This window comes from Microtus pennsylvanicus, chromosome 6 (genome assembly GCF_037038515.1).
Source record: "Microtus pennsylvanicus isolate mMicPen1 chromosome 6, mMicPen1.hap1, whole genome shotgun sequence".
NCBI lineage: Eukaryota > Metazoa > Chordata > Mammalia > Rodentia > Cricetidae > Microtus > Microtus pennsylvanicus.
In genome coordinates, this window is record NC_134584.1 from 120,934,495 (window position 1) to 121,219,688 (window position 285,194).

The 285,194-nt window shown below is 50.0% G+C and overlaps 3 protein-coding genes, 1 long non-coding RNA gene and 1 pseudogene across 11 annotated transcripts; 3 read left to right on the forward strand and 2 right to left on the reverse strand.

The window, feature by feature from the left end:
• Window positions 1–34,055: 34,055 nt before the first annotated feature.
• Slc7a5 (solute carrier family 7 member 5) lies at window positions 34,056–68,530 on the reverse strand. The gene is made up of 10 exons (XM_075977492.1): window positions 67,898–68,530; window positions 50,074–50,199; window positions 42,579–42,684; window positions 41,674–41,718; window positions 41,101–41,224; window positions 39,875–39,978; window positions 39,413–39,509; window positions 38,066–38,215; window positions 36,678–36,855; window positions 34,056–36,049 (listed from the first exon to the last, which is right to left on the reverse strand). Exons 1-10 carry the CDS (start codon window positions 68,433–68,435, stop codon window positions 35,994–35,996), a joined length of 1,524 nt encoding a protein of 507 aa, XP_075833607.1. The 5' UTR covers window positions 68,436–68,530; the 3' UTR covers window positions 34,056–35,993.
• Window positions 68,531–76,076: 7,546 nt separating this feature from the next.
• Ca5a (carbonic anhydrase 5A) lies at window positions 76,077–104,311 on the reverse strand. Its single transcript, XM_075977970.1, has 7 exons — window positions 104,112–104,311; window positions 100,128–100,325; window positions 87,970–88,088; window positions 83,233–83,328; window positions 82,618–82,680; window positions 77,916–78,071; window positions 76,077–76,985 (listed from the first exon to the last, which is right to left on the reverse strand). Exons 1-7 carry the CDS (start codon window positions 104,248–104,250, stop codon window positions 76,824–76,826), a joined length of 933 nt encoding a protein of 310 aa, XP_075834085.1. The 5' UTR covers window positions 104,251–104,311; the 3' UTR covers window positions 76,077–76,823.
• On the forward strand, window positions 87,029–93,544 carry LOC142852998 (uncharacterized). Its single transcript, XR_012911047.1, has 2 exons — window positions 87,029–87,128; window positions 93,096–93,544. It is a non-coding gene; the product is annotated as an uncharacterized LOC142852998 (long non-coding RNA).
• A 4,079-nt stretch (window positions 104,312–108,390) lies between the features above and the next one.
• Banp (BTG3 associated nuclear protein) lies at window positions 108,391–183,203 on the forward strand. 8 transcript variants are annotated; one of them, XM_075977493.1, is made up of 14 exons: window positions 108,391–108,494; window positions 130,420–130,560; window positions 132,631–132,722; window positions 136,142–136,341; window positions 146,789–146,905; window positions 148,329–148,504; window positions 154,523–154,762; window positions 159,606–159,773; window positions 165,587–165,717; window positions 166,957–167,028; window positions 167,522–167,560; window positions 177,302–177,427; window positions 180,614–180,757; window positions 182,632–182,986. In XM_075977493.1, exons 2-14 carry the CDS (start codon window positions 130,491–130,493, stop codon window positions 182,701–182,703), a joined length of 1,647 nt encoding a protein of 548 aa, XP_075833608.1. In that variant the 5' UTR covers window positions 108,391–108,494; window positions 130,420–130,490; the 3' UTR covers window positions 182,704–182,986. The 8 variants fall into 8 exon arrangements, with proteins under 8 accessions (XP_075833608.1, XP_075833610.1, XP_075833615.1 ...); XM_075977495.1 differs by having other exon boundaries at window positions 166,966–167,028; XM_075977494.1 differs by lacking the exon at window positions 108,391–108,494 and adding an exon at window positions 109,088–109,196.
• LOC142852999 (protein PALS2 pseudogene) lies at window positions 119,331–120,641 on the forward strand (annotated as a pseudogene).
• Window positions 183,204–285,194: the final 101,991 nt, after the last annotated feature.

Sequence of the window (285,194 nt, forward strand, 5' to 3'; positions counted from 1 at the left end):
TTATAATTATGAAGTTTTCAAATAAATACCAAAGTTCTATATATTGTATAACATATTGGAAATATGTATGAGAAAATTTTGTGGTTTAACTAATCTGTGGTCTCCAAATATTTTCTGAATTTTATTATTAATTATATATTTTACATGTTAGATTATCAAACCTATACAGATTCATGTAATATAAGTTTTAATTAGAAATATATTTTAGGCTATAGTATATTTTAATATTTCTATTGTGTATTTTTAATTTAACATATTACTAGCAATTACTACGTTTTTTATATATTTTATAAACAGTCTCTATTTTGAAATGCAGATTTATTGTTTTCTACAGTTTTGCGCATAATTTCATGTGATTCACACAATAAAGTGATTGCCTTTCTATAAAATCATATGAATTTTAATTCTCATTATAACAGCATCTAGGCCTATCCTCCAGCAATCTTGGTGGAACTCTGCAACATAGTTTGTTACAATACAGAGAGGATCAAGAGGTAGGCTGCCACAATACCCCACATTCACCAGACCCTGCAGACTACAAGTTCCAACATGCCCCTCAACTCACCTATACTCCCACAATCTAAGTGGAACTCTGAAACTTAGCCTACTATTACACAGAGAGTATCAAAAGTTGAGTGACCAGCCACGCAGAGGGACATCACACTTTCTAGGTCCTCCATAGAGGGCAAAATCCTAGACCCCTCCCTGACCTTAATCTGCTTCTTTAGCCAGTCAACAGGAGAATTTCCTGTAGCTAGGCTGCCCCAATACCCCTCATTTACCAGACCCTACAAACTACAAGCCCCACGCAGCCCACAAACTTGCCTATCCTCCTGCAACCTTGGTGGACAGCTGAAACACAGTGTGCTACAATACACAGATAACAAAGAGGTGAGTGACCCGTCACATGACAGGACACCCTGCTCTCTAGTCCTTCCATAGTGGGTCAAAATCTTGGGCCCCTCCCCCACTTGCCTTGGCTTCTCTGGTCAGCTAGCAGGAGAGTATTCTGCAGGTAGGCTGATCCAACACCCCATCTCATCCATCAAACCCAGAAATTTACAAGTCCTACTCCACCCCTAATTCCTCCAACACCCCCAGCCTCACAACATCAGATGAATGCTGAAACACAAGCTGCAACTACACAGAGAAGACCATGAAAGGGGACAAAGAAAGGAACTCTGAAACACAAGCTGTTACAGAACAGAGTGGACCAAGTGAGCAGACCATGAGAGACCAAGAGAGTAGGCCAAAAGAGACCTCTGTGGCTCACTGAGACACAGACATTGACAATACAGAGCAGACCATAACAGTTCCCAAAGATGCAGCTAGCCACTGCAAGGATTAAACCAAGAAACAAACCCAGTCCAGCTGGCCATAGCGGACAATGAGGACTGCTGAGTAGTCAAGAACAATGGCACTGGATTTTGATCCTACTGCATGTACTGGCTTTGTGGGAGTCTAGGCTGTTTGGATGTTCACCTTAATAGACCTAGAAGGAGGTGGGAGGTCCTTGGACTCCCCAGAGGGCAGGGAACCCTGACTGCTCTTAGGGCTGATGAGAGAGGGGGAGTTGATTGGGGGAGGGGGAGGGATATGGGAGGCGGTAGTGGGGGAGAGACAGAAAACTTTAATAAATAAATAAATTAATAAAAAAAAGATTTAAAAGTAGGGCTGGAGAGATGGCTCAGAGGTTAAGAGCACTGGCTGCTCTTCCAAAGGTCCTGAGTTCAATTCCCAGCAACCACATGGTGGCTCACAACCATCTGTAATGAGGTCTGGTGCCCTCTTCTGGCCTGCAGGCATACACGCAAAACAGAATATTGTATACATAATAAATAAATAAATATTTACAAAAAAAAGATTTAAAAGTAAAAAAAAAAAAAACAAGAAACAAAGACACTGCCTGCATCAAATGAAGGAAGAAATGGGTGGTCACTAACTCAAGAATTCATCCAACAACCTAAAAAACAACATTATAACACCACAACACCACAACCTAGTGATGATAAAACAGAAGAAAAAGGATTTTAACCATAACTTTATGAAGATGCTGGAGACCTTTAAAAAAGAAATTAAAAACTGCTGAAAGAAATGAAGGAAAAGGCAAACAAAAAATTGGAAGAAATTAATAAATCCTCAAAGGAAAACCAAGAAAAAACATTCAAATAATCAAAATGCAAAACATATAGAATAAAGAATATTAAGAGCTGCAAAGGAAAAAGGTCAAGTAACATATAAATGTAGACCTATCAGAATTACACCTGACTTCTCAATGGAAACCATGAAAGCCAGAAGGTCCTAGGCAGATGCACTGCAGATACGAAGAGACCACGGTTACAAGTATAGACTACTATACCTGGCAAAGTTTCCAGTCACTGTCAATGGGGAAAACAAAATATTCCATGACAAAATCAAATTTAAACAACATATATGGTGTCTGTCTTTCCTAATGAGTAAAGACCCTGCTTGTTCTTCATTTGGACATGATATTTTTAGTATGTAGTTAAGACATACTTGTCTTTAATTTTGTAAAGTGTAGAAAAACAAAGCAAAGCAATGAAGGAAACTTTAAGTCACTTACGGACTACTCTCCCATCCTGACCAACCTTCTAACTGGGGAGCACTTCCTGCTGGTGCTGAGCAGGGACCTTCGCTGTGCTTTCATTCTGCTTAAGGATGCTAGGACCCTCTTTTAGCCTTACGTTATTTGCTTTTATTATACACTTTCTTTTTTCCCAGCTGGGCATGGAACCCCGGTCCTCGCACATGCCAGACAAAGGCTCAAACATTGAGCCAAGTCCTCTCAACTCCACCTCCTCAAAGCTTGCTGTGTTCCTGACTTCCTTATCAGGAAGTTCCGGGTCAAGGCCTGGTAGGATGCCAAGACAAGCAGAGGAAACAACAAAACCTAGAAGATAGCACAGACCATACAGACTAAGAGGCGCTGGAGCCGCCAACGCAGATGAGCTCTGTCTGGTACTGCACACGGCACTGGGAGGTGGAGGCAGGAGGAGGGTCAGGATTCAGGATCATCATTAGCTCCATAGAGAACTAGAGACCATCCTGGGATGTATGAGAGGCATGTATGGCTTCTAGCCCCCACTGCACCCTGTCTTCTGCACTGCCCTCGGCTTCCAGGACCTGTCATCCGGGTTCTGGACTGTCCTGCTCTAACAGGAGTGTCACAGTTTCTCTCACTCCTATTTCAATTTGCACTTTCCTATGCAGTGTATACACTGCCTATGTGGAGGTGTGCTGGCTGGTTTTATGTCATCAACACACAAGCTGGAGTCATCTGAAAGGAGGGAACCTCAGTTGAGAAACTGCTTCCATAAGATCCAGCTATGAGGCATTTTCTTAATGATCGAAGGGGGAGGGCCCTGCCCATTTTGGGTGGTGCCATCCCTGGGCTTTTGGTCCTGGATTCTATAAGAAAACAGGCTGAGCAAGCCATAAGGAGCAAGCCAGTCAGCAACGCCTCCATGGCCTCTGCATCAGCTCCCGCCTCCAGGCTCCTGACTTGTTTGAGTTTCTGTCCCGACTTCCTTTTAGGATGAACAGTGACAAGAAACTGTGAGCCAAACAAATCCTCCCCTGCCCTAAGTGCTCTTTGGTCCTGGTGTTTGTCACAGCCATAGAAACCCTAAGACACTCGGGGAAACAGGTAATTCATACACTTATATCGACTGTCTGCCTCTGTCAGTGTTGGAGGCCCCTTGGGAGGCTGGGGAGTTGGACTGATTTTGGTGGGATGTAAGAGGCCAGCAGAGGGAACAAGAGGCATCGACCCACCTGGCAATGATGTCACCTGTGCCTCCATGTTGCCCGGAACAATGAAGCTACACTGAAAGAGTGGTATTTCCAGAGGCCACCCCCCAAACCCCTCTGTGCTACTCCTTACCTGCCTCCTCAGGCTGGACCAGAAAGAGAAGAAAGGGAGCTGATGCCAAGGTCTTCTTTTTAAAAGTGATTTCTACATTCATTTGTCGTGTGTGTGTGTGTGCATGTGTATGTATGTGTGTGTGTGCACGTGCGTGCACGCTACAGCATGCGTATGGAATTCAGAGGACAGCTTGCTGGAGCTGGCTTTCTCCTTCCGCCATGTAGGCCCTGAGCTCAGGCTGTCAGGCTTGGTGACAAGCACCTTCAACTGCTGAGCCACCATCCCAACACAATGCCAAACTCTTTAACGGGGCTATTAAAGGTCAGAATCACCGATTTGTGATGAGATTATTATTAGGAATAAATCTGGGGTCCTAAAAGAAAGGACCAACGCTCCAACTGAACTGTCCCAACAAGTCAAAATTTTGCTTTTGCTCAAAATGGTCCAAGGAAGAGCAAGCGCCCTGACAGAAGTGTACTTGGTTTTGATTCTAATGCAAATGGCCATGGCACCTTTTCCGCACCGGGTGGGCTCTTACTCCACAGTCTTTCAAGATCTGCTAAGTTTTTTGTTGTTATTGTTGTTTTGAGGGACAGCGTTTCTAGTTTGGGGGTTTGTTGTTGTTTGTTAGAAAGGGGGGTGTGTTCTGAAAGAGAGACACAGCCTGTGGGGAAGTGTGACAGTTTCTGTAGTATTCTCAGTATAGTCAGAGGAAAAGCCGTCAGAAGGAAAGGTTCGTCTTCCTTGAAATGAGACGGTAGGAATTTATTCCTAGGAAGTCTTTAAGACATCGCCAACCCCCCAGTCGGCTTCCTGGTCCTCTTACCAAAGCCTGGAGCTCCACTTCGATGTATTTCACTTGTTCCTTGACAATTGCATCATTCACACACTCAGCCAAGAACAGGGGATGTGGTTAGCACCCTGCCCAGAAGGAAGGTTTCAGAATCGGCTTCTATGAAGGGCAAACACCTGGCCCCTCCAGTGGCCTTGATTGGAAGGAACCCAGTGGCCTTGCTCGGAACCTTCGGACAATCAGCAAGAGAAATGCTCAAGGGAACTGGGAGTCTATTTTCATAGCCTGCAGCTGGTGCTTAGGGCGGCTGCCAGCGGCCCCAGCACGTGTGCTTGACTGACATCCCTGGGCCGAAGAGGAGCTGGCTCTGGAGGCAGGCAGGGAGAAAGCAGCAGGTGCTCCAAACTGTGCCGGCGAAGCCTTAAGAGCCTACTGTCAGCCACAGCGTCGTCCATGCTGCTGACCTAGGCGGGGTATCTTTTAAAAAGCCAAACATATCACCAGCAACAAGCTCACCTCCCTCAAGTACGGCCTGCTTCCCTGCCTATACTGATAATATCTGCATTCAGGGGGACAGAGATTACTAGAAAAGGCTTGGGGACACTCCAGGAGGAAATATGACCATATAGTTTCATCACATGGAAGACACATAGGGTCAGTTTCCCCACAGTGGGCCCAACTGACAATAGTTTTTGTGTTCTGTTTTTAGGGTCTTAAAAAAATTGAGCTATAATTACATAATTCCTCCCCTGCTCCCATATCCCCCATTTCCCCTGCTCCTTCTCAAATTCACGGTCTCTTTTTCTGTACTTGTAATTGTCACACATATCTAAATGCATAAATTCATAAATAGAACCTGCTTGGATCCTTTCGTGTTGCTTGTATGTACAGGATTTCTAGGCTGACCATTTGGTACTAGGGGTCTTTTTCCCCCCAGGGTTTTGAGACATGGTCTCAGGTAGTCTACGCAGGCCTCCACGTCACTGTGTGACTGAGGATGACTATGAACTCCTGACCCTCCTGCCTCCATCGGGATTGCTGTCACGTACCATCATGCCCGGCTGTTAATACTATGACCTTTGAGGTTATTTCTCAGTCTACACAATGCTCTGTTTTCACCAGGATCTAGCGACTCTCAAGATTTTAATTACAGTGCTGCAGTTAGCCAGCAGAGGGCGCCAGTCACACACAGAGTTCCACATTCTGGGGAGGCATAAGGATCCCAGCACTTGGGATGTGGAGGCAGGGAGATCAGATCAGTTTAAGGTCATACTTGGCTGTATAGTGACTTGGGACAAGATTGCAAAAAAGCAAGGGGTTGAGGAAGGAGGCAGAGAGAGACAGAGAGACAACATTCACCTCAGGAAGCATAGGCAGATGTGTCTCTGTGAATTCAAGGCTAACCTGGTCTACATAACAAGTGAGACCCTGTCTTAAAATTACAAAAACAAATTCCCATTAATATATCAATATAATACAATTTCATTATGTATTCTATCAGGGGGAGGGTAGGAGGATGAGCCGCTGCTGCTGGGTACCCAAGTGGGCTAAGTATCCTCACAATGTCATATCTGCTCCATCTCACCCTTGACCCATCCCTAAGATCTCCTCCAGGAAAGCTGCTGAGGGGGCTGTCACTGTTACCTTTGTTTCTTTGTTCCTTACAATACTAGTCGTTGACCCCAGGTCAAAAGGCGTGCTAGGTGAGGGAAACTGCTATATCCCAGCCGCCCCAACCCCACCCCTGACCCCTCTGAAGCTTTATTTCTGTGTGCACGTATATGTGTGTGTGTGTGTGGTATGCATGCATATAATCATGTTGGGGGGGCACCCGTGTGTGCAGGTTCACGTGCACTTGAGTATGCCTGGAAGTGGAGCCAGTGGTTCCTATCAGGTGTCTTCTTTGACTGCTCATGCGTGAACAGAGCCTCTCACTTGAATCAAGCAGCACTTACCAATTTGTCTAGTCTAGCTAGGCGTTTTTTTCCGGGGAACCCCTATGTCTGTTTCTCAGGCGCTGGGATTACTGGCGGGCACCTCCTCTCTTAGGTGTTGGCACAGGCACTGGCTATCAGAACTCTGGTCCTCTCTCTTTGGAGCCATCTCCCCAGTCCCCTTTTGTTATTATTATTATTATTATTTTTATTTTTTGAGACAGGGTTTCTCTGTAGCTTTTGGTTCCTGTCCTGGAACTAGCTCTTGTAGACCAGGCTGGCCTCGAACTCACAGAGATCCGCCTGCCTCTGCCTCCCGAGTGCTGGGATTAAAGGCATGTGCCACCACGGCCCGGCTGTTATTATTTTTTACATTTTACATGTATTTATCCTGTGTGTATGTCCATGCGTGTGCCATGAGAGTTAGAGAGCCAAGGCCGAGGGACTGTTGGACCTGGGCTCAATCACAGAAACAGAGAGCCCTCCTTGGTCACCAGTCCCTGTCCATCAAGAGCCAAGGACAGCTGGGCAGTGGTGGCACATGCCTTTAATCTCAGCACTTGGGGTGTTATGGTGTCAAAAACCAGGAGCTAACAGCAAGATGTTGCAAAGTGAAAATGTAATGACAGCCAGGCCATATTTTCAGTCTCCCATAGTAGGAGAATGAAAAAGGCCCAGATTAAGACAGAGCAGACTCTCTCTGTACTAAGTGTACAAGTGACTAAAAGTGGAATGGAATTTTGTAGTTATTTTTTTATATGTATGTATGTATGTATTTATTTATTTATTTATTTATTATGTATACAATATTCTGTCTGTATGCCTGAAGGCCAGAAGAGGGCGCCAGACCTCTTTACAGATGGTTGTGAGCCACCATGTGGTTGCTGGGAATTGAACTCAGGACCTTTGGAAGAGCAGGCAATGCTCTTAACCACTGAGCCATCTCTCCAGCCCCCTTTTGCAGTTATTTTTATGATCACGGGAAAAGTACACATTATGGTTTATGGGCAGACAGGTAACAATACCAAGAAACATCTGGTGATCAGTCAGTTCTCAGAACAATAGAAATAGTTTGCAAAGTGTAATTTACAAGATTATTGATGAAGAACCAGTCAAAGAAGTTGACCTTTAGCTAAAGACATGATCAAAGTCTAACATTTAATTAAAAAGAAGATAGAATCAACTGTCCCTTAACAAGGAGGCAGAGGCAGGTGGATCTCTGAGTTCTAGGTCAGCCTGGTTTACAGAGTTAGTTCCAGGGCAGCCAGGGCCATACAGAGAAACCCTGACTTGGAGGGGAAAGGGGGGGAGGGGGCAAGCACAAGCAGGAATCCCTGAAACAATGAACAATGGGCCTCAAATCGGGAAACCCGAGATGGTCTTCACATTTCGACTCTTTGCTACCCCACCCTTGTCACCTTTGGCGTTCAGGTGGCTGTGAGCAGGCGGGCACGCCCCCTTAAGTCTTAGGTGCTTACAAGGCTGATGCAACACGGCTTGGAAGTTAAGTAGTATCCTCAAATCCCCAATCCGGCAATGTCCCTGTTGGCCACCAGGGGTCAGTCTGGCAATGCAGAAGAGACTCAGGGAGCCTTGTAGACACACGACGCAAATATTGCATCATCCTGGGGGGGGGGGGGATGAGGGGAGGGGGAGGGGATCCTGAAACAGCTCTCAGCAGGACTGAACCTGAACCTGAGTTGGAGACTTTATCCACCGTAGTGAGAGTATCTGTTGTCCTGTCTTCGGTGGCACAGCTAATACAGATAGAGATCGGTCTTACCTACAGGCCTGGCTGTGGGGGAGCCAGCCTACGAGAAGGTGCAGGCTTTTATGATTTCCCCCTTTCCTCCCAGCAGTGTAGGAGAAACTGCATTTTGTACCCTTCTTTTAAAGAGGGATTTAAAGAGGGATCTGATCATAGTTTTAAAGAATTACAGGAAAACTTGCCATTGGTGTCCCCGGTACTCACACGTGGAACAGTTTGCTGGCCCTCCTTCCTGACACACTAGACAGCAGAGACCACAGGATCTGCCTTCATCCAAGCCTAGCCACTGGCACATGGGGGCTCTGGGATCTCAAGATGCCTGCTGATTTTCCCCATCCGGAAGGACACAGAGACCAAGGAAAAGATACAGCGGCCATCCACACCATCACTGCTATCAAATACTCTTAGGTATCCATGGAAACTGGTAGATCACTGTTTGCTCACTGTCCTGGAAGCAAACGGAGCAGGAAAGGCAGGCACATGCCCAGGGCAGGGCAGAGGCCTCTGTGTGCTTGTACTTAATCCCGCCTGCATCTTCATCATGAACACAGGCACTCGCTGACCCCTGTACTTCCCATCAAGAGAACCCTGTGTCCTCCAGGGACACCCTAATCTGTCTGTCCCTCTCCCCCTACCTGACACCCTGACTCCTGTTGCTAGGTTCTCAGAGATTCTTCCTGGGGCTCATTTTCATTGTTTCTAGAGAACTTCTTGCCTTTCGGAGTAATTTGGGATTTGCACGAGAGCAGCAAACTGGGCTGGGGAGATGGTTCCATGGGTCAAGTGTGTCATGCGGGAAAATCCTCCAAGCCAAATGGAAGCCACCCATCTTCAGAGCACCTGGGCTTGTTCGAGAGGCCCCTCAGCTCCACTCACCTCTCCCAGCTATTGTAAGCAGTTCCAACTCTAATGCATATGGCCTCAGGGTCCCAGGAGGAGGCTGAAGCTTGTCGGTCAGGGAGGACTGGGGACTCTCTCTACACAGTTGTGGGGAACCATCACCTCTCAGGAGTGCGGACTTTGCAGTCTGGCTGCTTTACCGTCACCATAAACCCCATCAGCTCACTGGTTCCCCAGTGTGCACTTTGGTGGAACCGAACTTTAGTTTGTCACTGGGACCTTATGAGGAAAGGATAAATCTTCCCTAGTCCCCACCCACCCAACCAGGGTAAGAATTTCTGCTAGCCATTGGCATAGTCAGTGGGACTTGACAAAACCAGAGGTGAGTTTTGGAGGAAGCCGTGGCATTGCTCCTGCTAGGGGGTGGGGAGCAGACATCTTGAAGCACTGCTGCCCAAGGGTGCCGTGTCTGCAGAGGAAATTCTGACTGAGCTGGGGGCGGCAGTGGCAGTATGCAAAAGTAGTGTAGAGAGGAATGAGATAAGAAACTAAAGTGGGGCCACCTGAAGGAAGGGTGTGGAGGGGGGGAGAATCCCCGGATGGCTGTTGTCTAAGGGGTATAGAGTGGTGTGCCAATGTGATGAGTGTGGTCCGCCCCGAGTACTGGGATGATTTGAGAAGGTAACCCAGATTCTAGAACCTGGTCCTTGAGCGAGAGTAGCCCGAGAGTCTTAGCAAGCAGCTGCCGAGGATGCCTGGCCGGGATGACGTCAGCACAGCTGCCCAGAGGGAGGCTGTGTGTTTAAGGGAACCATTATGACGGCCAGAGGAACAACAGCAGGCGTCCTCTGTATTAGTCTCTCTGTTGACAGGAAAACTGGATAAGAAGGAGGAGGAAATGGATACATTGACTTATAGCATCCTACATGGAAGGCCAGAGGGTGCAAACCAATTAGGTCTGTGCTAAGGAGCCATTCCCAAGAAGCGTTGGCTAGCGGAGGAAGAAGACCCCGGGGTAAAGGCGATCCTGTAAAGAACTGGAGAGAGAGATGGTGGACGCTGCTCTTCATCCCAAGAAAGGACTGCCAGCCAGAGGGCAGACAGAGGCTGTGTCGGGGACCCTGGGACCCTGCGGAGTTGACCAGTCCCACTCTGCAGGCTTCCATGGAAGAAGGAACACTTGTGGTTTGGAAACCTTAAGAGCGGCAGAGAGGGTACCTGCTGGGTACCTGCAGACGAGGATTGTGCAGGGCGACCACTTTGAAAGAAGATGCTAAAGCAAAGCCAGGCCTGGGGTGCAGATCTGGGATCTCAGCTACTCTGAAAGTTGAGACGCAAGGACTGCAAAGCGCTGTGTCTGGGCTACAGAGTGAGTTCAAGGCCAGCCTGGGCACATCCTGAGACCTTGTCTCAAAATCAAGAGAAAGATATAGCCAAAAGGCCTTGTGTCTATCTCTGGCACCAAGAATAAATAAATAAATAAAAAAGGCACTGAAAGAAAAGAGGGAGGGAGGGAGGGAAGGAGGGAGGGAGGGAGAGACCAATAGAGTCCTTCCCATCAGTTCAACACTAACTCAGGCCTTCTTGATTGAGGGTTTCTGAGTGAAACCGACCTGTTCATCAGGCTCATTGACAGTAACAAATGAAACACTCTGGTGCAGGATGCTGATCATAGGGTAGGCTCTGCAAGTGGGGGGACCCTGTGGGCAGGGGAACTCCCTGGACTTTCCACTCAGTCTCACTCACAATCACCAACCGAGTCACAGCTGGAGTCCTTAATGTGGTTTTCAATAGGATTCCAGAAAACACTCTCTCTCTCTCTCTCTCTCTCTCTCTCTCTCTCTCTCTCTCTCTCTCTCTCTCTGTGTGTGTGTGTGTGTGTGTGTGTGTATGTGTGTGAATACACACATGAACACGTGTGCATGCCTGCAAACAAGCATAGGTGCCAGCAAGGTGATTCTAAAATGTAATCAAAATATAAAGGGCCAAGAACGGCAAGAATGGCGAGAACGGCGAGAATGGTACCAGCAACGTGAAGCTGAAGATTTTCCTCCCCAGCTGTCAACGTAGATGAGAGAGGCGATGTCGGGAAAGGAGATGGACATGTTGTCTAGTTTCATTTCTGTTGCGGTGAGAAGATATCCCGACAGAAAGCTACTTAGGAAAAACAGTTTATTTCAGCTCCAGGTTCCAGGTTAGCATCCGTGATTAAGGGGAAGTGAAGGCATCACCTGGTCACACCACAGCCACAGGCGAGAGCAAAAAGGCAGGACCGCTTGCTTGTGTTCAGCCCTACTCCCTACTCCTCCACTGTTGAACTGTCCAGGACCCAGACTCAGAGAATGGTGCCCCCCACAGAGAGCTGGATCTCAACACATCGATTAACACAACTAAGACAATCCCCAACAGGCCACTTCAGTATAGACAGTCCCCTATTGAGACATTCTTCCCAGGCCATCTGGGTTGCACTAAGTTGACAATTAGGGCTAACTGTCACGATTGCAGCCTCACCGGAGCCCAGTGGGTGTCCCTATAATCTTCAGTGGTCTCACTTACAGGGTACAGCCCACATTTTGTAAGTAAGGAGAGAGACAGTGCATATCCCAGAATTTTGGCACACCATTTCAGGACTGAAATTCTGCAGGAGCTCAGCTTTGGGCAGTCTTGAGACATCATCCCCTCCCACAGCAGCCAGGACAGATGATGGGCCTTAGGCTCTTCCTAGGGATTTGTCAGTTCATTGGCAGGCTTTTGCCATCACCGAGAAGCCTTAAGTTCAAAGGCAAACAAGCGGTGGTTTGTCCTTTCTGGTGAAGAAATAATCTGCTGATCTTTAGATCAAAGCGTGACGTCAGAAGCTGCTGATGCTCTTTGATTGAGGGAGGAATTAGAGAAAAGGCACACAGCTCTGCGCCAGGCCTCTCCTTGCTTCAGGCCCTGGATGTCTGCAAGGCCTTGTGAGCATCACTGAAACATGACGAGAATCACAAAAGACAGTGGGACAGCCCCGGGAGGGGAAGGTTCTTCTTCAGACTTGTCCTGTCAGGTTGGGGAAGTCGTTAATCCTCTGGAGCAAGTCCCAGCTCTCTCAGGTCCCCCTGGCTCTTTCATTCTTTGGGAATTAATGTGTTAGACATGGAGAGGCTTATCAGGCAAGGCACGAGAGGGAACGGGGTGTGCCCTGACCTGGCCAGGTTCAGTCCAGGTGCTGGAGCCCAGGGTGTTGTTTTATGTGACTGGCAGGGTTTATGGGTTGGGGGGCATGCAGGGAAGGTGTTGTATCTGAAGGTACAGAAGCAAGCCTGCTGGGATCCTCCAAAGGCACTCTGCCCTATGGGGGAGTCCCGGGTTACAAATTTCAAATACCCCAGACACTCAGACACTCTTAATATCATAGAAAACCAGGCATTACTCCTCCTTGGCCAGGCACAGAAACCCCTTGGGGTGTGTGTGTGTGTGTGTGTGTGTGTGTGTGTGTGTGTGTGTGAGAGAGAGAGAGAGAGAGAGAGAGAGAGAGAGAGAGAGAGAGAGAGAGAGAGGTGAATCTGTGTGCTCTTGAGTAGATGTAGAGGCCAAAGGTCATCCATTTTGGGGGGGAAATTGAAACAGGGTCTCTCTGTAGCTTTTGAAGCCTGTCCTGGAACTCGGTCTGTAGACCAGGCTGGCCTCAAACCCACTGAGATCTGCCCTGTCTCTGCCTCCAGAATGGTGGGATTAAAGGCATGTGCCACCACTACCTGGCCCACGTTGTTGTTTGAGACAGTCTCTCCATTGGCCTAGAACTCACCAAAGAAGCTATGCAGGTCTCAGGGATCCTTTGCTCCCTACCTCCCCAGGGCTGATTGCCATTGTGCACCAACCTTACCCCCAGCTTTTTGTGGGTTTTTGTTTGTTTTGTTTTGTTTTACATGAGTCCTAGGGATCATACAGGTCCCTTTGGAGCAAGCACTTTGCTGACCGAGCTATCTCCCCAGTCTCACTTTGGCCTCTTCAATCCCCTTTCTGGAGTCTCCAGCAGAATTCTCCCTGGACAAGCTTTGTCTCAGTAAACAGAACACCCCTGCTCCACTAGCCTTCCACCGACTTGCCACCAGCTGCATCTTTTCAGCCCTGGGGCCAATAATGCCACGTAAAAATTCTCCAGCTCTGACTGTGTTTGCTGTAATTAACAACCACACCAAAGCCATATGAAGTCCCCACAGACTGGGGAAGGGATGTAAATGTGCCCAGACCTGCTTGGCTGGTGCCTCTCAGGCATCCCTGCCCTCTGTTCCTGAATAACACTCCCTTCTCAATGTCCTGAGACTCTGCCAACCAGGAAGGCACAAGCCAGGTTCTCCTGCCAACACATGAGTGTCATTTACCCGTGGTTGCACTGGGCCACTGAATACCATTGTCCGCTACTGACGGCCAAGGCCAGACTCAGGAGTAGGGGTGGCTAGATGAACGAGGGTGTGGCTGAGTGGGTTCTGCAGAGAGCGGAGCTCCCCTTGTCACAGTCAGGAAGAACCCCATCAACTGAAGTGGCCCCCAAGCACCCAGGCTAGGAGCTCCAGAAGGACAGCAGCACACAGCCCCTTCTGTTCTCTCAGGCGGTGCCAAGGGCTCTTTGTGCCTCTGAATTGACAACTAGCCCGAGAACCATGCCAAGAGACAGTGGCGGGGCTGGAGCTGTCCCACCAGCTCTGTGGAGTCCTTACCTCATTCAGCACACTGCTGCTGGATTGCCTCATGTACTGAGAGGCCCCTGCACCCCTGAGTATGGTATCCACTGTGGAGGCAGGAGACAGCAGCTCGGGACAACAGGAGACAATGCTCAGGGTCAGCTGTGTGAATGAACTGAGCAGAGTTATGGTACAGGGGATGGAGCTCCTGTAGGTGTGCAGATGATGGAGCTCCTGTAGGTGTGCAGGGGATGGAGCTCCTGTAGGTGTGCGGATGATGGAGCTCCTGTAGGTGTGCGGATGATGGAGCTCCTGTAGGTGTGCGGATGATGGAGCTCCTGTAGGTGTGCGGATGATGGAGCTCCTGTAGGTGTGCAGATGATGGAGCTCCTGTAGGTGTGTGGATGATGGAGCTCCTGTAGGTGTACAGGGGATGGAGCTCCTGTAGGTGTCTGGATGATGGAGCTCCTGTAGGTGTGCAGGGGATGGAGCTCCTGTAGGTGTGCAGGGGATGGAGCTCCTGTAGGTGTGCAGGGGATGGAGCTCCTGTAGGTGTGCAGGGGATGGAGCTCCTGTAGGTGTGCAGGGGATGGAGCTCCTGTAGGTGTGCAGATGATGGAGCTCCTGTAGGTGTGTGGATGATGGAGCTCCTGTAGGTGTACAGGGGATGGAGCTCCTGTAGGTGTCTGGATGATGGAGCTCCTGTAGGTGTGTGGATGATGGAGCTCCTGTAGGTGTGCGGATGATGGAGCTCCTGTAGGTGTGCGGATGATGGAGCTCCTGTAGGTGTGTGGATGATGGAGCTCCTGTAGGTGTACAGGGGATGGAGCTCCTGTAGGTGTGTGGATGATGGAGCTCCTGTAGGTGTGCGGATGATGGAGCTCCTGTAGGTGTGCGGATGATGGAGCTCCTGTAGGTGTGCGGATGATGGAGCTCCTGTAGGTGTCTGGATGATGGAGCTCCTGTAGGTGTGTGGATGATGGAGCTCCTGTAGGTGTGCGGGGGATGGAGCTCCTGTAGGTTTGCGGGGGATGGAGCTCCTGTAGGTGTGCAGGGGATGGAGCTCCTGTAGGTGTACAGGGGATGGAGCTCCTGTAGGTGTGTGGATGATGGAGCTCCTGTAGGTGTGCAGGGGATGGAGCTCCTGTAGGTGTGCAGGGGATGGAGCTCCTGTAGGTGTGCAGGGGATGGAGCTCCTGTAGGTGTGCGGATGATGGAGGGTGCCCTCCAGTGTTTAGTGCTGTTGTGCTATTGCACGGGGTGCAGATCAGAAAGGAGCAGAGGCTAATGCTAGGTGTGCCAACTGCACAGCCATATGGGTCAGACCTGCCCAGAAGCGTCACTGCCGGAGAAGGAGGGAGGGGCTTTTCAGGAGTATGCTTCCCCTGCTTCTCCTCCTTGCCCCTCCTTCCATCAGCTCACTGGACTATGGAAGGGCCCTCTCTGGAGAAAGGGAGATGCTCTGGCAGAGGCAGGCCCATACCAGAAGAGCAGGGGGGAGGGGAGCAGAGGATGTCTTGGCAGCTCTGAGAACTGAGCTTCTCAAGCCCGGGCACAGACTGTACTCATGGCTTATCTGAGCCTTGGCCTCAGCCAGCTCTTGATGGTCAAAGCCAGGCATCAGCACATGCTGACCTGAACAGAGTACCAGCGCTAGCCTTTCCGGTTTGTGCCCGCTCCTACTGGAGGTCACTCGTTATCCAGCCCTGCCTTACCCCTACCCAAAGAGATATTCTCCTTCTGCCCTATGCATCCTATGATTTCTCTGACTGGGTAGCTCTGCCTAGGTTTTCCTGAGGACTCTTGGGTAGGACAGACTCCTCTGTGGTCCCCTGCAGAAGACGGCCCTGGGGTGTCCCTGGCTCCTGTTCTTTCAAGGTCTGTCTCATGTTGGTTTCCCAAGATGTCTCACGTCATGGATGCTCCTTGAACCCAGTGCTAGTGGAAAGAGAGGATGGGTTTGGACACAGTGCAAGGACACAGACCATCAGTCAGTCACGTGTCCTACTTAGCTCTCAGGCTCGTGAATGGGGTGGGAGTGAGCATGCCTTTCCCTGTGGGCCCCATGCAGTGTCCTCCCTCTGCCGTGCCTGAGGGGCACCTGTGGGGCTGGAAATGGCAGGTGTGAGGTGCTGGTTGCTCATCAGAGCTGCCCTGGCATGAACACCCTCATCTGGTGCCAGACAGCAGCTCTCTGTGAGCTGTGTGGGATGAGAGGCCCTGCTCCTAGGGAGGGCAGAGGAGGGAGAGGTCAGTGAGACTCCTGTTAGGTATCAGCCTCATCAAAACCCTCCCAGAACAGTAGGAGCCAAAGGTGGCTACTCGCATTTGCTAGAGGTCATGAAGCTGCCCAAGGATGGTCACCTACAGCAATCAGATGCCCGTCAGTGCCCTGGATCCCAGCAGGCACCACAAAGGTTCGACCTGTGCCAGCCATGAAGCACTGATGTGGGCTGAGCAGACCCTCTGGGTGATACCTGACAAATGGGAAGACATGTCTCAGTTTTTCTCAATTAACTACAAAGGAGAAAGTGCTGGCATCTATCAGCGGAGGTCATGACTTCTCAATATCCCAGAGCACAGGACACGATGAAGGGCCCCCTAAGAGAGAATTGTGGGGCCTCGAGAGATGGCTCTGTGACTAAGAGTACTGCGTGCTCTTTCAGGCTCAACTCCCAGTACCCATGTGGAGGTTCCCAAACACCTGTAACTAATTCTAGGGGATTTGACTCCCTCTTCTGGCCTCTTCAGGCATACAGGCGATGCAGAGACATGGATGCAAGCAACACCCATACACGTAAAATAATTTTAAATTTATTTATTTATTTATTTATAGGTTTTTCAAGACAGGGTTTCTCTGTGTAGCCCTGGCTGTTCTGGAACTTGCTCTATAGACCAAGCTGGCCTCGAACTCAGATTATCTGCCTGCTTTTGCCTCTCAAGTGCTGGGATTAATAGTGCATGCTACCACCACCTGGCAAATATAAATATTATTTATTTATTTATTGTTTTTCAAGAGAGGGTTTCTCTGTAGATTTGGAACCTGTCCTGGAACTAGCTGTTGTAGACCAGGCTGGTCTCGAACTCACAGAGATCCATCTGTCTCTGCTTCCCGAGTGCTGGGATTAAAGGCATGCACCACCACCACCTGGCCAAATATTTTATTTCTTAAAAAGAGAAAATTATGTAGCCCAGAGCTCAACTACCAAGCTCAAGAAATGGAATCAGGAGTGCTGTGATCCATTCGTTATGCCTGCCTCTCTCACAGCATAGAGCAGTGTTCAGTCTCAACAGGCTGTCTGCCTTCCACCTCCCTCTCCTGTACTTTCCTGGCACTGCCGGCTCTGGGACCCTGGATGTGTGTTGGGGTGGGAGTGGGACTACACCTTGTCTGTCTCATCATATAGCCCCAAGGGTTCTCCATGTGTGGCCTTATTTAGGTCTGTTTCCTTGGGGGAGGAAATCTTAAGGACTCCTGAAGAGAGAAGCCTGAAGTGGAGCTGGTGAGGCAGCTCCTCGGGTAGAGGCTCCGCTGCCAAGCCTGGCAGCCTGAGATTAATTTCAGAGACCCAAATAGCGGAAGGAGAGAACTGATCCCACTAAGAGTTGTCCTTTGACCTCTACACCCGAGCCTGCCTGTGCTCACACATGAATATACAAAGTAAAACAAAACCGTTAATTATGATCTATGAATTAGAGCTCGGATTTTAAAACTCTTCTTTAAAAGAGTTTTATTTTTCGAGATAGGATCTCACTGTGACTGTGGTGTGCTCTTACAGCCACCTCTGGTTTGATTCCCAGCACCTACACAGCGGTGGCTCGCAACCATCTCTAACTCCAGTCCCAGGGGCTCTGACTTCCTCTTCTGGCCTCCACAGGTGCTGCATACAGGTGGTGCACAGACAAGCATCAAGCAAAACACCCATATATATAAAATAATAAAATAAAGGCAAAAAAAGTTGTCAGAGGACTAAAGAGGCTCAGTCTTTAGAAGACAAGAGAAAGAGAGAGATGGGGCGTGGATCAGAAAACACGCCCAGCGGAACACAGAGGACCTGTTGCCCGAGTGCTGTCTGTGACCTGGGCGCGGTACTGGGTGCAGCATGCTGGCCCGGGGTGAATAGAAAAGGTGCTAGGTATTGACACACTGCGCCGGCACCTAGCCAAGAAACATCTGCAACCTTCTGCCTGTTCTCAGAAGTAGAGTTCATTAGACGAGCACTGTGACCACAGGGGAGAAGCAGAATCCAAGGCCCTCAAGTCTTCAATCGTAGCACAGATGCACGTCTTTGACACCTGGCCTCCCTGGCCACAGTGACACTAAGCAGAACTTCCTGCTCTTGGGAGATATTTGCTAAGCTCATCTTCACTGGCCTGGTTCCTGTGCCCTGACTGGAGCCGAGGTCTGGCTGTGCTGGTGAGTCACCAGCCAGGAGGGAGGGAGAGTCGAGACTGGGCCAGGGCAAAAGCTCATCCCATACAGGACTCCAACACAACTTGGCAGAATTCTAGGCGCCTTCAGAGCTACCCAGAGTGCTTGGAACACCTGCTCAGGCCATAGGCTGAGTACAAATGCCACATGGTCGCCTGAATCAGAGTAAGATGATATCTTCCCCATTTTACTAGAACCTCATAATTAACATTATTTAAAAAGAAGATCATTGGCCAGGTCATGGTGGCTCTAGCCTTTAGTCCCAGCATTGGAGAGGCAGAGGCAGGCAGCCTTCTATGAGTCTGAGGCCAGCCTGGTCTACAGAGCAAATTCCAGGACAGCCAGGGCTTTACAGAAACCCTGTATCAAAATGAAAAAAAAAAATCATCACATATGTAATGGTTAAGGTGAGCTTATTTATACGGCTAGAATGGTCCTAAATTCAATGGTTGGTGTCCTTATAAGAGGGAGATAGGATGTCGAGTGGTGGTGGCAAATCCCAGCACTGGGGAGACAGAGGCAGGCAGATCTCTGTGAGTTCGAGGCCAGCCTGGTCTACAAGAGCTAGTTCCAGGACAGGCTCCAAAACTACAGAGAAACCCTGTTTTGAAAAACAAACAAACAAACAAACAAACAAAAAAAGGAGATAGATATAAAAACAGAGATTATATATGAAATACAGACATATGATGACAGAGACAGAGATTAAGAGATGGGCTGGAGAGATGGCTCAGAGGTTAAGAGCATTGCCTGCTCTTCCAAAGGTCCTGAGTTCAATTCCCAGCAACCACATGGTGGCTCACAACCATCTGTAATGAGGTCTGGTGCCCTCTTCTGGCCTGCACCACAGACAGAATATTGTATACATAATAAATAAATAAATAAATAAATAAATAAATAAATAAATAAATAAAATGTAACCAGGAGCCAGGGACCCCAGAGACTGTTCCCACTACCAAGAGCTGGAAAGCAGGAGTTAGTCAGAGGGAGGGTGGTCATACCAGCACCCTGACTTTGGCCTTCCAGCCTCCAGGCTGTGGGAGAACTCAGGTCTGAGGCTGAGGTCTGAGTGATCTTTTGTCACAGGCTCTACCTGGAAGTCCTGTGCAGGTGGTGCACACCTTTAAGCCTTTAAGCCCAGCACTAGGGAGGCAGAGGCAGGCAGACCTCTATGAGTTCCAGGGCAGCCTGGTCTACTTAATGAGTTCCAGGACAGCAAGGGCTACATAGAAAGATTCTGTCTTAAAAAAAAAAAAAACAGGTTCCACCTGGAAGTTCAGGCTGCACAGCCTTGGGGCACAGGCACTTCGTAGCACTTCGCGGCACATTGCATGGAGTTGGCTGGCTCTTAGGTGCCCTCTAGCCTGTCACCTTTGCATGGCCCACAGCTCCCTCTAGTCTTTCTCACATTCCCAAGGGAGTTGTGGATGAACTATCCCATTGCTACTTGGGAACCAGAATTCAGAACATGCAATGGCTCGCAGAGCCTGGGACCACTTAAGAAGCATGCCCTCCATCCTTCTATGCTGTGTGTGTGTCTGGGGAGTGGGGGTGTAAATCAGAACTTTATCAAGACTGTGCAGCAGTGACACCATGACTCAAAGCCTACACATTTCACACAGCCCCTCCACATGACACCCCTGCCCTCCGCACCAGCAGCCTCTCTGCTCTGTCTCAGTCCACGCAGGAGCTTTAGTCATTGGGTCCTTGGGCTTCTGACCTGCTCCGTGAACAACTAAGGGTGGATGTATATCTCTTAGACAGCATCTAATCTACAGGTACCTTGTGTCAGGGTACCCCAGGGGATCTAGGAGTGCTGTCACGCAGGGAACAGTCATAGTTCAGACAGGCCTCAGGACTCTGCAGGCAGCAAACACCAAGGCAGTGGGTATTGGTTCCAAGACTAGGGCTGCTGTGGCAAAGGGAATGATGTCCCTGGGCCCAGCCACAGCTGCTGGAATGAGCATCCTGTGGCTGCAGTGATTAAGAATCAATGGGTATTGTCCTTTTATAGCCCTGGGAGCAGAAGGCTGGCATCCAGATATGGCTGGGTCCTGCAGGCTCCAGGCATCCCATGGTTGGTGGCTACATCAATTTAGTCTCTGCTTCCCTCTCTATGTAATCCGTATATGTGTCAAAACTTACTTTCTCTAGTAAGGACACCAGCCACTGAGTCTGGTGGCTCTGGCCTATCATCCTAGTTTCTCAGGAGGATGAGGTAGAAGGATTGTAAGTTCAAGACCAGCCTGGGCTGTAGAGTGAGTTCTAGGTCACCCAAGGGAGACCCTGTCTAAAAATAAAAAGTAAAAAAGAGGGCCGGAAGTACAGTGGTCTAGTGTTTGCCCAGCACTCACGTGGGCCAGGGGTCAATCCCTAGCACTGCTGAGTATGTAAGCAAATAGGACACCCGTTGTTGGACTTAGAGCCCCTCCTACATCAGTGTGACTTCATGGTGACTAATCCTGTCGTCAGACTGTTCCCAAGCCAGGTCACACTCGCAGGCATCAGGACTGGAGACCCATTCTTTTGAGACAAGGCCTTGCTATATAGCTCTGGCTGGCCTGTAACACTCTGTGTAGCCAAGGCTGGCCCGTAACACTCTGTGTAGCCTAGGCTGGCTGGCAACTCACTGAGTCCCTCCTGCTTCTGCCTACAGAGTACTGGGATTAAAATTTCGGACCATGATGCCTACCTAGCCTGAGGGCACACTAACCTGAAGCAGCTCTGGGAAAGCGCAGCCCCACTCCTGACACTTGAGCTGGGCAGTGCAGTGCAGATAACATCTTGTTTCCTGCATTTCCTGACCTTACCTAGAGGCCTCAGACAGGGAAGCTGGTGGAGGAGGAATAGAGCGCAGAGCTGAGCACAATGGGACTTGGATAGGCAGAGCCGAGGGCAGGGACCCGAGGCCCAGGCATCCTTTCCCTTGGAAACCAGCTCTCTTCCCAAGCAGCCAGCAGTCTGGAGAGCACCACTGGGACGAGCTCTCTTTTCAAGGCTCTCACCCCACCAAGGGGCAGCTGAGGGGTGGTTCAGGGAAGGTCCACCATATCCCAACGGGCACCAGACACCTATCAGGACAAGTACCTTTCCCTTCGGGGCTAAACACCATTACCTCCCAAGGTCAAGGTCTGTGCTGACCCAACAGCAGGTGCTGGGAAACGTAAGAACTGCCATCAGAATCAGAGGGAGCTGCTGCCCAGGCCCCCAGACTCTGGCTTCCTCCTCGCACCCCTCAGTGAGCCCCATCATGGTACCATGAAAATTTCCAGGTTGTGTTTTCTTCCTCCTGTTCTGGGCATTGAACTCAGGGTCTGGCATACACTAGGAAAGTGCCACCACCGCATCATATGTCTCTCTGGCTTTTCTTCTTTTCTTTACTTCTGAAACAGGATCTCACTAAGTGGCCCCAGGCTGGCAGCTGCTAACTCAGTAGTTGGGATTGCAGGTGTGAACCACTACTTCCAGCTGAGAGCTACCAGAACTAACAAAGTCTCGCGCATCGCAAACTAGCAGAGCTGAGCGCTGGCATAGTGGCCAGCACTTGCCTAGAGTGTTCGAAGCCTGGGTTTCATCTCCAGCAACACATATGCACACAACCATGCACACACAAAACCTGGCTTACACACCTACTACCACAAACACACATTCACATGTACCACACACACACACACACACACACGCACGCACGCACACACACACACACACACACACGGACTCCTAATAAAATGGAGTTGGAGCTAGGAGGGGGCCACCTCCTGGACCCGTTCCCATGGCAGGCCTCATCACAGGATGTGAAGACCACAGCATTTTCATAAGCTGCTTGCACAAGGACAATAATTCCGCCAAGTCTGTTAATCAACTGTCTCATGCAAGAGTCCCTGGAAGCAAAGTCTTTGTTAGAAACCACCAGATTGCGTGGGCCTCTTCTCTTTGTCTTTAGGCATCTCCCCCAGCTCAGCCCCTGCAACACACACACACACACACACACACACACACACACACACCCGGATGCCGATCTCCTGCCTTTCCAGAGTCAGTCCAGCATGTTGGGAGGTGCCCAGGGTTCCTGCAGAACCAAGACCAGAGGCAGTCTGTCCTGCAGGCCTCTCATAGCTGCTGCACATCTCATGAAGTTGAGCCCAGGGGAGACAAGAGGCATGGGGTGCGAGACGGAAGGAGCTAACAGCCAGTACTACAGGTACTACAGCAAATCTTCCAGAGGCTCCCAGGCCAGCAGCTACCTTGGAAGAATCGCTGCAGAAGCAGAAACAAGAGCAATCCTGACACAATAGATGGGAGGCAAGGACCAGCTCCCATAGCTCCATCCTCTGACCTCCACATCTGCATCAAGGCTTTCGGGCACATGCGTGTACACAAATAAAAAATTTTAGAAATTAAAAACAAAGGGTAGTATTCACTCTGTGGAGCCAACCCTGTGTTATACAATCTCAGAAATCAATGAGAGATGGCTCAGTGGTTATGAGCACTGGCTGCTCTTAATTCCCAGCACCCACATGGCAGTTGACAATCATCTATAACTCCAGCTCCAGAGGACCCAATTCCCTCTTCTGACTTCTGCACACAACAGGTACATATTACATACATGCAGATTAAACATTCATACATACAACATAAAAATAAACATTTGAAGAAATAAAATAAATGAGCCTTACCTACCCCCTCTCCTCTCTCTCTTTCTCTCTCCCCCTCTCATATTGTGGGTAGCACCCAGGCTAAGCCCCACCCCTTTGAGCCCCACCACCCCAGCCACCTCCAAAAATTGTTCCCCAGGTGCTACAAGAGTCTCACCTCACAGAACCTGTTCTTTTGCCCTCATCAACGCATTGTGAAAGGAAAATAGAGGCCCAGGTATCAGAGCTAAGGGGCAAGTTGGAGTTGGGAGTTAAGAAAAGTGTGGGTAAGATTGGTGGTGGACAGACGGTACCAGAGCAGGGGGTGTTAAAAAGAGCTGTGATGTGTGTATCATCCCTCCTAGTTTGGAGCTGACCCTTCTAGGCATTCCTACTGTTTGAGACCTTCTAGAATGTTCTGTGGAAACCCCATAGATGCTCACTAATGTATATGAAATGGTCCCCATCACTTATTTCCTCTCTCAGGGGAAGGAGCTTGAACCTGGCCATGCAGAAGGCACTCCAAAAGGCTGGTTTTCCAGAGCTCCCAGGAGCAAGATGGAGCCAGGGTACTCCTGTCTCTGCTAGTGGCACAAATGACCCATCGCTGTGGGTTGAGCAAGATCCCTAAGTCAGAGTCAGTTAGCACCAAGGCTCAGGCCTGGAGTGGACCCCAGTGTGCAGGACTGAGATTCATTTTTACAGGAATCCAAAAGGACCCTGCTGTCAAAGTCAGAGTCAGTTAGCACCAAGGCTCAGGCCTGGAGTGGACCCCAGTGTGCAGGACTGAGATTCATTTTTACAGGAATCCAAAAGGACCCTGCTGTCAAAGTCAGAGTCAGTTAGCACCAAGGCTCAGGCCTGGAGTGGACCCCAGTGTGCAGGACTGAGATTCATTTTTACAGGAATCCAAAAGGACCCTGCTGTCAAAGTCAGAGTCAGTTAGCACCAAGGCTCAGGCCTGGAGTGGACCCCAGTGTGCAGGACTGAGATTCATTTTTACAGGAATCCAAAAGGACCCTGCTGTCAAAGTCAAGGTGTCATCGGCTGTAGTGATCCACGTGTGTACTGCCAGCCCTCAGGTGAGGGGGCTGTGGTGAGCCAGGAGGATTACAAGTTTGAGGCTAGCCTGCACTACATGGTGAGTTTAAGGTTGCCTGAGGTATGTAGTGAGACCCTGTCTCAAAAACAAATGACAAACGAAACCAAAAACCTACCAAACCCTCAAACCCCAAACTAAATAAGCTCTCAGAGAGTGCTTGCTACCAAGTCTGGTGACCGGAGTTTGATGCCTGGAACCCACGTGGTGGGGAAGAGAACCTGCAAACTGTCCTCTGACTAACACATGGCCCAGGGGTCCATCTGCCTGACTCTGCTCCCTGCCTTTCTGCTGCTGACATTCCTGAGCCTGGCTTTTCTGTCTGTTCTGGGGCTCAAACCCAGGACCTCATGCTTGCACACCTAACTCTTTACCAACTAAGCCATCTCCTCACTCCCCCAAAGGCTCCTTTCAGCATTGCTTAGTTTGTAAGATGCCTCTTGCCACCATACCAAGCTGCCCATCATTCTCATCTCTGCATAGTGGCCCTCTAGTGGTTGTGTCTACCCTGCCTGTCACCCGTGACCCATGGCTGGAATTGCCAGAGCTCTAGCGCCCATGAATGTCCTTTTTGGGTGTACCGTGAAGGGACTGTAGAATCTCGGGCTCCCCTGATGGGCTGATCTTTACAACCTGCATGGAAGGTGTGCTCATGAGTCCCCCATCCTCCTTCTACAGCCAGAGCATCCCTGCTAACCGGCAGCAGGCTGGGCTACTGAGATGCATGGGCAACATCCAGGGAACAGGCTTTCAAATAAATGTTTGCTGATTAGAGTTCAGAAAACACTGTAGAGGCCTGGACTAAATCTGCCCCATGTGGGGATCACAGTTGTTTTTCCTAAGAGGCTTAAGGACTCCACACCACATTCTCACTGCCACCCCTCACTGCCGGCCCAGTGTGCTCTCAGAATAAACTTGTCACCCTTGCCACCATGTGGTCTCTTGGGGCTCTTAGGATGTGCTGTGGAACCGAGCCGTCCAGCCAATGTGGAGAGGGAAGGAAGATGCAGGATGGGAGAGAGCAGACCCTTCTCCAGAGCGGTAAAAGCCAGGTACCCTGGGAGTAATGGGGGCTCCCTAGGACGCAGGAGGTAAAGATTTATGGTGGGGGCTGGGACTGGGACGGCGGAGCTGTTCATCAGAAAAGCTGGGCTGAGCAGAGAAGGGAGCAGCCACACCCACTACTACCCTGTAGAGAGGTCCTGCCAACCCTTGGGGCACTGAGTCACTAAAACTACCCTGTTTGGGGCCCAGGGATCCACTGTCATACAGTCCCCTGCCGTGGATATTAGCCACTGCTCATGGAAGAACTGTGGCAAGTGGTCTCTTCTGACCACTGGCAAGTTAGAACTTAGCTTGAAGACATCTGAGGTCCCTGAGGAGGTGAGACTCAGTCCTGCCCACTGGTGTCCACTCCAGGCCTGAACCAGGCGAAGGAGGCAGCAAATGCCACCTCAGAGCAGCCTCCAGAGAGGATAGGAACTAAACAGGCACGGAAGCAGCAGCTCAACTCAGCTGTGGGTGTCCTAGGAGAACCTGGCTCATGCCCAGAGCCGTGCAATGTGCCTCATTGCAGGAGCCTGAGGCACACAGGAGAGACTGCGATGGCAGCTGGGGGACAAGCATAGCCTTCCTGCACTCTGTCCCTGGTGCTCTGGACTCTGGCTTGGCGAAGCGGTCTTTCTCAGACTGCAGCCGGAACAGTAGTGGTGGCTTCACGCTGAGCCCAGATGTGTCTTGGGAAAGAAACTGTCTTCCAGGAGCCTGGGTTACTAAGAGCTTTCCCCAGAGGCTTCCAGGAAATGTTCCCTCAGGTCTGGCCCAAAGCAAGCTCCAGGCAGTGGGCAGAGGAGTTATGCAAAGGCTCAGGCCGCCAGAGATGGAATCCTAACCACTAAAGCAATGGATGTTACATTAAGTCCTAGCACCTCCGTGAATTTACCCAAGTCCTGGATGGAAACAGTGAGTGCCCGGGCTCGGGACAACCTCTCAACACGGCTGATTCTTCTCTCTGGGCATGGCAGCAGGCAGCTCTCTCTGGCTTCCAACTGCAGGCACTTCGGGGACTCTTAGCTCCCACCCTTCTGGGTCTGACTGCCTATACCTGCTAGCTGTTTGGGGTTTGCCAGTACAGAAAATCAAAATCCTACCTTCCTCCATGTACCCTACAGTTCTGGAAAACCTGACGGCCACATCCTGGGTACCATAGCCCCAACCACCACCACCCCCTCTTATGAGCCATGCCATTTTCTGGTGTTTCTTTGGTTAGAAGCTCATGAGGTGGTCTGTGCTGCCAGTCCTTCCCACAACTTACTGAAAAGCTTAGGTCTCAGCTCCACTCCCATTTGGGTGATACCCTTTCTCAATGCCCTACCTTAAACGGAGCTTGTCTAATCCCAGGATTTAAGCTCACTGCACGGTCCTAGGTGGGCTCCACAAGGGCCTTCTGCAAAGCCTGGAGGCTTTCTGGAGCCTTTTTGTTCATGTCCTTTGTGGATATTCCTGAGGTTTCCAAGTGATTCAAGACTGGGGGAGGTGACTTTTGCCTAAAAGCCCAGCGTGAGAGGCTGAGGTAGGAAGATCTCTAGGAATTTGAAGCCTCAGCTATGAGTGCGAGAGAGCAGCAGGTTAGCCTGGACAAGACTGAGACACTGTCCCAGCCTTCACCCACTAAATCCTGATCCATTAAAACGGTGGACCACATTCTTTGACAACCAGGACAAACCCTAACTAGAGTATGCACCCCACTTCGCAGTTGTATAACTCAGTTGAGTCCATCCAAAGGTTCTCACTCTCTCTCGGTCTCTCTCTGGGGTTCAGTTTCTCCATCTGTAAAAACCGAAAGCCTGGGCCATGTCTGATTCTGACTCAGGATGTTATGTCCGCTTCTCACCGACCAGACTCAGATCCTGGTGACCTGGAAACCATAGGACAGAGTCCACTAAAGTTTGTCACCAACTGTGAGGACAGCAGGGGGCAGCTGGAGCTTGTCTGCCCATGTGGAGCAGGGATGGGGCTTTACAGTCTGCTCCTGGCCAAGTCTTTCCACCACTTCCCATGAGAGGCCCCATCAGGATGGAAGGAGGCGCAGAGCAGTGAATCTGGGCTCAGGGAGTTAGAGACTCTGGGCTTGCTGGGTCTCGGAGGCATCTGTTTTGGAGGCTTGTACTGGAGGTTCCATCTCTGAGAAAGCAGTGTAGTGGGACCATTTCAGCGGAGGAGGCACCTGACATTCTGCTCCAGTTTCCTGCCAGCCCAGGAACCGAAGGACAAGACCCATTCTCCTAGGGCAGTGGGACAGTCCACTGTGCCTCTTCCAGTGATCCAAGGCCAAAGTCAGACACCTGGGTGAGCAAAGGTTCCTGGGGTCACGGGACAAATGGAGAAAGCACCGCGAACTCGGAAAAAGGCAGCAGGTCAGCAGACAGACACACACATTCTCCATGTGAGCTACAAGTGATGTTGCACACACACAGTACACAGTCTTGCAGCTCCAAGCCCCCATCCAGCCCTGGATCACGTCACTTCCCTGGAGCCAACAGACTTCTTTGAACTCCTTTAAAACATCTTATTTTGGCCAGGCAATGGTGGTGCACATGCCTTTAATCCCAGCACTTGGGAGGCAGAGGCAGGCAGATCTCTGTGAGTTCGAGGCCAGCCTGGTCTACAAGTGCTAGTTCCAGGACTGGCTCCAAAGCAACATAGAGAAACCCTGTCTCGAAAAACAAACAGACAAACAAACAAACAACAACAACAAAAACATTTTATTTTGGGAGAACAAGTGAAATAGCACCGTGATTCAAATTCGAGGGGGCCATGTCTGCTGGTGCAGGCCTGTCATTCCAGTTGCTCATGGTAGAGGCAGGTTATAAATTCAAAGCCTGCCTGGCCGACAGGAATTCAGGGTCAGTCTGGGCAATTTAGTGAGGCTGTCTTCAAACACAAAGAAAAAGAAAAAAAAAATAATCAAAGAGAAATGAAATCTTCCTGCCCAGACCGTGGGACTCAAGTTCCCTTCCGGCAAGTCCTAATTTTGGCATGACCCTCCACAGATATTTCAGACAGAGCAAAGAACTATGTTCCCACACTCAAACCCCTCCACAAAAGCAGCAGCACAGGCTGCCCTTCCTGCACAACAGAGTTTGTGGTTCAGAGGGAAGGTCGCACTGATCTTAGAGCTCTGCAGACAACCCCCACACACGCAACCGGTCCCCACGAAGAGCACAAAGCAGCTGGTCACTTCTAGAATACACACGGCATTGACTGAGCAACCTTGTACTTGTCCCTAGTCAGTGCCAGGACACTTTGTGTCCTCTGTATTTATGGCTGAGTTGTCTTCCAATATGCAAGAGCCACAGGATCCTTGGCAAGGTCACTGATGATGGCAGGAGACCAAATACCATTCCTGTCTCCTGCTTCTTCCAGAGAGTGGGCCTGTCCAGCGAGAGTCTCTGGACACTGGAGACTGCAGGCCGAGTTTCTCAGATGAGTGTCTTTTCTCATCTGAGCTGCAAACCTGCTGGCTTTAGTTCACCGTGACCTCAGAGTTGGTTTATCTATATACAGCAACAGAGAAAAAGGAAGCCAAGGTCACGTGCAGCCTCTTTATCCAGCATCTTGAGGAAGAGTGTTGGGCAGTCTTGGGGTACAATGGAGGGGTGACAAGTGGCCTGAGTGAAGGGGAGTGTGCCTGGGTGCAGCCTAACCCAAGTCCCCTCTTCTTTTCCAGTATTCACTTTTGTGGAAGCCCTTCCCCGATACCTTAGATCCCCCCTCACTGTGAACCACAAGGGCAAAGGGAAAAGCCTCCCTCCTCCCCATTGCTCCCTTGGCTCTGCTTGCAGTAATTGTTTGGAATGGAACTCTCTGCCCAACTCCAGATTTGTTTGTTGCTTCTCTGGGGTTTGAGTCCATCTCTAGCAACAGAGGTAAGTGCAGGAACAGAACAGTAGTCTAAGATAGAGGCCAGACTTCAGGATCAAATGCCTTTGTCCCAGAGGGCTTGGAGGAAATGCCACAGCAGCAGGGGGAAGTATGGGGAAGACATCAGTGGCATCAAGTCTGCCCAGAGGTTCAAAGCATGGCCAGAAGCATCTGGCTGCATGAAACCAAGCAAGGCTCACCTTGAGATAAAGACAGCTGCGGGAGATGAGTCCCAGGCCAAGCTGTGTCCTGATCCAGATTTGCCTGAGGCCCCACCCAATCTTTAGGATTAAGAGATCCTCTGTGAAGTCGGTAGGATTAACTGGTACCTCTCACAGAGGACAGAGTGGCCTTCCAACAGCCCAGGTTCCTTGTCAAAAGGTGTAGAGAGGCAGAACAGGGAATCAGGGTCACACCCTAGCCTTGGCTCAGACTCTGTCAGAAGCTACAAGAACCATCTAAAGATGATGCCTACAGAAGCCCAACAGAGGCCCTGAAGATGGCAAGGAAGGAGGGGCTCTGGAATCTTCCAGCACTCCCTGTGACCCAGTCAATGTTTGATCGCCAAAGAAACAGGCAAAGAGCATTTCTGAGAAGAGATGCTCACTGGGGTGGGCAGGCACCAAGGTGTGGGCTTTATGAGACAGACTTTAATGATACAGTTGAGTTCCTACACGCAGAATTTACTGTGTTTGGCTACAGGAAAGATCTTGTTAGAACTGGACCCCAGGAGTGAACAGGACAGTGTTTGACATGGCTGTGCATACATAGGAGATAGGTATCTAGAAGTTCTGGCAGAAGATGAAGCCTTAAAGCTTAAACAACACCTGAGGGAGGGGCCTGCCCCTTTCCTGGTGGCGTGGCCACTTGGCTATCTTGGGCTTGAGGTGCAATGTGGTGGGATTAGGCCAAGAGCTGAGGGAGGCTGGGTGTGTGTGAGGGGTGAGTGTGATCCCGTATGACGCAGCTGTCCAGGACTCTAGGTGTAGACGTTTGGGGGTCCCTTCACTGAGTGCTTCTTGCCTGGTTCTACAGCATCTAAAGTGGGGAGGGGTGTTGAGCCTCACCTCCAGGAGCTGTTTGTCTTGAGGCAGGTGGCACCACCACCCACCCAGTTCATGCTGCAAGGCTGGCACTTTCTCAGGTGGCATCCACGGGGTCAGGACTCAGTGTGAGGGTGGGGAGGTGACCAGCGATTCTTGTGGGAGGGCTGGGGGGGGGGCTGGTTCCTCCCTACCACCCAGCTGCAGAAACCTTTGGCTCACACCTCAGCTACGCTGTATGAGGGATAGCCAACATTCCACCCTCTAGTGCTTGGGGAGGAGGAACGTGGTGTTTGGGGCATGTGTCTCCCCTTTTCTCCTCTTCCTGATGCCCTATGACATGAGCCTCAGTACTGCCCTCAACCTCCACCATCGCCACAGATGTTTCTGGAGAGAGGCCTAGGGCATACAGGTCTTCTAGGGGTCAGAGATATGTGCTTAAATACCCTGCCCAAAACCAGAGGATGACCAGAAGAGGCCGTGGCACAATACGGCTTCTTCTCCAGGGCCTTAGAGGCTATACACTGTTCTTGGGGTCACCCACTGGCCCAGATCTCAGTTTCCAAATTAATTAACTTCTTGTCTCTAGTACAGCCTCCATTCCAAGTCCCAGCCTGAGAATATCTACCCTGGCCCTGGCCCTGGCTGTTGGTCAAGGGGATGCCCCCCCTCCCCTCTGCCAACACACAGATTTCGAAATCAGTTTCTTGTCTCCAAGAGACAAGCCTCTGCTTCAAGTCCCAGCCTGAGACTGGGCTGGCTATTGGTCAAGGGAACACCATACACACACACACACACACACACACACACACACACACCATGTACAACATCGCCACCGGCCTGGCAAGCTCAGTGGACTTGTCTAAGGCTTTGGGACCCACAAGGTACCATTCTATAGCCCATGGTCTCACCAGGCAAGGCAGCTGGGTAAGGGAGGTTGAATGGGGGCCCCCGAATAGAGCACAGGCTTGCATCTGTGCTCCCATTCCCTGTCTCTCCGTCCTCTTCCTGTTCTCTAGAGAGAAAGCTCCAGGCCCACACTGTTCTGAGAGGAGACAGGGCAGGCAGAACTTAGGCTGTTGGTACAATGCAGGAGGTGTCAGTTTTGTCCTGACAATGAATGGCTGGGCTGGGGAGATGCCTAGATGCTTGCATTTCCTACTCTCGAGATACCAACAGGATTTCTACTTACAGATGCCTCACTACCTGTGCCTCAGTGGCCCTAATGAGCAACAGCTGGGTTTTCTATTTCTATTTTATTTATATTTATATCCATTTATATTTATGAGTGTACTGCTTGTATCCCCGCATGACAGAAGAGGGCATCAGATCCCACTATAGATGGTTGTGAGCCACCATGTGGTTGCTGGGAATTGAACTCAGGACTTCTGGAAGAGCAGCCAGTGCTCTTAACCTCTAAGCCATCTCTCTAGCCCCAACTGGGGTTTCTATACAGCTGGATTTGATGGTGTCAGCATAGCATTTGACTTGGTATTGAGGAGGGCACGAAGGGAGGGGCAACGGAGTGTGTGTGGTTTAGGATGACTACGTTCAGCTGGAGAAAACATCTGCTAGACAGTGCCCTCTGACCCTTGACCCTGTTTTCCTCAAGGGGTACCAAGGCACCAGCTCCAGGGATTTGTGGACCACTATCTTCCAAACTGCTCCTTCCAGCAGTCAGACCTGAGGGGGAGCCAGTGGAGCTGCAGACTACCCAGTGTTAGTTCCTTCCTCTACCTCACACTGACCTATAGGACAAGATGTTGGCTGATCTAACTGGTTTTCTTTCTTTCCTGGGAGCCAGCCTGAAACAAGCATCAGGCATAGGGAAGAGGCCAGAGTTTAATGCAATCAAGGAGTATTGGCATGGTGTGTGAATCCTTAAGCAGTTAAAAAAAAAAAAGCCAGACCACCAAAGCTAGCTGAGCCCAACGGCGTGACCCACCAAGCTGATTGCAAACCACCCTTTGGTTGGTTAAAATGGCGTCTTCCAATCATCAGGCTTGCAGAACTATCTGCTCCCATAATGCGCCAGCCACCATGCCTCACAGAATGGAAAAGGGGAGTTGCCCATACACAGGAAAATCCCTACCCATTCCTGAACTTTCCACTGCCTTCTCAGTTTAACTTACAAAGGATCCTCCCCTGTTTAAGTCTGCCTCTGAAGCGAGCTACCCAGGGTCCCTCAAGGGAGCTCTTGAGGTGCCGGGACTCAAGTGCTTCTCTGTAGCGGCCTTCTTCCTAGGTAGAAGTTTTGGAACTTTCTCTGATGGAGTGGAGGACCTGGACACTGGGTCGAGATCTCAACGTGGTCGGTCTCTGTCTCTGCAGGTCCCCACCTACAACCAAACCTCCCAGTCCGGCCTGCGGAAATGTCTGCTCCATCAGCTGCTGCTCCCTCCAGTCACCCACTCTTAGGGTCTTTCTGGTCCTATCCTCCCCTTATTCACTTTCTTAAGACCCTTACACCAGTAAGACAGATGTCCCAGCACTGCGACGCCCCCCCTTTCCGTGATCCTTCAGAAGTCGGCTCTGAATAAATCCTGATTTGCTCTCATTTCACAAGCACCTGCTTAACATTTGGAAAAAACCAGCTCTTCAGCCTCCAGCTGGCTGGCCCCTCAGGGCCCCTGAGGTGTCTAACCCAGAGCTAGCAGATCTGCCTCTGGCTCCTCCCCCTCGATCCTTCCCTAGGAGCTCCTTCAAGACAGAGGCTGCAGGTTGCACACAGCGGCCAGTGGTGCTGGCCGTCTATGGATACGGAGTACATAGCCCTCCAGGAGAGCTTCACAAAAGCCAAGTCCACTGGCACTGTGCTGTCCACTCTGGATGCCGAAGCTCCCATGTCTGCTAACCAACATGTTAAATGTTGGTAAGAGTTAAGAGGAAGCCAGTACCAGCTCACTGTGGGCTGAGTAAGGGGCAGTTTGCAGCTGGGATATAACACAGCCAAGGTTCAAGGAAGACACAAGGGCTGAGTATGTTGAGGTCAGAGTGTGGGGTTCATTTACAGGAAGAAGACCCCCCCTTTCTCTAGGCATACATGGCTACCAGCTCAGGGTTGGTGTCAGCAAGCGTTGGAGGGCAGGGAGCTTGCAGGGCACCTGTCTCGGCTCAAGGGGCCACACGAGCCCCCTGAATGGGGACAAGATCACAGACACTTGAGGCCTGGCCACTTGGCAGCCCTGCTATTACCCATGATTCAGCAGACACAAGTCCTGTATAGGCAGAATGGTTGGACTGTGTGGGGAGTGGGGGTGGGGTGGAGCAGTTCAGGTGGGGGCCAATAAAAGGCAGGGCATGTTTGTGCCTATAACCTTCAGAGACAGCTCGGGGAGGCTCAAAACCTTTGAAGAGCTCTTTCTAAATTAACTCTATGGCAGGAAAGGAAAGGGTGGTATGACTCACCCAATATGGGTCCACATGTCTCCATGTCTCCTAAAAGGGGTGTGTGTTTCCTGCCCTGTATGGGATAGGTAGGCCAGACACTAGGCCCAACCTTCAGAGGGACCGAGTTTCCAACCCCCCCTCCCCAGATCTACACACACCTTCCATTGGAATGTCCTGCTTTTCAAAGACACACAGCACAGCCAGGGACATTTGGAAGCTAGATAGAGGTGGGGGTTTGGCCTCAAGGGGCCCTCTCCCACAGGAGCTAGGATGTAGAGAGAAGTGACCCTAGGTTCTGGGCCATGAGCTTTAACCTGTCCATGAGAGATGGGGGTGCTACGAGATGGCCTGGAATTATTTTATTCCTTGCCGGGCTCCTTTCCTCTCACCCCACTCCCACCAGACGGTGCTTACAGCACAATTAGCATAAGGTCCCTTCTAGGCCAAGCCCCTCCCCACCTAGGGGCCCCCAGGAACCTTCTCCCTCCAGTGACCTTAGTGTGTCCTTGGCTCCCTGGCTCCCCACCAGCCTAGTCACCCTCAGGGGGCTGGGTGAGCGAAGGAATGCGAGGCTGTGAGAAAGGGGTGGGCTGAGGGAAAAGAGGCGGTTCCCACACAGGGAATCTGGCATTGAACACAGAACACAGAAGACTGTTAGCAACTTAGAATTCCAATAACTTTTTTTAAAAAAACAAAACAAAAAAACAATCAAAAAGTCCCATAAAACAGCAGCACCCCACCCCCACCCCCAGCCCAGTGTAACAGGTTAGCCATTAATACAAGAGTAAAAGATGTTACAATCATATCACTGACTCAGGTGGCACAGTAGAGGGCCCCAATGTGGCAGGAACACAGCCTGGACACACCACTCAGATACTGACCCCTGAAAAAAGCCAGACGCAGTGACATGTTAGGACAAAACCAAAAATGCAAAGCACAGAACAAAATGGCTCTGTGGTCAGGGCTTGCTTTGAGAAAACAAAACGGGAGACCCCAGGACATCAGAAATAGGAACGAGCAAGGTCTTCTCACAGGGCCTAGGTCAGCACCATGAAAATGGCCCACTGAGCCCCTACCCTTTGGACCCAGGCTGGGACTGGGTCCCTGACCTGATTTCCAGGGCAGAGACCCCAGTTCAGATCTCTGGGAGAGCAGAGAGAGCCTTCAGGAGGCACTCTGACCGCTCCCTCCTCACCCCTATGGAAGGGAACCCCAGGAACACAGAGGGAGGTGGGGGGGGGGTGGACAGTGGTAAGGTCACCACCATGCAGGCTCTGCAGAGAATCACTCTTGCAGGCAGGCCGTGACCTGCGGCAAAGGCTGGGGCTAGCAAGGGGTTCTTAGATCCTGATGTCTCTCCAAGCAGATCAGTTCTTGGTTAGGTATGCTGGCTGGACCTCAGCTGTCTCCTCCAGAAGAGAATGGGAAGCTTGTAGGATGGTCCCAACAGGAGGGATAGCAGTGTGCAGCCAGCAGCTTTCATACTCAGGAAGCTCGAGTGTTCTTGTCACACAGGTGGCACCCGGCAGGGAGGGGCGTCCGGTGCATGTTTTGGACAATGGATACAGGGGATAAGGAGGGGATGGCGGTGATAGTCTCAGGAACTATGGCGGTGAACAGAGGGGTGTGGGTGGGAGACCCGTGGTGCTGGTCACTGTCCGCCTTCCTGGTCTGTTTCTAGGAGCGCTGGGGTAGGGGGTCGATAGACTTGTGTCTGCCAGTGTGCACAGGCGCACGTGGCCCTGTAGATGACAGCTGGAGGCCAGCTCTTCCCACGAGCTTCTAGCTATGGCAGCCAGCTGCTGAGTTATGGTTGCGGAGCGCTCTTTCATGTATGGCCAAGGGAAGAGGAATCCCCAGGACTTCAGTGAGACCTGAGCTCTACGTTTATAAGGTTAAAAACGTAACTCAGCAGTAGAGCACTTGCCCCATATGAATGAGGCTGGGTTCCATCTCCAGGATCCCAGAAAAACAAAACAACCCAAGCAAGATATGTCATCTGCCTGTCAGTCCAAGTCCACAGTAGAACAGGTGACACCCGAGTCTCAGCAGTTCTGTCGACGGGTGACAGTGACGTGGTCCCCTTGAGGCACACTTTGCTACTGAGCGACACAGCCTCGGGAGAAGGGCTGTGGCCAGTGCGTTCACATTCACAGCTGGGCTGCTCTAGCTACTCATCTCCTGCTCCTTGCTACCCTGTTCTGTTTAAAAATAATCATCTCGGTAGTGTAAACTTGACCCAAAATGCAAGCTACGAAAACAAAATAAAACAAAAATCAGAGCGGGGAGAAAGACCAGATGTGGCAGTCCCCAGAAAGTCACAAAGACCAGGCCTCAGCTCACGGCATGCGCTAACACTGAGTGCCATGCACGGACGGTCGCCTTCTGGGACCAAATTCGTACCAGAGTTTTCTTTCGCAGCCGCTGTGGACCCTCGACCATTGGAGGGACAGTGGATGGTGCTGGAGAGTTGGTGGCGCTCGCTGGAGCTGTGGGGAATGACAGGCCTGCATGCTGCTCTTCCGAAGGTGAACTGTCCAGAAGCAGTCACCGTGCGCACTCTCCCTGTGGCACCAGAGACTCGCAGCTAAGTCTCCTGAGGAACCACCTGCATAAGCTTCTGGCAGAGCACCGTCCCAGAGACTGCGGGGAGAAATCAGGGGTGAGCAAAGGGCAGAGGATGGGGCAGGAACTGGGGTCGGCTCCTGCTGCCCCGCTTGCTCTCGCCAGCCCATTAGTCACCTCTGAAACCTCGAGGGAGGGGCTAGACAGACACTTTAGCAAGTAGCTGCTGGCCTGAGTCTGACTTTTACATGGGTCCAGGAATCTGAACTTATGCCATCAGGCTGATGTCACTCCCCATTCTGGAAATCCAAAGTCCCCCAGAACACAGTGATAACCCCAGTCTGCAAACACGCTCCCCCTTGGAGTTTCAGGGGAGCGAAGACAGGGACCTAACTGGAATAGTCTCGAGCCAGGTGCCTCATTTACAACCCCCTCAGGCTCCCTCTCTTGGTCAGGCCACCATGTCCAAGCTCATGGCCTGCAGTAGGCTTTTGCCAGTTGGCATAGAATGCCTAAGACCAGCTAAGGTGGAGCTCCATCTCTCTTTCCTGTATCCTGGTTACTCATGGCTGGCACACTATACTAGCGACTCAAACCTAGTACCACAAAGCCTGAGGCTCAGCATGGTGGTCATGGCAGGATCAAGAATCCCTTACCCTGGACATTCCCACCCTGGGTGGTATGGGCAGGGGCTGTATACACTCACAGATGGCTTGCAGGAGCCACTTGGGTTTATTCTGCCACCAGACGCCAAAGAAGTAGACAGGCAGCCCGCTGAGGATAATGGCAAAGCCAATGCCACACTCCTTGGGTGTCTTCCAGAAGGACACAGCGATGAGGAAGAGGCAGGCCAAGATGAAAAACACCGGGAGGGCCAGGTTCACCTAGGATAGAATGGAGAAATAAATGCTACCAGCTTCTCCTCACATTGCTCCAGGCCCGTGGGCACAAGTGGAAAGTTCCCGCCTATTGTCCTGTGGCTGGCATGTGGCCCTGGAGCCATCACCTTCTCCTTGGGTCTGTCCAGCCTCCTCTTCCTAGACCTTGGCCCTTTGCTTTGAAGTGGCTTAACTGCCTCTAGCTGTTCCCTTGGCCTACTTTGAACTGTTGTGGGCCCGGAGAGAGCAGAATCCAGGTCCTGCTTGGTCTCACTCTGACCTCAGTACAAGGCGCTGAGCATACAATTACCCAAAGCTCAGCTAGTATAGACACAGCTGGTCCCGTTTCTCTTGAGGCTTCCTTAGAGCAGCAGAGGTTGGCCCTGCAGTCCCCACATCACAGACATGGAAACCCCGGCTACAATACCCACCCATGGTCACCTCGGGGAGGAGCAGTAGGTTGATCCTTCTGGGAAGACCCTGGCTACCCACCAACAAGCCAGGAATACTGCCTTTTCAGAGAACCCTTTGTGGGTCTAAATGCTCACCCCAAAGCCACAGCCTGCAACTAGCCAAAGCAGACAGGCTTCTGGCAGGGCAGCTGGCGTGCTGAATAACCCAGCAGGCAGAGCTGGGTTTTCCTCTGTGGGCTCTTGCCAGATTGCTGTCCAGAATTCCACAGTCTTGAAAATGGACTCCCATCGTGGGAAATAGTCTTGTTGGAACAGACTCTAACTATGTGCTCAGGGAATGAAGCCCACGGGTTATCTGTGAACTTTCCACGGACCAGCTGTGGGCAGTCTGACCTCTAACCCCACAGTGGGATGACCCCAGCATGGTTGGGGCCTCCCACCAACTGGCCACAAGGTTCCTTGTGATGCTGGTGGAGACCAGAGTGGGGGAGGGGCAGGAAGAAGCCCTGTAGCAGGTGTGACTGGGTCAGCGGTGTGCCCAAGAATTAGCTGGGTAACAGAAACTGCTGGCCATCAGCTACCACAACTCAGCTGTCTTGGGACAACTCTGACCCCAGCAAGCTTAGCCTTCAACGTGCCCTTCATATGGTACTCATGGAGAAGGGGGCAGGCTCCCTAGTTTACCAAGGAGAGATGAACAGGGCAGAACTAGAGAGGTCGTGTCAGTCCAGGGCTGCTTGGATGCAGACCCTGCTTCTGAGAATGACACCCAGGGACTGAGAAGGACACCACCCAATACTCACTTTGATGGGACGCTCCAGCTCAGGCTTCCTGAAGCGAAGCCACATCATGCCGATGATAGCCAGGGCCACACACAGCCAGTTGAAGAAGCTGAAGAAGTTGATGATGGAGAAGATGTCATTGGAGAAGGCGTACATCAGGGTCATGACACACTGAAAGTAAAGACAGGGCCAGGTGAGCCTGGCAAGGCTGTGCTGATGTGGGAGGGTGCCAGAGGCCACGAGACAGAAAACCGACAGCCAGTTCCGCCAGAGTCTGGATGAGCACAACTGCTTGCTCTTGTTTTAAGAAGTAACTATGCTGGGCGGTGGTGGTGTATGTCTTTCATCCCAGCACTCGGGAGGCAGAGGCAGGCGGATCTCTGTGAGTTTGAGGCCAGCCTGGTCTACAAAGCAAGTTTCAGAACAGCCAGGGCTGTTACACAGAGAAACTCTATCTCAAAAACAAAACAAAAACCATTAAAAAAAAAACATTTTTAGGGACTGGAGAGATGGCTCAGAGGTTAAGAGCACTGGCTGCTCTTCCAGAGGACCTGGGTTCAATTCCCAGCACCCACATGGTGGCTCACAACCACTAGTAATGAGATCTGGTGCCTTCTTCTGGTCTGCAGGTGTACGTGCAGGCAGGAACACTGTATACACAATAAATAAATACACCTCACACACATACATATACACACACACACACAAAGAAGTAACTGCTATGACCATGTGGGAGGTCTTGGGGTGCAAAGGGAGGGAAGTGAGGATAGTGAGGCACCCATGGTCCAAGGATGACGTACAGGAGCTCTCCAGAGTGGAACAGCAAAAGCACCTGCACCTAGAGCTACTTGGGCTCCTGTGCCAGCAGTGACTGCCATGTCCAATGGGGGAGCCTTCCAACAAAGCACAGAGCACACTACACACCATAGCACCATTAAGAGAAAGCTCAAATTGACTGACTACGCCTCCTGAGGGAGCCTGAATTCCTGACCCAGGAAGGGGGAGACAGTAAGTGTTTCTTATTTTAGGCTTCTGGGGATGGGGAGACTTTGTTATATAGTAACAGAGAACCTAACTCAACGGATAGGCACAGAAGGAAGAACAGGAGTCCAATTTGTACACTGAGGCCACTAAATGGTGTGGACATGGCTAGAGCAGTCGCTGTCTGAGCAGATGTTCTCGCTGGGCAGAGATTTTGTTACATACACTTCAAGAACCACAATGGGGTTCTGAATTTAAAAATCTGGTGGTGTATTGGGCTTGGCTTCAGTGTGCACAGCACACTGTTCCCAACTACATATTGCTCTGGGCAGACACAGGGCCCTGAGTGGTGAGGACAGACAGGGCAGGAGCACGTGGTAGACTTACTGTGAACACCAGTGACGGAACAGGGGTCAGGAGCTGTGGGTGGATCATGGAGAGGACAGAAGGCAGGTGGCCCTCCCGAGATCCCACGAAGAACAGCCTGTGGATGGAGCAGAGGGCAATCAGCACTGGTCCCACCACCTAGATATGGCTGGGAGACACCTGGAGCTGAGGAGGATGCGTGCCAGCTACACTGGGAGGGGGATGGCCTTTGCCCTCTGGTTGGTCTCTGGCCACAGGCCTTTCAATGTCCTTGACTTCTTGGGCTAACAAGGACAGAAACCTGGGTTGTATCTCGCTTATAGTGCCTCCAGGATCTGACTTAAACAGTAGAGGGTCAGAATAGTTCCCCTGTTCTCAAGTCATTCAAATATTGAACAATCAGCTGTCTATCATCAATAAACAGATAGCCTTCAAAGCGTGTGGAATAACAGGGGGTTTTCTCTAGCGCTGTCAGGCGCTTACCTTGAGGATGTGAACAGAGACCCATTGACAGAGCCGAAGCAGGACAAGCCCACGAAGACGGGGATGATCCAGGACATGACTCCTAGGTGATAGTTTCCAAAGTCCTGGACAGATACAACACATGGTGAGCACTTAGCTCCAGCAGGATACAGGCAGGGTCTCAATTCTGGCCCCTGGAGCAGTTCAGCACGTGACCCTGCTGGGCTGACCTCAGGCGCTGCTTGTGTGGCCATTTCTCAGAATTAGAGTCTGCACTGTGAGGAGACACACAGGGCCTCACACATAAGGCACCCTGATGGCTTCCTATGGGACACGGGGATAATCTTTAACAGGTCTCCCTTACTGATGGCTTCTTCACATGGGCCAAGAGCCTGGTGTGGCAGGTCTTTACTAACTCTGGGCTCTGAGGCAACACCTAATAAATAAAAGCCGGACAGTGCTGCTGCTCCTCCGGGTAGCCCAAAGGAGAGTGAAGGAGTCACGGGGGTTGCCATGGAGCCTGGTTGTGCCTTCTGGTCCTGTCTCACTGACTGACACTGATCTAGCAGCAGTCCCTAAGGCACCATGGTCCCTAACAAAGCCACCCGTGCCCAGATGCCTATGACCACCCACATGCTATCTTGCCATAGGCAAGGTGCCAGCTAAGCAGCTGCATTTAATGCCCCACCGTCATCATGCAGAGAGCCTGTTGGGGTCCTCTGTGGTCATCTTTAGTGGTCACCAATGATGACCACTAGTGACGTGGGCTGTCCTTCTGTATATGTGTTGCTTTATTGGTTGATGAATAAAGCTGTTTTTGCCAATGGCTTAGCAGAGTGAAGCCAGGTGGGAAATCCAAAGATAAAGAAAGAGTGGGCGCAGTCAGGGAGATGCCATGTAACTGCCGAGAGAGGACACAGCAGAACCTTAGGAACCTTACCGGTAGGCCACAGCCTCATGGCGATATACAGATTGATAGAAATGGGTTAATTTCAGATATAAGAGCTGGCTAAGAATACGCCAGAGTCATTGGCCAAACAGTGTCATAATTAATAGAGTTTCGGTGTGATTATTCGGGTCTGGATGGCCGGGAAACAAACGAGCAGTCTCACACACACACTAGACTCCCCAGCTAGGGCAAAGCTTGAGCACAAGGGCCGGGCCTGACTGGCTTGGTCACAGGTCTGGGGGTGGCACACCAATCTCAGCCGTTTGGGCCTAGGAGCAGCTGATAGGCAGTGTCTTACCACAGCCACAGCTTCAGACACGAGCATCTGGTTGGTCGACAGGGTGGTGAAGTAGGCCAGGTTTGTCAGCACATACACCAGCGTGACAATGGGCAGGGAAATGATGATGGCCAAGGGCAGGTTTCTGGGAAGAGGAGGGAGAGACATGTCAGTGTGCCACACGGACCCCAGGGTGAGGAGCCGGGCTCCCCGTCTGGGCCTCACTTCTTGGGCAAACAATAGGAACATCTACAGCCGCACATAGCTGAAGCACGGTTCACACTACCATCCCTGGAAAACAGAGGCTCTGAGGGCTCAAGAGAGCCAAGACTGCCCAATGTGAACACCTGTGGCCCCTGCCTACTCGCTGCACAGCCCCAAACAAGTCCCCTCCACCTGGGGTCCAGGACTGAGAGCCACAGCGGCTTCTCTCTGGCCTAACCCCACCCTATCCCTGCATCATCTCTACGGCAAAGCCCCTGACACAGCCTTTCATAGAACCCAGGCAGGGCTCATCAAGGGGCTTGTTCAGTGTGTGGCTTCTCCCTCGTGTGTTAAGACAAAGAAATGTGTCTCTGTCATTTCTGTACATACCTGTAAGGGTTGATCATCTCCTCTGTGACAAAATTCAGATAGTTCCTAGAAACCAAGCAATAGTATGTCATTACACTGCACACACGGTTTTGGGAAACACCAATGCGAAGAGAATCCTGGGCTGCTCTGGGTAGGTGTGGTAGTTTGAATGAGACTGGCTCCTCTAGGCTCATATATTTCTAAATTTAGTTCCCAGCTTATGAGTGACCAGGGAAGGATTGGGAGGTACGGTTTGCTGGAGTGAGTTATGGCTTTTGTACCACTTGGGTGGGCTTTGAGATAACAAAAGCCCACACTAGGCTCAGTGTGTCTCTCTGCCAGCCTGCCTATAGATCCGGATGCTTTAGGACAGTGCATGTCGCCATGCTCCCTGCCATGACGATAATGGACTAAGACTAACCTTCTTAAACTGTAAGCCCCCATTTAAATGCTTACTTTCTAAAAGTTACCTTGGTCACAGTGTCCTGGTCACAGCAACAGTACACTGACTAAGATAGTAAGGGACAGGAAAATCCTCTGTACGCTCTCACTGTTGACAGGAGCTGGGCAGTGGGCACCCTTGGGACCAGTTGCTCACTCTGCTCTGTCCTCTGCCAACTCTATTTGAAGTGAACACAGCCCGTCCTGTCCAAACACTCTGTGTGGCTTCAACATCCCAAGCCTCTACAGAGCTATCCTAAAAGCAGAGGCCGGGCTGGTACCTTATGGAGAACTGCAGACAGGACTGAGCTCTCCTTTCCTGTTACCTAATGGTAGGGACCTGTAGGTGTCTGTACAGCTCAAGATGTTCCCTGTGCTCTGTCCCACCCACTTGAGCCACCCCCGTATGGTCAGAGCACTGAGTTTCTGGGCACATCAAGTCCATGTGTCCCCAGGCCAAGGGACTCAGATCATCCAGAACCTACCATCCTCCATAGGCAAACAGGCCACTGTACAATGCCAGCACGATGTTCCCCACATCCAAATTGGTGCCTTCAAAGGATAACTTAGGGTGCAGGTTGGACATATCACCTGCAATGCATTAAAGAAAGCAGAATCCTGGTTAGAGAATCTGGACAGATCATAATACAAATTCTGCAATGTTTCTGGAGCAAAACACTGGACCAAACAAAAGCTTAGGGAAGCAAGCAGAGGGGGGCAGAACCATCCCCCTCCTATACTCCCTGGCTACTCAAAGGAATAGGACCTGACTAGAAGCCCATGAGTTCTCTCTGTAAGCAGAGGACAGCCTGTCCCTTGGCCTGGAGGGATCAGATCCAGAGTCTCTGCTGATACAGGGCTGTCTCTCACATGTGGAGTGTAGGACAGGAACAGACACTTCCAAAATCCTTCAAGAGACTCTCACACAGTTCACATAAGCTTCAAGGCTGCTTGAAGAGACTTGGGTTGACACATTGGTCCCTTGCTGTGAAGCTCAGGAGGCCTTGGTACAGGGCTGCTGTGCCATCCAAAGGGAGTGAGCAAATGCACCCAAGGATTAGGATGGGGTGAACTGACAGCAGGGGCATCCAGAGACACCTCGCGTGGAGCAGAGGCCACTTCACACACAACTTCCCTCTACTGGTGTCCACCCGTTGCCTTTTCTAGTGACCTGTCACTAGACTTAGGACCCCCACCCACTCAGATGACCACACATCAAATCTATCTGTAAAGATCTTTGTTCCAAGACAGCCCCAGACTCCAGGTAGTCTTCCTTCTAAGTATTTTCCAAAGCTAGCGGCTATCGGAGTAGAGTCCTTCATGATTACCTTAGTTATGGAATGGCCTACTTCATCAAGCCTGCAAAAGTCTGGTGTTTAAAGATGCCTGACTTGAAGCCAGGTATCTGGGCACCCAGCAAGGTGGGCGGCTGGCTCTCCACAGACCTAGGTTACCTACCCATGGGTTTTTACTTCATGGGTCCTATGACTCTGGGCCCTGGGGACAGCTAGACAGCTACAGCACGGATACACAGCTCACGTTTGCCCCAAGACCAGGAGGCCAATGGGACGAATGCAGCGTGGAGCCAGAGGGGCAGCGTAGTCACCGGGAGGTGAATGGTCTGCAGTTGTGCCTATGGAGGCAGCACAGGGCCCAGGTCTGCCTGACTCATACCCAAGAGTCAAGGTCACCAAAGGACCCTGTGAAGAAGGTCTCCACAGAATCTGTCTTTCAGCCCTGTGCCAGGGTCTGACTAAGAAGGAAGGTCTGGTTGGGAAGTGGTGGCACATGGATTTCTGTGAGTTCAAGGCCAGTTAGGTCTATAGAGAAGTTCCTGGACAGCCAGGGCTACACAGAGAAACCCTGTCTCAAAAAACAAATGGAACAAATGCAAAAAAGGAGGAGGAGGAAGGAAGGTAGGCCGGTACCAGTGTTTCATGGTTTTCTGGATGTACAAAATGTCCCATGATTCTATTCCCCAATGAACTAAGGCTGTCCTGGGCTCTACCCACCCCTGGTCTTCTGAGAAGGGTAGTACCCACATCCCTATCTGTCTAGGTCCTGGTCACAGGGCAGTCAGAAGACAGCTTGTGGTGAGCAGTTCAGGGCAGCTCAGGACAGGGTACCTTCAAAAGTGCTGTGGCAGAGCCTCCGGCAGGCAGGCACCCCCCCCCCCCCCCCCGCCTAGGGCTCTGCAATGGAACTCTTTAGAACAAGGAGGGCCTTTACGTGGATAGGGCCTAACTCCTGTCTCTGCTCTGGGGTGTACTTCTACAAGTCGGGAAAATGAGGCACAGATGCAGTGGTATGAGGATCTGTCAGGCTACTTGAGAATTGGAGCTGATTCTCTACCATGCTGTGGTCCTTGAGGGAGGGGAATGAATACCAGAGACTGGAAGTGACCAGAATCCACCCTGGGTCAACACAGACAGTTTTAGACCGGAGTCCACAACTACCTGGTAACGAGACCTCAAGAAGAAGAGTAACTGTGGAGTCTTTAGTACAGTACAGGGTGCCTGCTTCTTAGCAGCCTGGTGAAGGGTGGCAGGAGGGTTAATTCGGTTCCCTCAGTAGATGGTTCTCTGTCAGGGTATCAGGGTTTAGGCCGGTATACCCATCTCAAATCTACAGTCATTCTCTTACTACTGAGAGGATGGCGGTGAGGACTAAAATCCAGTTACGTGTCAGGACAAGTGGAATTCAGCCAGGTCTGCAGCAGAGCCCTGGGGTACAGTGGCTGTGGTCTATGCTAGACTGGCGGCCACAGCTTTTCTCTGTAGGCACCATGGAGTGGGCAGCAGAACAGTCGCCTGGATTCTCCCAAGCCCTTCCCAGGCTGGATCAGCTCAGGAAACACCTCACAGTACCCAACTGTAACCCTTGGACCTTGGTGGCTTTAAGGCTTGCGGGAGTGGTCACATCCACCTGTCTGATCAACACACTGGCAACTCCCTAGCTGAGTTGCTGACAGAGAACTGGGAGTCAGGCACCTTCCTGGAAGTGGGGCAGGGCAGGCAATAAGAGAGAACAGCCCCAACCTTAACTGAGAGACCTTGGAGTTGTCACAGCTTGTGGGTGGGGACAAGTAGTGAGATACTAGCGACATCTAGTGGCAGAGATCAGAGATGCTGCTCGACGTGCATAGCCTGACCTTCACAGTTCAGGGAGGCACTGCCAGGGCCTAAACTAATCCCCCTCACTCCCAGCCTGTTCCACAGACCTAGTCAGGCCTGATCCGCGTGTCCACAAAACTTCAGGCACTGGATGATGTACTAAATGAGGGTTCGCTAACTTAGCAATGGCCAGAGCCAGGCAGCCAAGCTGTGCTGTGCCCCTCCTCCCCCCCTTCTCCAGAGCCACTGGAACAAGACAGGCAGGCAGGCCGGCACAGGTACACAGGGACCAGAGAACTGGACCAGATTATAGTCCTGGGAGCAGCACTACTCTTCCTCTGTCTTGTGCACTGTCTCAGACCCCTTTCCTACTCTGCTTATGTCAGGTGGGGCCTGACGGGCAGGCCTGCCGTTCTTGGCCATACAATGTTTCTCTCCACAGGGCTGATGGACAGCTGTGAGAAGAAGCTATGCACGGGCAGAGACCCCAGCAAGGCACAGTCCTAGAAACCATGAATCCGAGTTCTCTAGAGAGCAGGGGTAGCTGGGGTGGGACTGCTCAGAGGCCCAGGGAAGAAAACTTTAGGGAACAGCACCCCAAAGACACCGTGTCATGCAGTGTAGTCATGGGAACCCACCCCAGAAGAAAGGAGGTTACTCAGGTCAAAGTGCCCTGCCTGCCTTCCTGTCCGTCCCTAGTAGATGCCTGGTTAGGCATACACAGATGCTGAAAAAAGGTGGGAACGAACAGAGCTGAATTCCTTCCCACCCGTAGATCACGGCCAGTCTTACAGTCTCCAACTCAGAGGACAGAGGCTCCCTAAGGCTGGTATATCCCGAGACCTGGTCACTCACTAACATGGGATCCAGGCATGGAAAAACTAGTTATCCGGGGATATGGTCCACTCTGAGCCAGCAGAGATCTGGCAAGCAGGAAAAACCTAGGGCCAGCCATTCCAGATCTTGGCTACCAGCCTTCCTCACAAGCAACGGGACCTCAGCACACCAGCACAGTATTGCAATCCTGCATGCTATGCCTATGGCTACAGTAAGACCCACCCCTGAGATGCAGGACCCAGTATATGATATCCTCTCACTAAGACACAAACAAAAATCATTTTGAAGCCCATGAAACATGAGGCAGACCTAGTCTCCTGAGCCTGGCATGGGACGTTGTTACCTACTGACCAAGGACACAGCTAACATACAGTTGAGGAGCCCACATGTTGCTGTTTACCCATGCCAGCATACGAGGGCATTACTCTCCCCTCCCGTGACGAGCGCTGGCAGAGCAGGTGACCACTCACTGACGGCTCAGGCTAATGAAGACTGCCTCACATTGCAAGGATGTGCTCGGCAGTAAAGTCCCTTCTCCAGCCTACGTGGGAGAAAAGGAGGAAGGTGTTCTCGGACACGATCATCTGCAAGCTGTCCCGGGAGGTCAATCTGTCCTTTTGCCGTGCAGTACATACTAAGCAGAATTACAATAGAGCTACTTTGGGTCCTCTGATGACCTGTGCCCATCAATGGGCACAAGGGAAGAACCTTTCATAACCCACTCCCATGTCTACCCTTGAGGAGAAGGCCTGGCACGCACTTGTGTTTGGGAACAGTCTGACATCAAGCCATAACCCCTTCTGGATGCTGTGGGTGAGGCCAGTTAACTAGAAAGGGACACAGCAGGTGAAGGCCAGTGGAGTTCCTGCCCACCATGTCTGTCATCTGCTGTCTCCCTTACTTAAGTCTTCTAGGCTGTCCGAGGGTTTCTCTCTGGGGTCACACTGGCCAAGCTGCCACCACCACTGTTCACCCACTTCCACCCACAAGTCCAGTCACAGCCAGTGAGATCTAAGACCATTCTAGGCACCGTCTGCACTTTTGAGAACGCTGGACCAAGTGCAGATACCCTGGGATACCAGCGATAGGCTGAGTTCTCCCCAGCCTGATAGGCAGCAGGGGCAGTCATGGCGCCTCCATTGCTTGTACTCCCTCCTGGGACTTGGGCAGCAAGATGCTGATGAGGACTTTCCCAGGCAGGGTCAGAGCCCTGTCTCCTCTGTCTACACTCTCTTGTGGCTAGCTAATGCCTTTTCACAGTGACAGAAGCTCTGAACTGCAGGCCCAGTCCTCACTGGATCCCACAAGGGGTGTGTGTGTGTGTGTGTGTGTGTGTGTGTATTCTGTGGAAGGCTGGCAGCATAGAAGGAGCCAACAACTGGCCACAGGTTTATCACCTTTCCTGATGAGGAAATATAGCCTGGACAGTAGGGTCAGCAGAGGGCTGGGATGGGCCATGAGGTGGAAAAAACCACCATGTCCCAGATCCACAGGTTGTCTGTTAAAGCAGGCTCACACACAAGCCCAGAGCCAGGGTCTCTGCCTTCAAGGACCTGGCGATCACCACGGTCCTCCAAGGACTCTGTGCCCAGTGGGAAACAAGGGTGGGCAAGCGCTCTGGAGAGGGGTCAGCATTCCAACACTGTCCTTAGAGGCCAAGGCCTCCATCTGGGTAACAGAACAACCCCCCCAGGAAACCCACACAGGAATTTTGCAGACGCTGCATTGAGTCCGGGACTCAGAAAGGAACTGCTGGGGGCGTAGGGCATGCTTGCCACAGCCACCGGAATTGTAAACACATTGTGCATTCAAGCCTGACTGTCCCCTGCTCAAGTTTGTTTTCACTGACACCGGTTCCGGTACTGAATTCCTCACTGTCTGAAGCTCCTCAGCCTCTGCGCGCACGCACACACTCCCACCTCCAGCCACATGCTGTGCAGTGTGACTGGGGCCCGTGTGCACAGAATACAATCCCTTCTGCCTGTAAAACAGGCCTGGACCACTCCCCGGGGTGTCCAGGTGATGCTCAACCCAATTCCATCCCTGGCCGCTAGCCAGCACCTCTGTGCCTGAGGGAGAACCTTGCCAACCAGACTCCCAGAAATGCGAACAGCCTCCCAAATGCATCTGGAAAGGACCCTCTGGAGCCTCATGAAGGTTCCTGGTAGGTGAATTAGCGAAGGCCTCGGGATGCTCTGCTGCTGGACTCCAGGTGGGCAGTTCACATACCCCTGATAACCCTCCCCAGACATTCCTGACAGACTGGGCCCTGCTGTGGAAGCATCACCTGGGCCATATTCTAGAGTTTTCATCGCCCTAAGCATAGTGCCCAATGGTTACAGCCACACGTAAATACTGAACAGATGAACGAGGTCATGTGGACCTCTGCCACAGGGAAGGACGTGGAGTTCCTTGCAGACAGTGCCCACCCCTGCAGGAGGGCAGGACCCAGACCTCAGCCTTCTCCAAGCACCTGTGGATGCGTGTTCCTGGGCGAGGCTCCACAGAGGAGGAAGGCAGAGAACTGACTTGATTCCATCACAGACGCCCCACTCACATCCTCTCAGGTCAGTCAGGAGGCCTTAGCATAGGAGGAGTTGGGCTGCTGTAAGGAAGACAGTAGCTACTGCCCCATGAAGGTAAGCTGAAAGTCTTATATCCCTGTACCTAGGGATTTGGGACTTTATACAAATGGAAGGATCAGAAAAGGAGGCAGACCCAGTCAACCCCAGCTCTGTGCAGAGTCTGCTCTTATCTGTGAAAGGAAGAATAAGGTCCCTGCTGCCTCCACCCCAGAGCAACTCCAGGACCAGGGCTTCCTCCACAGCTCCTGGTAACTGATGCTGAGCACTGGCTGTGGCCAAGTGTGTGACTCTGACTAAGCAGTGTCCCTAACTTCCTGGGGCAGCAATGGCCACTAAACACCACCATGCTCAGCAGGAGCTCAGCCAGCTCCTAGCCATTCTTCATTGAGGCTGCTTCAGCGACTGAGAGAAATGCAGAGGATTGCAAACAGGGGCCCTGAGCTGGGCTTGAGCTGCAGCCATAAAGGCGGGAATTCAAAACCAAGATATCTGTGCTTCTATCTCCCAAAAAGGGACGTCTTAATATACTCCATACACATTTACTGTGGAATATTAATTACATAGCGAAGAAAAATAGGTGGGCAAAGAGAGAAGACAGACATGAGTGTGCCTATACTGGGATTTCTGGACAGCGGGCAGAGTACCACATGGCTTGCGGATCATAGGGAACACAGACAACACATTACCTTGTGTGGTAAATGCCTCCCTTTCCCCTTCACCCCTTCCAGCAGCCTGAGAAGGCAGCAGGGGAAAAGATGATCTCCCCAAGTTTATACAGTGTGTGGGTGACCAAAGTCCATGCAGTCTTCACCTGCTGCCCTACACTCCGCATGCCAGCAGGGCCTGTCTAAGCGGCAAGATGTCAGAGGTTTGCCTTGCTTTTATACCCACTGACATGTTTAAATTAAAACAGTGCTCCTGCCTTCCAGGCCTGTTCCCTGTGTTCCTTATCGGCTGTCCAGCCACTGGGCCCCTCATCTGAACACACTGTGAGGGCTTGAATCCTGAAGACACTCTTCGTATGTTGTTGAAATCTAGCTCCCGACGCCTGCCACACAGTCCCTGGACACACAGGCATGGGAACCACTAGGAGTCACGCTTCTGGACAGAGAAAAAAAATCAGTCCCCAGAGAGACCCACATGTGGGATATGCTGGTCATGAAGCAGAGGAAGGGGTGTTATGGTGGATGAAACCCTGCCAGGTGAAAGCTCTGATCCCCCAACTTCCTGCACAGACTCCCCAGAGGCTCCAGACTCCTGCCCACTAGAGAGGGTCAGGGTCTTGTATACACTCGGAGCTCACAGCCCCTTCTGCCATTCAGCTTTCCCTGGACCCAGCTCAGTGTCCCAGGTGAGGTAGTCAAGGAGGCCGCCGACTTCTCGCTGCACTGGGGGGTAGGGGACATACATGACACAAAGGAGGGGTCACATGTCCAGTTACTCACCCTTTCCCATCTGGATGAAGCCAAGCAGGATGATGAGAGCCAGGGCCAGCAGCTTGGCAGCAGCAAAGGCATCCTGCACGCGGGTGGCGGCCTTCACGCTGTAGCAGTTCACAGCCGTGAGCAGCACTGTGGGGAAGAACAGGGAGAGGAAAGCGTGAGACCCCACAGGGCAGGCGCTCCAGTCCAGGGTTGGGGCACAGAGGAGGTCAGGTGCTTCTGGCTGGGATCCCACAGAGGCAAAGCCCTGCCTGCCCCATGGGTTTTGATAAGCTCTGGTTCTTTTGGGCCAGGGTCAAAGGTTAGAAACGCCAACTCTTCAAAGAGCCTGATCCCAGGTGCCCTGGAAAACCTGCAACAAGTTTCCTTTCATCTTCCTTCTTTTTGGTTTTTTGAGACAGTGTTTCTCTGTCCCGGAACTAGCTCTTGTAGACCAGGCTGCCTCCAACTCACAGAGATCCACCTGCCTCTGCCTCCTGAGTGCCATGATTAAAGGCGTGTGCCACCACTGCCCGGCTCTTCTTTTTGGTTTTCATAGACAGGGTCTTACCTTGTAGCTTAGGCTAGGCTCAAACTCTGTCAAACCCATCTTAGCGCTGGCTGGAAAGGCTACGCCACCTATCCCCACTTCCACCCCCATTTTTAGAATTACTAACACCTGGGCCTTTTTAGAAAGGGCCCAACTCTGGATCCTCTGCTCCAGCTTCCTGAGGGCTGGGATTAGACGTGTGCCACCATGCCTGGCTAAGATTTCCATGTGACTGAGTGGTTTCAGCCTCCTGAGGGACTCCCCATCAAACCGCCTTCATCTGCTACCTATGTGTACCTGATCCTGTGGAGAGCACTGGCTGCAGGCACAAGAGAAATCCAAACCTGCCACTTGGAGGATGGCCACTTAACCCTGGTACCTACGTGGTTCTCTGACAGCACCGTAAGCTGTGAGGCGACCCTCTCCTCAAAGACGGCCTTCCATGGGGCTGGTGGAAGCAGGAGATGAGGCATCCTGTCTGTGTAAATCTGATAAGCCAAGAGCACTGGGGCCATATAGGGGAGAGGCTGCAGGTGAGGACCGAACGGAACAGACGTCCCCATATGTTGCTGCAAGCAGGTGGGCTCAGGACATGGCAAAATAGACACATTTGCCAGCTGCTGTTTGACTGGCATATCTTGAACATGAAAAGCACAATTAATATTGTGTAGACATCTGAGCAACTGGACACACAGCGTGAAGGCAGAGCCTCAGGGACCCAGAAGGGCTGCAGATAGGCAGCTGAGATAGGAACTGCCTGGTCCCCTAATGAACCCCAAGACCTTGGCAAGAGTGCATAGGTGTGGAGTAAGGAACTAGGGATTCAACACTGTTTCATTATGGAAACATAAATGAAAACACCGAGAAACCAACCATACTGACTCCACCACCTTGGAAGCAGCTGGGTCCCCATACTAGAGACCCCAGCTTCCTCAGCTCTGTTCCCAAGAGAGCTAGGAAGCCTCTACACTCTACTCTGGGGGAGGGGGCAGTTCCTGGCTTGCCTTGGCCAAACATTAACCAGAACAGCATGCAGCCTAAGATGCCCACAGCAAGGTAGGGGTCTACCAGCATCCTGACTTCACTAGGATGTAGGAAGAAGCTCATTGCTTCCCTACTGAGCAATTTCCAGAGAAGCCCTGCCGACTCAGGCCTCCCAGATGCAGGGAGGTATTTTTCCCTAGCCAGACTAATTACACATAATTTTGCAGTTTGGGAAATAGACCCAAAGACAGAAATCCACATTAATTATCTCAACTTGGCCAACCTCAGGTGGAAGGGAAACAGAAAGACTCCCTAGTGCTGGGGGTTGGAAGCCGTGGCAGTTGCTTTACCTCCAGGAAGTCAGATTCATTAGCATTGAGTCACCTCCTTCTTTACAGCTCTGGCTGACGCAACTGGGGCTGTGACTGTGCTCAGAGAAAGCTCCACTGGCTGGGGAGCTGCAGCTACTACAAAGACCTGCTTGAAAACTCTCACGTCTCCCAGAGTGAAAGGGTGAGAAGGGCATGCAGGATGAACACGAATCCCCTTTGAAATGCCTCCCCATCAAGCAGCCTTTGTTCCTTTACCCAGAGGACACCGTTCTTCCAGCCAGCTTTCCTGAGACAGTCTCACATGTCCTGAGAGGTGAGACACAAAGCCCAGGATGCCAAGTCTCTCCTAACCCCATCTCCCCAGACACCAGGCTTCTGGCTGCAAGAGGCTGGCAGATTGCATCACTTCTCAGATCCCATTTGGCTGGGGTGAGCCAGCAGGAGGGGTGTGCCTAAGTCCTAAGCCTCACAGCGCCACAGCCTTGGCAGCCGAAGGAAAAATATGACACAGCCCTGGGCTCCAGATAATGTCTCTGCTGAGTCGCCCCATGTGAGGTGTCCCTCTGAGCCTCTGAGGAAGGGAATGGGAACAGTGTGTCAGCGCACCATCCTGGCTGTCAGAGGGCCCCTCCCCTACTGCGCCAACACCCTGCCATGCCCGAGGGCCAAGCCTAAAACAGCCTCACTCCTGGCCAAGTGGACAGAGGAGGGCCAGCACGTACCAGGCCGTGGCAATTGGGGCTGAACTCTTCCTTCCTAGCTGCTGACTTCTCTGACCTTAGAATAAGACAGAACAAAAGGAACTCTATACTCTGTCTCTTATGAAAACCGAAGCAGGTGAGGAAACGGTAATGCTCACTGACTCGGTAACGAGCAAACAAGACTATTATTATTTCCCACAGCCCTGTTTTCCAAACAAAATAATCTGGACTAAATGAGTGAATTCATCTGAATCCAGAGGCTCCTGGCCTTCACAAGACACTGTCATGAGGTACTCAGAAGGCTGACCGGAAGGAACCTCAGTTCTCTACCCAGACAATCTGCCGCCTCTCCACTGTTACCCCATCAGAGACACAGGCAGCATGACTGACTGCTTTGACCCACTGCTGTTGATACACAGCCTCTGGCAGGGGGATAAGCATGGCCAGGGCATAGAGGGTGGAAGCTGGTCCTCTTTGGAGTTCCCCATACGGTACCCCTAGATAAGTGTGGTTGTGCTGGCTCTCAGTACCAGCTGGGCCAGTGAGATAAACCCAGAGCCTCATACTGGGTGCAGATAGCTAGATAGCTGGCAGGCCAGGCCCTCATCCCACAGGCCTAATAATGACTGTTCACATGGCACGTTAGTTTCATCCCTAGCCAGCTGCATGGTGACAGCACAGGGCTTCATGGCTCATACCTCACAGAGGTGCAGTGTGCCAGAGATCCTTTACTGTCTGGCTAGGTCACCAGAACACAGTGTCCCAGTCACGGAAGAAGCCTTCGGGTCACCCTGACACCCACATCTGGGAGGGCATTAGGCACCAGGACACTGTGTGGATATGGTCTTCTGTTCTGGCTGGGGTCTGTACAAAGGTACTAGGATCTTTCCTCTTGAGAATCATACTCAGGGCAGAGACAGCCACCAAGGAGCTGCTGCCTCACATATACCAATAGGCAGGTGGTAGAAACTCACCAGGCAAATGAGGCTGGTCCTGCCCAGACTCCCCCAGCAGCACCAAATATCTCAAGGCTCCTGAGGGAGGGTAGAGGAAGTGGTTGGTGGCTTCACTGGTTCCAGGAAGCATGGCTGGGTTGTCCCTCAGGGCACTTCTCGCCCTGGACCAATAGCTAAGGTTTGAGTGTGGGCTGCCTCAGAGATCCCACTCAGCAGCGTTCTCATCAAACAACAGTCGGCAATAGACCTGGGACTCTGTCTGGAAGTGAGTCTGGCTCCTGCAAGTGGTTCCATCTGAATCCAGTCAGGACACACAGGGACCCAAGACTAGTGGGCAACCCCGCTGGTGAATACAGGACTCCCTGAGGGCCAGCAGCATCTCCTGACTCCTTAAAGTCTAGGTGTCTCCAATGCCCTACTCAAGTCTCCCAGGGAGAGCCCACGAGAGCCTCAGTGAACCCCTCTGTGCACTGGTTCAGCGTCTGCCTCGCAGTAAATGGGGGATGTCTAGTGGCCAGTCACCCTAGCACTCATCCGGCCAGGCTCCCCAGGCGCTGGGAGAAACAGACAAACGACTATTCCTTCTACCCAGCTAAGTCCAAGACGGCTGAGCTGCGATCAGCAAGATCCCACATGATGAGGTCCTTAGCCCAGGGCACCCACTCACACACCAGTGGGTGACTTCTCTAGGCTTCCTTTTCTGGGTTCTAGAGAAAACACGTGGCTGCACCGGCCTTCTCCACTTCTGGCCACTGAGGTCAGGAAACCTGCATGGTGTGAGGCAACTCCAGCATAGGCTGTCACTCGGATGGGTGACAAGCATATGTCTTGGCAGAGGACAGTTCTGCTGTGGAGTCTCCAATGTTCTATGGATATGGTGACTAGCAGGCTGGTTGCACATGTTCTAATTCCCGTGCTCTGCCCTCAGGCTCAAGTCTATGTGGTTTCTGCATTACCTTTCTCTTGCTGTGGGGGTGGTAAAGAGACCTCATATACCCCAAGCACACACTTAGCACTAGCCAACCAAATACAATTCCAGGGGTGCAGGAACTAGAGACTGTTCAAACAGGCCTGGCATATCTTTTCAATGGGCCAGAAAACATCAGCTTAATAAACTGAAATTCACTAACACCTAAGTCCTGGGCTGAGGAAAACACCCACTCACCCCCAGCGACTTCCTAAGACTTCTCAAGGCAGAGGTCTGAAGGGTTCCTGGCAGCTCCAAAAGGCTGTCTGGCCTCCATAGCATACCTAACGCCTCTAAGCCTCTGCTGCCCATTCCACAAGCAAAGCCCCAACTACTACCATATGGCTTAAATCCCATGCCACGGGCTTTGTGGCCCTTTTAATCTGATCCCTGCAATGCTGAGTATCCACAGAAACGAAGCTGTGTATGAAGTGATAAGGGCTCCTCACCACCAGCTAAGTGCAGAGACTCACACATCTACAGATGGCACCCCCAATTCCTCCATGGGTGAAACTATCAGGAAAAAGCGAGTCAGACCTGCTCCAGCACACAGCAGTTCATGGGGAAGGAGGCACCCAGACCCCTAAGTACCACAGCCTGTCATAGGACTAACCTTGATGTCCCTAATGCAGTACTAGAGCAGTCTAGCTGCAGGGGTCTGTGTGTGTGTCTGGATATTTGAAGCGTAGATGGCAGATGGCAGCAAACACTATGATAAACTTGCTGAATGTCAGGTTACATTCAAGTGTCACAAGGATGCATGCAACCTGTGTGTGTTAGAGCGGGGGCGGGGGATGTAGCTCTTAATAACAGATTTGTGGGAGCGCACGTGTGACTCAGTTTCCATCTGGAGTCATTTCTGACTTGAAGTCATTTGAGTTCAAGCTTGCTTGCTCTGCTTCTCCCAGTAACTTTGAGTCAGGCTGTGTTAGCCCATAGAAAGAGCACACTTTTTTCCTATTAAGATTTGGGTTGATGTATGCCAGCCAGAGGCACTCCTCGTTAGAGATTCGAAGTTGCTTAGCTGAATAAGATAATGCACCTGCTTGGACTTCCTCTCAAGGACAGTGCAGGGGGGTGGATAGCTTGCTGTACTGTTCTTTGTTCTGCCTTTTGCCTGTAGTATATATGATGCCTGAGAAATAAACTCGGGACTGTTTGGTATTAACTTTCGGTCCTCCAGGTCTATCCTATGCTTCTGTCTTCATTTCTCTTTATCAAACATTTCCTCAGCTCAGCGCTCCCTCCAAGGGAACCCCCAGCAGATTTCGACCGGAGTGGGCTCTGACAGAGTGGTGCCAAGTATGGAGTTGGGCGCGGGGGGTGGGGGGAACAACAGGACACCAACGTGATGGTCGCCGTGGGGTGAAAAAGGGCACTCAGTAAAAGGGAGTTAGTTCTATGGCGAGCTTCACCGGGAGCTCTGCGATGTAAATACAAAGGTAAGTAGATGCACGGGTCTACATACAAAAGAGGATGGCTGCGCAGTGTGAGAAAAGTATAAGAAGTAATCGAGTAATAGTGTAAATAAGAAGTAACTTGAGTATACGTATAAAAAGTAGCTACAGACCAAGGAACCGGTAAACAGTTCTTTGTACTACGTTTACTTAGCAATACTTTAAAAGCCAGAGATGCTAAGGTAAAGCATCAACAACTGCCTCAATTTCTAGAGTTTGAACATTCCTTATAGAGATTTCAAAGGTTAGGGGCACTGAGGAAGGACAACAGCAATTGCTTCAGTTTTAATGTGTAAAGGATATGTGCCCCAGGCTCCTGTGGAAGGGAGTGTGAGTCTAGAGATTTAAAAAGGCATGTGAATGAATGAGCACTCTTTGTCTGAGTTTAGACTTTTACTATGTTGCTGTTCTGTTTTATGTGTTGTGTCTTTGAAAAGCTTAAGTGGTACCAGTACCTGTTTGTCATTATGTCTATCAATCTTCTTCATTATCCTAGACATGAGGCAGGCAGCCTCTGCCTCTAGCCTCCTGTACATTTTTATTGCATAAGTTCCAAAACTTTGGGCCCTGAAGAAAAACTTCTCAACGGAGAAGTACGGCAAGGGCCACCCCACTCCTTCAAGGCGGTGTGTGCACAGGCTGAGCTGGGCAGAGCAGTGACTCTGGAAAGACATGCTCATGAGAACGGGGCGGCAGACAACTGACTGCTTGCAGTTGAAAAACTGCATGAATATGAAACAGAGAATCTGAGATCGTGGCTGGAGAAGTTATCAAATTATTTTTCAGGAATCCTGGCAGTCAAGGACACTCTGTGCCCACCAGCGCTGCTCCCCTTTTCTTTTCTAAGCCAAGTTCTTCTTCACTGTGATAACACTCAAGGTCTCTTCTGCTGGCCAGTAGTTTCTCATCTTAACCCTTCTCTGTCCTGATACTGCTTGAAAAAAATGTTGACTCATACCAACCTGTACACTTTGGGAAGCGTTGATTTTAAACTAAAAGTCAAAGATGCACGATGTTTGGGGGGAAAATGTGCTTTCGTTTCCACAGGAAAAAAAAATGAGTTTTAGTCATTTAGATCTGATGGGTTACAAATATTTGTCATCGGGATTAAGATAAAGAAAACTGCTAGTTTCAAAAGTTTCAAACTGGGCTGGAGAGATGGCTCAGAGGTTAAGAGCATTGCCTGTTCTTCCAAAGGTCCTGAGTTCAATTCCCAGCAACCACATGGTGGCTCACAACCATCTGTAATGAGGTCTGGTGCCCTCTTCTGGCCTGCAGACATACACACAGAATATTGTATATATAATAAATAAATATAAGAATTAAAAAAAGTTTCATACTGGTACAGGTTTTTATATATCAATGCATATTTAAGTTATTTTTATTGTGATACATACATACATAAATATATATATTATATTTTGGCTCTTGTTTGAAATGTTATCTATGCAATATTCTGGACCACTTAAAGAAATCAGAAGGAGACATTGATGGAGATTTGCATGCTGTCAGAAGGATAAGGGCACAAACAAGAGAGTGAAATAAAGTAGGAAAATGAATTTGTCTATGAGCAATGCTGAGTTTAAAAGGAAATTATAAAAACGCTGGAGAGCCGGGCGGTGGTGGCGCACGCCTTTAATCCCAGCACTCGGGAGGCAGAGGCAGGCGGATTTCTGTGAGTTCGAGACCAGCCTGGTCTACAAGAGCTAGTTCCAGGACAGGCTCCAAAACCACAGAGAAACCCTGTCTCGAAAAACCAAAAAAAAAACGCTGGAGATTTTACCATGTTAATTCTGGTTGATTTGGTTGATTTTCTTCATTAGCAAGCCTGGTATTCGTCACTGCAGAGTAGTTATGCTAATAATGGGATCATGTTCTCTAAAGAAGGAAGACTGAGGTCCTAAATACAAGTATTAATTAATCATCATATTGCAACCCTCTGAGTTACACGGTTCTATATGACTGACCTCCCATGAAATGACAAGCTAAAGCTCTTAGCTATTCAGACTTCCATAGAGAAGTTCAGACATGTTTCTTAAAAACTGTCAACATTGAGCCGGGCAATGGTGGCGCACGCCTTTAATCCCAGCACTCGGGAGGCAGAGGCAGGCGGATCTCTGTGAGTTCGAGACCGGCCTGGTCTACAGAGCTAGTTCCAAGACAGGCTCCAAAACCACAGAGAAACCCTGTCTCGAAAAAACAAACAAAAAAAAAACCCCAAAACTGTCAACATTATGTCTGTGATCCAAAAAATGGAAACTGCAGTCTCACTGCTCCTACGATGGTTAATAATAGGATAAAATGTTTATATCATGAGTCTATATTAATTCTGAGGGTCTAAAATATATAAAGGCCTGAGGACATCAATACAGATTAGAAGGCTCTGAAGGCATAAAAGCTTGGATTATATGGATCTGAGAGGATATTCTCAAAAATATAGATACAATTTGTAAGAAATAATGGCTTAAGATGTATATAGAAATTATTACAAGATTTCTTTCCCCTTCCACAATATTATTATACTAGGATTACAAAACTTGAGTTTAACATTAATAGTGTTCTGACAAGCTAATAGAGCAACGACTGCTTACTGTTTGGGTCACAAGCTCAAGATTTTAGATTTCTTTTGGTTGTCTTCTGAACATAGGTTACATGCTGTTTAGCCCAAATCTGTAGTTTTTGCTAGGACTCAAGGATGGAGTTGCTCCTGTTGTTTTATGGATACCTATTACCTGCTTTGTCTACACTATGGATTTCAGTACAGATTGATAATGCTAATATATCGAAAACTTTTATGCTTTTTATAAAATGGAGATTCATACAAACTTCAGAAAAGGGAGAGAATTATAAAACTTGGATCCACTTCTCACAAGGTAAAAGGATTATGGTATTTTTTTTTCTCTCTCTTTCTTTCCTGGTATTGGGACTCTTCCCCTTCCTTAATTATTGAGACTATGCATTTGCAATTTTCAAATGAGTCCATGAATATAACTTCTGTTCCCATTCTGTATCTGTCTCACCAGGTTCCCACTTGGGGGACAAACACATCCAAGCATCAATGGCCGATAACAACCTGTTCCAAATGACTTTGAGTCCTGAACTTGCTGAAGCCCGATGTGGACCAATCCAGCCAATGTGATTGCTGTCTTTTCAGGTTGTCTATGAACCAGATGCTTCTAAGTTCCCCATTGCCTTTGACATTCTAGCCTTCCAGGGCCCTGAGAACAATGTCCTAAGGTCAGCAGGAAGTAATTACAAAAATGAATATATCGTCCCTGTTCCCCCTCTGGAATATTAGATAAAAAGGGAATTTCTCTGACAATCATCACAGGGATTTTGGTCACTGATGCATTGAATAAATGGCAATTCCTGTCTAGGTGCCATTAAACTAATGATGCTAAAACCCCAATATCAGCCTCTGGAACAAACTCATCTCAGGGATTTGAGATGATGTACTATGCAGGGAAAAGGACTTTTGAAAGGGCACATGGGAGTCTTAAGGCTCAATTAAAAACATAATAGAAAAGAGAGTGTTAGGGCTATACCCAGTTACCATATATGCATTTTATTTTAAAATTTAAACTTTTAAAATGTGGTTGTCTGCGAGCAATCTGTCATGAATAGACTTCGGCAGGAAAGCACCACCACATCATTTGCTCAAGACTAATTAATACTTCACCCCCTCAACGGTAACCTTCATGCACAAAGTAACTGAGAGAGTCTAACAGAACTTTAGAGTGGAGATGACGGACTGGCATTATCCCATTAAAGTACAACATCACAGGGACATCACAGTACATTCTAGACTGATCTGGAAATCAAGAGGACTATAGTGGCTCTTATCCTTTGTCTGCAGCAGAATCTTGAGACCAAGGACTATAAACTGGAATCTGGTATTCCAGTACAAAATTTTCACAGACTTACATTTGGAAACTTGCTGCCGCCACAGGAAAAGTGGCAGGACAATCCAGTTCTTCAAAACCTGTTTGCCCCCTGAAAGGAACTGTTTGGCTTGTGTCAAAGCGCCTTATGTTCCTTTGATGGGAGAGGTAAAAGTCTCCATGATTGCTTAATGTGTCATGTCTTGATTGCATTTTGACTAATTGTCAAGTGGATGATCATACCCATGTATTAAGTGTTAAAACAACCTCTTTTTTGGGGGGGAGGGGTTGAGACAGGGTTTCTCTGTATCTTTAGAGCCTGTCCTGGAACTAACTTGTAGACCAGGCTGGCCTCAAACTCATAGAGACCCACCTGCCTCTGCCTCTCAAGTGCTGGGATTAAAGGAGTACCCACCACCACTCAGCCAACCTTCCTTTGTAATGCTGCCTGCATGTAAATGATTCATGGTTTGATGACAAAGAGTTACAAATAATTGAAGAAATCAAGAAAGCTTTAAGCAGACAGAAACGTGCTGCTGGATTAGTTGTAACATGAATGTCTGCTCTTGTTGCTATGCTCACTGCTACTGCAGTGGCTTCAGTGGCTTTGTCTCAGTCTATTCAAATGCAGGGCTTGTTAATCAATTACCTAAGAATGTTTCTATGACATTGGAGACACAAGAAGATATAGATGTAAAAATGGAACAAAACTGAGTGCCTTGTTTGATGTGGTACAATCTCTGGGAGATGAGCTCCACAGCCTAAAGACCAGAGCACAGCTGAGATGTCAAGCTAACTATGAATGGATCCGTGTCACTTTGTCTGTGTATAATGCAAGCGTTATCGTTTGGGAGAGTTAAAACACATCCTGAGGGAATCTGGCATGATTCTAATGAATCTTTAGATTTGGCTAAATTACGTCAAGACATTTTGGAATTGAAAAAGGCTAAATTAGATTTGGATGCAGCAAAAGCAGCTGAAGGTATTTTGGAGAAATTTAAGAAGGCTGTTGCATCATGGTCAGCACTAACTTCACTTCTTAGTAGTACTGCAGTTGCTGGAGCTTGTGTTCTTTTGGACATAATTTGTTTACCTGTAGTTTTCAAGCTGATTATAAACTCACTGTAGATAGTGAGCTAAGAACCTCATGGAGTAAAACTCGGCACACTTCCCTAAAAAACTTATTACCAGAGATTGCCAATCAGAGATGAGTGAGTTTTCTTTGCCTCTTTTCGACCTAAGACAGGAGATGGCACTTTAGGAAACTGTTCCGCTCAGCAGGTGTGCCCCTGCAGGCTCTACCTTACCCTTGCCGTGAGAACTGTCAACCCCACCCTGGGCCACACACAAGTCTAGGGGACTCACAGCTCAAGACACAGAGTCAGGTACTGGCTCAGGCCATTTCTGTGGCCCTGAATCCTCCCACGCAAGCCAGGCTAATGAGACCCCAGAGAACTAGACCCTTCTGCTACTGCAGCTGAAGGCAGGCCTCTCACTGACCACGAGCAGCTGCCACACCATGAGGTCTTAGCAGTGACAGATGCTGGCCAGGCCCAAGGTCAGATGACTCAGTGTGGATCAGGTTGCACACACCAGGCTCCTGAGAACTGGAATGGGAAATCCGGCTAATTCTTTGCATAGCAGCAAATCCTGGAAGAGGAAAAGTGTGGGCACGGCACAGAACATACCCAGTCAATGAATGGTATTTATCAGGTGTGACGGCTGGTGCTCAGGAATGAGACATCTCAGGCTCTCCGTCTCCCTGTGGCACACAGATGTGCTGTGTCTGGCTACCTGGAAAGCAACAGCTCAGAACACTGCTAGGAGAAAAGGGCTGCTGGGTGTGAGTCCTCCGCTTGGGTCAGGGCACTGGAAGGAGCAAAAGTGTCTAGGGGAATCTATCAGAGGCTGGCACGCACGACTAGAATGGGTAAGACCCGGGACATGGAACACTGTTCTTGAGGCAGCTTCCCTCGGCCAGCAATCCACAAGGCTCTGGGACCAGTCTCGCTGAGTGGGGGCGCTGTGTCACTCCTATAGTGTCCCAGAGGTGAATAAGGAGGAGACATCAACCTCCAGGACTTCCTCTACTAAAAACTCTGAGCAGCCCGCATCCTTACCCTAGCAGAATAGATTCCCGGAAGTCGTGACCAAGGTCACCCCAGGGCCCCGACACAACAGGTCACAGACCCTGCCCAGAGGCGTGGCTGGGTGCTCCCAGTCCAACTCCTGACTCAGTTTAGCTAGCTGTGAGCTACGGGAATGATTAGCAGAGGAAATACACAGAGGCCAGGAATGTGCCACCAGAAGCAATACTTTCAGGGTGCTCGCCCTCACCTGTGCCTCAGGGCCTGGGCATAATCTGCCCACCCCCCAAGGGCTAGAATGCTTTAATGCCTAAATGCCTGCCTTGTTTCTCACCTGTCCTGGTCACAGGTTCTGTGAACTATTCATGTCTGGGCCCCAGATCCCGTGATTGGGTGTCATCTGCTCAGTGTGCATGCATTTTCATGTCTGGCTGGGAAAGCCGACTTCGCTACTAATTCCTGAGCTGTCGTCAGCAGTACTGGGCTTATGGCTCCAGACACTGGGGCCCCTGGCACCTTAGGAACAACAGAGCCTTGGCCTCAGCCCAGCCATGGCAGAGGCAGTGCCCAGAAACTCCAACCCAGGACTGAGGAGTGGGGTCTACAGCAGAGGCAGTCTTGCGGGGGAGGGGGGGGGGGCAGAAACCAGCAGGTGACTTGAAAAGAAAGGGCAAAAAGCCAGGCCATCCTCATCCTCTCTAGCTGTTACTCAGCTGACCCACTGACCTGGTCAGCACAGCCTAGCCAGCCCAATGGCCATCGGAAACCCAGGCAGGGTCGAGCGGGAGTCTACACTTCTTCACCCAGACCCACCATGGGCAGTTTATGCCCTGCAGCCCAAGCTTCAGAGGAAAGGAGGCTGCTGACATCCTCCAGAGATTCTTTCTCCCTTCTCTCAATGCAGAAGTGGGGCTGCTCCATGGGAAGAGAGTGCAGATACATGGGACAGAGCACAGAAGATGACAATTGGATCCCGTGTGACGGTGGTGCACGCTAAATAAAACTCTCCACCAACACCCAGGCAGGATGGACCCTAATTCTACAGAGTTACAAGTGGAGGTTCAGAGGGTCCTTGTGGAGTTCTCCAATCAGAAACGCAATGCTTCTAATCTGATACCAGGTGGGAAACAACTCAGGTTACAGGTCCCCAGGCAAATGCCAGCTAAGAAAGTCCTGCCCGACTATTTAGTGGAGAGTTAGGAGTAGTGAGTTTCCTGGCACTGGGGAGTCCAGGCCAGCCAGTCACCTGAGATCAAACTTTAGCAGGTAAGGTCCCATCCTCCACCCAGCCAGGAAAAGGATAGGATGTTGCAGACTAGTCTGTGGGCCACAACCTTCATACTCACGAGTCTGGGAAAAGAGACTAGTGGCAGAGAAACAGTGAGCCTGCTCAGACTCCTTCCTCTAGGGGCTTCTCTCCAGAGAGAACTGGCCACACCCAGAGCCTGTGTAGCTCTGGAGTCTAGGCTGCTACACTCCTGCGCACCTCAGCACAGACAGCCCAGGCCCTTTGAGATTAGATAAATCCCAGCTCAGACAGAATCTCAGCTCCAGTTTGTAGAATTCTGCAACAAGACAAATCCAGGCACTAAGCTAGAGTCATGTGGGTAGAAGGACTCTGAATCGAAAAAAATACCACAGAAGAGCTGCCTGGAGGCAAGACTATAATGCATGCATTTTCTTGGTGAATGACTCATATGGGAAGGTGCAGCTCGCGTGGGGAGGTGGGGTGTGTGCCATGGTGTGCAGGTGGTCCTGGATGCCATTAAAAAAAAAAAGGCCGGGAGCTGGGCAGTGGTGGCACAAGCCTTTAATCCCAGCATTTGGGGGCAGAAGCAGGCAGATCTCTGGAAGTTCAAGGCGAGCCTGGTCTATAAGAGCGAGTTTCAGGACAGGTTCCCCAGTCTTGAAACACCAAAAAAAAAAAAAAGAAAAAAAAAAAAGCAGGCTGGGCAAGCCATAAAGAACCAATAGGTAAGCAACATTCCTCCATGGCTTCTGCACCAATTTACTGCCTCTATGTTCCTGCCCCGACTTCTCTGAATGACAGACTACAAGTTGTTAAGATGAAATAAAACCTTTTCCTCTTTTCTTCCAAGTTGCTTTTGGTCACGGTGTTGTGTTCGTCGCAGTACAAACTTACCCAAGACACTGGGCTCCAAGTCAACTTGACACTACGCAAGCTACTGAGCTTCGTTTAGGCAAGAACAAGCCACACAGCCCAGGCCTCTCTCATACAGGCACATGGCCATCCAGAAAATGTGGACAGCAAGTCTTCTCATCTTTATGAAACACTCGCCCATGCAGTGGTGCCGCACGCCTTTAATCCCATCACTCGGGAGGCAGAGGCAGGTGGATCTTTGTGAGTTTGAGGCAAGCCTGGTCTATAAGAGCTAGTTCCAGGACAGGCTCCAAAGCTACAGAGAAACCCTGTCTAAAAAAGCCACAAAACAAACAAAACAAAAAAACTCCCGAAAGAAAGAAAGACAGACAGACAGACAGACTCCTCACCAGGTTTCCCACATCAGGACCAAGGATACAGGGCGGGATCCAGGCTCACTGTAAGGGAGATGGCATCTACCTCTACCATGAGTGGGTTTACTCTAGGCTAACGTCAAGTCATTTTCCAATACAGTCTTAACTGGATAAAGGAAACATGTGGAAAGACAAGCACCGCGAGCAACAGAAACAAGACCTCTGCTCTAAAATCTGATTCCTGGTGCTGCCTCAGGGACTTTCCCAAGGCATGGAAACCAGGGAACGCAACGCTACATTCCCCAGAAGCACCCTCCAGAAAGAACAAGCACTCACTGGCATATACTCAAGAGTACAAGCCTCCCCAGCCAACACCCAGGCCCTGAAAGACTTTCCAGCCCTTCTGGCCTCCACTAGGGGTCCTCTTGCCTCCCCAAGCCTAGCTCCCTTTCTAGATTTCTGCCTGTTTTAAGCAGGCATAGATGAGGCCCTCCTGTGGGAGCCCAGAACCCTCATTCCAACTGGAAGGCAGCGGCAGACACACAGCTGTGGTTCACAGAAAAAGAACTGTCTGCAGCACCTATCAAGTGAAGGCCAAGTGAGCAGACAGAGGATGACTGACAGGTCTCACCTTGGCACTCCAACTCAGGCCATGGGATGTCCATTCTAGAACCTCCCAGAGGGTTCTACCCATAGCAGCCACAAAGGATTGTAAGAAAGCTACATAAGATGGTTTTTAAAAACCCTGTGTCGTGGGGTTGGAGAAATGGATCAATAGTTAAAAGCAATGGGTGCTCTTCCAGAGGACTGGGGTTCAAAATCCCCAGCACGCAGATAGTAGATTACAGCTGTCTATAACTCTCTCTTCTGGTCTCCACAGGCAATGGACACAGGTGTACATAGACACACATGCAGACAAGACACTCATATACATAATTTTTTAATTTAAACAAAACAAAACAAAACAAAAAAAAACCCCACCAAACCCTTGGATCACAAAAGAAGTCCTTGAGAAAGTGACTTGCTGCAGGCTCCATGGAAGGCACTAGCTCCTCACTATCCCCCCCCACCCCTCGTATCATGCCCCCACCCCCCCACCCAGTTCATCCTTAAGACTTCGAAACTCCCAAATGCTGCATAAGTTTGTTAGAACCCTAAATGAAGCTTTCCTGAAGAGCTGAAACATGCTGGGTCCCCGCAGGCTTAAAAAGGTGTATGAGCTGGGCGGTGGTGGCGCACGCCTTTAATCCCAGCACTCGGGAGGCAGAGGCAGGCGGATCTCTGTGAGTTCGAGACCAGCCTGGTCTACAGAGCTAGTTCCAGGACAGGCTCCAAAGCCACAGAGAAACCTTGTCTCGAAAAACCAAAAAAAAAAAAAAAAAAAAAAGGTCTATGATGATCAAACTGGGACCTTACCATTAGCCACAGGGTGGGAGTGACAGTAAGGTGGAGCTCATGTTTACAGAAGTTCAACATTTAAACAATTATCCATCCACGTTATTTTATTTGGTTTCTCTGTGTAGCCCCTGGCTGTCCTGGAGCTCTGTAGACCAGGCTCGCGTGGCCCGGAACTCAGATCCGCCTGCCTCTGTGCTGGGATTAAAGACGTGTGCCATCACTGCCAGCTTTTTATTATTATTATTAGAAAGAAGGCATTTAGGCCAGCAAGATGGTTCGGAGAATAAACGGGCTTGTTGCCAAATATGAAGATCTGAGTTCCATCCCAGGGACTCACGTGGTGGAAAGAAAAGAACTGATTCGATAAAGTATCATCTGACCGCCACCAGTGTGCAAAATGAAACATGAAAAACATCTTTAAAAGAGAGGACCTTTGCAAACCCTTCACCCTCCCTGCCTCCCGTGGGCAAGCATCGTTTCCTACAGTTCACTAGGATCTGCAGAAGCAGAAATCAGCTTTCTATGTCCACTCTGATCAGAGTGTGAGTTCTTTAATTAAAGATGCCCGTGCCAACTTGGCATGGTGGTGCACACACTTACTCCCTGCACGTGGGAAGCAGAAAGAGGCAAGTTGTGGGCCAGCCAGGGCTACATAGTGAGACCCTGTCTCAAAAACAAACAAAAAACGCTAAAGATACCAGTGCCATTCCCTATCTTGCCTAAAGGCCAAGTAATTCCAATTAATGGTGAAAGCTGGATAGTTCAAATTCTGACCCAACAAGGGCAGTGATGCACACTGTTCCAAGGCAAGGCTGTTCCTGGCCAGCCCAGTGCTTTTGCTGACCAACCGTGACTATGACCATTTCTTTTTTGACACACGAAGCAAGCAAACAGCATGGAGACCGTGGAGACCTTATCGTGATCCCTGTCAGTCTCTGGCCAGCACCACAGAGCAGAGACCATGGAGACCTTATCGTGATCACCGTCAGTCTCTGCCCAGCACCGCAGAGCAGAGACCATGGAGACCTTATCGTGATCACCGTCAGTCTCTGCCCAGCACCGCAGAGCAGAGCGGAGGTCTCAGAACTGAAGAGCACGCCTGAATGCTCTGTAACTCACAACAAGGGACAAGTCTCACTCACACCAAAGTGCCAACAAGCATTGCCCCAGTGCCGACCGTGACCTCCATGCCTCAAAACCCCAAACTTTAAGTGTGGCCCTGCTGCCCTGGCACCCTCTCCTTGTGTCCATTATCCAGGCAAACAGATAAATTTGTCTTTGCTGAATGAACTCATCTGTAAATTCTAAAAGCAGCATGATTTCCAGGTTGTCCCCCCCCCATCAGCTGGCATTTGCTTCAAACGATCACATCGCCCCCCCATGCAAAATCTCCCAACTGTTTTTAGAAAGCAGAAAACAATCCCTCCTGACCTATGAGTTCTGTAAGGCCTACACTCAGCAGCTGTTACCTGGCACATCTTGGGAGCCCCAAGCCCATCCACAGACTGTCTACAGCTAAGCGCCAGTCCTTTACTGATTGGCAGTCTTTATATAGGATTTTGCTGCTCAGTTCTAATGAGCAAGCAGCTTTCACTACCACACACGTTTATTGCTACCGTTTCTCATGCGTCAGCCCAAGCACTAATTCCCCACAGGCCAGTCTGAAGAACGTAAGGGTTGTTTTTTTTTTTTTTACTGCAATTTCCCTCTTAGTAACCAGTCAGCGATTGAAGCTGAAACAGGAAACAGACACACACACTCCACGTGGTGCTTTGAAAGAGATAGGGAGTATTTTTCTTGTATCATTCATAATCAGGTCGGGAAGAGGGACGCCCGCCGCGGCACCCACTGAGGTCTCGCGAGGGCTGACCCGAAAGTGTAGACACGGTGAATATGAGTTAATGAAACGCACGTGGCTACGGGAACCTGTGCCTTTAGCCTGAAACTGCTGAGAGAGACGGAAGATGCTGGGGTGGGCACGCGGGATGAACTGTAGGGACAGGGACCTCGGCACTCGCCCGCCCCTTCCAGCCCGGACCCGGGCCCGGGCCCCTACTTACGCACGCAGAGGCAGGCCACGAGCTTGGCTGCCTCCTCAGGCACTGGACAGGTGGGGAAGATCGGCTTGAGCAGGTACGTGGCGAAGACCAGCGCCACGATGTACTGCGAGGAGGGTCGAATGATGAGCAGCTCAATCCAGAGCTTGAGGAAGGCGGGCAGCGAGCCGTAGACCTCCAACATGTAGGCGTAGTCGCCACCGGACTTGGAGATGGTGGTGCCCAGCTCGGCGTAGCAGAGCGCGCCCACGATGGAGAACACACCGCACACAGCCCACACCACCAGCGCCAACCCGGGCGAGCCCGCCTCCTTGAGCACGCCCGTGGGCGTAACGAAGATGCCCGAGCCGATGATGGTGCCCACGATGATGGCCACACCGTTGAGCAGTGTGATGTTGCGCTGCAGAGTCACGCCTTCGCCCCCAGAGTCCTCTCCGTCCGCGCGCCGCCCCTCCAGCATCTTCTCCCGCGCCTGCTTCTCTTCCTCCGCCGTCGCCGCAGGGGCAGCCACCGCGCGCCGCTTCGCGCCCGCGCCGGCCATGCTCTCGGCGTTCCCGGCTCGGCCTGGATGCCCGGCGTGCGCGCGGCCGAGCCGCTCTCGGCGTACAGAGAATCGTGTCTACGCCCTTAACCAGCCTCTTTGCCTTGCCTTTTATCCTCGCCGTTACTCACTCGCCGGGCCCCGCCCATCACCGTCGCCGTTGGTCGGTCCGCGAAAGCTCCACCCACCTCCTTCCTCGTGACCCCGCCTCCTCCGCGGCCCCGCCCTCAGGCCTGTTAGAGCGCGTGGCGCGGGAGCTTCTGACTGGAGACGCGCGTGGGGAGCACAGGTCCTCACAAGTCTCTCTGTGCGGGATACTGGGGGCCCGGACTGTAAGGGTGTGGTTCTCCTGCCTCTTTCTGCCCCAGGTGAAGCCAGTGGTGCAGAGGACTCGCCAGGGGTCAAAGTACCGGAAGGGTGGTACAGGATGCGTGCCCACCACCTGCAGGGAATCCAGGCGTTGCCTGGCTGGGACCAAGAGGGAACTTGTCTCCGCTCCCTCCAGTCTGCGCAGCCAGTGCCTCTGGGAGGTGGGGAGTGGGTACAGATATGGTCCAGCCTGGGGAAACGAGGCAGGTTGGAGTGACCCTTCAGCTCAGGAAGCAGGGAAAAACAGGCCAGGATGGGAACAGCCCATTCCCGGGCTTAGATATCCTTCTGATCCCAAGGAGAGTCTTGTCAGAAGCGTGCCTAGTGGTACACCCAACCTGGAGAAGCAAGCTTTGGAAGACGGTACACCCTAGTAAGAGAAACCCCCCAAATCTGTGTAGGGATTTTAAAGGCAGGCTGTAGGGTGAGAGGGCTTTTAGCTTGTCATTCTTAGGAAATCTTAGCTAAGAGGACTTTGGGGGCAAAGTGGTCAGAGAAGAATGTCACCACCGTCCGCCCAGTTGCAGGGCATGGTGATTTGAGCTGACCGGTGTCCTGGGAAAATTCCAGTCACTGGTCAAGGTCAGACCGGGAAGCCCCATGACTACCTTTTCACCTAGGATTCTCTTCTCTGTTCCAACGGGTCCTCAGGGAAACTCACAAACAAGCAGAAGCCAGGGTAAGGGAGGGGCCTTACTTCAAGGAGAGTCTTCAGACCTGTGAGGATGAGAGCCAGGTGCACTTTCCAGTCTAATCTGCCAAGCAGATACCTCTGGCTTCCTCACTCCGGAGACCTGACCAATGAAGATGTCAAACTTCTGGCCATCTCTGCATCTATAGCCGCAACCAGGAAGCTCTCCTCTGAAGCCCATGTCCAGAGGGTGTTTAGTAAATGACTCCAAGGCAGGTCTCTGGAGTGCCCACCACACCCCATTCCAGTATGTCCGGCACACACATCAATGACAAACTGGAATCTCTGTGGCCTGAGCAGCCAAGGTGCTAAAAGGTCGCACTAACATTAACATGCCATACTACAGCCCGCCCAAGTTGGTGGCTTTGGGACGGTTGAGAAACTTGCTCCTCCCATTCTTTTCTTTGTTTTCTTTTTTTTTCCTTCTGTTTTTGTTTTTTTCTCAAGACAGTCTTTCTCGGTGTAACAGCTCTGACTGACTTGGAACTCTCTCTGTAGACTAGGCTAGCCTCAACTCATAGCCTCCAGCCCTGAGTGCTGGGATTAAAGGCGTGCACTCCCACTCCCGGCTCCCTCGTTCCTTACAGGGTCCTTTCAGAAAGTCAGAAGCAGACCACCGGCTCACTGAGGCATTGCTAAGGTGCAGCTCCTAATTTAACAGGACATGTGGCAACTCTCAGAGCCGCTTTGTAAACGAGGAAACTGGCTTTGCAGGTGTGTTAGCTTGCCTGCCCTGGAAGTGCACCCTCGTGGCCTCTGACCTCAAGCCCAGCAAGCTGCCCACTTTTCACCTGTGGGTGGCTAACCCTTGTCCGTTCCCGGTCACAGTAGCTAGGTTCTGTACAACAGCCGTGGGGGAGCTTTGGTGTGAGCCAGAGGTAGCAGTAGTCCCTAGACCTGTAAAATCACAGCCATAATTAAGCCAAGGACATACAAGAAGCCAAGAAGGGTGGTCACGGGGGCAAGCAGGCAGGTTCAAATGGCTTTTCTGGGTCTGGAGTTCCAAGAAAGAATTAGCACCAACAGGGAAGGCAGAGGGGAAACTTGTGCCCTGATACAGTCGGGAGGGTTGGTGCCTGGGAATTGAGGTCCTGGGAAGCTGCTGTGGTCCTTTCTAGGAAGGGTAACCAGGTCCATTGAATGTTCCCAAGACCCATGGCTGTGTCTCCTTCCCTGCTGCTTTTCACGGTGTTGTGTAGGGCCTTCTTCCTGCAGGGCAGCTTTGGTGTTCATCAATTATCTCTCTCTCTCCGCCCTAACTCCTTTTCCACCGGCTAGGATTCTGAAATCTTTTCCAGGAGTGCCATCTACTGGTGGATTCAGGAACAGCGCATATCTTAGTGGCTAGCTCTTCAGCTGGTCGGTAATGGATTTGAAAGGGTGTTGAGTATTCTTACAGAGCTGACAGGATGTTGTTCTGCTTTGGTCAGACTCTCTCAAGACCCCTCAATGTCCTTCATAGAAGAAGGGGTGGGAAGAGTCAGGTTCCAGCTACTCCCTCCTACCTGTGCTGCCTGGCTGCCCTCTCCTACCCTAGTCGTACGTGGCATTTTGGGTCATGAGGCTTGGCTGCAAGCACCTTTACCTGCTAAGCCATTTTGTAACCCTCTCCTTGTTTCATTTTTTTACATTTTTTAAGATTTATTTTTTTATGTGGATGAGTGTTTTGCCTGCATGTGTGCACCCTGTGTGTGACTGGCACCCTCAGAGGACAGAAGCAGGCATTGGGTTCCCTGAACTAGAGGTACAGATGGTTATGAGCTACCATATGGGTACTGGGAACTGAACCTAAATTCTCTGCAAGAGCAAAAAGTGCTCTTAACCTCTGTGCCTCCCCCAAAATCTTTATGTTTTGAAAGAGGATCTCTCATAGGCCTGGAGCTTGCTGAGTGGGCTAGGCTGCCTTGCCAGTGAGCCCTCTGGGTTGCCAGGCTTTGCCTCCCCAGCACTGGGATTAGAAGCCTGTGTCACCACACTTGGCTTTTCTTTCTTTTTCCTTCCTTCCTTCCTTCCTTCCTTCCTTCCTTCCTTCCTTCCTTCCTTCCTTTCATCCCTTTCTTTTTTAACATGGGCTCTGAGAGATTAAACTCAGGTCTTCCTGCCCGCAAGGCAAACGCTTTACCAACTGAGCTATCATCACCCCAGCCACCTTTTCTTCCTTTCTTTTCTTTCCTCTCCAGATTCTTGATGGCAAAAAAGCTGGCAAGAAGGGCTTTTTCCGGAACAATGCTAGCCACACGCTTGAGGTGAATGTGAGCATCCACGGCCTCTGTCAACGGCAGCCTCTGCTTGTCCTTCCACCAGGCCATTCGTTTGTCTCTGTGCAGTGGGAGTGGACACTGGTACACATGAGCTGGGACAGCACACGCCTTCCAGCAGCTCTGTCTCCCTCAGTGGAGATGGTCGGTGTGCGGAGTGTCTGGAGCCTAGTGTGCCTTGCATGAGAAGATAGCTGGACCTTCTTGGGTCTCTAGGCTCTGTGAGCCTCTTTCTGTTTGGCTTCACTAGTGATTTTTGAAACCCCAACTGCAGGTGCTCAGACCTGCAAGGAAACCACAGAGCGGGTGCATAGGACGGGCCCTTTTCCCAAAGAACCGCAACGCCCTGAGCGCACTCAGCCCTGGTTCTTTTTTTTTTAAATATTTATTTATTTATTATGTATACAATATTCTGTCTGTGTGTATGTCTGCAGGCCAGAAGAGGACACCAGACCTCATTACAGATGGTTGTGAGCCACCATGTGGTTGCTGGGAATTAAACTCAGAACCGTTGGAAGAGCAGGCAATGCTCTTAACCAGTGAGCCATCTCTCCAGCTCTCAGCCCCAGTTCTTAATGACTCTTTCAGAGAAACAAGTGCTTAACCCTGTACCACAAGAAGTCTCTGGAACAGGGAAGCTAAAGGATTATGTTTGCTTCACAACCACACACACTGACACTTCCCCTGATTTGGTGAGATCAGGGAGAGGAAGGACAGTGGCTAAGTCGAAAGTCGGGGAGACTGGTCAGGGCATGACACATTGCGTGAAACTGCAGGGATCTGGAAGGGTTGATGATCTCGGTGTCCCACTGCCAGGCCCTCACTGATTCCTTAGACACGGTGAGTAGGAGCTGAAGAGGGCAGGCATCCCTAAGTCTGTCTGTGGCCCTGGGTGGATGTAGGAGCCATTGTCGTGGAGGGGCCTCTGAGTGTCAAACGGGGCTATGATGGCAGGCGTAACAGCCCAGCTGTCCACAGAGGGACATGTCTTGAGTTGTGCAGTACCCACTGACCACAGACCATAGCTGGATGTAGACACAACCTAGACCTTTAGGGCTTCCCCAAGGACACCACTTCGGGGGAAGAAAGAATGGGTATCCAGCAAGGGGAGAAGTTACTCTCGGGTCCCTTCGATGGCCATACATGCTCTGGGGCTGGGAGAGGGTGATGACCCAGGTCACACGATGGGCTGCAGAGTAGGCACAGGGGTGGGCATGCTGAGGAGACTGTCTGTTGTTCCTAGGAGATGGTATTGGGAGACTGGTCTAGTGTGGCCTCCTCACGTGGACCCAGCCAGAGTTCTCACACATTTGCATCCTTACAATTAGAGAAAATAACACAAGAGCCAAGGAGAGAGCCTTGAACTTTCAAAGCTGAGCCAGATAGTCTGGAGACAATGGCGTGTGTGGGCTCTGGACAGAGCGCTCAGGCCTGTGAGGGAGTCTCCTTTGTTTTTTGCCCTTTGAGTCGCCTTTGAGGGCTGATATCAAAGCCTTTTCCTCTCATTTTGTTTGTAGTTTTGTAGCAATGTGTCCAGGCTCAGTCCTCTTCCTGGGAGTGTATCAGTGTCCCCCGGCTAACAGGGCTTTTTAAAAATAGCTAACAAAGGGGAATGTTTTTCAGAGACGAAGGCATCCGTACCTTCAGAGAAAAGAGTCGCCACAGGATCCTGCCTGAGTTCTTGCTGGATGTGACATGGTGGCCACAGTGGAGCTAAGCCCCTCCCTCTCCGTAGGTGCCCCCATCTTGCCTTCTCTGCCTCAGAGACCCCATGACAATGGTTGCCTATGGACAGTTAACACATGGCTCCTCTCTCTGGCTCATTCCAAGCTCAAATCTTGAGAGCTGGGTCCCAGTCGCATTTCCTGGCACACCACAAAAGAGGCCTCTTGCTCGCAGAACCCGAGGTCCAAGCGCCTTAGGTCTGGTCCAGTGGAAGCAGCTTTATGCCTGCGTTTAGACTTCAGGACTTTCTCTCTCACTGATGCTGCCTTTTCCCTTGTATGATGCACAGAGGGCAGGACATGCAAGCTTGAGGACCTGGGTTTCATCTTTACGAAGAGCTGAGCATGGTGATGCTCACCTGAAACCTCAGCCCTGGGGAAACAGAGAGCAGACAGGTAATTTTAAACATGAGACCCCCGCTCCAGCACCCCATGTGCTACAGTTATGGGTGTTCACTCTCACGCATGACCAGGATGTCAGATATGTCTACATGTGGTCTTTTCTTGTTGGAGCCATTTGTTCATGTGGGTTGAAGATCCTTCACTAGGGACTTGAGAATGATTGGCTTTCCTTAAGTTTCAAGAATGGATATTGGGTGCCAGTTGAAGATACGAAGATCACTTCCCCTCTTGTGTCACATCTGAGCTGACAGAGTCACTTGGCCCTCTAGTATTCTGCTGCTAGCCACGACAGCAAGACACTCAAAGTGCCTGGAAGTCAAGGGTGGCCTTCAGGTACTCGCTGCACCTGGGCCAGCTACTACTGCCCTGGTCACAGATGCGCACTGACATCTACACTGCTCTTGCACGGGGAAGTGTGTCAGGAAGCCCAGATTGCTTCTTCTCTGTAGTTACTCCAGGACACTGTCTGGCTGTATGTTGTTGATACCATAGGAAGCGCTGGGTGGGAGAGGAATAAACCACTGCCAAAGTAAACCCAGGGGCTACACAAGCTCTCTTTGATTTGGCATGCTATTTGTGGACCAGAATACATATTTATTCTTTATTTTCCCCAGTAAAACACAGTGTGCCTTGGGAAGCAGATTAGTGCTTGCTTGTTTTTCCGTGCTGATTTTCATTGTGCGCCTGGCAGTAAAGGGTTGTGTGAAGCCAGCACGAGGAGGTTGTTTGTTGAACTGTGTTTCTACCTGAGGGAAAAAAATTAATGTCATGAAACTAATAACTACCATATGGATAGGGATTTTCTTTCTTCCAAGCAAGCAAACAGTTAAAAAAAAAAAAGAGCCCTGTTGGCACCTGGAAGAGGTGGTGGAGCCTCAAGCAGTCCTGATCCAGAGCGCAGGTGATGCCTCCGAGCCTGGCAATCCTCTTGGCTTCCTGATGCCGTGTGATGTGCGCAGGCTCACCTCTGTGGTGGAAAGAGCAGGTGCAGGCACAGGCGGCAGCTCCCGTTCTTCTGTGAAATAAACACTGAGGGTCTTGTGATATGCCAAGGGCTCTTCTAGAGACTCAGCAGAACTGTCTTTTCTCCACTGGAGTTTGATTCCTCAGAGGCTGATCATGAAGGCTAACAGAGAGAGATGGATCCCAGGACACACTGGGTCCATTGGGCTGAGAGGTCACAAGAAGAAACAGTAGGGATAAGGCCCAGACTGTGACAAAGGGTGAACCATTGCCAGAGACCCAGGAAGTGATAAGCTGCAGGGCCATCTGAGGGTGGAGAATCCCAGGCAGGAAACTGGAGGCTCAGTCTGGTGGAGCAGGGTGAGGCAGCTGGAGGCCAGGATGCCATGTGAGGTGATGTTTTTAGGGAGGTCATCACAGAGGCCCCAGGTCACCATGGTCACTTGGCTAGTGGAGCAAAGTGAGGTCGTGTACCCTGCTAAAGGCACTTCTTTCTCCTTGGCCCCACAACCAGGTGAGGCATCCGGAAACACAGTCCAGGCCCTGGAAGGTGAACATGCCATCTGTTTTTTTTTTCCCAGTAAAGTAGAGCAGACAACATACACGAAGGGCATACAACAGAGGGGTGTCTAGGCGCAATCTGGTGGCGAAGGCAGGTATTCCTTTTCAAGGTCCTCTTTATACCGTTTCCCTTCCTGAATGTCAAGGGACTCAAGGGCTCTGAGGGGAGGACTACCACGCTCCTCAGAGACACCCATGTCTTAATCTTCACCCTAAGGATGTGTGATTTGGCCTCAGGGACTCTGCGATGGGATGAAAGACATTGTTATGAAGAATTCATCCTGGGTTGTGTGTGGATGCCAGATAATCATGAGGGCTCTTTCCGGAAGGAGGTGGTAGGGGTAGATCACAGGAGGAGGAGGATAAATTCCTTACCAGCCTGGGGCTGTATACTGGTTCTCTCCAGGACCTCTAGAAAGAATGGGCCTTGCTCACACCCTGACTACAGCGTTGGTCTTCCTGAACTCTGAATGGATGGACTTGGGGTTCTTCAAGCCTGCCATAATGTGTTAGAGGGACCCTGAGTTTGACAATGAAGAAGAAGATATTGGTCTCACCATCTGTGTTGTTGAGGACTCTAGATGCCCTAGCCATGATGCACAGAAGAGGAGAGAACAGAGCTGAGAAGCCAGACAAAACAATTTGAGTGTAGGTGATTCGCTCAGTCTTTTTTAATTTGTTTAGGATTTTGTTGCTTTTGTTTTTTTATTTTGTTTTGTTTTTGAGACAGGATCTCACTATGTAGCCCTGACTGTCCTAGAGCTCATTATGTAAACCATTGGCCTCAAACTCACAAAGATCCATTCCCCACCCCCTGCCTCTCTGGTGCTGGAATTAAAGGAATGAGCCACCACCTATGGCAACTTGCTCCGTCTTGAAGGCCATCTTGTACCTGTCTTGGGTCTCCTGAGATGGCCACAGGGTTCTACCCTATGAGCTTAAGTTTCTTTGTGTGTGCGCGCGCATACACATGTGAATGATTTGGGTATTTCGGTGCACATGTGTATACAGATGCAAATATGCACTTTTGGCATGTGCAGGTCAGAGGTCGTCACATCGGTCCTCAGATACATTCCACATTTTGTTTGAGACAAGACTTCTCTGGAATTTTATGACACAGTCCTGGCTGGCTGCCTGCAGGCTCCCAGGGATCCCCTGCCTCCACTTTCCATATCACCACACTGAGATTTCCATGCACACCTTTTCTGGGCAGATACTGGGGATCTGAACTCAGGTTCTTATGGCCTCAGGTAAGCTCTTTGTAGGCTGAGCTGTCCCCCCAGCCCTGTTCCTTCAGTTTCTTTCAAGTATTTACCTTACTTGCAACAGAAAAAGTGGGTTGACTGGAGTAATGATTTCATCTTCTTTTTAATCCCGGTGTCACGTCACATGACACCCCTGCAAAGTGCACACCTCGTTTTCACTCCGTTCTGCCTACCCTTGCAGACGTTCCCACCCTAGTGGCCTGGAATGACGCACGGACTTCCCGGTCCAGGAGGGGCTGGAGTGGGCGGTAGTTGTCCACCATTGCCTCTTCTTCCTCACCACGTCCGGAAAACAAGAGCGTGCGGAATGCTGCCAGCTGGAAAAGAGGGCAGCCGGAGTGAGCTGAGGCCAGCCTGGGGGAGACAGGTGCCAGGTGTCCCCTCCCACACTGAATCACAGGTGTCCCTACGTGACCAACACAACACAGTATAATGGGCCAGTGACCCCAGAAGGTCCGTTAGCGGCACTGTAGCTGCCATCTTGTTGGGACTGGAGAGCCCACAGTCACGACAGAATCCCAGCAGCCCCATAGAAAGGCCACAGAAGGGTACTGAGGCCCAGCCCCAAGCACCAACTTGTCAGCCACGGAGTGAGCCACACAGGTAGGGAAGGAGTCCTTTGTGTGCCATGTGCCATGATATACACCCCCACCTCCCACTGAACTCCTGTGATGAGATGGGCAAGAACTCAGGTCCAAGTTGGTATCACTTTTGTTCTTACACGGACTTTTCCAGGCACACTAGCTATGTGTCATTAGGATAATAGCCACACCTGGACCTCAAGGAAGATGTTGTTTGCTAGCCCCATCGACACCCCTAGTGTGATCACGGGGCCCTATACTCAAGGACTCCCATGCAAACAGAAAATCCTTCTAGCTGTTCAGGAACATCTGCAATGTGCCAATGGGGCTGGGGAGGTGGTTCAGTCAGTAAAGCACTCGCCTTGAGTTCCAGCCTCGGGAAGCATGTGAAAAAGGCTGGCATGGATGGTGTGCTCATGCAGTCTCAGCTCTCAGGGCTGGGGAGAGAGATCCCGGGGCTAGTCAGCCAGCCCAGCCTAATGCCAATGAGAGAGCCTGTCTCCAAACACAAGGTGCGTGGTACCCGAGATGTGACTTCAGACCTCCACTGCACATGCCAGAGATGTGCCGGAGGATGGAGTCTGGTGATGCCCTGCCACGACACCCTGATGAAGACGGAGGTAAAAATGACCTCCTTCGGAACTGTGACTCGGCTGCAGCGCTCACCTGGCTTGGAGCCACCTCAATGGGCATCTTCTGGATAATCCAGGTGACTGACTCAGCTAGGGGCGGGGTGGTGAGGGAGCCAGGGTAGGTCCAGTAATCCCGGCAGGCAGGCAGCAGTTCTGACGGGTCAAAGGGGCCCACGGCCACCTGTGTATCCTGAGAACAAGAATCACAGCCCTGTCAGGGGTTCCACATAATAAGGAAGAGGTTGAGTGCCTCTCAATCTTTCCACGGCTCTGATGGCCAAACAAGCATATGGAAGAACGGCTACATGGCCACCATTGTTGTATGTGGAAACAGAAAGAAAAAGATGATTATTCTTTACAAGATAGGGACTCCTACCAAATAGTTATATTTCTCTTTAAAATTATGCCTTTATGGGGGCTGGAGAGATGGCTCAGCGGTTAAGAGCATTGCCTGCTCTTCCAAAGGTCCTGAGTTCAATTCCCAGCAACCACATGGTGGCTCACAACCATCTGAAATGAGGTCTGGTGCCCTCTTCTGGCCTTCAGGCATACACACAGACAGAATATTGTATACATAATAAATAAATAAATATTTTAAAAAAAATTATGCCTTTATATATATCTTGGCTGGGAATGTATGTATGTATGTATGGCCCTTTTTGCCATTTTTCAAGTGTGCAATTTTGGGTATTAAAGACATTCACATCATGTAGCCATTACCCACATTTATCTCCAGAACTTTCCCTGCCTCACTAAACACTGACTCCCATTTTTCCCTGACCTCTGGAAACCACAGTCTACTTTCTGACTCTAAACCTGGAGACCCATGGACATCAGTGTGTCTCCTTCATGTGGCCCTGACTGGCCTCGAACTCACAGAGATCTGGGATTAAAGACCTGTGCGTCCATAAATGGCTTTTCAGTTGTCTTCGTGCCTGACTTATTTCAATGGACATTGTGTCCTTAGGGTCTACCCGAGGCACAGCAAGTGTTAGAACAACCATTCTTCCTGACTTTCTTTCTCTCCCCATTTTGCTTGTTTGTTATGGGTTTTTTGTTTTTGTTTTTGGAGATAGGGTTTCTCTACGTAGCCCTGGCTGTCCTGTAACTCACTCCTTGGACCAGACTGACCTTGAACTCAGGGATTTGCTTGCCTCTGCCTCCAGTCTGAGTGCTGGGATTAAGACACAGGCACAACACCGGGCTGAGACAGGGTCTTATGGAGCCGAGGGTGTCTTCAAAATCTCTATGTTAGGCAAGGATAATTTTGAACTCCTGATCCTCCGGCCTCCACCTCCTGAGTGCTAAGTTGACCTATGTGAGCCAGGATGTTCTGTATGTCCTTCTGTGTTATGGCCTAATGAAAAGCATCCACCATGTGGCTGGCCCATGTTTCATTTGCATTCACCCACGCTGGATACTTGGCCTGCTCCTCCCTTTTGGTTATCTTAAAGAATACTTCCGGAATGGGATGGGGTAGGAGCTGTTTATTTCACGGCTACTTTCAGTTATCAGGGTCTATATCCATATCCGAGATTGCTGGATCAGATGGACATTTTTGTTTTTAATTTAAGGACCCAAAAACATGTGTTTTCAACCGTGGCTGCACTAACCAATCTTAGTTTTAAAACAACTGCCTGTCTCCCTCAAGCAGCCTGACTCTAAAACTGTACATGCTGCAGGACCCTCCCCCACCCAGCCTCGTGTTCTTCTCTCTCATAGGGAGCAGGTGGTTGGCCCCACAGCTGCTCAAGCTCTCTGCCCTCCTCTTAAGACAGTAGGAGTCAGCTTGGCTCTGCCTCAGGCCTCGTGTTCACAGTTGATGTTTGCTTGCTTCCTGGGTTTCATAAAGCCTTTATAAGCTCTCATGGGACGTCACCGTCTGTTTGCTCATTCATGCATGCACACATGCATTTACTAGTGTTTGTCTGAGCCCCTGTGAGCCTAGCTTCGCCTTGGGTGTCATAGGTACAGATGCAGAAAAGTGAACAGGATTACTTCCTTCTGTGGAGCTCACACAGGGTAAATAAGCATCAGCACTTGGCACTGGGGACTTTGTGATGGAGAAAATTAGCAAATTAGGGGAGCAGGATGAGATGGGAGGCAGTGGGTATTCTGACAGGCATGGTCCCAGAGGCCTAGTGGGGTGACATCTGAGGAAAGACACAGGAAAGGCACCAAGGAACAGTCTGTGATGCGTTTCTATCTGTTGCAAATGTCCTGAGGCAGAAGCAGTCCGAGGGACCTGAGGAACGCCAAGAATGTGGTGTGGTCACAATTAGTGACTGAAGCGCAAAAGCAAAGAGTGCTGGAGGGGTGGCTCAGTCAGGACAGAGCTTGCCTGGCAAGCTGGAGACCGTGAGCTCTACCCTCAGAACACACGTGAGAAAGCTGGGCAGGATGGTGTATGCTCACGCAATCCCAGCCAGCCTGGGGAAGCCGGGTGTCAGGGATCCTGCTGATTGAGTCCCTAGCTCTAGGGTCCAAGGTCTAGGTCCCAGACCCCAGCTAGCCCATCCTGCCTGAGCAAGAACACTGTATTCTCGGCTGGGGAACCCCAAGGGAGTAGTTCCATAGCTGCAGCGAACCATCCTCACGGAGGGCTTACTGAACAGACGAGCCACAGAGCTGGGATTGGAGCCCAAGGCCACCTGACCCCCACCTCCTCCCTCCCTCTCCCATCCTCCCTAGAGCCACCATGCTTCAAGCCTTTTAAAGTCTGACAAGCTCCCCAAGGTAGGAACACTCTTCAAGTCCATCTTAGACAGCTCTGAGTATAGTGATGCTGCTGGAGACATCCTGTCCTGGGCCACAGCCCTACCTACCCACCCCGTGACAACAGTAGACGAGCCTTCTGGACTCTTCAGCCACGCCACAGCTGGGCGCGGACCCAACCCACTTACTTAAGACCAACACTGTGCCTATCACACGTCCATCTGGGTAACAAGGCCCCCATATATCCACTCTCAATATCCAAATCTCATAAATAGGGAAACTGGGGCCCTGAGAAGTTAAGTGACCGGCTCAAATCCACACAGTTTCCTGGCAGATCCAGGGCCTTGGACCGAGGATATCTTGACTGAGGCTCTCTGCCACACACCCAATCTCCTAGAAGTCCTAAACTTGCAGATGGAGAGCCACGAACAAGAGGTCCTTGAGTGTCTTCTACTTGTTAGCTTGAGGGGCCCTCCAAGACTGGGCCTTTCATGTCTTAAAGTCCTTTTATGTCCTAGAGTCAGTGGGTTATTTTCAGGGGACTTAGCATGATTTGGGCTAGAACTACGTCCCAAACCCCACGTCTCGCCTGTGGTCAGCCCATAGGGAAAAGTAGCTCCAGAACCTTCCAAGGAAGGAAAACAGACCCCTGAGTAAACAACACTCCCCAGCCAGCTCCTTTCTTTCCCAGCCTCATGGGAGGCAGAGGCCAGCTGGGAAAACATCCCGCCTTCCAGCTAGCTTTGCTCTGGCTGTGGGCCAGCAAGGAAGAGGCAAGGAGCTGGGCGCCTGCTACCTTGGCCTTGAGGTGTTCCTGAACCGGTGGACAGAACAGTGGGGGTAGGGGGTCTTTCTCCATCCCAGGGGACATCTGAACCTCAACATCAAGAGGAGGCAAGAGGCAGATCAAACATTCCTGTGAGCTTTGAGGAAGGGGCGGCCACACTTTCCTGCAGGGCAGCTCTGACCATTGTTAAGACAGGTGGAAGCCTCCTCTGTCCCCATGTCCCTATGTCCAATGGCCACCTTGCTTCCCTTTGCCTCAGAATTCTTTGTTGTGGTACTGAATAAATAAACCTATCCCTTTGGAATTTCCATTTCCCCATCAAAGTCCCTTCTGAGTTCGTCTTAAAGAAAAGTGACACCATTACTCTGTCATTTTCTTAAGAACGCCTAACATACCAAGGCATACAAAGAACGCCCAGCCACCTTTAGCATGAACTGGGGCCCTGCCACCAGCTTGTGCGTCACCCAGGCCTTCCCCTCCCCAGGGCTGCTCTGCCCTTGGTCTCCATTAAACTCTTTCTCCAGGGTGAGCTGGCGGTGTGCTGGTGTTTGCACACGCAGCAGGTAAACACTTCTGTCTGTTTGAACAGACATTATCACTATTGGACATCGTGTCTGAGCAGAGCAAGAATAATTAGGATTCCCTGGGTGGCTGGACTTGGGGGAGTCCCAAGGAATCCAGCACCCTTGTCTCACTGAGGGGGGAAATTGGCAGTAACAGTCACTCCTCCTCCAAAGACAGGGCTTCAAGTATCCCAGGGATGACCTTGAACTTCTGATTTTCCTGCTCCCACTTCCCAATAGTGCGGCTGCCTCCTGCTACACCCAGTTTATGTCGGTGCTGGGAGTTGAACCCAGGGCTTCATACATGCTCAGCGAGCTCTCTACCGATTGAGCTACATCTGAGTCCTCTTTCTTGTTTGTTTTTGAAGGCTCTCATCCTGTAACCCAGGCTAGCCTGGAACTCATTGTGTAGTCCAGATTGGCTTTGAACTTTTGGCAATCCTCTTGTCTCAATCTTTTCAAGTGCTGGAATTATAGGCATCTGCCACCACTCTCAGGGCTCAGCGGGAAAGCTTCCGAATTCAGTTTGTGACAGGAGCCCTAGGGCTTGGCCCTTCACTTCTCTTCCTAGGACTTGAGTCTTACTCCTCTGCCAAACTCTTTGAATTTTCCTGAGTGAGTCGTTGCTCTGGCAACTTCGGTGCCCGCTTTGCTGGTTTCGTGCTTCTTACCTTGTGTTTCACGTCTGGCAAGAGGTCCACCAGCCTCTGCAGAGTCTCATGCCAGGCCCCGAGCTGCACAGCACAGACACACAAGCGTTAGCCTGGGAGGCAGCAGACAGTGGAAACACACCTTGCTTCCAGGGGACAGTGTGCAAAAGACTATTCTCTTGTGTTTGTTTGCTTTGTCGTTTTTCGACGTAGCATTTTTATTGATTGATTCTCTGGGAGTTTCACACCATGCATCCCAATCACAATCCTTTCCTGGTCCTTTCATGTCCACTCCCACTTATGATCTCCCTCCCCAAAATAATAATGATGATGATGATGATGATGACGACGATACAAGTTTTCTTTGTGTTATCTGTATACTCACCAGAGCATGCTCAGATTCTCAGTGGCCTGCCCCTTAAACAGAACTGAGTCCCTTCTCTCCCACTGTTCCCCCGGAAGCGATCGATTGTGGAGAGCTACTCTTCAGTGGCTTACTATCTAGACTGTTACTTTGGGGTGTGGGGGTGGGGTTGTCACAGAAGCCTTCCATGTCCCCCCGCCCCTGCAAAAGGCCATTCTTGATGACCAAATGCAGGCATTCTCAGTGGGAGAGTCACGCTCAGCGGACATTACCTTCAGAAACACGCCAATCACCGCCAGCCCATCCTCCCCCACAGCGGCTTCCTTGTAATTTTCATATTTCACGGGATTCCAGTGAACCAAATGGAGCTGAAACAAAGAATGTTAATGTGTCGTAATACGGCAGAAACAGCAGTCACGCCACTCTGGGCAGCACACCCTTGGGTCACAACAATGTCATGTCACTACATAAGGTGCTGGTGGCCGCAGGTGCCAAGAGCTTTGCAGCAAGAGAGAAGACTTGCTTTAGTTTCTCTTCCTGCGGCTGTGAGACAACACCCTAACAGAAGCAACTGAAAAGAGAAAGGGTTTATTTCAGTTCATGTTCAAGGTTACTGTCCCCCGCGTAGGGAAGTCAAGGCGGCAGGAGCTTGCGACACTGGTCACATCACACCTGCGACAGCAGGTTACAGCACTCCCACAATCAGAAGAGGGGATCAGTGCAAGCTGCGAGCATTTCTCTCGTTTTATCACCTCTTCCCACTCTCACAGTCTGGACCTTGCCCCAGGGCGTGTTCCCACCCACAGTCCAGAAGACTTGTGATGGTTTGCAGGAGAATGTCCCCCACGGGCTCAGGCATTCGGACACTTGGTCCCTAGTGGGTGGTGCTGCTTGGGGAGGTTTAAGAGGGTGTCCTTGTTAGAAGTGGGGAATGTGTCATTGGAGGAGAGTTTAAAGACCCTTTCCAATTTGCTCTTGCTGCTTCATGCTTGTGTTTAAAGATGTGAGCTCTCTGTATTTAACAAGTGGTGCTGGCATAACTGGATCTCAACATGTAGAAGAATGAAAATAGACCCGTATCTATCACCGTGCACAAAACTCAAGACCAAATGGATCAAAGACCTCAACATAAAGCCAGCCACACTGAACCTTACAGAAGAGAAAGTGGGAAGTACACTTGAACACATTGGCACAGGGAACCACTTCCTAAATAGAACCCCAGCAGCACAGACACTGAGAGAGAGAAAATTAATAAATGGGACCTTCTGAAACTGAAAAGCTTCTGTAAAGCAAAGGATACGGTCAACAAGACAAAATGACAGCCTACAGAATGAGAAAAGATCTTCACTAACCCCATATCAGACGATCTCCAAAATAGACAAAGAACTCAAGAAATTGGACACCAAAAGATCACATAATCCAATAAAAAAAAAATGGAGTACAGACCTAAACAGAGAACTCTCAACAGAGGAATCTAAAATGGATAAAAGACACTTAAGGAAATGTTCAACATCCTTAGTCATCAGAGAAATGCAAATCAAAACAACTCTGAGATTCCATCTTATACCTGTAAGAATGGCCAAGATCAAAAACACTGATGACAATTTATGCTGGAGAGGTTGTGGGGAAAAGGGAACACTCCTGCATTGCTGGTGGGAATGCAAGCTGGTACAACCCCTTTGGATGTCAGTGTGGCGATTTCTCAGAAAATTAGGAAACAACCTTTCTCAAGACCCAGTAAGGGCTGGAGAGATGGCTCAGTGGCTAAGAGCATTGCCTGCTCTTCCAAAGGTCTTGAGTTCAATTCCCAGCAACCACATGGTGGCTCACAACCATCTGTAATGAGGTCTGGTGCCCTCTTCTGGCCTGCAGACATACACACGGACAGAATATTGTATACATAATAAATAAATAAATATTAAAAAAAAAGACCCAGTAATACCACTTTGGGGTATATATCTAAAGGATGCTCGATCGTGCCACAAGGACATGTGCTCAACGATGTTCATAGCAGCTTTGTTTGTCATAGCCAGAACCTGGAAACAACATAAATGCCCCTCGACCAAAGAATGGGTAAGGAAAATGTGGTACATTCACACAATGGAGTACTATACAGCAGAAAAAAACAATAACAGCTTGAATTTTGTAGGCAAATGGATGGAGCTAGAAAACATTATTTTGAGTGAGATAACTCAGACGCAGAAAGACAATTATCACATGTACTCACTCATAAGTGGTTTTTAAACATAAAACAAAGAAAGCCAGCCTACAAATCACAATCCCAGAGAACTTAGACAACAATGAGGACACGAAGAGAGACTAACATAGATATAATCTACATGGGAAGTAGAAAGTAGAAAAAGACAAGATCTCCTGAGTAAATTGGAAGCATAGGGACCTAGGGGGAGGACTGAAGAGGGGAGGGGAGAGGCAGAGAGGGGAACAGAGAAAAATGTAGAGCTAAATAAATATCAATAAAAAATGTATAAAAAAAGATGTGCTTTCTCAGCTTCTGCTCCTGTGATTATGCCTGCCACTTGCTAACATGACCTTTCTGTAACCATAGCCCCCCAAAATAAGCCCTTCCTTTTATAATTGGCTTGGTCATGGTGGGTTTTTGGTTTTGTTTTGGGTTTGGGTGTTTTTTTTTTTGAGACAGGATTTTACTGTGTAGATTTCACTGTCTTAGAACTAGCTCTGTAGACCAGGTTGACCTTGAACTCAGAGATCCACAAGCCTCTGCCTCTGGATACTTGTATTAAAGATGTGTGCCACCAAAGGTGGTGGTCATGGTGTTTTATTGCAGGAACAGAAAACTAAAGAAGATAGAGTTTTTTTTTCATAAAGTGAGCATAATCAGAAGAATCCCCTGCCAACTTAACAGTCACCAGTAGCCATCCCAAGTCTTTTGAGTTGGAAAGACAGAAATGAGATTTTTCCCCCCTGTATCTGTGAGTCAGTTGGAACAAGGATCACCAGATAAGACACAGGACTGTCTGTCAGCTTTGAATGGTTTCTCAGTGAGGCAAATCCTCAGTATGCTACTGGCACCTGACCTGTCTTTATTTTGTAATTCTCTGCCTTGTGACCTCTGCCTTGTCTTTATTTTGTAATTCTCCCATTTCCCGGATGTGGGATTATGGACTTCATAGGGTGACATTTTTTGTAAGAGGATGGGAATGGATGGAGGGAGGGGAGGGAAGAGAGAGGTAGCCTTGACTTCTGGGAACCATGGGCCCTGACTGGAAATTGTACTGTTAAAACTGTGCTTCACCTCGGGGAGTCCAAGTATGTATCCAGTTGTTCCTTCTCACCCACAGAGTCTACGTCTGTTGAACTAATAACAGACAAACTGTTTGGAATAAAAATGCTGTGTCTGTGCTTTCCTTGATTTCCTTGAAATGAAACAAATAGCATCAGCATGTGGTACTCACAGTGTGCTCGTGACCTAGAGGTGAGGATGGTGGACTCAGGATGTGTGTGGGTTCCATGTGAATATGATAGCGTTATCAGAAGGCGTTTCAGAGCCCCTTGGATACAGCAGGGACACATGTGTCCCCTAAGTCCAAGGCTGTGGTAGAGGCGTTTTTAACTGTGCCCAACCATGAGTCCTCAGTCAGCAAGCTCTGCCTGTTGCCATCCAGGACTCTGCTGGAAACTCGGGTTCTCACTCCCAGGAAGCATGGATGCTCCTGGCATGGGATCTGGAGTCTAGGACCAGCAGGGTGGACTTGCCCTGTCTACTGGAGCACTCATTTCCATCAGATATCTCGGCTGAGGGTGTTGGTCTGCAGACCTCTGGCCTCCATTTGTACTAGGCCTGCCTTCCTTCCTCCCTTCTCACCTCCACGTGGTCACAGGGAGGGTCTGAGTGTGAACCAGGGAGGCTGGAGAGGGCCCAGGACCTCTCATTTTAATCAACAATGTTTCAACCACAGGGGCCTTCAGTAGACAAGTCTCTGCACAAAAACAAGGTCGCAGCTAGAGAACTGTGAGGAAGGATTGCTAATGGGGGGGGGGGGGGGGGAAGAGGACGACACTGTGCGCCCTCTAGTGGCAGTGTTTGCCAGTTCGGAATGAACAAGAACTGGGCGTCATCGGCGGCTTTGACTCTGGTTCACTTCTACGACCAGAAGCTGATGAAATGGAAAGTCAATATGTTGAAAAGGTGAGCAGAGGAAGGCAGAGGGATGGGGCGGGGGGAGGCGACGACGACGACAGAGATGAGAGGGACAACAGGGGCAACACCTAGAGAGGAGGGGTAGATGGAGGATTGACAATGTGAATACGGCAAGTTGGCCCTTCCAGAGCTGAGATGAAAACCCCGTGGTTTCTCCATTTCTCTCTGTGTTGGGCGGTTTCCAGGCACTGCCTGTTGGCTGCCACAACTTCGGAACCAATGCCTAATGCTCTTTTCCTTAACTTTCTCTGGTGGCCCCGCTTTGGGATGCTGAAAATATGGCCTTTGAGAAGATGATCTCTGGCTGGGGGTGTGGCTCAAGGATGGGTGGCATCCCCAGCTCTGCAGAGGAGGAGCAGGAGAAGAAGGAGGTGGAGGGGTAAGGGGAAGAGGAGAAAGGGAGGAGGAGGAAGGGGAGAAGGGAGAGAAAGGAGAGGATGGGAAGGAAGAGGAAGGGGAGAGGAGATCCTACTGTGGACATGAGGCCACTAGTCCTTCAATGGAGCGAGCCCACAGCTGAGCACCGAGTTTCAGCGAACTACATGACTTCTCAGAACCTGTCTCTTCTGTCCACACCTGCCGCACCTGCCCTCCACCCCAGGACAAGATGGCCATGATTCAGCTGCTCCAGCTGCTCCTATTGTTCTAATTGGCACAGAGGCAGCCCCAGGTCTCTGGAAATCCTTTAGGTCTAGGAACTGTGTGTGTGTGTGTGTGTGTGTGTGTGTGTGTGTGTGTGTGTGTGGTGGGGTGGGGTGGGAGGGGGAGTGATGATCGCTGTAGTAGGCCTGACAGAGAACCCATGTGTGTGCTGTTGGCATTTACAAACCTCAGCTGGGTAGGCGTGGCCATCCACCACATGCTCTGAGCCCCACGCGTTCGCTGCTCCCCAGTGGAAGTGAAACTGCTTCAGCCTGTAGTGGTTTCCCAGGGGCCCACCGCTGATCCCTGGAAACAAGAGAAGGGACACTCGTGCCTGGGCTTTTTGTGGGCTCAGCTTTGCGCGCGGAGAGTGGTGCCTACCACAGCAGGGGCCTAGAAAACTCTAGGATAAGCAAAGACGGCGCCTTGAGCACAGCCACTGGATGGCAGTAAGGATCCTGAGTCCCTGCAGGTTGTGCCACTCATAGACACGGGTGGGGTTTCTGAGATGTGCTAATCCTACAACGATTTCCAAGAGCTTCTTTTCTTCTGAGGCAGGGGCTCATGTAGCCCAGGTTGGTGCTGAACTTCATGTGTAGCTGAGGCTGGCTTTGAACTTCTGATCCTCTCACCTCTACCTCCTGAGTTCTGGGATTACAGGGGGGTGTCATTGTGTCTGCTTTTCTGCTGTCCTGGGGTTGGACAGAGACAAAGTCACTGCTGTCCAGTATAGGGCTGGGAACCCATTTGACAAGCTCCAGGTGACTACTCACCTTTCTTCCGGTTGGTGATATATTTCCGTTCAGCTGCCGGGCAGAGATCATGGAGCAACGTTGCCCCCTAGCTTCCTCTCGGGATCATGCTTAGGTGGCTTTCTTAGACAGCCCGGGACCATCTGCCTAGCAAGCAGGACCACCCACATGGACTGGACCCTCCCACATCAGTTAGCCAGCAAAGACTTCCCCCTCAGCCAGGACCACAGGCCAGTCTCATCTGAGTGATCCTTCTAGTGACACCCCTTCTAGCTGGCTCTAGGCTGTATCAAAGGCTGACCAGAACACAGAGTGGCAAACAGGGACAGTGCCATGTTGGGTGGAAGATGCAGTTGAGCCCCGCCTGCCACCCTCTGATGGAGTGTGCTTGCTTTTCCCCCGTGGAAACAGTTTGCAACAGGTAGCACCACACCACACACTAGGACAAAGGTAGCTTGTGCTTCTACCAGTGTCTGGACAGGTCCCGGGCTGGCACAATCTTACTATCTCCTTACTCCAGAACAAGACGGTCACTTGAGAGTGTCATCAATCTCATCCAGTTTTAAAACTTGTGCTGTTATCACCTAGCTTCAGAGATGGCTCAGCACTTAAGAGCACTGGCTGTTCTTCTAGAGGACCAGGAGTTCGATGCTCAGCACCCACAGAGCAGCTCACAATCATCCATAACTCCATATTTGGGGGATCTGATGCCCTCTTCTGCCTCTATGGCCACCAGGCTCACAAAAGGTGCATAGACACATGTGTAGGCAAGAACCCCATACACATAAAACAAGAGTTTTTAAAAATATAGAGACAAGGACCAAGAAATAAAGAGATGGCTCAGTCAGTAAAGTGCTTGCTTTGCAAACACTTTAATATCTGAGTCTGGGCAGGGTATAGTGGTGTACGCCTTTAATCCCAGCACTCGGGAGGCAGAGGCAGGCAGAACTCTGTGAGTCCAAGGCCAGCCTGGTCTACAAAGTGAGTTCCAAGACAGCCAGGACCATTACCCAGAGAAACCATGTCTCTAAAAACCAAACCAAACCAGAAAGCAAGGTCGATGGCTCCTGAGGAACAACACCTGATTCGAGAAGTTATTCTCGGGCTTCTACACGTGCACACATGTACATAACACACTCACTGCTGAATTATAGCTGGAATTTTTAATACCCAGAACCAGTCTTCTCCCCAGTGAGTGACAGTCTGACCAGTGGATGCCAGTTACACACTGGGTGTTGAGGTTCTGGTTGGTGGATGAAAGGGTCAAGGCAAATCTCAGCGGAAGCCGGGCGATGGTGGTGCACACCTTTAATCCCAGCACTCTGGAGGCAGAGGCAGGTGGATCTCTGTGAGTTCGAGACCAGCCTGTGATCTACAGAGCTAGGTCCAGGACAGGCTTCAAAGCCACAGAGAAACCCTGTCTCGAAAAACCAAAAAAAAAACAAAAAAACAAAAAAAAAACCCAAAAACAAAACAAAAAAAAAAACTCAGCGGAGTTACATTCCAGGATTCTGTTTGGTTTTCTTGGGGTACATGCAAAAGGGGCAGCTTTCACTGGAGGGGTGACGACATGCTAGGGTCTCCACCAAAATGGTGATGATGATGCCAAAGAAGGAGCAGCTGCATGCCTACCAGGCCTGCACCAAAAATCCTTGTCACAAAGTCACCCGCACCCTCCCTTCCTGGGGGCAGGGATGACCAGGATACAGTCAGAGGCAGAGGGAAGGGGCTCCAGGTTCCTGTCTTCCAGGACCATCCTTGAGTACCCACCTGGACTTGGAGGAGAAAAAAGTCACCCCATTAGAATAGGAAGGGACCTGAACTCCAATCATGGCCCTTTGACAGATAAAGTCTAAAGATCATCCTAGTCCAACGGGGGCCAGGCTTTGACTCCATACTTTCCCTGACAACGTCAGAAGACCCTTTGAAAATTAACCTCTATGAATTGGAGGTCCTGTCTGCTTCAGTGAAACACGACAGCCCCTCAAAGGTGGGAGGCCTGATGAAGGGCAGCAAGGTGCTGGGGACCCTCTGGGACAGGAAGTGGTGACTCTTCTCTCATAGCAACCAGGAGGCATCTTTTATATCTGAGCAAGGACCTTGCTAGTTCTATGGGGACTACTCTACACTGGGGATGAAGCAACCTCACTGAAAAACAACCCCAAAGGCTGAAGTATATAAGGGAAGGCCAGACATGGTCGTGCACACATTTAATCTCAGCATTGGAGGCAGAGGCAGGAAGATCTCTAAGAGGTCAAAGACAGCCGGGCGGTGGTGGCGCACGCCTTTAATCCCAGCACTTGGGAGGCAGAGGCAGGCGGATCTCTGGGAGTTAGAGGCCAGCCTGGTCTACAGAGCTAGTTCTGTAGACCAAAGCTACAGAGAAACCCTGTCTTGAAAAACAAAACAACAAACAAACAAACAAAACAACAACAACAAAAAGAGTTCAAAGACAGCCTGGTCCACATGGTGAGTTCAAGACTGGCCGGGGCTATACAGTGACATCCTGTCTGGACAAAAGACAAGGGTGTTTGAAGAGAGAGTACTTGGTAGCCTGCCGAGGAGGCTCAGTGAAAAGGCAAGTGGGGTTTCAATGTCTCCCAGCTAAGGAAAGTGACCACGTGACTTGCACTGGGCAGGAGAGGCTCCAGGGAAGCAAAGTCATGGGGGAGAGGCCAGAAATTTGGGGATCTCTAGGACTCAGATCTTGGAGCATTTTTGAGTCTGGTGCATTGCGGCCATAGTGCAGCCTCATCATTCACGAATGCACACACGCAGAGGAGCAGGCTTGGGCCCTTTCAAGTTGGAACATAAAACTCTCACTGTGTCGGTGTTTCTAAAATTAGCCCTGACAGCCAAGCGGCAAGTGTGCTTATTTCAGGACTGGGAAGGCATCCTTCACGGCTCTTTCCGCTGTCTGGGTCTGCAGGCACAAGGGCTCTAGCTGGAACCTTTCTACAGAGATGATCCTGGCCTGCCTAGCTCTTCGTGCCTTCCAGCTTTGGTTCCCCTCTTCAAGAGTAGAGTCCCAGTAAGGATTGAGTCCCTCGGGAGGTATACTGTCCAGCATGTAGGAAGCTTTCAAGGAAATAGGACAGTAGTCGTTCACGTGTGTCTGGGGTAAGATAGCTGGGAACAAGTGTCACGGGCCAAACCTCCTTGCCCCGGTATTTTGTTTTCTGGTCTCCAGCTCTTCTAGCTGTCGGTGGTGAACACTTAGCACAAACCGTGAGGTGACTGAACGACAAGCTATAGGCTGGACACTGTGTAGGGAACTGGGTATTTCCCAAGGGACAACTCTACAGGACAGACGCTAGAAGGCCACCGTTGAGATGAGGACACAGAGAGTCTCAGGCTTCTGTGACTCTGATGAACAGCACGATAATAAATGATTTAGGGGGAAAGGGTTTATTCCACTTCCACATCACAGCCCATCACTGAAGGAAGTTGGGACAGGAACTCAAACAGGGCAGGAACCTGGAGGCAGGAGCTGATGCAGAGGCCTTGGAGGAGTGCTGGTTACTGGCTCACTCTCCATGGTTTGTTTAACCTGCTTTCTTATAGAATCCAGGACCAGCAGTCCAGGGTGTGGCCACGCCCACAGCGGGCTGGGCCCTCCCACATCGTCATTCAAGAAAATGTACCAGGTCAGTCTGGTGAAGGCGTTTTCTCAATTGAGTTTCTCTCTGCTGAAAGGACTCTAGGTTATGTCAAGATAACACAAAACTAACCAGAAACTTAGGAGTTAAAGTATGTGTTTCAGGTGACCCGTTGACCCCAGATCCTATTAAACACTTCAGCAATTGACTTTGGTTGCAGAGTTCAAAGTCAAGCACTACTACTTTCCTTGAGAGAAGGCTAAAGAATCAGATAAAACAATGTATAACTGACTTTTCATAATGATAACACAGTGACATATTTAAGAGAAGAGGCAAACTGAGTCTTGAGAAATAGAGCCTTTTGCCAGTCTCAGCCCCCAGACTGCCCACAGCACGGTTTGTCCACTGAGGCCTGACTACCTGTCACCCTGTGTTCTCTGAGAGCAGATACTTCTGAGATCATGAAGATAAAATTGGGCGATTACATCAGCCAGACTCTCCAAGTAAAATAACAAGTGACATTCAAGGCTCAGAGTGCCCAGCGATGGCTGGTTGCCTCTCTTGGTAACGACAGCCGCTGTTAATAGCCACCTATTTGTAATTCGGGTCTTTTCTCAGGACACAGTGGACTTTTGGCAGGAACAGCAGCTGCTTTAGGGCTTAAGATTAGCATAAGAGAAGCTTGGGAAACTTCTTGTTAGTCAGAACCAGGAACCGCAGAGGATCTTGCGAAGGGTAGTGCGTTCCGTGCCACCTCCGAATTTAACCAGTTGCCAACCTGTGCCAACAGTTGCCAAGGCCAAAGCTTCTCTGCTCCTGATCCTGTCTAGGTGAGGGCAAGCCACAGCTGGCTAACCGCTGTTGCCAGTGCTGAGCCCCACAGAAGCCAGACTTGAACACCAGGCCAAGCTAAGATCAGCTGGAGTGTGGTTTTACTGAGGTGTCTTCTCTGTATCTCATAGGTGGCATTTGCAGAAGAAGAAGACCTGTCTTACAGGAACAAAGGAAAGAACAAACGCAAACAAACGCAAGGTCCCTGGTGTCCCAAAGGACTTGGCACCCCACAGCCACTCACTGTTGCTGTGACTACTAAAAGAACGTTACTCAGTAATGATAATGTTATAATCAAGGTTACAATTGAAGAACCAGCCTGCCTCCATTTTAGGCTTAAAGTATGGCTCAGTGGTTAGGAGCACTGACTGCTCTTCCAGAGGACCTAGGTTCAATTCCCAGCATCTACATGGCAGCATACAACTGTCTGTAACTCCAGTCCCAGGGGATCTGACACCCTCATCCAGACATGCAAGCAAAGCACCAATGTACATACTATAAAAAATAAGTAAATTTAGAGATGTGTGTGTAATTATGAAATAATAAACTTTTTAAAAAAGTATCTTATAGTAAAGACAAACTAGGTTCACTCCGGTTTATGATTAAACCTCTGTTTCTGAAGCAGTGAGCAATGCCCTACCTGTAACCTTAACTACAAATGGTTCTGAACAGACTGTTCCAGGAATGGCAATCATGTCTTTGTTTCAAAAGTTGCTTGTAACCGTCTTGCAACTTTGTTTAAAAAAGTTAGATGGCCACCTAGGTTGTGATTACCTTATTCTCATTGCTTCTTATGTTCTGCTCCCGTAATCCCACCTATTTCTCCCCATTTGGAAAATTGTAACCCCTGAGCTATGAAAACCTTGTCTTTCCACTTAAGGAAATGTTCAGTCATTAGAGAAATACAAATCAAAACAACTCTGAGATTCCATCTTACACCTGTAAGAATGGCCAAGATCAAAAACACTGATGACAACTTATGCTGGAGAGGTTGTGGGGAAAAGGGAACACTCCTGCATTGCTGGTGGGAATGCAAGCTGGTACAACCCCTTTGGATGTCAGTGTGGCGATTTCTCAGAAAATTGGGAAACAACCTTTCTCAAGACCCAGTAATACCACTTTGGGGTATATATCTAAAGGATGCTCGATCGTGCCACAAGGACATGTGCTCAACGATGTTCATAGCAGCTTTGTTTGTCATAGCCAGAACCTGGAAACAACCTAAATGCCCCTTGACCAAAGAATGGATAAGGAAAATATGGTACATTTAAACAATGGAGTATTACACAGCAGAAAAAAATAACGACATCTTGAAATTTGCAGGCAAATGGATGGAGCTAGAAAACATCATTTTGAGTGAGGTAACCCAGAACCAGAAAGACAATTATCATGTGTACTCACTCATAAGTGGTTTTTAAACACAAAGCAAAGAAAACCAGCCTACAAACCACAATCCCAGAGAACCTAGACAACAATGAGGAGCCTAAGAGAGACTTACATAGATCTAATCTACATGGGAGTAGAAAAAGACAAGATCTCCTGAGCAAATTGGGAGCATGGGGACCTTGGGAGAGGGTTGAAGGGGAGGGGAGATGCAGGGAAGGGAGCAGAGAAAAATGTAGAGCTCAATAAAAATCGATAAAAAAAAGAAAAAACCCTTGTCTTTCTCATATCTAATGCTGACTTTTTGAACTTCGCCTTAGGAGGTGGCAGCCAGTGTACACGAACCAAAAAGCTCGCTTTAATTAATTACTTGCTGTAATTAATTTGGCCATGATGATTTGGGTTGATAGTCTGTCTCCTCCCATCTTTGGGATTAACACAGCACCTGAAAGAGACATGGTTTCTCCCAAGGTAGGACCTTCCTGTACAGACTTTGTCAGACATGGCTTCAGACAAACATGCGTTATGAGCCAGGCATGGTGGCACACACCTGCAATCCCAGTTCTCAGGAGGCTGAGGCGGAGGGATATCTTGAGTGTGAGCCTGGACTGGGTCACATAGTGAGTCCCAGTCAAAACACCAAGGAAGGAGACAAAGCAAAAAGGATGGAAGGCCGGCAGGTAGGAAGGAAGAAGCCAGCATCCATTAGAAGGGAGCCCCCCAAGCACTCTCTCCTCAACTTCATGTAGCATCTTGAGCTCATCAATCCATACCCCAGTGGTCAGACTCAGGGGTCCCTGGAGTCTTCTATCTACTGGAGATGCTCCCAGCAGGCCCCTCACCTAGCTAGGATCTGGGTCTGTTGGAAGACATTGCAGAGACCAGCGATACAAGCAAGGATTTCTTTCTTTCTTTCTCTCTCTCTCTCTCTCTCTCTCTCTCTCTCTCTCTCTCTCTCTTTTAATATAAATTTATTTGTCTATTTTACATTCCGGCTGCAGTTTCCCCTCCCTCCTCTCCTACCAGTCCCTCCTCCACTCCTCCTCCCTTTCTGTTTAGGAAAGCACAGGTCTTCTACAAGTATCAATAAAACATGGCATATTGAGTTGCAGTAAGACTAAGCACCTCCCCTGTAACGAGGCTGGGCAAAGTGACCCAGTATGGTGAGTAGGGTCCCAAAAGCCAGTAAAAGAGTGGGAAACAGTCCCTGTGCCCACTGTTAGGAGTCCTACAAGCAGACCAAGCTATACAACTGTAACAGTAACAGTAACTGTAACCTGCAGAGGGCCTAAGTCAGTCCCATGCAGGCTCCCTGGTTGTCAGTTCAGTCTCTGTGAGGCCCTATGAGCCCAGGTTAGCTGATTCTGTGAGTTTTCTTGTGATGTCCTTGACCCCTCTGGCTCCCACAATCCTTTCTATTCCTCTTCGTCAGGATTTCCTGAACCCCACCTAATGTTTGTCTACAGTTCTGCATCTGTTTCCATCAGTTGCTGGATGAAGCCTCTCTGATGACAATTGGGCTAAGCACCAGTCTGATCACAGAGATAAGGAAGGATTTCTTATTGCTGTTCTTACTGCCCTATCTCCAGGTCACCTGTCCAGGTCTGAGTCTTGGTTTATCTGGGTGTTTCATGCTTCCTTTCAGTTTATTCTAACAGGCAGGCTCTTTCTCTGATGTGCAACTGGTGACCCCTGGTGGACAGAAGTGAAATCTGTAACTTCAAACTCCCAGACAAGTGGCCGGGGAGCCTGGTCTGTGGTGGCCAAGGGCAGCACCCTCAAGAATAAAGCTGCCTAGTGTGTCTTGGCTTTGGTGACATGTAGTGGAAATATTAGCTTAAGATGTGTTACGTTTGTTTATGCTGTGGAATATTTGTTTAATGATGCAAAGATGTGTTAACATTCTTTCATGTTGTATTTGGTTAACTCTGTAAACCTGGTGTTGTTTTGCCTGGCTAAAACACCTGATCACTCGAGTAAGGAGCTGAACAGCCGATAGTTAGGCAGGAGAGAAATAGCTGGGGCTGCTGGGCAGAGAGAATAAATAGGAGAAGAAACCTAGGGAAGAGAGGGATGAGATGAAGATGAGGATGCCAGGGGCAGCTACCCAGTCAGCTGCAGAGTAAGAAGAAAAGAAAGTTATATAGAACAAAGAAAGGTTAAACGCCTAGAGGCAAAGTGTAGTTAAAGAGAAATGGGATAATTTAAGCTAGAAAAGCTAACTAGAGTCAGGTGTCAGAACCCTCCCGGGAGGTGAGGTCGTCTTCTGACCGACACCAGGATTCAGCCTTTCCATTCCACTGTGAATTCCTGCGGGGAAATGTAATTCTTCCAAGTCCATGTTTCCATGTTCAGGTAACCGAAGCGTCTCTCTTGGTTGTTTTCTTTCTGGCCAGGACTGTAACAGAGTGACCTCAGTTCACGTCAACAATTCGGGTGTCACTGTTACACAGGTGCTTGAACTGACTGAATGTGTCTTAGTGATCAAGTTCTCTATGGTCAGAGAAAGCCCCCTTGAGCTCCGAGCTAGTGTCTGCTTCTTGTATCTTGGCATTCCCTCTGTTGGACAGCCTAGCAGAGGGCATGAAGCCAGTACTTGGCTGCAACCGTAGTGGGCGAAGAGGTTCTGTACTGAATGCTTAATCCTTTGGTGGGGTTCCAGGTGCCCTCGTTTTCAATCCCTCCTTCCAGTCCCATGGAGCCAGGGTGCAGCTTCAGTAACGGAGCAGCAGAGGGTTGACCAGAGGGCTGACTGGCCTCTCACACCCCCGACTGATAAGTAGATGGGGGCACACTCTGCCCTTTCTGCTCCCCAAGGCCCAGCTTGCTGCTCTAAACACCATCTCATGCTCCCCTCCACCGGGTAGCTTCCAAGGGGCACTGGCTCCCTGGTTGCTATGTCCTGTGTGACAACCCCGCCCCCACACCCTCTGTCTTCAAACTTTTCTCCCTACAGCTTCTCTGTTGCCTCCCTTGGCAAAGCCTTTAGTCCAGGGGTCTTCAGCCATTCACAGGCTCTATCTGCTTCCATGATTCATAGCCCTTCCATGATTCAATGACAACCTATAAGAGACCACATCCCTTACCTCCTGGAACAGTCCCTAACGCCTTCTTTGACTCCCTGGGCAACTGTTCTGTGCCTCCTGCGGGTATGTGACCACAGTTGCTGGCACTGACCATGAAACTAAGACCCAGAGAATCACACTTTACATAAAATGGCCTCCAGACCATGTGCCTCCCCCACCCCAACTTAACTGTCTGCTCAGGAGAGGCCTCTGTCTTCCCTCCTTTTCCCTCGGTTTTTGTTTGTTGCCTATTTTGTTTTGCTTTGTTTTGTTTTAAATGGAAGAGTCATTTCCTGATTCTGACTGGAAACTTTCTTGTGGTGTCATCCCCATCCTCTCTCCCCTCCTCCCTTTCTCCCTTCCCGATGTTTCCCACCCTCTCTTTCTGATTTCCAATGGAGATGAATGAAGAAGACAAGAGAATGAGGAACGTGGGAACTTGAGCTCAGCCAGAGAAGCCACAGGGGGGACACAGTAAGAGCAGACCAGCCTGGATGGATGCGAGCCAAGAATGTGCTGCCAGTCTACGTGATGCGTGACACTCAGATTCTTGCCGTCTGCTGCAGGATAGGGAGCATCCCTTTGATCCATATGGGGAAGGTGATGATGCCAGGGGTGGGGTCAGGCTGAGGTCAAAGTGGAAGGGTCATGGGGCTTGGAGCAATCAAGTCATGGAAGAGCTAAGGTCAGCTGGGGTAAGAGAGTGAGGATTCTCAGGAGCTGGCTTTCTAGACTCCTTCCCACTTCTGGGAGCCACGCCCTGAGGTCCTGTGGGGGGCCACGTTCCCTTCTCTTGTGCACATCTTGCTTCAGGTCAGGGTCACCCTCACACTGGCAACATACCGGTGGGAGTCACCCCTGCTTGGTGACCAGCAGTGGGACACTGGGCAGTGGCCAGAATTGGAGAGAGCCCTCTTCTCCAGCCGTTTGGTTGGAAACTGGCGCTGAACCGAGGCAGTTCATTTTGTTACCTCCAGGAAATCCACCCAGGGAGGCATTTGTCACTCTGAACCCTCTTGGACTTCTCTGAATTGGAGCCATCTAAGTTCCCTCTTCTTTGCTTAAGGCAGTGAGCAACCAAAAGAGGTTTGAACTAACACAACAAACAGCTCACTGGGAAAGAGACCCGAGATGAAAGGCTCAGAACTCTAGCACGGGGAGGTGGAAGCCGGAAGGTCTAGAGGTCAAAGTCAAGAGGTGGGGCTGATCTCAGCCACCGCATACCTTTGGCTTAAAGAGGGGTGGGAGTATGTGGGGTGGTGGTGGGGTGAAATCAGGGGTCTGAGACTGAGAAGGACGGGAACAGTGGCAGGCAGTAGTGCCAGGACAGGCCCTCAGAGTGACTGAGGATGCTCTCCCGACTCCACCGCTAGAGATGCTGCTCCCTGGAACTTGAAGGTGCAGGTTGCAATTGCCACATCAAAAAGAGCTGCAAACCTGCGGAGTGTGGCTCTTATGCCCCTGCCCAGCCCTCACCAGCCTTAACTAGTTTGCTTTTTCGTCAGCCTGGCATGGGAAGGGACCCTACTCTATTTCTAGTTTTGTCCTCCTGAGGCATCAAGACTCAGGTGACTGCTGGTGACATGCTTTCTCCCCTTTAGGTGAGCACCGCCTCCCAGCCCTGCCCAGGTTCTCCTTCTTTGCTGAGTCTGTGATGTCATGGAAGAGAAGAATGGCCGCTGTGTTAGTTACTTGTTGATTCCTGAGACCCAGCACCTCCCAGAAGCAACTTAAGATTTGTCCAGGTTTACATTGGCTCTCGGTTTCCAGAGGGGAGAGTGTGTCCATTGTGTCGGGGAAGGAGGGCAGAGCAGCTCTGTGATGGTAGGAGCAGACACCGGAGAAAGGAGGCAGGGGCTGGGGAGACGACTCAGTTACACAAGCCTGGGGACCTAATGCCCACATAAATAGCAAGTCACAGGCCTGGGTCTGGAAAAGCCTGGGATAAAATTGGACTCTCTGAACATAGCGGACAATGAGGACTACTGAGAACTCAAGAACAATGGCAATGGGTTTCTGATCCTACTGCACGCACTGGCTTTGTGGGAGCCTAGGCAGTTTGGATGCTCAACTTACTAGATCTGGATGGAGGTGGGGGTTCCTTGGACTTCCCACAGGACAGAGAACCCTGATTGCTTTTCGGGCTGAGGCGGGGGGGGGGACTTACTTGGGGGAGGGGGAGGGAAATGGGAGGCGGTGGCGGGGAAGAGACAGAAATCTTTAATAAATAAATAAATTAAAAATAAATAAATAAATAAATAGCAAGTCACAGTGCTTGCACATGTAACCCCAGTGCTAGAGAGGTGACGACAGACAGAGCTGGGGCTCCCTGGCCAGCTGACCTAGGCTAGTGGGTGAGTCTCAGGCCAGAGAGAGATCCTGTGTCTCAAAAATCAAGGTGGACAGCTCCTGAGGATGACACCTGGGGTTGATCTCTGACCTCTCTATGCACACGCGCACACACACACACACACCCACACACACACACACGAGTAAGGAGAGGAAAGGGAAGGATTGAGGATAATATATGGCCCTAAGACTTGCCCCAGTGACCTACTTCCTCCAGAAAGGCCCCATCTCCCAATGGTTCTATACCTCAATGAACAGAGGCATCAGTGGGGGACCAGGTATTCAGGTGCTCCCGCCTAGGGGAACATTTCAGGTTCAAAGGTTGACTGCTTGGACCCCAGCCCCTAAATCCCAGTCCAGGCTCACCTGACTCCTCAGAGGAATCATCAAACTCCACCTGGAAGAAGTAACCGGTGTTCCAGAGGTACCTGCAGGATGTCGCATCATAGGAGACCCTGAGCGGTGTCAATTGTGGGTCATACACACTGTCCCTCCATTGAATGTTGATGGGAGACTGCCGGGTGCCTCCCAGTGAGGAGACAGGACCAGTCCAGAGGGGGTGCCCTGGAGGCAGAGAGGATACCTTCACTGAGAGTCAGTAGGGCAGGCATGAAGCATCGGGACCCAGCTCTGAGAAAGAGACCCAGTAGGGAACCATGGGCACCCACGGCTTTTATTCCAGCACTCAGGAGGCAGAGGCAAGGGGATCTCTGGGAGCTTGAGGCCAGCTGGGTCCCCAAGCCTGGGATACCTGTGCTCTATTAAGAGGGCCTTGGAGCGGCAGGGACCTCGACCACATCTGGGGTAAGAGAGACTCAAGAATTTACATGTTACAAACCATGCCTTTGATTTTCCCACTGGGCAGTGGGTGTTTAACACAGCTGCAGAAGTTTCAGTTGAAACCACATGCAGGCGTGTCCAAAGGCCCTAGCAGAGCTCTCTTCCAGCCTGGCGTCTCAGGCTTCCCTGACTCAGAAACTCAAGGTGTGAGAAACGTGGATATTTTTGGATCCGTTTGCTGGGCTGTGTAAATGAGATCACCAAGAGGGAAACATCTGTACTGAGCAGAGCATCTGCCGCGGCGACATGATGGGGAGCTGCTCATTGGTGCATCCAAAGTGTCCATGCCTCCTGAATATGAAATGAGTCTCAAATACTTACTCACATTAGCCTCATAGGACCACCTGTCAGAGCAAGATGAGGCTTGCGCTAGGTAAAGTTGGCCTCATGCTCCGGCCTGCTGGACCTTAACTTAATTCCAACCCTTGGAGGCAGAGGCAGGTAGATCTCTGTAAGTTTGAGGCCGGCCTGGTCTACATAGTGTTGGGGGATATTCAATCACACTGTGAACCTCGAGTTAGCACTTATGCCAATTAAATAAAATTAACCTTGGGTCAGGAGGCTAAGTTAGCAACTAGTTGACAGAAAGTAACCACTGAGTCTCAGAGGGCACCTGGAGGAGATGAGACACACCGGAAGTAATGGGGAGGGATTTGGAGTGGCTTTTTAAAAATTTTTATTTATTTATTTTGGCAGAGCAGAAGGACGTGCTTTTTGGGAGACACCAGCCAGGAGAGAAGGTTAGTTAGTTGCTCGTCAGCCTCTCTAAGTTAGCAGGTTTCCAGCTCAGCCTTTGAGTCTTGAGTTTTATTTTATTTTTTTAAATATTTATTTATTATGTATACAATATTTTGTTTGTGTGTATGCCTGCAGGCCAGAAGAGGGCACCAGACCCCATTACAGATGGTTGTGAGCCACCATGTGGTTGCTGGGAATTGAACTCAGGACCTTTGGAAGAGCAGGCAATGCTCTTAACCTCTGAGCCATCTCTCCAGCCTTGAGTTTTATTTATAAACAGAACAGTAGAGATTTAGTTAAAGCTACCTTTAGCGGCAGCAACAGAGCCAGTGCCTGAAGGCACAGAATTCCCGCCAACGTGGTGAGACTACAGCCTGAGTCCAGGCTGCTGCTACAGAATCAGGCCCTAGCAGCGGAGTCGCAATCCTGGCTGAAATATTATTAATTATATTATTAATCCCATCTCTTAAAAAGCAGAGGCAGGCAGATCTCTGAGTGAGAGGCCAGGCTGGTCTATGGAGTATCAGGACAGCTAGGGCTACACAGTGAAACCTTGCTCAGGGGTGGAGTAGGGTAGGGTGGGGTGGAGAAGGCTTCTCTCAAGGACCTTGTCTTTGGGCTGAGCAGGTAACAGGAAGAGGAGACAGAAGAGGCCATCATTGGGGGCAGCAGTATTGATGTGTATGCATGCGTACAATCATACACAGAAGCACCGAGAAGACAGCTCAAGAGTTCCAGAGAGTGGTAGGGTGGGGGGCACAGCAGTGGTGACATTGGACCTTATGAAGATGGAAGATGAGAACCTGCCAACCGCTGTCACCAGATGACTTCCAGGGAGCTGTCAAACCTTAAGGGCCAAACTTCAGACCCTGTAGGCATGACAGCTGTATCACTAACTTCTGCCCCAGGTTGAAGATTCCCCCCCCCAGGCACATTCTGGAATAGTAACACTAGCAACAGCTGCCTGATGCTTCTCACAGCTGTTAGAGCCAAGGACTGCAGCAGCTGCCCAGTGCTGGGGTTAAAGCTCAGAGCCATGAGCCATGAGCCTGGAGCCTGGAGCCTGGAGCCAGAAGACTCTGCCTTATAAAACCCAGGGCAGTGGGCCCTTGGCTCTCAGAGGGTGGATCTGTGAGCCTCTGGCTCTAACAGTCTTACCCCCGGGCTTTGGAGTCTTAGGGCCCAGGCTTCCAGCACCACAAAAGCTGCTTGCCTACAGTGTGTGTCTGGGTAGAACAGGATCTGGGCTTGCTGACCGGAAACAATGACTTTGTTTTGCCCATAGTATGTATCTGGGTAGAACAGGACCTGGGCTTGCTGACTGGAAACAATGATCTGCCCTTTAACAACTTGGAGTGGTAAATACATCTCTCACCCTTCCGTGACAGCTGTGTAAGTTCCTCTGGGTGTGACATGACTACAGCCATCTTGGAATTAGAGCAGTTGTGATCATCCACAGGAGTCTCAGAATATGTTCCCGTTGACATTTCCTCACAGACAGAGTGGAAGAGAGTCACGAGACAGACCCTTAGCTGAGATCGCAGCCATTCCCACCCTCCTTGCTCTGTGGATATGGGTAATCCTTCCCTACTTGCACCTGGTCTTGGAAGGTGCTAGACTATAAAGAGGGTCCAGGCCACGGCCCTGGTGCAGGTTGTGTGGCAATCTAAGTGTGTGTACTCCCTCCAGTGTGGCCGGCCTTACAGGGAGTCTGGTCAGGGCTGGGTTCTCAGCCTCCAACAGGGTCTCAGAAGGTACTACACACCTGGGGACCCGGAAGGAGTGCCTGGGGGGCTGGAGAGATGGCTCAGCCGTTAAGAGCATTGACTGCTCTTCCAGAGGACCCAGGGTCAATTCCCAGCACCCACCTGGCAGCTAACAACTGTCTGAAAATTCAGTTCTGGTGGATCTGATACCTTCACACCAATGCATATAAAATAAAGTTAAATAAACCATAAAAATATATTTTAAAAAGGAGTGCCTGAAAGGATAGGAAAGGAGAGGGGGTGACAGGGTTCCCACCCTAGATCCTCCTGGGTGGGGGTGTGATACGTGGGTCACAATAGCTGGCTTATGGAGGGCAGCTTGGATTTCTTACTCCCTGCATCTCTGAGTAGCTCCTGCTTCCAGAGTCTGGACACTGTGCTGGGACCACCGGGGGATGACGTTCATCACCCAGGCTCTTTGTCATCCTTCCAGGCCTGAGCTCCTGCTAGGCAGGAGCAGGCTTGGAGGCCTGGGTGCTTCTTTGGTTGCCTTGGGGTTTGCAGACAGAGCTGTGTGCTGCTGGGTACCCTGGGATGAAAAGCAGAACCTGCGTGCACCAGGCTTTCCACACTGGCTTCTCGCCAGATGCTGGAGACAGCATCCATCTTGCCTGTCCTGTGGATGAGGAAACTGAGGCGTAGGGAGGCAGGGCATTTAGTAAAGCTGTGACCTCTTCAAAGTCACCTGTTGACTACACTTAGGGCTGGGGCCTGGCCCTTCCAAACGCAGAAGCCTGAAGTCTTTAGGCCAGGCAGCTTGAGTGTTGAGTCAGGACACACATTTTACAGAAAGTGCCTTAGGCCCAGTGGAGGCTTGGAGCACGCCTCTCCTTCTCTTTTACCTCGGACCAGAGTGAAGTGCCTCATTCAGGGCCACCAGAGACCAGAGACACCGTACAAATCAGGACGGAAGCCAGTCAGCTTTGGGCCGTGTTCCCTCTTAAAGCCATCCTAAGGACTGTGCTGACATTAACCCACACCTGGGAGAGCCTAAGGGTCTACTTACAGGCACAGCTGCCGCGTTTCTCTGCACAGGAATGCCGGAAGCACTGGAGCTGTGGCCTCACGGTACGGAGAGGCCCCATGTGCCTGAAGATGGCTAAGGGCTTGTGGGGGACTCTCCCCAGCCTCGTGGCTCTGAGCATAGTGTGTCAGTTCCCCACCGTCTACTCTTGTTTGATCAGGGCCAATGTGGAGTGGGGTGGAGTGGGGTGGAGTGGGGTACACCTCTGGTTTTTTTTTTATAGGAACTCATCAAAACCTCTGAACCTAGTGGTTAAATTTCAACTCTTGCCTGTCCCAGGTCAGGAGTGGACGACTGGGGACCAGTGGCCTTGGCTGGGAACAGGCCACTCAGGTCACTGATAAACAGCTGGGCAAGCTTGCCAGAGAGTTAAACTTGACGTGGATTCCCCGAGAGCACCAGGAGGGATGTGAGGGATGGGCGAGGGTGAAGTCCCCGTTCCCTGTGGTGTTGACCCTGTTCTGGGGACATGTAGCACAGACACAGAACTGTCACATAGGTGGAAGAAGAGGGCAGGTTCAAGAGCTTAAGGAGGGTGGAGCCACAGTGGCTGAGTGGGGGCTGCGGCTGGGTGATTTGATTGCGGAGGCGAGGTGGCTGGAGATGCCCTGGACCCACAGCATAGGCCCCACCTGATCCACATATAGTTCCTGAAGTAGGATGCTGTGTAGCAGGTGAAAGCCTGGACTCTGCCCAGAGGTTTGCCACCAACACCAACAGTGTCCCTTTCATGCATGAAGGGTCCACATAGGGACACAGTGTATTTGGTAGCCCTGGATATGCTGCTTGGAGCAGCCTTTCTTAAAGGGGCCCACAGGGACGGGAAGGTATGGAAGAAATGTCATCGTTACTATTGTTTTAGGCTTCAAGTCTGGGAGAGTATGGGGAAGTCTCACATCACAGACTTCAGGTCTTAGATCTACAAAACCTGGATGATTGGGATGAAGTGTGAGTGGGCTATGGGCTCAGGAATGGGAGAGAGAAGGAGAGAGGAAGGAAGATAAAGGACACAGAGAGAGAGAGAGAGACAGAGAGAGGAGGAACAGAATTGTGCTTTTTATTTTGTATTGTTTTTAATTTTTGCCTTTATTAATTTTATTTATATTCAGTCATATAATCAATATGTTCATTTTCAAAATGGAATAAAACTTTAAATTACATCTTATTTATTTCATGCATATGTTTACCCAGACACAAGTGGAGGTCAGAGGACAATTTGTGGGAGTCAGTTCTCTCCTTCCACCATGCAGGTCCTGGGCCATTAGGCTTGGTGTCAATCACCTTTACTAGGTGAGCCATCCTGTTGGCACAAATAAATTCCTTTTATTTTAAGCTGAATTCTACACAGTGGCATTTGTCTCTTTTCTGTAGATGTGGGAAACTGCTTGGAGTAGTGGCCTGGGTCAGGAGTGCCTCCTAGCTGGCAAGAGGCTGGGCCAGGATGCCAAGGATTTTGAGCCCATCCCACATCAATACTGAGGAGACTGAACTGAAAAGAAGGAATAGCTAAGAGTGCAGCCAAGCAGAAGGTCTTCAGGCACATGTGGCCACTAGGCTGCTGTTGAAGGCCTGGGATACACAGGAGGAATGTAGCGGCTGCCTGGGGCACACAGAAGGGCCTGTCACCCAACCTCTCAGCTGGCTACAGCCTGGGTTCCAGAACAAAACTTTGTCTCAAAAAAGGAGCTATCTGTTTGACCACCTGAGTTTGATCCCTGGGACCCAGATGGCAGAAGGAGAGAACTTCTCTCATTTCCACGAGGTGCCATGGTACCCTCAGCATACACACAGAATAAACAAACTTAATGTAAAATCCAGGACATCAAAAGAAAAGAGGATTGGGGAAACGACACAGTTGATAAAGAGCACACCCTGCAATCATGAGGAGCTAAACGTGAGACCCAGAACCCAGGTATAACAGCCAGGCATGGTGGGTGGGCTTGTCATTCCAGAGCTGGGGAGGCAGAGACAAGTGGACCACAGGGGCTCACTAGGCAGTCAGGCAAGCTTACCCTGCAAGCTCCATCGATATACCCAGTCTTAAAGAAACAAGATGGGTGATTGTCGAGGGGCATGGATATCACAAATACTCATGAACACTCATGCGTGTGTACACACACACACACTTCACACACTCAAGACCCTGGTTCCGCAATCTTGCTCTAATTAGCTTAATCTCTGGTTGTGACCTAATTTTAAGGCCCGTGGCTCCTTATTCACCCCATCACTGCTTGCTAGTTGTTACCACTCTGCCTGCTCGTCACCGCCCACTCATCACTGTGTGCATTTGAAGTCTTGGGATGGCAAAGAACGTAAAGCTAAAGGCAGGGGTGAAAGGGAGGAAATGAGGGTGCCCGGGCGAACATACTGTGAATGATGTCACCGTTACTTTATGTTTTCCACACAGTCAGGCTTTCATGCTCAGAATTCTCACAGTTAAAGTGTTAAGCTGGCTGGAGTAGGCTGGGAGTAGGCAGTTCCTCCAGGAGTCTCTGTCCAAGCTCCTCTTGGTTCATTGGGGCTAAATCCCCCCCCCCCCATTGCTCTACTGTTTCCCTGGAGTCTGGGTCAGCTGGAATCTCAGATCTTTATGTTGGAGACCACTTTGCAAAATGATTGGGATACCACGTGTAAAGAGACTTTTGTATAGGTCGTGGGGATACACTGTGTCTGGAGGTCGGATAGTGGGTGGGAGAAAAGGAAAGGACCCTACAGGCTAAGGGCTTTATTGGAGTCCAGGGTGTGAGCCTTGCAGCTTTCCTGAGGCTCCTTCACCTTTTGGCTAAGACTGGGTGCAAACAAATTTCATGAGATAGTTTGAGCAAACAGGTTGTTGTAGGAGGCTACATACAGCTGTGAGGTGTCCATGGGACATATCTGCCCTGTTTGCTAGCTTGGGTGGCCTTCATCAAGTAGGCTGCATCCTGCAGTCCCAGGGGCCCGAGGTCACCAGAAGAAAGCCTTTACAAGAAAGAGACTCATGGCACAGAGACGCTGTCCGTGGTGATGGCGCCTGCTCCCACGAGACTTTTCTACTTTTCTACGCATTCCTCAACCCCACACCCCACCCCACCGCCGCGGCAAGATGTGGCTGTCCTGGAATTTGCTATGTAGTGTAGGCTGCCAACTTCCTTTCTACATGGATGCGGGGCAACTTAAAATGGTAAGACGCCCAAAGCCTGCCCTCCTGGCTCCAGCCGCCACCTCCAGCAACTTCTCAGCCTCTTTGGACTTCATTCTCTTCTCTGTAAATGACAAGTCTCGTTTTAAGAGCACAGTTCCTGGTCGAGGTCTTCAAGACATTGTGAGGCAAAGTAGCCCAGGACCAGCACCAGGACCTAGCGCAGAGGTCTAGAAGGGTGTTAACTCAGTAGGGTCGCCCAACTGGTGGCTGCACTGAGTCACTGAGTCATGACTTTCACCAGGGGAAGGGGGCAGGAGACTTAAGGTCAAGTTTTTCTTTCCAAATGAAAATAGCTCCCGGATCCTTGTTTGGAGGGTTGCTCACTGCGAACATGCGGAAGGGGAAGGAGCGAGCCCGGAGAGGAACGTGAATGAGAAACCAAGTGCAGAGACAGCCAGTAATGGCATTTCTGGGAGAAAGTGCACATCAATGCCGCAGAAGCTCCTATTAAAGGATACATAAGCATGTCACATATAATCTCTATCACTGCGACAATGTCCTGCTTGCCCACACCGGAGTAGGATCATTTTTGCGACAACGTCACTAAACGAGCCCGGAACGTCTGAGACCGATCCTCTCAGCGCGAGTAGGTAGGACCGGTTTTGAAACGCACAGTCTATCTGAGCAGCTGTCACTACAAGTCCCAGCAGCCCTCAGGGCAGGGAAGGGACGCGGCTGCCAGAATCCGGATGAACTACAAATCCCAGCAGGCAAATCATAACTGCGGAGACTACCTGTCCCAAAATACATCGCGCCACACAAGCCTATCCTGGGATTTGTAGTCATCGGACAGCATTAGCATCTATTCACTCCCCCTCAGAAAGGACGTACATTTCTCAGATTTCTCACCGAAGAATTTACCGCTTTAGCAAAAATCACGCGCGCGATAGGGGAATTAAGGGCCTTGGGAGTCAACTCTCGGCCCACGGGAGGACAACTGCGCATGTTCACCGGAGTCCGTCGGTGAAAGCGCGCGCTAGAGGCTCTCAGAGCAGACTCCGCCCCTTGTCTGCCTGGCTCCTCCCTCGAGCCCCGAGCCTAGGGAGCCTGCGCTGAGGGCGGGGTGCAGGGCGCGGGGAGGTGCTCTCCGCGCCTGCGCAGAGCGGCTGCTTCTCTCGCGAGGACGGACGCCATTATCGCATCTCCCCGACAAACACCACGAGAATTCCGCAGCCCACACGGTAATTGCAGCTCCCGCAGCCGGTCGCGCCTCCACTCCCCCTTCCCGCGGGGCGAGAGCGAGAGCGAGAGCGAGATCTCCGTCCGCCCCCGCCCCGCCCCGCCGCCAACCGTCGCCAACGGCCGCGGGCCGCACGCCTGGCCGGGTGGGGGCCAGCGGGCCGCGGAATGTCCGTGCGCCGCCTCTGCGCCTCCACCCGCCCGGGCTGCGGGCTTCGGGCTGGGCGTGCGGGGCGCCGGGAGCGTTCGGCTCCAGAGCCTCGGCGCCGCCCAGACCCGCGCCCGGCGGCCCTGTCGCGGCCTCGGCGCGCGGACGCGCTCTCCCGCGCTGGGCCACCCTAGTCGGTCCGTGCAGAGCCGCGCGCGGTGCTCCCGGGCCCTGCGCACCGCCCTGCCGCCTCCAGCGGCCTCATCTCCCGGTAGCTCTTGGCTCCCTGCCCCGGGAGGGTGGCTTGGCCCTCGTTTGCTCATCCGCCTCTGCTCTGCACTCTGTTTACATCGGGGCTGATACCGGAGCTCTCTTCCCCACCTAGCGTCACGTCCCTGTCCCGCACAGCCTTTTTCCTGTTGTTCGTAGTGGCCTTTTGTGTTTCTGCTCCCGGTGACATTGTAACCTCTCGAGGATAGTGTTAAATCTTCGGCCTTCCTCCACCTCCGCTTTGTCCTTTTCTAATCTGGGTCAGTGAATCTTAAGGCCCGCTCAGGTAGGTCCTGATGTCTTCCCTGCACGCCTGGTTAGCTCAGGACACAGTGTTTCAGTCCTGCCTTTCTTCAGTCCGCAGGGACTCTGCCAAGTTCTTCCTTTCTGGTAACTCTTTCCTCCCTGGACGATTTTAAGGTCTTGGCATTTGGACATCCTTAACAGTTCACAGGTGTGCTCAGTAGGTGTGTCCTTGAGCCTGGGAAATTCTCTTGAGTCATTAGTCCCACGGTTTTATTCTTTTAGGGATTCCTGTCATGTGTGACACACATTTTGGGTAGACTACTTGAATCTTTGCATCTTTCTTTCTAATCCCTTTTCTCATTCCAGGAGAGAGCTTCAGTTAATCTTTCAGCCTTAATCTTTCTATTTTGCTTGGTGCAGAAGACAGAGGCAGGTGGATCTTTGTGAGTTTGAGGCCCACCTGGGCTACATAGTGAGATCCTATCTTGGGAAAAAAAAAATATCCATGCTATGCTCCCACGTCATCCTCAAGGGCTTGTGTCTGGCCGGGCGGTGGCGGCCCAGGCCTTTAATCTCAGCATTCTGGAGGCAGAGACAGGCGAATCTGTGAGTTCAAGGACAGCCCGGTCTACAGAGCGAGTTCCAGGACAGCCAGAACTATACAGTGAAACCCTGTCTCGAAAAATCTTTTTTTTTTTTTTTTTTTTTTTGGTTTTTCGAGACAGGGTTTCTCTCTGTGGTTTTGGAGCCTGTCCTGGAACTAGCTCTTGTAGACCAGGCTGGTCTCGAATTCACAGAGATCCGCCTGCCTCTGCCTCCCAAGTGCTGGGATCGAAAAACCATTAAAAAAAAAAGACCCGCAATCAAATTGTAGTCTATGAGTGTATTTGTCCTTTCGTCCAGTAGTTTGTTTCATGAGTACATTTTCCCTTAGGCTGAGTAGACTATACTAGGGCTCACTTCAGTTCTCTTACCTGAGTTCTTGTTTAGTATCACTCTTTGGGGGGTGCTTGGTGGTAAATATCAGCTTTTTGCTTTGCAAGGCAGGTCTTCTTACAATATTGGTAATTATTGCCTAAGCTTTGGGCCCTAAGGCAAGAGGAACTGGCTGAGGTACATAGGCCTGTAGAGAGGGTTTTAAAAATGGTTTTCTCCTCTAGTGACTTGATGAGCTTGTTGCCTTAAGACCTGGAGGACGTTTTATCTCGGCTGTTTTCCTTTGTTGGAAAGATGTTCTACTTGTCTCTGAGGTGACTTTGGAGACTGGTGAGGCCTAGAGCCTCACTCCTACGTGCCCCAGGCCTGCTGTTTCTCTTACCTAGATTAGACCCTCTGTCAGAAATCAAAGTTTTGCTGTGTTCTGTTTTCTTGTGGGTTTATTGTACTCTTTATGTTAAAATACTTCAGTGGGAGTAAGTAGAGATCATGCATAAGAATTCCAAAGCCTGTTGTCTCAGACCATTTCTCTCCTTCCTTTGGCCTTAATGATGGCTGTGTGCCAGAGCATGGTCTCTGTGGCTGCCTCCAGTCTGTGGATGGTCAGACGCTGAGCTTAGGCTTCGTTTGTCTTGTTCTGTAGTGAGCATTCAAGGTAGCCACTCTTTTTTTTTTTTGCTGTGTCAGTGTAAGCAGCTCAGCAAACCATGGTTCACAGACCCAGAAGTACGCAGTGCAGTATTTGCTGTACCCATAGTACAGAAATAGGAAGGCGATGCATTGGGCTGGCAGACTTGCAAGTTGTGCTTATTGGAATGGGCTGCATCTGCTGGAGTCTTGAGCAGAGTCCACAGCAACCCACACGCTGATGAGCACTCTTAGGCCCGCCTGCAGATTCAGTCTGCGATTAAGACTCAGTGAAACTGTAGGTGAGCTTTCTCCTCCCTTTCATTTCCCCTCCGGGTGTTGATAGCTTGTACAAGGAAAGGGCCACAGAAAGCCAGAAATGTTTCCACCAGCAAGGTTACCTAGGTTACAGACCTTTCACAAGTTCTAGTATTCCACTGACATGTTTATTTATTTGTTACAGGATCTAATTCAGAACCCCATACTTTGTTTTGTTGCCATATCTCCTCTAATCTGATATTTCCATCATCCCTAAGTATCCTCCAGTGTTTCTAAGTCTTGACAGGAAAAAAGGTACTATCTCTGGAAAAAGTTCAGCAGATACTGCACATTCAAAGCAAATGATTGAGGCTAATGTGGCCAGAAGAGACTGCTGTCAAGTACCCCAAGAGAAAAAGTACACATCAATTCTCTGCCAGAAATGCAATATATTCCCAAGAAAATGTTAGATGCATATGGGGGGAGGAATGTTCACTAGAACTCTGACCAGTACTTCTCCAAGTGAGGGACACAGAATCTGCATTGGTCACAGCATGTGTGTGCACACTGACACTTGGGATGAAAAGCCACAGCTTTGCTCCATGAGGTGGTTTGTAGGGAAATGAGGCTCCAGGCACAGATTACTAAATGAGTTTGTAACAGCGGTTTTACTAATGCCACCATTGCTATATATCCTCAGGATCAGCTATGCTATAGAAACCTAAGGGTACAGTTGAATTCCATGATGCAAGGCTGACTGTAAAAATCCCACATTTTTTATCTAGGAAAAAAGAAAAAAAAAACATTTCCCTTGTTAAAAAAAGACTAGACAGTTGGATACATTGAGGGCCCCAACAGGAATGTGTCAGGCTGAAGAATGTTACAGTTTCTCTTCAGAAAATCCCTCCCAGAGATCTGGTCAGCAGAGGGACTCCTAACTGTCCTGCCCTGTTGATTGTCAAGGAGGAGAGTTTTAGGAGAACAAGTGTGGGAGCTGAACCATGGCAGCCTCCTTAGGCGGTGTCAGCTTTTCATTCAGAGCTCATTTCATCCCAGACAGAAGCTTGCACTGAGATCTGGTGTTCTCTGTCTTGAAATATTGGGAGGGGCTGCCATATCCTTAGTTCCCAAGGGCAGATCCAGAAACTGGCACTGTTCTGCATGGATGGAGTTAGTCTTAGAGTAGGGCTGGGCTTGGAACTGACTCTGGAACCTGATGGAGGAGCTGGTGCCTCCAGAGCATGCAACCACCATCAAGGAGAATGAAACATTGCTGAAATACAGTGGATTTGATACCTATCTTGAATTAACTTCTGCAACTTTTGTCAAGAACTGTCCGATTTGATTCCATATTTATTAGCTTATGTGGAGCAGACATAGACTTACCCCAAAGGAGCCTTACTGGGCTATAGACTCCAGGATGGGAACAGCCCTCTTCTGAGCTCAGCTTATGCATTGGCCAGAGCTAGAGATGGCTTGGTGTGGAGATCATTGCCGCAGACCACCTCCTCTGAAGACATCGTATAACAACCTTCGTGGGCTCAGGATGGATCTCAGGCTCTGTGACCTGTTGCTACTGTTGTTCAGTATGAAGTCATGGTCATGTGCCACGTTACAGCGAATGACAAGGCGATCTCACCCCTGACTTGAGGGTATCTAAGTTCTGCAAACACACCCTGTGATGTCTATGAAACCAGCAAAGTCAGGCAGTAGCTCCTAGAGCCTGTCCTTGAGAATTGACGTGACATTACCCTTCCAGGTTTGAAATTTCATGGGTTTTAAAGATATGTAGGATTCAGATTATTCACATTTTTGCAAAGTAAGGGTTTAATATTTACATTTATTTACAATGTATTTCAGAACTCCATAGTTTAGATTTGTCTAAAATGCAAATCTGCCATGTAAAGGAGGAAGCAGGAAGAAAGGAGATCAAGGATGGAAGCCTCTGCTGATGGGCTCACAGGCTGATGTGAGCCATTCAGCTCCACCTGCTGCTGAGCTCCCCAGGTCACGGGAATCATGCTATTACTTAACTGCTTTTCCTCGTGGAGATATGTCATTTCTTTCATATCTACAGGGATCCCTCCAATAGGAAGAGGAGAAGGAGCTGGAAGAGTCCTGCCTCTTCAGAGGTTCATTCCCTTAGAGGTGTGGCAATACCCAGCCTACTAGTTCTCAGGCTCTGATTGTCTGAAGTGTCATTAAATCTGGTGTAGCTCGAACTCAGAGCCTAGGATCCTTTTGTTATGGGCATATAAGAAATTGTCTTTGAGGTCTGTCTTCACTGGTCCACCTTGCACTTCAGAAGTTGGACATATGTGTTTCCCAGGAAGCTATCTGTACTCCAGAGGCAGACAGTGGTTGCCTTTGGTCTGGGGTTGTGATTTGTGAGGCCTGTGCCCTCCAGCAAGTGTTGATAGAAGTTGAACACAGGCTAGGGTGGGGGTGGATTGGCAGGGGGGACATTTGGGTATAGGTGCCCTCTAATGTGCTATTCAGCACTCACTCAGGTCTTGGCTATGCTGCCCGTTGCAGTGGCTCTTGAGGTGCTTCTGGATTCAGGCTCTCTCCTGCTGACTTGGGCAGCAAGTATAAGGAGGAAGCTATTGTCTCACTGGCTCAGACACCCTCATGGAATTATAGTTTATTCCTGAAAGATGAATACATCAGTGATAGCCTTTCAGAATGTGGTTTACTATCTTCAGACCCAAAGCCACCCTTTCCTACCACTTAAAACCTGGAGGCCACTCCTTTCCATCACAGCCTTGGAGTTTTAAAAGCCCAAGGTCTTTTGAACAGGAACAAGGTTGGGATATTTGCTTTAAATAATCCCAGGAACGGGTTGTGTATTTTCCACCTGTGTTTCAGGTGTCACTTCTTAGAGAAGACAAGTTTACTTATGCCCTGGTGTCCCTTAAGCCTTCTGTACTTACATAACAATTTCTAAAAACATAGGCATTCTCCTCTCCAATCTCAGTATAATAATCATACCAGGGCTTTTCATTTCTGCTGCTTAAACACTAGATCTTACATTTGACTGATTATCCTAGTAATGTCTTTAATTGCAAAAGGATACCTGATGTGGATGTGGTTTTCCTGGGTTTTTGCTACACCTTGTATAATTCTACACTAGGGTCTGCATTCCTCAGAATATAAGCTCAGAAAAATACAACATCTATAACATTTATTGCTGACTTGGAAAAGCCATTTCCTTTTCCTTCCCCCACAGGGGTGAAGTTAAGTGCAAATGCAGGGTGACTCTCATGAACTGAGCATGGCCTTTCCATGTCTTCTGTTACGTTATTTGAAAGGTGAAGGAGCCTGGACTCTCGTATCCATATTCCTTTTAGGCTGGGTAGGGTGGTTCCTGGGAGTCCCTACAGCTCAGAGCTCAACTGTTCATTGGTTTAAGCAGTCTGTTCATCCTGAAGATTATGGTGAAGAAAAGAAAACGTTCCCAAAGGCAGAAAGATGAATGGATTTGGTGTTTTTGAGTTTTTCTTTAAAGAAAATCTGCTGTATGTATCCCTCCTGGCCTGGAACTCAGACCATGTTGGCTTCAAACTTGCAACAGCTCTCTTGCTTTAGCCTCCTAGTGTTGGGATTAAAGGTGTGCACCACATACATGGCTCTAAGTAATTTATGCTTCCAATTTTAACTCTGTGTGTGCACGTGCGTGTGTGGATGGAGGTCAGAGAACAACTTTCAGGAGCCTGGTTTTTTCTTGCATTGTGTGGGTTTCAAGTATGGAACTCAGGCAGGTCAGGCTCTGTGGCAAGTACCTTTACCTGCTGAGCCGTCTTGCTAGCCCTAAGTGATTCTTTTTTGTTTTTCTTGTGAAGCAAACAGCTCCATAGCTGAAACTGATGACAAGCGTTCTAGTCATCTTCTGTTACTCATGGTCAACTGGAATCCATATCCAGATACCTGGGAGCTTTTGGAGTTGGGAACCTGGGAGAGCCTTGTAGGTGAAGTACCCTGTTATACTTGCTCCAGGATACCCTGCTTTATTGTAAAGCAGGGAGGGGGCATATCCTGGTCCACCATCTTTGGCCATTACCACATGTTTGGAGTGATCAGTCAGTGGCATTTTATACACAGGTTATGGCATGGACGTGGTCTGGTTTAATGAAGACACCACTATTGAGATGGATTCTCTGAGCTAGGGTACCTTGTTTATGTGTTGTTGTTTTGCTTTTTTGTTTTATTTTTGTTTTCTTGTTTTGTTTTTTGAGGCAGGGTTTCTCTGTGTAGCCCTCGCTGTCCTGGAACTCACGCTGTAGACCAGGTTGGCTTTGAACTCATAGAGATCCACCTGCCTCTGGCTCCCGAGTGCTGGGATTAAAGGCGTGAGTCACCCCCTGCTCAGCAAAGTATCTTATTCTTAAACATGTGCTGTGTATACATCTTGCTTGCTCATTTGAGCTGCTCAGATCCAATGCTGTTATTTGGGCTCAGGGAGTTTGTTCTAACACTCTGACATTTCAATGGGAAATTCAATTGAAAATAAATTGCTTTTAACTTTTTTTAAAGGCTGTTCTCACTTTGTAGCCTTAGCTGGCCAGGAACTCACTATGTCCACTAGTCTCAAATTCCAGAGATCTACCTGCCTCTGCCTCAGGAGTGCTGGGAATAAAGGTGTGATCCACTATGTCTGGCCAGGTATATATGGGTCTTTGTTTTGGTCTAGCCTCACTTTAGTGGGCCAGCATTAGCACATACAGCAGAGCAGCACAACTGCTGGGGTTTGGGTTGGTATTGATGCCTGAGTGTTGGCTTATGTAGTGGACATGAACTGCACGTTCAAGGTTGGGCCTTGTAGGCCATGGTTTGAAGTGTGTGGAAGTGGCTCTGCCCTTGGTTAAGAAGGTGCAGACAATAGCCATCAAGTATCAGCTCCTTGGTCTAGGTCACTGGTTCTGAAAGCCATGGTTCACGGTTACAGTCCGGGTTGTTCACAATCTCTGGAAATGCAACAAGTAACCTTGCAATAGGCCCCCAATTGGTGAGCCCAGTGTGCAAACACCCCTGCCTGCTGCAGGTTACATGCTGGAGAGCAGGATGCTGGTAGTCTGGCATAGCCCAGGCACTCTTGAATGTGCTGTATGGCAGAAGCAGCAGATAGTGTAGACAATGGGTACTGTGTGCTCCAGTGATTATATGGGGACTGGAATTTGAATTTCATCTAATTTTTATATCCTAAAGAAGAGGCGATCTTTAATCCCCCCCCCCCTTATTTTAAAATATACAGTCAACTTTTGGCTCATGGGTTGCATAGAAACAGGTGGGAGCTGGACCTGCCCTGTGGGCCCTGGTTTGCTGCTGTGTGGCCTCTATGGAGTTTGTGAGTGAGGAGCAGGCAGAGGTCAAAGGTAGGCCAACTGGGAGGGCTGGAGCCCTTCAGAGCTGTGGAAGGCTAATGCCGGAGGTGGATAGTGCCTGTGAAGGGCTGGAGTGGTCATGGTAGGACAAAGTCCTCAGAAGCTGCTGGCAGGTGCATTCCTCTCAGTCTGCCATCAAGTGTGCTGGGGAGGTATGACTTGTTTTGGACCCAGGGTCATTGGCAGTATGGTGTTGTGTGAATAGAGAAGGGAGGCTGAGAGGAACCAGCAGGAGAAGGGTACCTTAGGATTGTTGAAGGGAGCAGGCCCAGGATGTCCTGGTCCTGCAGACTTCTTTCCCAAGGAGTTGTGGGATGGTGATCCCTTTGAGCAGTATAAGTTGGGGGAGAACTGGTTAATTCAGGAAAGCCTGGCTTGCAGCTCTGGAATAGACTCTCGGAGTCCTGCAGCCTGGGCAAGGTGAAGAGAGAGGCAGAGATGGAGGTTGATTCAATGCCTGTTGTTCCTGCCAGCTCCAAGTACTGTGGTTATCAGGGTGGCCCACAGTCTCTGGGACAACTGGAAGACCTTTCCTAGGGGCCTGTGAGGCCAAAAGAATGCTGAGAGGTTGTTCATGTTTTTCTGTATCAACACTTGGACCGATGGTTCAGAACTGGTGGTGGTGGGTAACATTGCTGGTGCTTGAACACAAGTCAGGCTTGTGGCACTACACCGTGTCTTGTGCTCTCTGCAAGACAGTGAAGCATCAAATGCCTTATTTTTACCCAAGGCTGTGCTTGATGGGCTGGAGAGCTGGCTTAGTGATTAAGAGCTCTTGCTGCGTTCAGAGATCCCAGGTCAGTTTCTGTCACCATGTCAGGTGGTTGACAACTGTCTATAACTCTAGTTCCAGGAGATCTGATGCCTCTGGTCTTGGAGGGCACCTGCACACATGTGCATATTCTCACATGCACACACACGTGCACACACACGTGCACACACACATAATTAAAAGGAATAAAAATAAATAGATGTTCTTAAAAGATTGTTCTGATGTCGCAGTGAAGCCGTTAGCACTCATTTCATCACCATTCCGATTACCTGGACAGCGAGGGCATTTGTGTACTGAGATTGTTCCCAGGACAGCCCTCTGCAGGAAAGGAAGCTGTGAACTGAACTAGCTGCTTTCTCATGGACCACCACAATAGAAACCCTGACCAACATGGATCTTCCTACAAAATATACAAAGCCTGCCACTCCAAAGGAGTCTATTGTCAGTGATACAAACTGTCAAGTGAGATTGGAATTTTTAGGATGTATTTACTACTGTGAGCCCAACAGCTTCTTCAAAGAGGAATCAGTACTAATGTTAACACACACATGCACGTGAAGATGCGAGGTTTTGTTTATTTATTTGGAGGTAGGGTTTCACAACATCCTAGTTCGGAAGACTCTTGCTCAGTCTCCTTAGTGCAGGGATTATGAGCCTGCTTGACCATGCCTGGCATAATGCTTTTAGTATCATTATGTATCATGAGTAGCATCTATAGGTTGCATATACTTTAGCGAGCAGGACTTTCTGAATGATAAATGGGAGCTTACATTTGCCTCAGAAATCCGCTTGCCGAGCAGAACAGATTAGTGGGCTTTGAAGAAGTCAGGTGCCAAGTTTTCAGTGGTGGCAGGCTCTGGCTGCAGTTTGACTTCAAGAACGAAAACAAGTGCTGAGTTTTAGGGTCACTGCAAAGGCGTGTATCCACAGCTGTGTGCAAAAGCTACTGCATTTCTCTCCCATTCCCAGCTGCATCTCCCTATGAGGCTGGCTAAAGTCAGGGCTTCATCCAGAGCCAGCCACTCTGCCAGGGTCTGAGTAGAATCTGTAGAATGCAGCTGTAACCTGGAGGTTAGCAACCCTGTAAAGGGCAAAGCAATGCCACTTCTTATTAAGTCTTTGTTATTTGGAAATCACAGTTCTTTTTCATTAAAAAGTATTTTGTATGTTAATATGCATAAAAATACAATTTCAGCTGGGTGGTGGTGGTGCAATTATTTTAATTCCAACACTTCCAACTGGAAGAGGCAGGCAGGTGGATCTCAGAGTTTGAACCTGGTCTGTAGAGCGAGTTCCAGGACAGCTGGAGCTAAACAGAGACTGTCTTGAAAAAAGGAAAAATAAGCCAGGTGGTGGTGGCACATGCCTGTAATCCCTGCACTCGGGAGGCAGAGGCAGGCAGATCTCTGAGTTCGAGGCCAACCTGGGTCTACAAGAGCTAGTTCCAGGACAGGCTCCAAAGCTACAGAGAAACCCTGAAAAACCAATAAATAAATAAATAAACTTTCAGTAACTTATTTTTTTTTAAAGAAATAACACAATCTCCAAACGTTCTGATAGGATAGCAAATGTGATATGTGGGAGATCCTAAGCCCAGAAGCCCCAATTGCTGCCTCCCACCACACCAGCCATTTCACTCCCATGGCAGCTGTACCTGGGACTGTTGTGTTTAGGACCAGACTGGCCACATACTTAAGCTGAACCTCCATCTCCTAGATACTTGAATTTTTCTCTCTTTTTTTTTCCTTATGTATTTTGAGACAAGGTCTCATTTTGTAACTCTGGCTGTCCTGGAACTTGCCATGTAGGCCAGGCTGATCTCAAACTCGTAGAGGTCCGCCTGCTTCTGCTGCCCAATTGTTATTGTTGTGATTAAAAGCTGAACCATCATATCTGTTCTGATAGTTGGCTCTCTTAAGATAATCTTTGATGTAGAGGCGGGGCAATGAGAATAGGAAAATTCTGCGAAGAGGAAAGATTCAGTCTACAGTTGTGACCCAGACACAGCAAGCAAGATGTGACTGCCTTGCCCAAAAAGGCTCATGAGAGGCTTGAAGATTCATAATTAGAAGCTGTCAGTGATAATAACTTGGAATTAGCAAATGAAATTCTTGAAGATATCAGTCCTTTGATAAGTGTGGATGAAAATGTGGCAGAACTGGTTGGAACACTCAAGGAACCTCATCTCCAGTCGCTCCTGGAGGCCCTTGGTATTATGGCATCAAAATGTTATGATTCACCTCCCTCAAGCCCAGAAATGAATAATTCTCTCAATAATCAGTTATTGCCAATAGGTGCCATCGCATTCTTGGTATTCACGAAAGAGCTTGAGAGCCATTGGGTGTAACATTTAGTGTTGAAAATAATGATCTAGTAATCTCCCAAATCCTTCATGGAGGAATGATAGCTCGACAAGGTCTGCTTCATGTGGGAGATATAAGGAAGTCAATGGACATGAGGTTGGAAACAATCCAAAGGAATTACAAGAGCTGCTGAAAAATATTAGTGAAGTGTCACCCTAACAATTTTGTCAAGTTATAGAGATATTGCTCCTCAACAGGTATTTATCAAGTGTCATTTCAATTATAATCCACTCAGTGATAGCCTGATACCCTGCAAAGAAGCAGAACTGAAGTTTTCTAAAAGAGAAATTCTATAGATTGTAAACAGAAAAGCCCCAAATTGGTGGTAGGCTAGTCATGTGAAAGAGGGCGGGGCAGAAGTGCTGGTCTGATCCCAAGCCAGTTCCTGGAAGAGAGGAGAAAGGCATTTGTTCACAGAGACTGGGACAATTCAGGACCCGTTTGTGGAACTATAAACACCACCAACAACAAAGATGATGATGTATCTCACATCTAGGAATGAGGAGTTTGATTGTCATGAAATTCAGATCTATGAGGAAGTAGCAAATATGCCACCCTTCCAGCGAAAAACATTAGTGTTGATAGGAGCTCAAGGTGTGGGCAGAAGAAGCTTGAAAAATAGATTCATAGGGCTGAATCCTGCTAGATTTGGAACAATGGTGTCATTTACTTCACGGAAGCCAAGAGAAGATGAAAAGGATGGACAGGCATATAAATTTGTGTCCCAATCAGATATGGAAGTAGATATTAAAGCTGGAAAGTATTTGGAGCATGGGGAATATGAAGGAAACCTCTATGGAACTAAGATTGACTCTATCCTTGAAGTTGTACAAACTGGATGTACTTGCATTTTAGACGTCAACCCACAAGCATTGAAAGTGTTGAGGACATCTGAGTTCATACCATATGTGGTATTTATTGCTGCTCCAGAGCTACAGACCCTGTGTGCCATGCACAAGGCTTTGGTGGATGCAGGAATCACCAGCAAGCTTTTGATGGGCTCTGATTTGAAGAAAAGAGTGAATGAATGCACATGAATTCAGAGAGCATACAGCCACTACTTTGATGTGATCACCATAAATGACAATCTAGACAAAGCCTTTGAGAAACTACAAAGAATGGAGCCCCAGTGGGTCTTTATTAGCTGAGTACTGATAATTCAATAAGGCTATCAGTTAAATAAAACTTTGAAAAATAAAAAGGTAATCTTCAGCTGTGCCTATGTGTCCAGAAGGCTGCCTGGCACCATCACACATCTGGCCTGTTGTCCACTGCCTGGGAGGAAAACCTTGGGGCAGAAACGAGTGGTTGAAGCTTGTTGCCCTGCTCGTGTTCCGGCTCAGGGCAGGTCTGTGGGAGGCATCATGGTGTGGGCCTGCCCATGGCCGGCTGTCTCTCTGGCTCCCATGGACTTGTTTGGTGAGGTGTTTGTGTGTGGGGAAGTGTGAGAAGGTGCCACATAGACCGAACAGTATCAACCTAAGAGAAATGGCCTGACGTCCAGGCCTATTTGTTCTTCCTAGGTGTACCTTGAAGCATTTTTTAGAGGTTCTGCCTTAAAAACAGTGTTGCCTATGTTTCCCCAGGGGTCAGGCAGGACCCTTAGAAGAAGTAGTTCTTGCCTTTTCTCTTTTCCTCACAACCGACCATCACTTATAGTCTGATTGCCATAGTCTAACACAGTGTCACTCATTCATTCTGTGGTGTGTATGCATGCATGTGAACGTCAGAGATAAATACTGGGTATCTTCTGTCATTCTGTCTTACTTTCTGAGCCAGTGTTTGTCACTGAACCTGGAGTATATTGTAGTGACATTTCATTTGTATTTTAATAAATAAAGATTGCTTGACGATCAAAGAGTAAAGCAGCCCCACTGACCAGCCTTACAGACCAGGCAGTGGTGACACACACCTTTAATCCCAGTAGCCACACTAGTTTGCCATAGGAATCAGGCAGTAGGGGTGCATGCCTTTAATCCCAGCACTAGAGAAGATTATAAAACGGGAGGAGACAGCTCTCACACATAGTCTCATTCTGAGATTCCTGGAGGCAGGATCGCTATTTCCGACTGAGGTAGAGGTAAGAGCCAGTGGCTGGCTGCTTTGTTTTTCTGACCTTCAGGTTGAACCCCAATATCTGTCTCTGGGTTTTTATTAATCGTGCTACAGCTTATCACTTTGGTTACTTTGGGCCAAGTAACCTGGAGATCTGCCTCTGCCTCCCCAGCCCCGTGAGCCTTTCTGTGGGTTCTGAGGACCTAAGCTCAGATCCTCACATGTGCACAGCAAGCGCTTTACCAGCTGAGCCATCTTTTCAGCCCCCATTTCTCTTTTTTTTTTTAAATTCCATCTCAGATATGTTTTGGGGGAAGAAGCAAGCTGAACCTTTCCACGTACTGTAGTTAATAAAATGCATCCTGTTGCTGACCTCCTGGCATTTGAATTTTTATTTCTTTTGGTTAGCGCTCCTGTGTCTTGAAAGGATTGGGGTAATCTTTGATGCCTCAGCAGTTCCCATGTTCCTGGAGACTTGACTGCCTGAGTGCCAGTTTGCTACTTCTTTAAGTGGACAGGCAGTATCACCACTGTCCTGATTTTTATTTATGTTTAATTTAATTAATTTAGTTTTTGAGACAGTCACTATGTAACCTAGGCAACCTGGAATTTGCTGTGTACGTCACCAGTTTGGCCTTGAACTCACAGTGATCCCCCTGCCTCTGCATCCCAAGAACTAGAATGGAAAGTGGGTATCACTATGCCTGTCTGTCCAGATTTTTATGGCACTGTGAACTTGGCATTCCAGCTCTCATGGACTCTGGAGTCTCTAGGGCAAAGCGGCCCAGAATGCATTCTTCCCTTTCCTGCAGTTGGTTCTGAGTGCCTTTTCCACGTACAGTGTGTGCCGTCTGTATCTGTTCTTCTCTTGTACTAAGGGCTGCTCCTGGTCTTACGGCTTTTTGCCAACAGTCAAGCATTTATTTATTTTTTTTATTTTTCTATAAAGTGAGATCAGACAAGATGTAGATGTTTTCCACAGCCCCTTCCAGACACATCAAGAACATGCTAGGCTTTTCTCTGGTGGCATGTGCAGTAGGCTTGTTAGACTCGCTGCTGGACAGTATCAGGTGACTGGTGTGTCATTCCAGTCCAGGGCTGTGTGTCTGGCTGGCTGCTTTATCCTGCTTCCTGTGGAAATACCCCCACCAAGCCAGATGTGGCCTGAGAGCTCCTGGAGAGGCTTGATGTGAGAAACAGCTCTGAGAAGTCTGTCCTCGAGGCTGACGGAAAAGAAGCCATTGGACTTCCTATATGATGTGGTTCATGCCTTGACCGAGAAAATCCTGGCGGGGAAGTGCAGTGCCTTTGTTCAGTCCTTGTCTTTGTGCTGCCTTCATTGTTTCTTCATGTCACCAGAGCTGACACTCTGGTGTCCCCTTTTGAACCTTACCCCTAGAGAGAGGCTTTATAGTCTAAGTAGTGTTGTTTGTCCCCTCACCCACTGTGCTGGCGATCCAACTTGTGCCTCACCACTGAGCTTCCCCCACAATCCTCTGTTTACTTTTGTATTTGAGACAGTCTTTTTAAATAGTCACTAGCCAGGTGGCAGTGGCACATGCCTTTAGTCCCAGCACTCTGGAGGCAGAGGCAGGTGGATCTCTGTGAGTTCGAGGCCAGCCTGATCTACAAGAGTTAGTTCCAGGACAGGCTCCAAAGCTACAGAGAAACCCTGTCTCGAAAAAAAAAAACAAACAATAAAATTAGTTGCTTAATTTTTTTTGTTTGTTTGTTTTTAACTTTTTTTTTTTTTGAGACAGGGTTTCTCTCTAGCTCTGGCTGTTCTGCAACTCACTATATATACCAGACTGGCCTTGAACTTGGAGATTCACGTGTCTCTGCCTCTCAAGTGCTAGTATTAAAGGTGTGTACCATCACTGCCCAGTGAGACAGGCTTTTAGTCCAGTGGACTTTGAACTTACTCTTCCATCTCAAATTCCTCAAAATAGCTTTTAAAAATTTCTGTATCAATACTTGTAGTTTTCTCTTATGGAGGCTGCACATACTTGAAAATTTAAAAATATGTTTGTAGTTAAATATTCAATCACCATGCTTCATTGCTGGCTGTGACAGTCAGTTCGTCACTCATATATAGTTAATAGTTGAGTTTTTGTAGTTAACCATTGTGTAGTCCTGTGGAGACCAGGGCGTAGGCACAAAGGCTTTGAAGACCTTAGTTCATATTTTTAATTTAATTTAATTTAATTTAATTTAATATGTGTGTGTGTGTGTGTTTGAGATATAACCTCACAATGTAGCCCTGGCTTGACTGAAACATGTCCTGTAGACCAAGGTGAACTGGAATTCATAGAAAGATCTGCCTACTTCTGCCTCCCAAGTGCTGGGATTACACTTGTGTGCCACCATGTCTGGCTTTAGTTTTTATGGAAATGTGATAATGTTAGTTTCTGTGGTGCTGACATGATCGTATGTAGTAAAGAAGCACAGCATGGCATTTCCACACAGTGCACTGTCTGCACTGGCCAGCTCAGGGTAGATGGGGTTCTCAGTGGCAATGTTGGTGTCGTATGGCATCTGTGGCTGGCATGCGCACTGTGCCTTCCATTGGGCCCATCTCAGCCATATATACTGGATGCCAGCATGGACCAGGCTTTGTAAAGCAGGCTGCTCAGATGCTCCACTGGGGCTCAGCTTTCAGCAGAGGCAGATGCAGCAAAGCAGGTATTTGTAAGCCAGAGGAAAGTGCTCATCACAAGGCAGGGCAGGGGACTGGAAAGGTGGGTGCTAGTGTCCTTCAGGTATGATTGGTGTCACTGAGGAGCCTGTGAGAATGTGGGAAAGGGGGAAGGGGCCACTGGCTGGAAGGGCCTAGACCAGGCGGTTCCTTATGAGCTGAGGGAAGAGGCGGGGTGACTGAGTAGGTCCAGGAAGAGCTCCCAGCAGGAATGTGCTGGTGGATAGCCATCTGCTGAGGGAACAGAAGCTGTCCTCATGCCTTTGCAACGTCAAGGAAATCTTGTCTGTCTGATGTGGCCCTTGAACTGCTGTTAAGAGCTCTGGAGCAGAAGAAGGTGGAGAACCCCGGGGAACTGCACGAGTCCAGGTGTTAGGCGATGAAAAGCTGGAACCAGAGTCTGAGCCTGGTGGTGGTGGCACACGCCTTTAATCCCAGCACTCGGGAGGCAGAGTCTGTAGAAGGGCATGGAAGAACCACCCAGGCATGAGGCTTTGGCCCAAGCTGATGGGTACCATTGGCCACTGCTGACAGTTGAGATGGTGGGAAGGACTGTGATTGGTGCCTGGAGCTCATGTCCAAGGAGATAGATGTCCAGCAGCTGTGCTGACTTTTAGTGAGGTTAGGGCTGGGGAGTGCTGCAGTGCCAGCTGGGCGTGTGCAGCTTCTGGCCCAGTAGCAGGCCTGCAGGGCAGGGCCCACTGAGCAGAGAGGGTGCTGCCCTGGGCATCCTGGCAGGGAGTTGATAGGGAGACTGAGATGGAAGAACAGTGGCCCAAGGGAATAGTCCTGCAGGAAGCCCAGGGAGGGAGTTGTGTGTAGAGAGCCCTGTGGGAGAGAGGGAAGCCTCAGAGCTGGACCAGCCTGGTGGGAAGGAGAAGTGTGAAACTCAGAGGAGAGGGGCTCAGAAGCAGTGCCCGGAGGGAGAATAGTGACTTCACTGAGTGCCCTAGGGCATCGGGCACCCTGGAGGGAGCTCTGGGAGTGGAGGAAGCGTGACCTGTAATCCAGGAACAAGGTTCTGGGAGGAGCGCTGAGGAGTCGGGGGCAGGGTGGGGACAGGGATTATAAAGTAGTGGTCTGAGTGAGATGGATCGAAGAAGACCTTACTAGATTATTAGATCAGTGGCTTGGGTCTCTGGGTTCAAGACCCAGCATTGGGGAAGAAATGTTCAACTGCAAACCCTGTTCTGCTGCGCACCTCTCGTAGGCACAGGAGGACATACACATGCAGTTCTGTGGGAGGGACGGCTGTCCTCTTACCCGCTGACCTCTCCACTGCTGCTCCTTTCTTGGTGCGTTGGAGGGGCATGATTAAATCATTCTTCTATGTTAACACATGGCTGGGCCACCCCTCATCTTCCTGCACCCCTGCTGAGTGCCTGGGTTGTGCCTTTGGTGGACTTCCTTTTTCCACATGCACCCTGGGAGCTCCAGGACTCTAACTGGTAATTGCATTCCGAGTCTTTATTGAACATTAGTCTTAGTCCAGCTGTTTTATTACATTAGAACTGGATTCTCCCCAGGCCTTCTGAGAAATGGCAAAGTTAATTTGCCAAAATGGTAACTTCACGTACCGCTCTCTGTTCCAGTTTTCTTGGGCTTCTTGCCCTAGTTTTTTCTATTGAAACCTTTACTGCTAGCAGAATTTTAAATGTTTTTATCCTGGCAACAGAAGCATTTGGGTAAACAGCTAGGGGAGCAGTGGTGTCCTCATTTGGTGGAGGTCAGGGTTCGGGGGTTTTATGACCACTTCAGAGTGTTTTCTTAGACCACGTGCAGAGCTTTTCAAAAGCGGGAAGATGCTGGGGTTGGGCATTGGAAAGCCACTTTCATTGGCTCCTTAGGAGAGGCAGGCGCTGCTCATGGAATCTATGGTAGAGCTGTCTGTGAGTAGCCTGCAGGGCCAGAGTAGGCAGCTTTAGGCCAGACAGTTTTTTTTTTTATTTTTTATTTTCGAGACAGGGTTTCTCCGTAGCTTTTGGTTCCTGTCCTGGAACTAGCTCTTGTAGACTAGGCTGGCCTCGAACTCACAGAGATCCGCCTGCCTCTGCCTCCCGAGTGCTGGGAGGGATTAAAGGCGTGCGCCACCACCGCCTGGCTCCAGATGGTTATCTTAAAAGGCGTCCATAGCAGGTGGCCTCGGATGGGGCAGATCCACATATGTGAGGAACTGGCTCTTTCCTTTGCTCTTCATGAGTTTCTGTTGTTTGGGCCTGGAGAAGGCCAAGGCTGTAGGCCAGTTCCCTCTTGAGGGTTTGTTCCCAGAGGTTTCTGTACCTGTGTCTCTTTGGGTAGGCTTCTAGGACTGTCCAATATTTTGACATTGTGACAGACATTGTCATCTTTGAAGTTCATGCACAGAAGCCACACAATCAAGTAAACCTCCCCCAAACAAAACTTTGCTGTGTTAAGCAAATTAATGATTTTGTATGGGGCAGCATTTATTGTTCTTCTGGGGTGGATGCGGCTTATGAGCCATGGGTTGGAGAGGCCTTGTAGCTGCACTTGATGTAGGTGAAGCTGGAAAGGTGAGTCTGTCTGGTGACCATCAGCCTGGAGATACTGAGGCAGGGATTCTGGTGATTCTAGTATCTGCACAGCTTTGAGAATTCCAGATTTGCCTGTCTAAATTTTCCTGGAAAAGGGTCTGTATTGCATTTCCAGCTCTTTGGATTTGCTAGACCCTGGACTGTTTTCAGTCTAGTGCTGAATTTGGTTGGGCGGCTTTAGCAAGGTGAAGATTGCTGCCTCTGCCCAGAGCTGATGCTTGTCGATTAGGAAGCGAGAAGACAGGATTTGTGTATGGCGTGAGGGACATTATCTCTCAGCATTCGCTGCTCTGTGCTTCCAGTTCGACCTAGGTCTGTCTTTCCTCATCTAGGGGACAGTACTTAGACTGAGGGTGAAGACAGCAGAATGGACCAGAGTTGGAATGGTAGATGGCGATGTCCCGGTGTCACCCTGACCCTGTCACTGTGTGCATCTGCTGGAAGGAAGAGGAGAAATAGTGTGTTCCTTTCCTCCCACGCGTTTCAGCCATTGAGCCTCTAGAGTCTGCGTGTCCTGTGTGTTTCTATTCCATCTCCTTTCTCCTCTCCTGCTCTGTCTGCTCCCAGAGCAATGCACAGTGTGTGGTGTACCACTGCTCAGCTGTTCTGCTGCTGCTAAAAACACCACCTTGCCTTCTATTATGGTTCTTTTTTGAGTGAATCTTCACACAATATGTGTAAATGCTGGAAGGAGGTCATTCCAAGGCCCTGGCAAGCTGTTTGGGGCTCATCAGTACCTTGCAGCTTTGTGTGTTTCCAGTTACCCAGCAGGTGGAGCACCTGTCCATGTTTTGGCTTTTTCTTGGGACTGATTGATTCCTTATACTCAGTTTCATAGGTTTCCTGGCCTTTCCTATTACTGTGAAAAAAAGAATTAGCCTATGTTTAGCAAGTAATTTTTACTAGTTTCAATTTTCCTTTAAAGAACCCTTTTGAGGGCTGGAGAGATGGCTCAGAGGTTAAGAGAGGTTAAGAGCATTGTCTGCTCTTCCAAAGGTCCTGAGTTCAATTCCCAGCAACCACATGGTGGCTCACAACCATCTGTAATGAGGTCTGGTGCCCTCTTCTGGCCTGCAGGCATACACACAGAATATTGTATACATAATAAATAAATAAATTTAAAAAAAAAAAGAACCCTTTTGATTAAATAAAATGCAAACAAAATCGCGTGTTAGGGCGTGGTGACGCGTGCTTGTGTCTCTCACACGCCTCACCGTGGCATGACCAGACTTGCGTCTTAGCTGTTGGATTGTATTGCCCTTTCCTTAATTTTGTCTACTTTTTTTTTAAACAAAGGGATTGTGTCTTCTTTTTAGATTTATTTATTTATTTATTATGTATACAGTGTTCTGTCTGCATGTATACCTGCATACCAGAAGAGGGTACCAGATCTCATTAAAGATGGTTGTGAGCCACCATGTGGTTTCTGGGAATTGAACTCAGGTCCTCTGGAAGAGCAGCCAGTGCTCTTAACCTCTGAGCTATCTTTTCAGCCCCCTGCTTTTGTTTTTTGAGACAGGGTTTCTCTGTAAAATAGTGCTGGCACTCACTGTGTAGACCAGGCTGGCCTCAAACTTAGAGATCTGCCTGCCTCCTGCCTCTGCCTCCCAAATGCTGAGAGTAAATATGTGTACTGCCACTGCCTGACCAGTTTTGTCAGCTTTTAAAGTCTGCTTGAATTTCCTGCAGAAGTTTCCCATTACTGTGGTGATGAGATGTGACATCTGTGGTAGAAGACAACACTTTTTTTGGGGGGGGGGTATCATCTATTTCATTTCTTGCAAGGTGAGACTCTGGCACCCTCTTTCCCAAAGTATTGGTGACAAAAGCAGCTCATGCTTTCAAAGGTCTCTTCACCCCACTGTAACTGTTACACTTGGTGACTGTCAGCTTTTTTGTGTTTGTTCAGAGTAGCTCCTTTAAGTAGGTCCATGTGCCCTGTAGATTGAGCCTAGAAGTGTTTGTGGTGTCTTCACTAGCAGTCTGATGACGGCCTCCTTCAGATGGGAGCCCCGTGGTTTTCACAGTGTCTTACATGTGGTCTGGCAAGTCCAAGACCACCTTGTGTGCTTCTTGCCTGAAATCTGTAATTACCCCTTTCTTCAAGGAAGCAGGTTTCCTCCTGTTGAGGACTGGACCTTCAGCGCCACAGTCAGGCTCCAGGGACACACACTGCTGCAGGGCCCTCTGCCACCTCTGCCCTTTGACTGGACAGGGCACAGTGTGCCACCATATACCGACATTCACGATTGCCCTTCCTGCTCAGATTAACCTAGACATAAACGGGACCACTCTCAGGCCCCTGTATCAGCTTCTCCACTCTCAGGAGTGTTCAGCAGTGTTGGAGGGCTGTGACTAGTCAGTAGTGTTTTGTCTGTATGTATGCCTGTCTGTAATGTGCATGCAGTACCATGAGAGGCCAGAAGTGGGCATCAGATCCCCTAGAATTGAAGTGAAGGATGGTTGTGAGTTGCTATATGGGTACTGGAGCTGGACCTGGGATTCTCTGGAAGAGCAGTACCTTTAACTGCTCAGCCATCTCTCCAGTCCCTCCTGTAGTATCTGAAATATTTTGATCCATTTTCTTTTTCCTGGTTTAATTGAATTCTCTTTGTGTTGTAAGCTCTTTTCCCTCTAGGTATCTGGCACACCCTTTCAGTAAGCGACATCAGCAGCCCTAGCCCCACATGCACTTTCAGGAGCCCCCTTCCCCCCCGGGCTTTGGAACCCAGGGCCTTGTGCTTGGCATTGCCCTAGGAGGCTCTTGGGTCCCAGTTCTGAGATCCCACTCCATGGCCCTGACTTGCTCCTTTTGTTTCCCAGATCACTCAGGCCTTCCTCACCTGTCTTCTGTAGTGTGGGCTTGAACATTCCCCTTAATCTTTTCTCCTCTCTTGGTGTTCCTGGTTGTTTTCCCGTTGCTTTTGTTATGATTCTACCTGTTGTATTTGTTTGTGTTTGAGTTCTATCTATCTTGGTCTCTCTGTTTATTTGCAACTGTTTATTTAGATCTGGGTTGATGGACCTGGTCTCACTTTCATGTTGGAGCCTGAGGTCTCTGGTGGCTTAATCAAAACATCACAGCAGTTGGAAAAAAGTCACAGATGGATTTGCTAGGGGAGGTTCTTGGGGGGGCGGGGTGTCTAGAGGGCTATGTAGCTATGACACTGGTTGGTTCTCTAGGCTGTGATAATCACTGAGGAAACTGAGGCATGATGGTAGTGATTGACAGAGTGCTCCTGTAGGCAGCTGGGGCCCATGGAGATGCTAGGCTTGATGTGAGGGCTCCAAACCTGTTTAGGACAGGAGGCTTGAGGAGGGAGTGGGGATGTGAGGCTTTCAGCTGGGGATAGCCCATCCCATTTCTCTCTCTCTCTCTCTCTCTCTCTCTCTCTCTCTCTCTCTCTCTTTCGCTCCTTCCCTCCCCCCCTCTCTCTCTTTCTTTCTTTCATTTTAAAGGAGAAAAGCAGCTAGTTATTTATTTATCTGAGCATTTCTGAGTGCTCAGAAAACAAGTAGAGCCCTGTAGTGAAGCACCTGCAGACTTCTAAGACTCCTTGTCCACACAGGGCTAGTGATCTATTCCACACCATGACTGTTAATCTTCCCTTGTGGTTCTTGCAGGTGACAGAAAGCCCAAACCCTGTGACCTCTGGATTCTCGCTTACTGGTGTGCCCCTTTTCTCGTGTTCTGGATGATGTCAGAACAGGACCTGGCGGATGTGGTTCAGATTGCAGTGGAAGACCTGAGTCCTGACCACCCAGGTAGAGCTGTGAGACAGCAGATAAACTGCTCTCTCGTGTCACCTCAGGATCAAAAGCCTCTGCTGGACCTTGTTCCTGCAGTAGAGCAGACTCACAGTGGATGTAAGCAGTGCTGCATGAATGCGTGTGTGTGGGTACACGTGGGCGCGCACACACAGCACCTGCTTACTTTTCTAGCTGGCCCCCAGGTTTGTTTCCAGCAGTACAGCTACTCATGCCCAGCATGAGTACCGTCGTGTACTTGTTACCTGTTCCATGATGCCTTCTGATGCTGCTGCCATGTGTGGGACCTGTGGCTCTTACTTCACCCCACCTCCTGTGTGTAGCTCGCTGCTGCAGTGGACCCTGCAGACTTACACTGGAGGGCTGGTAACCACGGTTCTTCAGTGACTGGCATTCTCCTCACAGGCTTGCGCTAGTTTATTGACCACCCAGATGCTGTGTGATGTGCTTAGCACTGCTTCTCTTCTCTGTGGACTCTGCTAGGGAAGGAAGATCTTGCACATGTATCTGGGCAAATATTTTTTGCAGGGCCAGTTCCCTGAGTAGAGCTGCTGTGTGCATGTAACATTTTGGTAAGACATTTCCAGAAAAGTCCTGGTACCTAATCCCTATACTGACTGTTTGAAAACAGACGCCCTGACTAATGCTGAGACCAGCTATTTTCTAATGATCGTAAATGCATAACCCTTGGAAACCTTAGCCGAGTGTCTATTTTAAGGAGACTCTACAGAAGTGATAATCTGAATTTAAGACTTCTGGGGAGCATCATCTGTGAGAAACCTTTGCCTGTACTGTTTTAGAGTAGCAGACTCATTGCTCATGTACACATGTGATATCTGCACACGTGTGTGCGTCGCTCTCTCACACACATCTGTAGATGGCAGGACCTTGTCGTCTGCGAGGTGAGTGAGCGCACAGAGGCTGGAGAAGTGCACATGCAGGCAGTGTCCCCTGTTGTAGACAAGGATATGGGAGAAAACTGAACTAGGGAATGAAAACATTCATGGCATAAAGGTCAGTAACAAATGCTGACTACAGAATTCCACAATTATGAATTAGTAGATCTGTGAAGGTGCCCCGTGTCAGGCCAGAGTACATGAGTTCTTTTCTCATGTTAGACGGCTTATGACCACCTGAAACTCCAACTCCAATGACTGATACCCTTTTCTGGCTTTTGAGGGCACCCACACACATGTGGCATACATTCTCATAGATGTATGTACATAAATAGAAATAAGTCTTAAAATGACTGCTAGCTGGGCGGTGGTGGCGCACGCCTTTAATCCCAGCATTTGTGAGGAGGACAGAGGCAGGTGGAGCTCTAGGAGTTGGAGGCCAGCCTGGTCTACAAAGGACAGCCAGAGATACACGGAGAAACCCTGTCTTGAAAAGCAAAAATAAATGTGTGTGTGTGTATTGAGAGAGACAGAGAGAGATGGAAAGAGATGACTGCTCCTGAGTAGAGAAAAGGACTAGATGGCCGAGGTCAACAGAAGTGCAGTTTGCAGAGATGAGGCCACGGAGGGTGCTGCTGCTCTGACTCTGGCACTCTTTGACCTTGTTTTGTACTTGGTTTTAGATGAGATTAGAAGTTGGGATGGTACTGCAGAGCCTGGAATTGGGGTTACCTTGCTCATCTGAAAGCAGCAGGAGCTTTCAGGAGGTGGGCAGCCCTTGAGCAGCTACAGCTTCCACATAACTCAGCGTGTTTGCTGTGCTAGTTTGGGGGCATATATGACACACAGAGAGAGTTGTGACTGTCAGTATATATGTGCCTCTCAGTCCCATGTTGGGAGTGGGCCCAGGACCAAAGGCTAGGTGAGGGTGCTTTTGACCGCAGACACACTGAATAAATGTCACGAATGGAGTTTAGTGTGGTTTTGCCTCTGGCGAGCATTGACTGGGTGCTCTGATGTTTTTGTGGGGTGAGGGAGGCCCCTTTTCTTCCTGGCTGAGAATTTTAACAAAGTGATTGAGGTGCCAGCCCTGTGCTTGGCTGTAGTTGTAAAGAGCCCTGAGGATCTTGCCGTGTTCACGCCAGTTGCTGTCTCTGTGGTTGTATTTCAGTTGTTTTGGAGAATCATGTTGTGACAGATGATGATGAACCTGCTTTGAAGCGCCAGCGACTTGAGATCAATTGCCAGGATCCCTCTATAAAGGTACCGTGTGGTCCTGTGTGCAGTGTCAAGTTTCTCTCTCTCTCTCTCTCTCTCTCTCTCTCTCTCTCTCTCTCTCTCTCTCTCTCTCCCTCTCTCTCTCCCTCTCTCTCTCCCTCTCTCTCTCCCTCTCTCCCTCTCCCTCTCCCTCTCCCTCTCCCTCCCTCTCCCTCTCTCCTTCCTTCCTTCCTTCCTTCCTTCCTTCCTTCCTTCCTTCCTTCCTTCCTTCCTTCCTTCCTTCCTTCCTTCCTTCTTTCCTTTTTGTTTTTGTTGTTTTGAGACAGGATTTCTCTGTGTAACTGTCCTGGAACTTGCTTTGTAGACCAGGCTGACCTTGAAACACGGAGATCTGCCTGCCTCTGTGTTGCTTTGGAGCCTGTCCTGGAATTCACTCTGTAGACTAGGCTGGCCTCAAACTCACAGAGATCCGCCTGTGCACCACCACTGCCCAGCCTGTGTCGATTTTCTACCATCAATTTAGGCTTAGAACAGCAGAAGTGACCCTCTTACAGCCCTGGAGTGGCAGGGCCACACCTTCTAGAATCCCAGGGGAGGCTCTTACTGCCTCTTCTGTGCTGTGACCTCCAAGTAGCCCAATCTTGTCACTAAAGTCTGTGTCTGAGGCCTACCCTCACCTAGGCCTGGATGATCTTAATTATTGAAATGCATCTATGAAGACCCTCTTCCCAGATGATGCCACAGTAACTGGCACAGAGATGCCCTTGAAATGCTGCATAAAGCACAGGACAGTGCTGGGCGATGGTGGCACACACCTTTAATCTCAGCACTTGGGAGGCAGAGGCAGGCGGATCTCTGTGAGTTTGAGGCCAAACTGGTCTACAGAGTGGATTCCAGGACATACTCCAAAGCTACACAGAGAAACCCTGTCTCGAAAAACAAAAACAAGTGCAGGCCGGGTTTTCCTGGCAGAAAACATTAATTGGGAGGACAAATGAGATGTCTTCCTGTGTGTGCACATAGGCCTGCCTCAGATGGGAGGAAAGCTGAGGGTCGCTATGGCCCCAGGTCCTCTCAGTCAGTGAGTGAATTGCTTCTGGGTTTGCTTACTTGAGAGTCAGTGTCTGCAGAACCAGAGGTAAGTATTAGCACAGAAGAAGTCTGCAGGAGCAACTCAGATGACTCCAGTCCTCTCCACGTGCTTCCTTTGTGTCAGGGACATCTGCTTGAGGTGCTCAGTTCACTCTGGTAAGGAGGAAAAGTGGTGCCAGCTGCAGTGGGGACTAAAAAGTCTACACAGACCAGGGCTGGTGACGCACACTCCAAATCCTGGCATCCAGGAGGCAGAAGAAGGTAGTCTCTGACTTCCAGGACCATCTTGGTTTACAAAGTGAGTTCTAGGACATCTAGGGCTACATAGAGAGACCCTGGCTCCAAAAAGGAAGAAAGGAAGAAAGAAAGAAAAAACAAACAGTCTGTTCAGTGAAAAACAACTTCAGACCAGTGGGCAGAAGGCCAGCACCAGATTTCAAAGTGAAGTGTGACCGTCACTGTGTCACAGGACACAGCTGTGAACAGAGGGAAGGAGCTGCCTGGGTTCTGGTGACAGCACACTTTGCGTGCATGCTGTCGCATGTAGCCGTGAGCTGGCAGGGGACAGAAGACATTCACATGCCGCATTAGCAGCTGTAACTCAGCAGACAGGTCTGAGCTGCTTGTGGTCATTTTCACTTGCAGAGCTGTGCTAGGGAAAATATTATTTCTCCTCTTTCATTATGGATTTGCTTGAGACATTATTTAGCCTGTAACTGTGATTTTTCATCCAAATTCTAGGCAGAACATTTCTCTTTCAGTTAAAGTAATGGTTTAACTATTAAAAGAACTTGGAAGGCAAATAGTTGGTGTTCTCCAATTATAAAAAATAGTGGTCCATGGTTTTTTCTCAAGAATTGGCCACCACTTGGTGCTTGTGATGTATCCCTCTCCCTGCGCTGTTGACATCGCCTCCATTGACCACCAGGGCACTTGGAGCCGAGTCCATGCTGCTGCTTGTTTCCTCCTACACACAACCTCGGTGCTTGCTTCTGTGGAGCGGTTCGCAGGGGAGGGTCAAATTCCTCTTTGACCTTTTCCTTGTTAGTTTTGCTGTGCTGTGATGAGCAGAGGTAGATGTGAGGGCTTTGGGTATGTAGGGCATTCCTGTAGCTGCTCCCGACTGCTGTGCATAGCAGGGAGTAAAGGATGCTCAGAGCTCTTAAGAGCCAAGGTTGGCGGGCCCGAGTGCCCTGGACCCATGCATTCATGATTTGCTGCGCTAGGCTTTGGTGATATGCTATTTGCCGCTGCAACTGTTGTGGTTTTGATTGTATTCTGCAATTCCCTTTCAAGTTAGAGGAGACACCGGCCCCTACTAGCTTGGAGTAGGTGCAGAGTATCAGTCTGTTCTGACTGCCTGTGCCCTGAGGTCCAGGGTCAGCCTAAGCTGCAACCCCTGCTCTCTCAGGCTTGTTCCTTCTGATGTGTCCCTAAGGCTATATTTCTTCTCCAGTCGAATCCTTATTCTGTTTTTTTTTTTTTTTTTTTTTTCCGAGACAGGGTTTCTCTGTGGCTTTGGAGCCTGTCCTGGAACTAGCTCTGTAGACCAGGCTGGTCTCGAACTCACAGAGATCTGCCTGCCTCTGCCTCCCGAGTGCTGGGATTAAAGGCGTGCGCCACCACCGCCCGGCGAATCCTTATTCTGTTTCCTTCAGATGTTGCTGGCCTTATTCCTGCATTTCCTCTCGCTAACCAGCATCCTGAATGCAGGCCTAGAGGTCTCTTTTCACTGTAGTAGAACTCCTGTGTCATGCATGTGGTGGCTTCTGACAGGACTGGCAGTTGAAGGAGCAAAGCCTTTCCCTCTGGTCTGCATGGTTCCTGACTGCATTTAAACATGGCTGGCTACTGATTTCAGCTTGGTAGTTGGAGGCTGCTCCTTTTGTGGGCCACTAGGTGGCATGCTTGCTATTTAGAAGGTCCTTGAAGGGGGTGGGGATCATTGCCAGGTTTCTGTGGGGTATACCTGTGAATGGCAAGCCATTTTTTTTTTTCTGTATATGTGTGTGTATTTTGATACAATGTGAGTGCAGGGCCCATGTTTTCCAGGTGTTGTTTTGATGTTAGGTACAATCTGTCATCATAAGAAAGATTTTGTAGTTTTAATGTGTGACTCTACGGGTGAACACAGTGGTAAGCTTATTACTCTATGGTCTTAGTGTAGGTGACATTGCAAAAGGGTCTTGTTTGGTACAGAGGGCTGGGCTTCTCACTGAATCCCTAGGTACTGCCCAGGGCTTCTCACTGAATCCCTAGGCACGGCCCAGGACTAGACTGGGTGGAGTTAGGAGCCAGTTGTTTAGAGTCCATGGACTTGCCCCTTCCAGGGTAAAACACCCTCTCTGAAGCTTTTCTGTTTTCACTTCCAGTCTTTCCTGTACTCTATTAACCAGACGATATGTTTGCGGTTGGATAGCATTGAGGCCAAGCTGCAAGCTCTTGAGGCTACTTGCAAATCTCTGGAAGAAAAGCTAGACCTGGTCACCAACAAACAGCACAGTCCCATCCAGGTCCCCATGGTGGCTGGTTCCCCACTTGGCGCCACCCAGACCTGCAACAAAGTGCGATGGTAAGTACCGGAGAGCCAAGGCTCCACAGGCCACCCTGGGAAAAGTGCTCCTGTGCCAACCCAGGCGCCGCTGTTACTGATCTCCCCTGGCCCCGGATATCTGCCCTGGTGGTTCCATGGTGCTGGTTTCACCTAGACCGAAACCAAGCACAGGCTCTGTGCTGGAACGACCTGAGTTGCTCCAGCGTTCTTCTTGGCTTAAGCAGACGAACTCTTCTTTCTTTGCACCTGGCCGTGAATTTGGCCCATGTATGTTGCTTCTTTTTTTTTTCCTACCTCTGGCTGGTCATTGCCTATGTTTTCTTCGGGGCTGGTATTTATAAATTTCACTTGATCATAGCAAACTTTCTGCTAGCTCTGAGACTTACATTGTGCCTAATTTTTAAATAGAAGGTTTGTAGCCTCCTCCTAGAGAGCTTTGTATGGTTTGTATTCTACTGGCTTGGATGTTTCATGCTTGGCTTAGTGGGATGGAAAGGTGCCTCAGAAGGTGTCCTTCCAATCCCTGGGTCCATAGGCTTGTGGCATGAGATCCCTCCGGGCAGCAGCGCCACTCAGAGCTCCTGCTGTGTGCATTCTTTCCTACAGCATATAGGAGGAAATCCGCTTGTGATAGTGGGGCGTGTTATCTTTGTGCTCCAAGCTCCACAGCCTCTTGCCTATTGGATCTGCGAAGAACAGAACAGTGGGGTGGCAGTGAGAGCCACAGCAAGCTAAGAGGAACACCAGCGACTTTGTTGCAGTGTGGGTGGTTGCTGGGTGCTGGTATCTAGAGCAGCAGTAGGTGCCTTGTGGATTTGGAAGGGAGTATGTGGGAAGGGGGAGTAAGAGTTACTTTGGGTGGTTTTGGGGTGCTCAGGAGTACCAGTGCCTCCTCGTCCTCTTTCTGAGATGGCTCCTAATGAGGCCCATGGGGCAGAGCCACTCGCTGCTGGCTCTCCAGAGCATGCCAGCTTCACTCTCAATCTCTCTGTTGGGAGGAAACTGTGTGTCTAGCTTCTCCGAGGAGGCAGAGTTGCTCTTGAGACTGAAGTGGACTGCACAGCTCACTATGTGTCTCCCTACAGACACTTGCCAGTGTCTGTGCAGGTTCTCTGTTAAGCCCGCAAAATGACCGATTGCCTCTTAAGGCAGTTGTTTTTGAAATACCCCTTTGCCCCAAACATACTGTTCAGAAATAGAGCTATTATAAGAGTTGACGGGGTGGATGGCAGCAGTGATGGATGGGAGACAAGCCTCGAGTAGCGCCTCTGGGCTGAGGCTGTGGTTGTAGACATCACCAGTGGGCAGTGGAGTGTTGAGAATGGCGAATTCTTTGTGCCATTTCCAGTGATGCAAAGTGTAGGTCTTTCTAGACTGACACAGTAGTTGAATTCCTGGAAAGTTCAAGCTGCATATAAACCGCAAGGATGTCTTTTGTCTGAATTCCACATGGGACAACACAGTCTCCATGGGAATGCTCAGGACTGGAGCATTTGTGGGAGGGTGTGTGTTAGATGAGATTGTTTCTGGCACTGAAGGACACCTTAGCCTGTCTGTCCACACTTAGACTCTGGTAGCCACATCTGTCACACTGACTCCCGAGCTTCTGGGCCTGCACCACACAGCACTGATGTCTTCAGCAGGAGATTAAAAAGGCAGTGGTCCTCTTCCCTCAGAAGGTACTGCCTGTTTTGGCCATAACACCTCAGTCCTTATCACTCCTGGAACAGGCTGTCTTCAGGAACTGGAGAACATCTTTTTCTCTGTTCTAGTTCTGCTAGGTTATGGGAGGACCTGGAGTAGGAGAGGGTGGGTTTTTGTGGCCTTGCCTTAAGGGCACAAGCTTTGGAATTCCATGTGTTTGGAAGCAGTGGGTGTCAGGCTCACCTGGTTAGATATTCCCAGGTCCTAGACATTTCTGAGTCCCGGTTTCCTCATTAGAAAGATGGAGATCTGGACCACTTTTCTACTTTGATGTGGTGGTGACAGGGGCCATGTTCTCTAGAAAGCTGTTAATAGGAAGCTTGAGAGCTGCCTGGAGGCTGAGAGCTGAATCCCAGGATTTCAGTGAAGGGTGGATGACTTCATTGATGGACAGACACAGAGAAGAAAGGAGAATTGTTCACACAGAACCTGGGCCGCGGGGCATAGCCTGGTTTCTAGAAACAGCTAAAAGGCAGTTTTGTACTGGATGATAAAGTACTGTGCTCTGTTTATCTGGGCCTTGGACACGTAAGAGAAGTACATAAGCTGAATGATCTTACGTCGGATGATATACTCTTGAAAATAACTTAACACCTGACTGTGGCTGTAACTCACCGGACCAACATGGTGTCTGCCTCGGTCTTCCAGCTCTAAGGAGGCCTCCAGAGAGTGCATAGGACACTGTCTTCCATTTGGAGAGGCTACAGAGGTCTAGATCTAGCAGGAGGTGGTCCCCAAGGCCTTCTCTCTGCTCTGGAAATCTATGCCCCCTGCTGGTCATTGACACCTGGCTAGACAGTCTGAGGCTCTTGTGAACTCCAAGGAATGCTCATCTAATTGTGCTCCTTGGCAGACAGAGGCTGTGGAACACTGCCAGCCTCAGCTGGCATTGGGTCCAGATTTTCAGACTCTGCACCTGAGTGAGTAAATTCAAGAAAAAAATAATAAGAATAACAAGAATAAAAGAAGGTCTGTTTTCTTTGATGCCAAAGCTTAATCATGATAAAAATGTTTGTGAGGTTACAGGGATGGGGTTTCATCCAGCAGTGGCATTTGGCTTCCAGAATTGGAAATGGACTTTGCTTCTGTTGCGCCTGGCTTGTGTCTTTCCTGCAGGTATGTCATTTGACTTTGAATAGCTGTTCTTGGAGGGATGGCAACGAGGTATTTTAATGCTGAAGATGTTTGGAGAAGCAGTAGGTGTTGAAGTATCTACATCGTTGTGGAAGCCTGTGATTTTATAAGCCATCCTTTAAAGCTGGGCTCGAAGCATTCCAATAAAGCCAGTAACATGTTCCCTGACCAGAAGGTCTCGGGCTGGTACAGGCGTCTTTATACAGATGGCGAACAGGTCACCTTCCTGCTCTTCTCTGCGGCTAGACACAGACCGGTGAAGGAAGGCTGTGGTGTATAGCATAGCTGAGCAGGGAGTGTTGGTACAGTACAGATGCAGGCCAGGAGCTATGCAGGCAGTACCCAGACAGAGCTAGTGACAGCATGCTGCCTCCATGGGTATCTTGTAGAACCATATTGCTTGATAACAACTTTTTAAATCAGGCATTTCTGTTTGTTTTTAATTAAGACTCTTACCTTGGACAATGTTTGTTCCTTATTTTTTAAAAGCAATAGATATTTTGCTTTTAAAGGTTTAAAAATGTCTTAGGACTAGAGAGGTGGTTTAGTGGGGAAGGGTTCAATTGCTAGCACTGTGTAAACCAATGTGGTAGCATATGCCTGTCATCCTCACACTCAGGAGGTACAGACTGAAGGATCAGAAGCTTAAGGTTATCCTTGAATACACAGTGAGCTCGAGGCCAACATGAGACTATGCCTCAAAAGCAAACCCAAACAAAACACACATGAAAAAAAGCTGTGATGAATGAAAAGTTTTTGTATATAGCGGTTTTCAAAAATAAAAAAAAAAGGTGATTTAAAGCTTCCCTCAGTGCAGTTGCATAAAACTTCCTGAAGAATTCTTTCCCTCTCTCTGAACTGACTTTAGAGACGAAGTGTGTGATGGAGAATGGTTATACAATAAGCAGCGGCTCTCAGTGCTTAGGATCGTTTGTCTCGCATTGAAGGAAAGTCATGGTGAAGCTGCTCTGACTCCTAGCTGGTCTCCTGGAGTGCTGTAGGAACCCGTGTTTCATGCTTCTGCTTCAGGGCCATCAGCATTCCCAGAAGCCTCTGCTCTGGAGGCTCAGAGCGTGCTAGGATCAAGACAGGGCTGTTTGACTGTGGAGTGTCTGGTCTCTCGGCCGTGATGGGTTTGTTTACTTCTTATCTAATTTTGAGTTCTGGATGTTTCTGTTTAATGTCATGCCTGATCTTCATGCCTGGCCTGTGCTACCTTGCACAGCCATACACGTTCCTCTGTACACATCAGGGCTGCGCATTAACTAGTGAGGTACCAGTTCACACACACAAAGCTTGGGGATGCTCCAGCCCCCAAAGTCAGCACAGCAGAGCGAGCTTCCTGTTAGATTGTGAGTGTTCTGACATCTCAGAGGACTTCTTCAGCACCTGCAGAACGCATGCTCTTTGAAGGGAATTGGGTCGGTCCAGGTTGCTCCGGGAAGAGTTGTTATCATGACCATCTGTGGTTGTTTCACGAGTTTCTCCCAGTACAGCTCTTGTACATGTCCTGGTATTTCTAAGTATTTTACAATTGTATATGCAGTTCAAACCCCTTTTCTGAAGCAAGGTCTTAGGTATTCTAGACTGGTTTCTGACTGCCTTGAGTGTTGAGGTTTATGAGGTGCTGGGGCTCAAACCCAGGGTGTGTGCATGCTAGGCAAACTCTCTACTGACTGAACTGCATCCCCAGCTCCCATAAATCTTAAAAAAATATTTACATGTATGTGTGTAGTCTGTGTATGAGTGTGTGGTCTGTGTTACGTGTGTGTGCCCTTCTAAAGCCACAAGAGGGTGTTGGCTCCTCTGGAGCTGGAATTATAGGTAGTTGGGAGCCACTCTATATGGGTGTTAGGAACTAATCTCTTGTCCTGAAAGAGCCGTGACTCCATCCCCTCCAACTGTTTGCTCGTTTCTAAATTCACCTCCAACACTGGCGTGAAGTCTGGCACATAGGAGGCAGGCACTCAACCTTTGTGACACATCTCCAGCCCCAAGTACCTTTGTTTCAGTGGGTTTTCTGTAGGATTTGGAAAGAGTTGAGCCTGGGATGTGGTATACTTTTTTTGTTTGGTTCTATCCTGGGTTTCTGGGCAGTCCTGCCTCTAGTTCCTGGCCGTCCAGGCAGTGTCAGGTATGGGCTCCCTCTCATGGTGCACGGTTTTAATCCTAACCTTTAGGAGGATGAACCTAGAGGATGCTGTGAATTGAAAGCAACCTGACCTAGGTAACAAGACCCTGTTAACTGGAATTTTCCTTCTCCTCTTAGATTTCTCTGCCTTTACTGCATCTACCGTGAGCTCATTTCCATGTGTTCTGTCCTATGTTTGCCCCACTCCCAACCTTGTTTTCTGAAGGTGCTTCACAGGGCTAGTTTTGGTTCATCTTCAGAAGGTCTGTCCTTCCAGCATACCCTTTATTCTGATGTCATATGACTAGTGCCATGCCTTTAATAAGTGTTAAGTCTAGAAGTTTGCCAGTGCAGCCATCTGGATCCATATTTCTCATTCAGGAGGCCTCAGCTCCCAGCAGTCTTCTGCCTCAGTCTCGCCAGTCCAGGATTACAGACAAAAGCCATTGTATTGGCTTAGGGGAGACTTTTCTGACATCAGTGTCTGTCAGGAGAGGGGGTCACGTGGAAGGCTGGAGTGCTGTGGCTCTGGTGATTCATGGCCCCGCTCAGTGTTCTGCAAGCCGCAGTGGCCCCAAGTTAGCTGTCATTCACTAAGTGACCACTGGCATGCTGGTCACACCCCAGGAAACCCACTGGACTTCAAACCTCCCTTATCTTCCATGCCCAAAGTTGACTTCTGACTGGTGGATGAGGCGTCTCAAGACAGCCTCTGTTTCTTGTGTGCTTAATGCTGCATGTAGGCTATGATGCTCCATTTTCTTATCTTCTTCGGGGTGTTGGCCAGCAACATGAAGACCCCAGAACCCCAAGACACTTGGCTGAGTATGAGCCCAGTCTTGACTTCATTTGGGCCTGAAATGAGCGGACTTTGATTGTGGCTCGAGGTCTTCAGGTGCTGACAATGCATTCTTACACAAAAGAGACAGAAGGTCCCTGTGCAGAGGACACACCATAAACCAGAGGTGCTAAGTGGACACGTGCAGGAGGAGCAGCTGTGCAGGGAGGAAGTCTAGCAGAGCTGCCCCTCAGTGTGTCCTGGGTGTGTGTAACTTGGAGATTGTTGTAATGGTTTTTGTCTTATTTGGATTTTAGGCCAGAGGTCTTCTGAGAATTACCCAGGGAAACTGTAAAAGTAAAAATAGCCCTCGGCTCTCTTACGGGGGCTCTGGCTTCCCTCAGAAAGTTCTTAGTTGTGAGTAGTAGTGCAAGGTTGGCCTTTTGTTTTGTTTTTGGAAGTTGTTGTTAGAGAATGTTGGGTTAATGTCTAACTTGTGCCTTGCCAACTCTAGTCTCAGGCAGGTGAGTTGTCCTTCTGAGAGACTCTCTATGGCTGAGGCACCTAGGTGCCCTGTCTCTGTTTTGGATTGTAGCCTCTGTGGAAGATACTACAGTGCCCCTTCTCATTGTGTCTGCGAGTGCTTGCCTGTGTAACTTTGTAAGTGTAAGGCACCGTGGTGCCCCATCTCATGCTGTGTGTGTCTGCGAGTGCTTGCCTGTGTAACTTTGTAAGTGTAAGGCACCGTGGTGCCCCATCTCATGCTGTGTGTGTCTGCGAGTGCTTGCCTGTGTAACTTTGTAAGTGTAAGGCACATGGTGCCCCATCTCATGCTGTGTGTGTCTGCGAGTGCTTGCCTGTGTAACTTTGTAAGTGTAAGGCACCGTGGTGCCCCATCTCATGCTGTGTGTGTCTGCGAGTGCTTGCCTGTGTAACTTTGTAAGTGTAAGGCACCGTGGTGCCCCATCTCATGCTGTGTGTGTCTGCGAGTGCTTGCCTGTGTAACTTTGTAAGTGTAAGGCACCGTGGTGCCCCATCTCATGCTGTGTGTGTCTGCGAGTGCTTGCCTGTGTAACTTTGTAAGTGTAAGGCACCGTGGTGCCCCATCTCATGCTGTGTGTGTCTGCGAGTGCTTGCCTGTGTAACTTTGTAAGTGTAAGGCACCGTGGTGCCCCATCTCATGCTGTGTGTGTCTGCGAGTGCTTGCCTGTGTAACTTTGTAAGTGTAAGGCACCGTGGTGCCCCATCTCATGCTGTGTGTGTCTGCGAGTGCTTGCCTGTGTAACTTTGTAAGTGTAAGGCACCGTGGTGCCCCATCTCATGTTGTGTGTGTTTGTTTCACTCAGTGTCCCATCTCATGCTGTCCATGTTGAAGGCACCCTGGTGTTTTGTCTCACAGTACTAGGAAGAATCACCGGCTTTTCTTAGCCTTTGCAGTCAATGCTTGTCCTTTTTCTAGACCCAGAAGGCATGCCAGACACTGATTGCTGGCACTCCTCTGGCCACAGCAGAGGAAAGGGACTTAATTCACAGCCTGCCCCACATTTGTACTTTGCCACAGTGTGGAGCATGTTTTCCAACTGAATAGTGTCATGTGAAGGCAAGAATATTCAGCTTGTGTAATCTCAGTTACAAATTAACATCACTGGAGAACTGGACAGTACTTGCCTGTAATTCCAGCACTTGGGAGGTGGAGGCTGGAGTTGTGAGTTTGAGGCTAGACTTGGATACATACCAAGATGCTGTCTCAAAAACCAGATCCCATCTCCAAAAGTCCCAACAGTCTATGGGTTATATTATTTCCTTTTTTTCTTATTTTTTTTATTAAGTCTTATAAAAGGATTTATTTTTGTACTGAGTGTTTTTCTGGCATGTTTGTAAGTGTACTACATGCCTGTAACACCCATGGAGGCCAGAAGAGGGCATTAATTTGCCAGGAATTGGAGCTGTAGGTGATTATTACCCACAATGTGGATACTGGAAACTGATGCCAGGTACTTTGCAAGAGCAGCCAGCACTCTCAACTGCCAAGCCATCTTTTCAGCCTTTATTTCACTAAGTTTTTTTTTAAATAGAGAAATAGCAGCTATGGTTATATATATATAGTTAATTCAAGATCTTAAAAGAATGGATAGATGTCATAAAGAAAATTTAAAAAGAACAAACCAAGGGGGAGTAGACAGCTGACTCCTGGAGCAGAATGGAAAAGTCTTACTGTGGGACAGCCCCGGTAGTAACAAGGGCAGAAGCCACTCTCTGCACAGTTAGCCTTTCTACAGTTGGCCCTGGAGCCCTCTTGTAGATCATCGATCCAGCTGTAAGATCTAAGGTCACAGGGGGTCTTTGGAGCCTAGAACCAGGCAAAGGATCCTGCAGTTTGATGAGGGGAGGAGGGAGGAAAGGCAGACAGGCAGGCTGACCTGGGAAAGCTGAGAAGAGCACAGAAAGAGTAGCGCAGACAGGTGAAGATGTTCTAAAGCCAGAATGCTCTAATCTCAGCAGTAAGGGAATCACTGTGTTACTGTGTGAGACTGGCCTGAGGGTACCTGCAAGTCCTCAGCTCCTTGGCCACTAGGATACACTAGTCAGAGTCGGGGGACCTTGTGCCCTGTTAGATGAAATATGGAGAGACAGAGCTCCCAGGTGGGCAGCAGCATGGCCTGGTCTCTGGAAAGTAGGTGTCCTTCCTCCACGGCCTGGCCGTTGTGCTCGTGACCAAGGCACAGGAGTTTGTGGTCATGTGGAAACCTATAACACTCCTTTTCAGTGAACAAGACTGACATTGTCATACTGTCGAGCAATCCCCAGCCACAGAAGCAACAAGTTTGAGCTGCTGCTGTAGACAGCCTGCAAGTCCATTTACATAACGTTCTTAAAGCCCAAACACAGATGGTTCTCTAGAGAGACCCAGGAGGTGGCAGAGCAAGTTGTGTTTCTGTGAAAAGGACATTGTTTGGACCTGTGCAGGAGACCATACTGCCCCAAGCTATACAGGTGCACATGTGGAAAATGGTGACATTTGAAGGAGACTTATACAGTGTTAAGGGTTATTTGAAGGAGACTTGCAGTCTTATACAGTGTTAAGGGTTATTTGAAGGAGACTTGCAGTCTTATACAGTGTTAAGGGTTATTTGCTTCTGCTGATTTGGATGCAGGCTGCTCAGGTTTCACAGCTGACGACAGTGTTCACAGGCCCTTGTGTGCTCCCTGTTAACCTGTAATTGCTTCATAACGTGTGCGTGGGGCTTCTGTGTGCACATGGCTGTTTGTGTAAATGTGTATGTGTCAGGTCCTACATGGTTTATGTCATTTTAGGAGTGTGAATGCTGGAGGCCTCACAGGACCATAGCAGCAGGCAGAGCTCTCCAGGGTTACTTTGGATCACTTTGGATCCATCATGTTTTGGTGAGCAACTGTAGGTGTTACCAGAAAATACATAGAATGACTGAGAAACAAACTGGCCTGACATGTAGGTACTTCACATTTGCATTTCGGAAAATCAGCTTTGTTTCTGGGAATGTGCCTGGGTATGTGGAGCTGCCAGTGACCATGGCAGGTGGCTGGTTTTCATGTGGATGGAGCACCCTTTCCTCTGGATGAGGATGCTGGGCTTTCAGGTAACGTAACTGACTGCATCAAGTGGCAGTTCTTTCCAGTCCTGGCTCTTCAGAGCAGAGCACACTTTAGACAACCCGATACCATGGAGTGCTAAGAGTTGACACGGTGACTGGCGTGTGAAAAAGTCTCTTGAGAGCCAGCTGCTGGTCCTGCTCACTTGCACCCTAGTGTTGCCTTCAGGGTGTTGCTGAGCGGTGGTTCTTGGGCCATGTCTCATTGTTTACTAGATTTTATTTTCAAAGCCAGGCCTCATGGCCTCTTGTTTTGGTTCTGCACTTTGCAGAGGGCTGCGGGTGGTGTATATACACATTTCCCTTTGCTACCCATGGCTTGACTGCTGCATTCTAGAGTATAGATGTAGAATAACATCGAGGAGGGCAGCTGTGAGACCCTCATGCCTTGTCATGGTTTGGGAGGGATGCGGTTGAAAGAGGTTGAACCAGACTAGGAGACTGGTTCGTGGTAAGAGCTCATGCTTCTGCAAGCATGAAGATCTGATACTAAATCCCTAACACTGTGGACAAATCCAGACATGGCTGTACGTGTCTTGAACCCCAGCTCTTGGGGGTTGGGGGCAGGCAGATCCCCCTGCTTGCTGACCTGCCAGCCTAGCTGAACAGACTAGTTTACTGTTCAGTGATAGACCCTGTTTCAAAAGAATAAGGCAGAGAGCAGTAGAGGAAGATTCCTGATGTCCTACTCTGGCCTCTGCATAAAATTCACATGTAAGTTGTGTGTATACACACACACACACACACACACACCTACTCACAAGGGAAGGAAGAAGAAAGGAAGCTGGTTTTTCATGGAAACCTGTTGCTGAGATGACGTGCAGGTGTACAGGACAGCAGAGTGCCTTAGGCGTCCTCCCCACTCTGCTAACTGTCCACAGCCCAGCCTGCCCACATTAGCATTTGCGTCAACCAAAGATACTAAGCAGCAGGAAACTGGAGAGTCCCATCTCCAGTTTACTTGTCCCTGACTGTCCGTGCTCTTTGGTGCAGGCCCTGGAAGCTGACCCTGTTGAATGACGATGTGCTCTGACAATGAATGTTGTTATTTTAAGGTCTTCTTTTTCTTGTGATTCTTTTGTTTCATAGCGTCGTCCCCCAGACTACAGTAATACTCAACAATGATCGGCAGAACGCCATTGTAGCCAAGATGGAAGACCCATTGAGCAACAGGGCACCGGATTCCCTGGATAATATCATTAGCAAGTCAGTAGCCACCACCACCCCACCTTCCCCTGCCACTGTCATGAGGATAAGTGAGCATTCCTGAGCCAGGCCACAGTCCAAGCATATGTCCATGTCTGTGGTCACAAGGTTGATTCTGTTAGTGACCACCACAGTTCTTAGGTCAGGGAGGGCCAGCCTGGTGCCTAGTGATGGTGGGTGAGAGAGCGCAAGATGTGGCAGCTGTGAGGACCTCTGGGCTAGATCTGGTGTGTAAAGATGCCCGAGGATTGCACATGGTCATCTTGCCACTCCCATCTGTCTGTCCTGCAGTCGATCCTCTTCTGAGCTGTGTTGAGTTTGTGGCTTTTTTCTTATGCCTTTTCTTTTTTAGATGTGTTGGAGCTCCAGTCAGAAATGAAAGTGTACAATGGCAATGCCCTGTGGGGGGCCGCTGCCCATTGTTATGGGGGCCTCTGCCCATTGGCTCTGGCTCTGTGCCTCAGCAAGGCTTTGTCACCTTTTGGTTACCAGCAGTGTTCTCACAGATTTCTGTCATGCTTTTTTCCCTCTGTGGGGTGTGACTCTTTCCAATTTTGTTCTGGCTTCTTGTCCTAGTCCAGTTCTCTAGGAAACAGGAGGTCTAGGGTGTGATGTGGGGGTGCTGGAGGCCAGCCAGGCTGCTGGGGAAAGGATGGGTTTCCAGACTTGCACTGAGGTCATGGGTGTGGAGTGTTAGTTGTATGGGGTCAAGTCCAGGAAGGACCTGGTGTGGCTCCTGCCTCTGGGGATAACTAGAGTTTTAAGGCCCCTGTGACTTTGCTGGTGGGAAATAGAGCTTTGTTTCCTCTGTAGTGTGTAATAGGTCATAGTCCAAAATGTTGACAGGGTCATGCAGAAGACAAATCAACCTTGGATCTTTTTGAGCACTTTCTGCTGCTAGCTGTTGGCTGCTGCTGTATTTCAGGGCCCGGTACAAGAATGGCTCCCAGGGGACTACTGGCATTCTTGATGGCCTTGGAAGCTGCTCCTAGGATTTGTTTGTGGGAGTCATGGGGAGTGTGGAGGTGTTTTGGAGGCTGAGTCACCTTGGGTGTCTGACAGCATGGATGATGGATGAGGGCTCTCTGACACACGATGACCATTGTGCAAATCAGCCTTCTTAGGATGACCTCTGAGATCTGAAAGCAGGATTCTAGGCTGAGTCTTAGTGAGTTATGATTTTATTTATTTTGTGCTATTCATATTTTTAAGCAGTTGCTTTATATTATGTGTCTTCTCGGCCTTAGACTGTTTCTGTGTGATGTTGCTGCTCATCTCCATGGAGGGTGCGTGTGGGGACATACCGCATGTTGGGGGATCCACCTTGTACATTGGTCCACACAGCACAGTGAGTCAGGGCTAGTCTCAGTGTGCCACTCATGCCCCTCTCACAGCGTGGGCTGCTGTGTTTATCTCCCACCAGCGCTGTTCCTGGGCGTCGGCAGAATACCATCGTGGTGAAAGTGCCAGGTCAGGATGACAGTCACAATGAAGATGGGGAGAGTGGGTCAGAGGCCAGTGACTCCGTGTCTAACTGCGGCCAGCCGGGAAACCAGAACATTGGAAGCAATGTCACACTCATCACCCTGAACTCTGAAGGTATGTTACCAGGGCTGCTCTGCCTGCCAGCACAGCCATATTGTGTCTTTGTGCTGTTAGTTTGGAAGGACATGTAGTTTATTATTAGGAGGAGTGATACAGAAGTGGTGGAGAAAGGTAAAGCAACTGGGAATCCCACTGTGTCTTCCAGCACCCGTGCCTGTCTCATGTTCTGTTGACTTTGTGCTTGCTTTCCCCTGCTTGTACAGAAATTCATTTCTTCCATGTCAGTTGGGTTTCCAGAGTGATTTTAGTGGCACTTCTGCTTCCTGAGAGGAATATCTTTCATGACTATGCACCAGTAGCCACTCACTTCCTTGACATTTCTCTGCAGGTTTCTGGAGAATGGCTGTTGCCAGGCTTAGGGAGCACAGGACTGGCTACCTCTTGCACTGGGGATCTGTAAAGAGTCAAGAGGAGCCAGTGCTGGGGTCTGTCTTCCCCAGACTCCTCCTCATGATTTTTTGGGGTCCCCATGATGGGGCATGGTCTTCCTCCCTGATGAGTCCGACGTACCCCTTGCCTATTCCTGGGCTGTACTCAGCCTGTGTGTATTTCAAAGGCTTTGTGGCGCTTGTAGCTCTTGTGTGCACCTGGCTTCTGAGTGACCGTAATGTGGAGAAAAAGGAAAGAACTCCGATAGACTTAGCTCTGTGTGGGAATTCTAAGCTTATACTTTGTTTACCCATGAGACTTTGTGAGGCTTTGCTTCAATATCCAAATTATTGGGTTTTCCTATAAGCATATTTTTTCCTACCTAACAATGATTTATTCTTTGTTACTGTATCTGAAATACTAGAAATAATGTATTTAAAATTGCAGTGTTTGGGTAGGGGAGTAAGGGCAGCATTTTCTGTGATGATCGTTTTACAGCACATATTTTAGCGGTTGCTGAAGTTTAGGTTGTGACTGTTCTCAAGTGCTGTGTACTGAGAGCTTGATTGACGCCATGACTCTTGCTCAGAAGTAGAACTTTCATGGGGTGAACCCAGGGGAGGAATTGGGCCATCAGGGGTATGTCCCAAAGGGGAGGTTGGGGTCTCAGCCCCATGTTGCCTTTCTTTTTGTGTCCCAGATTCAATGGAGGAGCAACCTCTTCTGCCATTTGTTTCCACCATGATAACTAGCTACCCAGGCCCAGTGGCTATGGACTGAATGAAGCAGTGACAGAGGCTGGTTTAGTGTATCTGTGTGTTTATACAATGTCACCTCCTTTTGAATCTAGAATTTTTTTTTATCACCCCCTCAGAGACACCTCAAACCAGCTAGTAGTCCTCTTTGTCTTTCTACCCATCTCTTTTAGCTGTATTCCTTTTGTGTGGATGGGAGTTTCTGTGAGCCCTGAATGTGACTGGCTCATACCATTCAGGTTGCAAGGCCATAACTGTTCCTGTCCTTCCCCTGTAGGAAGAGGGGCTGCATTCCCTGTGCTCTGGCCTTTCGACAGATAATACACATAGGGGCTGTATTATCAGTGCTTCTCCCTTAGGGCAGGGACTGTATCCCCCATGCCCTGGCTCTCCCCACATTTGACAAGGACTTCATGCTGTATACTCTGGCCCTCCCTTTGTATGACAGGTACTATATGGTCCAGGCTCCAGGCTTGCCCTTGTGTGACATTGTCGGTCGACAGACGTTTGGGTCATTTCTGCTTTTGACGGTTGTACGTTTTGAGGTGTGAACACTTGTGTGTAAGTTTTGACGTCCATATGGACTCTAGGCCTGGGTAGCTGGCAGTTCTAACACTAACTGAGAAGAAAGGTGCCAATCATTCCTTCTTCAGTGAAGTCGCATAAGGACCATGCCTGTAGTAGCCAAGGAACTTGACTGATGTCCCTCTTTTCCTGTGGGAGCCGTGCAGGCTCTGGTGTTTGTCTGGTAGGCAGCTAAGGAATATAATCTTGATAATCCGGGGAGTCTGGATTATCATAGGAATAGAATTATCCCTTTTGAATCTGACTTTGTGATGTGATCAGTGTGGCATAGATTTGGGAAAACTCGAAAAAAATCACACTTGGCACTTGCTTTGTTCTTAGTGTCCTAAGGAGGAACAGAGGCTTGTGTCTGAGTTCAGGTTTTCTGAGTAGAGGCTGCAACTCTGAGTAAGATGTGTTGTTAGTAGAGACTTTGAGCAGTGTCGCAGCCACACTAAAAGCTGCCTGTGTCCACAGCAATGACACTGGGGACAGCACCAGGACTCGGCAGTCCCCAACTCATGGTTTTACTTTTGAAGGAGTCATAGTTCAGAACTGTTTGGCTGTATTGTTCCTTGGGAAAGGTAGGTCACATGGTTTCACTAGCAGTGTGAATGGTCCTGCTGAACCATGCACAGTGTTTTTTCTTAAGAGTCTCTGGAGACAGATGGCGTCGTTGTTAAGTGATTGTTGCACACGCAAGTGCTAGGAGGACTGCCGAGCAGGACAGTGTCTCTCTTCAGACTTCTTGCCCCCCAGTGCTGACAGTACTGGCCTCTAACCTGTGGGACTCAGAGTCATGGTCTTGTCTCCTTGCTCAGCAGGGAGTGTTAGTCCATCTGGCTCATGTCATAGACGCATTATTGATATGGGGTGCTGTGGATGATAAGCTTGTAGGATTTAGTCTTTTTGTTCCCTGTTAAGAGCCAAGAATTGTAAGCTGACAGATGCTTCTTATCTTATTATGTGAGAATCTGTGTGCCTGAGGTTTTAAGAACCAGACTTTGAAGCAGTTATTGCTTAATTCCAAATGTTTTATATAAAATTTGAAGTCAGTTGGTTATATTACAAGGGTATCATATCCTGGTTTGTTTTGTTTTTAGGGTAATGGGAATTGGACCTAGGACCTATGTATGTCTGGCAAGTACTCTACCACTGAGCTATATACCCAGTCCTCTTTTCATTTTTACTTTAAGACAGTACTCGTGAGGTTGTCCAAGCTGGCCTTGAATTTGCTCTGCAACCAAGGAATGATAGGCCTTGAAATTTCAGTCCTTCTGCCTTAGCCTTTGAAGTAGCTGGGATGGCAGGCCTGTGCCGTTTCATTGTATTTTAGTTTTTACTTAGGTAATTTGTTAGTGATATAAACTTAGTTTGGGTGAGATAGAAGGTATTTCCTAATTGTTGGAGCAGAAGCAGTAATTGTGTCCCGTTTCCCCGCCCCCACAGGGTTTCTCTGTAGCTTTGGAGCCTGTCCTGGATCTATCTCTTGTAGACCAGGCTTGCCTCGAACTCATAGAGATCCGCCTGCTTCTGCCTCCCAAGTGCTGGGATTAAAGGCATGCCCCACCACCGCCCGACTTGGAACAGTAATTGTTAAACCTAGTTTTTGCCCATATCTTCTGTGGATAGTCAGGTTCTCCTGTACCCCATTCTTAAACACTTGTGAATATAAGGGGGCTTAGTCACTCAGAGGCTAAGTTGGCTGTGCGACAGATACAAATTAGCTAAATGAATCAAAACGGAATCTGTTAATTAAGGGATTTAGTTGGGTTTCCATTCCCACAGTGTGGGCATTTGGTAATTCCTAGAGGATGGGCTAATCTTCCATGTAAAATGCTGAACACTTAATTACAATAAGGAAGTATTGTGTTTCAGTTATCACTGGTTCAGAATAGTCCCTCTGGAGCTCATGGTTTCTGTGAGTATGGTTCCATGCCACATTCTGCTGATCAGTCAGGACTTAGTGACAACCTCTTGTGACAAATGCCCTGTAGGTTCCTGTGCTGTGAAGCTAATGGCAGCCTGGGCAGGCTGCAAGTGGCCTGCAGCTTAGTTTTTGCTTTGTTCTTCTTTATTGTGACCCACTTCTGAGATGCCCAGTCAGAGAAACGAGCTGATGGCAGATGTGTGGATCTTGCTTGTAGAATGGCCACGTGGTATAAAGTAGCAGAGTCCTTCTTGACTGTGGTTGGTTTTCATATGCTAAGAAATATTTGTGCATTACTGTTTAGAAACCACAACTGTACAATAAAATTGTTGACCTAAAATAGCCTACTAAAGAAAGAAAAATGAAAAACCTTTTTGAAAAGAAAATGGTGGAGTAGGCCATTTTTAAGTTGAAATTTGTAGTTTATGGAATGAATTTCAAAAATTTTTCACTTCTCTGCCATAGAAATAGCTTCTGGCTGTTATAGTTATCCTCTAGCGTGTGGCTGGTCTTCCCTTGGTTCTTTCTGCTTCCCTTTCCCATGTGGAACTTTGTTAGATACTTAGCCACCCACATGGGGATGGGGATTATGTCAGAGCATCTCAGAGTCTAGCTGCAGGTATCGGAAATGGGTGTGTGGACGGAGAGGTCGCCCATATTCCATGGGTGCTTCTGGACTTCTTTGTGGGGGGGGCAGATGCTTATAAATATACAAGAAGGTGTTTTCTGGACTACAAAGAGGCTCTTCTTGCCCACTTGCTGGAAGAACTGGGTTAAATAAATACAATCAGTTCTTGGCTGGGTCTGAAAACATTCTGGGCTTTGTGTGGCAGTATGGCCTGGAAGACGGTGGATGCTGACTCTTGTTTCTTGTCCGGTAAGTTCCATGGGACTTCATTCTGGTTATCTTCATTTTTGGAACCACTAATGTCTCATGAAGCATATGCCTTAATTTGGCAGACTGATTGGGTTGGCTTTACAAATACAAGATGGGAACTAATTTTTCATATGGATGGAAAATATACTTAACACTAGTTCATGACTACAAGGCTGTTGTCTGAGAACTTACCTGTAGGAGGCTGAGGCTGACTCCAGGTAGTCAACTGACCTGAGGTTTGGATTATTTGACAGCTCTGAAGCCTCTATGGATCACACCTTCTCTAGTTTTTTTTTTTTAATTACCCTTCTACTGGAGAATGACTTATGTCATTGGCCTCCAGCAGAGCCCCCTGTATCACTGAATGACAGCAGGCGTAGGCCTCTCTTGGCCCGAGATGATTTTCCTCACCCCACATAGCACTCTTATGCTTGCCTGCCGTGCTTGCTGCCACTGGTGTTTCTTGCTTAGCTCACTTAAACTTCCTGCTTAAGAGCGGATTGTACACACAGTATGTTGTTAGTTTCGTGATGTGTCTTCAGATCATTTCCACTTTTGTTGATTGTTGAGATGGGGTCTTCTTATGTAGCTTATGCTGGTCTGGATCTTACAACCTCCCTTTCTCAACCCTGCAAGTTCTGGGATTACAGGCATGTGCCACTATACCACTGGATTTTTTTTATATGCATACTGGATATAGCAGTGACTGAGTGACTTCCAGAACAGGATCTGTCTCTGAGAACCATCTTTCCACTTATGTACCATTGATACCAGTGAGAAAGAGATTATTTATTCATCTTGTTCTAAATTCTAAAGTTCAGTTATTTCTATCCTTAGCTATAGCTGAAAGTTCATGCCCGTTCTCCATCCTGCTAGCATGTCTCACTGTGACCTCCCTTCCTCCCTCCCTCTCTTCCCTTTTAGGTTTTTTGAGACAGGGTTTCTCTGGGTAACAGCCCTTGCTGTCCTGGAACTAGCTTTGTAGACCAGGCTGGCCTTGGACTCACAGAGATTCGCCTGCCTCTGCCTCCTGAGTGCTGGGATTAAAGGCTTGTGCTACCCTGCCCTGCTGTCTCCGTGATGTTTTTAAGACAGTATTGTGATAAAGGGATCTGGCAGAAACTGGCTGGGAGAGGTACACACGACACTGACTGGAGCATGGTCAAAGATGACTTGGGCTTATAGATCCTGGAGACTGGCAGTGCTTGGAATCTGTATCAGCAGCATCCTTGTCCCCATTTAAGATTTCAGTTTTAGTTCTGTTATCCCAAGAGGGTCCCGTTATTTGAGCCCATATCTTGTTTGATGTATTCTCATCATCATCGTCTATACTCAGGATGGCTTGGCCTGCTACTGGCTAACAGCACTGGCTACATCTCAGCTCTGGTGTTCCTGGCAACCAGATGAAGGTTGGGAGCTTGGCTTAGCAGTCCCAGGGAGCTTATATTTGAACTGTGTGCTGTGCTGTCTGAACCTGCTTCTGAGCTTTGCTAACTGACACCTTTCTCTTCTTTCAGAGGACTATCCCAATGGCACCTGGCTGGGCGATGAGAACAACCCTGAGATGCGGGTGCGCTGTGCCATCATCCCCTCCGACATGCTGCACATCAGCACCAACTGTCGCACGGCTGAGAAGATGGCGCTGACGCTGCTGGACTACCTGTTCCACCGGGAGGTGCAGGCTGTGTCCAACCTGTCGGGCCAGGGCAAGCATGGGAAGAAGCAGTTGGACCCCCTCACGATCTATGGCATCCGGTGTAAGTTATACAGCTAATAACAGCCAGGCTTGTGGGGCTGCTGAGGTGGTCAGGGAGCTGAATTTAGACCATGTTTCCAGTGCTGGGGGTGATGCCACGCTAGTGATTATCACAGAGATGGGGATCTGGACCCAGGATTTTGCTTTGGCAAGATACTGTGTCGCACCATGTGCTGAGAGCAGTACTTGGGAATATACTCCAAGGAATTGCGGATCCCTGTGTCAGTCATCCTTAGGCTGGTCTTGAAGAAGAGAGAACAGAGGTGGGATTCCTTGCTGCCCACTGGCACAGTGCTCCTGAGCTGCCCAGTGGCATGAGTGGAGTCTGTTCAGGGACGGCTTGGCCTTGGCACCATGCTTGCTTATGAGCTGACCTGGCTGTGTTGGAAGCCAGCAGCACTCTAGGACCAGTTTTATCACCCTACACGATCTTGGTGGGTTTTCCTTGAGGAACACCACTTGCTCAATCTGGTTGTCTGTGTCATCCTGGTGATACTTGGAAAACTTGTAAGAAGCTCAGGCTCCTCATCAGTGACCAGTCTGATACCCAGCCTCCTAGACTGTTCATTCCAGAGCTACCTGGAATGAACTGGCAAGTGGTGGCCTCTGCTCAAGTGCAGGATGATTCCTGGGCTGGCTGTGTGTTTAGTTTCACTGGGGCCACACCTTTGGCCTTTCCATCATCCCAGAGGGGGCAGCTTCTTTGTCCTTACTGAGGAGTCAGCAACATGGGGAAATACTGGGGCCAGAGGAACCATAGCTCTATGAAATATCCCACAGAAGGTAACCTTCCTTAGACAGAGAGACTGGCATTGGGGCTTCAGAGTGTTGAGCCAGTGGGCCCTATATTTTAGACTAGACGCCATGGCCTAGCTCCAAAGGTTTGTGGTGAGTTGGGGAGAAAAGGACGCTAAGCCTACAGACATCTGCCTGAGAGTCTGCCTTGCCTTCCCCAAACCATGATTTGCACTTGTGTTCATTTGGCAGCCAAATTTGTAGGCCGTGTGTGAGGGAAGGAATGTAGGCTGTGAATAAGAACCATGGGCCCATGGCCTTGGGCCCCATACTAGCCTTAGCTTTGTAGGAACAGAAACTGGGTGAATTGCTAGTATTCTTCCATCTGCGTGGGCCCTCGTCAAGGTCTGGATGCACCACACAGACTCCTCGCTTGGGTATAGACCCACCTTTAGAGGCTACTGATGGAGCCATATCTACCCAGCCTCCTCCCCCAGCCCTTCTGTCAGTAGTGTTAGCGTTCACATGGAATCATTGAGTGTTAAAAAAAAAAAAGATTGTTCACCTTTGATCTCCAAGCCTCAACTTGTCTAGTATTGCCTTAAACTTCAGAGTCTCATGGTAATTCCTGCTGCTGGCTTTATTCATCTAGTCCTGTTAGCTGTGGTCTTATCTCTAAGTACCATCTTCACAGCCTGTTGAGTTTGCAAAGGATTGGTTAGCTCCCCAGGATTTGAGTCCTCAGTGAAAGTGTGTGCAGAAAGGCAGTAGCGTGCCTTTGAGTGTCTTTTGGATACAGGCCATGCATCGGTGTGGCGGTGGTCTGCCATTCGGGCAGGGGTCTTGAGATATACTGAGAGCACTAGTTTGACCAGAGAGCCAGAGAAGAGTTTGGTCAGTGTGAGCTGGTAGCTGTGTGAGAGACAGGTGGGAGACCTCTTCTCAGAAGGGATTGGACACTGTGCTGTGGACCCAGTTTAGAATGGCCATCAAAGACTGCAAACTAAGAGGAGGAAGAGGAGTTGTCAGGAGGTATGTATGGGTCAGGATGAGTCAGGGAAGCCTGGCAGGAGACCTTGGGAGACTTGGAGGGGCCTGTTCAGAGTGCTCCCCAGCTCAGTGCTCCCTCCTGTCCATGGGGGTGGTGGCTGTTGTTTTCTGGGGGAGCTGCTGTTATCTATTATGAAAAAAATGAGTTCTTGGCTTGCGGTTTCCTGCATAGGTTTCTACTTGGACTTGAGATTACTTTAGCGGTGGTAGTGTCCTCCTTCCTTTGTGACTGGTAATGAAATATGCCACCCACTGAGGGGCAGCTCCGTTTGTTCCCTCTAGTCTGTTGCCTTTCCCACAGCTCCTAGCAGGCTCTTGTGTCGGCTCACTGTGTGATAGCTGGGAAGCTACTTTTATGGTTTTCAGAGTCAGCAATGGAGTTCTGGAGGGTGGAAAGGCCACTAGCAATGATGTGAGCTTCCTGGCTCTGCTACTAGTGGGTGAGCACGCTGGGGCACCTTCCACAGCTTGGTGCAGGTGTGCCCTTGACCTTAGCCTTCCTGTCAACTAAGTAAGTGCTTCACTCCTTGGGCGACAGGTGAGCCACGCGGCACCAACTGGAAGCTTCTGTTCCTGTTCTTCTGAGGGCTTCTGGTTTCTTTGTTTTTTTTTTGTTTGTTTGTTTGTTTTGTTTTGAGACAGGGTTTCTCTGTGTAGTTTTGGAGCCTGTCTTGGAACTTGCTATGTAGACCAGGCTGACCTCAAACTCAGAGAAATCTACCTGCCTCTGCCTCCTGAGTGCTGGGATTAAAGGCGTGTGGACTCAGCTAAGGGCTTCTAGTTTTGAGCCACGTTTCTACTGCCGGACCTCAGGGTAGCCTTCTGAGCAGGGCGGAGCAGCAGGCTTTCTTTGTTTTCAGCTGAGGTTTTCACCTCAGTTGTGATGGAAGTGAATGCATAGGCGGATAGCCAGAAGCTTTACTATGAGGCTGGTCTTACTTTCCTGTTCCTAGTTTTTGCTTCTAAATGGTCACAAGGACAATGACATTCTTAGTTCATGAAGCTGTCAGATGTGCATCAAATAAAGTAATTGGTCAATAGTGGGTTCTGTGGTGACTGTGACTGGGGCCAGGTAACTAGTGTGTGCCTCAGTCCTTTACCCATACTTAAAGCTACACACAGCACGTGTAATTGCTCAGTGATTTATCAAATACTAACTCTATGTCTGTTTAGGAGACTAGCGCTCCAGCTCACACCTAGATTCCCTTTCGTGAGGAAGGGTGGAAAGTGGTCCCATGTGGTGTTCTCCGCAGTCCAGCCTCCTTCCAGATCACAGATGTGGCTGTCGCTGTTTCCTGATCATGTGCTCACAGAAGAGTCAAGGCATTTCCTAATGCCTGATACGTAATATAGCATTTAAAGGCTTTATTTTCATTCTCTCTTGTATTTTGTATCCATAGGAGCAGTTTTAGAGTTTGTGTGGTAACTTAGCTCTCAGATATGATCCAAATTCAGTGGCTTTAATAGTCAAAACAGGAAATTTTCCAACTTAGAATTTTTATTATTATTATAGTTTTAAATTTTTTCTGTTAATCAGTGAAGTTGCATGAACCAGCTACAGAGGTCACTGTTGAAGAGATGTCTTGTGTCATTCACCACCACTGCTGCCATTGGGTATAAGAAAGGGCCATGGGCTGGAAACATGGTCCAGTGGTTAAGAGCTCTTACTGCTCTTTCAGAAGACCTGAGCTTGGTTCCCAGCTCCCACAATTGTGATTCACAACTGTCTGTAGCTCCAGCTCTAGGAGAGCCAGTGACTCTGACCTTTCTGTGGGCATCTCTACTCAAGTGCACATGCACAGGAACATTTGTGCACATGCATGCATATACATATACTCTTTTTAATTGGCAGAGTCCAAGAAGTAGCAATACAAAAAAAAAAAGTTCTAAAAAGAAAAAAGGGAGGGGTGTCACATGGGCTAGTGAGATACGGAGCCAGACTTAGGATAGTCTATCATCTCTTATGTCATCTGTGTCTGTGATCTCCTGATTGTTGAGTGATAGTATCTGCATGCTGTTCAGTGATGCTCCTGGTGTGCTTTGTACACATAAAGATCAGCAGTCTGGGTCCCAGTGGGTGTGCATGGCTTCCCCTCCATCCTCCACTGGTGGGTTGTGGGTAGTACTCCAGGGAGTAAATAGTTGCTGTGCTCAAGGAACTTGTGTTCTGGGAGACAGCCTGGTAAGAACACAGGAGCAAGCATCTGACAAGTAGCACTGGCCAAATAGCTCCAGATAACGGCTGCTCACTGCACAGATAACCAGTGTTTGCTGAGTTACAGCACAGGAGCAAAACCAAGTTCCCTGCATTTACAAGGGAGAAGGAGTTACAACATGTTCATGTATTACAGTCCAGGGAAGTGATGGGTGTTCTAGAAAGCAGGCATGCTGTGCCGAGGGGAGGTTTGGATGAGGAGGGAGGACAGAGTACTGTTGACTGGTCTGGGCAGAGGTGGGTGGGCGGGACTACAGCTCTAGCAGGAGTAATGTGCGAAGTCTCCATTTGATCCCCTAGGCAGTCGGGTGGTGTGTGCACGGTGCGAAGTCTCCATTTGATCCCCTAGGCAGTGGGGTGGTGTGTGCACGGTGCGAAGTCTCCATTTGATCCCCTAGGCAGTGGGGTGGTGTGTGCACGGTGCGAAGTCTCCATTTGATCCCCTAGGCAGTCGGGTGGTGTGTGCACAGTGTGAAAGTCTCCATTTGATCCCCTAGGGTGGTGTGTGCTGTCTTGTGAGTTTAGGGGAAGAGAAGTTGGAGGCCGCGGAGCCTGGAGCCTGGAGAAACGGAGTCCCCTTGGTGTTGGGGTGAAGTTGGGTTATTTTGTAGTTACATAATAAGAAGAGTGACAAGTATTTGCGTCTGGCCCTGCAGACCCAGTGACCTGAGTGACTCTTTCCTGATGCAGTTAGATTTTCTGGCTTGAATTCTGGAAGAAAATCAGCCTTCCAGGAGTAGGCCAGCAGGTCAGCTAGGTCTGTTTGCAGCACTCAGCTCTCAAGAGGGGAGCCCAGGTCAAGCCTGCATCTGATAGCTTTTATCTGGGACATGTTCTTTTTTAGGTCACCTCTTCTATAAATTTGGAATCACGGAATCTGACTGGTATCGGATCAAGCAGAGCATTGACTCCAAGTGCCGTACAGCATGGCGGCGGAAACAGCGAGGCCAGAGCCTGGCGGTCAAGAGCTTCTCCCGGAGGACGCCGTCCTCATCCTCATACAGTGCCTCAGGTATGCTCAGAAGAAGGCTGCCCTGAAGCCTTTGTTCTCATGCAGGAGCTCGGCAGCTCTGGCCCCACTCAGTGTGAGGCTTGCTTATTTTCCCCTGTAGGTCCCGCAGGAAGAATTTGTGTGTGACCTTCCTTGTGCTGTCTGGCTACTCATCTCCTGAGTGTCTTGCAACCTTAGTAGTAGTTACTGTTGCTTTCCAAGTGGCTGTAGGTGAGGGTGGAGGGCCACATTATGCTCTTGAGTCTTAGTCTGAGGTTGTAGACTCAGGCTTGTCCTCAAGATCCCCGAGACAGATTCTCCAAGCTCTGCCCATGGGCCTCCTCTCTAGTGCTAGGGCTGTGCCCAAGGGCCTCTAGCAGTCTTGGCTCTGGTACTTTGCACTGGGCTCTGTCCTCACCTAAAACAGTCTTTTAGCCTCTTTTTCACAGCTTTCTTGGCGTTAGCAGTGCTCCTGAAAGCTGAGTCCTGTTTGGGGTTGGCTCAGGACCCAGAGCAGCAGTGGGCAGGGGCTGGCAGGGCTCCCTCTCAGTACAGGCTTTGTCCAGGGACTTTGTTTTGGAGGCTACAAAGCTGCTTACCTGGAGCCCTCCCTGACCATCTTCCAAAAAGTGCTCTTCCTCCCTTATTTTGGTGGTTATCAGATACTTGGCTCTAGCTGTTGCCTAGGTTCCTAAGGTGGCAGCTGTGTGGGCCACACACATTGTTCCCATGTAGAATGAGGAGTTTTGAGTTCTATCCTGGGAACCTGAGGGAGCCTCTAGGCATGGGTGGAATGTGTTTGGTGAAGTTATATCTGGCTGAGGCTGTGTGCGTGTGCATGTGCATGTGTGTGTATCACATAGTAGTTGTTGAATAGGTCAAACGCATCTTATGAGTAACTCTTGATTGCTCTCAACCCACATTGGTTGTAGTTTGCTCCTTTCTTACTTGAACAGTGGCACCTTCATGGTAGCAGCTCTGGCAGTGGCTTATCAGTTCTGTCTGTCTTACTGTGGCTCCCGTGTTATTGTCCATGAGCTCTGCATACGTGTGATAGTTTAAAGTTTAGGAGATTCTGCTTTCATTGGGTTGCAGAATTGGGCACTGGGGTGAACCTTGTTATAGAAAGTTGCTGTACAGACAAGAAAGCCTAGGTCTGTGGCCCCAAGAGCAGGAAGCTGGCATGCCTGTCCTCAGTCAGCATGCCTCCCAAGGCACAGTTTGGAATGTGGAGCAGCAAGGGGCTTTTGGGTAGTGCACAGCTGAATTAGGAGTTGAGGAGGCAGACTCGTGCTGGGAGAGCCCAAGTAGTGAATCTGGTGAGACTAGAAGTGAGGTTCAAGTCCCACAGAGTCCTTGGATTCTTGCTGGTTTCCCACGCCTGCCGTGTATAGCAGCTGGACACCTTAGCCAATTTACCCAAGCTGCCATTGGGTGGAACAGGTGTCCACATGCCCACCAGCCAGAGCAAAAAGCCGTGAATACAGGTCCAACTTTTGAGAGCGCTAGAAGGCCGTGGCTGGGCTCTCCCCAGAGTAAAGACAAAACTTTTTTTAAAAAAAAGATTTGTTTGTTTGTTTATTTGTGTGTGTGTATGTGTATTGTCTCTTGCCTGCATGTAAGTCTATGCAGCATATGCATGTCTGGTGCTAGAGGGAGGAGGTCAGAAGAGCACATCAGATTGTTGCCAGAGGTTTCTGTCCCACCTGGTCCTGCAGCCGATCAGTCCCAGAGAAACACACAGAGGCTTACATTAATTATAAACTAGTTGGCCTATTAGCCCAGGCTTCTTATTAACTCTTACACCTTACATTAACCCATAATTCTTGTCTGTGTTAGCCACATGGCTTGGTACCTCTTATCATCAAGGCATTCTCATCCTGCTTCACCTGTGTCTGGATGATGACTGCAGGCTGACTCTTTGCTCATCCCAGAATTCTCCTGTTCTCGTCACCCAACCTGTACTTTCTGCCTGGCTACTGGCCAATCAGTATTCTTTTAAAACAATACAAGACCATTTCCCCACGGCATCAGATCCCCTGGAACTGGGAATTATGGATGGTTGGGAGCCACCATGTGGGTGCTGGAACTGAACCCAGTTCCTCTGAAAGAGCAGCCAGCACTCTTAGCCGCTGAGCCATCCCTCCAACCATGTAAAGCCAGAACTTAAAGACAACCTGAGAAGATTTCACTGGGCTCACAGGTATCAGCACTTTAATAGGAAGACAAAATCCAGACACCTAATCTGGGAACATTTACAAGATCTCGGATACGGTACCAAGAAACAGGAAAATGTGACCTATGGCCAAAACAGAAAGCAAACAAAACCCAGATCCAGCTAACCAACCAACCAACCAACCAACCAACCAACCAACCAACCAACAAAAAACCTAGTGTCTAAGGAGGCCCAGTCTGGAATTAACAGCCCACATCACTAAAATGTTGTTAAAGTTGTGCTCAAGGGCTTCAAAGAGGAACAGAGATGTAGCAGCAAGGAAAGAAATGAGTTTCAAAAAATTGTCAAGCAGAGTTAGAGAGGAAACATGAAGGAGCAGTTGCTAGGTATTCATGCCGTTGAAACTGGCTGTTTAGCTAGGACTTGAAAGGAATTACAATCAAGCAGAGCTTATTAGACAGGTTCCCAGTGAGCCAGGTCTCACCCCGAATCTGACATAGTGTGATGTCATGGCCTGTATTGCCAACTTAGTGACGAGCACAGGGTGGGTGGAAAGAGACAGTTCTGTAGCAGTACACGTGCTCAGAGAGCCTGCCAGGAACATGTGCAGTCCAGAAAAGTGAGCCTGGAGGCCCCACGGCTGCATTCAGATGCATGCTGAGCCCTGGTACCTGTGCCGCTAAACAGGGCACTGTCCGCATTGCCTCAGCCACCGCAGTGATGGTCTGACCCATGGCCACAGGGCAGTGTGAGAGCTGTCAGGAATCAATGTTTGTGATGACAGTGGAACTTGAGCAAAAGGATGAGACACTCCAACCGTACAGCGTTTGATAGTGTACATGAAGGAGATGAGGAGTGGTGGCATTGGTGAGTTGGACTGCCTTCAGAGGTGTGGGCACCAAGAGATTGGCATAGAAAAGGCAGGTCGGCTCCATTCATACATATCCCAGCCATTAGAGCATTCCCTCCACAGGTGCTCAGGTTGTCAGGTGGAGGTGTGCTGTTTTGGAATCATATGCTAATTCAGGTAGAGTGGAGTGGTCTGAAGCTCCACATTTCTAACCCGCAGCCACCGGCACCCTCTTTGCTGGCAAGCCTGATTGAGACTCAATGCATGTGCCTGTTTCTGTGGCTCCTGCTCTAGTCACTGTCAGGCTTATTTACTTGTTAGTGGTTGAGCTCTTCTAGTTACTTGTATTTCTTTCTACTGCTCGACAGTGGCTTAGCATGATGATATTTATATTCCGTTTTTCTAATTTTTAATTTTTTTCTTTTTCACTGGTAGCTATTTTCTTTACTACCTATTGCTGTTCCGTTTATGAACATATTAGCATTTTTCTAAGATGCTATGAATGCTGGCTTCTTGTGTGGGCAGCCAGCCACTGTGGAGTGTATTAAGTGCCCAAAATCTGGGCAGGTCCCCAGGAATGTCATGTTTGAGAAGCCCTGGCAGCTGTCAGTGCCCCCCTCCCAGGGTGACTGTTGGGGAATGGACATGCCCTGTAGTATGTGTGCTGGTCTGACCGAGGCATCATTCCCAGAAGGCTCTGCTTGACCTGTGGTCTCTGTCCCCCTGCCAGTGGACATTGTTAGAGTGAGAGCAGTGCCAGCCCTGTTCTGTGCTCTTTGTGTTTGGAGCAGAAAAGAACCTGTGGCTCGGAGGATGCTGTTCATGGGGGTGGGGGCGTGTGAGGCATAGTTAATTGTAACCTTCTTCCCGTGGCTTTGGGGCGAGCTCAGAGCTGCCTCTGATATAGTAGATATAGTTTCAGGCCATGACTGGTTTGGCCATTGCTTTCAGAAGAGAGCCTGGGTTTCTCTTCTGACCACTCAGCATCCATGGGGTCTTGTGACAGTGCCTGCTTTGTAAACTGATGAGACATCTGTCTGTTCTTACTTACACGCCACATTCTTGGCCTAGATCTGATTAAACAGGGTGGGTGGTTAGGAAAGGGACTTCTGGAATCTTCGTCATTGTTCTGTCTGCATCTGCTGTTGGCTTAGCAAAGCTATTCTGGTCTTCAAGGCTATTTTGGTGATGGTAAAATGTAATTAAGCCAGAATCCTGTTAATTTGGAATTGGTATTGATTCCAGCTGGGTTGCCTTGTTACCTTAGACTTGTTAGTGGAGAGACAAGGGACCACCATACAATACTGCAAAATAATTTCTTTTTTTTTCCTTAAAATATTTATGTAGATAAGCTTTCATCTTTTATTTCATTTTGTTTACTTTGTATGTGTATTTTCACGTGCATGCCCCGTGTGTGTGTGTGTGTGTGTGTGTCGGGAAGGTGTGGTAGCGAGAGCACATGTGACTTGCACATGAGCGGAGGGCAGAGAACATCTTGCCAGAATAGGTTCGCTCCTTCTGTTTGGATTTTGAGGATTAAACTCAGATTAGCAGTCTTGGTGACAGGTGCCTACTGAGCCTTCTCACTGGCCCTGTATGAGTTTTGTGCCAAGGATAGCATGGTCGTTTGAATGAGAATGGCCCCCATAGGCACCTGTATTTGAATGCTTGGGTCCTAGTTGGTCTACTGTTTTGGGAAGGATTAAAAGTCGTGGCCTTGTTGGAGGAGATGGGTCAGTTGGGGTGGGCTTTGAGGTTTTTAAAGCTCATGCCAGGCCCAGTCTCTTTCTCTCTGCCTTGTTTTTGTGGCTCAGATGTAAGCTCTTATCTCCAATGTCTTGCTTGCCTGCTTGCCTTGCTCCCTGATGGTCATAGACTCATTTTCTGAAACTGCAAGCAAGCCCCCAATTAAATATTTTCTCTTACTCGTTGCTTTAGTTATGGTGGCTCTTCAGCAATAGAAAAGTAACCAAGACAGCTAGCTAGTTTGTTTGTTTGGTAGTGCTAGGGATGAGCCCCTGGACCTCATGCTACCATTGAGCTGTGTCTTCCATCTTCTGCCTGTACATGTGTGTGAATCCACAGGTTTAATTGGTGTCATGGTGCTTTTAAAATCACATGGTAGTCTGATGCTGCTGTGGAAAGGACGCTGAGCTTTTCTTTAGAGTCTGCTTCACATCCTTTGTAATGTCAGTCCACTTTCTTAAGGCTCAGGGCGTTACACTGTTTGCCCAGCAGGCTTGTTCTGACCAGTTACCACAAACCTCTGCCGTGGAACTGCATAATATACATTGAAAAAAAAAAAAAACTAAGCCCTAATATCCTGTTTCAGGAAATTGTGCTTGTGGTGTCATTACAGTTGGAGCTGAGGTGTGCTCAGTGTCTGAACACACGTGTAGCATGCGGACGTCTTACACTCAGTCTCCAGTACTGGAAGAAAAGTCATTATAGTTTGTATTACAATTAAAATAGCACACCATATATCAAACCAAATGTGCTTTGCTTTAATTAAACATAAGAAATAAAATGTGTTGTAGATGCAATTTGATTGAAGCATAGTCCTGTGGTCATATCTGTGGACAGACCTTGAATCTTAGCAATGCTTGCCTCGGCTACAAACCTCAGTTCCCCCTGACTTGCTGTTGACATCTCTGCAGAGCAGAGATGTGCTGACCCAAGACTAGGAACAAGGTCCATTCCCTCTTCAGGAACTGAGGGAGGGAGACATTCGGAAGCCAAGATGACTGTGTGTCACTCTGTATGTGGTACCTAAGGGTCCTAACTAACACCTGCTCCTGTGTTCCACAGAGACCATGATGGGTACCCCTCCACCTGCCAGTGAGCTTCAGCAGTCCCAGCCCCAGGCTCTACACTACGCCCTGGCCAATGCACAGCAAGTGCAGATCCACCAGATTGGAGAGGATGGACAGGTGCAAGTAGTACGTACCTTCTCACTCAGGTGTCTGGGGCGGTGAGGGGAGGGGGCCGAGGGAGTGTTGTTGGCATGGGGAGAAACAGGCAATAGTTTGAGGTGAAAGCGCTTTATTTAGAGAAGCAGCTTGACAACCTTGCATGTGGCTGTTGGCTGCTGCGGAGCAACCTAGTGACAGAAATCCCTGCAGGACATTCACTAGCTCCTGTGGTTCATCTCAGTGAAGAGGCAGGTAGGCCTCAGCCAGGGTGCTGTGTTCTGAGCCATAGGCAGCACAAAGGCTAGGCAGAGTCTTCTGCGTACTCTGAGCACACAGTAGGAAGCGGCAGAACAGGAAGTATGCACCTCAGAAACTGCTGGAGAGCAAGGAGCTCTATGGGCAGCTCTGGGGCCACTCTGGTATTTTTGTCCATTGGTTGTGGGGCTATTTTAAAGGAAACATAGTGACTGTAAGTGGTGGGTTTCACGGGCTTGTTGATCTGTGTAACTGACTAGATATCAACAGGAACTGCCATCTGGTCAGTGGGGAAGTCTGGGAGAGCACTGGGAATAGATCCCTTTGGCACAGGGCTGTGTGCACAGTGAAGCAGAAGCAGCTCAATACCTGCAGCAGGTTCTTTGCTGTAAGACCTTGATGAGCTAAGAGAGGATTTAAAAAATAAAAAGAGTTAGTTTTAGTTAATGTATATGCATGTGGGGGGGATGGGGGGGATTTGTGCATGTGAGTGTCAATGGAGGCCAGAAGAGGGCTTCAGATGCCCTGGAGCTGGGGTTGTGGGGTATTGTGAGCCACCCCACAGGTGCTGGGAACTAAACTCAGGTTTTTTGCAAGAGCAAGTGCTCTTGACTTCAACTATCTCTCCAGCTCCACATAGGATTTTGATAGAAGTCAGACCCTAGACTTGGAGCAACATGTGTTACTGTTTACACGAAGTGTTTCCACTTCAGTGCAGTGCTCACAAGTGACCCTTCCCACCTGCCATCCTTACCAGCTTTCCCCCAGTGACCCCCCACATTCTTAGTTTTTAAGTAACATTTAAAGTTCAGCAGATCACATAAATCATGTGATGAACATTTCCCTAAGAGACTGTGGGATGAGCTCAGGCTGTGCACACATTGCACCAAGCTGGCCAGCCCTGCCCTCTCTTGGGCTGAGAGCAGATAGGCATGAAGTCGGCAGAAGGTGCTTGTTGTTTCCTTTGGTTTGTTTTTCTCTGATGCTTCTTGGTGTCTTCTCTTGCTGCGGATCCCACAGGGTCATCTCCACATTGCCCAGGTGCCTCAAGGAGAGCAGGTGCAGATCACACAGGACAGTGAGGTGAGTCAGGTGTCACCCTGTGAGGTCAGAAGGCCACACGGTCATGTGCTCAGTGTGTGGACCCAATGCCATTCCAGCAGAGCGCTCTAGGAGAGAGTCTGTTTGCCTCAGTAGGGTGACTGGGATGTCTTTTACAATTGATGATGGTGTGAAATGCGATCTGTAAGAGACTCTGGAGGCCCAAAGTGGTGGGAGTAGCTTCCTGCCTTTTGTGGGCCATGCTGCGCTCCTGTGTACATGCCTTGTGAATCTACAGTTGTTTAAAATAAAAAGGAAAAATAAAGACATTTTTATTTGTGAGTCAGAGTTGGGAACAGACTTAAGCTTTTGTGCTTTTAATACAAGAAAAAAAAGATTCAGCTTATAATACTTGGTTTATTTTTGTGGGTTTTGTTGCTAAAAGGGGTTGGGTTTTTGTAGACTTAGTGGTTTCCTTGTTATTTCTGAATAGTGTAGGGAAGTTCTCACTCTGTCTCCTTTTTTTACTTTGCAGGGCAATCTGCAGATCCATCACGTTGGCCAGGATGGACAGGTAAGTGCTCACCTTTCCCCATCCACACCTTCTCACCATGTCCTGCACACAGCCTGTGTTCCTCAGCATGAGACACTGGTGTGAGGGTGGGAGAGGGCTTGCGTCCAGCAGGAGGCAGCTGCGGTGGAATGTCCAGGAGTACGTGCAGGTGGACTCTGGCCTGCACTTGTGCTTTGTGGGCTCTCACGTTAGCTTTTTGCACCAGCGAAGAAACTCCCGCCAAGTTCATTGCTTTCTGCAACTTTCCATGAAAATCTGATGACATTTGCACAGGTAGGACAAGGTAGGCTTGGTTCTTCTGAGAATAAGGAGAGCAGTTCTTTATTGGCTATACCTGGAAGGACTTCTGTGCTTAGTGAAATGTCCCAGGCTGTGGGTGCCCAGGGGGGAAGTGCTACAGGGAAGCTGGTGGTGGCAGTGGGGATTTGTACTTCTGTGGGTTTTTTGTGGGGTTTTTGGGAAGGTTAGTTTCCACTCTGGGTCCCTATGAATAGTCAGGATGTGTTCCTGTTTGTATAATCCAGCTTACGAAGTTGTGGAGACACACAAAACTCACTCGTCATACAAGGCTCTGCTCCTTGTTTTGTAAGACTAGCATTCTCTGTGCTGGAAGACCCATGTGTCTTCCCTGTGCTAAAGAGAACCCTGTTCATTTCTGCCAAGCTTATGCAGTTGGGAGCAAGTGGCAGAAGCTGGTTCTCACATCCTTCCTCTTGAAGAGTTTTCAGCCTTGTAGTTGGTTCCTCTCTCTGCTCTTTATGATGTTGTGCTTTGCGTTTGTTTTGTTGGTGGTTCCCCATGGGAAGATCTTACCTTTTCATAGTCAAGGAAAGAAAAGCCTGTTACCTCAGTTTCTCACTGTTTCTACCATGAATAAAGTTCCACCTGGAATTGAAAAAAAATACAGGGGACTTTTACAGTGTATGATGCTTGTGCCGGATGGTAGGCAGAAATGCCTGCCTGATCCTTGGCCTCTCCACCTAACCTGAGGGCAGAGAGCCCAGTGTCTAACCCCAGGCATGGCAGCTTAGACCACAGCCACAGGCTTCTAGTCAGGGGCAGTGAGGCTGTGAAGGAGCCACTGCCTGAGCTTCCAAGGCAGACACCTGGTTCTGCCTCCGTCCCCAGTGTCACAAAAGCCAGTCACTGCTGCCAGCCATGATTCCCTTCTCACTCTGCTCTAAGCAACCTCCCAGCAAGAAGCTGCAATGTTGATCACTTCTCACACTGAGAAATAACTTGTACATCTGAACCCCATACTTTCTTGCCATTCCCTGCTTCCCAGTGTCACTGTATCCGGGACCACACATCAGAGGGCACTGCTGGCATCCTCTTCTCTCCTGGAGGCAGCTTGCCTTCTGGTGGGAACCTACAGCTGTGCTCATGAAGCAGCTGTCTTCTGCAGGCCCATTCGCCAGGGGTCTTTGCTTCCCACTTGCCCAGATTCTGTCCTTATTTCATCATCTGGCCGGTTCTCGAGTCTGGTCAGTAGCCTTACTCAGAATGGCTTCATTTTTATGGTTCAGAAGGCGTAAATGCTCCATTCACCTTGATATCCTCAGTGGAGCTAAGGTCACCAGACCTGTGCTTGGGACAGTTAACTCTGTCACCTGTCCTCTTCCTGGGCCCACAAGAGGATTGAGCCTGTGGCTCTTGGATCCTTTATTCCAAGTTGGTCTTAGGTTTTCCTTTATCCGGTGTGAATGCTGGAATGTTTTCCTGAAACCTGACTGCATGCGCTGCCTGTAGGTATGTGGAAAGGGTGTTACTAGGACATCGTCCTCAGCTGTAAAAGCTCTGGAAGATATTTTATGACTTTTTATTTACTTACTTATTCTATTTATTTATTTATTTATTTATTTATTTATTTATTTATTTAATTTTTGTTGTTGTTGAGACAAGATTTCTTCTTTTAGCCCTGGCTGTACTACAGACTAGCTCCTCAAGGCAACATGGGCTCCACTGTAGCTTCAGTAGTGTTTTCTTTCTTCTCTACCCTCTCCACATTGGCTCCTGAATACTGGTCCTGACACATCTCACTCTGTGAACCACTGTGTGATAGATGACTCCTGTTGTCAGCTCAGCCTAGTCGTCTAAGATATTCCAGTTTTTCAGACAAATAACATTTGTGCTGTAATATCAATATATTTTCTTCATCTTGATAAGTCAGAAGATAATTCTTGAATTATATTAGAACCCTGTTTAAACATTATTGGGGCTGGCTAAGAAAGAGCACTTGCTGCTCTGCAGTGTTCCCAGCTTCAGTGTCATGTGGCTGGCTCACAATTACCAGTAACTGCATCACTGAGGGATCTGATGTTCTGGCCTCTGGGCACCTGTATTCATATGTTCATACTCACGTACAGATACACAGGCCTACACATAATTTTTAAAGACTAAAAAGGAACTTTATAAAAACTTGGATATGTGGGTCTAGAGAGATGGCTCAGCAGTTAAGAGGACTTAGCTGTTTTTCCAGAGGTCTTGAGTTTAGTTCCCAGCAACCACATGGTGGCTCACAACCATTTCTAGTGAGATCTATCAGATCCTCTTCTGGTGTGCAGGCATACATGCAGATAGACCACTTGCATTCTTAATAAATAAATCTTTAAAAAACAAAACCCCTCAAACTTGTGTTCCAGGCCTGGTGGCACAGGCCTCTCTGATTACAGGTATCAGGAGTACCGCCGGTGGCTTCGTTCTAGGTGATCCTCGAACTTGTGAACATCTCTGAAGTGCCCATCTCCAGCTGAGCACACTCCATGTCCTCTGGAGCTGAGCATTCCTAGCAGTATGGGGGTGGCTGGATGCTTCCAGACAGAAGCTTGCTGTGTAAATTGGACAGACAGATGAAATCAGAGTTTTCTTTGGGCCGCCATCTCACAAATAATGACATGGAGACTTGTTAATATGAAAGCTCAACCTTAGCTTAGGTTTACCCCACTGGAGCTTATAACTTAAATTAACCCATTTACACTGCTCTACCTTCCATCATGTGACCTTACCTGTCTTCCATCTTGCACCTCCTGTTTCCTCTCCATGTCTCCTGGCTTCTCCCAGGGCCTAGGTCCATCTTCTCTTTGTCTCTCTTTCTCTGGTTGGATGCCCCCCCCAACCTCCTGCCTAGCTATTGGCCATTCAGCTTTTTATTATACCAATCACAGCAATACATCTTCACACAGAGTAGAAACCTCCCACAACAGACAGACTTTTGGCCAAGTGTGCCAAAGACAGAGACCTGTTGTTGAGCTGTACCTGGGCAGGGAAAAGGAAGTTTCAGGCTCGAATGTTACTTTGGGCTCTTGTTTTCTTGGTACTGTGTCCTACAGCTTGTGACACCAAAGAGCCTTTGAAGTCGGGCAGAGTCCCATGAGAAACGGGGCACAGTCTGTGGCTGGGAAGTATGTTGTGACATGTTTAAAAAGATGACTTGGAGGAATGCTCACTCATGTTTATGGTCTCAGCCTCTGGTCACCAGAGCCGAGGCTTTCAAGGGGCTGTGTTATTTGTATAAGGTGATGTGGATTCATAACAATCCCAAAGATACCCAAGGGCAGGCCACACTGCTGCTGTCCCGTTCCCACCTCCATCCCACATTCCATTCTCTTTAAGGGACTCCAGTCAGCCAAGGCGAAGGGCAGACTGGAATCACAGCATCACTTTTGATTGATTTTTATCATTTTTAGTACAGTTCTTGCTTTTTCTGTTTTTGAAAAGGTTTTGGTTTTTTATAAAACAGAGTTTCTCTGTGCATATAGCTCCTGCTGTCCTGGAACTAGCACTTGTAGACCAGGCTGGCCTCAAACTGACAGATCAGCCTGCCTCTGCCTCTGAGTGCTGGGATTAAAGCTGTGTGCCACCATCGCCCGGACAACACACTTTCAGGATGTTAGCAGTGGTGCTGTTGGTAGCACTGGAAACAGGCTCCACTCCGTTCTTTTCAGCCTTTTCCTTGTGAGGAGTGCAGCCTGCACTAGTGTTGCAGGTTAGCGTTTACACACGCGCATGTGCTCACTTCTTCTCTAATTCCAATTTAGAACATTTAGGTCATCTCCAAAAAGAAGAAAAAAATCTTGTTTGATCCTAGGGTATGGTACCTCCCTACCCACGGAGTGACAGCCTCAAAGGGGAAAACAGTGGTAATGCGGGCACGCTTTCATTCCACCCTAAAGCTGATGGTCCACAAGCCAGGGCCTCTCTGTATAAATGAATTCTATCTATCTATCTATCTATCTATCTATCTATCTATCTATCTATCTATCTATCTATCATCTAATCTATCTAGAAACTGGGGCCGGGCAGCGGTGACATACGCCTTTAATCCCAGCACTCGGGAGGCAAAGGTAGGTGGATCTCTGAGTTGGAGACCAGCCTGGTCTATAGAGTGCGTTCCAGGACAGCCAGAGCTAAACAGTGAAACCCTGTCTCAAAAAAACAAAAAAAGAAGAAAATAAGAAAGAAAGAAAGAAAGAAAGAAAGAAAGAAAGAAAGGAAGGAAGGAAGGAAGGAAGGAAGGAAGGAAGGAAGGAAGGAAGGAAGGAAGGAAGGAAGGAAGGAAGGGAAGGGAAGGGAAGGGAGGAAGAAACTGGATACTGCAGTCTTTCCCTTGTTAGGAAAGTGCTCTACCACTGAGTTATATACTTTGAAGTATGCAACTGGCTCTTTTTGGGTTTTGGTTTTGTTTTGTTTATTTGAGACAAGGTCTCATTATGTAATTCTGGTTGGCCTGAAACTCATAGAGATCCGTCTACCTCTACCTCTCAAATGTTAGGATTAATTTTGTTTTTAATTTTGAGACAGGATCTCAGTAAATTGCACAGGCTGGCCCTGAATTCATTCTCTAGCCCAGGACTTGATTTAACATGTAGTCCAGGAAGACCTTCCTCGCCCAATCTCTTGAGTAGTTGGGTGTGTGTGTGTGTGTGTGTGTGTGTGTGTGTGTGTGTGTGTGTGTGTGTGTCTGCACCAGCAAGTCTGGTTATCCATGGATTTCCAGTTGAAAACGGAGGTCATAGTGATGTGCCTAATAAGAGCATGGGGTCCTCGAGGGGGAAGAGGGGTAGCAGTTTCACAAAAGCAATGAGTACTGAATTCCCACAAGGCAAGGAGTAGAGCTAGTGACCGCTGGGCTGGCCTGGTACCTGCATGCCACATGGTGAGCTGGAGCAGGTCAGTTCCCAAACACTGGTTCTTGCAGTACCATCTCGTTTAGGGGTGATTTAGAGAGGCCCCTAATCTGAGCTCTCAACGGGCCACTCCAGAGAGCTGGGGAGCATGCTGTGGGGAAAGGCTAGCCATCAGTAGGTGTCCTAGCCCTAAAGCTGTTTTCTTTCATAACAAATGCTGAAGGAGAGGGAATTTGGTGTGAATGTTTCCCACTTTGGGGGTGGCCACCATCTGCTGTGCCATCATTCCCCTTGCTCTTTTCTAGTGAACCTGTCACAGGCAAGTGGTGGTTCCAGCCATGGAGCACGGCAGGCTGGGACACTGCCTTAAAGGCCTCCTCTGTTCATTTGGTTTTATTGGCCCTATGAACTTGGGCAAATGAGTCTGCGTAGGGCTGTGTTTCCTAACATGCAGAATGCAGCTCAGAATAACAAACAAGGTAACATCTGTGCTAAGTGCCCAGAGGCCTGGGTGGCGCCAACCTAGGTAGCCCCAGGTGTTACTGAGCTGGGGCCCCAAGCTCCCCGATTGCTTCTCACACAATCCTGTTCTAGTGTCTTTCCTGTCCCAGGCATCTTGATTCTTTTGTTTTTGTTAGGCTGAAGGACAGGGAGGGCTGTGAGATCCTCTGACATTTGAGATACTCCACATACACTTCAGAAAAAGCCACTATATATAGTCTTAGGCTTTGACTTGCTCCCACAGCAGGGTGCTCTTCCTGTGTGTTTTCATGCAGCTCCCTCCAGCTCCAAGACCCCTTATTCATGAGGTGCCCATTCCTCTTGCCCACTCTTTTGGCACTTTTATCTGCCAGCCTTGGACAGGAAGGAAGAGTGCACATGGCTTCCTCAGTGGGTGACTATATAACTTGAACTCTTGTCTCTGGAATGGGTCATTTCTGTCTTGTACAAATCCAGGGAGGAAGGCAGCAAGATTCACATCTGATGAGAGGCCCTATCTCAGTGAAGTGATACAGAGAGTCACGGAGGAGGACATGTGATGCTCTCCTCTGGCTTCACCATGTGTGTGCCACCACCCTCTCCCATGCACCCACATGCGTGCAGTACACACACAGACACACAGGAACTCAAGGACATGTGTTTGGTAGAATTCCCCTAGAGGACTTAAAGGATCCGTAGCTGAGCATGTACAAATGCCTTTAATCCCAGCACCCTCTTGTCCATGTCTCAAGACCAGGCAGGCCTACATGACTGTGCTAAGTTTATGTCAACTTGATGCCAGCTAGAATCACCGTAAGATCAGGCTGTAGACAAGCCTGTAAGGCATTTTCTTAATTAGTGATTTTTGGGGGAGGGCCCAGCCCATTGTGGGTGGTGCTGCCCTTGGACTAGTAGTTCTGCGTTCTGTAAGAAAGCAGGCTGAGCAAGCCAGAGGAAGCAAACCAGTAGCAGCACCCCTTCATGGCCTCTGCGGCAGCTCCTGCCTCCAGGCTCCAGGCCTGTTTGAGTTCCTGTCCTGATTTCCTTCAGCGATGGACTACAGTGTGGAAGTGTAAGCCAAGTAAACCCTCCCCAACTTGTTTTTGGTTGTGGTGTTTGATCATAGCAATAGTACCCTTAACTAGAACAGAGGCCAGAAAATTATTATTAGCTGGGGGGATGGCTCACTTGGTAAAGTGCTTGCCACACAAACATGAGGACCTAGGTTCCAACCCTCGGCACCCACATAAAAAAGCCTGGGATGGCAGTGTACATCTGTGATTCCAGCCCTGGGGAGGCAAATAACTGGAGCTTACTGGCCATTTGGGCTTGCTGAATTAACAGTTCCCGGACTCAATGAGAGATCTCACCTCAGTATAGTAAGGTGAAGAACAAGTCACATTGATCTTTGGCTGGTAAATGTGTGCGAATGTAGACAAGCATGTATGCATTTGTGTGCACATGCATGAGCACACGACATACGTGCTCACACAACACACACATGGAAGAGGGGCAGCAATGCAGAATAAGTTGACTTTTGTCATAGGAATGCCTCATATATCTGGAAAGTTTGTGGATGGTTGCAGTCTGGGCAGTTAGTGATTGGATAGTTGTCCTTTAGCGCCTCATTGTTCTTCTGGAGAAATCCACCCTTTGAGGTGGGGAAAGACCCTTGTCTGGATGGAGAAAGTGAGTAAGAGAAACAAGTTGAGGCTTCTTGGGCTTTTTCTGCAGTTGTGGGCAGGCTGGCCACACACTTATCAACATGAGTGAGTGTCTGACCCTGGCACAATTGTTTCCCTTTGTTTTAGTTTGGTTTTGCCTCCTAGTAGATTCTTGGTGGGACTCAGTTTCGTATGTAGATACTGCTGAAAGGTCCTGGGGCTTCTTGCATGATTTTAGGGTTTGCACCAGTTTTGCATTACCTCAGTTGGGTTTTAAGTAGAGCTTCAGTATTGGCAGTGGATGGAGGAAAACCAGATGCTGTGTGCTCCAAAGGACAATGCTCCCTGTTCTGAGTGCCCTGCTCTGAACTCGTGCCCTGCTCTGAACTCGTGCCCTCTGCCACATTTCCATATGTCTGAAAAGTTACTGCTTCAAAAATGTGTTAGGGGAGCCGCTACCAGTGAAGCTGAGAGTATAGCACATGCCTGCTCCCTATCCTGTCTCTGGCCTGTCTATGCTGTCCCTTGGGAAGTCCACTGGAGGTTGGCTGCATGGAAGTGATGGGTCTGTCTGTTGGCCTGGGTCCCAGCTCTGACTTCGTTGCAGTCAGACACCTCCACATTCCAGAGCCTGTTCGGAGAACCTGCAGATCAGGGCTCTGGTCCAGCAAAGTGAGCAGGAAGAGTGAAGGACCCGAAAGTTCATTATTGGGAGAAGAGTGGAAATGTGCCGTGTGCCATGCCGTGGTGACCTGCCTTGTCAGACTCTTGCCTACCACAGCAAGGATTCCCCAGAATAGACTGAGTCATCAGTTTTCTTGGGCAGCCAAAATGTACCCTGGGCACCCAACAAAAGCTCATCTTTGCTATCCTGCAGCTGGGAGTTGACTTTCGGTTCTCATTCATCATTAAATTAACCATTAACATTAAAGCCAAACCTCCAGCTGCACTGCCCTCTTGAAGCACTGCCAGGACATGCCAGAGACCAGGTCGCTGTTGATCAGGGGTGCAGCAGGCCTTCCTGTGCTCACTGCAGTACACCCGCGCTACTTTGCACAGCACGGTGATGGGGTGGGGGTGGGGGGAGCTCTAAACAGGGCTGAACACATACACCATGCATTTCCAACACTGTAGTAGGTACCTGCTGGGTGCTTGAGTCACCATTACTGTGTCGGGCACAGAGCAAGGGTTCTGCTGTTGTTGGGACCTTCCTCAGCCTCCTTTGTAAGGAGAGATGCCAGATGTCATTTTCCCTGCCCTGGCTGCTAGCTCAGGCTACAGTGTTTCAAAGAAGCTCTTGGGATGAACACGCCATGCTCACCAGCTGACTTTTCCTGCGTCAGTCCTCATGGCTGTCACCCTTCACCCGGAGCAGCATTTCCAGTGAAACCATACTTGGGTTGTTGTGGTCTCATATAGCTCTCTGGCTGACGTCCAACTCCCTTAAAGTAGCCAAGACTGGCTTTGAACTCCTGATCTCCTGCTTCTCCCTGCTGAGTGCTAGGATTATTAGCCATCATGCTAATAATGCTGAAAGGTGCTTGTTTTGGTAACTGCCCGGAACATGCCTTGGAGCTTTCCCTCTTTTGGTGCTGGAGGCAGGTGCATGTCTGCTCCTGTTGCTGAATGAGAACTGGTCACTAGAATGATAAGTCCTGAGTGTGAACCAGAGACACACAGGAGCAGGCCTAAGAAACATGGCCAGAACTGGACAGTTCAGTTATGACCAGGCCTTCCCAGGCAAGTGCCCTCCCTGTGAGTATGGTGATGGCACCCTTGACACTATCTTGGTCTTCAAGTTTCTTCTTCACAGCAGCCAGCCAAGGTGACAGCTCACCAGTTCTTCCCCACAATTGAAACAGACACAGTCAGCTCCCATAGCCAGGGTCCAGTCCCACCGCTTCTCACTGGGAGACAGTTTGCAAGTCAGGCCTGGTAGCTCTAGTCTTTGAAAGCCATAACTTTCTAAACTTTTTCCAGATGAGAATCTTGCTTCCATTAATTGGTTGATTGATGAAGTTACACCTTTGTCTTAATATTGTGAATTCATGTTTTCTTGCAGTACAGCACCTCAGATTTGACCAGCCTCTTGTTTCATATAGAAGGCGGTTTTATTGGCAGTGCTGGCAGGACAACACTGTTGGGGTGCTGAGCAGGGAAGGTGCTGCTTTGTTGCAGTGAACACAGGCAGAGCCTTCTGGAAACAGGTTCCATAATTAAAAGCAGCTACAGTTACCTTAGACTCACTATGGAGGAATTTGTAAAAGTGTAACATGATGGGGAAACTGGTTATGTTATAACTCCTGACTTGGGGTTTCAAGAGTGGCCTGGCTTCTGAGTTCCCAGGAGATACAAACCAGGCAGCCAGTGTGCTAGCACCTTCCCCTTTTCCTACCTCTTCCCCACAAGGTGGGGTCTGTGGCTTGACAAGTCACTGCCAAGCCTATAGCCCCCATTCTGATCTCTTCCAGTCGTGGGGCCTGTGCCAGAATCCCATTCCTGTCAGCGGTGACTCAGTGGCCCAGGCTAATCCCTCCCAGCTTTGGCCTCTGGGAGGAGACACACTTGATCTGCCTGCTGGAAATGAGATGATCCAGGTTTGTAAGTGTTTCTTGTTGGGAGATGTGGGTGGCCTGACCAATGTTTTCCAGGGACCATGAAAAGAAGGGTCAGGTTAGAGCCCTGGACAGCAGGCGGGGCCTGCTTACCACAGGTATCTGGCCCTTTGAGAACCTACAGCGAGTTAGACAATGCCACACACTATGAGCCCGGGTTTGCAGAGGCTGCCGCATAACTGTTATTGCCCATGCCTACAGAGGCCTGAGGATAAGAACTTGCTTTGGTAGCCAGAGACACCATAGGGGAGGGGCATGTTAGGGGTTTAGCAGAGCTGATGAGGTGTCTGTGAACAGGTAAATGCCTTATATGCACATGCGTGCATGTGCACATGCATGGCCACATGTGTATGAAGACATGTGTACAGGTACACTTGAAACTATTGATGGGATATAAAAGCTTATAGATTGATGAATGGCCAGTAAAACAGGCCCATCTGATGAGCCCGGAGCCCTCAGCCCGCAGAGCAGGGTCATGCTGCTGTTGCAGCAGTTCTGTTGTCAGCGTCCCTTCCTTCCTTCTGAGGCCTGCTGCTTCTGCTGTGCAAGGGACACACGGGAGCCACCCCTTGCCTCTCGCTGGGGTACCCTACTGGATGACCTAGGGCAGTGCAAGGGAGACAGCCAGGCACAAGTGGGCCATAGATATTGTCCTCTTTGCCTGGCCCCATGCTCCTGCAGTCAGAGCAGGAAGCTCCTGTGACCAGATGTGCGTGGGAATAGTCCACCCCTCTGCAGAGCATGGTTTTGTTGGGGTACAGCGTTGGCACAGGAGCATGCGGGACCCACTGAGATCCACAAGAGCTGATGAGTGGGGAGAACAGGAGATACTGTGGGTGAGTAAATGCAGAGGAAGTGAGGTCCCGAGCTACCCTGGCTGCCCATTAGAGGTCAAGGACAGCTCACACAGTGGGGGTCTACCACCAAAGGCTGTCCCCAGAACATGAGCTCCATCTGCTCTTCCCCTAAATATAAAGTTCTTGCTTTTGTTTTAAGTTCACCTGCTTGGTCCAGTGAAGCAAAGCACAGTGCTGGAGAAACGTAGTTCTGAGCAGGAATAATGAGCCCGACCGTAAGTCAGAGTGGAAGGAGGAAGCCCGAGGTTTCTGTCAGTGACTCTGGAGAAACCCGATCGTTTTACTCTATTCAGGCTTCCCCCTGAAAGGGGCCAAGCTTTGTCTAAAAGAAGGTATGTTTACCGTCAGCCCGCTGTTGGGCACTGAGCACCTGTTGCCCTGCTTCGCTCTGAAGAGGGTGGGAGTGCAGTAGCATTGTGCAGGAGCTGTGCCAGGGCAGGCATGTGAGATGTGCCAGCGCTGAGGTATTTTTGGTTAAAGTACCAAGCAAGTGTTTATGTTGAAGTTTGAACTTGCCTGGAAACCAGTTATACAAATGTGTGTTTGCACACTCCTTTTCCTTTTAATTAGCCTGACCTTGAGCATCTGGAGAGGGCTGAAGGCCTGCTTTTCCCTCATTTTGCACATCCTGCTGCCTGTTACCGTGGCCCACGGAGTGGCTGACCAGGCCAAGGAAACTATCCTCCTGTCCCCAAATGTTGACATAAAGGCAGGTCCAGAGAGGTAGGTCATGAGGGCCAGATCTGTGCAGAGACCAGTTAGGTTGTCACTGTTTGTGTTGTCTCTTGGCTCCCCCTGAGCAGAGTCATTTAGGGCCTCTGTAGGTGAACAGAATCAAACTGGAAGTGAGATGGGCCCAGCAGCCACTGTGTTCTCCAAGGAGGAGGTGGGCCACCTCGCAGAGGAGTACTAGGTGCCAGGCCCTTATGAAAGACCCCCTTCCTGACACTGCCACTGTGGCACCCAGCATGGGTTTCTGAGGGGACAGCTGAGTTGATTTTGGTGTGGCAGACCCTCATTAGCATAAAACACCCTGATCTTACATGGCTGGCACGTGTCCTTTAAAAAGGCACATGTTACCTGACAGACAAGCCAGCACTGTCTACAAGTACAGCTCTTCTTAGATGTTCACTGGGCTAGTTTGTACTGTTGTCTCTGGTTGTAGGGAACCATGTCTCATACTGTCTTCTTTGTTCTTCAGAATGGGTGTGCCATCTTGCCAAAGGTGTCTCTCCTATAGACAGTTGTGTTTCTTGTTGGAGTTTCATGTCTGGGACTTCTGGCCTTCCCTCCTAGAATAGTACACAGCCCCGATGAAGGACTCCTTGGTTCCTGGCAACTATGAATGACCAGACAGAGGCTTTGCATTGCCTCACTAGAGCCACCTGACCAGTTGTGGGAAGTAAGCCAGTAGGAAGGGTAGCCATAAATGGAGTCACCCCAGACCTGTCCCCTCCTCCAGATCCATTCTGAGGCAGGGTCCTTGGTCAACCAGGGTCAGAATGATGGAAGAAAACAGCTAAAAGGATGGAAGGTTATGTTCTGTAGTGATTTACTCCTGGGTGTCTTGTCCTCTTGGGTCACCCCCCCAGGAGCCTGGTCACTCCTCCAGTCTCCCTGCCATAGTATAGCTCTTCTTTCTTTTCTTTGCGTGCATGCGTGGGTGTGTGTGCCTGGGCTTGCATGTGCAGAGGTGGGTGTTGGTGTCCTCATCTGTATTCAGCTTTTCTCTGAGATGAGGTTTCTCACTGAACCTGGAGCCCACTGTATTGACTAGGTTGGCTGATGAGTTAGCTCCAGCGGTCTTCCTGCTGGGGGTTACAGACAAACGCAGCTATTCGTGACTTGTGCGTGGATGCTGACGGTCCAAACTCAAGTCCTCGTGCTTGCACACAAGCAGTGCACCATTGAGCCCTGTCTGCAGCCCTCCCTCCTCCCTTTGTTTTCTATTTAAAGCACCACCCCGGGGGTTTGCTAAGCTCTCCTGCTGTCTTCAGAGCCTGTGCAGTTTTCTCTGGGCAGCTCTTTTCAAGTTTTAGCTTCTTTGTTTTTACACAGGCTTTAAAAGACTAATGTCTGTGTGTAACAAGGATGTTTCGAGAAGGCTGTATGTGGATGTGGCAGATTTCGTGGCAGTCAAAAACTCAACACTCACTTAACCAGGTGTCTCTCTGCAGTGGGCAGTGAGGCTACATTGCACTTAAATCCACGCTGTGGGCCTGGGGCCTCCTTGCTGCTTCTGGACCAGAAGAGAATGGGGGTCGGCTGACCCAAGCTGCACTGACCAGCCTGGCTTTGTCCCCCACCCCAGGTATTGCAGGGTGCTCAGCTCATAGCCGTGGCCTCTTCGGACCCTGCTGCTACAGGAGTAGATGGGTCGCCTCTCCAGGGCAGTGACATTCAGGTTCAGTACGTCCAGCTGGCACCTGTGAGCGACCACACAACTGCAGCACAGGTGAGTCCTCTGTCCCTCCTAGGCACAGTTCCGTAAGCCTCCCTAGGAGAGGCTGCCCTTGGCTGTGTCTGTTATTCCTCTAGGGAGGCACATAGGTCCAGCTCAGGTGTGGGTCTTCTGTTAACTCTAAACTCCTGAAATCATGATGTGAAGGCAGTTTGCAGTGTCTTACCTGAGATACCTGTCTGGAAATGTTTATATAGATCTAAAACTAGACCAAAGCCCTGCTCTGCCTTGCCCTACCTCCCCACCCCCCCTTTCCGCAGAGCCTCTCCTGGAGGTGCCGAGAGTCAGGACTTCTGTTTCCTGTGAACTCATTGCCCATTCTGTTGAAGGTCACAGTCCTCTGCCAGGCAGATCATCCCACAGGCCAGAAGCTATGAGTTCATGTGATCTCAGTCCAGCCGGGATAGGTGCCAGTGGTAGGGGGACAGAAGGCTCACACAGTCTGAGTCTGCGTCATGTGCCCAAGTCTCCTGCCTTCCTCTGTCTACCTCCAGCTGGCTCTGGCAGGGCCTTCTTCCTTGGTGTGCTATGGGCCTGGTGTAGTCTTTCACAGAAGTTTCTGGTCCCCCAGGCCTGAGAGACAGGCCTTGGTCGTAGGTCGATCATGATTTTACTTCTTCCAGGAGCTGCTGAGGCCTGTTTGCCTCAGGAATTGGTAGGGCTTATGGAGCTGCCAGACCAGGCATCCTAGGAGAGGGCACTGTGGGGTTTCTTCCCTGAAAGCCTAGGAATGACTCTTCCAGGTTCTCAGAGAAGGAACTTGGGCCAAGGTGAAGGCCTCCCAGTCTGTACGCCTCAGCCATAATCCCTGTGAAGCCTCAAGAGACTGCTCCCTTCAGCCCGACACACAGATTCCCACTTGATCTCACTTGTGCAAACTTCTGATAAAGCTGCAGGGTCTCTTCTGCCTCCTGAGCACAGAGCTTCATAGAAGGCTCCTGCAGTCCAGAGCCTTCCTCTCGGACTGTAATCCTCTTCCTCTCCTCCCTTTTCTGTTTATTTATTTAGTTTTTTAAAGAAGTGAGCTGAACACAGTCTCAGCCATGCCGTCCCCACTGGGGAGAGGAAACAAACCATCTTTTTTCCTTCCAAGACAAGGTCTCACTATGTAGACCAGGCTGGCCTTGAACTCACAGAGATCTGCCTGCCTCTGCCCCCTGAGTACAGGAACTAAAAGTGTGTGCCACTGCACCCAGCTCCTCTCCTCCCTTCTTAAAGGAGACAGTATGATAAGTCTTTTGTCTTTACAAACCAGAGACAGTAAGAGCTGTCGGGTGCCAGTGCTGTGGGGATGTAGCTGTGAGACTTCTGTCTCATGTGGTGCAGACCCTGTTCCTGACTTAGCGTCAAAGCCCAGGGAACTTACCCTTCGGTGCCCCTGCAGTTCGGCTGAGATGGAAGATCAGTGACTCATTCCAGGGTTCAAGTTCGCACCTCGAAAGGGTGACTGCATAGTTTTTCTAATGTACATCACTGACCGGTGCCATGTCTTTAAGCTGTCCCAAGATGCCCCTTTAGAACACTGGGGCAGTTTCTGTAGGAAGTCAGTGTGACCCTGAAATTCTAGGCAAATATGTTGGGTTATGAACATGGCATGGCTAATCCAAGTTGTTTCTCTGGGCACCTTGAGGTAAGGGTGAAAAGTTGGCAGCAGTCTGGCCCCAGTAGCCCACGTTCTCCTGGGCAGGTGTGAGGTCTGCTTGTTTCCCATCAGGCCAGGGGTCGACTGGCACACATGGAGCTTCTGACACGCATGTGTTTTCTGCTTGTATGTGAAGTTGTGGTTCTGCTAACAAACAAGTAGCTTGCTGACACAATGTGCTGCTGTGTTTTTCTAGAACAGCTTTCTTTTGTCCCCCGCCTTGCAGACGGCTGAAGCGTTGCAGCCTACTCTGCAGCCCGAAATGCAGCTTGAGCATGGAGCCATCCAGATCCAGTGAGACCTGGCGCTGTAGGAGCCCCACCCCACAGCTGCTCACCCATCCTCCCTGTGCCCTGCTCTTCTGCGGCAGCAGGGTGACTGCGGATCCTGCAGGGCACAAGAGAGCTCCTCCTCCTGGGGAAGGGTCCTGGCCACCTCCTGCTGGAAGGCGCCTCAGGACTGAGTCCCACTGCTGGTCTCTGGAGGAGAAGCATAGTGCAGAACGTGTTGAGTACATTCAGAAAAACAAGAACTACAATATTTTGTTTAAACAGCTTTTTTTAATTTGCTATGGTGTTTATAACAAAAAAGAAAATGAAAAAAAAAAAACCCCAAACCACACACAACAGAAACACAACTGTGGAGTAGCAGAAGCCTTGGCCGTGTGCTCCCTCCAGGGTCCCGACGTAGGTGTTGGAGCCAGCTGCCGATGCTGGATCCCTGCGGACCCGCTGCTAGGGGAGTGCTCCACAGTGTAATTATGCATTTCTAATGAAATAAAGTGTATTTATGGCCACAGAGGCTCAGTGTGCTTGCACCATAAGAGGATGTCTGCAGGTTGCCCATTCCCAGGATGGGTACTGGGAAGCTTACTCATTTCTAGGTCCATGCTACCAGGGAATTCCTGCTCTGGCCCTCACTGCTAGGGAGCAAGAGCTGTGGGTACCCCTTGGGGCAGCTGGCTCCCATTTTATCATGGTGGAGCCATCTAAGGCAAGGTCACTCCAGCCCGTCCTCTTTGAATGCTTAGGCTCTAGACGGTGCAACCCCAGGGGTCCTGGGAGAATGCTCTGTGGAAAAGGCCATGCCTCTGCAGAGAAAGCAGTTCCAAAGAGTCACGCCAGTGGCTTGTGAACGCCAGTAGAGTTGTCCTTACTGACTGACAGTGCCATACTCATGCCGTTCCTGGGAAGACTCCAAAGTTTCTGTCCCAAATGACCATGCCTCTGTCTCACACCATCGCATTCTGAATTCTTGGGCTGGTTAATCATGCTGAGGTAACAGAGGTGAGCAGTTCTCTGGAATAGACAATTTGACGTGGTTTGTGACCATCCTCATAGGAGACTGGCCACTGCTGAAGATGGCCCTGTGTGGGGAATATAGGTAAAGGCATGGAGGCTGGAGGTTACACACCTATGTAACACATCTGGGCAGGATCCCAGACAAGAATGGAGAACAGAAGAATGCCTCCAGAAGGATCCAGAGAGGAAAGCACCCACCGTGAGAAGCCTGCTATACACCCAGACATGCAGAATGTAAGATGGCAGCAGACTTGAATCCTTGAAGCCAGAGTGCTGGGAGGTAATTGCTTTCAGCAGAGTCAGATATCCAGAAAACGTGTTCTGAAAACTAGTGACAGTGTACCACATGACCCCACAATTGTAATCCCAGGAATACCCTCTGTTTACATACACCTATTGTGCACGTTCACGATGGCCCTGTTCATGACAGCCTGAAGTGGAAATAGCCTAGAGTATCACTTCCAAACGGATAGGGTAGAGATAATTACAACCAGGAGAAATTCCCAGCCAGTCCCAAGAAGGGACAGGGCACAGGGAGTGGCATGGTGATAGTGGAGCCCCTGAAGGGACAGTTGAAGCACTGGAGGCAGGGAGGCTCCGGTGAGGAAGGGACACTTGGGAGTTGGTCCTGATGGAAGTCACTTTTCTGTGGGGCTGGGCGGCCTCTCAGGCCTAAGTGGATGGGGGGGCCTCACCACCTGCACAGCTCGTTGAGCAAGCATTGGGACCAGACAGCAAAACGTCCAGGCCCCAGTGGACCCCTTTCCCCTGGGTGGGTTCTGGTGGGGCACACCTGGCTTTCAGGGCAGCCCCTCAGCTAACTTGTATTGTCTCAGTTGCTGATAATAGGCTGGCCCGCGTGGCCGAGACTACTGGTGTCCCCAGCAGCCTGGTGGGAACAAGTGCCAATCCTTTTGGGAGGAGGAGAATGCCAGGTTCTATCCACAGGCACTTTCGGAGACAAGCAGTGAAGGGCAAAGGAAAGCCCCAGGCAGCGGTAGACAACAGAAACAGACCAGAGAGACAGATGCTGCGGTCACTGCAGGCGGCCTTAAAATAACTCTGCAGAGATCAAGGCCTTGTGGAGGATTTAAGCCATGAAACCAAGTGGTGATTCTGCAGCTAGACAACCGACGAACAGACGCACAGCTAACTGCTGTAGTGGCAGGTGAGCCAGCCTGGCAGAGGAGGGGGGATTGCTGAGCGGGGAAGAAAATACCTAGCAGGAAGTGTGTTCTCCCGAGTGGACGACGTGGGGACGTCCTGTTCTCTGTCCAGCAGAAAGTAGGAGACAGTGCACGCCCCACACTTAGGAGGCAGGTACGTCTTTGACTTGCAGACCTGAGGTCAGCAGAGAAAGAAACTAGAGTAATCATCGTCATTCACAACTGCAAGACATGGCCAGAGGTTAGCGAATCAAATTCCACCAGGTGGAAGACACTCATGGGGGTTCTGTGTGTGTTGTTTGCTGTCCCGATGAGCGTCCTAGCTCATTATCTAAGTCAGATGAGCAGAGTGACTCAGCCCTTCGGTTGATCATCACAGCCACGTGGCGTCCCCTGCACAAGTGCGCTCTGATTTGACTTGGCTTGGTATCCGGTGTTAGATCATGGACAGGTCATGAGAGCCCCTCAGCAGAAGCTGCTTTAAAAAAAAATAGCATCCACTTAAAACACTAGAGAAACCCAGACATTCTAGAAGCAGAAAGAACTTCCTTTACTTCGCTGAGGGTTTTCACCAAAACCTGGTGCTCACAGCATGGGGCCCTTACTCTTTACATCTGTGTGCAGGTGTGCGCAGGAGAAGAAAACCAACAGGCCCAGGGAAAAGCAGAACTCATTTGCAGACAATTCTAGGAAATTCCAGGTCGTTGCCAAAGATGAAATCTAGAGTATCAGTAACTCCCAGAGATAAATTAATGGCTCAGAAGTCAACATTCTCAATATTACTGTTTCTACCTTCTGTCAGTGGGCATTTCAAAATAAAAGCCATCATTAAGATAGCCTTAGCTGGTGTGCTGGTGCTTCCTGCTATTGCAGCTCTCAGGCTGAGGCAGGGGCATTGGGCATTTGAGACTCCTGGGCTATACAGCAAGACCCTGTCTGTAAAACATAAAGTATCTTTGAATCATAGTGCCAAGAAATGAATGTCATTGAAGGCACATAGGTGCTACAGGAAATTGTTGGCCCAGGCACAGTGACCTCCAGTCATGCGTAGCCTTGACCCCAGACCCTTGGTTTATACCCTACCCGGCTAATACTGTCAGCTTAGAGAAAGGAGACTCTTACCTATCCCTCCCCTGTGAGCTGGGAGGGAAACGCACTAACTGGCTACGTGTGTACTGCTGTTCTCTTGCCCTAGGTTGCTCCACCATCTCCCACCTCACTCCACCATCACAGTGCCAACACATTCTACCGAATCAGAAAAAAAAATGCCATTCCGCCTCACCATGCCATCTCCCTCCCTCTGCTCCCACAGCTGCCTGCCCACCCCATTCCCTCTAGCAGACAGCAGGCACGGGCCACAGCCTGGACATGGGTCAATCAGACAAGGGGAATGGGGAGGGCATAGAGCCGAGGGCCCTGCACCGGGCAGGGGAGAAGATGGGGAGCTGCCAGTAGAATCCCGAGGGCTGCATCAGCACCCATCTCAATCTCTTGTCCCCTGGAGTCAGATCAGACTGTCAACATATATCTGGCACCCAGGAGGATAGGATGGATGATGGATTGCTGGCAATGTAGCCCCATCGAGTTTTATCTGAGACCATCACACCCAGCAGACAGGAGATGATGGATGGGCCGGGATAGCAGCTGAGGAAGCAAGCGAGCCAAGGTCATGATTACCCCGGAGGAAGGAACGTTGCTGCATGATGGGAGGAAAACTGCCCAATTTTCATACTTTCAAGACTGAGGTCACAAACCCTGGTGCAGTGGGGCCTCTTTGTCCATAAGTGGCTCCAAAGAGCTGGAGACGAGGCCCTGGCCCAAGTGTCACATGGTGACTAGTGCACCTTCCCAGGAAAGTTGGGGATTCGCTGCTTTTCCTGTCCTTTCCATGGGCCTCACCTTGCAGCCTGGCCGTGCCAGGTCCTGACCCAGGACTGTTACCCTTGCTGTCTCTAGGCTCCTTCAGGTTGCTGCCCATTCGTATGTCCCAGGGATGTGTAGGTTCAATGGTACCTTAAAGTCTTCCTGAGCTGGATGTGGGTCCCATGTATGTTCCTTGTGCATGGAGGTTTCATGGATAATCAGATTAGGCCTGTGACTGCTCATTGGATTTGTGGTCACTGTCTTTTCTTACTCAGGCGACATTTAAAATCTAAGCAGATCATGAGGCTGGGTCGCAAATGACAAAACAGGACAAGAACAACCCCACAGAGCATATCTATTGGGCCTGGAGGAATGGTTCAGTCAGTAAGAGTACTCCATGGGGACTGGGTTTGGTTCCCAGCAACATGTTAAAAGCTAGGCATGGCAGCACATGTCTGTAACCCTGAGCTGACTGAAAGGATCCTTGAAACTTGCTGGCCACCGTCTAGCTGAATCAGTGAGTTCCAGGTTTAGCAAGAGACCCTGTCTCAAAAGAGTAAGATAGAAATTGACTTAGGGGGGCTGGAGAGATGGCTCAGTGGTTAAGAACACTGACTGCTCTTCCAGAGGTCCTGAGTTCAATTCCCAGCACCCACATGGCAACTCACAATTGTCTGAAGATCCAGTTCCAGGGGATCTGACACTTCATACCAATGCACATAAAATATATAAAAAATGAACCAAAGGCCACGGAGAAACCCTGTCTTGAAAAATCCAAAAAAAAAAAAAAAAAAAAAAAATATATATATATATATATATATATATATATATATATATATATATATATATATAAAATGACTTAGGAAGATGCCCAGTGTCGACCCCTGGCGTCCATACACAAACATATGAACCCAGACACACAATAGCAGAGGCAGCTACCTGTAGGCAGGTAGGTGGAACCAAGTACTTAGAGAAGGGGTTCGGAAAACATGACTGGTGAGCTTACAGGTTGGGGCTGACACAGGAGAGGAGACTGCTCTGCAGCCCCAGGGCATGTGATAGCCCTGCTGTGGTTTCTCTGAGCCTCTGTCTGACCTCACAGATCTGCATCTTGGATCCCAAAGCCTTAGATAGGTGTCTTCTCGACTCACACGTGAGGTCCCTTCATGGCTAGCTCTGCTTGCCTAGAAAGAAGCCGCTTCGCCCGGAGACCCAAGGACCCACTCTGCTTCCAGAATCTGGAACTCTCTCGAAGGTCAGCCCTGAGACAGGCTAGTGGCACCCCCTGAAAGTAGTCAGGAAGCAGGGGGTCAGAAAAGAGTTAGAATAGAGACCTAGAGATCAGATATATATATATCCCATCTTTTTTTTTTAAAAAAAATTAACTTTATGTGTATGATGCGAAGGTGTCAGATTACCTGTAACTGCAGTTATAGACAGTTGTGAGCTGGCTCGAACCTGGGTCCTCTGGAACCAGGTCCTCTGGCCCTTCAAGCCGTCATGGGTGAAATCGACGGCATTAGAATGCCCAGGCCAGTGGGGCCCTGGACCTGGTTGGACCTCTGACACTCACAGAGTTTTGTCACTGGGAAGGCTCATCCTCAGGGATGCCATCCTCTCCTGGCCCTGTGTTGTGTGCATGGCGTGCCTCCTCCTGCACCTATACCCAGGTATTTGTAAGATGCCAACATTAGTTGACTTTGACACTTTGATACCTGGCTTGGCAAGAGAGCTGTTCTCAGTGGGAGCTTCTCACACGGGCATCACTCATCTCAGCTGTAAAAGAAACAAAAATGACTTCAGAGGCAGCTCAGCGTTTGAACCCCACCACCGCCTTGGTCCCAACACCCGCACACAGGAAGCCTCTGCCTGCCAGGTGGCCAGGGGACTGCATGCCTGTGTTCCTGCATCTTACCATCTGCTTGTGCAAAGGAAATGGTTTTGATGGAGGGCAGTTGCCACGTCAGCTGTCTCAGCTGCCACCTGCTAGAACACAGCAGCACCTGCAATGCCCATGGCTGGGGTCTGGGGTAGGTCTCATGGTGTCCTTGTTCGCTGAGAAATATGCCTCAGCCTAATGTTTTCTGGTCCATCTGTTTGGTGTCCAGAGTGCTGACACCCCTGCCCCAGGCCCTGTCTGGCTCTCTAGGGTCCTTCCCAAGTCTCAGATGGTCCTAAGTCTGGTGGCCTTGCTATAAGGCAAACAAGCAAGGACAAAGTCCCACCTGGCTCAGAGAGGCCAGTTGCTGTCTCTGCCCTGTTATGCCTGGCTCTGAGCTGGGAACGGTGCTGCCTTCAGTGCCACACTTCTCTAATTCTGCGTTCATGGACACCCCATCTTAACAGCTGCGAGAGGAGAGGAGGCACAGAGAGGCCAGGAAATGTGTGCAAACCCCCGCCCCCCCGCACCTCCAACCCTTTGTTCTGTAATCATCCTGCAGAGGTGCTCACAGCTGCCATTCCCAGTCGGCTCCCCAGGAAGTGCTACCAGGTCCCAGAGGGGTTAATTCTCAGGCAGACACTTCCTACCAGTCAGCTCAAGCGGTTTTGCAGATGGTCTCAGTGTGCCCAGTTGGCCCTCTGACTCAGGAGGAAAACCACTTAATAATCTTCCATTTCTTCCTGACTCTCGCCCTCCACCATTGCAACACCAGTGAGCAAATGCCAGGAAATTCTGAGGCTGCCTCTTGGTCCGGCGGGTGCTCAGAGCTGAGCCGCCTCATCTGGGTGAGCCTTCTGCTGCTTCTTTGAGCCTCATTTTTTTTTTTGGTAAGGCTTCATTCCTGTTAGAGTCTGCAGCTCAGATAAATACCACTTGTGGAACCAGTAGGGCCTTCCTCCTAGATGTGTGGAGGTGGCAGGATGATCATGCGCTTCATGTCCCTGCCAAGGAGTGGGCTGCCTGCCACAGAGGCCACACGCTTGGCATGGGAGTGTCTAGCTTCTGCCGGTCAGTTTGGTTATGGCTCCTTTCTTGCCCCCGCCAAAAACAAACAAACAAGCCTGGCTGTATAAACCTTAGAGCTCAGAGGGACTTAGCTTCTGAGGGCTGGCACAGGCTGGACCAGTAGTTAGTGGACAGGAAGACGTTACCTTGCAAAGCCAGATAGACTGCTGTTTTCCAAAGCAGCAGGAAGTGAGCTGGATCCAGGAAGGTTCCAGCCACAGGTTCTGGGGGCCCCAACTGTCTTCAGAGCCCTTTCTGCAGGATACAGAGGTGGGATCCTAATTCTAGCTGTGCCAGACCTTTGTGCCTACCTCCTCCTAGCCAGCATTGTGGAGCTCGGGGCCAGGAGGCAGCCCTGCCACAGTGTCAGGAATCACTTGGCACTCCTTGGAGTCTCCCTGTGGGCCACCTGCTCAGGCAAACTTCCTTCTCTTTCCTCCATCACCCTGGCCTTCCCATTCCTGGCATAGCTGCGGCTTCAGTATGTCTGGAATTTGGCAGGGCAGCAAGCTGGGGACACGTGTGGTTGGGTTGGTAGGTGTGTCCAGCAGGAAGGCTGCTACCCAAGTCCAGAGACAGCTTCCAGCAGGTCCCAGCTAGCCATAGTTGACACACTTGACAGAAGACTGGGTTGATGTCCACAAGAGCACTGACTGACAGAATGGAGCTTCACACTCCCCCTAGTTGAGGGTGCTATTCATGGTTCGGACGCTCATGTTGGAGAAGAGCCCTGATCCCTGAAGCCCATAGAATCTGGTTGTCTAAGTCTGGACCAGCCATGGAACTCTCAGATCAGGAGTTTCTGGGAGTTCAGCCCTACTGGGCTTTCAGGCACAAGGGTTGGGACGAGCAGATGTTGGATATGGATCCCGAGCCTGTTGAAGAGACAGCACATCTCCTGCTCTGTGACAATGGGGCCCTTCTGGCTGCTGAGTCTCAAGTTAGCATCATGGAACATACTCAGCGGGGTTGCTCCACTCAGACCCTACATGAACACTCCCTCTCTCCCTCTCTCCCTCTCTCTCTCTCTCCCTCTCTCTCTCTCTCCCTCTCTCTCTCTCTCCCTCTCTCTCTCTCCCTCTCTCCTCCCTGCCTGAGGCAGTGAGGCTGTAGGCTGAGGGGCTCACAGGACCTGGTCCTCTGGCTGACCTGTGAGTACCTCTGGGTGTGGACATACAAATCGACTAGCTCCCACTCAGGCTGAGTGGGCACAGCATCTCGGTGGTCCAGGGGCCAGAGAGGCTGCTTAGGCCTGCTAAACTCTATGTGGAGGCGGGGGAGAGCTTGGGGGAGCGGCAGCTTGGGGGAGCAGCATCTTGGGAGGCCAGAAGTTCCAGAAGTCCCTGAGGGCACCCTGTTCCCGCCTCTGCCTTCTCCCTGGAAGAGAGGGATTTTAAAGAATGATCTCAGCTTGGTGGGCGTGGGTACAGGCCAGAGCCCCACTCTGCTCCTCACTGAATTTTATGGCAAGCCCTGAAAGGGCCCTTTTTCTCATGCTTCTCCTCAGCCAGAGGCCACCCTTCCCTCTGACCCCCAGGCCAAGCCATAGAGTTTGGGGTGTCGTTTTGTTAACCAGCCATAGGTACCAGAGCCTGTGAAGCCAATGAGGGTCAGACCAAGGCAAAGGACTATAGTTTTTGCTGTTGGGCGAGAGGCATAAGATGATCTTGTTCTTGGCCAGGACCAGGGTGACAGTGGCCTGCGTCTAAAGATGGTTCCACTTGTCACAGCTGGAGAGGTGTTATGGCAGGCATCTAGTGTGGGTGGGACATGGAGTCTGAGTGTAGGAAATATGGGGGAAGAGAGAAGCAGAGAGTGAAGAGGAGAAGGAAAAACTAGACTCTCCTTTCCCTCGGAGAAACCGGGGCTCCCCCTCCACACTGCATCCATGTCCTCCTTAGTGAAGACTTGAGGCAATAGGGTGGGATGAGCCCAGGGGATGCCCAGCTGGGTTCTTCCGAGAAGAGCTTTTGTCCTGCACTGGGTCCTCAGGAACAGCTTAGTTTAGGGCACTAACATGAAGGCCCAGAATACAGAGAGCCTGTCCGTCCTTCAGAAACCATGGCCCTGAGAGGCCCCCTCCTCAATAGCTGGGTTTGGCCCTGGTTATTAGACACAGCTCAATGGTAGGTACATCAGGAGGGTCTGTGGTAGATCAGCCTCTCCAGATTCCCAGAGTTGCCCAGGCTAGGCCAAGACACACCTAGAGGCTGTGCTGACCTGGTTGCAGGCGAAGGATCTGCAAAAAGGCAGCTCAGCAGAGGCGGGACCCATGGGCAGTGGCTGCCAACCAGGCTGAAGGGAACACAGCGGTGACACTTTCATCCACAGAGCCATGGATGTCGTGGTGTCCTGCTCAAATTTGGCCCCATCTGCCAGGTGCTACTTTTCTCATGGCTGTGAGAAAATCAATGTCCAACGCAACTAAAGGAAGGAAGGGTTTTTATTCACAGTTCACGGTTGCAGCCCTTCATATAGAGGAGGCGTGGCGGCAGAAACTTGAGGGTGACTGGTCACATTGTTAAGCAGAGAATGGCAAATCCATGCTGGCGTTTAGCTGTTTTTTCCACCTTACGCAGCCCAGGGCCCCCTGCTCAGGGAATGGGCCAAGGCACAGTTAGGAGTCTTCTCACACACGTTAACACAATCTCCCACTAACATGACCAGCGGCCTGCCTCCTAGGGGTGGTGCCGCTCCTATCCGGCTTACATCTTCCCTCTGCAGTTGGATCTTTATAGCTGCACCCTCCTAGACATTCCCACAGGTGTATTTTCATGTTCATTCTAAATCCAGTAGACAGTGAGGATAAACCATCACAGCCAGGGAGTCCACACAGTCCAGCGGGGCCATTAGAGCCCTGGGGACTTGAGGACCCACTGTCAATCACTGCACTGATCGTCCTATCCCTCATCTCCAGCTGGGCAAGCGAGACTGAGGCTGCCATCTTCTCTCTGGATGAATCAGGATAAAGCTCTCTCCCTGTCTCTGTGGGCAGCTGAAATTTTAGCTTGTTACTGGCAAACGGAATGCTGGGCTGAGCTGTGCTGCTGCCTGCCAGCCCCTCACCCACCAGCAGCCTCCCCCCCCTCTACTGATTAGCATCTGGTGGGACACATGAAGGCTGTTGATGCTCCCTGCTCCCCTTCAAGCTTCTGCTGTCTCTGTGTGTGAGCCACACCTCTGTAGCTGTTTTTTATTTTATTTTATTGTTTTACTCTTTCAGGGCCTGCCATCCATCTCCCAAATAAATGTGCGGAGACTTAGTCTGTCCTATGAATGTCCAACCTTAGCTTGGCTTGTTTCTATCCAGCTTTTCTAACCTAAATTATCCCATTTCTCCTCCACTACATCCGTCTCCGGACTTTTCCCTTTTTTTAGTCTGTAAATCTTTCTTTACTTCTTACTCTGGGACTGGCTGGCCCCTGGCGTCCTCGTCTCCTCCTTTTCTCGCTCCTCTCTCTTCTTGAGCCTAGATTTCTATTCCTATGTATTCTCTCTGCCTAGCAGCCCGGCCTATCCTTCTGCCTTGCTATTGGCCATTCAGCTCTTTATTAGACCAATCAGGTGTTTTAGGCAGGCAAAGTAACACAGCTTCACAGAGTTAAACAAATGCAACACAAGCGAATGCAACACATCTTTGCTCATTAAACAAATGTTCCACGGCATAACCAAACGAAACACATCTTAAACTGATACTCCACAACACACCTCCATGTCATTTTCCAGACCTCCGTCCACTCTCCACCAAGCCTGCCCCTTTTCACACTCCACAGTACTGGTAACCATTGAGACAGCATGTCAAAGCCTGACTGTAGCAGATGGAACCAGAAGGGGCTGTGACCCATTCTGTGTGAGTACTCATGCATGGGTGTGTCCATGGTTACCATGGTTACCCACCAGCAAGTGTCCACCAGGACCTGGGCTGGCTTTCCTCTCTGCAAATGTCACTTTGCATCTATTGATTATCCAGGGTCCTTACCCAGTGCCGTAGCCTTGGCTCTGGAGGCAGCTGCTTTTCGCCTGCAGTGTCAGGGAAAGGGCACGGCCTGCTGAAGCCCTAGGTAGGACCAGACCCAGAGAGTGTCCTCCCACCTAGGAAGGACTGCCTTCTGTTGTTTACAAGGCTGTTTAAACCAAGAAGCTAGATACCCACAAGACTAAACAGAGAGTCTTGCTTCAGTTACCATGGTGGCTCACAGCATCAGGGTTCTTCATTACCAGCTTTCAGACAGTGGCAGACTCGGTGGCTGGGAGGCTTGGGCTGCAGTGAGGGGAAGGGAAGGCTACTTTGGCAAAACATCTGAGAGAGCCTGGGGCCTCTTGTCTGAGGGTGGCCAGCGCGTCCTGACTTCAGGGTCACAGTCATCCCTATCTCTCTGCTCTGTGTCTTTCTAAGTGGTCACCAATGCTCCCTGCTGGCGAGGTCTGCTGTGGGTAAGATGAAGGGGTAAGATGGGTTCCATTCCAGAGAGGCAGACTCAAATGTGAACAGTCGAATGAGCAGCAACTGGCAGCCTTGACAGCCTTAGGGACACCCTGCTGTCCTTACCTACATTGCCAATTAGAGCAAAGCTCAGCCCACAGGCCTCTGTCCCACAAAGTAAAGAATAGACCCTAGAAGATGAGTAAGGCACACACCTCTGGCCTGGGTTTGAGTGGATGGGACCAGAGAGCATCAGCTAACCCGGGACTCCCTTCCCTGAAGACCAGGAGGAATAAGAGGGGTCACAGAGGTGAGACAGTGTGGTGTCCAGGCCTGTAACCCTAGCACATGGGAAATAGCAGTAGATCGGAAGGTAGCCTGAGCTGCACGGAGTCTAATAAAAGGGGATTCAGGAGGGGCAGTCCCGGAGCGCAGGCATGTTCTCTCCCCTTCCTGGATACCATGATGTGAGCAGCTCTGCTTCACCACAGTGGGCTGAAGCCATGACATCAGAGGCCACTCTTCTGTGACAGGTAATATCAATTGTCAACTTGATATGCCGGTTACAGGCATAGAACTCATACCCCCAGCCTGCTGCAGGTTGTCCTTCCATTGGCCTTGTAGGAGTCATAGCCATTGGTATTCCCAAGAAATAAGGCGGCCGGTGTCAGCTGGGCCCACCGCTCCCTTTAGACAGGAATCTACAAAGTGTCTGCATTGAGCAGGTGCACCCCAGGAAGGCCTGTGGGCAGTGTGGAGTCCACCTATGTTTGTGGTGCTGCCTCTCATCCCCCCTGTGGTGGTTTGAATGAGAATGGCCCCATGGGCTCATACATTCAAATATTTGGTTCCTAGTTGGTGGACTTTATAAGAAGGTCTAAGAGGTATGGCCTTGTTGAGGGGAGGTTTGAGGTTTCAAAAGCCCATGCTAGACCCAGTCTCTCTTTCTACTTCCCGCATGTGGATCAGATGTGAGCTCTCAGCTACTTCTCCAACACCATGCCTGCCTGCATCTTGGCATGCTCTCTGCCCTGATAGCCCTGGACCCACTGAAGCTGTAAGCAAGTCCCCATTAAACACTTTTATAAGTTGCCTTGGTCATGGTGTCTCTTCACAGCAATAGAAAACTAACTAAGACACCCTTTTGGGCTCACCCGAGGAAATATTGGTCACACCACGAGTCCATTTGCCCTGGTGGGTAAGCATTCTTCTCCTTCTCTCTGGCTGCTCCCTTGTCCTGTAGGCTTTCCTTCACATACTTTGGGTGTCTGTGTGATGAAAGGGTGCTACAGGAAAACCCTGCAATGCCCTGGCCTCACAGGCACCACAGAAGGCAGCCTGGGGACATGTCTTGACCCAAGGACATGAACCATTGAAGCTCAGCACAAGGATTTATGTTTTGAGTGTCAGGACAACTCACCCTCCGGAAGGGCAGTGGTTGGATTCTTCTCACACAATTCCCTCTTAAGCAATACGCACAGAGGGTATAGGTTCACCTGTCACTCAACCCCTAGGACCAGGGACAGTGGGGGCGAGAGAATTCTCTCAGGAACCGTCAGGATTTGGAAGTGTTGGGTGAATAGAACCATTAGGAATGTGCCAGAGAGCAGGCCAGCTTGAGCCGGAACTTAAGGGGACTGCAGCACACAGCTGAGGGGGACCCCAGGAGGCCAGCGCTCTACAAAGCACCAAAAGTTGGAAGCATTGTGGTGTCGCCAGTTGTACGAGCAGCAGACAAACTGTGGTCTGGCTGCGGCGTGGAGCAAGACTCAGGCAGGAAAAGGGCGAACCCTGAGAACTTGGTGCAGGGGTACAGAAGCTACACACTGCATATGTGATCTGCTAACCATGCAGGACATTCCACATGGGTGGGGAGCAGATTGTTTGATGCCTGGCTGGAGGAGCTTAGAGGATATGGAATCTTCGAGGAGACAAAAATACTTTGGAACCGTTAAAAGGAAGTGGGCTAAATGCCAGCGATGATACTTTTAAAAAGTCAATTTTATGCTAAATTTCACCTAAAAACTTAGAAGAGGCATGTCAGGGGATGTGTGTCACGTGCATATTTTGTGAGTGTGTTTTTGCCTTGGCTGTGGCTGTTCTACCCTTGTTGGGGGCTGACAACAGTCAGCACCTGAAGCATGAGATTCAAATGAGTAAGTCCCGCTTCACAGTACACACGCCAGGTACGCCGTGTTGCTCCGCAGATACTCCCCCTCCCTCTCCATCCCAGATCTCTCCTTCTGGCTGGCTGCTGGTTGATTTTTGTCCCTAAGCACAGGTTACTTTCCTACAAACTTCTAGAATTCAGAGCTTTTTTTTTTTTTTTTTTTTGCATTCACACACTGTGGTTTCTCAGCTCGGACTAGGGCAGGCTCTCCCTGGTCTGCCCTTGCACCTGTGCGGAGCGTGGAGCTGGCAGAGCGCCTACTCACGTGGCACACCTAGGGCTGCTGTGTTCGGAGGCCACAGCTCTGGGGCCACAGTTGTTGGGAAGCTGCAGGCAGATGGAGGGGGCTTGGAAAAAAATCCCCAATGGGAAGATAAGGGTTGAGACAGAAAAGTGGAAACTACGAAAGGAATTTCAGAGGAAGAAGCAAGGGGTGGGGTGGGAGGGGGGCGGGAGGGGGAGCCAGGGCCGCATTTCCCTTCCCAGACAGTAACTGCTCTTCAAAAGCAGTAAAAGGTGAAGGCGTGGCTCTGCCCTGGAGATGTGGCCGAATGGTAGAAGCCTGAGGGCGGCTTGCTCCCTTCTTACCCTGCCCTAACCTGTGGTAGATGTGCATAATCCAGATGAATTAAAGCTGCTGACTCAGTCAGTAGTTCATGAGCACCAGAGAGACTGTAAGCGGACAGAATGGGCTGCTCAGCTCAGAGGAAGCCAGTGTGGCCTCTGCCCCGTGCTTGGGTGCCAGTAGCCAGTACAGTTTTGCCTTAGTTTGCCGTCAGATGGGCTCTGCTTCTGTAATGCAGTCTCTGGAATTGTCACGGCAGGCTAAGGACCTCATGAAGAAGTGAGGAATAGGTTGGGGTCCTCCACAGCTTTCCTGAGCCTGAGGTGGGATCTGAGCATTGACTCTGCTGAGAATACCCCCTGCAGCTGACGGATAGACACAGGTTCGGCTCCCCCGCCTCCCAGTCAGGGCCTTTCAGTGTCTCTGCCTGCAGGTGCATAGCCCCCTGCTTCCCTGGAGAGGAGAGCCAGCCTTTGTGAAGCCACCCACTCTTGAGCAGTGCCTCCCAGCATCTTAGCCACGTGTTTGAGTTCCTGAGGAGCAAGCAAGAAGGAAAGCCAGACAGATGCTCAGCCTGTGAGGGCAGCTGCCTTGGAGTCCTAACGAAGAAGATAGCTCAGTCCAGACCCCCTTCCCCCAGACACAGCAGGGTTAAGCGTCTGTGCACAGAGAGGGAATCCCAGGCCGCCTGGAACTTGAGACTTCCCAGCTGAGAGCCAGCTCAAGTGAGCGAGAGGCAGACCCAGACGTGCTACAGCGGGCACCGAGGTTGTGAATGCCGGCCTTGATGATCGCTGCCACCACAGCCCCACAACAGCCATGCCACGGCTCCTCCTCTGGTAAGCGGAACGACGGGCACCAGCTTCAGGGGCAGCGGGGACTGCGGGCTGCCGTTTGTGAGGGGCTCAGACCTGGTGCGGGCAGGGCAATCTGTGTTTCTTATTATTAATACATTCAGACTTACAAGCCAGTCATGTGAGCTCGAAATCTGGAAACATCTTCAAGGCAAAACAGTGTTTTGTTTTCCTGTTGAAGATTCCAGTCGCTGGATCAAAGTCTGGGGACTCAGAAGGCAGACTTGCTCAATAGGAAGGAAGAAAGTTCTGGGCACACCTTGGGTCTGGCATTGCGAGGGCCTCACTGATGGCTGCTTTGATTCTTCTGTGTGGCTTTCCAGGTGTCAGGATTATCTGTCAGGACTGGGTATGAATGTCACAAACAGACTTGGTTAGCCAGACATTATATTCCATGTGCCTGTGGTCACAGGGGGTTTTTTTTGTTTCATTTTTTTTAATTTTAATTTTTTGTTTTGACAAAGTAGGGGAGCAGGCGGGCTGGGTTCTCCCACCGCGCTAACCTGCCGACCAGACCAGACAGTTTACAGCCACATACGATCTACTTTAGCTGTACACTCTGTCAGACACCCGTTTTTACGATATTTCTAAGTACCGGGCTCTTCACGACCCTTTCCGTTGGACGGGACTCAAAGCAGGCCCCTTCTGGTAGTTATTTGATGTGTCTGCTTCCCATTAAGAAGCTGGGCCATGAACGAAAGTGACAACGGCGGTTTCCAAGCATAAACTTCCTGGAACTCTCTCGGAAGGCTCCTCCGTGGGCACAGCCGGAGCCAGAGTCCCTGCATGGGGTCAGCCTCAGTATTTCTCAGCAGGGTGGTAGGAGCAGCAAGGGGTAGGAGCCTCAAAGCGGGAGGAAAGTGGATGAGGCTCACCTGAGGCTGCCTGCCGCACCAGCCCTGCACCCCGCTAAAGTCCGGTCACGCTTGTGCAGAATCCTGGGATGGATACATGTGTGAGTGGTGCCCATGTGCCGTGGTTCCCCGTGTCCTCTGGTATCCCCAGGGCACAGGTGACTTTTTTTAAAAACGGGCCCAGATCACCAGTTGCCGTTCCAGTGCAGTTAAGAACGCTGGGCTGGTTACAGTCCATGGCCCCAGAGAGCATAGACAACAAAGAAGGCCTGAAGAGAGACATACATGGATCCACCTAGGAAGGAGAAAGAGACAAAATCTCCTGAGTGAATTGGGAGCATGGGGGGGGGGACAAGGTGGAAGGGCTGAAGGAGGAGAGGGGAGGAAGGAGGGGGAGTAGGGGAAAATGTATAGTTCAATTAAAAGCAATAAAGTATATATAAAAAAGAATGCCGGGCTGATCAGAGCTACTCTATCCAGTAACTGATAGCAGCAGAGGCAGAGATCCACGGACAAGCACTATGCTGAGAGTCTTGTGGAAGAAAGGGAAAAGAGAATTGTACCAGCCAGGGGGTGGGTCATGATGGGGAACCCACAGAGACAGCTGACCTGAACTGTGGGAGCTCATGGACACTGGACCAATAATAAGGGAGCCTGAATGGGACCGACCTAGGCCCTCTATGTGTGTGACAGTCGTGTAGTTTGGTCTCTTAGGGTTTTTGTTTTGTTTGTTTTGTTTTTTGAGACAAGGTTTTTCTGTCCTGGAACTAGCTCTTGTAGACCAGGCTGGCCTTGAACTCATAGAGATCCGCTGCCTATGCCTCCTGAGTGCTGGGATTAAAGGCGTGCGCCACCACCGCCCGGCGCTTGGCCTCTTAGTAAGGTTTCTAACCGTGATAGGACCTCTCCCTGGCACTTAGCTGGCTTTTGGTAACCTGCTCCCCATGCTGGATTACCTGGCCCTGCCTGGATGTCCAGGGAGGAACTCGATCCTGCCTCAACTTGCTGTGCCATGCTTTGTGCAGGCCCCATGGGAAACCTGTTCTTTCTGAATGGAGATGAAGGAGGAGTGGATGGAGAGTTGGGGAGATGGGAAAGGGGAGGGGAGGGGAGGAGAGGAGGGAGGAGAAACTGGTTGGTGTGTAAAATAAATTAAAAAAAAAATTAAGTAATAAAAAAAAAGAATGCCGGGCTGTCTGAGTGTCCCCAGGCCTGTATGATGATCATGTCAGATGCTGGACTAGGAGGTGTTTATTGTCCCGTGTCATTCCCCAGTGTGGCTCCTTCTAGCCCTGGTCCTCCCAGCCAATGACAGCTGGTCTTGGCTCGGGTGGCACGGATACATATCACCCCCGTAAGGCTCTCAGCCTCTGTGCATGTGGCAGTGGCAGGCTGCTCTTTGAGGCCTCCTGCTGTGCTGTCTTCTGTATGCTGGGCAGTTTGAGTGGTAGCTTCCCATCCTCACAGAGCCCCAAACAAGTGAGCAAGGCAAACAGTTGTAACCTTCCTTTGCGGTCAGTGAGATTTGGACCTCAGAGAGGTGTGGATACTGGCCAGAGCCACCTGGCCAGGAAGCCGTGAGCCCCGCCTGCAGCTCGGGGCTGTCCCACTGTGAAGCATCTGCCTTCCAGATGGAATCTTCAAAAAGGATTTATTGAGATACAACCCACGTAGTGTCCAGTTCTCCCTGTTGAAGTGTGTAGCTCTCTGGGTTTCTGTGCCCTTGCTGAAAGGGGCACCGTTACCACTTTAACTTTAAAGTGTTTCCCTCACTCCAAGCAGGGCCCCGTTTTCATTAAACAGTCAGCCCATGTCCCCAGCCCTGGCCGTCCCTTGCCTGTCTTTTATCTGTGTCTGTTTGGACACATCTTGTGAGGAGTCGCCTGGCTGTCTGCCCCCACACCTGGCTGTTCTTGTGGTGTCCAGCTCTGAGGTTCACCCGTATCACTGTGGATGAGGTCTAAATATTCTGCTCTCAGCCCACTAGACTTGAGGATTGTCTTGAAGGAAAGTCAGCTTCAGTGGCTTTGACTGGTGTGGCCAGTTCTGTCCTCCAGTAGATGACCCCGTTGTCTACCATGTACATACACCTTGCTCTGCCAAAATGCTACAGTTAAATCCTCGCCAGATAATCAGAATAGTGTGCCCACTGGGAGCTTCCGCTTTGTTTTCTCCAGGCCTGAGCTTATGTTCAAAGTGTGGCCTCTGGCTAGTTTTCTTCTGGAGAGGAGCCTTGTGGTCATTAAGAGGGATTTGACCCTTGAAACCATAAAACATCTCTGTCACCTATGCATATTCTGGTAGCATTTTCCTTTCGTGTATCCCATGTTGGACAAACCCATGATGGAGTTGGGTATGGCCTTAAACTTTTGTGTTCTCTCTGCATCTACCTCCCGAGCCCTAGGATTACAGGTATGGGGCACCGCACCAAGTGTATGGGGTTCTGGGGCGAAACTCATGGCTTCTTGAATGGTAGGTAGCTGAGCATTCTACCAACTGAGCCTCAGTCCCAACCTGGGGGCATTTAAATATAGTGTCCGAGGCAAGCATCTCAGGCAAGGTTGGCAGATGGTTATTAACAGGCAGGGAAAGAGCGCTGGAGGTGCTGTGTGCAAGTTCTGAGCCCTCCCCATCTGTGCTTCAGTGACTGGGTGCTAAAGCCTGCCCTGGGATAGGAAGAGAACCAGTTATAGCAAGTATATAAGCATAGCCAGCGAGAAATCCCGTGGAACAGACATGGTAGCACGTGCCTTTAATCCTAGCATGCAGGACGCAGAGATCTCTATGAGGCCAGGCTGGTCTACATAGTAAGTACCAGGCCAGCCAGGGACACATGGTGAGACCCTGTCTTAATAAAATGAAATGACCCCAAAAGTCACGAGTGGCTGGGCCGCCTCCTGAGACCAGTGCTCACACCAACTCGTGTGTGAGGAGAGAAAGATAAATTCTTGGACAAGCTATATCACCAGGCCTCAGAAGCTCCCTGAAATTTGAGGTCACAGTCTTGGCAAGATCCAAGGTCCTGCTTCTAGGGAGCTGAAAGGCCGCTCCTGCCTCAGGTCAGCTACCCCATAGTGATCGAGGATCTAAAACCACTCCCTGCCAGCAGCATCGAACAACTTTGGCAGGCACAGTGTGTTTTCTTCTTGCTGGCTGGGTCCCTGTGGAGGGAGACAGGATGGATGGATGCCAGCATCCAGCAGGCTTGTCTCCCCTGAGCCCCTCCTCTGAAGCGGGGCAGCAGAGGACCTGTGTCTTTCCCTTCCTGTACGCTCCACCTCCATGTCCCACTGTGGGCAATTACTGCACTGTGCTCGCCAGAGCTCAGAGGAGCTCCATGGGAAAGAGTTCTCAGAACCCCACAGCTGCAGTTGACCACGTAATGGGGCAAAATCCGTGTGCTTTCGAGGGAGCGGAGAGTCGGCCTGTCATTTCAGTGCTGTTTCTCCTGTCTTCGTTTATAGTCTTCTAATCCATTTCTGTCGGAAGGCCTGGTTTTCAGTTCAGTAGGAACAGTAGAACAAAAGAACAACAAAAGCTCTAAGGTTAGGAGAATGTGCTGCTCTTCTTTTTGTTTTGTTTTTTAAGACAGGGTTTCTCTGTGTATCTCTGGCTGTCCTGGAACTTTGTAGACCAGGCTGGCCTCAAACTCACAGAGATCTGCCTGTCTCTGCCTTCTGAGTGCTGGGATTGAAGGTGTGTGCCCCCCGCCCCCCGACTCTTGTACTGTTCTTCTATAGGACCAGTGTTTGGGTCTTAGTGCCCACATTATATGGTTCACAACTGCCTGTGACTCCAGTACCAGAGGATCCAGCGCCCTCTCCTGGCCTCTGTGGGTAAGCACTCAGACATGTATATACCTTTACACAAACACCTACACATGTAATAAAAAAAGAAATCTCTTTTTATTTGACCACAAAAGGACTAAAAGACCAGTCCCTTCCCATGGAAGGTGACAGGAGCCTCTTCTAACAGTGTCGCTCCTAAAGGTCATCTGCCCTCACCTCCACCTCTGGTCTCAGTGGTCTTCCTTTCCCTGTGAAGGCAAAGTTGGGCTGGCCTGTCCTTGGTTGCTCTTATTTCCAAGGGACAGACACTGAGGTGTGCTGTGTGCTAGGTAGGGCATTTGTGTGAATGCTTGGCAGGACTTTGTTCTTGGCATGGAGGTGGCTGAGCAGAGCTGCATCACCAGAGATGGCCCCACTGACCCTAAGCGGCATCTGGCCAGAGTCACTATATCCAGAGAGGAGGCCCATTTAACTGTTTGGGGGGGGGGGATATGGTCAGAGTGTCTGCCCCAGTGAGAGACACTGGTTTGATGGCTCTGGAACCCCTAGATTTCAGAGCAGAACCGACCTACTCAATACCACAGTGGAGAGAGCAGAGCAGAGGCAGTAGCCCGATCTCAGTATCATCTGGCACAGCTTGGCTTCATTTCCAGCTCTGCCAAGCATGGGGCCTGCTCTGTCCACTCACCAGGGTAGCACTGTGAACTCCCTGTTTTGAGAAAAGATGATGATGATGGTAAACTGACCATGGACCCCAAAGATACCCTGTGACCCCCTCAAATAGTGACCTCCCCTTTGGTAGCAAATCGTTTTGCAGTTATGTAGATCTTTCTGGAAGGTCCAGGCCACACAGCATAACAGCAAGTGTCCTTCCTGAAGGGCAACTGAGGCAAATAGGGAGTGGCCATGCAGTGGTTAGACAGAGACAGATGAGACTTGGTCACACACCAAGGGTTGCCAGAGTTGCCTGGAAGAGGCAGGGAGCTTTCAGAGACTCTGAGAGACCTGGTATTTACCACTCCTTATCTCATGTCTGTGATGTGGAGTCTCAACACGTTTCTGATGCTCTGAGAAGCTGAAACAACCTTGGAATCCCAGTGACTCAGGCAGAAGTCAAAGTGACCATCTAAGATCTGCACAAAGGCCAGGGATGCCACTGCAGATGCCAAAGCTTCTTTGGTGTTCTGTATCCTCTGTCTCTTAAGAAGAAACATGGCTATTTCTTTGGCCTAAGACTGCTTCCTTCGCTCCACCCCCTTTTACAGATCATTCCTGTCAGGTGTGGCATGAGACTTCCCTGTGTCCACTGGCCAGAATGACAGCTCAGGCAGTCTTGGCTTCCATGTCCTCTTCATCTGCTTGTTTGGCACACAGGGGACCACTGGCTGTCACAGGAGACTCAGGAGCCCTAGCCAGCCCCGTGTATAATGAATAGGGAGCCTGTTACCGCCTGTGCCACACCAGGGTTTGTGATTATAATTAGGAAAAGAGACGGCCCAGAATAGAAAATGGGGAGACATTACTGGGTGACCCCCCTGCTTCCTCTGAAGGCGGGAAAGTAAATAAACACACGACCTGGGCACTTGTGATGCAGACACTGCCTGAGTCAGGGGACCCTGTGGGCTGTAGGTCCAGCCGTGGCTGGCCAACCACATGGTTGTCAGGGGTAAGTGGTAGCCTGTCCTGGAGGGTATATTAGTTTCTGTCACCGTGACAAAACACCCAAGAAAAATCAACAGAAAAAAGGAAAGGTTTATTTTGGCTCATGACTTCAGAGGTTTCCATCCATGGCTGGGGATCCATTGCTTCGAGGTCTGGAAAGACTGAAGCGTGGTGGAAGTGTGTGGCCCTGAAAATCGGCTACCTCAGGGTTGCCAGGAAGTGGAGAAACAGAACAGAGAGGGAGGATCCAGGGACAAGACATCTCCTGCAGTGATCCACATCTTCCACCCAGGCTTTATCCTAATGGAGCATCCCTGTAGGGAACCGCCAGTGGACCGACTGTTGATAAACCAGTTACCGTCCACAGCACCACCAAGTCTGGCAGGAAGCACTTCATACCTAACACTGCAGGGAGGAGTGTAATTCTCACCTCAGGTCTTTGGGGCTCCAGACATTTTAGGAAGGGGCTGAAACATCCTGGGGTTGTTCCCTCCCTGGGCTGGAGGTGGCACTTGCTCTGTTTAGCCGAGGACTCTGTTTGTTTTGGTGCGAGGTCCTGAGACTGAATGACAGATCTGCCCTGGTGCTGCTATGTGACTTTGAATGAGGGGCTCTGTGCCTGAAGCTTCCTTCTGTTCAACTTTGAAATAGGGCAACATTCCTATACATACACACACACACACACACAACATGTGTGTATATATAATTATCTGTTCAACTTTGAAATATGGCAGCATTCATACACACACACACACACACACACACACACGAATATATATAAACTGCAAAGTCTTTCCAAAGACCAGAACCCATGGGCAGAAGACCTCAGCTCCTTTGCTTTGCTATATCAGGTTGATGGGATATTTGGGTTTGGCCTATGCCTACATGGGTTTGGCAGTGCAGTGAAGCCTGGGACAGAGAGGAATCTCACATCACCTCCCCTTTTCTGTTTCAATCAAAAGGAAGGTCTTAACTTTAACATAGAAAAATTACATATAACGAAACAGGTATCAAGCAAGAATTACAGTTACAATATTTGTATCTACTTTCTATCTATTCTTCAACTCCATCAAAGACCCCAGAAGGATACAATATTACCTAAGTAAACAGGAAGTGCATTGTAGGCAACTTCCAAAACTCTAGAATTGACAGAGACATCTCACTACCTGGACAGTCACCCAAGGTTCTTCTGTACCATTAGGGTATCCATCTTCAGCCTACAGACCCATAGTTTCCAGCACTTTCCCACAAAGCAGGAAATTTCAAAGATAGTTCTGCCTGTATTGGCAGTGTGTCAGTCACTTTCTTCTGTGTCCTGCAGAATGTCCGGCAGACTCTTTCCTGTAGCAGGAACCCCAAGGATCCTCTTACCTTTAGGGCTCTTGGTCTGGTAGCACTTGGTGTTTCTCAAAGTGACCGTGTCTATGGAAGCAGCCCAAGATGCAGGGTTGGGGACAACCCCTGCTATGATATGAGGACTCTTGCTCTGGGATTTGGCATTCTCCTGCTCCATAGTCAACAGTGCTTGACTCTCTGGGTGGGCCTGGCACCCCTGGGACTGGCTGTTGATGGATCACTGCGCCGTTCTGGAGTGGATTTCACATAGGTCTGCCAGACATGACCCGGGGAGGAGGACAGAACATGTGTTCTGTGTGGTCATGGCTGCTCTCCAGGCACAGAAGACATAGACAAAGGAGCAGAGGACCGCAGCAAAAGGTTTTTCAGTGTTAGATCTTGGGGACCACATTTCTGGTCCCAGAGATGTTCTGGGATGATTCCTTTGTCAGCTCCGCAGGGCTCTCAGCTCAAGTGTGGCATCGGTGGCATTTTTATAGTTGGAAGTGGGTGCAGTCAGACCTACATCTCCTCAGTAGTCCCTGTCCAGGCTCACCCAGAGTCCTCTGGAATGTGGGGTGCTGAGTGTTGACACATTGAAGAGGGAGGTGGGTTGAAGCATCAATAGCTGTGGAGACTGCTTGTCTATTGAGGACATTTGGGCTGTTTCCAGTTTGGGGCTTGTGATGGACTATATAGGTTGTCGGCTTGACAGGCTGTAGAGTCATCTAAGAGACAGACTTCCGGGAATATCTCCCAAGGAGTTTAGATTGTGTTACTTGAGATGGGATGCCCCACTGTAATTGTGGGTGACACCATTGCATTGTAGGAGTCTCAGACCAAATACAAAGGATGAGGCAAGCTCAGCACGGGCCTCCATCTCTTTCTGCTTCCTGACTGTGAATGTCATGTGACCAGCCGCCTTCTGCTCCCGCTGCCATGCCCTCCCCACCAAGATAGACTGTACCCTCAAGCTGTCAGCCAAATGAAATCCTTCCTCCCATAAGTAGCTTCCTGTCTGGTGCTTTGCCATGACAACGAGAAGACTAACTAATATGGGGACACTCTTGTAGCTTTTATGTGAAGATGGGTCTGCCTTTCTTTGGGATAAATTCCCATGTGTGCACACACTGGGCTTGGTGCCAGCTGTGCGTGTGGTTTCAGGAGGCATGGTAGCACTGTCCTGTGATGGCGTCTCCATCCCATCTGTGTCCCAAGCAGAGGAGAGGGCAGCATTGACGGCCACCATCTCATTTCGACTGCTCTGGTGGCTGAGCAGTGATGACCTGTTGTGGCTATGATTTGCGCTTCCCCCACAGCCTAGACATTGTTCATGGCCGTTCATCACCAGCTTCCGCCCTCTTCAGGGAAGGGCTGTTCACACCCTTTGCGGGTTCTCCAGTTGGCTTACCCATTGCTTTTGCTCTTGAGTTCTGAGACTTCTTGGTATGTTCTAGATTGGAAGCTCCTCAGAAGGGACCTCTGCAAATGTCCCCTCCCACTGTGTCCTCTTGTCGTCCTTCTAACTGGGTCACTCATGGAGCAAGCCTCATTTTAATGCAGATCAGTTCACCAATTTTCCCTTTTATGAACCATGGTTTGGATCTAGCAAAAAGACTCTTCGTGTGACCCTAGGTCCGAATATTTTCTCCTGACCCCCAGGTTCCAAAATTTCAGTTATGTGCTGGTCCCTGTGCTGATGCCTGTCTGCACTGGGAGTTGGATGGAGGGCAGTTTTCTGTTTAGTCTTCCTGTCTGCTCCATTCTGGTGGGTGAGCCTGGCCACAGACCACTGAGCTGTGGAGGCCCTTTCCTCAGAAGCCTGTGGGATGCTCCGTAGCTCCATTGCTGGGCGTTCCTTTCTGTCCCATCTGTCCCCATGCTGTGTCCATGGGTAGTGGACTGGCGATGCTGGTGGAGCCTGTGGGATTGTGCTGGGCAGAGGCTGTTGGACATTTCCCAGGGCCGTTTGCCCTTTTCACCAATACCCCCTATCCTCTGGAGAAACTTTTGTACAACCCCCATATACAGAATCTGTAACAAATAAAATATTTGCTGAATAAATGTATTTTTTACATTTTATTTATTTGTTGTGTATGTGGGATACATGAAAGTCACAGCTCCCGTGTGGAGGTCAGATGATAACTTGCGTGAGTCTGTTCTCTCCCTCGACCGTGTGGGTCCCAGGGATTGGACTCAGGTCTTCAGGCATGTTGACAGGCTCCGTTGCCTCCTGCGCATCTCACTGGCTCACAGGTTTATCTCATCTTCATGGACATAAACTTTTGCCACTTATTAAAGACCAAAACCAATTTGCACACTAATGAGATGCATATGCGTGTTTAGTTTTACAGACAGGGTTAAATCTTGGCTGAATGTTTGATACTACAGGACACAGAGATCTCCGATGGGTTTTCATAGTTGATTGATATTTTGATTTTGTAATCATCAGCACTGAGCTACCTCTTAAAATCACATTGTACAAAATGGCAGACGTGTATCTGCAGCCACTTCAGAAACTGTTGGAGAGTCTGCCCTCATTTCAAGCCAAAATTCATTTAATAACTACTTAGTTATGAAACTCAAGCCAGCAATTTAAACAATAGTCTTTCAAAACGAAGCATTTTAGTGCAATACAATGAAAGATCTCCTAGACTGTGCTCACATGCAGAGAAATGAATGATACAAGAACTCAGTCAAGGCCTCTGTTTTCTGTATTCCTTTATGTCTGTAAGAACAGAAAACAATGCTCCGTTAAAAATGACACATGGTAATAATCTGAGCGAGGTTCCTCACGCACACTGGTTGGCCTTGAGTGATGGCACATGCAGGGCAGAGTGCGCATGTGTGTTCCGACCCCAGGCTGCCGTGAAGTCTCGTGACACGTGGAGAGCACTGTCAGAACACCTTGGATTCCCTGTGTTTAATTTTGAGTTAATCTATGATTGCTGTCTGTTCAGAAGCCTTTTTCTGCTGCCATATTTTTCATGATCCTGCGTTCACTTACATGACCCAATGAGGGATCGCGGCCCACAGCTTAAGGGCGTGCTCGGGGCAAGCATGTCTGTGTCTGCAGAATTCTCTCTCGGGTTTTTCTTCCACTTCTTAATGTAAGCGTTTGAGGAGTTGGGGACCAGTGTGGGTTCCCAGCACCACTGTGAAAGCTGGGGTGGTAGGACACATCTGTAAGCCCAGTGCTGAAGATGCAGAGGCAGTGGAACCCCAGGTGGGCTGGCCTAACAGAAACGGTGAGCTCCAGACTCAGTGAGAGAATGCATCTCAGAACGTAAGGGAGGGGTTGAGGAGGACAGCCAGCATTGTGACCTCTGGCCTCTGCACATGTGCCGACAAGCATGTGCGTGCACACACACACATTTGAAGTGAACTGTGTTGCGTGTGTGTTCCTGTAGATCCCAGGATCTACAGGTGATCTCTGGGTGAGCAAGAACCTAATTTCGTAGGTATTTGGGGGTACAGGGCTAACTGCATGTTTGGGGTGTAATACTGGCTTCTTGTTCAGCATACATACGCTGTGTGTTTTGAGATACAATAGCACTAACCATATTTAGGGTATAGGCTGTGTGTTTGGGGTGAAGGCCAATCTGTCTCTTTCTTAACCAGTCTCCCAGTGTAGAGTAGACTGTGTACTGGGGGTGGCTGTAGATTTAAGGTTCAAGGGTGATGGTATGTCTGGGATGTCGGGCTGACTGCATGTCTAGAATACAGGACTATGTTTGGGTTATAGTACTATGTTTGAGGTACAGAGCTACGTTTTAGGGTACAGGACTGAATGTGTGTAGGGTACAGGGCTAACTGTATTTGGGATACAAGGCTGACTATTTTTGGGGTGTAGTACTGACTTCTTATTCAGCATATATATGCTGACTGTGTTTGAGGTATAATAGCACTGACCATGTTTAGGGTATGGGCTGTGTGATTGGGGGGCAGTGCTGACTACATGTTTAGGATACCAGGCTGTATCTTTGGAGTACAGGGCCAGCTGTGTGTTTGAATGCAGGACTGTAGACTTCAGGCCTCTGCGTTCTTATTGCCTGCCTGGGTTTATTGCTTCCAGCCATGGACAGTGAGTTCATCTCTCGCCACTTTGAGTAGCTTGAGGCTTCTGGAGAGTCTTAGTTCCCATGGTCAACTCTCACTGCCCCATGACTGAGTGTGGACAGCGAGGCTGGAGGGAAGCCCACAGGCTTATGCTGGGCTTCAGAGTTCGCCTCTCCCAGGTTTCTGCCCACATGTGCGTTTATGGGGGTGAGGGACTCACCCTTCTGGAACTGTGGGGATGGAAATAGGTAGAATGGTCCCTTTTAAAGGTTGGGCTCACCTCAAACAGGAGACAGAGCTCTGTTCTCACTGCCGCCAAGGGGAGCAATTTCTTCACCTGGGCAGTGTCCTGCTGCGGTCAGACTGAGAAGGCTGCTGCCACATGCTGGGGTGCCATGACCCCAGATGGCTTGGTGAAGCCATCTGAGAGGCCCATCCTTCCAGACCTGCACAGGAGCCTGTGCCGTGGGAATATCGAGCAGGATGAAGCTGAGATCCATGGGGCAGCTTGGCACCCTACCCATCTCTGTGTGGTCACACAGGGCAGGGTGTGAAGAAACGCTGTGGAATGACAGGGTAGCGAGTTCTCTCCTTTAAGTTCAATGCCCTTCTGAGATTCTTATGACCTTGGCTGAGACCCATAGTCAGACGCCAGCTTAGGCGTGAGTAGAGGTCAGAGACTGTCAGAGTCTTGAGTGCTCAAATCCAGGATCTGCTAGGGAAGAGCCTGGACACCTATGTTTTAATGAGCTACCAGGTGATGTTCATATGCTAGATTTAGGGCTGTCTGGAGGGTATGGGGAGTAATCATTGTTATTCACAAACCAAGACAAGATGGAGGAAGGACAAAACTGTCCAGGGCCTTGGACAGACAGGGGAGCCTTTTTCTTTTTTAGTACCCTGCTGTGGGAATCCTCCTCCCAGCAGCTGCTTAGCAGCCACCTGTTCTTCTGTGCCCAGACAAGGCCCAGAGCCCCGGCAGCAGCCACTCCTCCCCAGTCCAATCCTCTTGTAATGCTTGCCCCTTCGTTAGGGCTTCCTGGACACCAGGGCCTCCCTCTCTTGTCCTAAGGTGGTGTCTTCCATGAGGTCAGCTGCCTGCTTTCTGGAGGAGGGCAACAGGATGCAGACAGCACCTGGGGCCTCCTGGCAATATTCTTGGCTTCTGCTCTCTCTCCCCAAGCTGAACTTGAACTTCCTCCCCCATAGAGCAGAGTGAAGCCTCAATGACATGCAGATGTGGGGCTGCTTTTCCTTTCTGGGCAGAGGAGGCCGATCTGGGCTCAGACTGCTGCTCCGCAATTTCCTAGCAATGTGACCCCCTGTGTAAAGGGCTAGTTTTAAAAGACAATGTCCTAACGCACACACATACCAAAGGCATACATGTCAGCAGCCTTAGCGCCTTCATCTGCAAGGGAGCTGGGAAGATGCTGCCAGCAACTCAGAGATCCTGAGAGCCAAGCCGACAAGCCGTGGGGAAAGCCCTGTCAGTTTACAGATAGAGACTGAAGAAGCGGTCACGGAGCAAGAGACCGGATGCAGTGCCCCTGGCACTCTGCTCCCAGCAGTCCTACGCAGGGCTCATTTCCCCCTGTGATTTACAGAGTTGTAAGCGCGTCCTGGAGGGATGGGTGAGGCAGGAACTTGGCGTGGTTGTGCTCCATGCATCCCCTCTCCCATCTCTGCTTGCTGAGCTTCTATGGAGCTCAGACAGAGAGGAAAGCAAGTATAAGCTGAGGGGTCATGAAACTGGCCTGGGAAGCTCTTCTGAGAGTCACTTTCTGGGCTTGGGTGAGGTTCTCTCCTTCCCTCACTGCCCCACTGTTCCTTTAAGGGCAGATCCCAGGGCTCAGAGGCCTCGCCCACTGCCATCCCTGGGGCGTCCTCAGGAGCCCCTCCAGCCTTGCTTGCATCCATCATCATCAGCTGTTTCAATGAGCTTGACCTTGTGCTTCTGGAAGCATTCAGCTCTTCTCTGGGTCACCAATTCCCCTTCCGGCCAGTTGCTTAGAGCAGCCAAACAGTGAGGCTTTCATTGGGATCCCTGGCTGCAGGTGTGGCCATGGGCACACCTGCTGTGGGACCCAGGGTCTATGGCTTGGGTGCATGTTCCAGAAGGGGAGGGGATTGTTCCTGCTGGGCTTGGGCTGGGGGTAAGGGAGGCAGATGGGGTGATACTATAGGATCAGCCCTTTGGGCAAGTCTTGTGGCAACAGCTGTGGACTACCTTAGTCTCGCAGCTTGCTGTCCCTTGCTCTTTGAGCCCTGTCTCAGGGAGGTGAGGGCAGTTGACTGACCTGGAGGGGATCCTCAGTTACTTACCCTGCTCCTGGTTAACTGAGAGAGTTGTGGGTAAGTGTGTGTGTGTGTGTGTGTGTGTGTGTGTGTACACGCGTGCACGATGGGGCTGAGAGTGGGGTTTTGTTCCGACTGTGGCCAGCCTAGTTTGCAAAGTGAAGCTTTGCCTCACCCATTGATCAGGCTCTTCTGGAAAGAATAGGGTAGGGGAAGCCAAATTCCATGAAGCTGCTTGGGAACCTACCCAGAAACAGGACAGAGAGAACACAGTCCACGTGGGCTAGGGGAACTAAACCTGTGAGGAGGAGAGACCTTTGCCCTGGCTCTGTTCCCAGTCTGGCCTGTTTGCAGGGAAACACAGACTAGGCTCAGCTCCACTCCGAGGTAGGATGTGGTCTTCAAAGGGAGCCAGAAGCCCAGGTGCTCTCCACAGCAGCAGGCAGGAGCTGGCTCCCCCTGCTGTGGGCGGGAGCCTGGCTTCTCCCTGCTCCATACAGGACAGGACAGAGCTGACAAGGTGCTCTGTGCCTCACCTTTGTTCTCATTTCCCAGAGGGACATCATCAGGTGTCAGAGGGGAGCGTTTGTACAAGGGCTTGGTGGCAAAGCTGCTGGCTTTACTTAAGGGAAACGGGAGGAAGTGGCCTGTGGCATATCATCTGGACACACGATGATGGACAGGAGCCAGGCACCCTGGGCCTCAGTGGCTGGACTGTGGCCTGAGCCCAGGATAGCAGCAGAGGGAAGAGAGAGTCCTCAGCTGGACGAGGAGCTATGAAAGGCCAGCAAACCTGAGCCACCACACCTCTGGTCTCCTGGAGCAAGCAGGGATCCGTTGCACCTCAGCTCCCCACTGGGGAAGACCAGAAACCCTGGCTGAAAGATGCTGATGGGTGCCCAGCTCTGATTCTGGGGGGGACGGGTCAGGCTACCGCAGCATGAAGGCCAGTGTGGGGATACTGCATCCCCCGGCTTCCCCTTGTGGGGGGCAGGTAGTGTGATCTCTCACTTGGGTCTGGTGTTGGGAATTGGCTCCAGGGGTTGGAGGGATGGGCTGGATTTATTGGAAGACAGAAACCAGGGCAGTGGGGCTCCTACCACACCATAAGCTGAAAACTCATGTTGGTCCTGAGCCCTAGTCAGGCTGAGGGATTCAACATCAGAATGTCATCAATTATGAAGCTATAACATTAACTCTGAAGGGGGTTCAGTTTGGCCTGCAGCCCTCAAAAGTTTGGCCTCAACACTGGACTCTTGGCTCCCATGTTGAAACTCAGCCCTGGGCCTCCGGGAGAGTTGAGTAGGTGAAATGCCACGCATACTTCAGTGCATCTATAATTGATTCCAATGACCTAAGGACGATAAATCACCCTCTGGTTTCTCCGTAACCTCCCCGTCCTGTCTTGCTAATCCCGAGTTGGCAAAGCAGTTGCCAGACCACATTGCACGGCTGTGACGTGTCCAGGACAGGGCCTCCGAGAGTAGGTTTGCTCTTTAGGGTCGGGATCCTGATGTCAGTCTGTGTCTTTCTGTCCTCCTGGCCATGGACAGAGCTGTGTCACAGTGGACCTGGGGTAGGGATGCAAGTGGGGACATCTCATCCGAGAAAAAACAGGAGAGCGATGCCAGGCGCAGGCCTGCCAGCCCAGTGACTCTTGCTTCCCAGTGTGGCACAGCCGGTAAGCCTTCAAGTCACTTGCCTATGAATATTGACAGATGACGGCTGAAAACGGCAGCACATCTAATCCAGGTAGTATCCGTCCCTCCCATCAGCTGATTGTGCATTCTCCGTGAATGGATGTCCTTCAGCTGTACCTCAGACTGTCACATTCTGGATTTAATGAAGCTGCCCGCCATCTTGGTTGGCTGATCAACCCTAACTGCAGCCTTCAATACAGTCCTTGTTCCCTGTGTCCTTTCCTCTCTCAGTCAAGATAAAGGTTGGATTAGAGTTCGGTCAGAAGATGTCACAGGTAGGTGGCTCTGTAGCCCAGGCATGTCTCACCAGGATGGCTCTGAGGTTCTGTTTGATCAGTCTGGAAGTTATGACATGCTCCATTTTCTAGTCTGGGTTGGTTCGACCCTCCTTCGCTAACCCACTGGTCCCTGGCACCCAGGAGGTCACCATACCGATGCTTAACTTAGTGTGGACACCCGAGCAACAGAAATCCAGGACTTTATCCTCTCGCCTCAGCCTCCTGACTTGCTAGGATGACATGAGTGTGCCGCTGTGCTCAGCTGGGGCTCCTGTTCATTGGTTGCTGGTATCTGGCCTGATCAGTCCACAGCAAAAGCCTTTTCTCTGACATTTAATGACCTCGTTACTGGGTCCTGATATGATGGTATCCCATTCTGGAGTCTTCTCACTGCTATCCCTGGTGTATGTATCAGCTGTGAGTCTGTCTGTCTTAGTTTCTGTTGCTACAGCAAAACACCATGACCCAAAAGCTATGTCTGGAGGAAAGAGTGTATTGGACTTCGGCTTCACACTGTAGTCCATCACTGATGGAAGTCAGGACCAAAACTCAAACAGGGCAGGAACCTGGAGGCAGGAACTGATGCAGAGGCTGTGGAGGAGTGCCGCTTACTGGCTTGCTCCTCATGGCTTGCTCACCAGCCCAGGGATGGCACCGCATACCATGGACTGGGCCCTCCCCATCAATCACTAATTAAGCAAATGCCTTCTCACTGGATCCTACAGAGGCGTTGTCTCAGTTGAGGTTCGTTCTTTCAGGTCACTCTACCTGTGTCAATTTGACATAGACTAGCCAGCCCAGGGCCTTTGTGAAGACATGTCCTTCCTCTGATGCTGGGCTGATCTGACCTCAAGTTCTCTTAGGATGATGAACATCTCATTTTCAAAACCTGGTGGATCTGATAGGGGGTGGAGCAGGCCCAGTGACCTGTGCGAACCAGCAGCCTCCAAAGACATTTGCCCTGCGGAGTCACTCAGGGTCGGGTGTGAGGTGGCACGCATCTCTGTGAGCTCACTAAAGTTATGCCTTTGATATATTTCCCCTCTGTTGGCCATCGTTTTTATTTTACATACTTGTGATGCGAGACAGGAGCGGTTGTGCATGCCTGCCATCCCAGCATTAGGCTGAGGCAGGAAGATCACAAGTTCCGAGCTAGCCTGGGCTACATAGGAAGACCCTGCTTCAGAACCTGCCCTGCCTGGAGCGTTCATATTAAATACTTCTCATGTCTGTATCATGTGGTGAGCTGGGCACACACTAAGTTGCAATGATCTTTCTCATCATGGCAGAAAACCGCACCCCCTCCTGCTGTGACTCTGCCTGCCTATTTTGGCTTTGGGGTAGGTAGACTTTCCATAGCTTTGAATACATGGCCTCATTTTTTTTTTAAAAAAAAACTTTTTATTGATTCTTTTATGGATTTCACATCATGCATCCCGATCCCATTTCTCTCCCTGTCTCTTCATATCTGCCCTCTTGCCCTTGCAACGCCCCCAATAAAATAAAATTTAAAAGAAAAAAACATGTCATTGTGGCAGCTGTTGTGCGACACAGTGAGTCACACAGCCACCCCTTAGTGCATGCATCTTCACTTGCACGTGTTCATTGGAATGAGTCATTGGTCTGGCTCGAGGCCTCTGGCTTCTGCTACGCTAGCAATGCCGGGCCCTCATGACTAGGTCCTTACCGGGAATTCCCTTGGATATCCTGTCATTGCCCTGTGTCATGGAGATCCTGCAGCTTTAGTCTAAGAGAGGGAGGAGCAATAATATGAACGAAGGGGTCAAGACCACGATGGGGACACCCACAGAAACAGCTGACCTGAGCTAGTGGGAGCTCACTGACTCCAGACTGACAGCAGGGGACTGAATAAGACCACACTAGGCCCTCTGAATGTGGGTGACAGTTGTGACCCGGGCAGTCTATGGGGCCACTGGCAGTGGGGCCAGGATTTATTCCCAGTGCGTGAACTGGCTTTTTGGAGCCCATTCTCTTTGGAGGGATACCTTGCTCAGCCTAAAGATGGGGAGGAAGGCCTTGGTCCTGCCTCAAGGTGAAGCATCAGACTTTGTTGACTCACCATGGGAGTCTCACCCTCTTTGAGGAGTGGATGGTGTGGGGTGGGGTGGGAGGAAGGCTGGAGGGGAGTGGGAGGAGGGGAGAGAGTGGGAACTGGGATAGGTATGTAAAAGGAGAAAAGATCATTTAAAAAAATTTAAAAACAAAACAAAACAAAAAATTCCTCCCAATTTGAGGTTTGCTTTTTGGTTTTTGAAATAATGTTTTTTTGGGGGGGGGCAGATGTCTGTGTAGCTCAGGTTGACCTTGGACTCCTAATCTTCCTGCTTCCACTTCCCAAGTGTTGGGGTTACAGGATCACACTCCATATCCAGCTTATTCTTTTGAAGCGTGGTGGGTTTTGATGTTCATTTTATCTATCTTTTTCTAAGTGCCTCATGCCTTCTGTACTCTCTCCAAGAAATATTTGACTCTCCCAAGATCGTGAATGATTTGTCTGTTTTCTTCCAGGAGTTGTATAGATTGGGGTCTTTGTACATTCAGTTCCATAACCCTCTTCAGGATAATGTGCTCTGAAGTCAGGGCCAAAGTTCCTGCTTTTTTCCATACAGATGGGAACTTGTTGGGCGCTGTGCAGAAGAGATGACTAGCCCCCTCCCCGATTTCCTGGGACCACTGTGGGTGTCATTTTTGGCCTCTGTGGCTTGCTCACCATCACTTTAGAATATGCCTTAAAATAATTCCCTTCTAAATTGCTCTTTTTTTTCCCCCAAAGCCTTTTTGGTTTTATGGCCTCCTCTCCCTCCTTCCCTTCTGCCTTCCCTTTTCCTCCTTTCTTTGTTTCTGAGGTGCTGGGATTGGAATGCAGAGGTTCGCAAAAGCTAAGCAAGCGCTCTCCATGGAGCACATGCCAGCCATAGGCTGCAGTTTTTAGTTACTGACTCCTTTGTTAATCTCGCCCTTAAGCATCCTGATATAGTAACAAATGTTATTTTAAAAAACCAGACCACCTTCAGTTTCCAGTTGCCGGTTCTACCTGGAGGAAGGCAATGGATGTTTGGGAACGGATCTTGGTCTTGGGCCTGTGCTGTGCACCACTCTAGCTTGAAAACATTCCTTAGGATTATCTGTGCCCTGCAGACCTCTGCCTTCCAGGCTGGCTTCCTTCCTGCTGTGCTGGCTGGAGCCTCCAGGTGGTGTTGAGCGGAAACCAGGAACACAGACCTTCTGGCTTTCGACCTGACCTGCTGGGAGAGTCTGGTTCCACACCTCACAGCCCTTCATCAGACCTTGGGTCTTCTCTTCTCTCCTGATTACTGGTCTTTTCTAAAATTCTGTCGTTAGTGGATGGTGTTTGTCAAGAGTGCTCACCGCCTCTCTGAGATGACCTCACTGTTTCTTTGGTGAGCTGTGCTGGTTGATTTTTGTGGTGAACCAATTCTTAGGGTGAAACCCTCCCCCATGGCAACTCCATTTCTGGATTTCTGGAGTGACACGCTAGGGACCTGGCATCTTTCTGTTCAGGAGGGCTACTCTGTTGATATCTTTTCTTACCTTGTGATTTTGTTGTTCTGGTGAGGTGGCTCAGTGGGAGGTGCTTGTTGTCAAGTCTGACAACTTGAGTTTGATTCCTAGGACCCTCATGGAGGACAGAGAGAACTAACTAACTCTAGTAAGTTGTCCTTAGACCTCCATATGCATGCCCTTGTGTGTGTGTGTGTGTGTGTGTCTGCTCCTATGCTCTCTTTCTCTCTCTCTCTAAGTAAATAAATTTAATAAGAATAAATAGGGATTGGAGAAATGGCACAGTGGTTAAAAGCCCTGGCTGTTCTTCCAGAGAACCCGGGTTCAGTTCTCAGCACCTGCGTGGTGGCTCACAGCTCTCTGGGATTGCAGGCTCCCTCTTCTGGCATCCTGGAGCACAGGCACACGTGAGGCAGAGCATACATGAAAAGAAGCTTATTGTTAGGAATAAATAAATGTAAGAAGAGAAGAGCCCTCAGGCCTCAGCTATTGACTGGGGCTTTTTTATGTGGTCTTAGGAGAAGGAGGGGCTGATAAGGGGCTTAATTTGCATGGTCTCTATTTTGATGGACAGGTTTGGATTATGCAAGCCTTTTCTCATTGTCTTGTGAGCTTGTCTCTTCCCAGGGTGCATCTGATTTTACTGATATGCATGCCCAACTGAACACAGAGACATGGTGGTAAATAGGGGATTCTCTCTAAAGACTCACTTAACGGGTACAGTTTACCTTGTGTAAGCACCCCAAACCAGTCTAAGCCAGATTTGCCTGCATGGTCCTCACCTAGGTATGCCCGAGAATATGTCTGAATAGAAACTGTCTCTGGGACAGGTGGGTGGAGTGGGTGACCTGGGCCACTAAGGAGCACAGGCCTGTGCAGCTACCTACAAAATGACATCTCTCATCTCTCACTGTTTTATATTTCACTGATTCTGTTCTTTTTTTTTTTTTTTTTTTTTTGTCGTCAACTAGATACAGCTAGCTAGAGTTATCAGAGAAGAGGGGCCGGTGGGCCTGGGTTCTATAACAAAGCAGGCTGAGCAAGCCATGGGGTGCAAGCCTGTAAGCAACACTCCTCCGTGGCCTCTGCATCAGCTCCTGCCTCCAGGTTCCTGCCCTGTTTGAGTTCCTGTCCTGACTTCCTTCAGGGTAAACAGTGATTTGGATGCACAAGCCAAAAAAACCCTTCCCTGACCCCAGCTTGCGTTTGGTCTTGGGAGTTCATCACAGCTCTAGTAGCCCTACTTAGGACAGATTCCCACTTTTGCAAACATGAGAATTATTTAAAAATAACTGAGCAGTTGGATTCCTTCTTCCTTCCTTCCTTCCTTCCTTCCTTCCTTCCTTCCTTCCTTTCTTTCTTTCTTTCTTTCTTTCTTTCTTTCTTTCTTTCTTTCTTTCTTTCTTAAACCATTCCCACCCTCCAAACCTTGAATACTGTGGCTCCTTCAGGAAATGGTGCCATTGTGCCATAGAAAACATAAGAAGCCCAGCTCCCAGGTCAGGGTGTAAGCTTGCGTTGTGGGTGTGGAAGCCACAGGTCAGCAGAGCTTTTCTGGAAGAGACAGGAGTCTAGGTCCACCTGGCTAGGAGTTTAGGGCCCTCTGCAGGATGGTAGAAGCCCAGTGACTTATGCAAGGAGCTCTCAGAGAAGCCACACGCCACATGTCATATGCAGTGTGATTGGCTCTGTTAAATCATGACATTTATGTTGTATGTGAAGCGGCATGATTAGAGACCACAGGCTTATGGGAGTAAAGGAAGGGTTGTGGGGTATCAAGCCCCAAAACTTCATCAACTGGTCAGTGAGATTGGACAATGGATTAAAGCACTTGCTGCCGAGTCTAATGCCCAATGTCAAGTTCTAGAACCCACAAAGTGGAAAGAAAGAGCTGACTCCTGCAGGTTGCCCTCTGACCTCTAAAGGGGTGCAAATGCATGCATGCACACCTGTGCACACATGCATACACAATAGAATTAAAAACAAACCAGCACACATCCGTCACCAGTGACTGACACCCTGAAGAAAGTGTGGCACAGTCTCAGCCGTGGTCAAGAAACACCAAATGACCACACACTGAGCACTCAAAGTTTGCTGTGGTTGCTGGCGAACTGATGCGAAGGGGCTGGGCGGCAGCTAAGACCGGAAAGGGCCGCCCAGAACTGAATGGAGCTGGGGCTTGTGTCTATGCCTGTTGCCTTCCTGCAGGGCTGGAGTCACCCAGATTTTCTGGGGAGTGACATCCCACACCCCATACTTCTATACAAGTCTGTGCTGGGTTCAGATTGCTTCTTTATAAGCCCAATGCTTTGGAACTAAAGCAAGTGTGACTGCAGACTGCTGTCGCTGCCCGAGGCTCCGTCCTCTGCTAGAGTGAGGAATTCATATCTATATCACATCCCATTAATTTTTTTTAATGTCAGCTTTTCTCAGCCAGCACTGTTGCAAATGAAAAACAAAACAAAATACGGCAAACCAGACCAGAGGCTGGGGCATCTGTCTGTGCATGACCCCAAGGCCAGGCAGCCAGGTTGGTCTGGGGACATCATCTGCTCCCTCCCAGAGGTGAGTCTCCCTTTTCAGCTTCCCTCCTGGGTCTCTAGCATCCCCGCTTGGAAAGAAATTTGTCTTCCTACAATTCTGAAAGCACCAGAAATGCCCTGGGCTCCAGTGTCCTGTTGACTGGGGTTCAGTGTGTGTTTGTGGGACATGGGAGGTGGAGGTAGGTGCTAGCTGAAGCCCACTGGTGTTTGGTGGATACCTCCTCTGGGTGATGGGCGTAGGGGCTTGGGTTTGGTTGTGTCCTCTTCTATTCTGCTGACAGGCATTAACCTGTTGCCTCGGGCTTGGCCCCTGTTTGATTTCACCTATACAACTTTCTAGTGGGTAGCTTGGGCCCTTGCTGCTTCCACAGGTCACAACAGTGCCAGGTAGGACACACATGCTAGACCAGACCCAGCCACACCTTCAGGGGAGCTAAGGACAGGGCCCGCGCTTACCATCCCTGGGAAGGCCGTCATCTGCGGGGACACTCCCAGCCTCTCCATCTGCTTTGCATCACGGCCTGGGGTGCTGATGCGCTATAGCCACTCCTGTCCACATGTTTTGGAAATCACCCTCCGCAGCCCAGCCTCACAATGACCTCAGTCGGCTGAAGTTGGCGGCCGTTCGCTCTTGGGGCAGGACTCGGCCTCATGGCAGGCCTGTGCCTGCCTGAAGCCCGAGGGCAGCTGGACCATCCCTCTGTACCCAGGCACCAGGGAGCCTGGGCATCTGTCCCTCCACTGGGTATGTGGCTGCACTGTGTCCTGCACCCAGGACACAGGGTGGCTGACTGGCTTATCAGTCTGTCTCCTTGTGACACTGAGTGATTTAGATCTTTCCCACGGTGGGAAACATGGCTTCCCAGCATCACAGCCTCATGGGTATTCAACGACCAGAGCCCACTCTCCAGCTCTGCCACCGGTGATGGAGCACCTTGATAGTTGCGTAAGGAACCTGCGTCTCACTCTGTGAATGCTTGCAGCAGCTGCAGATGCCTCTCTGGCTGGATGAAATAGAAACATCCAGAATGGTTGCTATAGGCAGGTTACAAGGACAACTTAGGTATCTGTGACTAGATGACAAGGTGGCCCGTGAGCCTGGGTTTCCTCTTAAGCCCACTTTGTAGCTGTGATCGAAGGGTGTAAAAAACAATGTTAGGCTTGGGAGCACATCTGCAGGGGGCGCTGCAGAGCAACTTTTGGGTGGCACTGTAGAGTGCATTTGCATGAAGGTAGGGGCTTCCCCCCCCCCCCGCCCCAGGGGAAGATGTCTGCAGGTCCCAGGTTCAAGTCCTAAGAGGGTCTGATATGGTTATACCTGGTGTGCTGTGGCTTCAGTGAGGCGTCACCCTCCCCTGTGGCAGTTCACAGCCACACAGGAAAGCTTAAACAGCAACACAGCCACACAGGCCCTTCCTTACCGGGGGCAGCTATTTTATTTCAGGAATCGTGACTGCTAGTGACCTGCCCAGCACCCTACAGGCTTGACTGTGTCTACTGCAGTTATGTTTTTGACCTCAACCTTGAGGGAGAGGGCTGCCAGGTAAGAAGGGAGCAGACTGTGGTCCAGAGTGGGTCAGGATACCTGTGTGGCCTGTGTCCTCACAGGAAGCTAGTTCCCCATTGTTCTGGGATATTCAAGGCAGGACTCAGTGTATCTTCAGCATTGGAAATGCTTCCTCTGACTCCGTGGTGGGTACTCTTACCAGAAGGGGAGCATCACAGTGGTCCTGGTGATGCTTTGAGTGCACTATCTGATATTTGTTGTCATGGAAATAAGCCACTCTTCATCTTCCTTCTATCACCCGCTGCCATTTTTGGTGCCACATGTCATGATCATCCTCCTGTTCAGGACATATCCATGTGTCTTCTTCTTCTTTCTCCTCCTTTTAAAAGCTACAAAGTATGTAGTTTCATTTTCCCCTGCAAAGTCTTTGCCATGTGTACTATGGCCCACACACTTGTGGGAACCAGGGACACAGGAAAGGAACAGAGCTTAGGGCAGGTACATCAATGCTAACTTATAGAATCCCTTAGCTGATGAGTTTAGGTAATTTAGTTTCCTTTTTCTTTTTGGCCACAAACAACATGGAAATGGGTAGCTCCCAATCACCTGTAATTCCAGTTTTGGATGGGGAGAGGAGGGAGTCTGATGCCCTCTTCTGGCCTCTGAGGGCAACTGCATGCAGGTGCACATAGACACAGATACACAGGCATAATAATAAATTCTTTACAAATTGCACAGTTATCCCAGGATCCCCTTAAAAACTTGTGCCAATTTCTGTGTTGGTTATCCTGATGAGCTGCACCCTTTTCAAAGAGCGTTGCCATCTTAGTAAACTGCCCCCTGGTGGTGCTATTGGCTGTCTGTGAGGATGGAGAGATGGGTGTGTCTCTTGAGTGTGCATTGAGTGTATCCTTTAAGCATTCCTAACTACTTGTCTCCTTGTTGTCTTATAGAAGCTCTTTATGTATTGTGGCTACTGATCCTTTGTCCTTGTCCTCTCCACTAGGCAGTAGGTCTCTTCTTGGGGTCTTCAGCTCCTAAGCCTACTCCTGCACAGTGGTCAGTGCAGCTGTGCTGCACCTGCTCACCACAGCTGGGATGGCCCAGCTGGCAGATGGTTTGAGAACTGAGAGAAAAGCTTCCTGTATTAGAGACTTTTTTTTCATTGCTGTGACCAAATGCCTCACAAGACGCGACTTGAGGGAAGAGGGCTATCATGCATGTATGGGTTGAAGTGCAGTCCGTCCTGGAGGGGAACGTGTGGCAGCAGCAGGAACGCTAGATGCTTGCTCACACTTGGGTGGCTTAAGCTAGGACACACTTCTCTTTTTCCTTTCCCCCTTTCTATTCAGTCCAGAACCCCGGAATGTGGTGTGGCACTGCCCACGCTCAGGGCAGCTCTTTCTCCGTCAGTCCTCTCTGGAAAAGCCCTCGGCTCACTCCAGAAGGGTTTTCCATTCACACACATGTATTTCTTTCTTTTAAAAATAGCTTTATCTCCTCTTTGAAAATGTAACACATGTATACAATGTATTTTGATCTTACTGACTGCCTACTTCTCCCTCCCCCAACTCTGCCAGGGCCTTCCATTCTCTTTCTCTCCTGGCTTCATGGGCTCTTTGTTACTATTAATAGACCCTCGAGTCCAGTTAGTGCTGCCCACATGTGCACAGGTGTGGGACCACCCACGGTGGCATGGGCCACCTCAGCAGCACACACCCAGAGAAGAGTGGCTTGGTGGGGCCTCTGGAGCCTCTCCCCTGCATACTGGAATGTTAACCGAATTGATCTTCCTCAGGTCTTGCCGGGGCAGCCCCAGCTCCTACGAGCTATGTGTGCATTGACCATGTCACGCCCGGGGAAGAGTTTCATAGCTCTCCTCCCCATCCTCTGGCTCTTATATTCTTTCCTCTTCGTCTGTGACATCCCCATACTCTGGAGGTTTATACAAACGACCCATCCACAGCTGGCCACTCAGAGCTGCTCATACTCAGTCCTGCATCTAGTTCTGAGTCTCTGCGTTAACCACTGCTCACAGCGAAAGGTAGCTTCTCTGGACAGCATGAAGGACAATACAGATCTGTGGGCATAAACATAAATATTTAAAGCGCCACCATTAATTCCCTCCCTCCCCCAGCACCTATCAGCTCCCCCAGTCATGGGCTTTTGAGCAGGTGTACAGTACCAGTTATGAAACCCCCCTGTGGAGCAAGCCTCAGATCCAATCAGAAAGCAGTTGGTTACCCCCGTACCTATGATGCCACAGTTGTACCGGTGACACATCCTTCCTGGCAGAGGCCAGCACCAGGCAAAACTCTTGATGTCTTTTTTTCCCCCAGCAGCACGGAAGCTAGCTAGCAGGGAGGTTTACTGGTCAGTTTGAGACTGGTTTCTCAGTGTCCTGAAACCAGAGCCTGTGGTGTCTTCAGCAACTGGGGCTTATCAGTTAGGTCTGTGGGCAGCCAAGAGCAACGGCAGGAAGCTGCCTTGTTTTGGGTGCTTCTGAGGCCTCTTGTGACCATTAACTCACATGGAGGTGTTTCGTGCCTGACATGTAGATTTTCACTGAATAACCCATATCTTCTAGGAACAGTATTGCCCACCTATGTGGGATATCTTTGATCAATTTCCCCCTTTCCATGTAATATTATAAAAACTAGTTTGGGAACTAATGGATATCCGTAAAGCTTCTTTGTATACCCTTAGTTAGTAACTCACCCCATCCCTGCTCTCCCCTGCCTCCCTGCCCCCATCTCCACTTAACCTTTAACCCAGATTACGCCCCTCCCGTTCTTTCTTGTCTCCTACTTTCCACCGTCCACTGTAATTACACAGTTTAAACGTGGTTTTAAGGTCGTAGGTTTTCATGTGTCTTCTGTGCATGCTCTCCCCTTAAGTCCCTCACTTCTCATTCCCCGTCCTCCGTTCCCCTCCTAGTGGCGGGCATTTCTTTCTCTTTTTATGAACCAGGGTCTCACTATGTAGCTCTGGCTGGCCTGGAACTCACTCTATCGACCAGGCTGGCCTCGAACTCCCCGAGATTCGCATGCCTCTGCCTCCCGAGAGCTGGGGTTAGAGGCGTGCACCACCACATGGCTCAGCAGGTGTTTCTTAATCCAATCAAGTTGGCGATGGAAGTTAACTTTTGTGGTTCTCCCTGCATGACAGATGCGGCCCGTCTGCCGAGGGGCAGAGTGTTTTTTTTTTTGGGGTGGGGCTGCAGAAGAATCTTCCAGCTAGTTCCCAGTGTCCTCGTCTCTCTCTTCCTTTATCTCTGAAAGGCTTCTCATCCCGAGTCCAACATCACTGAGGAATTTTCTCTGGCACGGTCGTTTGTCATCCGCTTTGTTCTGTTGCTCAATGTCTGGCATTCAGGCTCTCCCAGAGTCATCCGGGGCGGAGCTTAAGGCCGGCCTGATTGGGTCGTCAGCAACACGCCATCAGGGTTCATTCCAGGTGGCACGAGGTTGAAGGTGAATGGAGCCAGCTGGGCTGGGGAGACTGGTGGCCGAACAGGGCTATCCTGGGAATGGTTGAGGAACTGAACGCTTGGGACACTTGCCTTGGGTTGTGGGTCTGAGGAGCTGTCCTGTTGGGCAGCTGCTGGTAAGGCCCGCCCCACCAGGGGACCTTGTTACTGCTTGTGGTAACCCTTACTCCATCCTGACGAGGCTCTGGGAGCCTACGATTGATGGATGAGATTCAGGGATCTCTCTGTGGGGGAACAGTGACACTTTTATCCTGTGTGGTCAGCTGAACATCAGTTGTTCACGTTGTGACGGTTAATACTGTCAGCCTGAGAGGCTCTGGGGTCACCTCAGGGACCAGCCTCTGAGCGGGTCTGTAAGGGATTGTCTAGATTGGGTTAGCTGAGGTAGGTGGGTGGCACCAGCCCACGGATTGGACTCTAGAACTGGTGGAAAGAAGAAAGTGACCTGGGCACCAACGGTCATTGCCCTCTGCTTCCTGACTGTAGATGCCACGTGATCAGCTGCCTCAAGCTCCTATCACCATGCCTGCCTTTCCTCCTCCCTTCCTTTCCTCCTTCCTTCCTCCCTTCCTCCCTCCCTCCCTGCCTCCCTCCCTGCCTCCCTCCCTCCCTTCCTTTCTTCCTCCCTCCCTCCCTCCCTTCCTTTCTTCCTCCCTCCCTCCCTCCCTCCCTCCCTCCCTCCCTCCCTCCCTCTCTCTCTCTTTCTTTCTCCCTTCTTGCCTTTCTTTTGCTTTTCAAAATTGGGTTTCTCTGTATAGCTTTGGCTGTCCTGGAACTCACTCTGTAGACCAGGCCGGCCTGGAACTCACAGGGATTCGCCTGCCTCTGCTTCCTGAGTGCTGGGATGAAAGGCGTGGGCCGCCACTACCCAGTTTAAACCCTATCTTAAATCCCTTAGGTTAGGTCTTTTGTCACAGCTACAAGGAAAGTAACTATTGTAACATCTTCTTAACTCTTGGAGAGGGCACCTGGCTGCAGACCTGGGGGTGGTAGGCAGTGCTGTCCTGGGGCCGGCTGCATATCTGCTCTGCGTTCTCTTCAGCCCTTACAGCCTTACTCTATAGCTACGGGTACCCTACTTTTGCATACCGTTTTCAGGCTATACCCGTTTTTGAGGTACGCTGCTGTTCTGGAGCAGCCTTGGGGACCAGCTCTGGTTTGGCCTTTGTGGGATCAGTTCTTGGTTCTCACCTGCTCATCCCAGATGCTGCATGAAGTTTGGATGGAAGGCGGGTGGCAGCCAGTGTGGGGAGGAGGCTGGTTTCTGCATGTCCCTTTTCTAACCCCCGTCTGTCCTTCTGGTTCCGGGAAGGGTGAGCTGGTTCTGTGCTAGGAAAAGGCTGCAAGTGTTGGGCGTCGTATGACGTGCTCAGCTCCTGGAAGGTCTGTCAGCCGGTCAGTTGAGGGTGCTAGAGGTCTTGGTTTATGGGAAAACAATAACTCGATATCCTCCTGAGGGCAGGGAATGGGGAGGATCCCGTCAGATGTTCCCTGCCCACTCAGTGGACTTCCAGAGATGCTCCATGGGCAGAGGGACCTGAATGGCTGCCAGACTCCCACTAGGGACTGTTTTTTGCCAAGCCTTGATCAAGAGTGGACAAGGACATGGGATCACAGGGCCTGTGATCTTTCCAAGGGACCTCCCAGAAGTCTGTCCAGCCTGTGTCCAATAGGGCCGGAGAGCCTGCTTTCCCATCTACACGAGGAAGTCACCTTGACAAACTTATTCGGGGGAAAGCAGAATCATAGGGAAAGTTGACAGTGCTCTCTCCCCACTCACTGCCAGTTCTGTCAGAGTTTTCTCAGCCACTCGGAGGCTTGGCAGTCATGCAGGGAGCTGAGAACACAGCTGTGTACCGCTCTAAGTCCGTGAGAGCTCAGGTGCCGTTGCCCACTGGCACCCAGTCACATAGTCCTTTTTTGTGTGTGTTGTTTTTCGAGACAAAGTTTCTCAAAGCCTTAGAGCCTGTCCTGGAACTAGCTCTTGTAGACCAGGCTGGCCTCGAACTCACAGAGACGCACCTGCCTCTGCCTCCCGAGTGCTGGGATTAAAGGCGTGTGCCACCATTGCCCGGCCAGTCGCATATTCCTAATGACTCAGTGGAAGACCTGTCAGCGCTTGACTGATCCTCTGCCTGTGAGATAGTGTGGAGCTTGTTCAGTCGATCTCTAAAGTGATGGCCTCCCTGACAGCACGCCCTTAGTCTTGTGTTTCTGTGGAGAGGATTAAATGGTATTCATGCATTGTGCATACTTCATGCAGAATGGAACCCTCAGACAGGGCTCAGAGAGTGGTCAGATTGATACAGGTGTACAGAGTTTGGCCCAGAGCTTGCCTGTTGGGAAGGTGTGGTGTGAAAATATGGCCTGTCCTCTGTGTCTAAAGATAATCTAGATGGGGGATATATATGCAGCTAGGTATGTCGTAAGTGTATGTGAGACTGTGTGATATGCATACACGTGTGAATATATACAGATGTGAATGTGCACTCTTAAATGCATGCAATGGTGCGTGCGCCTATAGATGCATTCAACTATGTCAGCCTACAGCTGTGCACCTGTGCATGCATGCAACTGTATTTGCTCATGGATGTGTGTGAGCAGGCAGCCATATATGTGTATAACCATACACGTGTGCACTGTGGTTAGCTATCACTCTGTGTAAGTAGTCATAGGGGGCTCACTGTGAGGGGGAGGACAACCGAGGGGCTCCGCTGGTTGTTAGAGGGAGCGATTCTTTCTAGCAGAAGTCGGGAAGACAGCTCAGTTTGATGAGAGGCACAGTCATGGCTGCTGGATTTGCAGAGCTGCTTGGGAGATGCAGGCTGCTTCAGAGGACATAGACGGGAAGAGGAGGATTGGCTGGAAAACTCTGGTGGAGTCAGCTGTCTTGCTCAAGGCTGTGGAGCAGGGCTAACAGTGACAGCCTGGAGAAGAGACGGCTAGGCTGACAGGGTGTGTTTCCTAGTTCTCACCCATATCCCCCCATCCATCTGAGGATGGCAATTATATAGCATTTAAGGTGAAGTAGACAGGCTAGAATATTCTGTGCACTCTCAGGACTTCCTGAGACCCTTCATTCACTGACCTGGGTTGTTGACTTTTCCTTCCTCCCACGAACCTGTATGACCTCTGTCTCGCTGCTGGGACTGTCTCTCCACCGCAAGCCCTTTACAAAATGCAGCTGTGAATCTTGGTAGAGGCTGGGTGAGCCCAAGGGTGCCAGGGGCTGTTACAGATGATGAGAGGAAGCCTCAGCCACAGTTCTTCCCACGTCAATGTCGCACAGGCTTCCCAGTATCATTGTCTTCCATTGTGGGTGTTGACTATTGACCGAGTGGCAGAAAATCACCTTCTCAGTGTGACTTTGCCCCAGCGTGTCATGGACCTTGGGTGAGGGCAGCATGCAGGGGTTTATGCCTCTCTATAGGGCCCACAACCCCCATCAGAGGCCCTTGCCAGACCTCAGCTGATTTAACTAAATAGCAGTGGGAACAAGGTTGCTGCTCACTCAGTTCCACCTGGAAATGCTCTCATGGCTGCCCTAAAGCTCAGGGTAAAACGAGAAGGTCTGCCTTGCTATTCCTGCTGAGTGGGATCTGAAGTCCTCACCAAAGGAAGAGGAGAAAAAGAGGCAGAGCTGCGTGCATCCCTGAACACTGTCCTCTACCCAAGGCAGTAGGCAGGCACCAGGGGATGGTGGTCTGTGTCTGGCTGCCTGGGAGCTGTAGGTCATGTGGAGGCCTCTAGACAATGGAACACTTAGTCACACCTTGACTTTTTTTGCTTTTTTTTGAGACACGGTCTCACTATGTAGCTTTGGCTGACCTGGAGCTTGCATTATAGACCAAGCTGGCCTCAAACTCACAGAGATTCTCCTGCCTGCGCCTCTGGAGATTAAAATCTTGCACAACCACACTGAGCAAGAATGCCGTGCTTTGAACAGCTGTTTAGGGTCATAGACAGTGTGAAAGAGACGTAGAAAGCCACTTAGGGTCAGAAGTGAGATGTGAAATGAGGGTGTGTCAGAGCCAGGGTGTGGTTCAGTGGCTGATGTGGAATTACCCTCTGTATGCTGTGAATACCATTGGTTAATAAAGACACTGCCTTGGGCCTGCACAGGGAATAGAAGTAGGCAGGGAAAACTAAACTGAATGCTGGAAGAAAGAGGGAGGAGTTAGAGAGAAGCCATGGAGCTGCCATTGGAGACAGATGTGCTGAAACTTTGCTGGTAGGCTATAACCTCGTGGTGATGCACAGATTAATGGAGATGGGTTAAACTAAGATGTAAGAGTTGACAAATAAGAATCTAGAGCTAATGGGCTAAGCAGTGTCTTAAATAATATAGTTTCTGTGTGATTATTTTGGGGCTGAGCAGCCGGGAACCAACAAGCGGCTCCTTACAAGTGGCAGAGTGCTTTTGTGTTTATTCAAGGCTCTGGGTTCCATTCCTAGCATCATAGATAAAAGGAAAAAGGAAAGCTATGAGACACAGGAATTGTCCTAAGGGCTTGATGGGAGAGTGCCATGCATCCCACCAACTGGGAATAGAGATTGAGCCTGGCATGGAGCTGAGAGCTGCTCACACTGAAGAGGCAGGTGAGAAGCCTTTTGGCTACTGACCTACAGAAATGACAAACGTGTCTGTCAGGGTTTTGCAGATAGGGTTAGGGCTAGAGTTTGCTATGAAAATGAAGAAGCATGGGCCTTTGCTGTGCTTGGTTGGGCTGCATTAAACTATCTGCCCAGGAGAAGAATTCGGGATCTGATAAGAGCTGACACTTCCTTTCTTAGCTCAGGGCTCCAGGGACCTTCTGAGAGCAGTGCCTGTGGGACTCAGTGCGTATGAAAACACATTAGGAAGAGTTGTCACCAGGAATAATTACCAAGGGTGACAAACACAGGATCAATTTCCGGGAATAATAGGAACTAATGTGTCTATTTAAATTATTAATCATAAGACAAGCACTCCTCACTGGAGATGATATCAAGATAAATGCATTTGGAATTGAACTGGCAGAACTTAGAAATGAAAAATGTAATGCCAAAAAGAAACCCAAACAAAACAAAAAACTACCTCAGTGGCTGAGCTAAACCCAAGTTCCGACAGAGACGGAAGCAGCCGACTGGGAAGCAGAGATAGGGTGTGGAGAGAATATGGGTCTCCTTCAAACTCAGAGGATGGGATGGAGTGATTTAGGGACTGCTGTGGGCCACTTCAGCAGGATGGAAGGCTGTCAGAGAGGCCATTCAAGCTACTCGCGAAGGTGCTGGGGCTGTAGCTCAGTTGGTAGGGCCCTTCCCTAGCACGCATGCAACTCTGGGCTCCATCCTCAGCATCATGTAAACTAGGCAGGTGCTTTATGATTGTAACTCCAGCACTTGGGCGGTAAAGGCAAGAGGACCAGAGGAGCAGAGCATCCTCAGCTGTATATCGGGTTCAAGGCCAGCTTGAGCTATTGCAGTAGACTTTGAAACGGCATTGATGTACCAGTGTGGGACAGGAGCCCCTGAGTGGATTAGTAACTGAGGAGAGTGGCAGATTTGCCATGACGTGGGAGATGGGTGATGTTTTCAAGGGGAGAGAGGGTCATGAAGAAGTATGGGACCAGGAATTCACTTCGGGAAACACTTGATTCATGTTAAAGCAAGTCCTATGTGACTCAAAGAGCTAATAGCAAGCCAAAGTGTCCAAGCGCTAGAAGAGAGACTGGCTTTCATAGCTGAGGTGCAGGGACCATCTTCCTATTCCTACTGTAAATCAACAGAAATCACAATGGACACGCCCACCCAAGCCACACCCCAGCACTCCGGCCATATCAGCATCAGATTGACTATTCATGAGAAGACCAGACCAGTAAAGCATTCAGTGTCAGGACAGAAGACCACACGGTGGCATCAGAAGCAGCGTGACTGACAGAATGGCCCAGGAACTAGCCAGTCCCCCTTCCTGAAGCACACGGACACTCTTCATACAACAGAGGGATTTACAGGATGAGGTGGGGCAGAGTGGCGTGAGGAAGGGGCCAGAGTCAAGTCATTTGGAAGCATCTAGAAGCTAGGCATTTTTAAGAAGCAGTCTCTTGAGCATCCCTGATGCCAGCCCAGAGACTGTCAAGAGTGTCAATCTATGTGGTCACTAGTGTGGCTGCAATTATTTGTTACAGTAATGTGGGAAAACTCACAAAGACAGCCTATTTGGGTGGAGCTGGACCTACAGGTAGTGGACGTCCAGCTTCAGAATTTTGTCGCCGCTAAGAACATGACCCATCCATCCAGGAACCAGGACGGACAGTGTCCCAAAGAAGCAATGCCAGCTGAATTAGAGGATTCGGGAAAAAAATAGTCTGGGGAAGGAGTGTGAGGAATGACAGGAGGCCTTCATTGCAGAGACCGACGGGCAGTCTGGCACAGCCCTGGCCCCACTGTATTGTTCCCACGGTGCCCATTATTTCATGTCCTCGGCTGTCTCTGCCTGGGAGGCTGTCCTCCGTGGGCTCTGAGTCTTGAAAGTGAATACCGAAGGCAGTCTTTTGCAAAGCCCAGAAGACTGTCCCGTGTGCATAGCTCGGGGGGAGGCTCCACCACGGGCCAGCAAAGGTGTCTCTGGTGTGTAGGTGATTTGCTTCTGTAGGGCGGAGGCCCCCTCCCCTGCTTTGCCCCGCCCCTCGCATTCTTCGTCGCGTGCTCGGAACACCTGCACCGCCCTAGCTGCTGCGCTCCATGCACTACAGTCTCGTTACCAGTGGACGTTCTGGAAACTTGCCCCCACGTGACTGGTCTGTCGACTAGTCTCATAAGGTCACCTGGTGATGGAAAGCAGGGCTGGCTATCTCTCCAGAGGGCTCTGAAGCCTGCTTCTTCCCTTGAGGCTCGGAGCGTGTTTCCCAGGCACGGCCGAGGCCTGTTTCTGAGATGGGTGGGTGGTCGCGGCTACTGCGACGGCTACTGCTCCAGACGGCTCTGCCTCTCACCACCTGGGCTCTGTCATCTTTTAAGCCAGGAGATGCTGGCCTGAAGACACATGGAGTCTCGTCCCTCTCTGAAATGAGCTGGTGTCAGTCTCAGGCGCAAACACAGCCAGGGTCAGTCCCTCAAATGCAAGTGCGGCTTCAGCTGGAAAAACACTCCTGGAAATCGTCTTTGGGCTGGGCCGCCTTTGATCAGGAAGCTCTGTTTATTCTACAGTATAAACATGGAAGAGACCTCTCTAAAGGGGTTGCAAGCAGAGCCAGCAGATACGCCTGCCCTGAGCTGCAGGGCTGGGAAGGGGGAAGAGGCCGAGCTGGTGGCCATCTGGTCTGCTAGTGTCTGCCTGCTGGTGCCTGGTACGGTTGGTATGGCTGGTCCCATCCTGGCAAGAGCTTAATTGGCCAGTCATGGTTGGATGGCCTCATACTGTTAATCTTCACACTCACGGATTGCAAGCTTGGGGAGCTCACAGGAAGAGCCCCAGGGCATAATCAGAATTCTGAGAGTAAGACTCCATCTTATCCCCAGCCATGGTCAGAATGGGAGGAAGTAGTCTGAGACTGTTGTTAGACCTGGTTTTAGCCAACTGCTGTAAGCCGAGCAGGGTTTGTAGTAGTGGCCCATACTCCACGTGTTGAGAGAATCTGCGTCTGGTGAGGTCAGCCACCAGGAAAAGCCCTGGGGCTCAGAGCTCAGAGCGGTTGAAGGGACACACTTTGCTTAAATGACACCCACCTGTGATCTCACAAGTCAAAAGACGATGGACAAATTCTTAATCGCCTGAGCCTCAGTTTCCATGTGTGGAAAAATGGGGATTTAACAGTTCCTACCCCAGAGGATGCTTCAAAAAAGAAAGATGCTAACAGTAAGGGATTGGAACCCCAGATGGTCCGAGGCCCTCATAAGCTGCTGCTGAATGAAGGACATGTGGAGAAAAGAGTCTACATCAGTGGCTGCAGTGATTGACTCGGTGGCTTTGGGATTCTGGGGTGCGCTCCTTCACTTTCTCTTCTCAAGGCCCCCAGCCTCTGTCACTGATGAGCCCCCCTGAGAGTCAGCCGTGTGCTGGACAACTGGCCACGGTCAGAAACACAGTCATCATTTGGAGCCAGGGATCACACCTGGGCATGGGTGCTGGATGCACTGCCTTGGCATCTGTGGAACTGAAAGGAGACGCCTGGCCCAGCCCAGTGGCCTGAACAGCAGAGGGGAGGACAAGCTGCTGGCATCAGGCACTGGCTGGGGAGGAAAGAAGTGACATTTCAGCAAGAGACACAGGTGAGAGGTGGAGGGGACAGCCTGGATGGGGGAAACCCTGGGAGGGTTGATGGTAAAGTGTCTTTACTTGGTACACTAGCTTCAGGGAGTCTGATATGGAATTTAAGTTCTGTGGTCCTTGCGTCAATGCCAACCATTGGCCCAGGGTGGGAAGGGAGTTGGACGTAAAGTAGGGTGACCCAGTTTGCAAGTCCCAAATGAGGTGGGCCACAGGGCTGACTGTGTCTGGGAAGACAGACTGGATCCCTTAAATTCCTTTCCAGGTCTGACCCAGAAACCCTGTGTTCTGAGTCTGGTATCTGCTGTGCTCCCTAATACAGTCAGAAATCCCCTACTCTCCGGTGTGCTCTTTGGGTTGGTTCAGGATGGGCTCCCGTTCCCTGGGGAGCCGTACTTGCTCTGCCAGATGTAGCCAGGTGTGAATTGGATCACACCTAACTCCAGTAGCTATACATAGCTTTGGCCATGAGATGTCATAGGGGAAAAATACGACCAAATATTTGTTTGGTGTGGAACAGCTCTCTGATGTCCTACCGAGAGGCAGGCAGGAGATAAGGGGCTGTATACGATTGAAGCCAGCTGCCTCCTTGTGGGAGGGAGGGACGGAGGCGGGGAGGTGCAGCTCATCCCTCCACCACCTCTATACTTCCCACGCCACGTTTGAAGTTCTGACTGTGATGATTGTATGTGATGCGTGCTGTGTTTGAAATGTCCCTGGCTGAGCCTGGCCCTCCATCTCGACGACTCATTAAGAAGTGTGTTTTCTGGTTCTCTGTGGTCATCTGCGTGGCTGGCAAGTGCCTAAAAACCCAAAGACTGCAAAGCACTGCCGCATCTTTCAACCTCCAACAAGGAAACAAATCTGTCACGTTAGACCCTTGGCAGGCACCTCCCTTGTGTCCCTGCTCCAACCTGGAACCTCATCAGACCCACAGGAAAGGCCGGCACTGCCTCTGTGAAGACTGGGGGAAAATCTGGAGCCTTAGGTGACCTTAAGTCACAGGGAGGGAGGGGGATGAATCATGCTGTAGGGAGCTTTGTTACTTCGCAGGCAAACCAACTGGGATTCAGAAAAACAATTACAGTTCTTTTGGAAAGGTTCAAATAGGAACGCTCAATCAATTCGCACACACAGACACAGCCAGCCCATGCGTACTGCGGCCTGAAGGCAGAGTCTCCTCTTGTGCTGTTGTGTGTTGTCCCTGACTTGTCCCGTTGGGTCATTTGGAGGCAAATCCATCGGCCTGTCTCAAGAGACTTGTGGAAACCGCAGCATGGCTCCTGGGTGACTTATGGGTGAGCTGTCCTCAGAGTGCCTGGGACAGGCCCTGTGGTGGCACAGACTGCTTGGTCTCAGGTAGAGCCACTCTTGCTTCTGATGAGTCCTCATACTACAGGGTCCTCGGCACCCAGTGTGGACAGTGTCCCTATCCCAGAATCCTCCTGGGGCCCTCTTGAGACCTAGCTACTAGTTAAGGTCCTGAACAGCCTCCAGGAGCCAAATTCTTATGCCAGGATGCTGGGGAGACAGAAGTTCTCCTGAGGGCTGGAGGCTGGCACCCGTGTGGCCCAGAGACTTTTGAGGATCGTTGCAGATGTGGGGCATTGGGTGCCAGGTGTCCTAATGGAGCCTTCAGGCCAGCACTTGAAGGGCTGCTCTTAGAAAATGTGAATAAGCCAGGGTCCTCCTGCTGGCCTTGATACTGGAGCGGGGTCTATGTGACATCTGGGTTCATGAACATCAACTGCCATTTAGGGTTCCCGTTCACCCTGAGCCAGGGTGGGGGCTGTCATTCCCTACTCCTTGTGTGTCATTTACAGATCTGTACTGTGCCCAACGCATGGCCTTGGTAGGTGTGAGACAAAGGGTGTGTGTGTGTGCATGTGTGTGTGTGCATGTGTGTGTATGTGCATGTGTGTGTGCATGTGTGTGTATGTGCATGTGTGTGCATGTGTGTGTGTGCGTGTGTGCGTATTTAAGTATGAATTCCAGCACATGAGTGGAGGTCAGAGGACAAGCTCCGGCTGATGCTCACCTACCGTCTTATTTTGAGACAGGGCATCTTGGCTGTTTTTCTGCTGCCTACCAGGGATCTGTCTGTCTCTCCCATCTTTCCACGGGAGCACTGAGATTACAGATGTTCACGCCATGCCACAGGCGTCAGTGTGGGTTCTGGGGATTCATGCTTATATCCTCATACTTGTGGTGGCAAGAGCTTTTTTCCCCGTGAAACTCTTTCCTCGGGCCCTGAAATTTGACTTTAAACAGTGGGTTGGGAGGACGACTCTGATTGTCTAAGCTGCTAAGCTCTGGGTCATGACACAGCTGATGTGAGAGCATGGGTGGGAGCAGGTCCTGGTTCCTTTGGCATCAGGTCGGCTGTGAGTTTAGGCCAAAGGAACCCTGGGCTCTGGGGTGAACAACATGGAAAAACAGGCCTCACAGAAAGACCATGTATGAACACAGCTGCCTGACCTCTTGGGCTGGGGTATTAGGGGCTCTTCAGGCCCTGACACGTGGGATCCTGGCCCCTCAGTGGAGCCCTCAGGGATCCTGGTTCCCCACAGCTTCCAAACCTCAGTGGTGACCATTATAGACCTGTGACCTTGTCCTTCACTGTGTTCAGAAGGCCAAGGGGACATGTCCATGGAATATTCTACACCAAGATAGCACACATGTTGAGGATCAGCTGCAGACAGGGTCCTAGGGCTGCTGTGGCCACGGTTCCCTTCCTGGTCACGTGTGAACACACGGTCACAGCGTCCGCTGTGATGCACAATGGTTACCACCACGCCATCTCCATGAGGCAAGGTTGGGACTTTCACGGCTTGTTTTCTTTAGGGTTCCTTGGGGCTTAAGATTCTGGCTTCCTTCAACACCTCTGCCTGTATCTTGCCCATACCCGTCTTCAAATTGTCCCATGACTGACAGGAAGGCTGTCTCCTGTGGGTTAAACCTTCTAGCAAAGAAGTTTGGAGGGTTGGCTGTGGTTCCTACGTACCCTACCTCACCTACAATACCATCTCCTGTGTCTCAGCCTTAGCCCTGCTGTCTGAGGCAAGTGCCCTGTCAGAGAACTAGCCTTTGACCATTGGCTACTGCAGGCTTTGGCCACTTCCATCCTCTTTGAGATGCAGATTCATGCCAGGCATGGTGCAGGAACTATCATCCAGCATTAGGCTTCAATTCCCTTCTTTGTAGGCCTGCTTGAGTTGGAGAAGAATCTTCACGTGGTACCCTGCCAGGTCTCCAAGCTTGCACAGTGCCTAGTGCATGGCAAATTCCCATGGTGGTGGGCGGGGAACCTTGCCGCCAGGCTCTGAGGTCCCTCCAGCAAGGGCAAGCCCTTTCTAGAGCCTTCCGTGGTTTGCTCAACACTTAAATCAGCCCCGTTTGTTTCTCAGTAAGGTCAGAAAGGGCCAGACGTGATCCTCCTGCCATTTCTCAGAGATGGAAGCTGAGCTCATTCACAGGAAAGTTCTCCCCGGGGTCACCCAAGGCCTCCTGACAGCCACATCTTGGCCTCGCCGCTCCTTGTCACCAAAGGCATCTCCAGCCAGGCTGTATCTCTCAGCTGTTCCTGGAAGGAACCCTGCCTGGTCTCTGGACCTCCCTGCGAGTGCCTGGCCTTTGGACTAGAGATAATCTCATTGGCCTGGGCTACATCTTCGAGAGTCAAGGGCTCGTTTTCATGGAAAACCTGTGATCTCTGCCTGGCGTGTCTATCTTGGCAGATACTACTTATCACCCGCAGGCCTCTCCCTTTTGCCCTGTGCTGCTCTCTTCAATCACGGAAGGCCAACCACCAGCTCCTTCCAGCGCTGGGCTCTGCCCTTTGTGGGCTGCAGTTCAGGAAGTAATTGGATGAAGTCACACGTGGCTGCATCCTGTGCTCAGACCAATGATACCAAGAAGACAGATTTCCAAATCCCTCTTGCCTCTAGTGGCTCCCCGAGATGTTCATGCTAGGGTCTTAAGCCTCTGCCCCAGTTTGAGCCTCAGGCCCCTTTCCCTCTCATGGTGCCAGGCTCCTGCTGAAAAGATAGGACGTAGACTTGGTCCATAAATGCCTTCACCTCATACAAATCCTATCAGCCCCATTCACATATCTAGCCTCAAGGTGAAGAGGGGTAGCCACCCACTGGTGGGGGACAGAGGACAGCTGATCTCAGATGTCATCCCTCAGCTTTGTCTACTGTGGTGTTCGGAGACAGGGTCTTTCATTGGCTTGGAACTTGCCAGAGGCCAGGCATCTGCCCGTCTCTGCCCACCAGCTGGGATTACAAATGCATGATACCACAGCTGGCTTTTTGTGAAAGTGCTGGGTTCCTAACTCAGGTCCTCGTGATTGCAGAGCCAGTGCTGCGGTGCCTGAGCCATCTATTGGCTCCCGGGGGTCTGTTTTGAGTGTTCTCGTTCTTCTCACCTGAATACAGAGCAGAACTAGGAAAGGAACATTCTAGAACAACCTCGGGATGTGCTATCTGCCTGGCACAGGCTCCTGCCCAGTCCTGGCCTCATGTGTGTTTTTGTTTTGTAAGATCCAGTACCCATCTCTTCACCCTCTTCTCTGATGTTGAAGGAGGAGGGCCTGGGCTGCTGCCGACCGGACCTTGGTGACCTGGCTCTGGTGGAGCAGTGTCTTAGAGGTAGAGGTGGCACCTTATCCTGCGGGAAGCTGCGTTTTACAGCATGGTAGTGACATCCCCAGGGAGAGATCCCAACTTTGGGCCTTGGAGGGTGGGGAGCCGCAGGCATCTGGCAGGGCTGTGACTTGCTGCTCTGGCTAGGTTATTCCGCAGCTGCCTGGGTGGTCATTCCTTCTCAGGTCGTAAAGCAAGGCTGGGTTTATGGGTCTCTTCTGGAACCCAGAGGCTTCTGTAAACTCTCACGGTTGGGAAGGTTCGGGGTTAAGACCAGATCAACTTTAAGTAGGCGTGTGGTGATCTGGGATATGATGAATTGTACAATGAGCTAGCGACTCTGTCGGGGTGGGTCTCTGCCTTCCTGGGGCAACTGCAGCCTCTGGAAGAAGGAGCATCCACCGTGGGCTGTTCTGTTTAACGGACTCAGAGCCAGCCACAGCTTGAAAGATGTAGGTAGCCGAGGCTCTCTTCCCCCAGATGGGTTCTCATATTCAGAGTGGTAACCAGGCCTCTGTTCAGTGGGTGGCCCCACATGACGGTAGTGCATGAAGCATGATTGGCATGTGGCATGTGGTATGATTGCATGGAGATAGCTCAGTCATGGAGCATTTAACTGCATTTAAGATTTTATGGATCTGTACAAAATCTAGGCGGGAACAAATGGGAACAAAATGGAACCTTTGTTTTTCTGTAGCTAGCTTAATTCGCTTGACATGACCTTTAAATCTAAAGCCAGCAATAGGCACCTGAAGCAGTCTTTGCCTCCCTCGATTTTCAGGGGACAGTCCCCAAAGCTTGACCTGTTTTAAGGATAATCCTCATTCGTCCATGACCAAACTGCAAAACAAAGGCCACAAGACAATGAAGCTTGAAAGTCCAGGTGCTCCTGTGTAAGTGCGTGGTGTGTGTGTGTGTGTGTGTGTGTGTGTGTGTGTGTGTGTGTACATGTGGAGGCCAGAGGACATTTTTCTCAGGTGCCACCCACCTTGTTTTTTGAGGCAGGAGCTCTTATTAGGACCTAGGACCCACAGACTGGCCTAGCCTGGCTGGCCCCATGTCCCAGGGATCTGCCTGTCCCTGTTTCCCCAGTGCTGGGATTATAAGCACATGGCTGACGTTTCCACAGGTTGTGGGAATGGACCAGCCTTGGATCCTCATGCAAGGCAAGCTATACTGACAGATTTTTTTAAAGCACCTTATCAAGATAGCCACGAGCCAGTCACGGCTAAAGCACGCCCACGGAGTGCTTCAGGGGACCTTGTGGAAAACTGGGGACTCAGGCATGGTTTTCCTAGTTCATGGAAGCTTGGTGGTGGGGATATGTGCTGGAGAACCAATTCTCACAGAGCATCAGGCCTTCCAGACTCTCAGGGTGGCGTGTGGGGCGAACCCAGCAGAACACTGTGGAGATGGCAGCTGGAGTTACGGCCTCGGCAGAGGGGAGGTATCAGAAGATTGGTGGAGAAACAGTTCTGAGATCTAGAGCAATTGGAAGGGTTCCTCTTACTATCCACCAGAAAGTGTGTGTGACCGAAGTTCTGCCCCGGGCCCTGCCTTGCTCAGAGCACACACTCTGTCCCTGAGATGGACTTTGGGGCTGGAAAAACACCGCCCTGAAATAGACTGCAGCTGTGCGTCCCTGTCAGTGGGGTTTCCTGATATTCCAGGGTCCTGCCGGTCCTGGTGGGACTCAGCGAGTGAGTAGGACCCACTGGAGCCTTGGAAGCTGTGAATTTTTGACTACAGCTGTGGTTTGGGATCCTTACCACTGATGTCACCTGAGCATTGGATACCTCCCGTGGAAGCTGTCCACGGCAGGCTGCTCTGCTGGCCTGTGTAGTACCAGTCTGTGAGCCAGAGGGCACATGGATGGGCTGTACTAACTGGGAAAGCCACTAACCTCCATGCAGGTGTTGTGCGACTTTTCCTAGGGAGGCATAAACATCTCTTTACCCCAGATCCAGATAGGAACAGACTTTGTAGACCAAAGAAACGAGTCCACCCCAAGTCCAGTTTGGTGAACTAGTCAGGAGTTTGCTGGGGTCACTTACAGGACCATGGGTGACTCAAAGGCAAGAACGACACAGGGAAAGCACAGGTCCCAAAAGCCGCGTTGCCAGAGCTCCACATCTTGCAGACAGACAGCGCCCTGCAGAGACTCAGCTTCCCAACAACTGGTCCTGCTTATATAATGGGGGCGGGGGACAAGGGGGGAGGTACATGGCTCTTGGGATCTCATGACTTTTTCCAGCTTCCTCTAGTGTCTTTATGAGCCTTTCTTTTCCCTTCAGAAGAGAATGTTTCAATTAAGAGGGAGTAGCTACATAAGTCTCTCTCTCTCTCTCTCTCTCTCTCTCTCTCTCTCTCTCTCTCTCTCTCTGTGTGTGTGTGTGTGTGTGTGTGTGTTGTGTGCTTGTGTGCACATGCATGTGTGTTGTGCTGACCCAATGTGCATATGCACCTAGAGGCCAGAGGTTGGTGTTGAGTGTCTTCTTTGCTTGCTTGCTTTCTTTCTTTCTCTCTCTCTCTCTCTCTCTCTCTCTCTCTTTCTTCCTTTCTTTCTTTCTCTTCCTTTCTTCCTTCCTTCCTTTCTTTTCTTGTTTATTTTGTTTTTTTTGAGGCAGAGTTTCTCTGTGTAGCCCTGGTTGTCCTGGAACACACTCTATAGATTAGGCTGACCTTAAACTTAGAGAGATCCATCTGCCTCTGTCTCCTGAGTGCTGGGATTAAATAGAGGTGTGCACCACCAGGCCCAGCTGGGTGTTTTCTTATATCGGTATCCACCTTCTATTTGGGGTCAGGATCTCTTCTGAACCTGGAGCTCATCCATTCAGTTAGACGGGGGCTGGCTGATAAACCGCAGAAATCCATCCTCCTATCTCTGCCTCCAAGTGCGAGGGTTATGGACGCAGTCACACCCGGAATGGGGTGCAGGAGCTGAGAGGTGTGCTGAGGAGCTGCTCCAGTGTCCCTCTCACTTTCATGGCTCTGTGGGGGTTCCAGAGCTTCATGCTGAGCCCTGTCCCCGCTGTGTCCTCGAGCCCTGGACTCACAAAGCTGGATGCCATCTGGTTGTAGTCCTCTGTGCCCATGTCATCACAGAGCGGTGACGTCACTTGGTGTTCTGGCAGAGAGCTGTGAGTGCGGAGATAGGGCAGAATAGTCTGGTTCCTGGGAGGACTTTTTTCAGCTGGGAGAACAATGTGTTTGCCAGTCATGGGTAAGGCTGACCATTATAATTTTTGCTTGGGGCATGATACACAGACCTTACTAGCAAGTTCAGGAACCAACACGTTCTGATGCCTCCAATTAGACAAGTCAAACACAGCAGATACCTGTCTTTTGCTATTCTTGGGGCCGGAAGGTCATGGCCAAGGAAGTAACCACATTAGTTTCTTTAGGAACCTCTTCTTAGGTTTTTCGGAAGGTCAGCGATTAGCCATGTTGCTCAGTTAGTAGGGTGCCTGGTTTGCATGCATGAAGCCCTGGGCCTGGTGGTTTACCTGCAATCCCAGCACTCAGAAGGTACAGGTGTTCAAGGTCATCCTTGGCTACATAGCAAGTTCAAGGTCAGCCTGGTCTTTGAGAGAACTTGTCTTAAAAAAGGAGCACGTTCCCTCTGTGTCTCCAGACCTCAGGTGACTTCTCTTTTGCACTGGAGGCTGGACAGACAGACAGAGTCCCTAGTATTTTTTTTCTTCTTTCAGGAGGCCATCAGCCTCTCTAGAGCAGAGCCTCATCCCCATAACTTCATCTACGTTGATTATCTAAAAGCCTCTAAGTCCAGACACAGTTGTACTGGGGTCGTCAAGGCATAGTTGAGCCCAGGGCAGGTCTGAGTTCACATTCTCATCGGTCTTCATCATAGTATGTTTGTTACAGCTTCTTCCCCAGGATTCTTACTTTCATGTCTTTAAAAACACTCTTTAAAATCTTTTATTAAAAAAGATGCTCTTACCTCTCCCACTTACCCCAGTCTGGAAAGCTCAGGCAAACTGGAACCCAGTTGCTGTTCCTACTTGGTTGAAGGAGAGAAAAAGTTCAACAAGAATCCCCCTTTCTTTCTTTCTTTCTTTCTTTCTTTCTTTCTTTCTTTCTTCCTTCCTTCCTTCCTTCCTTCCTTTCTTCCTTCCTTCCTTCCTTTCTTCCTTCCTTCCTTTCTTTTTCTTTTTTTTAGTTCATAAGATTCCTAGCCCTAGGGCATTCATGAGATGTCTAACATGGCTGTCAATATTTACTATTTTGAACATGGCACACGAGCACTGGCTAAAAATCCCAAGAACACTAAAGAATATTCATGAAGGGAGTCTCTCTCCACCCCACTCCTTCCTTCTAGCCCCTCCTGAGTGCCTAAGGCCATTTGTACTTGTAGCACACAGGGACCCAGGGTCCTGATTTTCCATCTTCGCCCACCTGATGGTTTATTTCCTTCACATCTCTCCATTTTGATAATCAGCCTGTCCGTCAGAGACGCTGCCTTGCTTTCCTGAGGGTGGAACTGCCCAGGCGTCTCTGCATCTGTGTGCCCCTAGGAGTGCTCTGCCCTGTAGCTTCTGGAGTCTTTGCTGGTGCTGAGCAAACCAGCTGTCAGTCTGACCAGCAACAAGTGACTCCTCCAAGCTTGCTTTGCTGACCCAGGTCCCGGCAGAGAGAAAATGAAAGTCCCTGGTGATAGCTACTGACCCAGCTAAGGACTGAGGTGTGATACCCAGGTGCACGCAGACCTGGAGGATTGGTAGGGCCTCTGAGTCTTCATCTTGCTACTGTCCATGACTACCAGCAGGAGCAAGAGAGGCAACAGGTAGTAAACTGTTAGTAGTGGGCATGGGAGCCACCTGGTCCATGTGGCTACAAAGCACTGAAGTGTGGCCCTGTGGCACAGTGTTGTGGCTGAAACTTTGGTTTTTAATGCATCTGGAATGAGAGACTGTGAGCTGTATGTTGTGTGTATTGGAGGGGAAATGTATCATGAATAATAAAACCCAGAGACAGATATTGGGGTTCAGTCTGAAGATCAGAAAAGCAAAGCAGCCAGCCACTGACTCTTACCTTTACCTCAGATCAAAATGGTGATCCTGCCTCCACAAATCCTTAGACTGAGCCTGCGCCTGAGACTTGTCTTCTTCTGCCTTATATTCCTCTCTAGGGCTGGGATTAAAGGTGTGCACCACTACCGCCCAGCTTCTATGGCCAACTGGAGTTAAAGGTGTGTGCCACCACTGCCTGGTCTTTAAGGCTGACCAGTGTGGCTGTTTTACACTCTGATCTTCAGGCCAGCTTTATTTATTAAAATACAAACGAAATGTCACTACAGGGGGTCACTTTGTAGCTGTGAAAGCCGCACAAGGCTGGAGATGGAGGAAGCTACCAGGAGCTGCTATTCTAACCCTGACGCTCCCTGAGTGGAGGTTGGACCCATGATATAAGGGGAAGAGCTCCTTGTGGTTCCCGGTTATGTCTTCAGCAGGCGTGAGCTCTGTGAATGACCTCACAGTGGCTTGCGCTGGGATTTTTCTTCACATCCTTCTCCGTTCCTTTGAGACACAGATGATGGCAAAGGCCAGGCAGTGAAGAGGATTAAGAGGAAGCACTGGTTTCTACAGTGTGTCTGCTGAGATTGCTGCCTCCCTTTCTCTTCCTGAGGAAGAGACAACCTGTGTCACTCACACCATCTGTCAGTGAGTGTCTAGTGCCCGACACAGTGGGGCTCTGGTACCCCAGAAGCTCTTATGTGGGGTCATGGAGGCACCCTGCCTGCCTACCAGTCTCCCAGCTAGTGCTTACTCCCTAGGTCATGGCTACAGCCATTCTCACCCCCACCACCAGCACCAGGTCTGTTGCTGAATGATGGGCAGAGTTCAGACACTGCAGAGCAGAGTGTCCTGTAGCCAGCAGGATCCTGGGACAGTTGTTCGCGTGGGCATGGCTGGTCCTCTCCAAAGGCAGACAGCCTGTGTGGGGGAGGTGGGACGGGGCTGCTTTGATCTACAGTTTGTCGGCTCCTCTACTCAATTTCTCAGCCCCTGAGCTGCTGCCGCCAGACCTGGTGTTGGCGGTGACAACACTGACCCTGTCAGTCACAGCCTCCCTGACCCTGGCCCTGTTCTCTGTGGCTTTGCTAACTTATCTTTAACCCTTCCATTCAGATCTTCTGTCCATGAGCGCAAATATGTGGGGACCCTGGGCCCTCTCAGCCTTACTCTCCTGACACAGTGTCTCCGCAGTCCCAACAATCCACCTGTCTCCTCCCCCAGCACAGGAGTTACACCACATACTCCCCCCTTTTTTCGGGTGTTGGGGACTTACGTTCTAGGCTTCATGCTTGTTCTGCAAGTGCCCTTTCGTACTGAATCTCCCCACCAAACCCCCATTGCCCATAGTTTAATCTGGCCGACCTTTTATTACTGAGTTAGAGGCGTTCTTTATGTGTTCTAGAAGCATGTTCCTTATCTGATGATGGGCAAGCATAGTCTCCCATCTTGTGTCCTTTTCTTGCTAATGTCCTTAGCACGGACCTTTCGGTTCTGGTGGAGCAATCTGTTTTCCTCTTCTTGATTTTGGTTTTAGTTTTATCTCAATGGCCTGGTTCAAGGTCATGAAAATGTGTGCTTTTTTTTTCCTTTTGAGACCTTTAAAGCTTCAGGTCTTACAGTCAAATCTCCTACATATGACCTCTGTATGGTGTGAGGCGGGGTTCAACGTCCTTCTGTCCTGTAGGGAGATCCGGTTTTCCTGCACATTTTGTAGACGTTTGTCCTTTCTCTACTGAATACCCTTCACACCCATGTTGAAAACCCACCAAGCGCAAACTCAAAGGCTGGCTGCTGGGTTAATAGTTTTAAAACTAGGGAGAGCATGGAGCGCTTGCATGATGCTGCAGAGACTCTTTAACGCCACAAGATGCCACAGCTCGCTCCAAGAGCTTCCTAGCTGTGACCCGGCCCCTAGGAAGCATGCCGTAGGTGAGAAAGCAGCTTCAGGCCCTGCGTGCATGCGCAGTGCAGTGCAGCCACTGTGGACACACTAGGGCACACGGCCACAGCTCACACTTCCCCTCGCCAGCCCTCCTCATCACTGTGCCAACCAGAGCCTGGCCAGCGGGGACGGAAATAGTGAGTGCCTTTCTGTGAAGTGGAGATGGATGGTGACCTCAGGTGAGGGGCGGGGACTTGGAACAGGATGTCCTTGGTAACAAGCCTTCGAGAAAACAGCCCCAAACAATGGCTTCCGAGATCTATGGGGGCCTCTGGCTCCAGGTGTGTTTCACAAGGGGGCTGCTCAGAGGTTGGTGACTGGGTGGTTCTGTAGAATTTGAGCTTCAGACGATGAATTCAAGTATGTGCCCTGAGCTTATGACTGTCAGTGTGACTTGTGTGTGATTTAGGTGTCGGTGCTCCTATCAAGGGAGGGGACAGATCACTGAAGTGACAGCCAGGGCTCACTTGAGCCTTCTTGCCCAAGTCACCTGTCTGCCACGGTTTATCTTGTTGCTAGGGTGTCATCCTTGGGTTCTCCCGGATTCTCTGGCCCTGCTCACACGCTGGCTGGGGTTAACACTAAGGTGGGCTTTTCCAACTCCGATTAGAAGAATTCTGGGAGGTGGTCAGCCCCAGAGCAGTTAGCATCAACACTGCAGCAGGAGGGTGACCTGTGATCTGGCTCCTCACTGAGCTGCACTCCAGCTCGGAGCTGGTGCCTCCGACTGCCTGAGTGTTGTGGGGGCAGTGCCTGGGGCCCCAGTGGCGCATGTACCAGCCACACGCTGAAGTGGCTGTGAGCGTGCAGGTTGGAATGGAAGGCTATGTGTTCCAGAGGCTTCCATGCTTTCTGCCCAGGGAAGTGTCTGCCCTGAGCGTGTCCCTCAGCCTGCCCTCCACTCTCCAGGATGATGGGCAGCTTCCTGGCTTTCTGCTTCACTCTGTTCTGCTAAGCTGGCCCTGCCACTGACCTCTCCTCCGTACCTCTGCACACGCTGTGCCAGCTCCTGTTGCCCTTGCTGTCGTCAGGAGGCTCTTCTATCTAGCCCTTCCCGGATTGCAGTGAGCATTTGGCCCATTATCGGAGGACTGCCATGGTGGCCAGTCTAGAGCCAGGGTACCATAGGATGCGAGGCGACCGCCCCTCGCTGGTGTGATGCCAAGCTGCAGGTGGACCCTTCTGTTCTCAGTTTTCCTGAGAGTGTGGACATAAAGGTACATTTCAGAGGGTCGTGGATTAAGAGTCAGGATCCCTGTGTGAATCACTGCAGTGCACACCATGGGAGCTCTGGGCAGAGTATCTTTGGTGAGGCTCAGATCGCCTGTCGTCTTCTTCATGGGGTTCATGGAGCACAGGCCTTGGCTTCGCCCATGCCTGCAGCGCTTCCCAGAACACCATGTACACGGTGCTTGTGAGCCGCTGGGATAGGAAGGATGAATGAATGGATGGGTGTAGAAGGCCGGACTGGGTGTGGGAGGGGATGAGCTTAAGTGACTGCTCCCCATATTCTCTGGCCCAGCTTAGCTACTTGAAGAGAAGGGGTGGCCAAGCCGCGTCTGACTTCTGCTTTTCCTTCCAAGCAGACATCTCGTCCAAGCATTAACTATTTCCGCCAGCCCACTTCCTGTGATTTAAGACCATTGCTATGTGCTAAGGGGTGTGTTTCTCTCCCGATTACACAACAGGGCTTTTTGGTTTGGTTTGTTTTTATCTCCACAGACGAGTGGGCCAGTGGCGTTGGCACTTCCCTGGCAGAGGCATCAGAATGAGGGCAGTAAGCTCCACAGGAGGCGCCTCCTCTGTCCTACCTGGCAGTCTCTGATGGCAGAAGATCTCTTGGCATTTAGGACTTTGGCTCCATGGTGGCTGTGTGTCTGGTATAGGACATGTCCTGCAGCGTGGAGACTACTGCCTACCAGCCTTGGTTACCAGCATGGTACCGTGCTGATAGCCTGGGTGACCTGAGGGCAAATTGTTTTTTCTGTGTCTGGGTTTCATCAGGGGTGAACTGCGGTGGTGTCTCTTTGTGTCACACTATCACGCTGACTTCATGGAATGATACCTCTGTCCAAGTCCCTAAACCATGTTGGTGACTATGAGGGAGGTATAACCTCCATCCTGACACCTGTCAGACAGACACTGCTGTGAACAGGGATCACCAACATCTAGACCAGATGCTCTGGTGGGTGGCAAAATATGGTTAGAATTTGGTGATTTTAATGCATTTATTTTAGGGTTACAACCTTCATTTATAGCCTTCCTTTTGGGTTTTAGCATTTATCGAAGATTTTTTTGTAATTTAATTTTTTATGTTATAGCAAGGTCTGGCTACTTGTCTTTTCTTCTAAGGCTGCTAACACACTTTTTTGCCTCTCTAATTTCACCGTGGTCTTTCCTGGGGTTGAGAGATTGGTAGGTGGTGGAGGGCTCCAGAAAATGGATAGACCTATTTCCCTTTCTCTCTACTCTTCCCCGACTGACTTATATAGAACATTATGTTCAGAATGCTAGGATTCAGGGGTGCCCAGGACTAGGACTAGGGAAACAGCTCTGCCTCTCTGGTACCTGCTGCCCACCAGTCTTGGACACCAACATGGAATTGTTTCCTGCTATTGGGTACTTGGGCTCCTGGAGCCTCCAGGATGGTAGTGAGAAGCAGAAGAACTATGGAGGTTTTGTCGATTCCATCTCAAATGTCTGCATTTGTGCAGGGGAAATGGCTCATCTAGTAAAATGCTTGCTGTGCAAGCTTCAGGATCAGAGTTCTACTCCAGAGCCCACATACACAAAAACCAGGTGTGGTGGTGCGCGCTTGTGATCCCAGACATAGAGAGGTGGAGACAGTGGATCCCTGGGGCTCACTGGCCAGACTAATCTAGCCCAAAGGTGAGTTGCAGACCAGTCAGAGACCTGTCTTCAATAAAAAAGTTAGTAAATGTCATAACACCTAGGTCACAACACCCAGGGTTGATTATGTATGCACAAATGGGCAGGCACACACACATGCACACACACACACACACACACAACTTACATATTTAACACGTAGCAGTTTTCATGGTGGTGGCGCAGACATAGACTCTGCTGGCACAAGCCTGGTGTTGGTGGCACACATGTGGGGTGGGAGCAGGGGTGTGTTTAGAGCTCTCCACAAGCAGAAATTGCCGAGGCTGTCAGTGTGCTTCACTACAGAGCAGAGGAAGTGGCCCGCTAGCTGTGTGATGCAGCTGATGTTGGAAGACAAGACAAAATCCATCAAACTTAAGCCTGACAAGATGCTTTCTCTGCAATCTCATGGTTTGGACATCCCTTTGTAAATCAGACAAGAGGCCCACTCAGCACTGAGCCTTTCCATGCACAAACTCCCAAAATTCTGATTATATTTCATCCAAGAACTGTTACAAAGGGCTGCAGAGAGAACACATCAGTTAAGAGCAGTAAGTACTTTTGCAGAGCACCTGAGTTCTGTTCCCAGTGCTCACATGGCACCATAGAACTGCTGTAATTCCAGTCCCAGGGGATCAGAGGTATACCCTGTTCTGGCTTCCGCAAGCACCTGCACTCAAGTGCACACACAGACACACGTGCACACACACACTTATAAAATAAAATTTCGGACTATTCTATGAAGGTTGTATCGGACACTACAAAGCTTCCTTCCAGTGACATGCGGTGCTGTGGAAAAATGCCCAGAGCAAGGTATTCTGTGCAGTCTTCCAAACCTGGGGTGGGAGGTTGGACGGCAAGGGCACGACCTTCCTGGTCTGTGGGCTTCAGGGCTTGAGAGGCAATGTTATGATTCTGTTATGGAATGTTCTGGACGTGTGGGATTCTCTCCTGATGAATTCCATATTTATAATTGGATTTATTTATGTTTTGTACCCAAATGGAATGTCATTGAGACAGCCCGAGATTCTAAAGCATTCAGATTTGGTCAAAATGCTAAAAACAATAAGAGAGGGAATTTATTGGCTGACTTTTGGCCTGTGAAACATTAGTGGATGGAAAGTTCTCAGACACAAATGCTGCGTCTTTATAAATAGCGAGGCTTCCTCAAAGCCGGCATCTTCTTCAAAGAGCCACATGGTCCCACGTAGGAAGCTAGACTTAGTGACCAGCTTCCCAGAAAAGAAGTGCGTTTTCTCAAGAGAATCCAGTACTCTGCTCAGGGCTGTCTGTCAGAGGGTCAGGAATTTTGAGTTGCCAGTCACAAAGCACAAAAGACCGGGGTATTTTATAAGGAAAAGATGGTATGTGCAGAAAAGAGACATTCCTGCCTTATCAGTGGCATGGTGTCAGGGCGAGCCACACTTGGGAAAAAGTTAAAATGTGTGGACACGAAGCAGGATACATCATTGCAGGTTCAGTGTGCATTTCACTGAAACAAAACCTAAATTTTTACTTTAATATACAGATAGTCTTTGCTTTTCAAAATGACTCTTGATAATAAATCTTAAATAGGACGATTTTATAGATTCACCAGCAAAGAGCGTATCATTTTAGTCAACAAGTTGGTATTCCAGCCAAACACAGTGGCTCATGCCTATAAAATCACAGCCCTCTGAAGGCGCAAAGCGAGGTTCAGCCAAATTGAGTAAATAGTAAGACCCCATCTCAAGAAAACAAAACACTAAAAGGTTGTTGCAGAAAAGCACCCATGTTGATAGTGACTTAAGTGCCTCCTTCTCACAGTGTCTTGGTTTGATTGACAAGCTGCACTGTTTCCTTGATGTATCCTCCATCCTACTTGTAACTTGACTTACTTTCGTTGTCCTTGTTACTTAGGGGAACAGATGATTCTCGTTGTGTTCATTGGTTCCTGTTCCTATGCTAGGCGTGGACATCTTAAACCCAGCATGCAGCAAGATCATGGGATGTCAGGGAGGTAGATGAATGGCAGTGAGTGGTGGATGGATGGATGGATGGATGGATGGATGGATGGATGGCAGTTTAAGAAATGATCGTATAAATAGACGAATAGGTAGACAGATAATGGATAAATGAATATATGGAATATGGATATATAAATGGATGTGTGGATGTATAGATGATAGATAGATAGATAGATAGATAGATAGATAGATAGATAGATAGATAGATAGATAGATAGATGCATGATGGGTATATGAGTTGGTAGGGGATATATGGATGGTTGGGGATGAAGGGATGGGTAGTGAATGGATGGGTACATGGATGGTAGGTAGGCAAATGAATGAATGATGGATAGATAGATGGGAGAATGAGCAAAGGGGTGGATGGACAGATAGGTAGTTGGGAGGACACTGGATAGATGGATGGGTAGGTGGGTAGATGGATTGTGTATGTCTGGATGGATAGAGAGGATGGAAGAGTGGATAGGTGGGTAGATGGATTGTGTATGTTTGGATGGATAGAGAGGATGGAAAAATGGATATATAAGCAGAAAGATGGCCAGAGGGGCGCACAGGCTTATAGACTAAACTTCCCCACTAGAGAGGGTCTTGCTGATATATTGGGCATGAGTTTTCCGTTCTGCATTGAGCAGGTTCTAGTTGTGGTAGGACATTCATACTGACATATGGCTTCACAGGGTTTCACAGCTCTCTGCTGGGGATCACAGATCTTGGTCACCAGGGAAACGGGTGAGAAGGACTGGTCAGAATAAACCCCACCAACCCTTACAAAACAGCAGCTGGGTCTTCCTTCCAAGTAGAGAGTCTGAAGTGTCCTTTTGGGTGGAACAATGCGTCTAGAAGGAGCGAGGGCTAGCCAGGACCCTGGGAGAGGTTCTGTCACTCCCAGAGTATGAGCTACTTCCCAGTGAGAGGCCTCTTGAAACGGCTTCATCCCTTGGGTCTGGGACTTCTGGGGTGAGCTCCACTCCCATGGCCAAGAGCAGTCTGGCTGTTGAGAAGCTGGCAAGTATTCATGATAACCATGCCCCCACCACATACCTTCATAGTCAGGCTCATCAGCGCATCTCAGTGTGTTCATGGCTTCCAGTCGGAGCCCTCTGGCCTCACCCTGGCGGGACCATGGGCAAATGATTAGCAGGGGTGGGAAGAAGATCAGAGATAAGCTCGAAGAACCTCTGTGGGTGAGGGGCAGCGAGCATCCTGACCTGCCTCCTCCGTGAGCCCCGTGAGCAGCTGCGTATAGCAGGAGTCTGCTCTTGCTCTCCAGGACGCCTGGCCCTCCAGGCAGATGATCTGATTTTGTTTTAATGAGAATAATATTCGCTCTGAAGAGGGAGGAACCCAGTGGGGCTCCCATGTCAGCCAGACATCTTAAATTATCTGTTTGGAATGGGGCAAATCCTGAAACTTGTGGGCTGCTCAGATCACCCCCACCCCAGCCACCCTGTAACTTCCAAGCCTTGTGCGATTTTAGGGAAATTTAAGCCATGTGTTGCTGATTTATTTACACGTTGCTGATCAAAATACCGTTTTGTAAGAGCCGATCGGCGCCGGCACAGCCTTTCAAGCCCGTTTATAAGCCTCTTCCCAGTCCTCTTGTTGTGAGCCAAGCACTAAGAGGACCCATGTTCACTCAGCTCAGCAACCAGGCTCACCCAGGCGCTCGGGGACAATGGTGCCATCTAAGCTGTTAGCGCCTTCCCCCTTGCAGCAATAGGCTAGTGCAGGCTCTGAACTGGGACTCGGGGAGGCTTTGCTATGGTGGGCAACACTCACATCCTTCCCTCCCTGGGGGCTTGAGTTAGCTGTGTGTGACCACAGTGGCAGGCATGGGATGTTGAGGCTCTAGGTCATTTTCATTGCGATGACAGATGTCTATTTTGCCAAGGATTGTGGCTTTCAGAAGTGTTTGCCCCTTTCCTCGGAACCTAGTTTCTTCATCTTCCATCTGCTTCCTTTGTGTGGAGTGGCTGCCGTTTGACGGGCATGGCTGAGCTGTCGTGACCGGACAGCAGGGGCCTGTGGAGGGCATTGGGCAGGCTTTCGGGTGAGTATCACACTCCTGCTCACACGAAGCACTAAAACCTTAAAAGCTAAGTGGACAGACAGACGTGCTGCTCATGGGGAAAGGAGGTGATGGACAGGACAAGAAGGAAGTTCCCTTGCTGCGGTCCACTAGGCTGAGCCCTAAAACCTGACTGGGGGTGATGAGAAATTAAGAAAGACAGACACAAGTGATATCAAGCAAGCAGGAGGCTGTGTACTCAGAGACATGCCAACATTTATTGTATACAGCATGAACTAGAAGGCAGGTTAGCTAATCTTGGTGGGGGGGTCTCTGAGGGGAGCAGTCTCGGGGGGCATGATTATGCAACATCAGGGTTGGGGAAGCTGGAGTTGGTACTTCTTGCAATTACTGTTTTTAGCTAAATAAAGGCCAGTGGTTCTTCAGCATCTGTATGTGAGCCAGAAGCAGGCTGTGCCACTCCTATGAGTCTGAGGCATTGGCATCCTTGACATGGCCATGCTCATGTCATGAATGCTCACTTCCTTGGGGGTACTTGCTCTCCACACCCCTCCAGCAGGCAGCCAGAGAACCTGGCCTGGGAGTATGTGGGGGAAGTGTAGACAGAAAAGCATCTGGAGTGGGAAGAGAGTATCCAGGACCCGTAAGACACCATCAGACCCACAAGAAGTACATATAGCTGTTGTCACACCAACTGGGAAGTGGGGATGAGGGCAGGGTGACTGAAAAATGTCAGGTGCTTTAAAGAATTGCATCTCACTGAGCATGCCCAGGAGGTAGCTTGCATGGGCAGGAGAGAGATGTGGCCCTTTTGCTTCTGAAATTGGGTTTCTTGGGATATGGCCCACACTTGTGAGTGTCCTCCGAAGGCACTGTTCTGTGAGTCTCAGTGAATATACCCTGGGCACAGCCAACATCATCAACGCCTGGGGTTCCTTGAAGTCGAGTCTGCTTGGTCTCACGTTTTCTTTTTTCAGATTATCATAGGAACAGGATTACCTGGTCCTCTGATCTGTCTCTTTCCCTACCTGTCATGAACACCTGGGCTCTGGTTGGCCTGTGTATCAGTGCCCTGTCCCTTCTCATCACCCAGCAGCATTCTGTAGTCAGGATGCCCAGACTTGCTGTGCTCCCTTGCCCAGGGATGCCCTAGCTGGCTCCCATACTTAGCCACTGTCACCAGAGCTTCTGTGAGCTCTGCGTTGCTTAGTTCTGCTCCCTGTCTCTGCTGGTGCTCCTGAACATGGGTAGAGATTTCTGGAAGGGCAGATACCACTTTCTAAGAAACTCTAGACCATATTCCAAAGTGGTATATATACCCTGTTCCTATGGAAAAACATGAGGCTTCAGTCTGTCCACACATGGCCTCCATGTCCCCTGTCTTCAGTGGGCCTGATGCTATGCAGTGGCATGGTGTGGGGACTCAGGTGTGTCTCTCTTGTGACTCAATGGCTGGGTGTATATGGTCAGCACTGAGTGTGGTGGAGACGGTTGATTGGCAGCCAGAGACCTTCTTCCTGGACCTTCTGAGACCCTTGAGGCCTTACTGAGGCTTTCAGCCTCTCTTCCTGCTTGAGTTTTGCTTTTCCAGCTTTGTGTAAAGAACTATAATTGACAATGCTTTTATGTATTGAAGGCACATTTGATGTATACATCATGAAAGGACCACTACAATCAAGGTAACTGATCCCTGAACCTCCTCATACCTTACCATGCGCATACATGTGCCGGCTGAGGACACATATCCTTTGACCCTTACCGAATTCTAGCAGTGAGATGCAGTATCATTGACTAGAGTCTCCACACGGTGTCAGACACCAGAATGTGGCATCCTGTAGCCGAATCTGTGCCTCCTGTGGCCAGCATCTTGCCACTCTCACCCTCTTGCCACACTTAACCATTTTGTTCCAGTGAGTTTGACTTTTGTATTCCACCATGTTTGTCTTCTGGTGTCTGGCTTGCCTCACTCAGGGTAACACTTCTGAGTTCACAGAGTTGTTACTAATGGCGGGATCGCCCTCTTTTTAAAGGCTGGACAGTATTCACGGTGTGTGCACACTCTCCTTACCTTCTCATCGGCTTACGGGCAAACAGTGCTGAATATGGCTGTGCGTCTCTCCACAGACTGGTCAAATCGACTCCTGACCCATTGGTTTGGATCTTGAGCACAGTAGGGCGAATTGCTGGCCGTGTGTAGTGTTACCCCAGTTCTCTGTGCTATTTTCCAGAATGGCCCACCATTGACATCACAGGGACAGTGTGCCAGACTCCAGATTTCCCACAGTGCTAACAAGAGCGCTTCTCACAGCTGCTGTGAAGGTGGAGATCATTATGACATAGGAAGGTCTCTGCCCTTAAATGTCACTGTGTGGCCATGTGATAGTCACTCTCTTGGCCTCCCATGGGGCTAGCAGGCGTAGGGGTGGAAGGTCATCATGTCTCCAAGTCCTGGTAGAACTTCCTCAGCTGGACCTGGTGCCTCCCTTACCCTCATGGGTTATTAAAGAGGAAGCAGGCATGGAGGTGCCACTGAGGGATTGTCCTTGTGGGGGGGTCGGGTCATTCCAAAGGAACCCAGTTCCTAAGCCTTGAGGCTTCTGGCCCTGCTTTTATGTTGGAGTGTTGTGTGCCAGTGGCCACGTTGTTCTAATTATGTTTCTGTTTCTTTGATGAACTCCATGACCAGAAACAATTTAGGTTTACGGGAGGAAAGGATTCATTTGGCTTCCACTTGCAGGTCCTGCTTCATCACTGAGGGAAGCAGAAACGACAGAAGGACACTGTTTGCTGGCTCACAGACTTAAACCCATCTAGTTTCCTCACATAGCTTCAGGCCGCCCACCTAGAGAATGGTGCTGCCCACAGTAGGCTCGGTCCTCCTGCATCAATGAATGATCACGATTGATTGCCTATAGACTTGCTTACGGGCCAGTCTGCTCTGGGTAATTCCTCAATAAAGGCTTCCTACTCAGACGACTCTAGGCTGGGTCAAGCTAACGAGCACACTGGTCATTATAGGCAAAGTTATTAGGGCATGGTGCTGATGGAGCCCTGGAAGGCAGCCATATATCGGGCACCTGTACTTCTCAGAAAGCTCCCAAGCGCTGCCTTTAGCTCTGTGATCTTGCAGAAGGTCAGGCCTCATCTCAGCTTCAGATACACAAGCCTAAGCACAGCATATGGTCATCTGCTCTGTATGTATAAATGTGGTCATGTGTGTTCAGGGGCATGTACACATTTTTCCCGGTGTGTGTGGGGGCCAGAGATTGACACCGTGCGTCTTCCTCTGTCACTCTTTACGTTGGTTTTTAAGACAGGATCTCTGATTGAACCTGGAGCTCACCAGGTAGGCTAGACTGTCTGGCCAGCAAGCTGCAGGTGTGCTCCTGTCCTCATCCCCTCAGAACAGGACTTAAGGCACACGTGGCCATCTTTTCCCACCCACCTTATGTTAAATCACAGGTCCTCGGGGATCAGTTCAGGTCATCGCGCCTACACAGCAAGCCCTTTGCTGACTGAGACAACTCCCCAGCCCTTACGAAAAATCTTAACGTTTAGCTTGAGTCATTGTGTCTCTCCTGGCTCTAGTCAGTACCTGTCCCCAGTGGCCACCTGTGGGAAGTACCTGTACTGTGTTTAGATAAAGAAGTTGAGCAGTGCCCACACACTAGTAAGACTCGTCACTGCCCTGCCCTGGAGGAGTCCTTTGTCCTGAGTCTGCCTCCTTCCTGGGAGTGGAGTGGTTATGGCAGAATAGAGTAACACTTTTTTTTAAACAATTTATTCATTTATTATGTATACAATATTCTGTCTGTGTGCGTGTGTCTGCAGGCCGGAAGAGGGCACCAGACCCCATTACAGATGGTTGTGAGCCACCATGTAGTTGCTAGGAATTGAACTCATGACCTTTGGAAGAGCAGGCAATGCTCTTTACCACTGAGCCATCTCTCCAGCCCCAGGTAACACGTTTTTAAAGCTTATTCTTGAAACACGAAGGTCAAGGATCATCTGTCCTGCTAAGTTACCTCTGAAGAGTCTTTTGCACACCCCACTGAAGCCTAGATAGAGGTCATGACTCAGATGGGGCGTGGATATAGGACCGCTTCTCCTACTAAGGAACTGAGCAAGGTATAAGGCACAACCATTGTCAGATGTTAAACAATAACAGCAAAGGCTGGTAGCTGAGAGGCAGGGAGAGGCCTGTCAGATGGCTGCACCATTCCCGCAGGATGTGCAAGGGCGTAGAGGACCTGGGCTCTGGGCAGAGCACTTAGAAACTGGAGATTCTGAGGCCAAATTATACTTACAATTCAGAGTCCCAGAGAGGAAGAGCAGCCAGCTCCAGGGATCTGCAGAGAAGCTGGACATGCTGAGGATTGATCCCAGCAATGTGATAAAGTTGCTGACGGCTGGGAAGGAGCAGTCCGAGAGGGCTGGGGGGTGGAAAGACCTTAGAATAACACAGGTGTACGGTTGAATCTTCAGAGAATATTGTCTCAATATTGGCAACAAGTTAGTTTCAGTTCAGGCCTGCTCTGGCTCCTCCATGGTAGCGTTCCCAAGCCCCAGAAGAGTCTGATGCCAAGTGACAGCACAGCAGGATAAGACCCAGAACTGTGCAGGAAGATGACAGAAGCCATGCAGCCGTGACTGACATCCCAATGCCTGGCGCTCCATCAAAAATAACCAGACGTGCAGAAAACGAAGACTCACAATGGGAGACCAACCAATTAGAACGCCATCAAGTGACAGAATTTCACAGACAGAGATGCCAAAACAGCCTTAGAAGCACGCTACGTGCGTTTGGCAAGGAAGAGGAGACCAAGATCATGCGTAGAGAGAAATGAAAGATGCAGAAAGCCTTGGCCTTTTGGAGATGAAAAATACATGAAAATATATACTGATGGAATTCACTGGAAATAAAGTAGAAGACCAGAAATTTCAGCTTCAAATCAACGTGGAGAGACTGGAGTTGAGGCATGAAACAGATATGGCACTGGCTTCCCAGGGTTACAGCTAGTCCTGTGGCCGCTGTGTGCTAAGTATTCTAGGAAGAGATGAAAGGCAGGGAGAGGAGCTTGTATTAATTCTCTTGTTTATTGACCCTTTGTCATTTATTAATAATAACCGAAATTTATTGAGTTTGATGAAACGTTAAACTGTTCAGTCCACGCAGCTTAGCAAGCTCTGTGTGACGAGCATGGGGGGAGCCTTGTGATGGCTCCCTGCAAACACGGCTGAGAACCATGACAGGGACGGAACCTAAAGGAAACACATGCACATATACACATATGAACATACAAATGTGCAATACCCCAGACACGCATTCACAAGCATGTACACACATGCCCCATGTAGAAGAACCGGGAGGAGCTACAACAAACCCGTGGATAGAAACCATATAAGTGGGAACAGTGGCTGGGGATCTAATGCAGTGGGGCAGGAGCCGTCAAGAGTGATTTTCTTTCACTCGGTAAAAATATTGTGCAAAATTGGAAAAAGAAGTAAAGGCTATTTTGGACAAATAAAAACTCATAGAATTTCTTGTCAACGCATCAGCCACACTGGAAATGTTAAAGGGAACCCTTCCCGGAGAAGGGAAATGCTTCCAGATGGGAATCTCCATCTATGCAAAGTCGCAGAGGGGCTGGGAAGAGGGAGGAGAAGGTAGAATTCAAGGTGACCTCTTTTTTTTATCTCTTTGAGATAATTCACTATTTAAAACAAAGCAAAAGAGCCCAACCAACCAACCAACCAACCAACCAACCAACCAACCAACCAACCAAAAACAGTAGCGATGTGTTATTTGGTTTCTACCTTATGTGAAATGAAATCTGTGAGACGAGCTCGAAGGATGGGTGGGTGGAGGTGTGCTCTTGAGTGCTCCAGATGCTGCAAATCGGGATAGCATTGTCTGAGGGCCTTAGGCATTGTCTCAAAGAAAAGTCCAAAGAGGACTGGGGTGTAGCTCAGTGTAGAGCAATTGCCTGGCATGTGTGAGGCCCTAAATTTAATCTCCAGCCGGGGGAAAAATAAATATAGTTTAAGTATAAACCACAAGCAGGTTAAAAGAAGACAGGAAAAAGATTCACTCTGAGAGACAAATTAACACACGTCTGGGCGGGCGTCAATAACAGATGGATTCCAGAGAAAGACTGCACAGGGGTAGAGAAAGCATCCCATAGTGATAGGCAGATTACCCGAAGAACAAAATTCTTCTGTGTTTCAGGGGTCTCGGCCTATTCCATCATGGAGGGAGTGCTTTCCAAGACCTTTTACAAGGCCAGCATTACCCGGACATCCACACTGGTCAAAAATACCTCAGATAAAGACTGCAGACGAGTGTCTGCTGTGAGTACCGACCAACGGCATTCCTAACAGAGTAGGAATGAATCAAATCCAGCAACACATAATAAGAATATGGTGTCTGTGACCATGTTTACACCAGGAACTGAACGTTTGAAAATGAGTGGATCTTCTTCACCACACAAAGTAACAGAAAAATCACATGACCCTTGCAGTCATCCCTCATCTGCGGGGTGGGTGTGGATTCTAAGACCCTCAGGGAGTACCAAGCCCCGTTCATGCCTCGTGGTTTCCTGCAGCAGTCACAGGGCACCAGAGCTAGCCCATCCCTCTGTGTCCTGTGACACGGTCTCTCCTTGGCAACATGACTCTTGGCATTTGGAGCATTAGTAAGCAAAACAAAGGCAATTCCAACATAGGCACCACGATACCAGGGCAGCCCATCTGATGCCCAAGACAGCTGCTGAGAGGCGGAGGGACAAGCTGCATATACAGAGTGTATATGCTGGACAGAGGCTGGGTTTGCATCCCAAGCAGGAAGAAGTTGACGCCATTACATTCCTTACAATAGTGAACGTTTTAAAACTGCACAGAATGTTTGCTTCTAGCATTTTCCATTCATTGTTTTCAGACTGTGGTTGACTGTGGGTAACTGAAACCATGACATGCAAAAATGTAGGTGGGGGTACTGTGTACAGAAAACATTTACCAAAATCCATCATCCATTAGTGATTGAAAGATGAAAAGAACTGTGGTAACTTTTCATGGACAAGATCTCAGCACAGCCACAGCTACCTGCAGACCTGGTAGTCCTCTCTAAGGTTGGATATGTGCTCCTGTGCACACGTTCTAAACCCAGCCTGGGAGGGTAGAAAGAGGCAGGTCCCTGGGGCTCACTGGTCAGCCTGACTAGCTTAATCTGAGACCCCAGATTTCAGAGAGAGAGAGAGACCCTATGTAAAAAAGAAAGGAAGGAAGGAGGGAGGGAGGAAGGGAGGGAGGGTGGGAGGAAGGAAGGAAGGAAGGAAGGAAGGAAGGAAGGAAGGAGGGAAGGAGGGAGGGTGGGAGGAAGGGAGGAAGGAAGGGAGGAAAGGAAGAAGGAGGGAGGGAGGGAGGAAGGAAGGAAGAGAGGAAGGAAAGAAGAAAGAAAGAAAGAAAAAGGGAGGGAGGGAGGAAAAGAGGAAGGGAGGAAAGAAAGAAAGAAAGAAAGAAAGAAAGAAAGAAAGAAAGTGGACGGCTACTGAGAAACCATATCCAAGATTGACCTCTGAGCTCCATCCATACAAGCAACACACATGAACACACACATGGACACGAATACACCACTGTGCATATACAGACACACTGTGGAAAAAGGGGTCAGGTCTAAGCAGTCTTTCCACCCCTCAAACATGCAGCCAGCAAGAGAATGGAAAGAAAAATGTGAGTTTTCTTGGCCACGTCGGCTCAGTTTCCTTGGCTTTTGGCTTGGAGTTTGTTTTTCTCCTCTCTCTCCTGAGAGGCGGGAGAACCCAGCCCGAACCACAAGGCCAGTCCTCCCATGTCACCCTGCCTCTGGGGTCCTGGCAGGGCTCGTTGCTCTGCTTCTGCTGCCTGCACAAAGTGCAGTGTGCCCTCCAGGGGAGAAAGATGGCGCTCGGGTCACCGTCCACTATAGGACGGTGTCAAGGTCAAAGGGGCACAGGGGTTCTGTCCTGCGATGGAGCCAGTGCTGTCACCACCTCATCTGAAGTCTCTACCTCTGCTGCAGTAGGCTCCAGGAATGAGCTCTCTGCCTCGGGGAGACCTGGTGTCTTCTCCCATCACGGCAGAGTCGGAGTCAACTCCAGATTTCAGGGACACCAGGCCTGTGCTGGAGGGAGGGGGTCTCTCTGGAAATCAAGTATTTTAAGAGCTGTGGGACCATCATGGCAGGCCTGATCCAGCCTGCCCAAGGAGAGGTACATCTCCACACACCCCAATGTGCTCAGTACTCATACGCACGCATACTATTCATGTGCACACAGACCCTCACACACCCTTCCTCCCGTACGCTTAGACTCACATGCACAACACCACACACCCATCACCCATACAGACTAGAACACATCATTGCTTATGTGCACATGGATTCACTCAGCCTATGCATGCATGTGTGTGCATGCATGTGTGTGCACACACGCACACACTCATCTCACATGCACATAGAAACACAGTACGTCCACACCCATCACTCATGCACACAGACTTACACCACTGCTCGTGTGCACACACACGCACGTCGCTCACATACAGTTTACTCACACTGTCACTCATGCATACGCACATGCATAGTACATATATGCACACATGCAAACATGCAGACTCATTTGTGTAAACACACCTAAGACACACATTCACACGTTTGCTTGACCGCATACACTTCCTCACATGACAGCTTCCCCGTCGTGCACTCTTACATCCGTGCCGCAGCTTTCACACTCATTGTCCACCCTCTTCTGTGCACACTGCAGCCCTCACCCTCACCGCCGCAGTGCATCTGCTCTTTCTACTCTGCCCGGCTGCAGTGGTCGCGATGTCCCTCAGAGCCATTGTGATCAACATTTAAATTCCTCAGCCCTCAGAGGGGGCTGCACATTGCATAGGAGTGTGGGTGGGCCTGGACCTTCCTTCCAGGACTCTACTGTCCCGTCTTCACTTAGGAGCAATTCTCTGTATTCCGTGGTGTCTCATTGGGTTGTGGCACTAATACTCCAGCTTGGCCTTTCCCAGTCGCCATTAATGAGTGGGGACAGGTGAACCATGGGTGGAGAGATGCGCTCCTCCCCAGCTAAGATGCAGGCTCGATGGGCTGAGGTGCTGGGCCTCCAGCTCCACTGGAGGGGTTCCTGTCGTCTGTACCCGAGAGGGTGAGACAAATCTTCAGCATCTGGAGTGCTGGTTTCTGAGGGTCAGGGTTCGGGCTTTGGAGCTACTGTTCTTCTGGAGGGGAGCAGGTGGGATTGGAAGCTAGAAGATGGCTCCACATCTCCATGCCAGCTTGGCGCCTCAAACAGAAGAGGGTGCAGAGCACTTGCTTCTGGGAGGTGCAGGCTGCTATACTGTACTGTGTGTGTGTGAGCTCCCCTGTACTGGAGAAATAGGTGCCAAGTAAAATCGACATTGCTCTGGCTAGGGAGGGCTCCTGATCACCATTCTGGTCAGAAGTGGGGATTTGGTCAGAGGATCCAAAGAAGCTGCTGTGATTCGGGGAGGGGAAGCGGTTCCTAAGGGACCAGAGACACTGAACTTAAAATATGGGCTCCTAGAAGGCACATAAGCAATGTTTATCATGCCAGAAGTTTCCAGCATTCAGCAGGTAGAGGTGGGGTGAAGTCCTGGGGCGGGGGGGGGGGGTTGTAGGAAGTACCTTCTGTTCCAAGAGCCAGAAGAGGTCTAGCTGCAGGTGCCTGGTCTAGGTGTGTGGTGATGCTAGTATAACATGTGGGTCTAGCAGAGGCCCTGGCAGAAGATTGTCTGGGCTGCAGCTCACCTGGTGGGTGAGGCCTTGGCATGTGAGTTGAGTGTGGATGTGAAGCCACCTCTCAGCAGAGGGACCCTAATGACACGCTGACCTAGGGAAGTTCAGCACTCAGCTCTTTTGGGTTTCCTGAACAGCTGGCACCTGGCCAGGGTGTCTTTGTGGTTTCTTGAGAGAGGATACTAGCCCTGTGATGAGACTGCAAACCACATGGGATGCAAGAGAAAAAGTAACCGTCCTCGCTGTGACATCATGCAGCGTAGGTGATGAGAACCGCTTGAGAGTGCGCCAGCCAAGCCGTGCAGGAAGCCTGTTCAGCAGCGCGTCACCAGCCGTGGACCCAACACCCCGCCGCATGCTCATTTGGGGTCTTTTCTTCTCTCTTTTCCTTTGGCTTCAAGAAATGTCTGTAAATTGAATCTTAGCAATACCAAGAGACTCCCAAATGTGGTTTATAAAAACAGACCGCAGGCCAGCTTAATTCCAGATTGCCTGTGTTTCTTTTCTTTTCTTTCGTTTTTCTTTTCTTTCTTTCTTTTTTTTTTTTTTACATCTGTGAAATCAAAACCAGACTGCATGCTTTATTAAAATGCGCTGGCTAATGCTAATTTTTTTTCCCATGGCTGGTGGATCAGGGCTCAGCCTGTCATGTTTATCTTGGAGCATCTCAAATCCGTTTGGTCTTCTCCTCTGGGCTGCCCCTGTCTCCCACAGCAGGGTCTCGGATAGTGGTCTGGAAAGACAGACAGGGTGGGCAGGGCAGCCTGGTGGATGGGGCAGTGCCTGGGCCTCACTGGGGGCTCTGCGCGCTCCTATTGCCGGTCACAGGAAGCTGCTGACTCTTCCTTGCCGTGTCTCCTGTTATGACCCCATTTCCACTTTGGAGTTTAGGTCTCGGCTCCAGCAGCTCCCGCACGCAGCTTCCAGACACAGCCAAGCTTTCCTGCCTCCACAATTTTGACCTCGCCGTGACTCTTGCCTGGAGTGCTTCTCCTCCTTGGCCTGGTCATCTCCATAGCCTTTCATTGTCCAGTTCCTGTCCTACCTCCTCCAGGACACCTCCAAATGCCTACTTGGGCCCCAAGCCCTTCCTTCAGCTCCATAAGCACCAGGGCAGTCTACTGCCACCGTGTTTCCAAGTCTTGGGGTGAGCTCCTGGTGCAGTGGAGTTCCTGTCCTTGCCCACCTGGGTAGTTGTGGTGGTCACCCTGGTGCTGGACTGCCATGTCGAAAAGGACGGAGAGGCTGTGCCCAGCTCCAAGGACAGCCTGCTAGTGGTCAGTAGCATCTTGTCCTGTGCTAAGAAGGAGGATCTGGCATCTCTGGACAGATACCTTTTGTTCTTCTAGTTCTCAGCTAGTAGGTGTGTCCATTTGAGATGGCAACACGACCTTGTCACCAACAGCTTATGTTGAGAAACTACATAGTCCAGTTACGAAAACATAAAAACCAAAAATCATGAGAATCTCGATATTTTAAGTAAGTTTATAGTTATGTGTTGGGCCACATTCAGAGAGCGTCTGGGCTGTGTGGGTACATGCATCTTCAGGCTGCAAGCTGGGCATGCCTTTGAGAACTTTAGGGGCTGCAGGGTCCCAGTAGGCCATCCCAAGGACTCCGTTGCAAGCCTGAGAGGGCTTGGATTTGCATTTCTAGCAAGCTTGAAGCTGCTTTTGTAGGGATAGCTTACCATAGCAACTGGGAAAGTAGCTATACAGACCCTTTGGCTGCAGAAGGGGGAATCCAGCCTGGACAGCCTCCAGCACCAGTGGAAATACTGATGCCAGGGGCGGGGCGGAGCTCAGAGGAGCATCTGATGGGCAGTTCAGCCAAAAGCAACTCCAGGACATTGGCTTTGTGTATGTGACTGCCCGCCCGAGCCCCGAGGGCAGGCGATGTATGAAGGGCTGGATTACGTGGCTATTCTCAGAGTTGGGCAGCCCCCCTGCCTCCTCCCCCCCCCCCCCCCCCCCCCCGCTCACCAGACTGCATGTGCTGAAGAAAGATATCAAGGTATGGCCACTAGAAGTCTAAAGTTGATGGATGGAAAGTCTGGGCTTTGTGGGATACAGGATGTCTCCAAGCAGAGCACATTTAGAGCCATGCCTTCTGAGCACACCAGAGGGTCTCTCCACAGGCCGTTATGTTCAGGAGGGAGCTGCAGAGCACAGGCTGCTCCCATTCCCTATAAGCTGGAGGAAAGAAAGTGAAGAACACCGTGTCCTATGCCTTCAGTGACTGGATGCCGTGTGCGCCGGAGAGTAAGAAAAGACATTTACACAGTCACACACACCAGCAGCCAGTCAGCTTTCTCTCGAGCCCCAATGATGTTCCGAGGCCTATAGGAACAAGACTAGCTGCCTGTGTTCTCCTAAGGGCCCCATCTCGGGGTGGCTGAGAACCCCCAAACCACTGTTCACTTAGCAGGTCATTACGCTACACATAAATGTCAGCTTGTGGGTCCTCAGCTGCCTTGAGAAGGGGCAGAGCTGTCCCTGGGACCCAGGGGGCACACCCAGGAGCATAGGCTGTGCCTCGTGGGTGCTTGATTCCTTTCGGCTGATGTCACTCTGTGTTGTCATTCTCAGATGCCATCTTCTCTGGCAGAGGAATGGAGTGTGGTACCCAGAGCCGTGGTGACCCCAAAAGGTTCAGAATGGCGTGGGGGAAGAGGCCGTGGTTGAAGACCAGGCACTCCCAAGTGCCCCGGTCTCGCTGGGGCAGACATGAGCATCTGTGCCCAGTAGTGGTCACAGATTCTCTTGGCTTCTGTATCCATTTCTTTCTACTATGATCTCATTTTCCAGAGCTTGGATGGGCTCAGCCAGGCCTATAGTTCTTCCTCGTGTGTCTGAAGCAGGTTATCCCTCCCGGACACTGCTTCCTGTGGGCCCTTGGGTGGTCATGCTGTAAGGAAGACAGGCCTGGCCATGTACATACCCCATTGCTGTTCCCGGCCTAGTGGCAGGGAGTTATCCCATGCTCTCGAACCACATGGATTTTAGGAGTGCTTGCGGCACCGATGTGGCTTTTCCTCTCATCAGTGAACCCCTTAGTTCCCACACTGCTCAGCAGGGCCTCGATCTCTGGTCCCAGAGGGTCATTTCCGTGTTCTGTTTCTCTTGTGCCACCAGCCCTTCCATCCTCTAGGGCAGGTAGCTGTCCCATTAGGATTGCTTTGATCACCGTGCTTGGATGGTGGGTCTCTGTCTGTTGACCCCCTCTTGGTGTGCGCAGCTGTTCCATAGTCCACTACCAGTCAGACCCCAGGGTCCAGCTGTGGAGACTCAGTTTCACTGAACCTGTGGGTCAGTGAGACCCGTCTAAATGACTGTCCATGTGTCTCAAGTCCTGGAGTAATGTGGCTTTCAGAAACCAGTGTTGGGGGACGGGGCAGTAACAGGTGTCCCACACAGGATGATGGTGTTGTGTGTCGCTGTTTATAGAAAGAAGAGCCTGTCTAGAGTTGTTGTGGGGGCTTTGAGATCGCAGGGCTTTCAGTAACTTAGTACCATATTGGGGAACTGGACTCCACAATTTCTTCCCTGTATGGGAACTGGGGGATGTCCTTTCCTAGGGGGTGGATGGTAAATTCTACCTACTTCTAACCCTGGATGACATCACTGTGGCCCAGTATAGCAGGTGCCAGAGCTCATTCCTTCTCATGGAAACTCAGTGGTCTCCTTATTTTTTAAAAAAAGCAACCCTTTACAGATGGGGAAACTGAGGCATGGGACAGGATCATGGCTCGACTCACAGGCTGGGATTTGAACTGGGTACTGTTGCCAAGTGGCCCAGCCCCTGTTACTCTGGGTGACTCTCTCTAGAAGGTGGGATGGAGAAAGCAGTAGCCATTGCAGTGGGGGGGGGGGGAGTTCCTGGGTGCTAAGGTTCTGTGAAAGTCCTGGGTCCTTGCCAGGGAAGGGTGGCAGGGTGCCTTCTTTAACTGGGTGGGGTGCTCTGGCAGGCTGCCTTCCCGCTTGTGAAATCAGCTAGCCCAGCACAGGACCCACGTGGCTGTCCAACCCATCCCTCATCATGCCAGCCGCATATGCCAAGTCAGCTGCTGTGGCCATCCTGCCAAACACGAGACCCACCTCAAGTGGCCACAGGACAGAGAGGTCCTCCGGGGTGTGGGTGGCGCTGGGTGGCGGATGGTTCAGGGATGAGAAAGAAAATCTCCTGGCTTCATCCACCTGAGGGTGACACTGCCTTTAATTTGTCAACTAAAAGGAAGTAATCCCCCATTACTTCCCTGAGGGCCCCTGATTGTCCCCCATCCTCTCACTCTGATACTGGGTGTCCTGCTGTATGCGACACTAGGGGAGAACCTACGGGGAATGGGAGACAAGATGGCCAACAGGATAAGACAACACAGGGTGTCAGCCACAGCCAAGCCGCACCGGGTTGTTGCTACTTGGGATCTGGTGGAAGAATTAATCTACCTTATTGCAGGGGAAAGGTTTGAGGGGTCAGACTGGAGACAGTAACCATACAATCACAAGAAGGTGGGGACCAAGTGCGAAAAGATCAGAAGGGAGCAGATGCTCTGGGCATTTGGGTAGGGGAAGTGGATTATGTCTCTGACATTGCCAGTGTGTGCTGTTGGGGTTTCGGAGACTCTTGGCTGAGCCAGGGTGAAATTACATGAACTATGTGGGAGGAAGCAGAGACATGAAGAGCTCACTGAACCACACGTCTGTGTGCCCTGGAGGCTGAGGACAGAAACGAGGGTCAGACAATTGTCTCACGTAGCCTGGGAGGCAGGGAGCATCTTTATCTGAGTCCCCTAGGAGGTTAAATGATTTTTGTCAAAGTCATGAAGAACTTCACCTCAGTGCCCAGTCGCAGACAGCACATGCCATTGGCTTGGTCCCGAAACGCCTGTGGTTCTCCTACTCAGTAGGTGACCAGGGAGTTCAGAGGCAGGCGGCCACTGGAGACAGTGTGGGTCACCTCTGGAGCTCATCTTTGAAGGTGATGGATAGAGCCGTGGACAGGAAGACAGGAGTCCAGGGGGACGGCAGAAAATTGAATCTCACTGATAAGGCTTCCCCTCCCCTGCAGGCTCGGCCCAGTAGCAAGGCGGCAGCCGTGGAGGTGGTGGCTGTGTCTGGTGACCACTCAGGATGGTGGAAGTAGGCAGAGCAGGTGCCAGTTCTTCAACCTAGATGACACTTGGTAGGGACTGTCACCTGCTACTTATGGTACATGACACATTTGTTTCTGTCTTTTGCAGTCTAAAGACTTGGTTCTCGGGGGTAGGGGGTGGGGGCCCAGAGAGAGATGTGCAGGTAACAAAACTCACCTGCAAAGAAGGCAAATGCTATCCTCTTGTACGGTGTCCCTGTAGATGGGCCTCAGTTTCTCCACCTGAAGATGGAAAAGGCCTTTTTCTTCTTAGCCGATGCCTCAGTGCGTTCTTTATGGTATTTCATCTCTTCCAAATGCTTATTAATCTGCTGCCCCAGGGAAAAGGTACTGCAGACAGAAGGACAGCCGCTCCCAACATGCCCTGGTCCCAGCCCATAACTTGAGGAAGTGTTGTCTTCTCGTTGGCACATTGGAGCACAATGTCCTGTTACAGGATCTCTCAGATTCAGGATTGGATGGAAGATCCCAAGGCAGGGTGTCCAGCATCCCAGGGTGACCGGGATTAACACACCATCACCACAGTGTCCTCCCAGAAGCAGGCCAGTGGTGTGGGCAGCACTGAGAGATGGGGAGAATGCAGATCCGGCTTTGAGAACGGAAGGAGCCCAGGAACTGGGGAATATGGGTACCACCAAAAGCTGGCTCAGATGAGGATACAGCCTCCCCCAGGGCCTTCAGCACTCAGCATGTGCATACCTCTTCTTTAGGTCTGCTGACCTCTAGCAAGACATGAAATTCCAAATAAGGCCCCCACTGTGAACTAAACTCAGATTCTCAGATAGGAGCCCCAGTGCTCCTTAGATGGGCCTTGGAGGTGATCATGGTTAGAGGTCATGAGAGCAGAGCCCTGTGATGACATCCACATCCTAAGAGGGTAAGACCCAAGCTCAGGCTGGGTGTCTTGGGAGGACACCGTGACAGGGTAAGTCAAGGGGCTGCATAAAGATCCAGCTCTGCTCCTTCATCTTGGACTTCAGCTCCAGAGCTAAGAGGAACTTGTTCATGCAGCCTTGGGTATTTGTTCAGTCCATACCAGTGGTGGAGATGCTGCCACACCTGGAGAGAGTTTCCAAGGCACATGGACCCGGAAGAGAATGGCACAGAGTGTGCCAGGCTGCTAGAAGAGTTTGGAGTTTTCCCAGGGCACTTATAAGGGCATAACAGAAGCAAAACCAGGCATCTCTGAGTGTCTCCTTAGGAACTTTTAGTGCAAGGGTTTGTCCACTTTGTTCAGAAACATAGGAAGAGACGGTGAGGACACATGGGTCAGAATCTATCCCACGGAGTTCAGAAAGACAGTGTCTCTGGGTCATTTTACTAGCTCTCTACCTCCTGTCCTTTAGGAGCCAAAGCTCAGGAATTTAGATCAGCTGAGGAGAACCAGAGAGCTGAGTCATCCTTGTGACAGTGGTGACTGTGATGCTAATGGTTCTGATGTGATGTTGATGGTGTTGATGGTGAGCATGACGAAGGCGATGATGATGACGTCATGATGATGATGGTGTTGATGATGAGTATGAGGAAGGTGATAGTAATGATGATGTCATGATGAGGGTGATGACATCATAATGAAGGTGGTGATGATGATATCATGACGCCATGATGATGATGGTGGTGGTCATAGAAGCAGTTATGCACTGATGGTGGTGATGGTCATAGGGATAGTGCTGATGGCAATGACAGTGACGATGTAGATGATGGTGATGAAAGTGAAGGTGAGAGCAGTGTTGATGGAGATGAGGAGGAGGAAGGGTCATCTTAGTCCTGTTGATCCAACATAACAAAATACCAAACACTGAGTAGTTGATAAACAGCAGAAGTTGGTCTCATCTCAGTTCTGGAGTTCTGGAGTATGAGAAGTCTAAGACGAAAGCTCCAGTATGCTCAGTGTTGAGTGAGCAGTCATGTCTTTACAGATGGCTATTGTTTCGCTGTGCCTCCATGTGGTAGAAGCGGGGAGGGAGCACCCTAAGTCCTCTGTGATAGGACACTAGCCTATTTGTGCGGCCCCACCCACATCACTTACCATCTCTCCCAGGCTGCACCTCCTGATCTTGTCACTCTGAAAGGCGGTTTTCAACACCGCAAACATCAGACCACAGCAACAGCCTCACCTTATATGTACTTGACCGTGGCTCCATGACCATGTCATTCTGCACCTCTGTGGCTTGGTTATTGGTTACCCTCCAGTTTTCATTAAGAACCAGAGATCCAGGCCACACAGCCAGCAGGCAGCTCTGCACTGTGGTGGCCACGAGAGTCCCATGGCCTCAGTGCCCTGTGAGATCAGCCCAGTGAGGGAGAAAGGGTGTGGTTTGTTTCAGACAAGGGAGTTCACCATTGAGGTCTGTCCGAGGACTTGCCCGCTACTGGAGAATTGTTTCTCTGAACAGTCCAGACCCAGATATGATGGGAGAAATAAACTTTGTTAACTGGGCCATCTGCTTGGAGGGATTCTCCCAGATACCAGGCCTGTGACTTTGGGCACCAGGTGCTGGGGCAGCATCTGGAAGTGATTCATTCCCACAGAGAGAGCAACAGCACGGCCGTAGCGCTTTCCCCATCTCTGCATGGGACCAAGGCAGCCTGGGTCTGGTACTCCACACTGCTGGCTCTCCTCCTCTCGTGCCCTTGTGACTTGCTGCAGGGTAGATTGATGCCATTCTTTACTTTCCAGTCCAGCAGTTTGTCAACATGTCAGTTGACTTGTGCAAATCAGCCCCTCCCCATGCCAGCACAGTGCCGGCCAAGAGGGAAATGTCTATGTTCCGTCTTCAGGAGGCAGCGAGGAAAAAGCAGGGCTGGGTTCCACAGTGCTGGTGAGAGCCAAGCACACGGCGTGAGATGAGTTTCTCAGGAGGTGAGGGACTCACAGACATTTATAGAGCATTTCAATTGGAGACGATCCTCCTTGGTCTCCTAGAGAACGCGGTTTCTCCATGACTTCAGCCTTTGAGGGGGTTGTGAGGCAATGCATGCTGGATAGGTTCGGAGAACTCCAGGCTTTGGAAGCCCCAGAGATGTGGGCTGACAGGCTGCTCTTTCTAACCGTGCTGTCTTTCAGATCTAATGGGGAACACACTTGGGCGAGGATGCAGTGGATGTCAAGGCGTGGCTAGTGGCTCGCAAACTGCCTGTTGTCAGAACACAGCTGGGCTGGAATCACACAGATCTCGGCCATAAATAACATGCGCATAGGACCTGCTGTCAGATGAGCTTGAATCTCTGAAGTGTGGACAAATGAACCTCCAGCCTGGAGAGCTGTGAGGGACGAGAGGCCAACGGAGGGCAGCAGGGCCTGGCTCTATAGCTGGAATGGCTTACAGCCAACGAGCCAGGGTTGTAGATCTATCGGTAGCCATTTTCTTGAGCAGCAGGGAGGGATTGTAGGAAAATCTACAACTTATTAATGTGCACGCTGAGTTGTTGAGGTGGTGTGGATGACTGGGGGCTTTCTGGGAAGACTGAGGTGATCTGACAGGCTTCTAGGAACTGGATTTGTAGGCCATGCCCTCTGCAATCTCTGGTCCAGCTAGGAGGTTGCAGAATTCTTGGGGTGTATCTCTAGCACGTAAACCAACTTGGTAGCGTAGATGGGGACCATCCTCACTGGAAAAACAACTTTAAAATGGCTTGTGTCCTTTTTAAAGAAATCGTAGAAGTAGGATGTGATGCTGAGGTCTCAGTGTCCCATGGCTGGGCACGTTGAGAACCATCCCAGTGACTCTTATTAGTTTCTTTATGCCCAGCTATCGAAGCAGAAATCTTTCCCAGAGTAATTGATGGTCTGCGTAAATTGAGGCAGTCCCCCTGGGTTTAGGAAGACAGGATGGAGCTGAGAGGAGGGCAGGAAGGACGGTCTGATGGCCAGATAATCGCTCCCTTGGCAATTAACTTGGGAAGCTGGAATTGCTCAGCGGGAGGAGACCGTGTTATGCCTCTCGTGAAATCAGCGAAGGTCTCCTCTCACGTGAGACCACAGCTCTGAGCTCTGACTCACCCATCAGCCATCTGTGTCTGGAACCTCAGCGCCTCAGAGGCCAGTCCCACCCTTTCCTTTGGCAGCTAGGGAAACTGAGGTCCAGAGAAGGGTGTGGATGGCTCAGAATGATATCGACAATGTGGTATCAGCTTAGAAGGCAAATACCCTGACCCCCAGCCTCGCTTTGTCTGGGTGGCACCTGCCCTTGTGGGCCACTACTTGGGGGACAGACAGATGGTCTGCAGGTTGTGACTAGCCTGCAATCGATATGCCAGAGGCTAAACTAGCTCCCAGGAAGAGGATGCTGGGATTCTTTAGGAGGTGGAGGGACCTGGCCCTGTGCAACTTTCCTGGTTCAACTCACGTATGTTGGAGGAGGGGATTGTGTGACTTCAACAATAAGGGAGAAAAGCTTGGGGGTAGCTGGGACTGAAGTTGACCCAGGAATAACAGTGGATGTCCTCACCAGACGACCAAGGTGACAGGAAGTGGGGTTTGAGGGTCACCCTCTCTTACTCGTTTTCTGTCTGAATCCATTTCATAGCCCCTGGTCCCGTGATGTCATCTCATTGCTGTGGCTAGAACACTTCCGGCGGGGAAGGGCATGAGCTATGCCTGGACCCCCCTTCTACTGGATCCAAAACCTGGGCCAACAGCTCGCCTAGCCTTTCTGCAGCCTTGGCTTCTGCCGCTCTTGGGAGGAGTGGCAAGCACAGCCCGTGCCTTTGCGGCCAGGGTGGGGTGGGGGCTCAGCAAGGGCAGTGTCCTCTGAAAGCCCAGTTGCTTCTCATTTGGGTTGGGTCCCACCTGGGCTCCCTGAAGTGGGGGCATCCTGTTCAGTGGTAATAATGTGTCTGTCAGTTTTGCTAGTGGCCTGTCTCAGGGAACCTCATGGTTTATGCCGGCCTGTTAGCGATTTACTAGGTTCGGGCTTGGCCACAAAAGTGGCCACATAGGAGAAGCTGGTGATCATAGCCCTGAGGGTTGCTTGGAGGGAGCTGCCATGTTGGTCTCTGCCTCTGAAGCACATAGCACTGTGAGACACTTGGTGTATACTGCCAGGTCCTGCCCTCCAGCAGGGAAGTGGGTCGCTACTTTCCAGAGACTGAGAGCTCTTCGGAACAGTTACCTCAGACCCTCGAATCCCACACAAGTCCCACTGTCATATATTTTTAACGTGTTCTCAGTACTGGGTACATACTATGTGCTTAACAGTGCTTATCCCATGGGAGTCAGGCTCAAAGGGAGGTGATGTCCTCTCCAAGGGACACAGTGAGATTTGGGTTTGGAGAAGGCATCATCTGCCATACCGTAGCTCATTCACCACAGGTAAGCAAATCACCTTTCATCCCCTATAATAGTCCATGGATGCATCACAGGTCAAACACACCCACCAAGCTAGTCGTTAACACTGTATAACACCGTCACCCTACCTACTGGACTAGGTATCCATAGATGCATAGCTCGTCACCTTCAGCTGCTCCACCGGTCATCTCTAGATGTGCAGCCATCCACCCCTTTCCTGCTGGGTTAATTATCTGTGGATGTCTAACCATCCACTTGCCAGTTGTGGTAGTGATCCCTGCTATGCAAGTGTCTGCCCCTCCCCCTGCTATGTAAGGCCTTACCCTCTGTAGACGTTTTTATTGGCAACCCCTAAGTTGGAAAACCCGAGTCTAAATGCTGCTGGTATCTGTGGCCTTGAGAAAATCTCCAAGTCATCTTATCACCAGGACAATAGCCGTGCTGGCTTCTCCAGACACCAAGAAATACAAAGGGCTGATGAGCTAGGGAGTAGCTCCTATTCATATGGCCAGAGCTCATGGTGGCCCAGCCATTGGCCAGATATGAGAGCCATGGAAGCCAAGGTGGTTTTGCTCAGCAGGTAATATGGCTGCTGCTCTATGCAATCCCCATAATCTGTGTGGTCAAGTTCTGTTTGGGGTCCTTCTGGTGAATTTTGGGGTATACAAGCCAGTGCTGACTTTTCAGAGCCACCAGGTCTGACTTTTCACCCCCTCTAATACATTTCCTGGAATCCCTTTTTCTATGCACTTTGGAGGGTTTGGAGGAAACTGTAGATACTTGCTGGGGCAGTTTGTCCAGTCCTGAGGACAGGCACTCATGGTCACTCAGATAGGCAACCCATGGATTTGGAAGAACACACTCTCTGGGCTCTGGTGGCATCAGAAACACTATGGCTCCTGAGTCTGGGATCTGGAGACATACACAATCTTTCTGAGGACCCTTGGACCTGTGAGCTGCTTCTCAAGGCCTTCTCTGGACTGCTGGCACCAAGCACGTCAGGACACAAGAACTACGGAAAGATGACACCTTTAACAGACACATGTCAGGGATAACGGTGGCCGTGAGCAGAGTTTCCTAACCCTAGTGTGCCTGTCTTCTGTGGTAGGAAGGACCTCAGAGGACACTAGAAGGATGTGGACCCAGCCAATCCCTGCTGCCCCCTCTTCTCCCCTTTCACATTCTTTGGTGAATGTCCCGAGTCTCTCTCCAGACCTAGCCAGCTCGGACCACCCATGCATTTCCCAGCAAAGCCATGCCTGACTCCAGGCCTCTGCACTGGCAAACCTGTGGGGCTGAGGACAATGAGAACCAGGCTGGGCCCTGGGAAGCTTCAGCACAGGCTGTGTCCAGAATGGCCCTCAGACACACCTCGGCTCCATGCCTGCCCTCCACCACCAGGCCTTCAGATAGTGTTCATATGGCATCTCCGGGCACTGGGGACAGTCAGACTAGTGGGAACCAGGATGTCTCCAGAGAAGACAATGGGTGGAATGAAGGGGATTCACACAGTCAGAGAGCACAGCAAGAGATAGGCAGAGAACTCTGGTAGACTTCGTGCAGGAGGCAGTGTCTGAGAAGAGACTGAGATGGGTCTAGGGAATTGGCACAGAGAAGAAGCTAGCCAGCTCCTCGGTAGAAAGCCCAGTGACTGTTGCTACTGGATTGTCACTACTGGACTGTCTGTGTGAGCAGGTGTTGGCTAGGTGTCAACCTGCTTTGGTTTACCCCACAGCTGATGTCACCACGGGACAACTGAACAGGAAGCCGTAGCCAGGCTAGGAGGTAACATAGGAGGCCATGCCAGGCTTGGATGGTCTGAACAAGTGGCTGGCAGCCTGTCCTTGGAGACCTTAGCTTTGCCTACTGTGGCCTTGTGCTGTGAGGGGGGCAGATGGCTGTACTTGACACTGCCCCGCTGGCTGGAGCCACAGGCAGAAGTAAGAACATGTTGGGCCCACATTTTTCTGTGCACACCAGGACTCAGAGGCTTCTCTTAGCCCAACAATCTGCAGCCAGCCCAGCATGGCACGCTTTGCCTCAGTTTCCTCATGAGAGCCAGAGTGGCAACCTCTCGTCTGTGTAGAGTCAGGTGGTAAATGCATTTACATGGCTCATTCTTTGTTCTGTCTTCCTTTCATACCACTCCCCATGCCCAGGCCACATACAGAGGCCCAAGTCACTTGGCCGAGTCCCTGGCAGGTGTCTATGACAAATACCATCTTCCCTGCACAGAGACCTGGGAAGAACACACCTGAGGCTGGGGCTTCCGGCTGTACCAGGGACTGCCTTTAACACCTCACCTCACCCTCCTACAAGGTCTCCCTGCATCTGTCGGGACAAGCTCTTTGGGCTGCAGAGGTGAATGAGCTGAAGTGCTGAGGATTATAGGGTTCTGGGTGGGCAGGAAAGGCCAGGGCCAGCCCCTGTGCTTAGGGTGATGCTGTTAAGAACATGGTCCCCGGCAGGAGTCCCATCATCCACTGCAACGAGACTGTCATCAGGTCAGGCCACCCCAGCCAAAGTCAGATAGTGCTCGGGGACCTGAAAGGGGACATCAGGTCAGGAGGATGGTCCAGGTGTAATGAGGGGCTGGGACTGGAGAGAGCTGGGATGGGGCATACCCAAGATTTCATGACCTGCCCAGGAGCTTGAGTGCAGCTTAGCTTGGGGGCTCCATCCCGTGAGGTGTACCTCGGACACTGCTGAGTTCCCTGCCCTGCAGAGCGTGGGAGGATTGGGGCCTCAGAACTCGGCATAGGTTCCTACCCTGACGTCATGGCCCCCAGAACCTCCTCCCTTCACTGCCAGCACATCTCTGCCACATCGTGTCCTGTGTGCACACAATCTTCACAGGAGACAAGCATGGGGTGACAGGGGGAGGTGGAGGTGTCCTGGACAGCTATGACAAGACGCACTGGGGGCTTGACCATAATCCAGTCTGCAAGCTCAAAGTCTGAGGTCAAAGCCTCTAGGGGGCTCCTTCTGTGTCTTCTGAGATCTTGGCCTCTCCGGGTGTCTTTTAATCTATAGCCGCAACACTCTAGCCTGTGCGTCCATCTTTTTTCTTCATCATTTAATTTTGTGTGTATGTGTGAGTGTAGTGTGTGTGTGCGTGTGTGGTATATGTGCACATGTGTGTGCAGTTCACACTTGAAGAGGTATTGGGTGTTCTGCTCTATCGATTTCTATCCTGTTATCTTGAGACCGACATTCTCACGGAGCCTGGGGTGCAGTTGGCTGCCTACGAGCCTCCCGTGTTCTGAGCTGGTGTGACAGACATGCTAAACCATAGCCCACTTCTCATGTGGGTTCTGGGAATTTGAACTCAGCTCCTCGTGCTTGGAGAGCAAATGATCTTGTCTGCTGAGCTTCTCTCCAGCCTCTGTGCCTCCACCTTCTGGGTTTTGCTGAATGTCTGTCTCTTTCCTCCTACAAGGACAGCCCTCATCAGTCAAGGCCACCCTCCTCCAGTATGGCTTCATCATGAATCCTCTCCGTAAAGACACCACGGTCAAGGCGCATAGGAGCCGGGCTCAGGACCTCAACCTATTTTTAAGGGGGGAGGCACTATTTCACCTTAAGAGTCCTGTGTGAATTTTGAAATAAGAAGTGGTTTTATGGCTTTTTATCTTTATTTATTTTTTAGTAGAAGCCCAACTGAAGCTTTTAATAGAAGCACGGCTGCAGCTTTGGTTCTGAGTTTATAGGCAGCAAGGAGCCACGCAGGTGCCAGCCACATGATTGGCAGAGTAGGGCATTTCGGCCTCCAGTGCCACTTTGAGCTGCAGAACCTCAGACCTCCCCAGCCATACTTGCCCCTTAGTGTCGCTGGAAAATCCTCCAGAGGGAAGTTCAGCCACGAGTCTGAAGGATTCTCCCTCCTGCCAGGAGGAAGGGGACTTGTCATGAGGGCAGTTTCACCTTGGCTGATACAGGTTCCCTACCCTTCTAGGAGGAAGCCAGGTGAGGCTAGGGGCACACATCCGGTGCAGGGCATTCCAGGACGTTTAGCCCACTCCAGTGCACCCCCTAAGGCCTCACTGGCCTCCTGAAGCAGGGTGGAGCAGGCATTGTCTGGGCTCCTGGAGAAGCATGTGACAGTTCAGTGTCACCCCTTAGGACCTGCTCACCACCACCCCCCAACTCACACCCCCCCCCGCATATGGAAAACTGGGTCTGAGCTCTCCAATCCGGGTGCTGGCAACTGGGCTCCCAGCATCTAGGAAGCTGGAGAGCAGTGTGCTGTAAGGATCCAACAGAAACCTGAGCCCGGCCAGCTCTTGTGTTTATAATGTAAAAATCAGCAGAGGACGGTAACGCTGCCATGGAGTGGAGGCCTGCCTCCCGCGCTTTGATGTGTCAGGTCTTCCTGCGTGAGGTGACCTGGCCTAAACCACACAGCTGGAATCTGGACGCCCCACCTCCGCCCAGACATTACTGGAAGCTCTTTGCCACAAGAATCCGCGGGAGCTGATTATTTTAAGAAAATAAGTGGGGAATTAGGAAAATAATATCCAAATACATGACCTGAAACCATGGTGGGAAGATTTCTGGACAGAAAGCCGTCATCTTACGACTCATTACTCCTCCCGCCTGCATGGGGATTGGTGAGGCCTGAGGGGTTTCCAGGGGTGCTCAGGGACCTGCCTGGGGCCCAGACAGAGTTCCCCACTTTGGCTGGGTTTCAGAGTTCTAATCCTCTACCCCACCTCGTGAAAAGCCCAGTGTCTGCCTCATTGTTGTTTTGAACTTGTGATTGAATGAGCCAAGCTCCCACGCGGCAACCCCGCAGGCAGAAGAAAAGATCTTGAAGTGCTTGAAGTGACCTTGGAATTTGCAATGAAAATACTCTCCAGAGAGGAAAACGCCCAGAGCCAGCCCCACAAATAGTACCACGGAGCCGGGACACAGCAGCCACCTCCCAGCACTCAGCAATGAGGTGTCAGGGACGCGCTGTCTCCTCAGACAGTTCTACTAGGAGGGAACGGGGCTCTCAGAGCCACTGGGGGGTGGGGAGGGGAGAAGAGGATGCACCCAGGCCAGGAAAATGATGGATTTAACATGGATATGGAACACAGTCCTGAAACCACGGAGTGTTCAGCGGTGAAGCCAGCCCAGGAATGGCTGAGTGAGAGTGGAGGACTGGGGAGCCATGGAAGGCCCCAGAGGGACGATGGGCCCAGGGTAGAGGCGAGTGCGAAGCAGCTCTGAGTCCTCTTCCAAGGTGGGGAAAATGCCAGGCTGTCTCCAGAGCGGGGATCATTGTGCTGATCCAGGCTTTTCCATGCTCTTGACACTGTCCCGGGCAGCTACATTAGGAAAAGCTGAGAGATCCCCAGAGCTGATTCTTGGCAGTGGTACCCCTGATTTCCCCGGGTGGCAGCTGAGATTTGAGCAAGGGGACGAACGCTGCCTGAGCAGGAGGCAGAGGCTACACTCTCGACAGTGACTCCTTAGAGGGCAGCCAAGGCTAAAGATGCCTGGGCTGAGGATGCCTGGGCTGTGCCCCGGGTTGCAGGCTCAGCACCTGCTTTGGATGGAAGTTCTGCTCGTTTCTTTCTTCCAGCCTCCCCCAGCACATGGGCGGCTCTTCTGTAACTACGGTCCGACAGTAAAGCAGTATCATTAGAGGTGGCTTTCTCAGACTCTTCCTGTGGCCTTGGGCTTGTCCTTTAGGGCAAAGCTGGAGTCTCTGTCTAATCAGGAGCCTTGTTCTAGCCCTGCTCATTACTGTCAATAAAAATGTCCTGTCACATGTGGCTCTCTTTCCCTTAAGCCTTGAGTATTCCTGGGGCACAGAGCAGTGCCTTTACTGAAGGTTGATGGTTAGGGACTGCCTGGTGCTTCCTGGCAATGAGGTACCCATGGGCCCTCCTGGACAGGGCAACAAGAACACAGAGTCTGGGCCAGATCAGAGGTATCGGGTGGCATGAGGCCCTGCACGATGGCAGAGTCACCTGGCCCCACAGTATCACATGAGCAGGTCTATTCCTGAGTATCCAGGTGAGGTGGTCATCAAGCCTGTTCAGTGAGGCCTGGAGCTGCCCTCCCAGAGAACCACAGGTGGAGGGTTGGATAGCAGGTTGGGTTTCAGAGCCCTCTCACAGGGACAGGAGCAGGGTGCTGTCCATCTGATCATCATTGCAGGGATTAAAGACACACCGACACCGGCTGGAAGGGGGTCATAGCATCTAGCTTCCCTTGACTTTGGTGGCTACCAGTTTCCACGGCATATAGCACATCCCTTCCATCTCTAACTCATAGAGGAGGCTCTGTTCTTCTTCTTTGACATTGGTGACTGTCTGCCTGGCCCCCAGAACTTACCCAGGGACCCTTAGAACCTCATTTTAAAATGCCTTTGCAGGACTTGGGGAGATGACTCAGTAGGTCAAGTAAGGACCGGAGTTTGAGTCCTAGAACCCATATAAAAGTCTGGGTGTGGTGGGACACTGCTTTTCCTAGTGCTGGGGGACGGAGAAGGGACAGTCCTGGGGCTCTTCGCTGGACAGTCTAGCTGAGTCAGTGAGTTCAGGCCAGTGAGAGACCCCAACCCAGAATATAAGGTGGCTGGCATCTGAGGAAGGGCAGTGAGCTTGACACTCTGTATACACATGTGCTCCAGCACACAAGCACACACAAAATAAAGTCCTTTTGCAAAAAACAGTCTTTGGAGACTATTATTTAGTCTGCCATGGTAATTACTTTAAGAGCTTGTCGGTGGACTTCACTTTGTTAATTCCAGGGCTGGGAGGTATGAATTGAGGGTCTCCCATGTCCCCTCTCTGAGTTCATGGGCATCTGTGAAGATGGAACTCGATCCTCATTTTCTTGTTTTCATTGACATGTCTGCATCCTGTGGATGTGTGCACAGATTTCTGGCTTACTTCATGAGCAGTGACCTGTCACCACCATTATGACTCCCGATGTCCAGACTGTCGCAGACTCAAAGATGTTGCTGCGGGGACTCTCCTCCAGCTGACATCTGCGTTTCTCCGATATGCTGTCCTCGGAGAACATTCTCATTTGTGGTGGGAGGAACCCTCCAGGCTCCCCTGCAGCTTGCCTGCACCTTGTTTGTGTTTTGTTTCTGAGACAAACTCTCATAGCCCCAACTGGCCTGAAACTCACTATGGAGTCAAATTCTGATCCTCCTGCCTCTACCCACCAAGTGCTGGGAGGACAGGTGTGAACCACTGTAGGTCTGGTTTGTGTCTCCTCTCTCCCCAAAGTTCCATTATCACAGTGAGAATTGTCTAGAAAGCAACGTTAGTGTTATATCCTGAACTATGTATTGCTGCCAGAAGCGGGGGCATGGCCCTGGGGGCACACTCCAGGGACACACTCCCAAAGGTGTGTGTGGGGATGCTCTCACGGGTACACTCTTTGGGCTTTTCTGGGTCTCCAGTGAGGAAAGATGGGGAGGAGAGGAAATACACAAAGCAAGAAGACAGGAGCAAGAAAGGACACATCCGTAAGTGCTCACGTGCACTGCTCACGCGCACTGGATACACACACATCATATGTACACACTGAGAGCCAAGAGTTTGCACCAACACCTCCACCCGACTCCGTAGTTACCAGTTCTTCTGTGTCCTCCTTTCACTCCCAAAGCTTCCATCCTCCTCCAGAGAGAAGCCTGGCTTCCATTATCCTGATTTACTTACTTATTTTCTTTGTCCTAGAATAAACAGAAACCAGTGTTGGGGTTGCCGACCCACACCGCGGTGAAAAACAAATCCACTAACCAGTGCCCAGTGCTTTTCCACGCCCCCCCTTTGTCTTCGGTCCCCTCCCCACGTGCTGTTCCTTAGGAGCACGGTGAAGTCCTGTCTATCTGTGATCCATTTGGAGCCCCTCCTGCCTCTTTCCTCAAGCATGTGAAACATTAGCAAAACTTCACCCACAAGGGCATTTGGGGCAAGCACCGCTTGGCACCACCACCACGTTCCGTCTTTGCTGTGTTCTCCCTGCTTCTTTTACAAGGAAGAAACTTTTTTACTCATATTCTTTTCCACAAGCCAGTGTATGAGAGATAGGCATTTTTGAGCTTTTTGCTTTCAATACTTTCTGGAAATAATGTGAGCTCATAGAGGGCTTCCTCTGTCTTTATACAGCTGCATAGTACTTTGTGGGGTGGATATATCCATATTTATTTGGGCTCTCTCCCACCTATAATCATGTCAACCATTTCTAGTGTTCTGTCTTTATAATCAAGTTTGTGGTGATTGTGCATGTGTGTGTGTGTGTATACTCATGTGTGCTCATGTGTGTGTGTGTGCGCATGTGTGCATTCCACACAAAGGTCAGAGGATAACTTGAAGTCAGTTCCCCCCTTTCACCATAGGTCCCAGGGATCAAACCCAGGTCATCACTTGACAGCAAGCACCTTTACCTGCTGAGCTACCTCACCAGCCTCTTTTGGACTTTTATGCCCTGTTGTTCCATTTTACATGTATGGGTGTTTTGCCTTCATATGTGTCTTTGTGCTGCATGCATGTCTGGTACCCTCAGAAGCATCAGATCCCCTGAGGCTGGAGTCACAGGTGTCTGTGAGCTGCCATGTGGGTGCTGGGAATTGAACTCAGGTCCTCATCCAGTGCTCTTAACCGCAAACCATCTCTCTACCCCCCCCTCCATTTTAATAGTTATCTTTATATTGCAGACTTTGGGCGTATGTTTGAAGGATATTCTACCATTTATCATGTGTCTTTGCATTTTCTTACAGTGTTCTTTGGAACTGTGGAAAATTCTATTTTTGCGTCTCTGAGTCTGTTGGTCTCTCTCACACGACGGCATGCGGCATCTTCCAACAGTTTCCCCGAGTACTCTTCCAGCATCCAAGGGGATAGGGCTCTGCTGAGATCTCTCCAGTCCATCTGGAGCTGGTTTTTGTGTACAGCGCGAGGCGTGGCTCACATTTCGCCTTTCACTAAGTGGCCAAGCAGGTTGGCCCAGCACCATGTGTTAGAGAGTTCATCCTGCTACAGCTGAAAGGCTGCTTCCACTGTCTGCTAAGTCTAACACCAGGCGTGGTGGTGCATATCTGTCATCTCAGGCTGCGGAGGTGGAAGACAGCCTTGGCTACATAGTAAGACCCTGTCTCAAAGCGAAACAAAAACCCCAAACAAAACAAAAACAAGAGCGTCTGCCCGCCTACCTCCGCCTTTCTGTTCTTTGCTGCGGTACTCTCCTTCCCAGCCCTCACCCACGAATTCTGAATTCTACGCAGTGTTTCTTCAGAATCCCGCCATGTTTATCTTTCATTCAGACTTGCGCATCAATTTGGCAGAGCACAAAAGAGCCCTGGGCCTCTTGTTTGTCTGTCTTTAACCAAATGAATGGATTTGGGGAGAATGGAGTTCCTGTGTTGTGGGCCACAGAGTCAAGATGGGGTTGTCTTCTTATTTGTTTTGGAACTTTGTGTCTTTCTGAGTTATTTTAAAGTTTTTCTCAAATGCTTTTGTTTCCACATTCCTTAAATGTATTCCTAAATGTATCCTGTGTGTTGCTCTTGTAACAGGCTCCCGTCAGCCACAGTCAGGGTATTGATTGTCCAGGTTGCCCATTCTTTTCGTCTTCCTCCAGTCCAGGTTAAGCAGAAGATAAAGGGGCCATGGGCAGAGTGGTGATTTTATATGATTTGAGTGGGTTCCATTTCTGTGAGGCCAGTGTCTCCAGGGAGGATGAATGGGCACTCCAGACAGGATGTGGGCACAATGTGGGGTGCATTCAAGTTTCTTTGCCTGTCTAATTATTTTCTACTGTGTTCTGAACCCTGCCACAGATACATCAGATAGACTTTGCAGTCAGCTTCCTCTAGTAGGCCCTCATTTCCCAAGTCTGTTTCTCTAGACATTTGTACGAATGTGTTCCTTTATGCTGTGACCCTGTTCCCATCTCTAGGCCATATACCTTCCCATCTTATACATGCTCTTCCTCCAAGGTTTTCCCGCCTGCCAGGGACACCTCTTTCTAAGTGCATCAGCCCCAGGCTTATCTCGTTTCCTGTGTATCTTCCCCACACCCTTCCCATCCACCCATCTTTTGCAGCTGCTAGCAACAGGGACCTCTCTTAGAATTCAAGGTTGGCCTTGATGTCTTCAGGTCATTGCAGACTCAACAAAGACCTGGACTAAATGTCAGGTAGCCCCCGTGCTGCTGCTGTTCCCTTCAGAGCTCCCCCCACAGTTTCCAAAACACCCCAAATCTTCTACCTTGGAAATGCCTTGTAGTGTAAAATGAAGAGCCTGGGAAGCATACAAATGAAATATGAAGAGAGTCCACTCCAGCCTGCCCTCCTCAAAGGAAGACATGTTCTCACAGAAGGGTCTTGGGGACTGCATCCTCACCGGAATGTGCAAAAGTCTCCTGTGTTGTTTTATGTCCGGCACAGCAGCTGCACCAGAATCTACTACTGTTTGAGCCAGTAACTGCAACTCCACAGTTACTGGCCTGCTTCTCAGGCAGCAGCCTGGTGGGACTTTTCCATCCCATCAGACCCACCTCCTACCACTGCTGCAAAATGTAGTCATTAACTAAATATCATTGGATTTATCAGTAAGACTCGGGAATCAGAGGCTGGGGTGAAAACCTGCTAGCTCAGAGAAGCTGAGGAGCTATATGAGTTTATGTGTGCTGTGTGCATGCAGTGCCTACAGAGGTCAGAAGAGGGTACCAGATGCCCAGGACCTAGAGTTACAGGCAATCATGAGCTGGCTCTTCTGTAAGATTAGCAAAGTGCTCTTAGCCGGTGAACCTTCTCTCCAGCTCTCTGAATCAGCACTCTCTCTCTCCTTTTTCATTCCTTCCCTTTCCTTGGGTCAGTATATATATTAGTATTCTTATTTTCTGAATTTTATTGATCTTCTAGGGGTGACTTCAGGATGTGGAAAGGGCACTTTCTCTTGCGCAGTGAGTCTCAGGTTGAGACTCACTGGTTGTGGAAACTCAAGAGAAGCTTCAGTTTGAACCACTGTGACTGGCTTTCTTGTATCCTCAGTTTAGACTCCAGCTATCCGTTGGCCATTTCTTTGTGGCAGTTGGTATGGGGGATGTATCTTCTTGATTTGGTCACCTCTGCTCTTTCTGCTGCCTACTTTCCTCCCCATTGCCCTGTCCTTTCTCTGGGTTCAATCTGGAATTGCCCAAAGAAGCCCTTTTTAGTATTCCTTTCAGTGCAAAGATGTTTTTGTTGTTGGTGGTGGTGAGACAGGATCTCAACATCTAGCCCAGGCTCGCCTCAAACTCATTATGAAATGGAGAGAAGATGACCTTGAACTTCTGACCCTCCTGCCCCTGCCCAGTGCCTAGAGTACAGACGTTCACAGTAACACCTGATTTATGTGGTGCTGAGGATGGAACCCAGGGCCCTGTGTGTCCTGGGCAAGCCTGCTACCAACTGAGCCACATCAGCCCCTGGAGGCAGATTTCCTGGCAGCATCTTTATCTCGTCCTCTTGTTTCTGGGCCTTTCTGCATTTAGCAATGCATCTATCTCTGCCTCCCATAGCTGCCCCGAGGTGGCTGTCAGTCCCGCTCCTTTGAAACTACCCTGCTTATCTCTGGAAGCATTTGTGATTTTGTCTTTGGTTTTCAGAAATGTTAGCACTGCCCACATGGCGGCCTCTCCTTGCCACACTCCGCTGGTTTCGTGGGGCTTGAGGGAGATGTAATTTCTTTTAAAAGATTTGTGTCTGTCAGTCCTCTCCTTCCTCTCAACTTTGACCCTGTCTCACATTTCCAATATTTCCCTTTTCTTTCTAAACCTTCCTTTCTCACATTTGGTGAATCGGAGCTGTCACATGATTCCATGAGCTGTCACGTGATTCTGTGAGCTGTCACGTGATTCTGTGGGCTGTCACATGATTCCATTTCCAGGGTGTCCGACCTGTGCTCCTCTTCCCTCCTTCAGTTCAAGATTCCCTTGGCTGTTTTTCCATTTCTCCTCTGCTCCCTGAGCCTATCCCGGGTTCACCTGCAATCCTGAAGTCTGGGTCACGTGGAACATGCTCCTAAGAGCTGTGCTTTCTACTTGGTTTTGGTCACAAGTCCTTCCTGACTAGTGGCTGAGCACTGTGAATGAGGCCAGAGTGGCTGCCCTTTCTTTCACCGGTGGCCCTCTCAGCCAACTCCCAGCCCTACTGTGGCCTGCCCCCTACCGAAGCAGGACACTGACCCTTATTTGGCTAGAGGTGTCAAAGACATCAGACAGAACACTGACAGAGGTACCTCCTCAGCTCTGTTCAGGTCAGCTTAAGTCACATATGAGCTGTCATGGACTCTCAGACGTGTGACAGGGTTCATCACACACACGGGGACCAACAGGGCTCATGCAGAGCATCAAGGCCTGTCAGAGGAGGCAAACACAGGCTCGTGGGCTGCCACGTTGTCTTCCTTCCTGGCCCCTTCAGCACTAGAGGCTTCCAGCCAGCTTCCCATGGCTGTTAAGGGCCCCAGTGAGATAACGCAGGGAGTGGAGGAAGTGTCTCAGTGTTGTGGGACGCTCTCTGGGCTGTTATCATGCTCCCCCATCCGGCTCAAGCCTCCCTGCTCACATGGATATTTTTCCCCAGGAGACTGTGGGGCCAAGACATAGGGCTTTGTCAAGGAGCAGGAATGTGGTGGTCTCGGGGGTTGGGGGGATGGAGGCCTTTGAACGCGGCTTACAGACAAGGCTGAGGAGGCCTTGCTGGCCTCTTGCCCTGCTGTTCTCTAGCATGTGTCCATCTGAAATCTGTTAGGAGTCTGTCACAAAATCCCACAAACGGAGGCTTTTAAAAACAGCGGAAGGGAAGGCTGGGAAGGTGGCTCGTGCAGGAGGATGAGGATCTAGGTTTGATTCTTCAAACCCACGTATGAAAGACAGATGTGGCGGTTTACACATGTAATCCCAGTGCCGAAGAAGCAGAGTAAGGTGGACTCCTGCAGCCGTTTGGAGGCTCGCCTTGCTTCCTTGGTGTGCAGGAGGTCAGTGAGAGACTCTGTCATCAAAATAAGGTGTACAGTACCTAAGGAGGGACAGCTGAGACTGCCGGCCTCACACACATGCAGTGACACACACATGTGCATTTGTCCACCCTCACACACTGCCTACGCACACACATACTTATACACCTGCACACTACAGATACCACACACACACAAACCCAACCCCACACATCTGAACATCCACACCAGCACACTCCCCACGTCTGTTCATACAGCCTCCACACATATAAGTGGCCCTCCACACATACCTCACCTATACATATTTATACCTGTATCCCCCACATACCTGCAGCCTACACACACCTACCTGCATCCCCTACATACCTGTACTTCCAACATGCCTGTACCCCCATACGTGTGATCTACACCCCCACACAAATACCTGCACCCTCCTCTAACACACACAAAACAATAG

Coding starts and splice junctions, on each gene's coding strand:
- Slc7a5 (XM_075977492.1), bottom strand. CDS start 68,435: ATGGCCGGCGCGGGCGCGAAGCGGCGCGCGGTGGCTGCCCCTGCGGCG. Junction 41,225..41,673: donor GAGATGATCAACCCTTACAG/GTATGTACAGAA, acceptor TCCTCTTCCCAG/AAACCTGCCCTTGGCCATCA. Junction 39,979..41,100: donor TGTCTGAAGCTGTGGCTGTG/GTAAGACACTGC, acceptor GTATCTGTCCAG/GACTTTGGAAACTATCACCT.
- Ca5a (XM_075977970.1), bottom strand. CDS start 104,250: ATGCTCAGAGCCACGAGGCTGGGGAGAGTCCCCCACAAGCCCTTAGCC. Junction 83,329..87,969: donor GCCACGCCTACCCAGCTGAG/GTTTGTAAATGC, acceptor TCTTTGTTTCAG/CTCCATTTGGTTCACTGGAA. Junction 82,681..83,232: donor TGATTGGCGTGTTTCTGAAG/GTAATGTCCGCT, acceptor TGTGCTGTGCAG/CTCGGGGCCTGGCATGAGAC.
- Banp (XM_075977493.1), top strand. CDS start 130,491: ATGATGTCAGAACAGGACCTGGCGGATGTGGTTCAGATTGCAGTGGAA. Junction 132,723..136,141: donor GCCAGGATCCCTCTATAAAG/GTACCGTGTGGT, acceptor TTTCACTTCCAG/TCTTTCCTGTACTCTATTAA. Junction 148,505..154,522: donor CATCACCCTGAACTCTGAAG/GTATGTTACCAG, acceptor CTCTTCTTTCAG/AGGACTATCCCAATGGCACC.